At 45.1% G+C, this 285,652-nt stretch overlaps 7 protein-coding genes across 10 annotated transcripts; 3 read left to right on the plus strand and 4 right to left on the minus strand.

The window, feature by feature from the left end:
• Nucleotides 1-32,115: 32,115 nt before the first annotated feature.
• Nucleotides 32,116-157,240, plus strand: PHF21A (PHD finger protein 21A). 3 transcript variants are annotated; one of them, XM_058806625.1, is made up of 19 exons: nucleotides 32,116-32,544; nucleotides 63,006-63,046; nucleotides 65,659-65,754; nucleotides 66,751-66,886; nucleotides 71,092-71,124; nucleotides 73,242-73,307; nucleotides 130,904-131,104; nucleotides 134,836-135,090; nucleotides 136,865-136,951; nucleotides 139,645-139,941; nucleotides 141,665-141,763; nucleotides 142,802-142,853; nucleotides 143,657-143,736; nucleotides 144,178-144,238; nucleotides 146,683-146,846; nucleotides 151,413-151,568; nucleotides 153,205-153,280; nucleotides 153,613-153,716; nucleotides 155,598-157,240. In XM_058806625.1, exons 4-19 carry the CDS (start codon nucleotides 66,833-66,835, stop codon nucleotides 155,850-155,852), a joined length of 2,040 nt encoding a protein of 679 aa, XP_058662608.1. In that variant the 5' UTR covers nucleotides 32,116-32,544; nucleotides 63,006-63,046; nucleotides 65,659-65,754; nucleotides 66,751-66,832; the 3' UTR covers nucleotides 155,853-157,240. The 3 variants fall into 3 exon arrangements, with proteins under 3 accessions (XP_058662608.1, XP_058662609.1, XP_058662607.1); XM_058806626.1 differs by lacking the exons at nucleotides 65,659-65,754; nucleotides 146,683-146,846 and adding an exon at nucleotides 146,593-146,615; XM_058806624.1 differs by lacking the exon at nucleotides 65,659-65,754.
• Nucleotides 157,241-165,728: 8,488 nt separating this feature from the next.
• LARGE2 (LARGE xylosyl- and glucuronyltransferase 2) lies at nucleotides 165,729-189,626 on the minus strand. Its single transcript, XM_058806319.1, has 15 exons — nucleotides 189,438-189,626; nucleotides 172,233-172,406; nucleotides 171,684-171,940; nucleotides 171,211-171,293; nucleotides 170,817-170,944; nucleotides 170,235-170,402; nucleotides 169,973-170,077; nucleotides 169,608-169,720; nucleotides 169,375-169,500; nucleotides 169,071-169,226; nucleotides 168,799-168,962; nucleotides 168,243-168,521; nucleotides 167,755-167,901; nucleotides 167,414-167,609; nucleotides 165,729-167,305 (listed from the first exon to the last, which is right to left on the minus strand). The coding sequence occupies exons 2-15, from the start codon at nucleotides 172,330-172,332 to the stop codon at nucleotides 167,108-167,110; spliced, it is 2,220 nt and encodes a 739-aa protein (XP_058662302.1). The 5' UTR covers nucleotides 172,333-172,406; nucleotides 189,438-189,626; the 3' UTR covers nucleotides 165,729-167,107.
• PEX16 (peroxisomal biogenesis factor 16) lies at nucleotides 189,289-196,113 on the plus strand. The gene is made up of 11 exons (XM_058806320.1): nucleotides 189,289-189,447; nucleotides 189,587-189,622; nucleotides 189,847-189,923; nucleotides 191,200-191,333; nucleotides 191,639-191,745; nucleotides 192,225-192,305; nucleotides 193,227-193,379; nucleotides 193,727-193,799; nucleotides 194,072-194,191; nucleotides 194,401-194,465; nucleotides 195,599-196,113. Exons 1-11 carry the CDS (start codon nucleotides 189,291-189,293, stop codon nucleotides 195,655-195,657), a joined length of 1,062 nt encoding a protein of 353 aa, XP_058662303.1. The 5' UTR covers nucleotides 189,289-189,290; the 3' UTR covers nucleotides 195,658-196,113.
• Nucleotides 196,114-197,276: 1,163 nt separating this feature from the next.
• FREY1 (Frey regulator of sperm-oocyte fusion 1) lies at nucleotides 197,277-197,844 on the plus strand. Its single transcript, XM_058807856.1, has 3 exons — nucleotides 197,277-197,344; nucleotides 197,532-197,605; nucleotides 197,708-197,844. Exons 1-3 carry the CDS (start codon nucleotides 197,277-197,279, stop codon nucleotides 197,842-197,844), a joined length of 279 nt encoding a protein of 92 aa, XP_058663839.1.
• A 217-nt stretch (nucleotides 197,845-198,061) lies between these two features.
• Nucleotides 198,062-221,532, minus strand: MAPK8IP1 (mitogen-activated protein kinase 8 interacting protein 1). The gene is made up of 14 exons (XM_058807658.1): nucleotides 221,406-221,532; nucleotides 221,213-221,293; nucleotides 217,840-217,924; nucleotides 215,749-215,854; nucleotides 208,106-208,339; nucleotides 204,384-204,465; nucleotides 202,969-203,841; nucleotides 202,266-202,341; nucleotides 201,660-201,832; nucleotides 201,277-201,386; nucleotides 201,035-201,154; nucleotides 199,940-200,010; nucleotides 199,515-199,613; nucleotides 198,062-199,075 (listed from the first exon to the last, which is right to left on the minus strand). The coding sequence occupies exons 1-14, from the start codon at nucleotides 221,530-221,532 to the stop codon at nucleotides 199,003-199,005; spliced, it is 2,310 nt and encodes a 769-aa protein (XP_058663641.1). The 3' UTR covers nucleotides 198,062-199,002.
• A 5,050-nt stretch (nucleotides 221,533-226,582) lies between these two features.
• CRY2 (cryptochrome circadian regulator 2) lies at nucleotides 226,583-249,193 on the minus strand. Of its 2 annotated transcripts, none has more exons than XM_058806191.1 (12): nucleotides 248,984-249,193; nucleotides 246,101-246,209; nucleotides 242,429-242,571; nucleotides 235,407-235,591; nucleotides 234,011-234,099; nucleotides 232,887-233,027; nucleotides 232,078-232,389; nucleotides 230,912-231,063; nucleotides 230,582-230,784; nucleotides 230,020-230,109; nucleotides 229,380-229,521; nucleotides 226,583-228,895 (listed from the first exon to the last, which is right to left on the minus strand). In XM_058806191.1, the coding sequence occupies exons 1-11, from the start codon at nucleotides 249,175-249,177 to the stop codon at nucleotides 229,382-229,384; spliced, it is 1,758 nt and encodes a 585-aa protein (XP_058662174.1). In that variant the 5' UTR covers nucleotides 249,178-249,193; the 3' UTR covers nucleotides 226,583-228,895; nucleotides 229,380-229,381. The 2 variants fall into 2 exon arrangements, with proteins under 2 accessions (XP_058662174.1, XP_058662175.1); XM_058806192.1 differs by lacking the exon at nucleotides 248,984-249,193 and adding an exon at nucleotides 246,345-246,445.
• A 310-nt stretch (nucleotides 249,194-249,503) lies between these two features.
• Nucleotides 249,504-253,715, minus strand: SLC35C1 (solute carrier family 35 member C1). Its single transcript, XM_058807594.1, has 2 exons — nucleotides 253,169-253,715; nucleotides 249,504-251,458 (listed from the first exon to the last, which is right to left on the minus strand). The coding sequence occupies exons 1-2, from the start codon at nucleotides 253,713-253,715 to the stop codon at nucleotides 250,899-250,901; spliced, it is 1,107 nt and encodes a 368-aa protein (XP_058663577.1). The 3' UTR covers nucleotides 249,504-250,898.
• Between the last annotated feature and the right edge of the window lie 31,937 nt (nucleotides 253,716-285,652).

A 285,652-nucleotide genomic window follows, 5' to 3' on the forward strand; every position in this document is an offset into this window, starting at 1 on the left:
TGTCATTTCACTACAGACCGAGTTACAGTCCCTCTTCCTCATAGCTACAGCTAAAGATTTATTCTTGGGAACCACTACCTAAATCAGAGACCAAACAAACCAGGAAATTTCAAATATGGTGTTAAATTTGGAACTTTCCTTTAAGTGCTCACAGATGTTAAACATTTTACAAACAGAAGAGACACAAAAACACCTCAGAAGGGCTCTGAAGGGCCTAGAGGCAAACAAGCCTAGGACAGAGGTAGACAGTCTTAACTGTACAGATGTGCTCACAGTGAAACTCATGTAGGAAAGGTGTCATTTGTCCATGTTGCTATTCAGCTGACAGTTCCATCAAATTTTTGAAAATCTTCATAGAATGCATGAAATCTCTTCAGGAGAGATGAGCATCTTCTCTGAGGATGAGAAGCTGGAGGGAATAGGACAACAGTCTGTCCTTGCAAGGAAAAAAAAGGGAAGAAATTCACAGGCTGCCAGGGGAAACTTCAAATATGCCTCAACTTCTCACATCCAGGTTGTGCACACTACTTTTTGAGTTTGCTACACAACAGGACTTTCCCCTCCACACTATAGATAGCTTTAAAACCCATCTGAAATTGTTTTAAGGCTGATGGGAGCTGCAGTGAATTTGCTCCAAGTGATAAAAGGAATTTTTGCTGGGCTGGTTGTGAAAGTTGGCCTTCTAGTAGCCACCTGTCAGCTGGGCAGTGGCTGCTCTTCCATGGTGCTCATAATGGTCTCCTTCATCCTTCACATCTTCAGGTGTGCATATCTATTCCACACTATTCTGCACACCCTATTTTTTGTAGCCTTTTCTGCACACTGGCTATGTCTCAGTCTGACAGGATGAGCTCCTTTTGTGTCAAACCTCACCAACAAAAGGTCAGGACTGGTACCTGGAGAGGAGGCCTGCAAACGGTGTCCTGATGTATTTGAGAAGAAGGCAACTGTCACTCGGGTGACTCCTGCTCTGCATGGGAGTGTGATTGTGTAGGACAGATGTGAACCTCATCCAATTGGAAACAATCTTTGAACGTTCCAAATGGTCCATGTTCCAGCTGTTTGGGACAAGACAATCCTCCTCCCTTTGTTCATCCTGCAGCTCCCCTTGTACACAGCATCTTTTCCCCTTCTCCATTACTACAGCATTGCACTGGGGTGTTGCCCTGTGCTGTTGCACAGCTGGCTTCACCCACACCTGCAGTGACTGCATTTTATGGTGGGTGAAATAATCTTTGTTTGGGGAGGGTTTTTTGTTAATTTTGTGAAAAGGTTTTGAAGCCTGTGAAATTGAAATGTACTTGATACCTTGCTGGAAGAGACAACAAGCTGGTTAGCACGGCCTTGGCTGGAGCAGAAAGCAGTATTAGAGCTCCATTTAAATGATACCTATAAATGCTGGCAAGGGACATAGTGAGGATGAACAGGCATCTGTGTACTCACCACATCTCTCATTTGGGTTTAAAAAGCCAAATCCACCTACCAACATTTGCTGAACAGAGTTTGTTTCACAAACATCAGTCAGCAAGACATCAGTCAAAGGTATTCATCTATAAAATAAAAAATTTCAAATTCCAAACTTTGCTCTTTTAATGAGCTCTGGTAAATTTGCTCCCTTTTACAATCCTGGGGTCAATCAATTAGCAACTGCCTAGGGGTGAAACTTAATTAAGCTCAGATAACACAACAGAGGTTTCACCTCCTTGCCCTCCCTCTATACACATCCTCATTTACACATCTGGGTAAAAGCTTCACTGCAAAGCCTGGAGAGAGCAATTGCTTCAAGCAGAGTCTCTGAGAGCACATCTGAGCTCCCAAAAAGCATTGCAAACTCTTGCATCATGCAGAGGCAAAGCAGCAAGGAAACGAGAAGATTCACTCTGGCAAGCTGCTGCCACGGGGATAAGGTGTCACTGGGAACAACAAAAGGTGGTTTTACTGAGGAAATGTGGTGCCACGACTTATTAGTCTTTCAGCAGAAGCAGGAATCCTAGCGCTGCTCTGATGGTGCTGCTCCTGCAGCAGGAGTGAGCCAGCCATTCAGGACTAGTCTGACAAATCTGGCTCCAGCTGCTCGACTTTATTAACGACAGAAGCCCTGGAGGGGTGGGATCCAGAGGCATCACAGCGATTTTTTTCCCCTTTCCTAAGCACAAAAGACAGAAGTGGAATGTAGCTGAGGAATGCTTCGCCCTTGGAAGGGATGTAATAAATCTCCTTGGATGTGATATTTGGTTTATTTTGTGGGAGTCATTCAAAAGGAAAATGCAGATTGTGGGGCTTAGCGCTCAGCCTATGCTGGCAAAGGATCCCCGACAAAGAATGTCCATTGGCAGGGAATTTCCTGACTTTGCAAGTGAGCAAATGCCTCTTTCTCAGTTACTCTAAAAGCTGTTTTGTTATTATATAAAGGTTCTATAAAGCAGACAATGATCAGTTCTACTCCATATTCACCAGAAGAAGGACAAGTAACCATCAGCCTTATTTGCAGGAGGAAGGATTTGTGCTATGCTCAAGAAAGTGCTTTTTCTCCAGGACGGTCTCCTGGGCCGCAGGGGGCTGCTGGGGAGGCTGCGGCATCCCAATTGCTGGAAGCATTTAACGCCCACGTCATGCTCTGCTCCTGGGTGACTCCACCTTGGAGAGGGGTGACAGCATCAGAGATCTCCCAAAGTCCCTGCCAGCCCTCTGGTGATTATTACTGTATGATTATTATTTAATAGCAGGAATTGCCACCTTTGGGATAGGGACTTAAGGAGGATTCTTCCTGTACCTAAGGTCACTAGAACTAGGGATGTGTTAGCAGGCAGAGGTCAGGGAAGAAGAAAACAGAAGGGTACTGATGTGCAGATGGATCGGATTTACTGCAGCAGTACGGCAAAGAAAAAGCCCAAAGGTCACTATGGACCCACCACAGAGCAGAATGACAGCAGGCTCACTGACAGTGGTGGGCAGGCAGGAGGGAATGGATTTATCCTGGGTGCTCAGGTCTACAAGAGAAGTCCAAGGGGAAGTCATGACAGAGGCCAGATGAATGGCTGTAAGCCACCTGGGAACCCTAAACCATCTTTAAAGGGGACCGGGAAGGGAAGAGGAGCAGACCCCATGGAGCCAACCACAGCTGTCTGCAGCAGTTCTACCACTGAGAGAATCACCACAGTAGAAGGTAGAGGGCGTATACAAGCTGTTTTTCCGTGGTAAATATTTAATTATTACCCCTGGTGGTAAAGTTAAGTTCCAGCTGTGAAAAGCCCAAAGCCCTTCCACCTGCCTGTTTGGATGGAAGTGGAGTAGCCTGAGCAGGCAGAGCTACCATTAGAGCACCAGGACACGTGGGGAAAGGTGGGAGTGTGGTCCCTACACACACTCAGTGAACCCCAGAAACTGCCCAGGCTATGAGTGGTGGCATCACTGATGGAGACCACAGTTCAGAGGGGTCAGCCATACAAGCCTTCATCTTTGCTGCTCTGCTCATTCTCCAGAAATACAATCTTGCTCACTCCATCAGGTTACTGGAGACTCCCCTTTCTCATCTGCTTATAAGAGATTAAAAAGGATAGCAGATGTTGGCCAAGATTTTGATTTCCTAGAAGACAACGTGTTTGCAGTGCTCTGTGGAGGGATGAAGGCCTCTACAATAGATTGTAAGAGTCCTTCAGGTTGTTGCCCGCCATTGTCGCCTGCTGGAAATTACATGTTTTCAGTGCCTCCTGTCTTGCCAGGGAACACAAATATCTTCTGTGCTGCACCCTGTGTTTTCACATGGAGAGGAGGTGCCTGTGTGAAGCAAGTGACCTTATCAAGGAATTAGCACTCTTGGGTTATTACCAGGGCTGGACTGAGCACTTTGCTGCTGTTATCACTCCTATTGATTTTACATTTATAGAGAGCTGCAAATTTACACAGTGCTTAATAAACACAAAATTTCCTGGACTGCAACTAGTATAGGAGAACTGGGAGACATTAAAAAAAACCCAAACAAAACACAGCATGATTTAAAAAAAAAACAAACAATTACATGACATTTCTATGTTATTTTTTCCACTATAGTCACAGGCTGAAGATTAGGGGATGTGTTGCCACACTCCCATACAGTACATACACATCAAGACATTGCAAGAGCAAATGGATCCAACATCTTCCCAGACAAAACGGCAATTTTGTACCATTTGTCCCACTGACATCATCCAAAGTTTTGGACAGAGGGGTCTTAATTGTGTTGGGTAAGAGTAAACCAGCAGAAGACCTTGGGTTCTACTCCTGCTATGCCACTGAATATTTCACCCAAGTTTTCCAAAGATGCAAGTATTTTCCTCCTGCAGGAGTGGGGCCATGAGTCTCAGACTGGGATACAACATGGGACATCACTGGACTGAGGTATTTGTGAGCAGGAAAGTGATAGTTGAATTAATTCCCTCAAGGCACAGCACCATTATCATCACAAACATTTTGACTGTGGACAAATTATTTATTCATCAGCTTAAAAATTAAACCCTTTTTGCTTGTGGGTGTTTAAAAAATAGGTTTTTTCTAAAGGAACCTCTGAGAGCAGAATTAACATCCCCATCACCTCCACCATGTATCTGATTATATCACCTTGTGTGACACTTTGTGGCAGAGAGACTCAAAAGAAGGAAAAGGAATAGCAAACAACCATGGGGACAAAGAAACTGGAAGATGCAAGGGAAAAGTTGAAGTCATGCAGCTTTGACCAAAGGGAAAGGAGCACATGCTGAATCCAGATAATCTCTGAGGAATCCGACAGGTAGGTTGAACGATTTCTAAAAAGCAGTGGTTTAGGCTCCAGATCTGAGTCATCACATACAGGTGATCAAAGGGGACTAGACAACACTAAGTTTAAGCCCAGTGTTTGGGAAGCACTCAAGTAAGTGAAAACAAATGCCTGAAGGTGTTGTTTGAGGGAAAAAAACCCCAAACCCAACAAAAGACCTCCCAGAATAAAAAAGGCTTTAAGCGCAGAGGTGACATGTGGTACAGTAGAAACCTTGGCAGGAAACCCTGTGAGATACACGCTCCCGCCAAGAATTTGGGTCGTCTGCTGCGAGTTCTGCCTTCAGCCCCTCCCAAGGAGTTAAAGTTCTGCCACTCTTCCCTCACTGCTTTTGCTGCAGCCCTGGCTGTGAATCAGGCGCACCGCTCACACAGTTTACCTTGGCAGGATGTGAATGTCTACTGTGGGCTACAGGGTGTGGACAAGTGTGCCCAGGGCCTTTCTGCACAGCTTCTCCATATTCTCCAGAGGCTGGCATGGATGAATGGCCCAGCCTTGGAAAATATTATCATCTCCCAGAGAACGCTGGTTCTGAGCTGTATCCAAAGGAAGCCAGGCAGCACTCAGGGGAAAACTTAATAAGCAGCTGGGTGAAACTCCCCGGGTTCTACAGATGGAGGAATGCAGAAACCTCTGCTTTTGAGAAGTTCACCTGAGAAAAACATTCCCTTACATTTTAGCCTTGACACTGGGCTTTCAGCCTGGTGTGTGCCTATGTGCCATACACAGTGCCACCTAACAGATTTTTGGAGTGCTGGGCACGCCTGGATGCAACATATTTATTTCTCTGCCTCTTCCACACGCTATCCCAAATACATGACCAGGTGTTAACAGCTTGACACTCCAAGGTCCCACAGCAGAATTTCCCCAAGTACTGCTTCTAGTGAGAAGGACCCACACATCCAAACGAAGTTCTGCAACCACCTTTCCAGGTATCTTCTGAACCTCTCACACAAAGGCCAAAGGTAGTCTGTCCAGTTCTATGATCCCACAGGGAATTGCATATTGTTCTAAATATGAATTTTCCCTCTATATGTGACTGCCTATCTTAGCAAAGCAATCATGAGGGCTAAGCTCTGGTGGTTCTGCTGTGCACAATGTCACCCAGAGTCCTTGCCAGTGCTCTTCACTGAACCTTTCAACTTCACTTTAAGCCACCATTGCTCCATCAGTACATCTTAATGCATCTGCCAGGCAAGAGATCATGTGATTCAATTTGGAGTTTTTCTGCATGGGCCAATAGATATCAGAGTCTGTATATGAGCATATACAAGTTATTTTCAGCTCGTCTGTAACATGCAATTCCACCCACCAGGCTTGCAGAGATATATAAATCATGGAGGTGTCTAAAATAACAGGCCCTGAGGAAACATCTGTCACCTTTTCAAGCTTGGGAGGGAGGAGGATGAAACATTCAACTCCACAACTTACTGAATTTTCTTTCAGCTCTAAGAAAGCAGAGAGCAGCAAGTCTTTCTGACACAGCCCAGATGCCCTGGCAGTTGGGTATTCTCATTGACTTCACACTGCGTTTGACCTGTAAGCGTAACACAGGCAATACTACGCTCAGCAATTTGGATGACATTTGTGCGATCTCTCACCCTTATCATCAAAAGAAAATTATTGCTTCAATTGTCTCGTTTCTGTGGGCTTTATCCCCCCAAAGTGACTGGTGGTTGGCCCTTTGCACTCGATCTCTTAATCAAAGGAAAACAGAACTTGCTGTGTTGGAATCTACTGACAGCTGTTCTAGTCCTGAAACCCGCCACCGCCTGCGCTAGGGAAGCGTGTGGGCCAGAGCCTCGCCTATGCTACAGATACTCCCATTTTCACTGGAAAAATCAGGAAAAGCTGTGAAGTTGTTTATTTGCCCTCTCTCTCGCTCCTCCTTTCTTTTGAATTGGTCTGATCTTCTCTCTTGGACCTCAACCCCACTCACTTTTTGCTGCTCGTCCTAGTGGAGAAAACCGCAATGGAGCAGGGTAAGAAGACGGAAGCGATTTTCCCCCGGCCGCCGGGCGCCCCAGCCGCGGGGCCGCCATGAGCGCCGCCCGCCCCGCGCTCGCTGACGGGGCGCCGTGAGGGCAGCGCCCGGCCCGCCCGCGGCGGCGCCGCCCCCTGGCGGCGGGCGGGCGGCACTGCCGTGTGCTGCTGCGTCCGGGTCCGTGTCCTCATCCTCGTCCTCGTCCTCATCCTCATCCCCGTCCCAATCCTCATCCTCATCCTCATCCTCATCCTCATCCTCATCCTCATCCTCATCCTCATCCTCATCCTCATCCTCATCAAAATCCTTGACCATGCCGTGCCCCTGTCCATGCCCATGTCTGTGTTAGTGTCCGTGCTGTAGCTATGCTCTGGCCTGTGCCTGTGCCAGTGCTAGTGCCCGTGCCAGGGCCATGCCCTTATCCGTGTCTGCGCATGTGGCCTTGTTGGTGGCATAGCCCTGGCCATGCTGTGCCTGTGGCTGTGCCCATGGCATTTTGACTGTGGCCGTGGCCATGGCCATGTCCACCTGCCTGCGCTTGTGCTGTAGCCATATCCAAGGGCGTTTTTACCCATGGCCATGCTCATCGCTCTGGCATTTTAGTCTGTCATATGTACTTGTCCATGCTTATGCTGTGGCTGTGGGCATGACCATGGCCATGAAAAGTATCCTTGTCCATAGCCATGATGCAGTCATGACTATGCCGTGGTAGTGGCTGTGGCCATAGCTTTGTCTATGGCATGCCCATGTCCTTGTCTGTGCCTGTAATGTGGCTGTGGCCGTGGCCATGCTGTGTCCGTGCCCGTGCCTATGCCGTAGCCATGGCCCTGCCAGTGTCTGCACCGTCTGCTCCATGAGTGCTGAGCCAAGCCTCGAGACCGAGGTTGTTTTTGTAGACAAACCTACACGGCAGACTCACTGCCCAGGCCCTAAAAGGAGAGCTGAGTATTCCCTCCTCCGATGTATTTCACCCCCCCTCCCCGCAGTTACCGGCGATTTTCCGGAAAGTTTGCGCAATGTTTCCTGTAAAACCCGCTGGTCTTTAATGTCATTTTAGTCAGAAAAAAACCCCAAACAGCAAAGAACCCAAAGCGAAGCCCCGGGACGCCTGCGTGCCGCGGGTGCCCGGCCCCGGGCGCTGGTGCCGAGCCGGAGCAGGGGCGCCGGGCGGGCCCGGGCAGCCGCGGCAGGCGGAGCCGCGCGCACCCGGCACGGCCGCCAGAGGGCGCCGCCGCCGCGGCCACGGCGGGCCAGGGCGGGTCCACGTGCGCCGCCGTGCGCGCTCCCGCGGGCAGCCCCGGAACGCGCCGGGGAACGCGCCGGGAAAAGCGGCTCGGCCGGGTCGTACCTTGGGACGGGCTGCAGAGCCGGCCTGAGTCAGGCCTGCCCAGCCCTGATCTCGAGCTGTCCATCCCAGCAGAGAGGGGCTGCCTCCCCTCCATCCTTAAGCACGGCCACTGGAGAGAAGTCTTCGAATGGCTGCTCTGGCTAAGCGGCCACTTCTTCAGCTCCAGCCGAAAACGTACTGGTTTCACTAAGCCGTCCAAGAGGGAAGCTTTCCTTGGGGCATGCAGGCCAGAGATGACACTAAAGCTGCCTCTTATAGGAGAGGTCATTGTGTAGGGCTTCCTGTACATCTTTGGATCGTTGCACTGATAGACAAGCCCCAGCCTCGTCCAAATGCCAAAACAGGTCCAAGATGTAAACATGGAGGAAGATTGTCAAGGAGGAGATAACTGAGAATGTAATTACCTGTCCAAGCTGACTATTTCCCTACTGAATAAAGCTGGCTCTGTAACTTAGAAGAGCGGTTCAAATGGTAGAGCTGGTTTTCACTGGCAGCTTGGCCTCTAAGCGAAATGCTGTGAGCAGCATGACATTTCGTGCCAACTGCAAACTTACTGAGAGCCTGGGGAAGGACCCATCACTGAAGGCCCAGCAGCCGTGGCCATACTGTTGGGAGTTGCTAGCTGGCAGCTGGCTCCAGTCTGTCTCCACAGCCCTGGCAGCAAGGTGACCGTGCAGTGAGAAGTGCTACTGCTCACTGTGCATCAGTATGTTGATGGTGTCATGTCATCTGTTCCCTGCAGGAGCCTGGGTTTGCAGTGCAGACGGATAGGATAAGTAAGGAATTAATTCTTTCCACTTTTGCAGTCTTTTCACTTATGTTCTGAATTGCATCAAATATCTACCTTTTGCAAAATCACCCGGTATTTAAAACAGAATTTAAAAAAAACTAGGAAACTAAAGTTCAGAGTTAACCCAGGTTAGCTCCCCACCCTTGTAAAAACTAGGATTTATAAAGCATTCTTAGTGCTTGGCTACAGAGAAAACCCCATATTCAAGAAGTGATCAAAGTTGTATCAGGTAGAGGATAATTAGCAGAACATGGGAAGTTGCACAGACACAAATGTTCTTGGTGACAGCAGACTGCACTGACAAACATTCATTTGACAAAGTGATGTAAAATGGTAGCAGATCACCTTAATGAGAGGGATAGAAGAAGGAGCTATATAAGGGCATCCTTACAAATTCTTCACACGTGCAAGAGCTGATTGCTAGTGCCATTGCTGTGTCAGTATCTTTAATGTTTTATCTTTGATGTTGGCTCAGCACACTCTAGGACCTGCAGTTTCTGCATAGAAGTAGCTCTTTAGGCTGCCTTGGGTTGCCAAGCTGTCTCCAGGTCATGCAGAGGAAAGAACATCTATGGAAACAGAAGTGGAAATCAGTGGAAGATCTATAAAGTGATGCCAATTTATGAAAAATCTGCAAGAAACACGGTGAAATTGAACACACTGTGTAGTGCATTTGGTAAGAAACTACACAGAAGATTGTCTGTATATAAGCTGGGAAATATAGAGAATTATAAAATGCATATAAGGGCTGAGCTGTCTGCTCCAGAGACAGCATGGGCAGATCTTTTCCAGCCACAAAGCACTGCAGAGACTGCAGCGAAGTGCAGCAAGTGGAGCATCAGACATGGAAGACTTCAGTCTGAAGTCCAAATCGTGGGCACTGACAATGATAGAAACAGGAAGCTGCTCAGGAACAGCTTATCCTGGAACAGTTCACCAAACATCCTATTCCTTTTAACAGATACTCCATGGGCAGTTTCTCAGTTGTAGTGCATATTATTTAGAGGAGGAAATACCTGGATAATTGGTAAGTTCTTCAGAAGATGGCAACAAAGTTAAAAAAATTATATACTGAACAAATACATAGATTCCAGTGAGCTTCTAGTGACTGCAGATTTTTATTTGGTTAAAAAGTAGTCAGAACCAGAGTCCAGAGAAATTTATCCCTGGAAGGTTGGTTGAGTTGTTTTTGACCACAACAGTACTCAATTACTATTTCTGATACTGTAATCTACTTTAATAAGCAAATTCCCTCAAACAGTAGTTGGCCCTAATATATCCCTCTTCTTTTCCCATGTCCTTGGCCACATATTGCTTGCTGTGCTAAGTGCTAAATGGCTCTTGGAAAGTGCTAAGAGGGTGTTGTGAAAGGGCTAAGCCGAGTTTCACAAACAACTGCCTGTACAGAGAAATAGTCCTGTTGATAGGTGGTACCAGGAGTACCTGGTTGAAGACCCTTGTTTTGACAAGATTTGAGACCTGAACTTCACAGTTGCCGTGAGGTAATTTAAATGAGACTTTTTTATCATGTGGAAGTGAAGGTTTCTTTGACCCTGACTGAAATGAAACCACTGAATGCTTTGTCAGAAATATTTGACAAGATCAGTATGTTCTGGCTAACTAGGTCAAGTTCATCCTCTCTGCTTGCTCCACCAGCAACCACCTCAGCCATCAGTCTTGGCACCTGGTAATTCTCAGAAGTGAAAAGCGGTTCCTGGAAGATGATGGAAAGGAAGGCTCTCATGTGAACTTGTCTTCTGAAGCACCAGAATAAGCCAAGAAGAATCCCAAGCTATCCACACTGCAAAGAGGCACTGAATGCCAATGCTTGTTCAAACATTTCCCAGCTAATCACTATTGTCTGGCCATTGGCAAAAGTAAAAAAAAAAATGGAATGATGTGTTTTATTTTCTCCAACAAATGGCATCATGTTGGGGTCACCAATAAGCATTGCCCAGCATATAAACTGCTGTCTAAAAGTAGAGAAGGAGATCCACCATGCAAGAACCCCCTTAATGGCAAGAATGTTTCAAGAAAAGGGAGCAGATGGGGTCTTTCAAGTGAAGCAGTTTCCCTGGTGAACCATCTCAGTCTGAGGTTACAGCTTATCTTTGTAAGTGTTGGAAGATGTGGGTCTTGCCCTGTGTGCACAGGAATTGGGATCACAAGACGCCACTTTGCACTGTTAGTCACTGTCACTTGGGGCATCTCTGTGACACTGGGCTGTCACACATGGATTTACTCCAGGGAGTGCTGACATGGACTGGCTTCCAGCCCGAGTAAGCAAACACTCTGTGACTAATCGGTAAAGTTACTTATTTTAACTCTAACCCAAAAGATTTGCAAAAAACAACTCCTTCTTTAGTTAGCGATTATATTGTTTTTTTATGGGATGCTTCAGATACTATGAATTTCTGTATAAAATAGATGTAGTATCATGAACATTGAGGGGTGCCTTGATAATCGTTTTAATTTTGTAATTAGATTTTTGCAATTACTGCAGGTTAGCTGCTTGCTAATACATTTAAATCAGTCCAATGAATTAGGTTTTTATCCTAACAACACATTTTGAAAGCACATGCTTCCCTTAAGTAGCATAGCATCTGTAACTGTTTTACTGAGCTATTTGGGTTTAGAAATGTGTTTATTATGAAAAATGCCACAGAGCCCGTTATGTCCTATGTAGTGTTTGCCATGTAAGCTATTTATAAGGCAAGCTATTTATAAGGAAAGTCATTCATAAAGAGAGTTAGTTAGATTTATTTATAAGGAAAAGCTGGGCTCATCTCATTTTATAGTTGGAGACGTTGTGGTGCAGGGACAGGTGAAAAGTTTCCTCAGTGTCTTGCAGCAAGTCTGATTAGTCTCAACTCCCACTACCTGCCCACCCATCCCTCTACCTGCTCAGCCACAGGGCTCTTTGTTCCTCTCCACCCCACTCCACAGCAAACAGGATAGTTCAGTTTTCTCACATCTTTCCAGCTATGGTCTACTGCAGGGGACACAGCTTCCTCAGTAATGATGGATCTCCAAGGAGCCTCTCAACTTCCCAACTTTTATGAGAACCCTATGTCTCTTGATTGATTTTTAAGACCAATATATATCTGCTAATCCCATTTCATCCAAAAGAAAAGAGATATTAGTCACTAGATTTGGGCAGTAGGGTTTGGCAAACCCATATTTGTCACTTAGCATTTGCTAGGCTTTTCTTCTGGTTGAGAAACGGGGTGAAAAACTCAGTGGGTTTCAGAATTTTTCTGCATTTTTTGTTTTATTGTTTCCTCAATGAAATTCGAAGCTCTGGTATTTGAAGAAAGTGCAGCCAGCTCTAGAAAAAATGGAAAACATGGAGGAAAACATTGTCAATTTTTTTCCCATTTAAATGACAACAGAGACTAGTAGCTACTGAAACAAAAACTGTCCACATGGATACAGGCAGACAAGCAGGGACTGCTTGCACTGACAAGGACTTAGGCACTTTATATTGCCTCCTGGAAGCCTCCCAGGATCTCCTCACCAGGATGTTTAGAAATGGCTCAATGGGAAAGGCCATGGACATAATTCATGGCCTTTTACTGCCAGCTGCTACATGGTTTCTCCATCACTTGGTAGGTAGGAGGGATTTGCTCTGCTTCCACTGTCAAATTAAATGTTGGCATTTGAGGGGTTTACAGCAAAATAAGTAATTTTGTCTTCATTTCTGGGATGGCATGATTCAGCCGTGGCCACCCTGAGCAGGTGACTTGTGCTTGTTTCCATCTGCATCCTACATTTGCTGCCCACTGTCAGGCCTGATCTTACCTACAGCATCCCTGGATGAAGTTGGCCCCAGCATGGCAAAGGACACTATGCACAGCCACCTCTGTAGCTCTATGACTTCATGCCCTTATGCCTAAATGGCAGGGGTTTTCAGAACTTCCTAGGGTCTCTGTTTTGAAGCAGAAACCTCTATTTGTCACATTCCCAGCAGTCAGCCAGAAGCCAATGATTACTCTATCGTTCTCCAGGCCTGCCCATCTTAAACAAACCTCCTTAATCTTCCAAAGCCTCTTCTCAGGTTTGCTGCTGGGCTGTGAAACCCTCCATTTGTGTCTGTCATTCCCCAGGCCAGGATGAGCAAAATGGTCATCTGCTTCATTGTGCACCCAGCACCCTGCATTAGCTCAGCCTTTTTTTGGAGCAGCATCATACTGTTGACTTCAGTTCATGGCTGACACCCCCAGCTGCTTTTCTGCAGTACTGCTGCCTGGCCACTTAGTCCCCATTTTCTCTTTGTGCTTTTGATTTCTTCCTCTTAAGTGTAGCACTTTGCACTTTTCTTTACTGAGTCGTTGATTTTCTCCAATTTAGCAACATCATTTTGAATTCTCAGTCCATCCGCCAAACTGTTTGCATCCTTTCCCAGCTAGATGATGTCTGCAGATTTTATGAGTACTCTTTATTCCCTCGTCACAGGTTGTTAATGAAAATACTGCATAAAATGGATTCCACACAGATGTTGGAAGGATCCCATTTGAAAATTCCTCTAAGTCTGACAGAGAACAATAGGTAACTAGGTTTTAAATCTATTTTTTTAACCAGTCAGGCACCTGCTTTATGAAAATTGTGATCTAAACTGTATTTTCTTTGTTTTCTTAGGAGAATGTTGTGTGGAATGGTGTTCAAACTTTGTAAGAATCAAGATAAATGACAACTGCTACTTTCTCCTTACCTGCAAAGAAAGGTGTGTGGGGCCCATACTGACCTAAGCTGAGAAAGGTATTTTTCTACAGGCTTGAACTGCTTTATCAGTTTCCAATCTTCAGTTCAATTGCTGCAATTTTGTGTGTAGCCACAGCCTGAGTAATTGTCTCCAGTATCTCCGTGATTAAAGCTCATTCAAAATTCCAGCAAGCTTCAATAAAACATTTTCCTCCCTTGCTACAACAATATATAGTCAAAGATCAGGGTTTTTTTTAATAATTCCAAATTCAGCAAGGGAGAAGTTGGCACTAATACACATGTAGCAGCAAAAAACACCTTTGCAAAACCACAAAGAGGTAGGTAGATTCTTGAAGACATTTCCTACTTTGTAAAATCCACATTCAAGAAAGCTCGCTGATGTGTGCTAATAGCTGTGTATCCCCTCAGTCTAATGATTTTAATTTATGTACTGTTCTGTACTACTATGAAGTTCCTGATGTAATCAGTATCATTGCAAGAAAGTAAAGCTGTTCTTGCAGATGAGTTACAAATACTCATTAGCCATCAGATGTTACATGAGACAAGCATTTGCTATATCCTCATGATATTCTGCACTTTTTGTGCTGTTTTTTGGTCACCTCTGTGCTTTATAGCTTCCATCACTCCAGTATCTATGCAACTTGATCTCACATACATGTGGGTTAAATAGTGGCCTATCTCTTAGAGATCAGAGACCCTTTTTTTCAGTACTTTATCTGAAGGAATGAATGATTATGATTCTGTAATATTGGAAGTGACTAATCCAGTGTTGTAAATGGGATAAAGGGAAATGGCATGTATTTTGAGAACAAACAGTAATCATTGACACAGTAATTTGCATCCCTGGATGTTCTAATAATGACTAAGTATCACTTCCCCTTGTTTGCATAAGGAAGAGGAGGCAGAGGAATCCAGTGATTTGGCTAGTGCACCACCAGCAAGCCACTAGAAAAGAGAAGATCTGAATGCAGATCACTTTCTTGCACTTTGTTTTTCTGTTTTCTGCTACTTGTTTGAAATACAGCATTGCAACAGGTGTGATCCCTTCAAGTGTTAAAATCTATGTAAGGGCTTTCCTAGTTCATGCCAGAAATGGTCAACAAGAGTTGGTCAAGACTATGCTGGATTTGAGAGACATGGGACACAGTGCTTTGCCTTCAGAAGAGCTGGTGTAGATGGGTGGCTTAGAATTCCTGACAATTTACATACATTAAGTGCCAGCAGCCTCAATCTGTGCTGTCTTGCTGATGGAATTAACAGATTTGTGCTGCCTAAGGAAACTTTCTGCTCTTCAGAGACTTATTGCAAAGGACCAAAGTATATTCAGTGACCCTTGTGCTTCCCAACCAACTTACCTGGATTTAAAGGGAGAGTACTCACTACGAGTAGATCCTGAGGGTGTATTTGTACAGTGAGCAGCTGTGCACAAACATTTCTAGAAAGGCATCCCCCTGGAAGTCAGAACCACTGCATCTGAGGGATGGAGCACTGCCAGCTGAAAAGCAAATATGTTTAATTTCTTAATTTTAAGAAAAAAATTAAACACCCGAAGTACAATTTGCTTTGTACTAAATAAAGGGAGTGCAAAATACCATCAGTAGAACTGGTGACAGCATTCTAAATTGTCTTTGAATTTCACACTGGCTGCATACCACAGGACAAGGGTAAATAGCAGTTAATACAACCTTTACTTAACTTCTCTTGACAAATATAAAGGGTGAGGCAGTTTCACACTGACATATGGTCAGATATAGGCAAGATGTACCTAGCAAAGGTAATCCCTCTTTATCATAACTATTAATTTTCATGTGGTTTGGGTCCAAAGAGATGAGCAAAATCAGTAGAACTTCACAGTCCAAGAATCTTTAACAAGGGTCTGCCCATCACTTTTCTCCAGTTAACATAGCTAAATATGGCTTTACTAAATACACAAGGTAAGAGTTATTTGGAACTGTGTAGGATTCAGTTACAAGAAGCAAAGGGCAGAAGAGCAGAATATCTAGCTGCTTGATACATTTCAGGCCAAAGAGAAGGACCAGAACTGTTGAAGGCCAGGCTGTCCTGCCAGAGGGGCCATGCTGGCTCACCTGTGGGCAAGCATCTTCACAGGATCAGGAAGGTTGGAAGGAACCACTGGAGGTGATCTTGTCCCACCTCCCTGCTCAAGCAGGGTACCCAAGATTACTTTATTCAGAATGGTGTCCAGATGGCTTTTGAGTATCTCCAAGAAAGGAAACTCCATGACCTCTCTGGGGAACCTGTTACAATGCTTGGTCACCCACATGGTGAAGTGTTTCTCATGTTCATGGAACTTCTGTTTAAGTCTCTGCCCATTGCCTCTTGTTCTATTGCTCAGCAACACTGAGCAGAGCCTGGCTCCATCCTCTAACACCCTCCCTTCAGATACTGACAGGCATTGATGAGGTCCTTCTCTCAGTTGTCTCTCCTTGAAGCTGAACAGGCCCAACTCTCTCAGTCTTTCCTTAAGAGGCATGCTCCAGTACCTTAATCATCTTTGTTGCCCTCTGCTGGACCCGCTCTAGGAGTTCCATGCTTCACTTATACTGAGGAGCCCAGAACTGGACCCAGTGCTCCAGGTGAAGCCTCATCAGGGCTGGGTAGAGTAGGATCACCTCTTAACCTGCTGGCAGTGATCTTCCTGATGCGCCCCCAGATACCATTGGCCTTCTTGGTCACAAAGGCACTACTGGCTCATGGAAGATTGTTGTTCACTGGGACCCACAGTTCCTTCTCAACAGAGCAGTGTTCCCCCAGGTCAGACCATGCCATCTTTCCAGTAATCTTCATGTGTTTCAGGCTTGGTGGGAAAAAATCCTTGGAAAACCTCAACCAGTTATTAACCCCCAGCCTGATACTCACCTTACATCTTTGCAGGTATGCTGTACCCTCCTTCTTTTTGCCTTACAGCAGAAGTGCTGCTGGGGGTTGTGAGGTCTCTTGTGTGCAAATAAACCTTCTGTGCTGTGGGCACCACTGCAATAAAGATGAAGGAATATTTGTTTACATTTGAGTAGGAGATCAGAAACTCGCTGATTCTGACTCATTGCCACAGTGCTAGATAACTAGGAACAGCCTTATCTTTTCTGCTGCATTTTCCAGCTGTTTTATTTTGTTTTTTTCTCTCCCTCTACCATGTCTGGGAGATTTGTGACTCTTAGTTCTTCTTTCTGGTTTTGCCTCCCTGGTCTCATTTCCTTTCTTTTACTCTCTTCCTATACACTTCATTTCTTCAGCTTTCCCTGTGGCTCGTTCTTCTTGATTTCTCATTTTAAGTCCTTCTTTTCAGGCTTGTCACCCTCACAGGCTATCTCAAGCCCGTCTTCCCAGAAATAGAGTGAGAGTAGGAGACTTTTGGGCTGGAGAGGGGCAATAGCAGGAAGAGAAGTCTGGGAGCTAGGGAAGTTGCAAGAGAGCAAGGAAGAGGATGGAGGAAAAGGAAGACAGGAAGGGACACTCACTGGGATGGATACAGGCAGCAAAAAGGAGGGGAAAGAAAAATATCAAGAAAGGAGGGAGAGAGAGAGATGGGAAGCTAGGGAAGCGCGTACATGAGCAAGGGGAAACAGAAGCATGTGAGAGAGGATATGCATTAGAAGACAGGAGAGAAGGGAGATTTCATGGAAGAGAGTAATTAAAGGTAGAAGTATTCTTGCACTTAGATCTGAAGGGAGAGAGAGGGAGAAAAAAGGAATGAAAGACCTTTAATATTATGAAGTCCAACCATCAATGTAGAAGCACAACCATGTTCTCCATTAAACCATGTTCCCAAGTGTTAGATCCACATGTTTTTAGAACACTTCCAGAGATGGTGACTTCACCACTTTGCTGGGAAGTCTGTTCCAGTGTTTTGCAACTCTTTCTGTGAAAATTTTTTTGTCTCATATCCAATCTAAACCTTCCCTGGTGCAATTTGAGGCGGTTTTCTCTTGTCCTATCACTTGTTATCTCAGAGAAAAGGCTGACCCCCACCTCACTATAACCTCCTTTTGGGTAGAGAGCGATAAAGCTACTCCTGAGCCTTCTTTTCTCCAGACTAAAAACCCCCATCTCCCTCAGCTGTTCCTCATCAACTTGTACTCCTGACCCTTCACCAGCTCTGTTGCCCTTCTCTGGACTTGCTCCAGTGCCACAATGTCTTTCTTGTAGTGAGGGGCCCAGAGCTGAACACAGTATCAGACCTCTAAAGGAAGAAGCCTGCCAGGAATGACAGTGCCTCACCATGACCTCTTCTGAGCCTCACTGTAGCTTGCAAGCCCTCACCTCACTCTCTAGCACAGGAACTGATGCAACACCAACCACTCTCTAGGCTTTGACCACTGGCTTGCCATACCCAAGAATGCTGCTCAGGCCTGTTTACCACCCTTGGCCAAGCCCCACGAAGCCTGGGTGTAGACACAGAAAGCCAATACAAATTTGGACTTCAATGTTTTCCTATACTCCTCCCACCAACTGCATAGAGGTTGCCAGAAGTACTGTTTGGACCAGGGGTTTCACAGGGGATGAAGGCATGATGGATCTTCCCAAATTAAGAAGCCAGAGACACAGGGGAGAAGGTGCTCAGCACCATATGTGTCTTGCATCTAAGTTGCAAGGTACCCTCCCAGATCCAGATACCCAGAGACCTCCAAGCTCTGCCCTTCTGATACTCACTATACCCAAGTATCCTGTCAGTACCATGGAGGTGCCCTTGGGCAACTTCCCCTCTACAAACTGAAGTTCTCTGGTCCCTTCTGTATCGTACAATCATGCATTCCAAAAACCGATGTTCCTTAAGCTAGCTCCCCATTCAAATGGTTGGATCCTTAATATCAGTACTGGCATATTGAGGCCAATGGACTCAGATCTGAAGGTCCCTGAATGTTGAGTGCCCCCTATGTGCCTCTCACAGAATAAATGCTCTGCAGTGAATCTGAGGCATCCTCTCAATGAGCCAAACTGAGATGTCTCACATCATCTCAAATGGAGGCTTAAGGGATGCTTCTGAATTGTGGCAGCCTGAGATGTTTTTCTTGAAGCATCATCCATCTCCCTGGGACTGAGTAGCCTCAGCTGGTTTCAAAAGAAGCATCTCAGCCCCCTTTTAATTGAGATGACCTGTCCCTACCTTAACATGCAAAGGAATCTCAGCCTTCAAATTACTGTGGAGCATTCCAAAAGCAGGCCTGCCACCTAGGCATCACCCCGCTCCAGCCTACACACTGCTGAGTTGTCCTAGATCCTCATGAAGTACCACAGGACCTTTCTCACCCCACACCACTTGGGGTCTCCCTCTAAGCTATCTGACTGCTTGCACTAAACTGTGGCAATGCAGAAAGAAGCTTTGGCAATGTGGAAAGTTGGCATTGTGAAGGACTCCTTATTACTGTTCAGTTTTCTCTCCCAGGTGAAGATCTGAATGATCCTAATGCTGCACACTCTGTGCTGAGCACAGGCCTATTCCCCCTGCAGATGTTAATCCCAGGTTTGAGGGTGGCAGTAGCATAAAGACAGGTGCATGTTTTCTCTCTGCTCACAGATTCAGACTGAGCTAAGGGCGGGAGTTTGTTAATGCTGATGCCGAATATTAAGTTTCTAGAGTGGAAATAGTCAGTCTTTTACTTAACTGTGCCAAAAAATGTGTACAGTGCCAAATCATTCTCATCTGAATCAGGTGTCGATGCTGCTGTACTGTGGTCAACATTGTACATCTGGGACGATCCTACCTTGCAGTGGAAAATCCCCCCACTTCCCAGCATGAGGTGCCATGCCTGTATCATTTCAAAGCACTTCTATGGGGCAGATGTATCTTGAGCCAGAGGGTGTAAAATGATGTTATTGTTTATCTGATTATGCCATTTTAGTCTCACCATTGAAACAAAGAGGAAGCCTCTAAATTTTTCAGTTGCATAGCAGAGAAGCAGGATAGACTGGCCTCAGGGGCAGATTCCCCACCAAGCAGTTCGCTCCGTCAACCAAAAGTGAGAGACACAATTAACTAACAAGCTAAAAATCAGGGGGAAAAAAAATCTCTGCTGCTCCTGCAGCTGCCTAATGGTGAAAGGAAGCCATATCGATGACAGAAGGAGATAATCCACTGACAGCTGGTTATGCTAGTAAAGATAAATAAACACAAGCTATTTGATCCCCTCTAAGGACTCCATGGTAGAAGGGGACTAACTTCCTATCTCTTGGCACTTTACACGTAGCAGGAAAACATTTTTTTCTGGGAAATAATTAATTTCTTTCAGTTCTAGGTGAAAGTAGAATTGCTGAGGGGTGTGGTGGTTGGGAAATGGTTTTATGTATCTTGACATTTTCCTTGAATATTTCTCTAAATCTGTATTGGAGGCATTTCTTCTCCATGAGAGCACGTAGAGTTTGAGATCTCTCATTTTATCCATCAAGGTTAATATCTGGTCTTCTCATCTTTGCCAGGAGACATTCCTGAAAGGATTTTAAACTTTTGAGCAAATTCCCCAGAAATACCCATTGACATAATTACTCTCTGGCCCTCTAAGTTCAGTTTTACTCATACTGAAGCTCTAGAAAGCTGCAAGTATCCCATGCAAGCAAGGGAAGACATGGTTCATGTGAAACTAGGGAGTTAAAAATATATTTTGCCAAGTCTCAATATTATATTTAGTAATGCTGTCGTTGCCATGGTCTAAGGATAAAGAAGGGCAAGTTATGAAGGTAATATATATATTAGGAAATCAACCAGTATTGCTGAAAAACACCAACAAGCTTCTAGGTACACAAGCCTTTCCTTAGGCCCAAACTGGAAGCTTCAAATTTCAGACAGATACTTGTAAATAGAGCTTCATTGTTGTGTAACATGCATTGCTTTGTTTATGAAGTGCTGCGCATTTCACCTTCAGATGTTCCCTGAGGAATGAGGGATCTGCTGCTCTTCTAAGTTTGTGTGGCCCAGAGAGAAGGGTTTGGAAAGAGTGGTGACTTTTCAGCAAACCAGCCCCTGCAGCTCCCCATGGCCATCCTTTTTCTCTTGTGCACCTCAGCAGAACCAGTGGTACTTCATACACATTCACCAAGCTGTTTACAGACAGATGTGCCCATGCCTGGAAATAAACCCTCAAGACTCTGATGCTTTCTGCATTCTTCCCTCTTCTTTATCTTCCTCCTTCTCCTCTTCCTCCTCTATGTAGCAGTGGCCCCTAAGCAGAAGCTGCTGTGTGGGCTGCCCCTGATCTCCACCTCTGCAGGGAAGATGCTACCTGGGATGGAAGTGTGCTGGTGGATGGCTACAGACCCACCACAGAGGCCCAGCAGAGCCACACCAGGCACCAGCACCACTGGGCAGTCCCCAGGCTGGCTCCTGCCTAGTGCTGGCTGCCTGGAACAGTGGTGGAGATGAAGGATCAAACTGTTTTGGTTTAGTAGGGGCATGCAGTCCATTTCCTCCACAGCTTTTAAACAGCTCCCTTATGTGATTCCTCTCAGAACAGTGTTTTTATTGAAAGATAAACTGTGTCTCATTCAAAAAATGTGATATGAATGACAACGTAAGGCCTGTTTTCATTCTCAGAAGAAGAAAACCCGACCCACAGTACAAGTAGTTTCACTTTATTCAAGAGTAAAGCCTGTATACCATTGGCACTCATGAATACAGAAGCCTCTTGCACAGATTTTTTTCTCCTTCACTGCTCCCTTTATTCCTGAACTCATAAAAGTCTACTGAAGGAGACCAAAGGTGGGGCAGCTAAAGCAAGCTTTCTCTGAAAGTGTCCCAACAAAGATGTTTAAGGGGGGTTGTAAGAAATGGGATGTATCTAGAAGGATCTTCCCCCATGAGCCTCTGGCAATCATTGGTAAAACTGCTTGCTGAGTCAGATGTTGTATCCTTCAGTAGATTTGTTTCATGCCTTTCTGAACACGTTTATACTATCAGGATCCATGAAATCTTGCACCGATGAGTTCTAAATGTGATTATACATTAAGCACAAAAGTATTGCTTTTTGTTTGTTTCAAACATTGTCTAATCATTTCACTCAGTAGCACTTACTCTTGCAACTTGATGGTGAACAATCCTGATTTTCCTTCTCCATGCTGTTCTCCCTTTAGCAGGCCTCTTATGTTCCCTCTTCAGTTTCTGTTATTTCATCTGGAATGCCCTAGACCCCAGGTTGGCTTTTTTCCTCAAGGTGAAAGTTATTCCTTATCCCTTCCATTGCCTTTCTAATTCTAGTGTACCTTTTTTTAAAAAATATCCTTCAGCTTGCTTGGGGGGGTGGGTGCATAATGGCTTCATAAATAGAGAAAATACAAGCTCCTATTGAAATTCACACACTTCAGATAACTTTCAACTTCTTGTTTAACTACCTAACTTATGGCAAGCACTGAGTGAATGTTTTCAGGAGCCCCACTGATATTACCACTGACACTAAGGTGACCTGGAACTTTGCCATATTTTCAAACTATCATAGGCTTTTATTCAAATTCCATATGGTGTTTCCAAGACCATTGCAAGACAAACTAATTAAATTATGTCCTGTCATGATTGTCATGACCTGAAAGTGGCATAATCATATGAACAAGATTATTTGGAGACTTATTGAAAAACATCTGAAGGACAACATGATTATCAGCCACAGCCAGCATAGGTTCATAGGGTGAAAGTTCTGCTTGTCAAACTTGTTTTCCTTTTATAACAAGGAAACCCACCTGGTCGATCAAGGGATGTTCCAATAATGGGAAGCCAGTTGAAGTAATCTTTTTGGATTTCAGTAAAGTTTTTGATTCTGTGTTTCACAGCATCCTTCAAGTGTCCAGCCCACAGCTGGATAAACACATAATGTGATGGGTAAGCAACTGGCTTGCAGGTTGGGCATGAAGGGTTATGGTGAAAGGGGTGACATCAGACTGGTCACTAGTGGAGTTCTGCAGGGCTCCATCTTGGGGCCAGTACTCATCAATAAATTCATTAAAGAACTGGATGCAGGACTCAAAGGAATACTAAGTAAGTTTGCCAGTGACACTTAAAATTGGGAGGAGCTGCTGACTCCCTGAAAGGCAGGGGGGCACTGCAGAGAGACCTTGACAAACCAGAGGGCTGGGCATTCATCAACCATATGAAGTTTAATATGGGCAGGTGCCTGATTCTGCACCTGGGATGGGGTGGCCCTGGATGGACAGACTGGGGAACAAGAGGCTGGAGGGCAGTGCCACAGGAAAGGGACATAGGGGGCCTGGTTGACAGAAGGTGCCTTATGAGTCAGCAGTGCTCTGGCAGCCAGGAAGGCCAACCCTGTCCAGGGGAGCATCAGGCCCAGCAGCACCAGCCAGGCAAGGGAAGGGATTGTCCCACTTTGCTCTGCCCTGGGGCAGCCTCAGCTCGAGTGCTGGGGGCAGTTTTGGGTGGCATGATATAAGAAAGACATGAAGGAGGCCAATGACGATGGTGAAGGGCCTGGAGGAGAAGCTGCAAGAGCAGCAGCTTAGGTCAATTGGTCTGTTCAGACTGGAGAAGAGAAGAGAAGACTGAGGGGAGACCTTGTTGCAGTCTACAAATTCTTCATGAGGGGAAGAAGAGGGGCAGGCACTGATCTCTTCACTCTGGTGACCATTGACAGGACCCAAGGGAATGGCCTGAAGTTGTGTCAGGGGAGGTTTAATTGGATATTAGGAAAAGGTTTTTCACCCAGAGGGTGGCTGGGCACTGGAACAGGCTCCCCAGGGAAAAGGTCCCAGCACCAAGCCTGACAGAGTTCTAGAGGTGTTTGGACAATGTCCTCAGGCACATGGTGTGATTACAGGGGCTCTTCTGTGTAGGGCCGGAATTGGACTCATTGATCCTTGTGGGCCCCTTCTTGCCCAGGATATTCTGTGATTCTATGATTTCTACTTGATAGCCTAATGAGAGTTTTGAAATTAACAGATTTTCATTCTGTTCCTCCTAGTGAGAAAAAAAATACATTTATGCTTATGTGTGCTCTTCAAATACAGAACCAATGCCAATGAGATTTGTGAATTTATTGACGTTATCTAACTGGTTTTTAGCTGAAAAGCACAATGTTGGTGTATCTTACCGTTATTAATCAATTTTGAACACAAAGAACACACAAACATGTTTAATTGTCCAATTCCCTAAGTCTTGAGTGATATATTTTGCAACTTGCCTATCACTCAAACAACAGAAGACTTGAGTGGAAGATATTAAAATCAATTATAAATAAAATATCTGTGAGGAGCTCTTTCTACAAACATGTGTCTCTGAATTTATGATGTGGTAGCTGTATTGTAAGACATGACTAAATAAAAAGGGCATTGTCTCACTATGCAGGTGCCTCCCCTGTCCATCAGTTTTATTGACTTTTTTTGATCTTTACTTTGCCCCTTCTCACTGCGTTCAGAACCCAGCCACATTAAACTCTGGATTATCCCAGAAAGCAGCAAGACAAGACAACACAGTCGAAGCAGAAGCCCAGAAATAGCCAAGGAAGTTTGGAGAAGGAGGTGTCATGCCATCGGGAAGGACTGGTGACTCCAGAGGCTGTGGTGACAGGGGTGCCACAGCTCCTCAGAAGATGCAGTGCTGTGTGGCCCGGTGCTGTGTGAGCAAGACCATGCTAATTCAGCATCAGTCATCTCAGGGGTATCTTTATCCATGATACACTTAATCCCAGCTAATCTAGAGGTGACTAATGCTATTTATTGTTAGGCCATGAAAACTCACTCTGAATACCTGTACTAGCACTGACCTTTCTGTCCACTGAGTCACTGTAAACTCTTATTCTTGCATGCAAAGCCAGCCACAGCTCTACTCCTAGATCTCCCTTCCCCATCCCTTCATAACACTTGTTTCACAACTCATCTTCCCTCCCTTGTTCCTGTGCCTATGCTGGACTATTTCCAGCAGGGTAAAGTCAAGGCAACCTTGTAATAAATACACAAGATTCCAGTAGTTTAATACTTCTCAAAGCTTACTACTTTTTTGTTGCTTTCAAACACTGATGCTCTTGCCACATTACTCTATAGGACAAGATGCTACTCAGCTGGTAGTCCCAACCTGGTGGCTCAAATATAGGTTTAATTAAATACTTAAGATAACTGAATTGCTTTTCAGATGTTCCATCCACTCAAACTCCAGGCTATTTATGTATCTAGTGATATTGAAGGTTTTAGGGGACAAATTTACAGAAGTATTTTTGAAAACCACAATCAGTATTTATATTTTAAGTACTTAACACCCTGGAATTATCATTATCCTGTAGTTTTCCTTAGGTCCTCTGATTCCCTGTCTTTCATCTTAGTGACCTTTTACATTATATGTTCCTTGGACTTTGGAGCAGATTTTGCTTTATGATGTCTCTCCTCAAGGTGCCAAAATGAACATTGACACCTAAAAGGACTAAAATGACATTATGTCCCATCTACTGGTGTTTTATTGTTCACAGAAATTGACTTCTAATTTTTTTTTGTTGCTGTTTGTAACAATATCTGATTTCTGTGCATGTGGGAGGCTGTTAAGATGTCTATATGCCTGCAATACATCCTGGTAGCTGCTGTCTTGGTCTGTGGCTGATGCCCTTGGTTTACCACTCTGCATTTCTATTTGCTTATCAGGTTAGTGACACACTGAAAGGCTTCATTACAAAAGTTGTCATTTCCTTTCAGCAGTCCTTAAAAACATACTCAGTGGTTTCATTTCCATCCACAGTTTTCTAATTCTACATTTTTCCCCAAGTTCCTCAAAAATAGAAGTGGAAGAATTCTTGTGAAAGCATCTGGAAAAGAGTTTTTGATAGAGACTAGATATCTCTAATCACTAATGGTCCAACAATTGCCAGCTGAAAAATTTAGTAGGGTGACCAACATTAAAACTAATCAGCTTGAATTAGGGGGCATTATATTGTTTAACAAAAAGGACAACGAGTCAAAACCAGTTTCTTGTATCTGATAATGGAACTGCAATTGCTACTAGGATACTTCATACTGCTGCCTTAAAAATGAGGATCCTTTCCCTGGACCATTTGCATCTTGGCACACAATCTCTAGCTCATTGTGATTCTAAACAGTGTACAGGATCCGAAACCATGCTTAGTCAGCCTGGCCAGCCACCTGAGAGCCATGAGCAATGTCCCCTTTATGACTGCTCACTTCTACTTAAGGAGAAAGGAGAAAAAAAAAAAAGGCAAGGAAACCCATTCCTCTTGACTCCCAGAGAAAGTATCACTCCTCAGATCTTCCTTCAGTATGGAAGCAGCAGTCTCTCTGAAAGCAGATGCACATGCAGAAGAAAGCAAGCAGGGCTTGTGAAAGGTAAAATGCTCTCTGGTCTCCCCTAATTGCAGATCTGATACAGAAGTACTGTTTGAAGTAGCATTTGGCTGGAGGTCAGATTACATAAGGAGCTGACAACCTTCCTGACTTAACATATCGAAACCTTAACAAGACTGAAAGCCTAGAGGGAAGCCAAGGAAGAAGAGCTGTGGGAGCTGCTGGCAGGTAAGAGACAGTGGTGAGTCCTCACAGGCTCTCTGGTGCAACAGGCCAGGCTACCCCCTCTGAGCTATGGTCTTCTACCTTCTGTATGAAATAACCAATGCCTCTGGCAAGTAAAGCAGTAAGTGTTCAGGGGAAGAGACAGCAGGACACAGTCTCCTTTCAAGGCTACTCTCAGAAGAGCTTGCATCTCCAGTGAAATCCCACTGCAGACACAATACTGTGCTGTGCTGACAGGCCTTCCTTGGCTCAGCTGCTGAGGGCAGGCCGGAGAACATGAATTTTACAAAAGCAACAGGGCAGCCTGAATGTTGAATTACTTTTACCTGAATATAGATCCTAGACAATGCACTGCTATGACTGTTTTTAGCTCACCCTAGCTGCCTCCCAGGCAGAGCATTCAGGAGAGTGAGATTTGCAGCTGCACCACTTATGGCTGGACTAACTGACAGCTGACAAGTCAGAAAGTCACTTTGGGATGAGACACGGTAAGCAGGGGTCTGCTCCACTGGCTGCTGTAAGCAATAACTCTTTTGTAAGACAATAATCCACAGTCAAAGTCAGAGGCAGGTGTGTTAAGCCATGAAGTCTTCACTTAGGCTGATGTCCTTAATGGTGAGTGCCTCATGCTCATTATGTTTTCAGGCTCTGGTCCCAACTGGTGGTCTAAACAGTCTGGTTAATTTTCCTTATTGTCTGGAAGTGAGCAATGCCCTATCCTTCCCTGACCTGGGAAGGGGAAGATATTTGCTTGTAGAAGGCACTCTGCCTGGATCCTGCTGGTGAGATAACCCTGTGCTCAAACCCTGATGAGAAAGACAGATTCCCAACTGTCTTCTTAGGCTGGGCTATGTCTTGCCTGAAATGGTCTTATAGCTTTCATTTTTAAGCTGCACAGGCTATCTTCCCTTGTAGTTGCAGCCATCTAGCATTCCTGTCAAAAGCACAGTGAAAAACAGCAACAGGCAAGTAACTAACTCTCGGTTTAGTATTTAAAGTAGTTTGTTGCTGAAAATCAGGAAGTGCTATGTGACTGCTCCACCGTCAACCTAATCTGTGACCTGTCAGTGCACTTGCTGCTAATTCTTTTTAACACAAGTTGATAGAAGACTGTTTATGCATGTTAACTAATATCTTCTCAGATTCTGTTCTAAGTATTCTCAACAAACAGCACTGCAAGACGGGCTGGCTATAGCAAAGCTAGCATGTTATGATGTAACTTTTTATTTTGAACGCTTGGTACAATAACTGTTAGCAATGACTGTTATTCTTGAGATGCCCCTGCATTAATACTTTACATGGACTGTGCTTCTTTCTCTGAAATTCTCCCAAACTGGTGAAATAATATTCAATGAGAAATAAAATCTAGCAGCTGCTTACAAGGTCTCATCAAATCCTGAGTTTTGTGACTTTTCCACTAACTTTGATAAGGCTTTGTATTTGGCTTGTACTTCTAAGTGCTCTTAGGACAAAAACTAGGCAAAGGGGACCGGACGAGCATCCAGAGGGATGTGATCAAGCAGAAAGTGGAAAACCCAGACAAACTGAACTATGACTTTTGATAAGCAGCACAAACACCACATTCAGAGGCAGAGGTGTGGGGGTCAACTTTGTGCACAAAGACTCAACAAGCAAATGAGATTTTTTTCCCTAAGCTTCTAGCAAGATTTCCTTTCACTGAAAGGAAATCATGGTAGATATCTCTGTATAGACCCAACATACAAAACCAGTCTGTTTATTCAAACATTTAGCTGTGCAGCTGATGATACCGTTGCTTTCCATTTTGTACATGAAACCACTTCTCATGCTACTAGAAGGTGAATTCTTCATATCCACAAATGGGGGCCCTTTTTGCTGACATGGAAGTGAAGCTAAGTAGCACAGAGGCAGGAACCACTTCTCTTCAGCATTGCAGGTCTGAACAAAGTGTACATGTACAGTTTTTAAAGGAAAGACTTTTGGCATGTCTGTGATAATCAAGGTCTGTGGCTTAAACTGCTGAGTTTAGACTGGTTGATGTGAAGTCCAACAGGACCCAGCGACGTGTGCTTGCAGCCCAGAAAGCCAACAGCATCCTGGGCAGCACTGAAAGCAGCGTGGCAGCAAGGTAAGGGAGGGGATTCAGCTCCTCTGCTCTCATGGCACCCTATGAGAAACTGGAGTGATTTGTCCAGCTCTGTGGTCCCCAACATAAGAGTGATGTGGATGTGCTGGAAAGAGACTGGAGGAGTGCAATGAAGATGACCAGAAGGCAAGAGCATTTCTCATGTGAAGACAGGATGAAAGGGTTGGGGCTGTTCAGCCTGAAGGACATCTTACAGCAGCCCTCCAATACCTAAAGGAAGTGTACAAGAAAGCTGGAGAAGCACTTCTGATGAGGGCATGTAGTGATAGAACAAGGATTTATTCTGAAAGAGGGTAGATTTTGATTAGATGTTAGAAAGAGATTTTTCACTGTGAGGATGGTGACACACTGAAACAGGCTGCTCAGAGAGGCTTGTTGCCCAGAGAGGTGGATGTCCCATGCCTGGAAGTGTTCAAGGCCAGGCTGGAAGGGGCCCTGAGCAATCTGCTCTAGTGGAAGTGTCCCTTCCACGGCAGGCAGGGTGGAACTAGACAAGCTTTAAGATCCCTTTCAACCTGAATGATTCTATGGAAATGGTCTGAGCCACCTTGCCATGACCCAGAGATCACTGTGGGCAGTGTGTGAGATACTCATCATGGTCTGAGCTCTAAGACAAACCACAAAAAATTTCTGCATGCATCTACAGTAACAGCTGATGATTATTTTTCCTTTGAACTCTGTCTAAAGTTCATCTTTAAAAAACAAACTTTGGGCTGTGTGTATTGACTCCTCAGCAAAATAAACATGCCGAATCTCTAATAACACTTAAATCACTCATTCTAGATTCTTTCAACTTGCTTGTTAACTAGAAAGATAAAAACCACCAAAACAAACAGGCTTTACTTATTTATTTTTCTGGTGCCTCTATCAAAAAAATCTGAAGGACAAAAGCAGCTTTGGTCTGATTGTTTTCAGAGTAAGCTGACTCCTTGCTTCAAACTAACTGAAGGTAAACTCAAAATCCAGGCTGACTTGGCTGTAACACTTGGCCTCTACAGCTTAAAGTGCTGGTAGTAAATGTTTACATGGAGGAGGGAAAATCTGAGTATTGGAGTTGAGATTTTCAGCGGGGTTTAAAAATTGATTATAGATTTGAGATTGGAGGACTAAGGAGGGAGGGCTGGGTGGTGCCCCAGCCACAGGAGAAATCACAGCAAACTACAAGCTAATCTGACAGTAACAGAGCTTAGCCCAAGATCACTTGATCTATTCAAAGGCCATAGAAATAAAGTAGAAAGAATTATAAAAAGCAAATATATACTTATTAAATTAGTGCAATATCTAATATATCAGTTATGCTAACCATAACACTCCTTGTTACAGTTTACATGTTGAAAGTTCTACTGTGAAGGCTGCTAGATTTTTGGTGGTCTTGTGCATGTGATCTTACCTGATATCCCGTGAACTGTGCACCTATTAGTAACTATTTGATGAGCACCCAGATATAATTTTTGTGTTTTCTTAGTATTTTGTCAACCCTACTGTTTAGTATCATACCTGGCTTGCAAAAAAGAAAAAAAATAGAAAAAAAATAGAAAAGGAAAAAAAAAAAGGTAGGAGAGATTACCTCAAAAAGAAAAACCCAAACAATATGACATTAAAAAAATAAAGACATTTTTAGATTACTCTATTTGCTTCATATCTTGTCCTTTGTGTGCATTTAAGGTTTGCGTCTTTAAGGTCACATCCACAAATCCACAGGCTAGAAAATTCATTAAAAAAAATAAGCCTGAGTTTCTTGCATAATTGTATGAGTCCAGGAGCTACAGCTTTAAGAAGGGCACTAAATGTTGTAAAGTTCACAATTAAATCACACAGAACTTGGCAACCAATTGATGGAAAAGAAGTGGAAAATTAACAGTAATTAAATAAACAATGGCTTATAGATCTCTTTTTTTACAGTTGAGAGGAAACCTCGCTGCAAGTTCTCACTAACGCTGAGCCCTCTAGAATCCTCCAGATGATAAAACTGTGCGTTTCTGCCCAATTACGACTCGTCCCCGAGTTACTCATCATGACTGCTTTATGGATTTAGTTTCACAATATAATAAAGAGTTCATCGTGGCTTCCTGAAGCAGTTGCAGAGATAACGCAAACACTTACTTTTCTTCACAACTTGTGAGCATTTCAAATGAATAGAGCGATATAAGAGGCTATTAAAAAAAAATCAGTTTTGCATTGCATCAAATCCCGGCTTTTCGTGAGAACTCATGCAAATCCCGCGGCGTCCAGAACACGTCCCACTGCTTTTAGCAATGGTAGCTCCGACAGGAATGCGAGGCTTTAAGTATTTCTGAGACTCTGGAGACTTTGGGAAGCCGGAGACGCACAGGGGCATGCCTGTAACTTAAGCTAGTGTACTGCAGATAAGGACTGACCCTGCCTGGAGTGGCTGCTGGCGTTCGGCAGCCCCCAGCAGCTCATTGTGCGGCGGCAGGGACCGGGGGCTCCGCGATCCCCGAGCCGCCGGCACAAGCGGGCCCCGCAGGGCCCAGGGCACGAGGGAGGGACCGAGGAGCGCCCGAAGCCCAAGTCACGTATATTTGATTTCCACGCCAGCGAGTGCAGCAGAAACGTTCTAATGCATGGCGTGTTAACTTCCCTGCTTTGAACCTGCCCATGAAAGTTTCTCATTCGCCACGGTTGGTTTTTGTTGGTTTCTTCTTCCTTTTTAAAAAAATGTTTGTATTTTTATTTTCTTTCCCCCTTTTCTAGAGGGGAATTGGAAGAGGAATGGGGAGGGAAAAAGAAAAAAAAAAGCAGAGAAGGCTGATGCGCCGCCGCTCGCACGAAAGCAAATGGCAGCATCGCCCGGCACTGGAGTAGTAAGTTAATAAATAAATAAGCCAAGCCCGCTGCGTGAACGGCGAGGTGGAGGAGGGAACACCCTCCCTTCCTACCCGGCCGCGCGGAGAGCGTGTGCGCTATTCCTTCGAATAACATGGCAGGGCCGGCGATGCGGGGAGGGAGGGAGCGAGAGAGGGCGGCCCTTGGCCCGGGCGAACGGGCCGTGGCGCATCCGCGCCTCATGCACGGGGCTGAGGCCGCCGCGCTCCCGCGCTGCCTCCCGCCGCCGCCGCCGCTTCCTGCGCGCGCCCCCCGCCCCCCTCCCGCGGCCCTGTTGCATCAACTTCCTGTGCGGAGCCCCTCGCGGCAGGGCCCCGCGCGCCGGCTCCTCCCGCCCGCGCGCGCCCCCCCTCTCCGCTTCCTGCGCGCGGCCCTGCGCGCGCTCCCGTGCGCCGCCCCCGCCGAGCCCCGCGCAGCCGGGCCGGGCGGGCGGGCGCGGGGAGGGAGGGCTGTGTGTGAGTGTGTGTGTGTATGCGTGTGAGTGTGTATGTGTAGGGGGGGGCAAAGGGGGGGGTCTCGGCTGGCGCGCGGCCACCCCCCCACTGCTCTCCCCGGCCCCGGCGCCCTCACGGCCGCCCGGTACCGGCGGTGCGGGGTGGTGAGGCCGCCCAGTGCCCCCCGCGGCCGCGGCCGGCGGCGCCGCTGCTCCGGCAGAGTTTGGTGCCCTACTTCACTCTACTTTAGTTTCACTCACTTTACATCCGGGCTTTTTCCCTAGGCAATGGGGGCCGCAGCACAGCCCGTTCCTTAGGCAAAGGGAAATAAATTCGCCGCACCGACACGTCAAGTAGTCCCCCCCCCAGGAGAAGCCGCCGAGGCCGCCCTCCTGGCTGCCCCCCTTGCCCTGGCCCAGGCCCGGCCGGCGGCGTCTCGCCGTTGCAACGGGGAGAGGGGAGCGTGGCCGTGGGCCCGCCGGTCCCCGCTTCCCCGGCGGGTCTCCAGCGGCGGGCCGGGCCGGGCCGGGGCGGACGGGGGCGCGCGCGGCGGCGTGTCGGGAGCGCGCCGCAGGCAGGCAGGCAGGGAGGCCGGCGGCGGAGGGATCCCGGCGAGCGGTGTGCTGCGGCCGGGCCGGGTGAATGGGATTGAAGAAGAGTTCAGCTTCTCGGCTTGTTTTTGTGTTACAGTTTCTCTCCTCCTGCGCCTCTTCGGCTTCGTGCCGCCCTCCCCGCCCGCTCCCTCCTCCCCGCCGCAGGAGGAGCCCCCCGCGGAGAGGGGGAAGGAAAAGGACCCCACAGAGGCGAGAGCGAGCGAAGAGGAGGAGGAGAAGGGAGCAACCTACCATCTTCCACTCCCCGCTTAGCTTAAAGAAAGTGAGAGGAGAGAGAGAGAGGCGCTCAGAAGAGGGGGACAGGGAGGCCCAGAGGAGCGGCGGCGCCGGCACCCTCCCCCTATGAAGAAGAGTCCTCCCCCTCACAGAGAGGTCCTGCCAGGGGGACCCCGGCCGGCCCGCAGCAGCACCGCCGCCGCCAGCAGGGTGTAGTATCCCACCTTTCGGATTCGCCTCCTCCTCCTCTTCCTCCCTGCCCCCCCCGCCCCCCGGGCGCCGTCCCCCCCTCTCCCCCCCGCGCCCCCCGGGATGGCGCCGGCGCGCCCCGCACTCTCCGGCCAACTTGGCGATGAGGAGCAGCAACTTCGCCGCGGCCCCCGGCCCCTCCCTCGGGGGGGTGGCGGGGAATAGCGGAGCGTCCCGGGGCGGCCCCCCGGCCTCCCCGGCAGAAGTTTGCGAGCGGGAGCGGGAGAGGTGGAGGAGGGTGACACTTGGGGTAAAAGGAGGAGGTGACACATTGGGGTTGGGGGGAGGAGCAGGGGAAGGAGATGACACATTGCACTGGGGATGGGGTGGGGGAGGGAGGCTTATCCCCTCCCCTCCGGTTTCCTTCAGGATGATTATTTCCAGGCCCTTTTCTCTCGGTCGGGTCCTTCGCCGCGATGCTGTCGGGGAAGTTTTATTATTATCTGGGAAATGATGCCGCTCTCGGTGATGGATAATTCGTAGTAAATCCGCTGCTGCGGTTTTTCCTTTTTTTTTTTTTTTTTTTTTTTTTTTTTTTTTTTTTTTTTTTTCCGCTTCCCTCCTTCCTTTCATTCGTCTTTGTGGCCCGAGCAGCGCCGGGAAAATTCCGTTTCTTCAGCAACTTGTTATTCCGGAGCCTGGCCTGCTCCCCCCGCCCTGGGGCTGCCCTTCCCGCACAGGTACGGGGCCGGGGGTGCCCACGCCTGCCCCAGCACTGGGCACGGACACTTCTTTATTTTGGTTTGTTTCCCTCCCTCCTGCGCCCGTGTAGGTGGAGTGGGGCTCTATGTGGGACTCTGCCATTTGGTGTAGTCCTCTTATGCATGTTCCTTCCCTTTCTTCACTTGCCTTCCTGCAGGATTTTTTCTTTTTCTTTTTTTTTTCTTTTTCTGCCTTTTTTTTTTCTTTTTTCATTTTGTGGTGATGTGTGTTTTGTTTTTTCCTGTTCTTTATTATTCCGTGCTTCACTGTCGGTAGAGCTTTCTTCTCAAGCACCTCTGCAGTTTGGCGGGTGCTGATGGTTTAGTATGCTGAGGTTTTTTGGGTAAATTCGTATTTTATTAATGCATGGAGCTCTTCATTCAACTTCTTCTCAAGTGTCAAAAAATAAGGCTATGAACAGATGTGTTTCAATATGGAGAAATTTCTAAGTTCCTACTTCTTGGGGGTGGAGGAAAGAGTGCCATTGGAGAGTGGCTTTTGTTTTCGATTGGTGAACAAATGTCATCACATTTCAGTCACGTGCTGTAATATTCTTTGTTCAGCTATCAAACTGTGATATCTGCTACACCTGTTCCCACTTTTTAATTGTAAGTAACGGTGATTGCCTGCAAAATTGCAGATAGGAGCGCTTTCTCCCTTTCTCTCCCTCTTCCATCCTCTTGGATATTTGTTTGGGCCCAAGCACTGAGCTTGACAATGAACTTTTGTTCACTGTGGACCTGCGTGTAAAAAGGTCCCACTGGGGGTAATAACTGCGTGTCACGAGAAAGTTGTGTCCTGTGATGTACGGTGGGGCTGAGCATGGAGAAATCAGGTGGGAATGTGCGCTCCGTAATGGCAGGGCTTGAGGAGGAGGCAGGCTTCCTTGGGCCAGGCAAATTTTCTTGTGCTGTTGCTTGTTATCAGGCTAAAGGATAGATACTCCTATACACCCATATGTGTAGATAGAGGCATGTTTTTTTGAATAGCTGTAGGTTATCAGATATAAAATGGATTTTGGCTGTCTGTTTACTCTTTTTTTTTTCCTCTTCTTCCCTCCACCCCCCACCCCCCCCGCCCGTCCCTTTTTCTCATTGTGCTCACTTCTAACAATGAAGACACCTGCTTAGTTTCAGTTTTGTAACTTGGCTTCCTCTGGCTTTCCTGTGATTTCCCAGAGTTAGCTAGTGAGACTAGACCTGCTACATTAGCAGGAGAATTTCTAACTTTGATGAAGGGAGGCTTAATTTGAGGCTTTATTTGTGAAAAAAATGACATGTGTTTCAATGCCTTGTTTAAAAAAAGCACTTAAAATTCTAAAATTCATTACTTCTACCAGGTTAACAGTAACTGCAGAACTTTAATATTGAACTTGTTAGTGATTGTGTATAATACAACTTTATAGTTTTTATTAAATAGTAACATTAAATTACTACTGAGAACAGGATCTTTAATAAAAAAATAGCATAACTACCCATATTAGTTCAGGAAGTTAATTATCATATCTTAGGAGAAAGATCACAGTCTTTGGAAATTTTGTTTGTATCTGCGCATGCTTCATGATAGCTAAATGAAACTTTCTTTGGGAGCATTTTTAAATGTTGATTATTAGAAAGAAATTCTGTAGCTCAGTAAATGAAACTTTAAAACTGTATTTAAAAAAATAGATGATGAGGTTCTCAAATATTTTTAAAACTTTCAACTTCACTATGGTAGAGAGGTTATTTTATGATAATTATATCAGATAGGGGTTTGAGCTGATACAGAGGGACTATGGAGCAGCATCTCTATCCATTCATTTCATGTTGTATAGTGGTGTGTATAGAGTGTCTCTTCAAGGTCTTGAGACCCATTGTCTAGCAGAAGGTAGGTGCTTGCTCACTGGGAGTACTTGCCACCAGATGATGTCAGCTATGTCACATCCCAGCATTTCAGCCTTAGTGACCTGAGCAACAAGAAATTTGGAGTGGATCCCGTTATGGGTTTTGGTGATTTTTCATTTAACTAGCAAAGCTGATTAGCTATGTTTTGTGATTCAAAATGTTATGTGGAGGAGTCTTTGTTATTAATAATTTTTTTGCCATTAGTGTTTTTAAGATTTTGACCTGAAAGTTTTTAATCTTTGCTCTCCTCTGTGTACATCCTGAACTAGTTTTGTTGATGGAAGCAGGCATTTGAAAGGGATTTTCTTCCTTTAGGAAAAATAAAAAAAACTTTCCTTCAAAGAACTTAAAAAAAGCAAAAGTAGGAAATTAAAACTTAGGCTGCTTAGAAAAAAGTGCTGCTGTGTTTCCCAGGTTCAATAGTGACATCTCTGCTTTAAGTTTAGGTTTTGTAAAGCTATCTCCTCAGTGTAGGCTATTCAGCTTCAGCTGTGTTTCAGATATTGCTCCTAACTGTTTCTTATTCAAACTTTACTTTTTTTAAGAGATGAGGTTTTGTGTGTGCCTGTTAAACTTCACTGTAGAAATTATGATTTAAAAAAAATTAAAAATATCTTGGTGTGGATCCTTACAAAGGACACAATTTTCATGGACTTTTGGTTTGTTTTTTTTTTTAGAAAATAAGATGTGTTTTATTGACTCCTTAAAAAGTTGTATAATTCTGTGTGCAGTTGGAAAGCTTTGATAGTGAGCCTGGCTATCACTTGTGTTGTTTGTGCAGTTTGTTTATAATGAACACATTGTAGCTGTTCAGTTCCTTTATCCTTTTTCTCAGAACCATGAAGAATTTTATTTGGTCAAATGAATTGATACTACTGGAAATTGTTTGCAATGGAGATTTCTCTTTTGTTTTAGTCTACTTTGAAGGAACCTGGATGGACTATTATAAGACTATATAAGGCTATCTCATTTCATGTGTTACTGGCATTTTGCATGGGTACCAGAAACTCAAGGTGAATGTCACATGAGAAACATGTTGGTGACCCAACCTTTTCACTGCTGTTTCGGGTTTGATGGTTTTACTTGTTTCAGATATTAAACATAAGGAAGAACTTCATAGGGTGATAGAGCTTTGCTTTTTGGATGGCCATCTTCATGGGGATGTGAGCTGTGAAGCATCTCCTTCAGGAGAGGCTTCTTGTGTAGAAGGGGCAGTGCTAAAAACCTATTATTAAGCTTCTAATAATATTTCTTCCCTGTCCCCTTCACCCTTTATGCTCACAACTGTGCAGTCACATGTGTAGCTGTATACTAGAAGTGTAAGACTCTACAAAAGGCCTGGCTCCTGTACGTTCGTGAATTGCCCTTGTTCAATTACTCTGTGCCAGAAAGCAGCTCGCATCCTGTTTCTGATGTATTTTAACAGCACAAAGGTTTTTTAGGAACAAACTATAAAGTGGAAAGGTGGGGCAGAGCGCAGAAGGGTTTTGAGATGTCTGCTGAATGCAAAGGGCTGGTACCTACTTCTGTACCCTGTAATTAGAGGGTACAGAAGGATAGTTTTTATAGGTATCTTACAGTAATAGTCCCTGTTCAGTATAGCACAAAGCCAGTGTCTGGCTTGTGCTGGTGGTGGAGATATGCATTATGCAGGCAAAAAATAATTTTATTTACATTTGGTGTGGGGGGGTGGACAGCTTTGTATTTTCTCATTTTCTTTTCATTTTTTTTCCTTATGGCACATAGTCTCATTAAAAAAAAAATAAATGCAGCAGCTTTGTTTTTTTCATAAGTTTTTATTTATGGCTCCTGCACTTTACAAAGTTCCTCTCTGGACTGAAATTGTTAAAGTATGATTTAAAGTTTGATTCTGCTTTTGTTATGTAAAAACTTCACAGAAGTGAAGCATAGATCGTAGAAAGGCTGTAATATGTACAGAAATTTAAAGAGTTTTTAAAAAGTACTTACTGCTGAGGAAAGATGCATTTGCATCGTAATCACCCGTCCTGAAAATAATTTTTTTAGTGTAGAAAGTTCTAACAGGTCCCTTCCTTTGGTCTTCCCTGCCTACTGTCCTAACAAACCCCCAACTTTGCCAGAGAATCTTTTGTTTTAATGCTTTGATCATTCCAGGTTTTTGAGGAAAAAATGTGCTGCATGATACAGGCTTATCTGCAGCATTATTTTCTGGTATGCTGTTGACACCAGCTTAATATCTCTGGTGGAATAAGTTCCCCATGCCTTAAAAGCTCTTTGCCTAGATGGTTTGACCTATTATTTGTTCCCTCTTGCCCGAGATTTCTTGTTTGCTGTCATTACAAATGCTCGCTCTTTTGATTAGAGACTGTATGCTCAAAGCATGCTTTGAAAAACCGCACACCGCAGAGCAAACACGCTGCCTCCACCCCTCAGACCCCAGCCCAAGCCTAATGTTTGTTGTTACTGGTGGGAATGCATCCAGAAGTGGTACAGGAGTAGTGAGGCTCTGCTTCCTCTGAGCCCTGTTCTAGGCCACATTCATACAGCTTCTATGCATTTTTAATGTCCGATTTCTTACAATGTGAGTTTTCTGGTTCTGCCCTTCTACCTGACAAGTAGGACAAGAGAGAAAGTTCACTTGGTACAGAAGTTGTGTCACCTGCCTCTGAAGTGAGGGACTCTACCTTTGCACGTGTCATTAAAATTACACTTCGAAAATGTAGCCGGTGTGTTTCTTGAATTGCAGTATGGATGTGTGAATAGTTAAACCAAACGAGGGCAGGTTTGAGCCTGTGACTCTAAGATGGCCTGTGAGAGAACTCTGGCAGAGCAGCCAGACTTAGGGGTGGTTCAGCTTCCTTGTTTCTGTGTATGAAATACAGGCTGTCAGTATGAAAGGGAGAAGGAACATTGATTGCTTCCCCTCTTCCACTTCAACCCTGCAGATCCATGTTAACTGTATGGATCCCAAAGGCAGCATAGTTGCAAACAGTTAATTGAAGAGATCAAGTGGTATCCTATTGAAGCTTTAAATTGTTTTAACAAAACTTCTGAGTAATCGCAATAATTATTTTCTGATAAGCTGGATGATAGTAACTATGGCAACAGCTGTCTGGCCTACGGACAGCATTGCTGTATTGACAAAACCTTTAGATGCTCCTGAGGCCTCTTGCCTCTATAGGGAAGTGCATCAGGATGACTTTCAGGTGACTGAAGCATCATCATTTCTTTCTCTTGTAGTGGGATGCTGTCTTTCTCTTGGCCCAGCCTTTTCCTTTTGCATGTTTCTGCAGGAGCTGCCTGCTAGCCTGAAAATGCTGCAAAGACTGTCTTGTACTACAAGGACTAGGGAAGCATATAAGTTCTTAGATGGAATTTTATATGTGTATTATTGTTTTTTAATTGTTTTAATAATAATAATCCAGAGTTCAGGAAAGCGGGAGGGGGAAAAAAAGGAGGACTTTTTCATTTTGTTCCCTGGTTGTTTCCTTCCTCGATTAAAACCTTCTTAGAACAGACTGGTAGGGGGAGCTGCCATTCCCTTTACTGAAGTACAGCATATTCCTCTCTGAGGCCTACGCTGAGACACAGCTATTTCATTTTCAGCTGAGAGCCACTTCTTTTCAGAAGAGAGAGGCAAGCCCCTGCTTCAGCACATTGTAGAAATGGAGGAGGAGAGCAATTTGCTTCCAGATAACTGAATTCTGGACTGGGAGAATATGCCCCTCACCAAACGTACTTTTCCTATTGCTATTCAAAAGAGAACTCTTTAATGTTATTAAATGTAGCAGTCTTGGGAGGAAAGCCCCATGAATTCTTGTTGCACTTCAGTAAAAGATGCTAAAAAGCTACAGCAAACCGTGCATGTTTAAAAGTAGCCAAACTGCTATTCTGTGAGGACTCTTGGTTAGCTGATGTTTATTTCTGCAGAGATCTTTGGCCTCTTAACTTCAGCACGTGAGAACTGGCTATTGATCCCGCTTACCTGAGGTTACCAGCAGTGGTCTCCCCGTTGGGGGGTGTGTGTTGTTTGCAGGCCTGTGCAAGTGTGCAATATGGCCTACATCTGGTCTCATCTTGAGTAAGAATGTGCTCGTGGAAACTACAGGCCCCAGTATGCAGTGCTCTGTTTTTATTGCAATGGCCTGCCAGGATTGTGCTATCCTAAGGCATCCTGGGACCTGTAGTTTTCTTCAGCAGAAGTTGGGGATTTGGAATGAAGTATATAAGATGCTATCATATTCTAAAACACAGTTCTCAGTACCTTATCTAGTTCTTGTTGGTCAGATTAAGCCTGTGCAACAGTCAGGTATTTTTGTTTACAAGTCAAAAATGCTTTATAGTTGCATAATATGTTTAGAGAAAAGCAGTCTGTGAAGGAAGTCTTCCAACTGCTTATGTGTTTTTGTACAAAGAATACATTAATTGTACTAGCACCTTGCTTCATCTGTTATTGCAAGTGTCTTATTTGATATTCTGGGGATTTTTAATCTTTCAGAGCAATGTTATGGATGGAAACATTTGGCAGAAGGGGATTTCTGTTACTGGGAGTATGGCAGCCATGTTGTCCTTTCCAGTTGCTGGGAGGACAGTGGGTTACAGTGGATTTCTTTTCACAGTGAAAGAGAATTTTAACAGCATTTTTAACTGATGAGAACTCACTTCTCTGCTGTGTTTCTTGAGAGTGAGTGATGACATAGGTGCCTTATGCATCAGAGCAGGGGATCCAATTTATGTTCATGCTGTGGGGGCTGGTGACTCCATTGCTGGTTCCCAAGGGGACACAGAGTCACAAACACAGGTACTGGCAGGTGCCACCAGAAGCAGAACATAGCTGGCAGTTTTGGTCAGGTATGTTTAGTCCTGACTGCTGCGCTTGAACTCACGTCAGACTTGCATCAAAGAATGTGAGGTGTTTCTGAAGTAGGTATAGAGGAATAGTAACTTTTCAGAATATTTTATTTATATCTGTAGAAATTGTGTATTTTCACACAACACTCAGTCAGATTTGCCAAAGTTCAAATGGACATTAAGTTGATTTTGGTTGTTCATCCAGCAACAAGTTTAGTACTTACTGTAATCTCGTGTGCCATGATTTGGATAATGCAGTTCATTTTCAAGTGAGCAAACACTTAACTTTAACTGATCCCTATAAATTTTTTTGTTCTTTAGTTTGTGTGAGATAATAATATAAAAAGGCTTGTATTTAAGTGTCAGACAATATGAAATGCATTTTGTTTTTATGTTTTTGGAGAAATTAATTAGAGCACCAGTCTTGCAAGAAGTCATGTTATTTAACACTAAGTCCTGCAGAAATTAAAGAGAATAGCTGAATGCCTGAAATCAGAATCTATATAAGTAGCAACAGGATGAAGACCTCCAGGCTTCTAATATTGGAAAGTAGCTTCTTTGTAATCACCATAATTAGCTAATATCTAGGTCTGTGTGACAAAATTATTTTTCTTTTAGTAAGTGTCCAGAAATACTGCTCATTATAAGTTCAGAACTCACATGTGCTTCATAGGTTGTGCAAAAAAACACCCAAAGCGTAAAAAAAGTTTTCATTCCTTCACCTGTACAGATTATGTGTATGACAGATATTTAGGTGGTAATGACTTCCTTGAGTCAGGATTGTATTTTGTCAGCACTGATACATTGTACACACTATATGTTGCTGACAGTGTTTAAAACTGATACAAAAAGGTGAAGAGATTAGTCAAAAACCTTACAGATGCTGTAATTGTAAGGACTTGGTAAACAGTAATATAGTTTTCTTTAAGTGTTCCCAGCCCCCTGACAGCCCATGTGGAGCAAATTGCTGACAGGACACTTCAGCACTTAGCTGAAATAGTTACTATTAGTATCTTGGCGTGATTAGAAAGGCTGACATTGTTGCTATGCGAGGGTGAAATTCCCGTTTATTGGCTGCTTGGGCCTATATGACAGGCAAGAGAAGAAACCAAGAGAAATCTATATGTAGTGGAAGGATGGTGTATCTTGTCCTTCAAGGACATTTTACCTTCTGTAGAGAGCCTGCAACAGTGCCCTTTGTAACGCTGCTGGATCAGGGTATCCTAGATAAGGAAAGTGAGAAGTAGGGATGTACAAAAGGGTTTGATGCACAGTTGTAAAGAAAAACTTCTGTAAGTACTTCTTATCTCATAAGAGCAAATCTGTCCTCATCTGTGAAGAAATTGTGGCCCTGCTCAAGCCAATGGGAAACTTCACAGTTGAATTGAGAGTACCAGGATTTTTCCCCGCAAAATAGAGTTTTAGGTGGATTTTGCAGGCCTGAAGCTCTGGACAAAATTTGAAGAATCTGGCATCTGTTTAGGAGGCTGCTGGTGATCCCTCTGGGTACTTTGTCTCCTAGTGTTTTTGCTATGCCTTTAAAATGGGTTAATATTGAGCTTTTGTAATGCTTTGTAAGAACTTGGAATCTATTTATTCAGGACTTTTACTTAATTTGTTAGCACGACAAAATTTTGCATGAAAGCCAGAAATTAGTCTTTGATGTATCCAAGGAATACTTTCTGTCTCTATCCCTCTTGCTAGTGTGATGTTGAGATATTTGGTCTGAAATTTGAATAACCTGATTTGTGATGGACTTTAAAAAAATTAAGCCCAAACAATTAAAAGCACAATAAAAATCCAACCCCCCAACCTCACTAACAAGCCTTATTCATAACTTTGTAAGAGGACTACAGTGGCCTATATTACTAATAATGAAGTTTTTTGATAATTTGCATCTAAGCTGGAGCTCCAGATACCATTTCACTGCTGCTTAGCTTGCAGTAATAGTCTCTGATAAGCATCTTCATCATGTAAATCTATTGTGTGTAGCATGAATTTGCTGTATAAAGGATGCTTTTATCAGTGACCCCAAAAGGAAAGGATGTGGCTACCTGAGCTTCCCTTTTTTACCCTTTCAGAGAGTACGTTCTGGTGAGAAATAAATTGGGAAGCACTTGCCAGATTTGTGCTTTTTCTGAATGCCAGGTCCCTGCCCTTGAGTCTACTGCAGTTCTTCTCTCAAAGAGGAAACCCACCACACCATACTTCATATTTTGTGGTCTTAGAGAATTGTGCTGAAGTCAGTGGATTTGTCACTATGAAATTTGTTTCAGAATTGGCCTTAGTTAATGTCTTCTACCTGCAATTTGGTGTATTTCACCTACTCTACTTTCTTTTGAATGTCAGCCTCTAAAATAAACATGGAAATACCCTCCCTTCCCACAATTCTCATCCATGTGTAGCAATTTCTTCTTGCCATAAGACTTAGAATGTCTTTCTTCTTCCACCTTACTTCTTGCAGGAATTACATTTGGATGCCTCACTGTTGAGGAAGAACTTGTGTAGTGTTTAGTGTAAAGGAATGGGTTTAATCTGTGGTGATGAGCTGCTTTCTTTGCAGTTCAGTCAAAGCCTGGTGCTGTTGGCCTGGGAGATGCAGGTGCAGGATTAGTACCCTGCTGTGGTAACAGTATCTTCTCAGCTGCAGAGTCCACTAGTTGGGTGTAGGTCAGTGCACTGTGAATACCTGCCTCAGGTTGTATTGCACTGACATTGTCACTGCTGCAAAATTGCCTGAGCAAAAATCATTGCTCCTTCCTGAAGTATGATAAAATTGTATGATTCCTCACCATTTGGGACCTTCTTTCTGTCTTCCTTTTGCTAGCTTAATCTACACTTCTGTGCTCGTGGTTTTTTTTTGTTTAAAAATGCTGTTTCTTCCTTATATTTAATTCATTTTTAATATATTAGATGTTTTCATCATCATGTATATAGATAATCTCACTCTAACTCACTTGAAAGCTTAAACTAAGGAAGGGCAGAACTATCTGTTAAATCTCTGTTTGTGTGTAGAAAGTAGTATACATTAGAAATGCCAGTACTTCTCTCTCAGGTAAACCAGAAACTCCTGTCATTTTTTCAGAAACTCTTGCATAAATTGGGAAATGGAGTTAAATACTATCTGCGTATTTTGAAACATATCTTTTCGATAGCCCCACATATGCAGGATGCATTTTAACCCTTTACCTATGGCATCTCTTTGGTATTCCAGTTGGCAGTAAGACTCATATGGGTTTCTTGGGGATCAGAAATTACATTAGAACGGGACTTAAAATTATACAGTAAATGTTCTTGTATATTTCTAGTCCTCATGGCTTCCACCACCACCCGCTTCTCCTCCCCACAGGATAATAACCAGAGTTTAAATTGATAGGAACTGTGATTTTTCTCAAAGACATTATAAAAATAAAAAAAGCCAAAACCCCACAACAACCCTTTTCTTGAAATAGTAAGGAGTGGAATATGTAAGGACAAAGTAATGAGAGGAGTGCATGAGAATTTGTGTGCATGTGCCTGTGTGTGGAGAGATGTATTTAAACATCTTTTGTAGTACAACAATGGGATCATTAAAAATCTGGGCATTAATTTTTTAACAAAACAATTTGTTTAAAGAGTAACTTTGCAAAGCAGTCCCCATAATGATGGGCACTACACTGATATCACAGTAGTGTGAGTGTTGCTCTTGATACAACTGCATATTGGCACATACAAATGCATACTGGTGTACGCAGCACTAGTTCAGTACTCCTCACTGTTTTGTCTCATCTTAGTCTCTGCTGTTGTGGTAAATCTTCCTGCCATGGGGTGGTTTGCTCCATCTTCTAGGACAATGTTGGTGTAGGGCTGTTGTATACATGCAATCAGTGGATCCCAGGAGAGCAGGAGAAGATTGTGATGATGTTGGTGTGAGGGGATGTGAAGGAGTGACCCTCAGCAGAATGTCGCTGCCTTCTCCTCTGGGTGAAGCACCCTGACCCCTTGGGATAAAAATAATTGGCTGCCATAACAGCCTTCTTAAAACTGCCAATCCTTTTGTTCAGAAAGTGCAATCATACCATGTTCTGTAGTACCTTTCACTCTCTGTCAGCATTGTGAAGGTTGAAAATGATATGCCTCTCAATTGTTTATAGTAGCCACTAAGATAAGCCTACAATTTATTCTTCCAACTTTAAGTAAACAATCAGTTAAAAATCTGTGGCAATCAGTGTGAGTAAAACTGTTTTGGTCACTTAGTTTTCTTGTAGCTGAAGTCTACTTCCATTGTACAGCAGTCTTGCACTTTTCTGCCATTAAATGCTAATTGTATGCTTATGTGATTCCATGTTAAATTGGCCCAGTGATTCAGTGTTATGTTTGTATCCTAGTGTGTAAATCTTTTTACTTGTGTTGAATAATCATGGTTTTGTGAAGAAAGGAACTATATAGTGTATGGTTACTTGAATTCTTCCTTTCAGGTTAGTGACTAGCATCAGTACTCCCACATTGAGTGTGACTACCCCGGCTACAAATACCATTCTCCAGATGCTACAGTTCCCATTTGTGGATGTTTTGAGGAGGAGAAAGAAGAAGAAAAAAAAAAGTCTATTAGGGGGTGAGGAGGGAGAATATAAAGAAAGGGGAAGGAAAGACAGTATTTGAGGTTGATACCTGTGTACTGGGAGCAGTGAGAATGCCAGCTGACTGGTATGTAGGGGAAGGAAGATCAGAACACATCAGTGTAATAATTTTGGAGTGCTTCCTGTTGACTTGTTAATGCAACATGGAATTTGGCCCAGGCAATCTGCTGTTGTGAATCAGCATAGTTTATTCATTGGAGTATAGGTGTGCTTGTTATTATTCAAGAATCTGCTCTACTTAAAAGATAACAGGTCAGTCTGGTAAGTAGCATAATTCCCATGTTTGAATTAGAAACTGAGGTAGAGAGAGAAATTGGTTTATTCTGCATTACAGTAATTTTATTGAAGACCTTAAACTAGGAAGGGAGGCCTTCCCTTGTGTGTTTAATCCAGAAAACTGTCTGCTTCATTCATATCCTTAATGTTGCTCTATTGTAAACCAAAGTGAGCCTAGAATTGATACACTGATTAAGTATGGGTGGTGTACAAATAGAAATGGAAGTGAGATTCTTGTAAAACTGGTTATACAAAATAAATTGGGTACTTTTTTTTTTCTTTTTGAAATGTTGGATATATTTTTGTAAGTTATCTTGGGTTGAAGGAAAAGTAAAGGCTTGAATGGGAATGGGAGACCTTCTGATATGTAGGGAGATAGTGATAAATGTAAATTTGAAATCCAGTAAAATCTGAGTTGCATGGGTAAGCACTGATGCAAAGAAACAGTCCTAAGTTCTGCAGAACATGAAAAAAAGAGAAGAAAGGTGGTGGTGGTTGTTGCTGTTGATTTTTTTTCTACCTTTCTAGCTCTGTTGCAATGTATGAATACAAGAAATTGCATGTTATCATGTAGGTATGGTTGTTTCTAAAACATCTCCTGAATGTACTTTGTCTATGTCCTGCATATGAATGAGGTACCAGTGGCTTTACTGCATACCATCACTGTTTCTGTGCCATACTTTAAGTCTGGTACAAAGGATTTTACTGGCCTGGTTGGGTGGAATGGATCAGTGCACAGCAAAAGTAACACTGAGTAATGAGTGTCAGCAGTGCTGAAGTCTTAACTGCTTGTTAAAACTATTTTGTGTACAGCTTATGTGTGCAGAATTCTTCAATCCTCCCAAGTGAGTACTGTTCAGGGACAGATATCTTGTTCTGTTAATTTGTAAAAATGCCTTTTCCAAGTGAAAAATCAGCAGAGTTGGCAATACTCAAGTTTCTGCGTGTGTCACAGCTGGCTGGGTCCAGTGTTGCTTCCACTATCTCTTAGTGCTGCATAATAAGGGACCTATGTTCCAATGCAAACATGAAAAGTATGGCTCCTTTTTTGTTATACACCTCACTGTTTACTGTACATGGCTCACTTAAAACTGTGAGTCTCATGCTTAGAACCCCATGTCTGTCACTACTCATGCTGTTAAGCTCTTAGGCTCTGGTGGGATGTTGAATCATGATCTTTTAAATGTGTTTCTCTTGTTCTGGAGTATCTACAGTCATAGCCCTTAGTGTCACTGCTGGTGTCTTAAGAGTATTTGTGGAACACAAATTTTGGCATATGTCCCTCTCATGTTTCATTAGGAGCTGTTCATGTTTTGAGACTGCTTCTGCATAAGCCTGGAGTTGTCTTTCATCAGTAAGCTGGGCTAGTACAGTGTCTTTACTGAACTATTTGTGTGTTGTGACATCTCTACTCTGTAACTGTGGAGACAGATTCAAGGCCAAACACAAGGCAGCTTAGGTAACCAGTACGTCTCATACTCTGCAGTGTGACTTCTGTGAATTCTTGTTTTGGTTGTGTCTTGATTTATAGATGGGTTTAATGAAATTTCAGAGAGTATCTTGTGTTAACAATTCAGTGATTGGCGTGCTTCTGTTCATGTGCAATTAGTCCTGCATGCATCACCACTGCTTAATGAAATGTTTGTAAAATAAATCTCAGGGCAGGGTATATTGCCTTGGCATTAAAGAAACTGAGATCCAAAGAGACATTGTTCACTGGCACTGCATTCCTCTGAGAGAAGACTTTCAATTCTTGTTCTTTGTATTGCAAAAGAAAGCAGTTTTGCTTTGTGTGGAAGTGTCAGGGAAATGTGAAGTATGCAACTTCATGAGAACTGTATTGCACTGGGAATATCAGCCTTCATCATCACTAGGACCAATGGCTTGGAATTGCAGGCAAGTATGCATGAATCTGGACGTATCTGTATCTGTACAGTTTTCCAGTTCTTCCTCCATCTCTGTGCATCCTAGTGTGTGAGAAGGGAGTAAAAGGAATCAAAATGCCTATATTTTGGAATATATGGGAATCAACAGAGTTTTCCTGTGTAGTAGTTGAAGAAGTATCAGTAGATATGAGGGAAGAGTGGAAACTCACCTAGAACTTGGGAGGAGAGCAAAAGGATAAGCATTTGTTTTTTATTGGGAGCAAAAAATGTGAATAAGATTTGAGAGGAACTGTTGGGAGTACACTAGAAGTTACTCTTAATGAAACATGGATCACTTGAGAAGAAAACTTTCCAAGTTATGTATCAGGAAGACAAATTATGCATGTCTGATGGATTTGCTGGTGGGATGGAGAAGAGAGAAACGTTGCCCCATGGATGATTAACAGAAGTACTGAAGCATGAATAAACTCAGTACACACACATGATTATATCTTCCTGTGTTTCTCTCAGATACCAACAAATTCAACCTGAAACATTGAGCCTACGTCAGCATGGAGTGAGAAAACATATAGTAAATCCAAAGTTTCCAACTACAAACAAGAGTGCCAGTTTCTTTGAATTGTTAGTTTGTAGTGTTATTTGTTGCTGGTGCAGTTTGCACGAACATCTCTAGGATAAGGGCATTGTGTTGCTGTTTTCTTACAGCAAGACCAATTCCAATGCCATTACTGGTCTAGATAATACCTCCCCCTGCAAAACAAAATGAAAGAACCCTAAACCAATCTATATGATTCTGTAAGGAGAGGGTTATTTAAATAACAAAATTATAATAGCTCCTATGTGAAATGAAGGGGAAAAATAGCATTGCCTGAAATTCTTATTTTCTCTTCCTGTTATGTGACTTTAGGGATTTCTCACGTAAACTGGATCTTTCTCATATAAACTGGATTGTGGTCAGCTTTCTCAACAGTGTAGATGAGCAATAATCTCACTGAGGCAATATCTGTGAGTTCATGAGACTGCTCATAAAGCTGCTTCTGTTTTTTTGCATGTTTTTATCCTCGATAGTTGCTTGCTCCTGGTAAAGATAAGCTTGTTGGGTATGTTCATCTTCATCTTACTGCCTACAGCAATACTGGAAGGTTTTATATACTGGACACTTGCTTTGTTTTCCAGACCTGTTGTAATTTTGGGCTTTAGAAAATGAAACTTCTCTGTTTCCCACAGATTGAGACCTGCTTGTTTATCCTACATGGCTTTCAGTTTGGCTATCTTCAAAAGCTCATCTGTCAGAAGAGAAGGAAGCTGACAGTGATGAGAAGGCAGACAATCACCAAATTGTTTAGGCAGTGCTTTCTAGCAGGATTAGCAATACTTGTAACAGAATTCTGTTCAATGTTTGTCCTGGGCCTCAGCTTGAGCTTATGCATTTTCTGTGACAGGAGTACTTTTTCACCTAGACTTCCTTATTAAAGCAGAGAGCATCCTGCACTCTTCCAGGGTCATGCAGGACCTGAAACAAGTTCAGTTTTCTTGGAGAGAAGTCAGACATTCATCTACATGTTCCTTTTTAGTCCATTGGTTCGGGAGATCTTCCCTCTGGTCAGCTGGGATGATGCCAAATCATTGCCAGTCTTAAATGGGTCTTGGCAGTTTTTGCAGCAAACATCCATGGCTTATGTTTAGTGCTGCTTTCCAACTTTGAGTCTTTCTCAGTTAGGAGAGACTGCCTGAGTCTCCTTCCATTGACACCCTGATTGGTGAGGGGCTTGGAGGAGGATTTTTCAGCAGTCTGGTGGATTATATAAAAACAAAAAAAGCTCTATAGCCTTCAATACTTGCTTATGGCTTTATTTCAGTGTTGCATTATATGACACAAACCAGTTTGATGTCCACTTCAGAAGCTGTGATTTCTGCTTGTGATGTTATGTGCTTGAATTATAGCCTGGTTTATTTACTAGAAAACCAATCTCCAAAAGAAACCAAGACATATACCAGTATGACTGCTCAATGTGATTAAACATAGGAACTAGCATACTCTGCTGGACCAAATGTCCATCTAATCCAGCATCTTGCCTTTATCAGTGCCTAGCAGCAGCAGCTGACTGAACAGTGAAGGAAATGGGTGCATTCTGTCAGCCACTGAAATATTAACAGTAGGTTTCTGACAGTTGTTTAGCTGCTGTCTGAGATGGAAGCTACATTTGGGCTATTGCACTGTGAATAGCAACATCAAACTATTTATAGGTGAATTTTCTGCCTTTTTAAACTAATTTATAAATATCTGTGGCTTGCACAGTGTTTCACAGCACCAAGTTCTGTGCAGTTTACCTGCATTTTCTGTGAGATAGATTGGTGCAAGAAAAAAATAGTTTCATTTGTTTTAAACATACTGTCTTGTTGTCATTCCTCTCGGTACCATTTCTATTTCTTCCTTTTTTGAGGTGGAGTAGCCAGAATTATGTGCAGTGTGCATCACAGCAGAATGTTCCCTGGTTTTGCTCTGTTCTGTTTCTATTACCTTCTGAGACTTTTCTCGGACTTCTCGCTGCTGAGATTTGAACTGTTTGCTTGCAGCAGTCTTGAAATCTTTTTTGTAAGTAGTCATGCCTAGTTTCACTTCATCGTTGTGCTTTTATAGCTAGATTATTTTTTCCTCTGAGTGTATTATTTTGCACTTCTCGACCTGGGAGAACAAAATGATAAATGAAAGCCAGTCATTTGGTATTATCAGATCCCCTGTAACTCTCTGAAGTTTATTTTAATTACAACTATCTGAAATGATGGAAAGCATCACAATGTGTGCAACCTTCCTATTTGCCAGATAAGTTAAAAGAATGTTCACAGACTTAACCCTGATCCTTGTTGTGGTAACTTCCCTGCTCTTTGACTGTTCAGTGTTTTCTTTATTACTTTTGTGTAGGTCCTCTCATGACTTTTATTCTGTAAGGTGGTGTGAGGTATACAAATGGCTTTGCTTACTTTTGTTTTTGTTGCAATATGATGTATGAACATTTTGGTATTTGAGATGTAGGTCTTCCAGGATCTCTTTTCATTTGCTTTGAAGTTGGATGTCCAAAAGCTTCATTTCATTAAGATTGCAATCTTTTATATGAATGCTTGGCAGAGAGTGTTCCTTAGAAATGTGGGGTTTGTTGTTGTTTTTTTTTCCTTTGTGTGTGTGTGGTTTTGTTTTCTGTGTTTTGGGTTTTTGTTTAAATGGCCAGTGCTTTGTAATCTCACTATCATGAATTATATCGCCTTCAAAGGGTGATATAATTCATTCCTGCCTCTATAATTTGTTCCTACATCCTGCCTCATTCCAGCCTCTTTTCTTCAGTTCTTTTCTCTTCCAGTTTGTGAAAGTCCTTGTCTTCCCTTTTTAACCAAGTCTGTAATGTTTTTACTATCACCAGCTTATTTTTTATTATTTTTTAATAGATATCAAGAATCCCCTGCTCATCTCATTTTGTTATTGGGGTAGAATTTAATTTTTTTTTATTTGATACTCTGGTTTGAAACTTGAAACTTCTCACTCACCTAGCATTGATATCAATGAGTTTTAAGGCAGTTTGCCAAGCAAATGCAGGTGTTAACTTTCATAGGTTTACTCCTTGTCTAGCTAGAATATCTTAATTTGATTATGGGGGAAGTTTGTATTAACTAGTTGAACTGTTAGGACAGTTCAAGTATCTGTTAGAACAGATACTTTTCAGAGAATAAGTACTGCTTGAAAGTAATATTTCTTTTGATTATTATGCTTCTATATATATGAATTTACCTGCCTTTTGCTGCTCTAAATATTGATTGGGTGTTAAATAATTAAGCTCACACAGTAGTGAGTGTTCATTCCTGTATCTGGGGGGTAGAAAGAAGGGCTACAAGAAACACTTCTGTCCAGAAGACTCCTGGCCTAGAGGACAAGGAGACTAATGTGTCATGTAGGAACGTGCAGATCTGTCACCCAGACTGTAACCTGACAGAGGATATTGAAATGAACTAGTTCAGAACTTGGCAACACATGGCAGTGCTGATTTACCTGCTGTAGGAATTGCATTCTTTACTTCAGTTTTGCTCAGTGTGCGTAGATTATACAAATATTCAGATATCTTGGTGGTTTATGTTATTGTTGGGGGAATCAATCCTCCTTCAACTTCTTGCTATTTGTAATTGCCTTTAGTAATTTGAATTACAATTTTACATTATTGTATTCAGAAGCCCACAGCACTTTGTACTCTTGTGTGGGTGCAGGCTTGTGATGCTTTGCAAGTTGTGGAAAAAATATTTTTTTAGTAGGTTAGTATTAAGCTGTTGTAGAATTTGAACAGTCTCTAGTGTACTGTGTGACTGCAGCAGAAACTTAATAACCACAAAAAGTTTAATTCATAAAAATTGCTGTTACCTTGAATGCTTGAATAAGAACTTTGAAGATTTTTGAAAAGTAAGACTGACAGTTTTTGATCTTCATGAATGAGAAGACTGAATGTTGTGTTTTGGCTTTGTAGCTCATGAAGTTAAGCAGCTGAAACTTACTTTAGTGTCAGTCTCTAATTGGACTCAGCATGGTTTTGTGTGTTACTGAATAGACACTTCTAAAAACATACAAAGCCAAGAAATAAATACTTGCATTGTTATAAATCAGATATTGTTATTTTGTATTTGGAAGGTGACTTGACAGAGGCAAGTCACATGATCTTCAGAAATTAGCAACACATGTTACTGCTGATCCCAGGGTCCTTTGGTCTGTTTAGTAAACAGCCATTCCTGTCCTCTTCAGCAAAAATGTATTTCTTGCCTTTTTGCCCTCTTCCAGACTGGGGCCTGTAGAGTATATGAAAGGATGATGTACAAGCCTCTTCCCCCACAGAACTTGTGCCAGATGTTATGTGCTTGGTAATGCAACTTGAGAAAATAGGAAGGGTGGAAATAATTGAAATTCTTACTGTTTCTCCAGTAGATGATATGAAAATATGCCATTTAGCACAGGTTAAAATGACAAGAGGGACTATTATTCACTGGGAGTGACTTCTGAGACATTAAATACCTCTGAGTTTAGAATACTTTAAAATGCTCTTGTTTGGCTTTGGGAACCTAAATACCTTCTGTCTGGAACAAGCATGTATGTTTTTTTAAGCAGAGGGGACTGAAAAGAGTGTGGAGAATGGTACCATCCTTCTTTTCCTTCCTTCCAGGGCAGGTGTTTTTTGAACGACAAGGGACTGAAACAAAAGTTGTAATTTAGTTGAGGTATATTGTGCAGAATAGAGAGAAGGAAACAGCTGCTAAGATCAGAAAACAAGTCTGTAATGGAGGATAGAAAACAGGTATTTCCAAGGTGTGTATAAAAACTTGTTCTCACTTGTCCATCTTTTTTTGTGTAGGTTGTTGTCTAATAGTTCATTGGAACTCTATCATAAATGTTTTCTGAAGTGTTGTCAGGGTTTCCACTGCAATGAACTAGTTAAATCACTGTTTAAATTAATATATATATATTTTTTTTTTTTTTTTTTTTTTTTTAAAGTTGCATATACTCTGGAAACTCTACTTTTGCCTAGACAAATCTTTGAATTGAGTTTGAATTGATTCTTTCCCTGGAAGAAACAATCTGGTGGTATTTTAGGTTTCCTGTTGATATTTTTCTGTGTGTAGAATTACATTTTATAAAGAAAAAAATTGAGTCAATTTTTTGCCTCCAGTGTTCAGGTAAAGTTTGCATCTCTATACTTACCTTTAAGTCTTAATGATTTTTAAAGGTTTTTTTTTTGTGTGTATTTCCTTATTTAATGCAGTATTCTGATACATGTTTGACCTCCAGAAGGTTACTCCATTTTGCTTGGCTTGGTGAAGATGAATTTTGGGAATTCATCTATACTTTAGTTTATACTACTGTGTTTCTCCAGTAGTTTTGTGTCAGTCCCATGAAGCTGTGTTGCATTGAGTAGCTCACCTGAGTGTCATCCAGGGTAAAGCTATGAGAAAATATGGAGTTTATCTCACCATTATTCCATCTTGCCTGAATGAGAAAGCTCATGGCTTATAGAAACAAAATTCTTTGTCCTGAACATGAGTGTTGCAGAGTTATGGGATAGACTAGAAATCCTAAGAGCAGGAAAATGCTGCATTAAGTAAAGTAAATGGCTCAATGTAATTGTCAGAATGGGACTACCTTGGCAGAAGAATAAAGTTCTCTATAAAAACTTCTGAGGTACTTGGGCCACAGCTTAGTTAGACCTTCATTTAATGATTTTGTATGAAAATAAACAGGGAAAGAAGGAATTGGTGTTGAAAGAGAGGAATATGTGAATATTCAACAGTGTTGGACTTGTGTATCTGTTGGGAGAAAGGAAAAATCCAAATATTCACAGTGCTCAGCAGGAAGCAGGGAAGAGGAGATTTTCTTCCTCTTAGAGGTGTGCTGTGAAAACAGTGATGCAGCCTGGCAGGCCAAGTCCTGTTGCATTCAAGGAACAAAAAACAACAGCTGACAATGGCTCAGAAGCTACAGGGGAGCTGGTCTAGTTAAGGAGGAAAAAATTAGGGCCGAATCTTTCACCGTAAATTGTGATGCTGTTGTCTTTTTAAATACGGTCATTACAGCTGAAGGAAGCAGAGAGAAAAAGCTGATGCTGGAACAATGTGGTAGTTAAATCTAAGGGAAATGGGGAGAAGGGGTGGACTCCTGCTCATGTGCAGCAGCCCTGCACACAGAGCTACCTGATTTAGGCCCAGCGACAGCGCGTTGGAGGCCCTGGGAAGGCATCGCTCGGCAGCGTTTTGTCAGCGTGACGTACTTGGGAGTGTGCACAGCCTGCGTGCTGGGCGCCAGCGCTGCCTCTGACTTCGCTTCTCACTGCTCTAAGAATGTCATGAAATCCCTTCTCGCTCACGCTTTTATTTTGGGATGGAGGGGGAGAGAAATGAGCTTTTCATATTCTGGTGTATTCAGAGTTTGAAACAAGCATGTTTTACCTAATTCTGTTTACTGGATTTTAATTTAGACTGTGTGTGAAACACATTGATACCTTTACATACTCTATCATAATTTATCAGCACACAAAACTAGAAACTCATAGAAACCTTATTGATCCGTATCTAATTAATCTCTACTCAGGGAATACAGTACTTATTGTTGGAGTGTCTCAAGCTGGTTTTTTTTCCTTTTTTTTATCTTTCTTTGCTGGTCTCTGTGCTCAGGAGATCAGGAATGCTAAAAGGAAAACATGGTTTAAAGAAATGATAGCTGGTGAAATTGAAATAAGTTTGGCTAAAAAGCAAATCAAATGCAAATGTTAAAACCACTCTCATTTTATTAAATGCAATCAGGCTGTACTTAGATGTTGTAGCCAAAAGGAGAGGAAAATGTGATACCTGTCTGGCAGCAGCAGAGGGTCCCAGCCATCTTTTCAGAGTCCAGAGCACCCGACAGAATCAACAGAAGTCTGAGACTGTTTTACAAAGAACTTGGTCAAATTGAATTGTATACATTCTAGAAAAAAACCCCAATTTTAGCAGGTGAGCATTACATTTTTCGTCTTGTTTGTAAAATCTGAAGACCGATTAAGAAACAAATTATTGTTCTTTTGATACTTTTTTCATATGAACATCTGTTCACCAGCAAATCATTTTCATATTGTCTTTTGGCAATAATTTAGAAGCCTAGCATATTAGAGCAAGTGATCTGTAATGTTGTAAAGGCAAGAATTTATGTGAAGTTTCTCATTTTGAGCTATATTGCTTCCTGTTAGAATGGAAGATCCACATCACATGAAATGAACTCCTATATTCTTACAAATATTCTTTCAAGTATTTTTCAGTATCATAAAGTACAGAATACAAGAATGTGCATTATCAGCTAATTTTCAAGTTTATCTACTGTACCTTATATACATTAAATGTTTTTTTTTAATGCACATGTGATGAAATAATTAAATTGAGGAGTCCAGTTTATTACACGAACTTTGACAGACTAAGTGGGGACCAGTACCTGTTGCAGTATACTGACATGAAAGTTGACCACAGCAAAGTCAGCATAGGTGGGCTTAATCTTAGTATTTAAAGAATGCCTGTGCCATAATGAGGTTACACAGAAAATAATAGTGATTTCTATTCTGCCTGAGTAACAAGCAGAACAGAAAGAATTCGGGACTGCCAAACTCAGATTCATCTTTACCCCTAGTTATTCTGTGGGTCTTCCAGTTTCAAAATGAAAAGGATGTTCAAATGTGACTCTGTCACTGAAAATGTAGCTCACAAGCCAAATTTCTGACCATGTGGGGAAGGTGAAAGGTCACTTCTTGATGATTGTTTTATTTAAAAAGAATCAGCAAAGTGCACAGTCCTCTACCCAGTATAGCACAGTGGAACTTGATAACTGCTGAAAAAAGGAAGGAAAGTCTCCCTTGTGCTGCCAGCACAGTGCTTCTACTGCTGAAGCTTGTGCATGATATGATGTTCTCCACACCAATCTGTGAATCACTAACTTTTTGTGGAGTGTGGCACATCCCCTCGCCCACCACTCCCCCCAGAAAGTGAGGACTGCTGTAGGTAGGACCTCTCGGCTGCAAGAGGACATGAAGGAGGGTGCCTTGGCCAGCTAGATTAGCTGACTCTGGGAGTGTTATTTAGCCTGCAGGTTAAATAATAAGAAAGAAACTGAAGGTAGAACTATAAACTTTGAGCAGATCTAGGCTTCACTTAGGTCTGTTGATATACTAGTAATCTAAACTTTCCTTGTGCATGCTTGGCAAACTGCATTTAGCTTTCATGGACACATTGAGACAAGGGTTTTACTGAAGATACAGCATCTGATTTTGTAAGAACTTTACAGCATCTGATTTTGAAAGAACTTTATAAATACAGAACTATAAAAGATTACCTGTTGTTTTAAGGTACCCTGCCATACAATCACTAATCACAATACACCTGCATTTTTAAATGTTTGTATGTTATTACATGTGTACTTGCTTCTGTCAGATATTTGTGGAGCAGTAACATCAGTAGAAGTTTGTGTAGCTAATCTCTCTAAATCTGTCACTGAAAATCTCACTGCTGCTCCTTGTGATTCTCAGCCAGTGATATTTTAAACAGAAAGCCCTTGTGATTGCAGGGTATGTCTTTTTTCTTTCATTGCAAATGCCTGTTAAATTTTTGTTCAACAAATTATCGCATTTTGCTTTTTATTTCTTAATTTTAAAACACATTTTGGAATTGTGTCTGTTTCCTGTCTCTTACATGCAAGTTGCCCTTTATCAAAGTGCATTTAACACAGATTTATTCACTTAACCAACACTCGCTTTGTGTAGTTTTCACTATACTTCATAAGCATGGTAATACTGCATAGGTAATATTTATAAAGTAGAAGGAAATTCAGGGTCTCTAATTGGAGCCCTGCTGTTCTGAAATTTCTTTGGGAAAAAAAAGTCCAGACTCTTGCGATTCTGTATAAATGTAATATCAAGTCTTCTGTAATGCAGAATGATCTTCTAGGATATATGTGCTCACTTTAAATAAATTAGTTTATGCATTCATGTCAAATAATCCTTTAAAATATATAATCTGTCAGCTTAGTCCTCTCACTTGTTTAGTCACAATATTTTGCTTTTCATCAAAACGCTAGATGTAAGAAGACTTGAATTGATTTGCAGTCACTCTGTGCTAACACAAAACTGAAAGCTTGCCTTTACTTGCTTGTGTTTTGGACTTGCACTTTCACTGTTTCCTCTCTAAATTCTGAAAGAATGCTTCTTATATCCTATTTTCCTTCTCCGAGAGCGGAATCTCTTCTTTCCATCTCATTTGAGGAGATGTGTGTGGTTTGCCGAATTTTATTCCTCATGTTTAGTGTTTCCTCTTTTAACTTTTTTTTCCCTTCACTTATTTGGCGTTTCCCCCTGCTGGCCGACTGCGCTAACGGCACCTCTTTCCCCGTGGAAATGGAGGGCCAGGGCTGTCCTTGAGTGTCACGGCTGTGTCGTTGAGGCGTTGGGCTGCTCTTCTGACATTTTTTTGGTGTCCTCTGAATGTCTCTGGCAGACACATAAAATTCAAAGAATAGTCTGTACAAGCAGGACGTGCACATACCTGAGGTTCTCTCCATCACAAGTGCAGTTGCACTTCCAGTGATAGTCTGAGGTACCTCTAGTTTTGCATTTCATACAACACTGCCCAGATAATCTCCTTTTGTATCCTGGACCTCATCCTAAAATTCTTAAGGCACTTCTGCCTCACAAATGTATCATTCCCATAGGCCAGTTCTTTCCAAGATAAAGTGGGTTGCTAGGAGGGGGAAAAAGGGTTTGGCACTCAATAAGGAATTTCTCCTTATGTTTAAAAGGTTAAAACTAGAAATCAGAGATCCCTCCCTTCTTAATGAAATTTCAGGGGGAAAAATAGTTTAATAGGTACTGAGGTAGAGTTTTCTTAATTTTTTCTAGTTCCTTGCATCTGTGGTTGTTAAATCTCTTATTAGGATTTATCATGTGTATTCTTTCTAGAAAGAGTCTTCTCTCAACTGCCTCTCCTCCCCTTTTTCCCAAGTAGTCCCCTGTCTCTGAAGTATGGAAGGAGGGCAGGAACTTCTCAGGAACTGGAATAAGAAATTTGCAACACAGGTTAAAAACAATATAGGTTAATAAACTGATTTTACTAGACATACTATTAAAAAACAAAACTGTAAATCACAGACATTCAAATAACTTCCCTTTACATTTCTTGCAAGTTTTGAGACCCAAACATTGCACTATTACAACTAGGAGGGAGCAGCTCCTTCCATTTTCTGTTGACCTTCCATCTTATTTTCCTTCCCAGTGGTATATATACTTTGTAAATACTAGGAAATAATTATAAAAGAAAAATTACAGTTTTAAGACTTTACAGATTAACTGACATATTTTTGAAGTTAAATTGTTAAACAATGTTTAAAAAAATCCCAAATTACCCATGTTTCCAGCAACTTTATGGAATATCAAATAATGCAGCAAAACATTTTTAGAAACAAATGCCAAACTCTGCCTTCTGCTAATTTATACCTTTACATCATATAAATATTTTAATTTTGTGGAAGATTCCTCAGCTCCCCACTTCAAATATGAAACTTTGCTGTTACAGTGCTAGTAAAAGATAAACTTACAGACCTTATTAGTACTCTTGGTGTGTGCTTAGCTAAACAGTCCTTCTAAAAAATAATTCACTGAAATAAAAATCCGGGTCATACAACTTTCTTTTACACGAGCAAGAATTTAGCCACACTGCACATAGGATTATTTTGTGTGTATCTAGAACCTGGTGAAAAGTAACTCACTGAGCTAAGTGAGGCATAGTGATTCTGCAATACGAAACTTGGAATGCTAAAACGTCCCTGTACACTGGTGTCTGGGTACAAAAAAGGAGAATTTTACTGATGGTAATTTTGTGAATGTTAGGTTAAATGGGGAGTCCTTGATACCTAGTCAGAAAGAACGTCTGCCAGGCTCACTAATGGTTATAGGTTAGAGAGTCTTCTCTGATTCAAGAGATAGGCTCAGACTGTGCAAAGATGAGGGGTTTATGCACAGGTAAAAAGTGTAGAGCAATATCTCTTGAATCTGCTCAAGTGACAGAGATGATTCTGAGATTTTAAAACATGTTTGTACTAATTTTCTACTAGGCCAAATGTAGTTTATAATTTTGCCAGAGAGTGTGATTTCATGCTCCATCCCACCCCCAAGATGCCAGGAAAGTCTGCGTTCAGGAAGAATTACTAATGCCCAATGGAGCTGTAGTCACAGGACAAGAGCTAAGAGGGTAATTGTCAACTGTTTACATGTGTTTGGTGCCATGGCAAGTTTTGGTGAATATTTTAAGAATCAGCTTGTGAAGTGGTTTTATCTTTACGCTAGAGATGGCCTTTTAAACTGTATTGAGTCTTCTAGCTAATTTTCTATGTGTTAAATATAGTACTGCTTCTGCAAAGACAAATGATGGTGTCGCACACTTACATTTAAACTTAGCTTGATGGTTTTATAAAGAGTTTCAGGGAAGGTGAAGCAATCTATCCCCAAGTGAAGTCAGCTTCAGGTGTCTTAAACTCCAAACTGCATTTGCTTCATGGCATTTGCTTCATGGCAAATCATAGCAGCTGAAGAACTTTTAGGTAAAACTGAGTTTGTAGTTTGAATCCTTTAAGTTGTCTACATGCATAAGCAGAAAATCCAGGCTCCTTCACCAGTTTAGGTGGAGTTAATCTATCAGTATTGTGTGGGGATAAGGAAGGAGGAGGAGAGAGCTGTTGTACAGATGGACAAACTGGAAGGCATGACTTGCACACTTCAGTGCAGTCTCAGTTATCTTGAGCAATCCTATTGGTCCCTTTACACCTGCCTGGCATGTGTTACTGGGGCTGACTGGGAATTCTCCCAGCTGCAGCACAACAGGAAGATCAGATTCTGTGCACTGGCACAAAGGAGGCTTCTTTTTGTCATGGAAGCAACAGCTCCAGCACTGCTAATGATGGTCATTGAAACATGAACCTTATAATAATGTAATATGACATTGATTATATACCCTGTCTGGCCTGGGTTTGATCTTCTTATGACTGCAGATATCCTGTCCTGTGAAGGAATATGAGTTGCCAACTTGAAAATCACAGTAAAGTATCTGCCATGACTTGTTTTCTTAGAAGATAGTGATAGAGTGCTCTCTAGATACAGGCTGTCTTTCAAATATGGGAGGGAGAGCTAGTGCTTTGAGGAGTTCACATCTAAAAACAAAAGTCCAGAGAAAAAACCCTGAATCCCTCCTGTGTAGTGTGTGTTTCGTGCACACACACACAAAATTAATAATGCCTTACCCTCATATTGTAGAGCAATTCTTTGAAATGTGAAAAAATATCAGGTTCACAATTGCCTGTGCACAGCATTTAGTCCTGTTTTTTTTTTTCCTGTGTACTGAACAAGACCAAGATCCTTTTGGCAAAAAGTAAAAGATACATAATTAAATATTGTAACATGATATGGATGGATAGAGTTCCATGGTCTGACAGTAAACATTTGCTAGTTTCTAGAGTTAGAAAAAAAATATTAAGAAAAAATTGCTGAACATGACATGTAATTTTTTCCAGTTTTTCAAAGTGAGTCTCTGGTTACAGTAGCATAAACTTGATTGTTTAACTTGAAGGTAGCAATAAGTATATAATTGTTATAATCAGACATCTTAATATACAGATAATTAGCATTTAAACAGTCTTAAGCCTTCAGGTGCAGCATGCTTAAATGTTTTCACCACCATTTGTTTTTCTGATGTCCTCAGGTGCTACCAAGCCTTAAACATAGGAGTTTTGAGATCTTAGTTTTCATAACGGTCCCATGAAATAAGTAACTTTTCTAAACATAGATCATAGATATATTTTGGGAAGAAGGTAGTGTTCTTAATTTGACTCCCAGACCTGGGGTTTAAAAACCCCCAAAATAATACAGAATATACTGTAATAATTTGAAAATTAACCTTGCAGGCTCCTACCCTGGACAATTTACAGCATATTTCTAGAGCCTTCAAAAGGCTGCCGCAGTAAATTAGGCTGCTGAGATTTTGTGAAAAGTTTCTACTGAAGTTTTTGTTACAAATCCCTGTATAATGCTAAACTCTTCAGACTTCTCTATTGATAGGAGTGATTGTCAGCTGTCTAATCTTAACTTTCTAATGTGTTTTGTAGTGAGCATGAGAGAGGCAGTGTAACTTTCTAGATGTACTTTTGCTGTGAAGAAGAAATAATCTCATTTCATCTACAGAGCAGACTTTATCCCTTTTTCATTAATACTGTTCTGTGTTGGTTCCCAGTATCCGTAAGTACAGGGAGTTGTCAAGAACCAAATTTACAGATATTGTTGGTCATATGCTGTTCTCTACTATAAAAATGCTAAGAACAGTTGAAAACTTATATCTGTTTAAGATGCTTGCGATTACCAATCTTGGGTATTTGTTCTTAATTTTTCTTTCTCAATTCTCTATTTAAGAAAACTTGCCTGTATCAGGCACAAGTTTTTCTGTGGCTCTCAGTAGTGCACTGCTTATGAAGAAACCAATTTTTTATTTGTCTTAGGGCTTAGATGTTGAGTTTAAAAAGCCATGCAAATCAAAAGTTCAGAATTACAAGAAATTCAATTGATACTTCATTCTTTGTGCTTGTCCTCTCTACTAAATGAGGCAGGGATGTTAGTAAAAATAGTATACCTGCATGAGGGCAGAATTTTGTGTTGCCAGAGGTTTGACATTCAAAGGTTAGCTTGTTCTAAACACTAAAGAAAAAGCCTGCAGTAAATTATCTACAGAAGAGGATGCAAATGTATTTCCATTCCCTATATAGGTCCTCTCTAAGTGACTTCTCCAAGGCAACACAGTGGTTCACTTGGATAGTCACGATTAAACTCCTTGTGTTCTAAACTTTGTCCTTGGGAGCTCCTGACTTCTGAGTCTGGGGCTGTAGCAAGACTAAATGCAATCTGAAGGTTTGTAACTGTGTAGTTTTTTTTCTGCACAGTTCCATCTTGATGGAGCTAGGGTCCTGCTATGGAGGCGAGTCTCTACGTAGGGGGAAAATAGGAAGGAAGGAACAGTTGCTGTTATTTTTAAGTGACAGCTTTCTTGTCAGGTTGTGTGCACTTATGTTACAAGTAAATTGATATTTTTCTTTTTTAAAGTAAAAATCATGCTTATTTTTTGTAAGACTGCGTTTGCAGATGTGTAATACTGACTGTTTTGTTTACTTTTCCAAAAGCAGTAGTCTACAGCAGTGAGATTTTTTAAAATTATTATTTTTTATTAATAAGCATGGACAGATAGTTGTAGTTGCTTCGTGAAGAGGGCACTTAGTACTTGCATGATGAAAGGGCTTCCTCTGTAGGTCTCTGGACCAATTAAGTGACTGATTGATAGTGGGAGGTGAAGGTGACAAGTAGGATTTTAATACTGAAAAGAAACTACAGTTTGAGAATAACACCTGTCTCTTCAGCACCCTCAAAAATGACAGTGTTTAAAACTCTGTAACATCCAGAGCAAATGTACTTTGAATACAATCTCAAAACAGTCCATACTTCCCAGCTCATAACCTGTCATGGTAGCAGCTGGATGTTATGGAAACTTACCTGAAATTGCTCTAAAATTAAACATCACTTGTAGTATTCTGTGGTTCAAAATGCAGAATGAAATTTGAGAGTAGGAGACTGACAATACTGCCAGCAGTAGGCTTTCTGTTTTCTGTTCTCAGTGGTCATCAGCACCCAGTTCTGCTGGGTAGTAAATGGAAACCTTCCACTTGTGCTGGTCTTCAATGAGAGAGGGATGATCGTGACTTTCTACTGCTGTATCTTTTTATAAGGCTGGGGCTTAAACTTCAGCTCTGTGATGACTTATGTGTGGATAGAAACATCTGCAAAGATCTTGTTAGCTGTGAAGTTAAAGCTTCAAATATGCTAATATTATAGTATTTTACTAGAAAATTGGGAGTATTTTGGAGTCTTTTTTTAGCATCAGGCAAAGTTTTTTGCTCAAACTCATTGAGCAAATGAGTTATCATTTATATTGTAACTATCTTTTTAGAGCTCTGACTCATGAGTTTTTTGTGATTCATGTGGTGATTTCAGAGGTATTACCTTGCTGTGCTACAGAATGTTCTACCCATGACCCAGGCAGTGTAACAGTCCGTGCATCTTCTTGGCCTCCACCTTTTGTGTCCCACCATATTGGCTTACTCTGCTGTTTGTTTCAGTCCCTAGCACTACTCTGGGATTTGAGCTCTGGTGTCATGGGTGGGTAACCTCATTGTATTTAGCTGTGGCAACTGAGAAGGCTTATGATATAGGTCTTAATAAATGTAATGGAGAGCAGGTCTCTCCACCATGGGAGGGGGACAGTGACCTTGCACAGAGCTAGAAAAATTTGTACCTCTAGTTGCTTCTCCCCCTAGTAATAGTAATAGTTTGTATTTTAATCTAGATTGAAATTGTAGGTCTCCTTAGTTTTCCCTGCCACTTCGAACAGATTTTCTTTCAAAGTGGTGTTTTATAGTTAGCTTCAGCATTTAAAAAAAAATTAAACTCCCCTGAAGAAAAAACAACCAAAAACCCCTTTCTAAAGTCCCAACCCTTCCCTCTCCAACTTTTCAAATATTTGAATTTTTTTTTTGTTTGTTTCAAACTCTAGTTAAAAATATTTGTAATCATCTTTTTTTTTGTGTTGTTGTTTTTCTCTTGCAGGAGAGGGTAGAGAGCTGAAAGGGATAACTTACTCAAAACTGGTAAGTACTTCTTCCCAAGGCTAAAACGGCTTACCTAAGAATAGATGATATGAAGAGCTGACATCCATTCCTGGAAAAGTTTGATGGTTACTGAAACCGAAATTCTATCTATTCTTATATTCAGGAATTAAGTCTTAGAAAGTAAATGTTGCTGATGGAAGGCCCAGTCTTATAAATAAAATCTCTGTAAGGCTGAGATTTGGCCCCAAGGGTCTGTAAGTATAATGGATATTTAAATTCATCTACTCAAAAATAATTTTTTTTTCTGTGTAATGTGAAAACCAAATTTATTTGAAGGGATTTTTGGCCCAGAAAGACTTCTCTCTAAAATTCTGAGTTATTCAGAGTCCCTCCATACACACAGAAGGCATTCATGGCTTTGTGTCCTACCTTTGTTTATATAAATATATATGCCTTGTCAGCTGTGTTTCTAGTGTAGCTTCCAAAATAGTCATGGTTGAAATAGTATTGTGATATTTTAAAGGTTCCCATATAGATTGTATTTTATTGAGATAACAGAACTGTGAATCACTTATGTGATTATTGTAGAGTTTAAGGTGTCATCCAGTCTTTGAATATTTAAATAGTCTATATGCAGTGCATTGGGGCCCTTACCTGAGTATGAAATTATAAGTTTTGAAGCAACCACTTGAGAAATAAGCGATTATTGGTAATAAATGAATGCAAGCAAGAAATTGAATGGAGGATTTCTGCCTCCAATTGTTGAAATCCTTCCAAAAATGCCTTATTTACCTCTTGCTCAGTGTTCTTTCTGGTTGAGACTTGGAAAAGTATGTCTGGATGTACAGGAGATGCATGTACTCCTGAATCCTGTGCCTTCCTTTTGGAAATCACCAGTTCTGTTATTGAGCAAGATATTTGCTTGTTTTCCTTTAAAAATAATGAGATTAAGAATTTTTTCAGGCCAAGACATTAATGCAATTTCAGTCATCTACAAGCTTTTTATTTGAAATCCACTACCATAAGAGTAAATTGGAAAATGCATCATGTTCTATGATTATTTCAGAGATGGTTTTACACCTCTTTCAATGTGGTATTATAGATAGTTTATAATGCTACTGAACTTAAATTTTTCAATCTTCCCTTTAAGTTCAGTCTAAAAGAAGAAAAGTACAAAAATACTGAAAGTTTTTGCCTCCTCTCAGAGGAAGTATAGGCAATATTTAACCAGATGCCCTGATAGATATTTATAGACATTATTCTATGTAAATTGGAAAAAAGTAATTTAGGTTTTGTTGGATGTAAGGAATGCTTGGGGTTTTTTTTTGTTTTTATTTTTGGTTCTTTTTTGTTTTTTAAACTGTATTGGTTGTGTAAAAGGTACTTTGGGGGAATTCTAGACAGGGATGACAGAATGCTTATTCCTGCTTGGGAAGGGAAGCTACAAGTGTGTGTTCTAGAAAGAAACAATAGTATATATTTAATATTCAGAATTTGGCAACTTGACCAAACTTTTATATGAAATATATTTTTTCATGTTTATACCCCTATAGGCTGAGCAGCTACTTCTTTTTCTGCAAGGCAGTGTCACTTTTTCCTTGAACCTCTTAAAAATTAATTTTGAAAAATCTTGCTAACTGTTCAAGGCATAGATGCAATTAGCTTGGATTAGTTTTTATGAACCATCAATACTGCAATTTCTATCTGTCAAATTAAGTTGCACATTAATAGAAGTTGCTCAATCTTTATATGTTCTTTTACAGAAATACTGTGTCATGTTTGCCATGGACGTATTTTGGACCTTACAGTTACATATATTTAAGTGATGGATATTTTTTACATTCTTTTGAATCTCTTTTACATTCAGTTGAGATAACTGTTTTGCTGTTCTGCACTCAAGTTTGAAGTTAGCATGTAGCTACAGAGCAATACAAACTATTCATCATGTGTGCCTTCTGAATTTTTGAAGAGACACTGAGAAAGAAACTGGCCATATCTGCCTGTCTTTACCCTGAAACTGAATTTCCAAGGGTCAAAAAGACTTACCCTCTGCAGTGGGTTCCAGTTTTCATTAACCAGTCTCCCACGTGGTTTTCTGAAGCATGGATTCTTTTGAAACTGCAGTGGTGGGAACTGAAAGCATGCTATAATTGTTCTTGTCAGTGAGTGGAAGTAATAATCCGTGATTCTGTTTTCTCATTACTGTTTGTGGTAATAGGACAGGGAACTTTATGTAATTTCCATGTATCCCTTGATACAGATTACAATTTTATAGAGACTAGTGTTGCAAAGGCAGCTGTTTTCACTCATCTGTGTCACATGTGGGAGAGGCCCTTGCAGAAGGTCATTTCATGTGTTGGCTAGAAAGTTTGATCAGGCTTTTGTTATTTAAATAAGTAACTTTAGGCTAACAGCAGACAACTCTGACAAAGAGCTTAAATGTAATGCTTTTTAACTTCTCTTTATACACTACTGTTTTTGTAACATATTTTTGTTTGAAAAGATAAATGATAAATAAACAAAACACTCACCTTCAATCTTTATGTTTTTTTTTCCAGGAGTTCACAAATTTGTCCACTACTTCAGTTTACTGTAGTGAGACAGCATTAAAATAAAATTCTTTAACTTAGGGAATTGCTCTCTTTTTACAGCCTGCATATCTAATCAAAGCTGTCAGGATCCTTTTGAAAACATTGTAGTCCCATTAGGATGGCCTCTGAATTGGCAACAACACCTGTGCAATGAATGTGAGCAATTTTCAAATAATAAAAAATTAGGAACTATTTTAACACTGCAGCAATTCCTTAATTGTGGTGTCTGGATGGAAAAGTGATTGGTAAAAAATTGCTATATAATGTTTTCCAGTGACTTCCATGTGTTTGCATTTATAGATGTTTTTTTACAGGTTCCACTATTATTTGAGCATATGGGAATCTTAATACTGTTTCAGAAGCTGATTTTAACTTTTAACATATTTCTGAAAAAAAAATTCTCTTGTCCAGCATTCAGGGCTTTTAGAAGTATGTTTGATAATGCTTTTCTATGTCAGAGATTGGGGGGATTAATTTGTTTGTAGTACAAGTGAAGATGCTAAACTTTATACTTATGATCTACAAGTAGATTTCCAAGATTAAAAAGATTATAAAATTAATCTTTTTGAAATGTCTTGTGCTGCTTAATATCACTCTTCTGTTCCTTCAGAACATATTCCAATTGAAATTACTAACTTGGCACAAACTTTAGGCAGTGAGATATTAATATATTAATGTTGTTCTGTTAACATGCACACTGTCCCATCTAAAAACAGCTCTATAGTATCACAGAAGTGTGTTCATGCAGTACATTAGTGTTTAACTATTTATTGTGGTTGTAGAATTCTATTCTCCAGAATAAGTTTTCATCTACACAGATTTTTAAAACATTCGCAGTAGTTAGATTTGCTAATTTAATGTGCTACTGCAATAGGATAGGAAATTGGTAGGAAATAGCTGCCTTCAAACTAAGATAAGGGATAAGTATGTCAACTTTGGGATATGTGGGAAGTAACAAATTTGGCTAAATGACTCCAAGGCAGGCATTTTGTAGAGCCTGCAGATTCTTGTGTTCGAAATACTGACTGTATTTAGGCTAGAAAGCTGCATTTGAATAGAGTTCTCTATTGAATTCCTGTTGTGTTATTATCTTCTTTTTCAAATGGACTCTTCTCCTTCACTAACCAAAACAAAATCTTTATTTTTCTATAGGACTGCTGTTAAAGAGGGAACCAGAAACTAAAGGCACTGGAATCAGCAAAGACACTTCTAGAGAAAGTGGAGAAGGTAGAGAATGGAGCTGCAGACTCTACAGGAGGCTCTGAAAGTGGAAATTCAGGTTCACCAGGTAATTTATGTACTTTCTTGCTTTAAAGCAATAGCAGCATTAGTACTGCTGACAGTATTACTACTAATGGGAGCATTAAGCAATAGCACTACAACTATAGTAATAATTGTTTTATAAGCTTGAAACTGCTTCAGAATTTTATACCCTGCATTTTGACCTGACCACCTGTTGTTTTTTAGCAAATGTGAAAAATCTGCATATCAAACTGTGGGTGGTGATTTTTATTTTTTTTTAGTATTTTGTAGCAGTAATAAAAACATTCTTAAAACAGTGTTCAGCTGCCTCTGTCTGGAAGGTTTTTCTGATGTTCTGAATCAGCTTCAGTATTCAGTTGGGAATGGAGGAATATGGTGGAGGAACTTTGAAGTGAAAGGTATATAGTGCTGCATAGTCATTTAATCTGGTGCTTCTCTTCTGGAATGTCTTCTAGTTCAGTAGCTTCTAAACTATATTTTTGATAACCAAAATGTTGTAGTGCTTGGGCTTTGCAAATTTTTACATGTTGGGTCTTTTTACTTTAACCTGTTCAATACTATATGTCAGTAGGATTGCAGTTTGCCATTGTTTTACAATGCCAATGAGGAATTATTACAAGTAATGATACTAAACCTAATGTAGTAAATATAGGAGGACATATGCATATTAATTCTTGGAAGAAAATTGTTACAGCCATAGACACAGACTAGCTGCAAACTTGAAATGTTAAATTTAACAATGAGACCTTTTCTAAACATAGTTCTCCTAGTATTTCTGATGCTCTGCAGATAGCTGAAACTTACAACTGTTACACAGTGGATAAAATAAGTATATGATAAGCTGATCAGTATAGTCCATCATGTGAAATTTGGAAAATGTTTCAAAATTGCTTGGTGACTTGTCTAAAATGTGATCTGGATGTCTTGTCCAGTACTTGCAGCAATGCTGCACATATTGCAAGGACTTGAATGGATGAATTGGTAAAATCAAGCTATGTCTGTTTAACAAAATACAACTTACAGTCAGGGAGCAAAACCTGAGAAAGCTAAGGGTGGATTTCCAGAACTATGGATGAGTATTTTGCTCTCCTCGGTAACTCCAAGGCCTTTGTAGTTGAAACTTCAATGACATTTTGTTGTGGAGGTAAGGAAGTACAAAACTTATCCATGACATTTTGCTGCAGACATAGGAATGTTTAAGGCCAGTAAGTAATTTTTTTCAAGTAATAACTACTGTAAAGCAATCAAAATGTTAATTCTGCTCATGTTTGTATAATATTACTCCTTGTGTGCATCCTCATTCCCCTTTATGCCGAAGTAAACCAAAAATTTTAAGACTGTGAATTTTGAATAACCTTTAGTATCTGTTCATAGTGACACTGATGAACAGAGTTGAAGACTGAGAAATGTCCAAAGAGACTTTAATAAGCAGTTTAAAGTTGGTGGGGTTTTTTACTTTCTTTGCTTTAACTTTTCCCAATTCCCATTAAAAGTGAGATTTGCACAAAAATAAGCTTTAATTAGATTTGGTTTTAGTTTGTGAAACTAGAGAAGTCATGATATCAGAAGGTTGTCTTTTTTAATTCAAGATGCTGTATATTTCTATAATTAAGGCTAAGAAAAATCTGTATGTTTACAGTGAAAAACAACACTTGCAACAAAATGTTGGGTCCTTCAGTAAAGGTTTTGTGAACTATGCTTGCATGGTTATTGCTTGTCAGCATGCACACTGATAAACATTAAACTGGTTTTGTCACCAAAAAAATATCTTCAAGCAAAATGCTTGAACTTTCTCATATAGCTCTGAATTTTGTAACCTAAAGAGATATAATATGCTCCTACTTTTCACTCAGGATTTATGAAGAATTGTCTCTTGTCATCTTTTTCTTCTCTAGTATTTCTTTTTCTGAGGACTTTATGACAAAGCTTGCCAACATTTGCACAGTCATGGTTTGCTGTCCTGTTGTAAGTGGTGGACAGGTGTCTGTGATGAGCATAAGGAATTCAGCTCAGCTCTGTAGCCAAACTCTAACTTCTGATGTAGCATGTTGTCTGTGACTGCACACATGGCTGTACAAGTGATGCTCAGTGTGACGTGGTTTTGTTTGTAGAATAGCTCCTTGGGTTTTGCCTCTTTTGTTTCACTTGCAGAACTCTGTGTGAAGCTTTCATAATGCTGCTTTGGCAAAGTACATCTAAAACTACCAGTAAGAACCCCAAAAAGGTGTTTAATTGTTCAGAAAAAGCTACTTTTTTGTCTGCTTTCTATGATCAGAGAATCCACCATGAATGACACCTGACCAGATCATATCTATATCAGTGTACAACTTGAATATTCTAATGTCTTCCATGTCAAAGCTATATTGCTTGTCCTGAGAAGAGATGCATCTAAGTCTAAGTAATTAATTCTGCTGCTGTGTTGACTTAATTAAGATAAATTTGAAGCAGTCTACTCTTCCTAGTTTTGATCACAAGAGGTGTTAAAGGACTTATATTTAGGTATTCTTACAGAAAGTTTGAGTTTCATGGATGATTCCTCAAGCTGATGTGTAGAAGGAACCTTAAGCATCCTTGTCCTTTTCTTATTTCATGGCAGAAAGATTAGTAGCTTTTAAAATACCTTAAATTTAGCTTATGTTTAACAGAAATATTTTTTTCCTTAGGATTGCCTGACGTAGTACTGTGTGATCCAAAAATTTACCAATATTTTATGAAGAGTTTACAGTACTGACTATATTGTCTTATGACTGCATCGGCAGGAGCACTTTATATAAAAACTAACAGATTTGTTGCTTGTCAAGCTCCAATGTGGCAAGAAGCGCCGAGGAAAAATAAGCTAAGTCTGTTCCTGTGATGCTGATGGCAGTATGACGAAACAATAATATTCAGTGTAGATAAATGCCAAGTGATGCACTTTGGAAAAACAGGCCCAGTTTTACATCTGCAATAGCAGGCAGTGAACTGGCTGTTGGCACCATGGAAGGAGTTTTTGCAGTACAGAGTACCTGAGTGTTGCACGTAATTTTAACCTTTGTCTCCAGGTGATAGAGACAAACTAGAGAATTATGGAAGAGTGCCAACAGTGAACAAAGCAATGGAATGATTTGTGCATGAGGAGTTCTTCAATTTGAAGAGGTGAAGACTGATGGGGGAATATGTGGTGTGGAAAAAATGTAAGAAGGAGCTCCATAGAGAAGCAGCTATAGAATCATACAGTGTCTTAAGTTGGAAGGGATCTCTAAGGATCATCAAGTCCAGGTGCCAACTCCTCTTGACTCAAGTCAGCTCTGGTTTTCTGTAATCGTATTAGTCCTTCATGCTTGCATTGTAAGGAAACAGATTCAAAAGAAAAAGGAGGTCATGCTTTTACATAAGAGTCCTGTAATTTAACTTATGGTCACAGAATCTAGAATGGTTTCCTGGTTCAAAAAGTAATTAAAGCAGATCAGTGAAAGAAATGTGTGTTAGTAGCTGCTAAACCTAAGATATAGTCTTGGAAAACATTAGAGAAATAAATGTCTACAAAATTACTAAAAAAGATATTGGGAGTTTTTGGTTTACATTGTGTCTTCTTTCTGGGCTCTGGTTTTCTTTGGTAACTTTTTCCTTGCTTAGCAATCGGCAGCATTCTCCTGCAGCTGCCTGAAGGAAGAGAGAGAGGAAGAACAGTGAATGGTAACAATCTGTCTGTTTTCCTTTGGATGTGGAGAATATCTCTTCTACAATGATCTCAATCTCCTCTGAGGGAGAAAAATGGCAAAGATACTTCTGAACATGGGCCTTCCATCTGGTACCAGCCAAGTTAACACACAGGAAGAGCTTTAGTACTTGAAACATTCTGCCCTTGAATATACAAACAGCTTTTGTGCCTGCAGCAGTTATCTGTGGTTTGTGTTTCTTGTGACTGCAAGCAAAGAGGCCAGCAATTCTAGAGGAGACACAGCTATTAGATTATTTTACCCAGCTGGCTTAAATTGTCTTTAAAAAGCATCACTTGTTTAAGAGCTGTTTAGGAGGAGCAAAAGTGATGGCTTAATACAGTACTTTTACTGTATTAATAAGAATGGGTTTGGAAATGTTATAATACTGGACTCCAGGCTTTGCTATTGAAATGCTGTAAACAAAATATTTTGCTTTTACAAAGGTTCTTAAAAACTACTGAATTTTGAATTGTTCAAAGTATTCGTAATGAAAATCTTCATTGTATTGTCACTTTTTTTTTCTTTCTAGAAATTGGTTGCCCAAATGAAGCAAGATCCACAGGTAACTACTTATTTTTATATTGGATCATTTCCATTAAAATTCAGGAAATGACAGTGCATGAAACTTGATGATTTTAGATATTTCTAGATCACCTTCTTCCTTGCTAACACAGTGTTTAGAAGAAAATTTATTTATACGTTTTGAACAACAACCGTTGGATTGTTTAAAACAAAACCAAAATTCTTGCTATTATGGAGCTTTTTACCTTATACACATTCTTATTCTTAACAGTTTAAATCAAGTGACTTTTCTGGGCTATGGTGCAGTTCAGATGAGCAGTAAATTTCTGATTCTATTGGAAGCTGCTCTCTTATAAAAGCTACCATTATTTGCAATAACCTTTTTCATTTTTGAGTATCAGAAGGTTCACAGTACAAGAAGAGAGAGGATATTCTGTCCAAGAAATTTTGTCCAAACAATATAGCTTAAGGTTGTGTTCAGATTGCCTGTCTTGGGTGTCTTACCAGCCCTGTAGTGTCCATAGAACAGACACTTGGTCTTGGGAAGTTTCAGAGCTTCTGAAGTTGGATAACTGGACTCCCTGCATAGACAGCCAAAGTCATCCCTTTCTCAAAGACTGTGTAAGGTCCCTGGGTTTTCTTGTACAGCAGTTAAATACTCCTGGATGCTGGATGAGGAGTGCTCTGGAGCTCTCAAACCAGTCTGAAATATTGAGTAGAGGGATAAAGGCCGCTCACTTGAGGCTTGAGACCTCCCATCCCCATACAATAGTAAATTTTCTGTATGTACATTTTCTGTATGTCCTGTAATTTTCTGAATGTACATTTTTTTCCAAGCTCAGTGAAGTGAGAAGACAGCTTTTAATAGCACTCAGGTAGTTAAACTTCTGACAGGGAGGGTTAAGCAGGGTGTATTGGAAAATCTGGTTTTTTGAATGTTGTTATTCTGATGGGGTTTGGGTAAGATCTGCTCAAATTCACTGGTCCGGTCTTCTAACAATTTGTCTGCAGAGCTCAGTTCATACTTGCTTTCAGTTCATACTTGCTGAAAGTGAGGTCATGCTGCAAGAAGCCATGTAGAGTTCCTAGAGTCAGGAAAAGTAAATCTGGTCCCTGTTTCCAATGTTTTTAATGCATTTTTGTCCCAGATTATTAAGTAGAATCTAGAACTAGGGAGGATGACTGGTCAATATCTGGTTTTGCTGGAATCAGAGACTGTCTGCCAGCTAAGATCAAAATACATTTCAAAATTAGAGGAATATAAAAATAGGGGATATGCATGAAGTTCCTGTGATGATGTTAGTCTTGTGTTTTAATATTTCTGCTTAGCAGACTAAACCTGCATAATCTAGTATGAAAACTTTACAACGTAATTGAGAACAAAAAAAGTGAGAATGTACAAAAATTAAGGAAAACCTGATTCCCTGTCACATTTCTGCAGAGCTTCACAGGTTTTCAACCAAGGACAGACGTTTCTTAATTTTTTATTTCAGTAGAAAAGAAAAAGTCCTGGTAAAAATTGTTTTCTGTCTGCATCTTTCTAGTGCTGCTTATGGCTTTAAAATATGAAACTTTGAAAAGTGCTAGTGTAAGCAAAATGCTAATATGAGTAATGTGTTCAGACAAATGTAATTCTCTTTAGCACAGTCTAAGGCATAAGCATACATGGAAATAAGGACTTAAATATGTTTGCCTTCAATTAATATGTGTCAATTCAGATTTAGTACATATGTTTATATTCTACATAGTTGAGTGTAAATGTCTTTGCATAAGTCACATAGGTGAGAATGTTTTAGATAACTATCATAGCATACTGTTGTACACATATTAACAAACATTTATTGTTTAATTTGTAAACTTGATGAAATGTATAAATGTGCTTTATAATGTGATAAGCACTAATGGATGTTTTAATGCAATCTTCTCTCCAAACTGGTGAGTGAGTGCTAGAAAGGTCCTCTGATTATTGTTGCACTCAGCGATTTAAATAAGGCTTTGTTGAGCCGTTTGAATTTTATTGGCTGTACATCCAGAGGTGCTGTATTTGTAGTACACTATGCAAGAACAAAAACAAACAAAAAAAACCCACCTTCCTACTACTACTCTTTGTTAACAAACGGAATATCTTTCTCACAGATATTTTTTCTTTCTAATCAGAACGCTGATTTGAAGAAACAACTTCATGAACTTCAAGCCAAAATAACAGCTCTGAGTGAGAAACAGGTAGGGAAACAGAGATGTATTTTTAACACTGTGTTCTAAAGATGTCTCTTTTCCCAGATTCCAAGAGAGCTGCTAAATCTTAAAGTGCAAAAATAAGCGTGGGCAACCAGACATTTTAGATTTTTATTTGATTTCTCAACAAAGGATAGAATGAGTTATTGTGAGTCTGTCAAACAAGAAACTAGTTTAATCAGTGGAAGTTATAGCAATTTTTCTTGTGTTGAAACTAACATTTTATATTAAGGGAGATGGAAAAATGCATTAATTTTGTCACTTTCTTTATTGTTATCTTGAAACTTCTTCTAAACTCAACCATTCTGGTTTAGGCAAGTCTTTAGATTTTGACTTAGTAAGTCCGCTGTGTATATGGGTGAGTATGCTGGAATTTTTCTTAATGTCAAGACCAGCTAAATGTATGTCAGTTTTGGGTACTTAATAGACAATTTGAAAATTAGTTAGATGCTTTTACCATGATAAATTACACCACAATTGTCTTATGCTTGCCATTTGGTAGAATTCTGTTTGACAGCTCTAAACTATGAGTAATAATTACAACTGAATGCTTAATAGAAAGATTGTTGAACTTGAACGTGGGCCTTGTGAATGACAAGAAGAAAAAGACGTAATATTGAGATATCTACAGAATTTGTTCTCACTTTTTTTTAAAACATGAAAGAGCAACACATGCACAAACCCCTCATACATCACATCATCCCATTCCAAGTAAACTGACTTGAGCAGTCCCTTAATTATGTTGCTTAATATGTCAATAATGGAACCAAATTAGATAAATAGATTAGACCTTTGAAGAGGGAAAAATGTTAGAGCATTGGTAAAGTGCATGAGTGTCACAACTAGATACCTCCATTTGTCTGCTACTAGCTGCATGTGTTCTGTTTTGAGTATTACTATCCCTACAAAAATAGCCAGGCAGTGATTTACTTTTATCTAGAAATTTTGTTTACTGAAAAAATATAGTATGTTTTAATAGAGGAACAGTGAATCTGGGACGAAACATGTAAGGAATATAAGGACAATGATTTTTTAATGAGAATAGTAGTTCAACAAAAACTGAAGTTTTGCTGATGTGATAGCATGTCTCTCTTGAAGATGATTTATTCTCTAAAACCAGCATGAGAGCTCTGCATGTGGCTATGTCTCACAGCAAGCTGTTTCAGGATTCTCTGGTAAGCTCTGGATGCCCATGGTAATTTCAAAATGAGCTTGTCTTGATGCCATGAAGCAAACTGTATTGACTACCCGATCACGTGATGAGCACGGACAGGCAGTGAGACACTGAGTGGAATGTAAGAAAGCATCCTACCATAACTTTTAAACTTGTATTTATAACTCTGTCAAGTTAAGCTGCAGAATGGTCTATACTAACGTGTTTTAAATTACCCATCCGTAGAAATGGAGCTATATTTTTTATATTTAACTCAAAGTGCTAAAGTATACTTGTTCATGGGGTGAACATGGATTAAGTTTCCAAAAGACGTTGAAAAATAAGTTTTTCTTCTACCACACCGTGAATAGAGTCTGTATGAAGTCACAGTAGTTTCCTTCTTTGTATTTTTGTGGGTTTGATTATCAGACCAACAGTGAACTTCTCCATGATTGTTGAAATTTAAATATTTTGTTATTTCTACTACTGAACTGCAGAGCTGCCAGTGTTCCAGATGATAATGTTATTAAAGTAGTATGCCTGCTTAAATGCAATGGTCATGGTATATATAAATACTGGGAAAAGAATCACAACTTCCCTGTGCAGAGAAGTGCTCACTCCCTCTTTATTTGCAGGAATTTGTTGTATAGAAATCTGTGGCTTAGCAATGCAGCAACTTAGAGACTACAACAAAGCCCTTCTTCTGTTTTTAGTTTCACTTCTTTTAGGGAAAAATCATTATTATTAATTGCTTTATGGGTAGAATATTAATCAGCAATTTAATTTTCACACAGCATGGAGAAATATGCAGTTTTGCACAGTAAATATAATGGTTTCCATTGTGCAGTGCTTGTGTTAAGAAGGGGTGCAACATGTGTAATCTGTACTCTTGTTTAGAGCCAAGTAGTCAATGAGTAAACTCTGAGGGCCCAACTCCACTGTGGACAATTATAGGATGCATAATGGTCACTGTTCAATAAGCTTTTAATGAAGTTTGAGAAACTAAAGTTCCAGCCTGTGTGGTGTCCCTACCTGGAGACATGGAGCTGAGATGCTGGTGTTAGAGAGGCAGAATAATGAAATATTTTTGGCTTGTGGAATGTTATGCCGCCCTAATGCGTGCTTTTTCTTTGCTCTCTTATTTAATGAAGTTGGATGAAGACTTGTGCAAGAACCAAGTCAGCGGTAGGTTTAGCTAAAAGCTTTCAGTTGCTTTAGGACTTCCCTCTGTTTGTGAAGCATTGTGGGAATAGTGCCGACACTTGCTGCCAGTCGCTGCAGTGATTCACAGTGGCTTAGGTGTCTTGCTGAGAATTAATAATGACAGTTCTGTTCAGAAGTTTGTGAAATTGAGGAGATCCGGCAAATTACGAAAAGAAAGCAAGTAGGCTGTGCAGTGTGTAGGCTTAAAGCTGAAAAAAATTCCAAGCTGATGCAGGGTTGAACTGTTACAGCATAAGGTATGTCACATATTCATATGTTTTTTGAAAATGTCAGAGGTGAAAATAAAGGCTTTGTTTTGTTATACCTGAGAGACGATGGAGCAATGTATGCTGAGTGTGTTAACACCTGAAAGGAAAACTGCAAAAAGAGAAAAAACTTACTTGAAGATAGCTTGCATTTAAAGGGCTGTGAGCTTCAATCCTTCAGACTAGTAGATTTCCCTCTGCTAGTCTCTTTGTATTATTTTCACAGAGTTGTAAACTGTGCTTACTTTTCTAATCTGTGGGCAATAAGTGAAATTCAGTTTAATAGATTTGCTCCTCAGCTATATATGTGAGAGCTGCAGTCTGGAAACTCTGAGTACATTGGTTTTGTAAATGGTTTCCTCTTTCTTTCTCCGACCCCCCTCTTCAGTAAAAAGAAATCAAGAGTAAGTTTTTTCAGAGGAGTTGTAATTGCCAAATCTCAGGCTGGGTTGTAAATGTGAATTAATTCTGTTGTTTTGGAGCACCATTTTTTTCTATGTTTGCACATCTTTGGAAGAAATTCATAGTCAAAGTCAACCATTTTCCTTCACTTTTTATTCTACAATACTATGTTCTCTTGGCATTCTGATTTGTAGAATTTTACCCACAATTACTTCACACTACTCAGCTTTTGTCTGGGTTAAATACACTCTTTACAATACAAAAACTTAAAGAATGTATTTTTAAAAATTTTCTGTGAGGAAGTTTTTAGTGTATACTTTTTTTTTTTTTTTTTTGGGAAGATGGGGTGGAAATTGTTACCAGTGATGCTGGTGAAAGGCTGAGGTAGAGCAGGGCTAGCATAAAGGAGGAAGGGATGTAATCTTGAAGTAGTACCTTTTCTTCTGCCTCATTTCCTCCATAGTTAATTTAAAAATAAAGAATATGAACTTACAGATATATCATGATTGAGTATGTATCATAATAGTAGTACTTAATTTTGAAGACAAGGAAGAGGTCATGTGGGCAGTAAAAAGATGTAGGCTTTTTTAGCAATATTGTGTCAGATATAGAGGAATTTCTAAATGTGTCCTTATCATAATCTCCTGGAAAAGTTAGAGCAATATTCTGTCATAAATGTGAAACAAAGCTTACAAAAAGAGTCTTTTGACTCTATGATAAAAGGGTGATGGTGGTAAGCATGTACAAAAGAAATCATGTCTCTTTCGCTTATATTTGAAAATAAAATGCAAATGTCTCTTCCTGTAGTTGCAGTGAAATTCATTGACTCTCTAAGAAAAGTGTTGTGGAAACTAGACTTGTATTCCAATGTATTTCCTCTTGATGCTGAAATAATAAAGTGAATCCCTTTGTTATTTTGATTTCTGTATATATGCAAGAAAAAGTAATCAAAATAGTTATCAGCATATATATGGTGTATGGAGATACTTGTGGTTTTATTTTTTCACAGGGGAAAAACTTTTACATACTTTATTGTGAAGAGCAGTTGAAATTGTGGAATATAATTAGAAAAAATGCATACCATAAAAGCAAGTTTAATATTATGTATAGGCAAATCTAGGGAATTTTCCCTGTATTTAAAGCTTACAGCAAATGGAGATGGATGAGGTTATTTTAAGTCCTGTATGTTCAGGGTGAGACTCCTTTTAACCATGCCATGAAATAGCAAGTAATGAGAAAGAGTATTTGGGATAGATATAAAAAATGACAGAGTAATTTAACCATGGTTTTGTATAGTTGAATAAATGTAAACATGTGGTTTAGATTGACAAAGGAAGCTTGTTATTTAAGTTTCCAAAAACTGTCAGGAATAGCTTTTAAGCATTACTGTTGCTATATTTATTACAGGTACCATAACTTAGTAATGAAAAGATTGGTAGTGTGCATAAATTCATCCTATGAGACTGTTCTTCTTGAACAGTTGTCAATCATAGTAAAGGAGAATTTTTATGGAGGCTTTTTGAGTATATTATCAGAAAATTGTTCCCAAAACATGTTCCATCATGTTCTGTAAAGAGAAGCAGCAGTGTTTGGTGAGAGGAATGTAAGCTCAAGAAAGCTGGAGAGCAGGAGGGACACTGGGTACAGTTAACAGGTAGGAAAGAGCACTTCATGCTTGTGCATTAGAAGGTAGGCAAGGTATGCCTGTGCGTTGTAGATATAGCAGATGAACACCATCACAACTTAGGACTAAAAACCTGGAAATGAATTTAAGAAGTCACTACTTCTGCCAGTTTTTTCTGGAGTTTCTGATACTTCTTTTCTCCACGACTGAGCGAGGGCATATTTAAATGGCAGTCAGTAATGGATCAAGTCTGCAAATATGGCATATGAGCATTTAATTACTAATAGCTTGAGGCAGGTGATGCCTAATTTCAGTTCCAGTTGTTTATCTGGAACTGTACATATAACTGTACTAAACACTGATCTTTTTTAAGTAAATGGCATGAATGATAAAGATATGCTAATTTGCATGTAACTACAAGAATGCATTTATGCCAACTGTTTATAAAGCAGTTGTAGAATACATGAAAAAAAACCTGTTTGTATAATCCTTCTTAGACTGTTTGAAGGAGTCAGTCATTTTTTCCTGTCAGAAAAATACTGGTCTATCTGGACATAAGGAGAAGTAAGTTAACTGCCTCAGTGAATTGTCAGATCCTTTTGAACCCACTGATAGGTGTGAACAGCACCTGTTTAGAAGTGAATATTCAAAAAATCTGCATAAGCTTACTATTTCAATCTTTGATATTTATTTAATTTGCATCCAAATATTGTGTGAAAATGCGAATATAATGACTTCTCATTAAGTTATCATCTTCCATATTCTCAAGATATACTGGCTGAAGCAAATTTTGGCTGTTGCACAGATGATTGTAGATAGGCAGAGTGGATGCATCTCTCCCTGCTGCCTCTTTTGCCCCAAATTCTCTTGCAAAACTGATGTTATAATCATTTGTATTTGACTGAAATATTGCTAAGCTGTCTCAGACCTTTTATAAAGCTTAAATGATGATTAAACCCATACTGGCATGTAAACTTTGATTTCCCATTCTTCTCTTAATGTAACTCCACCTAGACTTCTCACCCTTGGTTTGTGAACTTAATGTTTGCATATCTAATATACAATTAACATTGGAATAACTCAATTTAGGAAATGTAAGTGGCCGTTTCGTGATTTCATTTAAAAAAAGAAAAACTCTCCACACATCCCCCCTGCTACTCTTCCTTCAGCACTGACTTTCTGGCTCAACTTTTAATTTTTGAGTTCATGCTGTATTTAAACCAGATTTAGAGGCAGCTGGAGAACTTTTTTAATTGAACCTAGTTGGATACATCTTTCATCTTCATATAAGCCAGGGCATAACTCCAAAATAGCCTGCTCTGCTTGAAAATCAACATTGTAGATAGAAAATGGGCAATTAAACTACAGTATTTCCTTGAAAATCCCCTACTAATGGAGAGAGTTGGTTATTAGATGTTCCTGCATGTTTCGACTTGCCGGATAACCTCACACATCAGTAGTTATTTCAAGGCCTACTATTCCCTTTTCCCTTTTATACTTGAAGGGAAGACAAGTGAAGCATTAGATGATGATGACTGGGATTTAGGCTGTTTTGTATAGCACCCTTAAATGCCTCTTAGTTGGATGCTGGGAAAAGGGATTAAATCTACTAATGAATTTTTATAAGTTAGAACAGATTAAAGTAGTTCATTCTGCTATGTTCTGCATGCCTCGGTGGAACAGCCTCACAGCCACAGAAACAATATTTTGATTTATTGCCAGTTAGAAAAGGAATCAAATCCAGAGATATGCTTTTCAGAGCCTTGTGTATGGATCTTTAGTTGCTATCGGAATTGTTTGGTCCCCAGCTTTTCTGATGTGTGTTGAATTATGGAAAGGAGAAGAAAGAAAGACAGTGTGTCCTATGTTTAGAATACAGGCAGAAGCTTGTCTCTGATGTTTGTTCTCTTCTGCCTGTACTGATTTGAAAAGAAGCTGCTTCCTGAAATGTGGGGTATTTTGTGCTATGAGTTACTGACTGTAGTATAGCCATGGCTAAAATACTTTTATTACCAAATATGATCTTATTGGTTGGTGCTACACCAAGAACCAGACTGACTCAGGTAAACAGTGTTAAGTGGTGTTTTCCCTCATATGGGTCATGTGTTACACCCTCATAAGGTATTGAGGAACCACTCAGTTCGACTCTTGCTGCGTAGGTTCAAAAAAGACTGAGATGGGTGTGATAATATTGCATTGCTTCTATAATGCTAGTTTTGAATTATTTTCTGTTAATTGTACTGGCTTTTACAGGTGGACTAAGGATCCTTTGTAGTGGACAAATAAAGAGGAAATGCACTTTTCTGTCAGTGATTTAGAGAGATGACATATTAGGGAAGCGCAAGTGGGCCAAATGAATGTACCCTTTATAAAAATTTTTTTTTGGATTTCACTTTTCTAACTAAATGTTGACTGTCTTTATTACTCTCACTATGGATTTTTTTTCCTCATTTTGTTGTGGAGACTGTGATAGTCTTGAAGGGCTTAAAAGGTGAACATCCCTAAAATATTGAAAGGTAAGAATGCTCTTCACAGAGTTTCATGAAGTCTCTGTGCTTTCTTTTCTATATTGACACTGTTGGAGGCAGAGAATGCAGTCTTCATCCTTAGAAAATCTTGATGTTCACTGAAGTGATAATCTGGTTCAGGTTTCATTTTCTGTTTGTGGAATTAAGAATGTTTTATTTTCTTCAAATATGGGCCAAGTCAATGTGAATTCACCTATTTCTAGTCATTATACAGAGTAACTTTCAGTATTCCATTCACTTCTGAGTTAACTTTTCAAATACCTGTTCTGACCTTCAGAAACTGCAGAAAGTGTATAGTTCCTTGGGAGCAACTTTCCCCCTGCTGTTAGATTGCAAGTTAGCAGAGACATCTGACATAGTGTCAGGGAAGATAAGTGGTGGCCAGAAGAAATGTAAGTTTTTGTGGTGTGGTTTTGTTTTAATTAGGTCCATTATTCCTTGAACTTCTTTTTAGCTCCTTCTTTGTCCTAAGTTTGTCAAAACTGGTAGTGAAGTGCAAGGGGTCTTCTTCGACTTTACTCACTAATAGTAATGTAACAGGTTAATTAGGCTATGGTGACTGCAGAATTCAATGGAAATTTTGAAGAAATGAAGTCCAAATGTCGGGATCACTAGAGTGGTGGAGACACCACCAGGAGGCAAATCGGACAAGGGAACTTAGTTTTTACTGTTCTGTGTTGGCTTTGTGAAGGCAACTCTCACTCTACTGACTATAAAAAACAACTGGGAAGATTAGGCTTCAGTTCATTACTTTTTTCCCCTACAGAGTTTATCTGATTTGTTCTATGGAAAAGAATTCTTGTTCTATTCTGTCTCTTTTTAATTTAAGTGACTTCTTACAGTAGACTTTTAAAAACTAGCAGGGAGAAAGCCCTCAAGTTCCAATGAGCATATCTTCTTTGTCCTGTGAACTTACTCCAAAGTTAGGTAAGTTAGGTGAGGAAAGTTAGAAACAGTTAAGAAGTTATAATTACTTCTTTTTTTTCCCCCTGCCTTTTCTTTCTCAAGGTTTCCTCAGTAAAATGTCGGCAATGTGTCAATAGTAAATGACCATTGGTGTGTTAAAGAGTTGAACCCAGACTGCCCTGCGTAGCAAGGAGAAATGAGCTGGTTTTTTCCTTACTCAATGAGAGAAACCTCAGTGACTGTTTGTAGAAGGCAGAACGTGTTTATCTTATTTTTCCTTTGAAAACAAAAAAAATTACATTGGAAGTATAATATGTGATGTGAATTTTTGAGATATATGCTTTAGAGCTGCCTGATGTTCTGCAGAACAGCGAGTGGCTACCCTTTTATTTTAGACTTCTGAAAATTTGAATACTTGGCAGTATTTAAGCCTGTGGAGTCTTGCTCCATATCCATTCACTCTCTTTATAAATTGCTTCATTTTCAGTCTAGTATGGCAGTTTTTCAGAGCAGCGGTTGGTTCTTTAGAGCTGTGGCCAGCCCAGAGTGCTGTGGAAGTGCACAATTGTCAGCAGCTTTCTAGCATCAAAAGCTCCACACACCCCTTTGGGCTAGTAATAAATGCTTCAGCAATCAACTTGGACAAAATTAGGTTCTTGGGTTCTCCAACTCATTCTAAATTTTGTCATATATCTCAAGAAACAGACGTATCCCATTCTCCAAGTAAATAATTTGGGGAAAGCAGCATCCCAGTACATTAAGCTCTTAACATTTGTCTGCTGGGCAATTTAAATTGTGTGGCCTAAAGGTACTGTTCTCTGTTTGAAACTTAGTTTATTAATAACTTTGTATATTAATGTCCTTTAAATATTCACTTAGACATGACTATCACAAAATAGATTTGGACTCAGAACTGACAAGAGACTTAGTAATTTCTCTCAAATTACTTTTAAATGCATTCAAGTAGTTGCATAGCTTTGTTTTTTCTGACAATTTCAAGAATCAAAAATTAAATTTCTGCAAAGGTCTTCCTTTTTGAGCAAAATGCAGTTTAGTTAAATGAGAAATGCAGATACTACAAACTCAGTTTTGATCTGTTAATGTAAAGATCTTTGGGAGAGGGCTTTTAGTTATGAAATCTGGGAGTTATGGATTAGCAGATCAATTTGCATTCTTGAATATTTTCTACAATATTTATTTAGAACTATGTACATCTGCTAACAGGAGCATTGGGTCAGGCCCTCAGTGAGTGTCAATTCAGATTTTAAAATCTAATGAATCCTATGGCTAGAGCTCAGTAAGCACTGATATAATACCATTCTTAATCTTCAGCTTTTCGTCTATTCTTCTTCTTAGACTAGCTATCTGAAGGTCTGAAGGCCTTTAAATCCCAATTACATGGAGAGCTATTGAGAGAAAACTTCAAGAACTGACACTAGAATGCAAATGTCTGTGAGTGCTGTAAGAAGTCAAGCAGTCTCACCAATAGCAGACAAAAAAAATGGTCTGTTGGGCAAACTAGCTTGCCAGCTGGATGGATCTACAAACACGATTTTTGGTGGTCCCCACAGTAGCTAGAAGTAATATTAGTCATAAAACCAGAGTACTCAGAAGAGAAGAAATAAATAGCCAAACATTTTTGGAAACAGCTCTACTACCTGGGTGTACCTTACTGATGCTCTACAATACATTTTCCTGCATAAACCAGGTAAAAACATAGCCGATGGTTTTGTTGTGTCTTTGTAGTAAATCCCAAATGCATTGCATTTATCATTCACTGTAGGAAGATGCATTATGGTAGTATAAACATGTGTCAGGTTCTGTATCCCTAAACCTTCCTTTTTCTTTTAAGATGGCAGGCAATAATCAAAGTATTACGTAGGATGGCCCTGCAACAGTGGTATGGCACTATACGGGACATTAATATAGTGTACCTGTTTAAAGGTAAAATCACCTTGGACTGCAGTGTGGCAGTGGTAAATTTAAGTCCATTTATGATATGCTGGCCTTAATATTTGAGTAGCAAGAGTTAGTTCTGGTCCTCATGCTCAAGAACAAAGTTTCTAATTTGAAATTCTGTGTTTCTTTTGTTCTGCTTTTTAGTTATGAATGAAAATGCCACTTTTTAACTAAATTCCTTTAGAACAAGAGTTATTATTTAATAAGCTTGTACATCCCCTACAATAGTCAGGTGTGCTTTCAAAACACTGACCCCACTGCACAGTGCATATGAAGCAATCTAGGTAGGACTTCTTAGAAAGTAAAGGGTAAATAAACAGGTTTTGCCCTTTCCTCTGTCTTTATCCTGCTTATCTCCTTTTACTGTATTAAGTGATGTAAACTTTTTATTCCATCATTTCATAATGGGTTTACATCATTTGGTTTTAGTTATGTGGAACTAAACTTGATCTACTTCTGAGAATAATCTTTGTTGGTTGCAAGTTATTCAAAACTTGCTTGAATGAAAATTGCTGATCATTTGAAGCTTTGCAGTGATAGAATCTCTGTCATCTTTATACTTCACTCAATTATCTTGAATGCCCGTTTTGCTAGCTTTTAAATTTCCCTATTCAGAAAAGTGTGTTTTAAACACCATGTGTATTATTGCATTTAGCAGATAGTTAGTTTCCCTGACCCACTTAACTTACACACATACAGTCATTTTGAGCCTTAGCTTTCAAAAATATTTTAGTGGGTCAGATGTTTCCAAAATTTCATTACACCCTTTATTTGCCTTTAAAATATTAATGATCAGCTCTTGCAAAATGCTGATTAGGACTAGAAAATGCTGAGACACAAAGTTCGTCTTGGCGCTTATGGTCCTAGAGGTTTTTCTGTGTTTAGTTACATGTATGAACCCATATTAAATAGTCTTAAGATCTTTTTATTTTAAGTTCCTTCCTTGAAAAGGCAAGGTTTGACTTATTGGTTACACAATGTCTCATACACTTCTGTATGAGAGGAGAAATTGGTTGTTGATTAAAAATCTACGCAACTTTGAGGCATGTGGCAGTAGTATTTTCTTGTTTGTTTGGGCATTTTCATTACAATTATACCCACAACCCATGGGATAGAGTCTCAGTGCTCTCTTGAACGGATTGAGATAGCCAGTAAATCTCAGAAAACAGATTCCTTGCCCCCTCCCTCCCCACCTAATATTTTGAAAATTAATTGTATAAATTTCTATGAAGTTACATTTTCTGCTAACAATGTCTAATACATTAGCCTCACATCCTAAGGCCATGCAGAAATGCTGGGTGCTGCAATAATCCTGGGCTCACTTGGTAAACTCTACACTAAGACTTAATAGCATTACTGCTATGTCAGGCTGAAAGATGAACCAATTACCTTGGACCAGAATAGGGGCAGGAGTGTCTGAACTGAAAGTGAGTAAGGCAGGACTGCAGAGGCCCTGTTAGCAGCCAGGTCTGAGGACAAAGGTTGCCCTAATCTTGGTGTCTACACTGGGCCTTTTTTTTATCAATGGGTTTGGGTATTGGGGTATATAGGAAGGGTTTGGAGGAGCTTGGCCTATTCTCCTCCTCTTTGTCTGCCTTACTGGTGTTTGGTGGGCAACGTTTGTGTCTCTGGCTGTAGCCTCCTCTCCATTATTGAAGAAGTTGTGACATAAAGTGCTGATTGATGCCAAAAGAGGAAGTTTTGCCTCTGGTGCTTGGGTTGGGATTGTAAGAGCAGTTACGCCCAAATGTACTCTCAGCTCTTCAGAACAGTTGCCATTCTGTTTGCCTGTCTAGTTTCTATTTGCTCTGTGTTTCCCAGTGTCCATGCCTGTTTCAGTTTTCATACCTGCTTTTAAGGGAAGCTGCCCAATGGAGCCACGTGTTTACCTCTTTCTGCTTGGACTATTCCTGTTCACTGGAGATGATGCCCTTTTTGCAGTCCACTTGCTATTTCTGGGAGTCAGCAAAGAGAAGAGACTTCAGAGAGAGGGAGGGATGCATCACCTGAAAGGATGATGCAGTTTGTGCATATCCAGCTTGCACCATGTATGCTGTGGTGGTTTTACAACTGGGAAAGGGCCCCAAAGGCCTCTGCTTTCAATGTGCTAAGAAAGATGTGAAGATGATGGGTAGCAAAGGTAGTATCATAAGAAATAAAAATCACTTACTATAAGGCTTCGGGTAATTTAATGTTTACATTTAAACTGCTCTGGTAAAAAGTCCAATTAAGTTCTATAGAAAACAAAGTAATAAGAAAGTATCCTTAAATGTATCTTTTTTCCCATTCTGTTACCTTGCCTGCCCTAAAAAATGCTGACTGTTTTGAAATGTTCTGTTTTGTAGAGCTGAGTGCATTTCCATAAATCATTTAATTGATATATGGCATATAAGGTGTAGAAAGAGTTATTCTCTGTCAGTTACCATTATGGAACATAAATGTATCTTTACAAAGCTTTTGCACTTTTTATTTTTGTAACAGGCCTTGGGTAACTCAGACTAGAGAAGTACCTGCTTTTTTAAATAAATACTTGACATACACAGAAAATACCCCCCAAGCCTGCTTTTTAAAAATTGCTATTGTCTTTGTTTTGCTAATGGCTCTTGAAAGACTGTAAGCAGGTTGCTGAGAAATATCTATTTAAGAACATCCTGTGGTTGGGCTGATGATAACACTTTGTCATTGTGTGGAATTACTGAAGCACTGTGCAGAAATTAGGGAAGTCAGATTGCACTTCTTTATGTTGTATTCCTCTGGAACCAGTGGTTCCAATGCTGTGCTTCCAAGGCATGAAATTCACTTTATTTCAGAGACAAAACTGGGTTAGTATCTCATACCTTATAATTTTGTAGGTTGTGATTATATGGCCACTTTGATTATGTTTCAAATTGGACAGCTCCATGAAAGCTGTGATCTGTCCTCCTGCCTGGTCTAGCTGATTTCTGCCCCTCTCTTGTGCAGGAACTAGTGCTCCTGTTGCTGTGCAGTGACTGAGTCAAAAAGCTGTCTGGCTGAAGATGATCTCTGAGATGTGCCATTTTTTGAGCATGATCCATTTTGCTCGCTTGGCTTGTGTGCAGCTGAATGAACACAGCTTTTGGCATAAGGGAAGTGGCAGAAAGGAAGGACTGAAACAAAGGGTGAAACAGTTTTCATTTGACACCTGTATTTATCTTGGACCAAACAGCTGTGTAACCACAGCTTTGAACCCAATCTGTAGCTTGGTAGTCTTACTTTTCCAGGGATGCAGATCCACTAGATGCACTCACAGCTCCTAAATGGCAGAAAGGAAGGTAGGCTGTGTCTCTCTTGCTTCTCCCACTGGTATAGCTGAGCCACGTAGTAGCCCTATGCATGAAGCAGGCACAACAATGGCAGTGCACTTAAATGACTGCAATTGAAGTATAGGGGATAAAGGTTGCTACAAATGCACATGGAAAATTTCTGTTGAAGCTTTGCATTTTGTTTGTCACAATTGATACTATTTTCAGCATTACGTAACACTGTAAGTATGAAGATGAAGCACAAAAAGAAATCTAAAGTAGTTCTTGAGTGTTCTTTGAAGAACTGAATTGCTTGAGTTGTATATATGAAGAAGAGCTGAGAAGACTTTTTGGAAGCTGACAGCAGAGAGCAACCTGATTTTTTACAGCATTATGATTTTTGTTAAGTAAATTTCAAACTGAATTATTTGGAGAAAGAACTTTTAAATTCTGCTTGAGAGCTTATGTTGCAAATCCTGAGGGTTTATATAGATCATGCGTAGTAGGTCCAAGCAGGAAGTAATGAGATATCTGAAACCTTACTCAGTCAAAGTCCTTGTTTATTGCTTAATCTCTGGCTTTGAATAAAACAATTTATGGGCAACCGGAAATCAGACCTAAATGGTGGTCCCCTGTGGCTATCCTCACTCCTGCTGCCTACTTATAGAAAAGGAGGAAGCTGGTAAATTCTGCCTAGAAGGATGTGAGCTTTCTTATTAGTTCTTTTGTTCTCAGTGGTCTTACACAGTCATAGCTATACTGAGAATTTGTCCTGTACTTGAAACTTGGTTAAAATTTGTTGGGTTGTTTTTTATGTGTGAATTGCAATAGAAACAAGGGTGTTTTTTTCCTTCTAAGTTCTTCAGCATTGATTCAGCTTAAATAACAGTAAAGCTATTTGTTTGGGACATCTGGGTTGTATTGGTTTTGCATGGCAAGGTTTTGGTAGCAGGGAAGGTACAGGGGTGGTTTCACTGAACATCTGCTGGAAGCTTCCCCTACGTCCAATGAAAGTATTCCAACCAGCTCCAAGATGAACCTGCCACTGGCTGAGGCTGAATCCATCAGTGATGGCACTAGTGCTTCTGGGTTAACACATTTAAGAAAGAAAAAAGTCATTGTGCAGAAGAGGATTGCAGTCAGAGCAAGGAGGAGTGAGAATGTGTGAGAGAAATAAACTGGGCAGGCACCAAAGTCAGTATGAAGGAGGAGCAGAAGATGCCCCAGGTGCAGGAGCAAGCATTCTCTTGAAGTACTTGGTGCAGAGCATGGTGAGTCAGGCTGTGCTTCTGCAGCCCATGGAAGTGTCCAGTGGAGCAGAGATCCACCTGTGGAGAAGCCCACATCAGAGCAAGTGGAGGCCTGAAAGAAGACTGTGACCTTGTGAGAAGCCCTTGCTGGAGCCTAGAGAAGCCCTGAAGACAGGCAGGGCCTGTGTACCTGAGGAGAAGGGATCCCATGCTGGAGTGGATTTGCTGTCGGGACTTGTGACCCCACAGGGAAGCTATGCTGGAGCAGTGCAGTCCTGAAGGATTGCACCCCAAGAAGGCGTCCTATTCTGAGCAGTTTGTGATGCACTGTAGCCCATGGGAAGGAGAAGTTTGTGAAACTGTCTCCTATGGAGGGGACCCCACACTGGAAGGAGTCTTCCTCCTGAGGAGGAAACAGCAGCAAAGACTACATTTGATAGACTAACCATAACCCCCCATTCCCATCTCCCTGCTCCTCAAGGCAGAAGGAGATAGAGAATAAGAAATAAAATTAAGTCCAGGAGGGGGTGGGGGGGAGGAGACAGTGTTTTTAAGTTTTGATTTTGCTTTTAATTATCTTTCTCTGATTTCATTGGTAGTAAATTAAATTTAATTTCTTTAAGTTGAGTCAATTTTACCCGTGACAGTAACTGGTGAGTGATCTCTCCCTGTTCTTTTCTTGACCCATGACACTATATTTTCTCTCTCCCCTGTCCAGTTGACAAGGGGGTTGACAGAGCAGCTTTGGTGGGCACCTGGTGTCCTGCCAAGGTCAAACCACCACAGGGGAGATGACTTTGGTGTTTTTTTAGACTTTAAATTTAAGTAGTGATCGAGCTACTGAAGAAGACAGCTTTTTTGCACTTATGTTTCAAAGTGCAGCGGAGTCTAAGAGAAAGTTAGAATTATGACTTACCAAAATCACATTCAGAATCAAGAATTCTAGATGGTAACTTCAGTCCAATGTTGTAGAGCATCATTTTAGGCTAATATGTTGCAGTTATTCTTAGGACATTTATCCCTTGATCATTAAAAAAAGTGCTCAAGAAACTCAAAGAATGCTAAAGCATGAGACTATGGGCATTTTGATTTAATTGAAATTTACCTTTTGGGGCAGGCACTTAGAAGAGGTCTTTCTGCTTTTTCCAACCAGGACAGCTTCTGAGTTTTCTGCTCCTCTGCACCCTGCAAATTCCACATCATAATTGCTTTAAATGGTAGTAGGATATGGGGTAAGAAGGAAAGACGTTGTGAAACATCTAACATACTATGTGCTGATGCAGTCAGGATGTTCCTGAGCAAACCAGCAGCTGGGTCCACAAGGAAAGAATTGTAAATGACAAAGACTAACATAACGGTGATTAAAACCAGTCCAAAAACTCCTTCCTACCCTACCAAGCTACCACAACAACTACAATGAAAAGAGAAACGTGAAGAAAATTCTCTTTCCATTGTCAAAAAGTCTAGATATCACAGATCATCTCAGAGATGCTCACTGTGTGGGGGTAGGCTTTGTTACATGCTTTGACTGGGGTTTATCTTTGTTCTATTTCACCCTCCTCAAAGTGCACTGTTAATAGAGCACATAGCTTGACTCTGGAGACACAAGCTCCTGTAGGATGCTTCTTGGAAGTGAGTTATGCCTCAGTGGTAAGAAATAAGATTATTATGAGACAGGAAAGTGAAAAAGATGGAGAAGTTCAGGCTTGGGCTATACTCAAGAGCATATAATGCAAGTTTTATTTTTCTAATGTTCATTCTGGGCTGATACCAAAATTGGTGTTTTGATGGGGTAAGTTGAAATCTGTAGGTACAAGGGGAGCTACAGAGGTCATCCAGTACAACCTCCTGCTCAGAGCACATATGTACTTCATGAATACAGAGTGATGCCACTCTCCCAAAAGGATTGATTGGCTGGGCTTGCATTATTTGAATGGAAGTATAAGTTGTTTTCCCATTTTTATTACTTAGTATCCCTGTCTGATCTCAGTGCATGTGCCATCAGTCTTAATATATTCACTTGTATATTTGACAATTTATTTTCCTGGGATGGAAAGCCCCCTCCATTGCAGTGTTTTAGGAACATGTTTTGAAAACGCTCATGTTTTTTTTTCTAAAACTTTTCCAGGGCATTAACACTGCTGCAGCTCTGCTGGCACTAATACCAAAAGGAGGGGTGCTGTATGCAAATGCTTTTTGTTACTGTATTGTCTGCTAACTTAATGTGAAAGTAATCAACCAATGCCTCTCTCCTGTGCATCCAACCTTTATTAAATGCAGTAGATCTGAACAGGCACTATGACAAAGAGATAAATGTTTTCATTTGTCCATCTGCAAGGTCTTATTCCAGCCTGAAAAGAGTCTCAAACTGAGTCTTCCTTTGTCAGTGTTTCAGATGAGATCTTTCTTACTCAAGTGTAATCTAGAGCTGCTGCTAAACTTGTATTCGTTTTTTAAAATTAGTGTAGTTTTATGAGAACGTGAGGAGTGCAAAGCTTACTGCATTTCCCCCTGAGTGTCAGCTCAGTTTATTCTCTGTATACATGTAAAAGATAACTCTAGAGGCAGCTCTGTCCCTTATACAGTTAATTAACCCCCCTGCTGTGGGCCTAGATATGTGCTCTTGCTGTTCAGTGAGGTGTGTGAATTGACTGCAGAACACAAAATCTTGTGCAGGCTATACAGAGGGAGAGAGCCTCCAAGAAACACAGTGAAAGATGATGGGGTAGCATGTGGCTTCATAATCTGTCATGCTGAATGCTAGTAAAGCTTGCAGAAATTGGGGATTTCTGGTAAGACAGGTAACTATAGAAAGGCACAGCTTACCATTGTATGTAGTAACTAGTCAGTTTTTAAGCTGTTACTTTAGGAACAAACAATAATAGATGAAAACTTAATAACCTAGAAATGTTCTTCAGGATTTCAAGCATTTGAAAACTCTCTAGTAACTAATAATCTTATACAAGTAACTATTAAAAAGACTGGCTTGTGCTCTTAAAATATAGATGCATGCCATCCCAGAAGACGACAAGGTGCAAACTCTGGGAAATCAGTAAAAACGGTAGCAATGCTGCTTGTGTTTAATGAAATTTAATGAAAGAAATAAAATAATTCTTTTGGTGTGTACTTTTATTGCAAAATTAACCCAGTTTTCAGAAGTTTTCAGAGTTCTATTTCTATACAAACTCCTATAAAAATCCACACACCAAACTTTCACTGAATTTGTCATGCTTTGAAACTCAGCTGCTGCAGCAGATTCTCCATTAAATATTGGTCAGTATTTTTTTTACTCATCTTTTTAATCGACCACTTTTGAATAACATTGTCATTGTATTGTGATACATTTTAATGGCTTTTTGTAGTTTCTTTCCATCGTGTATCTGGAAGGATAGGCAAGTTATAAACCTGGGAAGGACATACCACTTACTGTATAAAACACCAAAGAAAGCTGTGCCAGGGCCTGAAACCCAATCAGCAAATAGTAAGTACTTTGTTACCTGAAGAAGACAGTAACTGGGATATAGCAAGAGTATCCTGCTCACACCAGCTTGAATCTGCATGCCAGTCATACTAGCAAACTGCAGCATTGATATGCAAAGTGCTTAGCTCACCTTCAGGGATGTGGTGATGTGGAAATGAAAGCCCTTCTTCTGCCCAGCTTGAAGGGTGAGTTGTAGCCTTGTTTTAGATTTCTGCCAAAGCTTTCCTTTTGGTCTCTGCTGTGTTGATAGTGGCACTACCTGCACATTCATGCAGGGCCAGCTGTGACTGCTGGTTGTTTGGTTCCTGTGTGTGACATTGGCTATGGGGACTGTCTTGCTCTAACAGGGTTGGCCTTTGCATGTAAACATTTATTCTGAGTCCCATTACTTTCTATACATATACATGTTATGTGACATAATTTAATTCTTGACTAGGTTGCTCACTGGAAATGTGGATTCAAATGTGAGTTTTGCTTTACTGTGAGCTGGCAGATGTCAGTCTGTATTTAAGGATGCACAATAAATAACATAAGATCTGCAGTGTTTTCCTGTAACTTACATGCGTCTTCATCCCATCTGCGAATGCTTCCACATTTTGCACAGTTGACTGAGAAGGAGTCAAAAGAGTTTTACTAAAAAGAGGCAGGAGGTGCCTCCTCATTCTGTGAAAAAGGGCACATTGGCACACTGTGGCTGTGCAGAAAGGCACATGGATGCTCTGTAATGTGGAAAACCTTCACACCAGGGATAATCAGATTTGAAAGTTTGATTTCTAGTTCTGTAGGAGTGATAAAAATACAAAGGGCTTTCTGTTTAACTAGTGCTCCCTAAAAGGCTGGTTTAAAATTTAATTACACTTATGATATGCTGATCTGTGTTGTTCACTCTAAAGCATCCCAGCTGCTCAGAGGATGATTTTCAGTTGTTTGGAAGGAGGAAGGAACTGAGAGGGTACTCATGAAAGGACAGGGGGAATACAGTTTTGGTCATTCGTATTATGAAGTTTAAAACAAAAAAGAGGAGGAGAAAAAGCTGTATACCATCTGTATTTTCCTCTTACTATTTCACCATATTCTCTCTTCGCAGAACACATTTGCAGCACATTCTGTTCAGTGAGTAGGTAAAAAAAAATAAATCATAGTCTGGAAGTTAGGAACTGCTGTGAATTCTAATTCCTACTTTCCTGTCATTCACTGGATGTACTTACAAAAGCCTTTTGCTTCTGTGTGCCAGATCCCTGATCAATTAAACATGGCTCAGAGTATTTCATCAAATGACTAAGTAGCTGAAGATACATTAATTTCTGTTTACAAACTACCTAGTGTATGCGAAGAGGTACATTACTATTGAATATAAGTGATCTGATGCTACACACATGGGCATGGACATGGAAGCACATGGCTGTCGATATAGCTACACATATAGCTATGTATAAATGCTATGTCTTCTAATTTCTAAAATAATATCTTTTTAAAGATTGTATTTTTAAAAATTCCTTTGTATGTGGAAAATCATATGTGCAAAAACTTTCAGATGTATTCTGGTCTTTCAGGGGAAAATGGAAGGTGATAAGAGCTATTTCACTAGACAGTAATGTTTGTGCAAGTGCATTACTTAAATAGTGAATTTAAGGAAGGGAAGAAAGAGAGAGCTTCTGCAGGATCCCTGCTCGTCTCTCAACAAAAGCAGTTAAAAACAATTCTAGCTAATTGTAAATTTAAACATTATAAGACACAACATTTTAACAGCACATACGTAGCAAACAAATGTGCATTAGTATTAAACTGAGGGAACCGCAACTTTGCTAAAGCTTCTTGCGACAGGGTGATAGTTCAAAGAATGCTGATCAAAAACTAGCAAACTAGTTTTACTTTCTGCTGAATTTAAATAAGGTGTAATCTAGATAGAAAAAACATCTTGATGTAACTTTTTTGGGTGGAGATTTGGGTAGGATGTGATGTTTCTCAGCTTCTTGTCTTCAAGTATAATGTTTTTAAAGTTGTCAGAATCAATCTGTCCTTGAGCAGTTGATCTCAGGTTTGAAATGGGTTTCAGTCAGTGCCATAGTGGTAAGTTTATGCTGGCCAGAACCCCAGTGCCCAGAGAGAAAGGTTTGTTAATGTATGGCAAAGATGGAAACATGTTTAAAGCCTTTAGCAACAAACCCAAACTTGCCCAGTTCCCTTGATTTACTGCAAATTCAATTATTAAATGGCCTGATATAAATCATTAAATGCACATTTTACGGTTCTAAGAGAGATTAATTTTTCATTGTTTTCCTCACACGTAGCCACCTAATCTGCAATTTATAGTTCTGAGGGCTAGGAAAATTATTAGAGGAATGTCCTTCAGGATGCTGAAGTGGAATGCTCACATCAGTAATGCTGTTTATAATGCTTGCTTCTGGCATCATTGCTTTTAGATATAAATATTCATATTCGACCTGGAACAAAAAACTGCTGATTTTTGAAAGTTGGTCTTTTCTTTTGAAATTAATCTTTTGGCACTTTTTATTGTGTGTATTTAATACTATATCAAACCTGGGGAATTGTGTGGCAGTGTTTGTAGATGTATTCTCCTGAAACTTAGATGCCTTGACAGATCCACACATGGAGAGGAGAGAGCTCATTCACAGCCAAATGAAAAAGGCTGCAAATGGAGAGAAGCAATATATTATGGTATAGGCTTAGTTTGTCTTGTTCTGCTGTTTTCTTTCTCACTTTAACTAATTCATTTAGAAGTACTTATGCTGGAAGTCACATAAAATGAATATTTTATTGTCTAGTGCATGAAATGAAAGCACAAGAATTGTTCCACTTGTAGAGTTGTAGAATGTAAAATTTCTACTTTGTAGAATTTACTTCTGTAGACTAACTTAACAAAGACTTTCTAGATCAATTTGTTAATGTTTGTGTGGTCCTTTGAAGTATTAAATTGTCTCCTATGCAATAGGGACAAAATACTATTATAAGCTACTTTGGTTGGTCATACACAAGGAAGGGCAAATTCTGTTACAATCTCATTGGTTTGGTACAATGCCATAGTGTCTGGACACCATCTAGATGTGTGTAGGTGGAGAACCATCTGTGTAGACGAGCCTGCAAATATAAACACCTATTTAGGACAAGGTCTTAATGTTCAGTAGTTTCACATGTGAATCTGAAACATACTTTCAGGCTTCATTTTGCTATAAAATGAAGTGTGGAAGGGAAGAAAATATAGTTTCATCTACTGCTGGTGATCTTCACTCTGACATATTTACTTAATCTTAGAAAGTTTTGAGCTTCTTCAGGAAAAAAAGTGAAATTTTCATGTCCTCCCCTGGTTCTTTGGTTTTGGTTTGTCTATTTCTCTTTAATGATGGCTTTCCTTTGCTCTGAGAGAAGCTCTTAGAAGGCAATGGATTTTAGTTATTTGCTTTGTGTTGGAAGGACACAAAAAGAATGAGTGGGTGGCAGCTCTGCAGGTAGGGCTGTGCCTTAAAGTAGCCAAGGTATTTCTGTTGCTGGTTGTTGCCCTGTCAGTGGAGGGAAGGAACAGGTTGAATGTTGAGTGCCCGTTCAGTCCTGTCTCGTATCTCAAAATCAAAGTTGGTGTTTACAATGGCATCAGATTGTGAAGAGGTGTGGTTCTGGAACAGAATTATCCTCTGTTCTATTGACTGATTTTTTTTTTGTGTGTGTGAACTAAACGTAGAAAAGTAGTAGGTTAATAGGTGCAGTGCTTGGAATGGCTAACTTGCACATCAGTTTACACTGCTTGTTCAGGAAATGTTGGTGTACTTGAGACCACTCATGAACATCAGAATAAAAATGGCACAGAAAATGATATTCAATTTTTTTTAATTGAAAGCCTGACCTGTTTACCTGTTGATGCATATGATGGACTGCTAAATACACTATACATGTGTCACAAAATTCACAGGAGAGTTAGATGCCATAAGCACTGCTGTTTTATGCTCACTCTCTTGCCCTCGTGACATTGGTTACTATTGAATATTCACTTCTGATCAATTCTAAGGATACCTTTCTACACTACTTAGCTAATTTTACAGAAGGACAGGCTAGTTTGTTGTTTAAAATGGCAGTCTTAATTTCAATTTATGAGGAGAAGTTCTAGATCAAAAAATGGTCTCAACAAATATTTTCCTGCTTTTTAAAGCAGGTTGAGTAAAGTAAAAAGATTAAAAACATAAATCAAAGTTACCAAACAGTAACTTTAAAAGTTTGTTTGAATTTGTCTTGAAATGAAGCAGAAATTAACAAATTTTATTGAATAAATTCTATGTGGATGGATTCAGCAGTATTTAACAATAAAAGTTTGCAAAATTTTTATTTAGCTTTTATAACTTACAAAAAGTCTGCTCTGCCAAACGGACCAGAATATTTACATTATAAAATTAACGTATCAAAAAATTTATCTTTGTGTATTGCTAATTATTTAGTACAATGTGTAGCATATTCCAGCACCTCCCCAGATTTTATTCTCATCAGTAAATACATTTTCTGTTCACTTGAATTGGTACAGAATCAAGAATCCCAAGGAAAACTTGTATTTTCTGAATATCACTAAGAAATAAAATAATTCAACTCTAAGCTGCCTTTCATCTTTTAAATAAAAAAGTTACCCCTGTTGTCAGAGAAGATGAAACTATAGATCTTGAAATGGATGCAGTCCAGAGGAGAATCCAGAAACATGCTCCAACCATGGAGAAGCTGAGCAAAGCAGCATTTGGGGCAGAATTCCCTGCAGCCATTCTGAACAGTATTGATAATTAACTCTTAAAGAATAAAGGTGACAGTGTTCTACACCAATGACAGAACTTTGTGAGTATTTAAAAATTATTATTGTTAATGATCATGTAAGGCATAAATTGTCTTTCATTAATGTAAAAATGCAGGTCGGTAGTGGAAGTGGTTGTGTTCTTAAGCGTTTTTACTGGTCCTGTTGTCAATTTTCCTCTATCCAGAAATGAGACTCAGACACTTTTGGAAAGGTGCTAGCTAGAAAATAGAGCCAGTTCTTGAAGTTCTCTTTGGGGTGAATACTCACTGAATTGGTGAAAAATTGCCTTAGAATATTGGGAATGAAAAGCAAGTGTGTAGCTTAGGTATTTAGTCCATATGTAAAAGTGAAAGTAAAAGCAAAATCCTGGAAACACACCATTAGCAACATCTTTAAGAGTATTTAAACCAGGCAATTAATGTAATAACATTATTTGCTAAGTTTTTTGCCAACTTTTCTGTTGCATCCTATTATGTAAAAAAAAAATAATTTCTAATCTGCTTTATTGATTCTGATATGTGTGCTGCAAACACAGGAACTGTTGTCTAAACAAAATTGCTTTTAATAATGTTTTGGGGTTTTTTAAAATTCTGGAATAAATTGTTAGTTTTGATTTTTGTGGGGCTTAGTTCTTTCTCAAATATACTTTATTTGCAGACAGCCTGGCTTTGTCTATTTCATATTTAAGAGGAATAATGGAATAAATCTCCAAAGTTAGGACTTGCTTACCTCCATGAAGGTCCAGACTTTCAAGTATCTACTCTACTTGTGCAAATGAAAAATAGACTTTGTAGTCATTTGGACCATTGTGGAAAATTTGTCCTTATTTAACTTTGAAATTATTTTCTAAAGATTGCAGCAGGTGTAAAGAAGTATAAAACTATAGCCAGGCTCTACAGTTCTTTGGAAAAGAATGTGGAGCAAACATTTTGCAAAATTTTTCAGTGTTCAGTCTTTTATTGCAGTGGTACAAATACAGATCTGTTTGTTTTGAAACATTGGTAAAATTAGTTAATTAAACTGAGTAGTCCTTTTTAAAATTAGAATGTAAATAGTGAAAAATATCTGAGGTTTGATATTGAGATGATACAAGGCAAAAAAAAAATTAACTCCTTTTATAATCTCTTGACTCTTTCCCAGTTATTTAATGAGATCTTACTAATATAAATGTGCTAAGAAACTGTATTTTATTCTGTTTTTCCATGATATCTCCAGATCCATTTTCCAGTATTAGGCAGTTATTCACACAGTGTTTGTCAGATACCATGTCATCAGCTGAAAAATGGCCAGAAGTATCTCATTTTTTTAAAATCCAGATAGCAGTGAAGCTGATGTACATTTTCATATTTATTTCAGTGAGGCCAAAGTTTCATCTCTTGTCCTCTTTCTGTCTCTAATTCTTAGCTTTCATTTTCTGCTACAGACAATACAGTCTTCAGTTTCTATGTTATTCAGGTGTGCAATTTTTAGACTTTTTTTTTTAGCATGTTCATTCCATTGGTTGTAGTCATCTAGGTCAGGTATAAATCTGGTGCTTGCTTTCTTAACATCTTAAGACATGTTTTGTTTTTTTTTTTTAATCCCTATGAGCAAGCCTTATTTCATGCCTTGTCTTAACCAGAGCACTATCTTCAGCTCTGTTCTAGACATGTCTATTATGACAGAAGGAATAGAGACTTTTTTCACTTCCTAACATGTAGCTGTTAAAATAATGCTTCCTGCTTGCTGATTTAATTGTCACTCTTATTTTTGCATTCCCCCTACTGTTCACCACCCATATTTGCATCAGATTTGAGCTCTTTTCAGTACTTTCAAAGTTCTATATAATTCTGCCCTTCCTTACTTATGTTCCTCGATGAGTTTCCTGTCTCTCCCCCACTCGCTCCACTTCTTTAATGTTCCCACACACCCATCTGTCACTGCTTAGGCAGTTACTTCCATGTCATCTTCCATGTTACCATCTATACATCCTGTGACCTCCCAGGACTCACCTGCACAAGTGCTTAGATCGGCCACCTTCAAGTCCCTTTTAACAGCACACTCCTCAGCTGCTTTTATGGAGCTGAGCTGGGTTTTATTAAAAAAAAGTCTTTCCTGTTTATTATTCCTCTTTCTGTAACTTCTATTGCTGTATCTATAAACTGTATGCTCCTCATATTACCAGCTCCCTTTAAGTGCCTAGACAGATACTCTTCTGTAAAAAAGTCTAGAATCATATGAGGCATTACCAGCAGCAGTTACATCTTGCAGGATCTCAGCTAATCAAGTACTTCAAATGCCTTAGAAGCTGATAGTGACAAAACGTGGGACTAAGTGGCCTCAAGTTTTCTTTTCTAATCTGCAGAAGATTATAACATAGAGGTAGGAATGAGGATTATGAGATGGTTTCTGCTGGAGCTCAAGATGATGGAAAGTAACCAACCAGTGTGGTGTTTGTTTTCCAGTGCTGTACAATGGGTTTAGGCAGGTGTAACCACAGAATTTGTATTATGCTTGCAAAGATTAGTAATGAGTTTCTGTGTAGTATCAGTAAGAACCTGGGCAGGAATAGGAATCTATACTTTTTAATACTTGACAAAGCTTGAAGAACAAGTGAAAAGTTCTGCTCATTATTTCTTTACTTGTCTGTGTCACCTGTATTGGTACTGCAGTCATGGTAAAATTTTGGCAGCTACTGAAAATTTGAATTCAGCATGATCTTCTTGAGATTGATGTAAGAGTGCAGGTAGGTGGGTCTTGGGGTTTTATGTTTGGTTTTTTATTGGTACAACAGTAGGATCCTGTCTACAAAAGTCTGAAGCAAACAACTCTGTCCTGTGTTGCTCTAAAAGAAGGAAAATATAAGATTAACCCTGATCAATGTCTTTGTTCTGATGTTTTTTGCTAAGAGCATCTGCTTCCAGCTTTTTTGAACTTTAAACACCAGAAGTTGTATTGTACATGTTTATTTCAGTATTTTAGAGGAAATGTGCAGTAAGAAATACAATCTTTAAATTGATCACACTGAACTTTCTGAAATAAAGACTGTTCAATAACACATGTGTGTATTGAAATGAAATAATGTGCCTTTACTGAAATAGCCACTAAACCAACTGGACTTTGAACTTTTTGACCAAGGAATGCGTAGAAGAATTGTGACTGCATCCCCAATTACTTGCAGCATTATAATCATTAACAGCCCTTCAAGAAAGTTTTCACTTGTGTACTTTGTCTTAAAAATACAACTTATAAGAACATAGTCTGATATAGTGCTATCTGAACATACAATTTTGTCAACATGGTGAGATAAAATTAATACTTGTCTGACATAGTAATTTTTCTATGGTCAAGAGAAAATACTTCTAAGGACAGAAAGTAAGTGTTCAAGTGGAAACAGTGTAAAGACTTCATGCAAGAAAATGTAAAACCAGAGATCATGTCATATTTTTTTGTATTAAGAATTGTTCTCTGACAGCCACCATCTTGTGATTGTTGCTGGAGGCTTCAGTGTTCAGGCATGTGTATGTTATTTACCTGTGTCTTGTAGCACAGTCAGTTCAGTTGTTCCTTTAAAGACAGCTGAATTATAGCACTAAACATTTAATTTATAGCAAACAATGCAAATGTGCAGACCCAGTTAGTGTGTGCACATATACAAATCGGGTAAACAGTAACAGGTTAGCAGAGAATTGTATTCATTGTGAATAATCTTAAAAGCAAATGTATTTGTGCTTGTCACGCCTATTGCAAAATGTGGAGGAAATATGCAGAAATCACTACATTATGTTAGAAATCTAATAGAAATGGAGGGAGAAAGCAGAATGATGAGAGACAGCTGCTGCTGCTGCTGCCTGGATTGGCAGCCTATTTATAATCGGGCAGGCTGAGAGCTGGAGTGCTCTGCTGGGCTCTAACACATCACACACCAGTGGTGATTGGTGGTATATACATGTTCAGCAATTTGTTTTTAAAGCAATGCATATTCTTCACATTCTAAAGAAATTATATAATTGGACCAAACTAAATTTTCAGTGTTTTGAATAATTTTGGATGTAGTAGTACTTTCATATAAAGAAGCTCTCTTTAGCAGTTTGTTATTGAATTTTTGTATGAATCAAACCTGTTGGAGTAGTACGGCTTGTTTGCGTGTCCTGAATGCCATCTGAAATGACAATGTTAGGTAACACTGAACATCACACAAATCTTGGCTGCATATGAAAATGGGTCTGTAACAGTTTCATGTTTTCCTTTTTTCCTTATTTTTAATTGACATTTTAAACGCGTGCCGTGGTAATGCCTTAAAAGTACCTTTTTAAGCACTAGGGCAATTCCATTTATAAGTCACACGGGGGAACTATAATGGCAGGCATTCATTCCACTTGGAGGTGATTTCTGCATAGGTGTCTGCATAACACACAAAGGCACAGAGCCCAAGTGACTTGTTTCACCACTCATATGCAGAAGTTTCACCAACTGATTTGATTTCACTTAAAGGTGAAATCTCTCCAGCCTCCCACCCAGCCAGTAGGCTGAGCTCCTTTACTGTGAAACTCTGGCAAGCTTCAGAAATCTTTTAAAAAACTCCGTTTTTTACATTTGGGATTGTTTCACAATAAGATTATTCTAACCAGGCTGATATACACCTAAGCAGTTTGCAGTGTTGCATTTCATCTTGACCTGATCTGCTCTTTGGAGTACTCCTGACAAGGAGACAGGTAAAATATTTTTATATATTGAAATAATGTAATTAGCTTTCCTGCTTTCAAAATATGCTATGAAATCACAATTGATTTGGTATCTTAACCCTTGAGAAAAATTAGACTTTCTGTCTTTTGGGGACAAATGGGAAATAAAAGGGTAGAAAGAGTCTTTTCTTTACATAACAGTGCCCATACCTAGACAAATGAATGCAAGATCTTCACTACACTACCTTGTGCTATGAGTTCTAAAAGTTATTAAACCAAATTAGTTTATTTTCCTAAGCATTATTTATATAAATTTTTTTCAATGTTCCTTTGCTGTTCAGTTTTTAAAAGGGCTAAGAGGACTTAGATTTTCTGTAGCATTTATTCACTCAATTTTATCTGAATCAATTATGTAATCCTAATTCATATGAAAATCTCTCTAAATCTTATATATTTGTGTTGTCTGTTACTGAATTAATTACACTTTGGTTGTTTCTGAGATCAGAATCAGGAGAATATATGCTCTGGATCCTCGGCCTACTGCTAATTCATATAGTGCAATATCATTTCTGTATTGTATCTTTGCTTTTTTATGAAATATTTTTTCACATTGTGCAAAAACTGGGATTCCCAAAGAAACATTCCAGTTTTTCAATATCAGATATATTTGTTGATGGATTTTGCTATGTCATTGCTTATTGGCTTGTCTGAGCTAAGCAAAATTACTTACACTGAAGAAAAGATGGTTAAGCTGTAATTTCTAGGATTACTTTTTGCATCTGTTAGTGTAGTTATAGTATTGATGTTTTAGTCTAGTAGTGTATATAAAATGCCTGTTTCTGTCACTTTCTCAAGTCCTTCATATTAAATTCCTTCATACTTTTATGGTATTTTATATATATGTTCAGTGCCTGTTTCTCCTGTTATTTTATCATCTTGATTCCAACATCATCTCTTTGCCACCTCCCTTATCATATCAAGATATATGAAAAACAAAGTTATAGGCATATATTAATCCTCTGTGAAGAAGACCTGTCACAAAGCCATAGTTTTGATTTCTCTGCAAATTTTTGACATTAGCCATCCATTGATTCCTCAGCAGCCCATCAGGTTGGTGACTTCCTACTTTGATGTGTTTCAGGAATGCCTTGGTATTGCTGGTGTAGTTCTGCTCTTTCCGGTTCACATTTCCTCTTGTATGTTCTTATTTCCATCTTTCATTTCATCTGTCATAAATAATGCTTCCTCCTACAGTTTGTGAGGGGTGAGTTTTACCTTTCAAGGTTACATGTTTGCCTCTGGTAACCGCTTCAATCACACCAGAAGTGAAATGGATTGTTTTTTACATTTTCCCTTCTTTTTCTGTATGGTTTTTTGCTTATTTTCTGGTTTCTATAAACCTTTTTTGGTAAAAGGCTTTCTGGTAGATCTTGGTATTTCAGTTTCCCCACTTTTATTTTAAGGCATTTTGACCCAAATAATTTTTCTGGTGTTTTAAGCTGGCAGTTAGTGTTTGGAATTCCAGGTGTCCAACACATGCCCTTTTCCAAAGGCATACTCTCTAGGGAGTATTCCCACACATTTGTGTGTATGTGTCTGCTTGTGTGCTCGTAGGAGTTTCCAGGCACAACCAGAGAAAACTGGTGGAGCTTGTGAACTGAGCCAGGGGATAGTTCTGGATTTTTGTCCTCCCCTTTTGAAATCTAAAGTAACACAATGCAGGCAGCTGTGCTGATGCTTTTAAGTTTTTGGCTTAGATTCAAAGGAAGTGCTTTCCATTAGAGCATCCCCTGCCCGATAGACAGATATAACGGTTGGAGCCAACATCTCCATTTTATGGCGTTCCCCAGCCAGGCTTTCTGCTTCCTTTCCTCTCCTCCGTGCTTCAGTGATCACCACCTTGTGTCATCTTTCTGCTACTGCACCGTCTTTCCTTGTTGGATTTTAATGTCCCTGGCAGAAATCTGTTCCAGCCCAGAAAAAAAGACCAGACCAGCTCTGGGCAAGTACGTGTATTTTTCATTTCCGTGTGCTCACATAAGTCAGCTGCGCGTTGGAATATATTTCCTTTCACTGCTCCTCCCTCAGCACACACAAAGAAGTGTTCCTTCTGTAATTATTTTAACAAACTTTTTGTTTGTGGGGGATGGAATAAACCCAAGTCACAGTGGAAGTGCTGAGCCAAAGCAAGGTCAGGTTTTGTTCCAAAAATCAAAACAGATCTGTAAGATTGCAGCTGAGAAAAACTTTTTCACTGGTTGTTAGAAAAAAATGCTGTGCCCTAAAGGGAAATGAAGACAAATTAAGAGCACCTATGTCCTGCTAGGAAGTTATTTACCTTGAGCTAATATGGCATAACATACAGCATTTTCCTGTGGTGAATAATCAGGATAGCCAAAGGAGGCAATTGTAGTCCTCCTACTTCTGAACCATAGAAATCCATGCAGGAAGGTGTCCTCCTTGTGTAAGTCTGGAGCCAGCTTTGTCCTGCTTCATGTTAAAAGCAAAGCAAAAATGGTCCCAGGCTGGTGCTTTGGTTGCTGTAATTCTGACAAAGGTGACATTGGCACACTATACAATTCTATATTCTACACAGTATTAAATAAAGGCCTCTCTGTATTTCTATATGGGAAGAAATGACATACATTCCTAGTTGTAATTAATTATTAGAAAAATGTAGGTAAGATAACAGACTTGACACTGTAACAGGACCTGGCAACCATGCTACAGAACTGGACACCCATTTCATTAATTATAGAAAAGAATGTAATAAAATTCAAAAATATAATAGTAATAATAATACAATATTATAATGTAATAAAAATGTTAGCCCACAGTGCCAAATGTCTAAAGTCATACTCCTGGAGAAAACTTGTTTTCACTGGCTCAGAGCCCCATCTGCTTTTATTGATTTTAGCGCCTTTAAAATTAGTCTTTTTTTGTTTAGGCCTTGACACTGCATCTGGGGGACCTATACTTGATTTTTGTTTCTAAATTAATCTCTGTGTCTCAGTTTTCCCATATGTGAAGTTAAAGAATAATGAATACTTTACTCCCTACCAACATTACAAGGTTATTGTGAAGATTAACTATGCTTGTAAACATTATATAAAGGCCTGAATATTGCCAACAGTATTACTGTGCTTTATTAGGTATTTATCTGGTTCATCCTATAAATAAATGTGTACTGTTTGATGATGAGTAGTTAGCAGTTGATAATTAAAAGAAAAAAAAAGCCAAGAAAAAAGATTGTTCATTTAAATATCTCCTTTTATTTTAAAATGCACCTACTTAAAATTATTGCAAATCAATGTCATGCCCTGCTTCAATTTGAATAAATCTAATTTTAATAAAGATAATATTAAACACTACAAGGTTGTTTCTTACATCCTAAAGAACTCAAATGAACTGCCTCATGAAAATGTGTTGAATTATGACAGTAGTAGTCCCTTCTGCAGGTAAAGAGCATATTTCCTAATTTATGTGTATTCAGTTGATTTTGGTTTATAATTGCTTCATAAAGAGCTGAAAAACAATAATGCCTAAAATGTTTTCTATCCTACTCTAGAAGTAAAAAGCAGCTGAAGAAAATCTTGAAGGACATGTTTACTAAAAACAGTTCAGTTTTGTCTTATCAGATGATCCTTCTCTGTTTAATACATCTGTTTTAAATGCAAATCAATCCTTGATAAACTTCCATTCCCCTCAAATACACAATACATTCAGTATATTTGTACTGATCTTCTTTAAATGTGTAGTGTTCTGGTACAATATTAATATTCTCCTTTCCATAAAATATAGTCAGAGATTAAAACAATAATGTCTAGTAACATGAAATAAAAATTTTTGGACATAGTAGTCTATATGTGCATGATTTGAATAAATGTATGTTTAGTTTTGTTTTTGCTTTAAAATTATATTGATCTGAGTTAGAAAAAAAATAGGTAAACATTTTAGGGACTGTTTGTTGCATTTTCTTATAGATTCGGTGCTGGCAGTGCAAACCAGCTTTTATCCTACAAAGTTAAAAAGAATTACAAACTCAGAAAAGTTTAAAACTCAGCTGTTTAAATGAAGAACTTTATGTTCAAAGGAAAAAATGAAAATCAAATTTCACAAACTTTACTGTGCACCTTAATGAATAAAATGTACCCTTAGATTTTAATTTAATTCATCTGGTAGTGTATACCACATACAGATCTTTGTGCCTAGGAGTCACAGAGGGCAACTGCATTGCCCAAGTCTCTCTTTGTCCACATGATCTGTTTGGTTCATTATGTCACTACTTTATCCATCCAGTGTCACTGGATGTTCACCTCTTAATCTGCATGCCTGGAGAGAGGTATGTTAAAAGCAAAGGTCAACAGTGTTGTGCCTTTTCTGCAATATTGTAGGTTGCTGTAACTTGTTACTGTTCTGTTGGTTGGTAGATCACCTCCTTGCCTTCTCTGTGTCATGTGTGTGTTTTATTCCAGCCACAGCAGAAACAGCAGAGCTGAAGAAATGAGTAGCAACTAGGCTGAACTTTTCAGTGATGTAGCAGTGGATAATAGCAGCATGTAACCACAGCCTTGCCATCAGCACCCAGAAGTGAATGTGTAATTCTCCACGCTGGAATTATGCTAGCTTCATAGTTTACATTTTGCTGTTTGATTTTTCAAGAGGATGATTCTACAAGGCATGACTTTTTTACTGAAAACTTCTGTCATTTCAATATGTTCGATAGTCTCTTCTGTTTTTTTTATTGGATAGACTTAAATGGATAGTCTTTGGGGGAGCTGATATGAATTAGAATTTCACATTTTAGTCATAGCATGGTTTTGTCACACCTGTTTGTGCATCTACCCTGATTAATATTCAGCTGATGTCATTCTGATGTAACTTGATTTGAAGCCGAAGTCCTGAGCTCATCAGAAAGAGCTTCTAGTGGCAAATGAGAATGCTGACACTCCAGAAATGCTTTAGAAAGCTTTAAAAAACATGTGAAGTGGCTTTTCTCTGTATATTCAAGAAGTTAAAGCAAAAGCCAACTATTTAAAATGAAAAATTGGTAGCCCTCAGACAATACAATGTGTCTGTCATAATGTGCTCAGAAAGAAACCATATTAATTTTTAATCATCAAGGACATAGCTGATGCCATGTGGAGAACTTCAAAACTGGGCATTTAAAAAATAATATTTGGTTGATGTATCAACAACAATACTTCAAACTTCAGAAAATGTTGATATTCGCAGATAGCTTTCAATACATTATTCCCTCTAGGAGCTGACTTTCAAATAGATAATACTGGCCTCTGTGTATTTCTGGAAGTTTAATTTTGAATTATTGCTTACTCTCCCTGTTCTTTTGTAGCTCTAACTTGGAACCTGTTACAGTGGACATGTGCTTTTGATACAGATACATTGTTCTGATAAGTCTTGTAACTTTTGCCAGTGCCTTGCACTGAGCTATATTATTGTAATTTGTCATCTCCGTGAGAAGCAAACTGGACACCTGCAGGTTATTAGAGATGAAGAAAAGAAAGGTGTCCTGCTGTCATGCATTCAGTTGGTGCTCCTACTGCCTTCCCATTGTCTACCTGGAGTTACATAGAGCATTTGCATAAATACACACAAACATTCATTATCCTTGTTTGGGGAACTGCAGTCATTTCTGCTGCAACTGTGTCTTAGTACAGTGTGTTTCAGAATCCAAAACATGCAATAAATGTACTATAAATTATCAAAAGGCAACATTTTGATTTTTCCTAGTCCACATATGAGTTTAGGAATTCTGTAGCTGATTTAAGTGAATTCTGTTTATACTGTATGGAGTTCACTTCAATGTGAAAAAGAACTTGAAAAGGTACTTTTAGAAAAGGTTAAAAAATATTAATGGATATGATAGACATTTCAGAAGAAGTTTAATACAGATTGAGAAGGGACAGCAGCTGCTGCTGCTCAGCTTGAGTGGCAGAGAGAATTCTCATGCCCTACTGGTCAGCCATCCTGTACAGACAGGCCTCATAGTTTTCTAGTGGCTTCTTAAAGCTACTACTTCTACTTTGGCTTTCTGCTTTGGAAAAAAGGTTTTTGGAGGGGGAAAACAGCAGTTAGTGGTGTGTGTTATGTGAGAGCTGTCAGTAACTCTGTTACAGGCAAAATGCAAACGAGAAAACCCATTGGACTCATCTGACAGTGCTTATTTGCTGGAAGCTGTCATCTTTTGTAGCATTTTTTCCTCTCTGTAAGAAACAAAGAAAAATATTTGTAGTCTTAAGGTGTAGTTATCCACAAATAACAACCTAATTTTAATTTTTTTTCCTGAGGCAACTGAGGGTAGAAAATGGTTTTAAAGAAAAAGACTCTGAGACTTATTTGAACAGCTTTAAACAATTTACCGCTTTGTATGTTGCAACACAGTTGTTCTATGCTTATAGTTGGTGGAGTTTTGCAGACCAGAATTTGAGTTGTGATCTTAGAGAATTTCTAAGAGTTCCCTTCAGTACATTCTGTATCCAGTTTTTCATTGCTTTGTACACAGTGTTTCATGAAGAATGTAAAATAAAAATGCTAGAACTATTTGATACAGAAGTTAATAAATGAATCCAAGGAAGACTAAGGAATGATATTGACTTAATTGATTCATCAAGTGAAGCAGATGAAACCTGTAGGTAACACCTAGCTTTTTCAGGTAGAGCTTTAAGACAATCCTCCCACTAAATTGAAACCTGACAGAAGCCCTTGCATGTGATTCTTGATGGAGTCTGGGTAGGAATGTGCCTCCAGGATGTCTTGCAGAGCTTTATTCACTCCAAAGGAGGAGATGTGGCAGTGACTGAATGAAGGTAGAAGATGGATTTTTATAGTTCGTGTGCAGTGGAGTAGAGGGTGAGGGGGGAGTCCCAATAAGCCAGACTATATGGGAGTACTTCATATGTGTGGTATCTGGTGACATTAAACACAAAATTAAAGCAAACAGATGCTGATGCTTGTGCAGCATTCTCTCTCAGGAGAAATCCCTCTGCTTTATACTTCCCTTCTCATTCTATCCCTGTAAATTTTAGGTTCTTTTTCTACATTGAGGCAGAGAAGGGAAGATAAGAAGTGTCCTTGGCTTAGAAAGCTCTTGGGGAAAAGAGATGTATTTTTGTATTATCTTAAGCTGAAAGGGGAAATGAATGTCATCTGTCACTTTTTGGGCAAGTTCTCCAACCACAAGGACACGTGCAGCCAAGCATTGCCCGAGTAATGTGGGTAGATGCCTAAGTGTGCAGAAAAGATGTGATTTCAGGCATTCTTTCTTTTCAAGACTTCCTTCAGGCAGTTTTGGACTGATGGGACTCCAGGTATTGTAAATACTTCCTTTGTGTTAGCTCCCCTAAGTGTAGTGTGTGGAGCTTGCCCCAGCATGGTCACTGAGTCTGTGTGTATTAGCCAGGGTGATGCATTTGGTTCCACAGTGTGGAGCTCTGCTGCACTAGGCAATAGGAAAAAAGTTTAGAAAAGTAAGAATGGAGTAGCTCCAGAAGCTAGACTGACTTCTCTTGTACAATGCCTTTGGATTCAGTTCACTTATGGTTATTCCTCACATTTCACATGCAAGTGGTGACAAAGTACTTTGCTATCCTTTTAGGTTTGAGGCTTTTATACTGCAGTTTTTGCTTTCTTAATCTCTCTATTAGTCTAGAGGAAGCAAAAGTAGGGAAGGAGACTGGGTTGGTAAATTGCCATTGCTTTTCCATTTCTCTTAGGTGTAAAAAGTGAAGGCTAAAAACATCTTTTGTACAGCTTTATTGCTGTATAGCTGAGGATGAATTGTGGAAAGTGAATTTACAGGAAGTAGATTATTTCTCAAATTAAATGTATTCTTTTATTTAACTGTTGTGGTTAGTGTATTTTTACTGGTTCATTTTCCTTAAAAGTATTAGGTTCCAGGAAGACCTTAGACAAAGTTAATATTAATGAGTAATTTTAAAAGAAAAGTTTAATTATTAATAACACCTCAGAAAGTCAGTAATGTACTGGAACAAAAACAGTAGCTTCCTGAAACAAGATTGCTGGAGTAAGGCTCTTCAATCAGTGATTTCCAACAGTATCCCGGAAAACAATTTAGTAGAGTGCTCTGTTCAACATCTGGCTTTCTCATTTTTAAAACCTCTGTTCTTTCTGTTTCCACACTTTTTAAAAAAGGTGCTTCTGTTTTAAGTAGAGAAACGTTCTTGTCGAGATGAAACAGAAAAAATGGTTGCGTTTGTTGATTCTATGTGTTCTGATAAGTTTTCTTAATTACTACATTGGTATTTTTAGCTAAGTTCATCCTTGCACTTTCCTTATTTAAACTTCCTTTTCAGGATTCTAATTTTATCTTGAATTTTTTGTAGCATATTCCTCCTTACATGTTCAAACCTAAGTTGAAGGATAAAAAGGTTGATGTTTTCAATCTTTTTTGCATTCACCAATATCAGTTTAACTCAGCTCTTCCACCTTTTAAAGGCTTATTTTTCCTTAATAATGTAAACAGAAGACCTAGTCAAGATTAAAGTCTCTAGTACATGAAACAATTGTACTGACAGTTGTGGTTTTTTTCCCCTGCAAATAGTGCAAAAACATCAGGACGGAGGAAAGGAGAAGTTTTTCCTAAGTGCCTGGATACATTTAACTGTTTTATTTATAAAGTTTGGGAGCAGCAGATTAATCTCAGAACTGTGGAGTTGAGAAAATTCGATTCTTGTTCTTTGCAATGCTGGAGTTTCTGCTGACCTGTCAGCCCCTTGGGCTCCTGCTCCCACAGAGCGGCTGGGACAGAGGAGGGCGGTGCCTCAGCCTCCACACACAGCGACATATGGTGTGTGGGACATCATCAAAATACATGAGAAGCAAGTGAAATTTCCAGCACCTGTCTTCTGTTGTGTGTCCATGTAATTTCAGTTATGGTATTTTTGTCAATGGTGATTTTTTTTTAGAAAATATTCATGTGTATTTAATCTGACAGTTATTTATGAAAGAAAACCAAGAAAAAACCCACCAACCAACAACAGATTTTGCTACTGGCGATCATAATAAATACGATACTTTTCATCCTTGTGCTAGTGGATTACAGGAAGGTTTGAAACAAGGGCCTTTCATTAGCTCTCAGCATGGCTCTGTCTTGATGGAGTTAATGGAATAGTGGGAGAAGTAACAAAAGCAATTTGTTGGTGTGTTTGCCAAAAGTACAGCTATTTTTAAAGTAATGTTTGAATGTGCGTTGGATTTCCTAGAACCTCCTCCTATTTTGAGTAGAAGTAGCAGATTAGAGCTGTGGTTTTATGCAGGACAGTCAAATATATGGATTTGACCTGCCAACTTAAATGCTGACTGGGTGAGTCTTTTTTCTTTTGTACTGGGATTGTGTTTCATGTCTGATATTGAAGAAATACCCTTGTGCAATCTATGCTAATTCATTTATAAGGCAAAAAAACCAAAAGATTGTCACCTTGACAGATTGAATGGTTTGTGTCCGTGTTCAATAGTAAAATGTTAGAACTGAACAGAAACACAAACAGCAGTGAGTGAGCATTCCGTGCCTTAGAGTTCACCACATGTTCCCTAAGGCCATGTATTTTGTAGAACAACCTTTTTTTCAACTGCAGCTTTGCATATTGAAGGGACTTACGAACTCAAGATCTGAAACATTAAAATGTGTCATGCTGGAGAGGCCTGGAGTACCTGTTGGACAACGGGCACTTGCACACATCTCTGAGTTGTGCTTGTTAGAGTCCTGGCTGGCAGGCCAGCAGTAGAGGTTTCTGCTGCTTTTAGGTGTGAAACCTTTTGTGTTCATGGATATGGCTGGGCAGATTGCTGTTAGGAGCATGGGGAAATTAGTATTTGTTTTCAAGCATCTTGACATATCAGGCCTCTCTCCTCATATGTCATGCAGGTTAGAGCAGGGTGCCAATAAAGGGGGGGTTGCAGGGCTGATCCCTGTACGGGCCCTTCACTTAAGAGTAGGACTCAATGATCCCTTCCAACTCAGAATATCTAGTGATTTTGTAAATCATACTTTGGCATAACTCAGAGAAATGCAGAGCCAGATTTCTTGTAATATTAATTTATTCGCATTTCTTATATATATGTGTGTGTTTGTTTTGGTTACGTTCTTCTCGTTTGAAGGCAGATGAAACTGGACCAGCCTTTGCTCTAAGTTGGAGGAGCCTGAAAGCCTTTTGCCGAACACCTGCTTGGCTGTACCTCCATTGGCCATGAGGGTGGATAAGTCTGAGTGGATGTAAAGTTCAGCTTTGGTTGTGCCTGGCAGTGAGCAGTACCCAAGCTCATGTGCCAGCTGTGCCACGTCTAGAAGAAGGGGCCCCGGTCTTGGTGGGGTGCCTGGGCTGCTCCTCCCACTGGCTTTTTCCAGCTGCCATGAACCACTGGAGCAGTGTCCAGCAGCTGGAATGGGATTGGCAATGGAAGCCTCAAAAGTCTTGTTCGCTCTTCTGTTAGAGCCTGTGCAAACGCCATAACGTGCATTTAGAGTAAATAATGTCGCACAAGAGATGTTTAGAGCTGACTGTGGAGTTAGATCTAGAACAGTTTTGTTAGGAGATGGGCGTGAATGAAAACTTTACAGTGTAACGGAGGTACTTCACTTTCACTGCAGACAGCTTTAGGTGTGGTTTGAGATCGGAAAAAAACTCATGGAAATTTAAGTTCAACAGTGGCGGTGTGCCTTTTACATTGCTACAAATTTTCATCTCCGCCGGTGCCTGCTGAGTAGCCGAGGAAGGGAGGGAGGGAAGGCGGAGCGGCCGCCGTCCCCGCTAGATGGCGGCCGTGCCCTCCCGGCTCCGGCGGCCGCGGAGCCCCCGCCTGGGCCGGACGGAGCTTCGGCGTCCGCGGCGCTCAGGGACGTCCGGGCGGCTGCGTGTGAGCGCCTGCAGCCTGCGCCTTTTTAATGACGTGTGCCACTGGCTGTAAGCTGCTGGTTTCTCTGCTTTGTTAGCATTTTAGAAAGTGAAGGTCGAAACTCCGTTGCAACTGGAATTTTTTCAGTATCTTCCAAGAAGAAGAAAGTTTTATAAAACTGAATTAACAACTAGATGATTTATTAGCCATTGTGGTCGTTTGGCCACGAGAAAAAGTGCAGTAGAAGAGATGCCTCTTGTTTATTTTGGGTTGCTTTAGTATGGTTTGGTTTTTTGCAGTATGCATTATTTTAAATTCTCTCTAAGGTAAATTTGTGAGGTTTATGTGTTTTTTGTTCTGTAGCAGTTTCAGCTCATTTTTATAAAAATTCAAAAGTTAGTACTTTGTTGGTTTTGGGTTGTTTTGTTTTGTTTTGTTTTGAGGGAAGATTGGGGTTAATGTGAAGGACCTACTCGTGCATTAAATAGGTCATTTCTTTGAAGACCAGGTCTTGAGGATGTCAGAATTTCTGCTACTAACTTCCATGTTCTGTTACAGTAAATTTTTAGTCTTACAGTGCAAACATCCTGGAGTGCAAATTCTTCGAGTTGCATGGAGCAGCCACTAGTGTGAACAGCATGAGTTCATTTTCAGTGCTTGTTTTTTACTGCCAGAATTTCACTATTCAGATTTCTTACTCTGAATATCATTCTGACCCTATTTAATTAGAAATTAATACAGAAACATTTGTAGAGGAAAGTTTTGGAGAACATAATTATTTTAGTGTGCACATACGTTGTATAATTGAGTAGACTTGGGAAAAAGTACTAAAGCAGAAAAAAATAGGCAGAAATGTTTAGTACTCTAATTGATTTTTGAAGAAAATGCAGCAGCAAAAGTATTTAGGTATGTAAAGTGGTCTAAACTGTCTGGAATTTGTAAAGACAGGGCACATGCTGAGCATTAGTTACTCAGTATGTTTGTGTTGTTGATGGCACAAGAAATTATTTTTTAGTTACAGTATTAGAAGAGTTGATACCAGCCTAGGTACGAATTCCTTATAAGGGGTTATTAATCAGTTATGTTGTTGTGCTTGGCTGAAATTTATAGTTGAACAACCCAGTGCAATAGCAGATGCTGTGCAACTTGCAAACACAACTTTAATCTGTGCAGTATCTCTGCAGAGTAGAATGTCATGCTTTGAAATGTGTGCAGTATGTGATTGGCAGTAGACTTTGTGAGAGGAACCCACTTGCCTGGTTATTTGTCCCAGTCTGTTGATACTTACACTAAATTGTGATTAAAGTAACTTCAGCTGTATGACATCAAGCAGCTTCTTCACTGCAACACTACCATCCCTTACAACTTAAAGGTTGTAAGCTCCTTCCTACTTACTTCCAGTCTGTTTTGCTCTTCCTGTTGAACTGTTAAAATTTTAGTAAGCATTAGCACTTTGCAAATTCTCTTTTTCATTATGCTGTTTCTTGTCTTTCGCTTTCTAAGTGAAACACAGGTAGCAGTTATATATGATGTGGGAGCACAGCCCCAGCTGTGTATCTGAAGTTTAGGCAGTATAGTCTAAGGCTAACCAAGCCTCTCCATGCCCTTAGTCACATTTCTGCATCCTAGTATGTCATTTGCAGCTAATTCCTGCTAGCTGTGCAGAGTTGTCAAGTATTTTAATTTTTATAATAGATGTGTCATTTCAGGCCTCAGCTCTTCAGCCTGTAGTACTGAGGCACTCTGGTCATTCTGCAGGAGCTCCTTGCAAATGCCTGAATCATTCTTTCCTGAGATGCTGTTGGCATCACCGCGATGTGTCTCCCTGGCTCCGCTTGCCATTGCACGAGTCAGGGAACAGCAGAGCAGGCAGCTTTTCTTCAGTCTCATCCTGCCATGCCACGTGCCAGCCTGTCAGCAGCAGGGAGAGAGAGCCCTCAGGCTGTGGTGCTTTCGGGGAACACGGCTTTGAACAGGAAGGCTTGGGGTGGAAGAGGATTGCTGAGGAGCAGGTGATGGGCAGGTGCTAACCTGGGTGTCTCAGAGCCCACCTTGGGCACCCTCTCTGGCTCCATTAGCCCGGGGTCCCAGCTCCTTTCCGGGAGTTGAACAGGAGGTGAGGCTCAGGTACCAGCAGGCAGCTGCGAGCCCTGTGAGGGATGGTTGTTCTCAGCTGAGCTGGCAGTGCCAGGCGCTCCCGAGTGATGAGGTGGCACTTGCAAGCCAGACTGGAGTCCTTCTGTAAATAGTACTGGGTAGCAGTGCTGCAGAGGGGAACGATTTATGAAGACAGTGTCTGCAGTTTAAAATAAAGTGTTACAACAGCTGCACAGACCCAGATTTTAAGGTTCTATGTTCCAGTTTTAAATGTTACAGTCCCTCTAATTTTGGATTATTTTGACTAGGCACAGCTGTTAAGCCTTTCTCTCTTGCCTCTCCTCTCCCTGAAGAACATAAGCCTCTAAAAGTCTATGGTTGTCTGTTGTAATATGAGCCTTGCTGGCTATCACATATTGAATAAATGTTATTAACTACCTGGTGATTAATTTGGAAGAGAGAATGGAGAGTAACTTGGAATTGGACAGTGACTGAATAGAAAAACACTTTGACTTGTGGCAGAAGATTTTTCAAAATTATGTGCCTAAAAATACACATTTATTAAGAAATTCTTTAACTTGGTTTGTTTTGGGAATCATATCTATATATGTCAAATCTGAAAATCGTATAAAAAGGTTTTACAGGTGTTTCTTCAGAAGGCATTTTACTCTTCTTGCCTAAACTGGCTGGCCTATTATAGTTGCCTTCCCAGGATGTTGAGTGAATCAACGCCTTTGAGAAGTAAGATCACCTCACCTATGTAACAATAGGCCAGTTAAATTACAAAGAGCACATACTAAATGTTTTTGTAATTTTGTTAATGTTAAATAAATCTCTGTTACTAATTTAATTTCCTGAAGTAAAATACGGGGTATTTTATACATCTGAATGTCTTTTGCAAAATGTCACAAAAAACCACATCAGGTTAAACAACAAGAACTTGAACCATATCACAAAATGCAAGTTGCGGCATTAAACAAACCCTACAGAACATGGATTACAAATTTGCCAGTTCATAATGAATTAAGTAAATTGATAAAATCATGTTTTGGAGTCTGTTTTTTGCTTTTTATGTCTGATGGTAATTTTCCAGCAGTCTAGTTTTAATGAAAACATTTACTCATGTAAATGAGGGTTTCAATTTGCTTGTGTTGACAATATTATTTCTTTTCAAAGGGAAAAATCCTTTCTTTCTTTATCACCTACTTTCAGAAATCTTCTGGAATGTACCAAGGAAATGTCATCCTTCCTTTGACATTCGTGTTTTGTTTGGGTTTTTTCTTTTATTTTAGTTTCTATGAAGTAGTGTAAACTCTAGCTTAATTTGATCTGGCATCCCTGCAGTCGAACATTTGTAAGTATCTTGTATTGTGGCCCATCTGGGTTGTCATAGAAACTGGAGACCTCCATCCTCCTCATTGTTGTTGAAAATGGAATGCAAACAGGGCATCAAAATGACATTCTTTGTAGTACAAGTGAGAGCCCTGTGAAGATCCAAACAGAAAGGGTTCTTACTGGACCTGTGCTCCTGTGGCCTGTTGTAGCAGTTGTTACAGTACACCCTGTTTTCTCTGGAATATCTAGCAGCTAGGCAATAGAAAAAAATGTGAGGATCGTAAAAAAGCCAAGCTTGTGTGGTTAATCTTGTCCACAGCTTTTTCCTCTCTATCTGTTCTTGATGTATTTGTCTTGGACTGGACTGTTAACTAGTAAGGAGATCAGAGCATGTTACTGCAAATCATTTGCACTGCAAGGGGCTGAAAGAACCAATTATGTAGCATGTCCATGCGGTTTAATGTTTTTCTGCGCTGATCTTCTATCCTCTTACAAGAAAAAACAGGCAAATACTTCTGGCAAATGTGTTGAAAGTTTGCACTTGCAAAATAGTAGAAATGCCAAGTGATCATTCTTCAAATCTGCGTGCATTTAACAGATATAATTGCAGAATCACACACGGCTTCCCTTCCCCCACGTATACTCCAGCTGTGTACTCAGCAGTTCTGCTGGCTTGCTGCTGAATGGTCCTGTCTCCTCCCCAGGACAAAGAACCTTTGAAATCACTGCTGAATACTCGCCAGTGCTGCCAATGGTACATGATTGTGGATTTCCAAAATAGGTTGAGAAATAATTTTCTAAATAGTGACTTGCTCATCAACCGAGAGACAGGCTCCGTCAGCACAAAGGGGGCACAGGAACAGTTTGGTTTTGTGTGTGGGAGAAAAATCTTAGTACAGTCTGTTCATGCTGAGCATGCTGTTGCTGGCCTGAAAGCAGCTGGCTCTATAGCCTCTGCTGCTGGTGCAGTTTCTCGAGCAATGTGGGTCACTGGGCAGGCTTCTGATCTTCTCTAAATTGATTAAGGAAATGAGATTCTGCCCCTGTGCAAAAGATGAATGCTCTAGTTCAGAGCTACTCAGTATGAGAATCTGTGCTGCAAAGAGTTAAAGGCTTGGAGCACAACTCCCTGTTTCGTCATTGCTCTGGTAAATTGGAAGAGGAAGATGAGAAATGTGGAGGCAGAGTGCTACAATCCTGCATTATTTGTCTAGTTCATAATAAATACATTTGGAATGCTGAAAAGAGTAGGAAAAGGCCTCTAAATTATTATTACTGTTTACATAGTGCTAGTACATGTTAAATATTTCAAAAGATCTTTGCAGACTTGGTTTTCAGTCTACAGAGCATTGTGTGCTAATCATACAACCTAACAGCAAGGAAGCAAAATAGGAAAAACCATTAAGAATGTGGGTCTGTGGGGTTAAATCAAGCATGGTTTACTGCTCAGTTCTTGCTTATGTGTATATGAAATATACATTAAATAAGGACTTTTTTCGTCAATGAAAATACACTGAAAAAATCTCAACATATTCCCTGCACTACTACTTGTGTCACCTCAGACTTCCCTCTGGGCATAGGCCTGACATATCAGTGAGAAGGGACTTTAAAAGGGATTAGTATGACTGAAGTGTGCCCTTTTTTTCAAGTCATTCTGATAAAATGTAATGCTTTCTTCTATAAGCCCTCCATGGCAGTGAGAAAGGACTAATTTTTGCTTGTCTGACTTCATTACTTTTCAATTCAGCTTTACATTGTCTGTGAATGCTCTTTGCTTGTGTGAACCTGTTTTTTCTTACTCTTTTCTGTGTTTCCTGATTTTGTTTTTTGATATTGCTCTTTGTTGTCTTCTGAGCTTCCTCACAATCAGTGACAGCTTGACTGTCTTCCTGTGCAAACTGACAGACGTGTTTTGGATTTTACTGTGATTTTGATATAGTCACAGAATAGCCTGAGTTGTAAGGGACCCAGAATGATCATCAAGTCCAGCTCCTAAGTGAATGGTCCATACAGAGATTGTACCTATGAACTTGGCATTATTAGCACCATGCTCTAACCAACTCAGCACAAACATGTTTATATGATCCTCCACACAATTGCCATGAAAGTCGTACTGGGCTCATAATTATTAGTGGCTATACAGTGCACAGTCAAGTATTTTTGTTTGCATGTTAATGGGTTGGGGTTTTTTTGTTTGGTTGGTTTTTGTTGTTTTGATTTCTACAACACCTATTACACATTCTTGTTATAATTGGTTGATATTTTCTCAGATTTTGGTCATGGTGGTTTTTTTTTCAAAGTAAAGCTAGGTCACTATTTACTTACATGCACTTGCATGTATTTAGTGATATAAAAGTTTGCATGTGTAGGATAGATCTTTTAAAAGCCTCTTTCCTCCGCTTACGTCCTGTCTCAACTCCAGCTGAATTACAATAAAGGATAGTTTTACCAAAACAAACAAATAATTATGCTCTATTTTCTTGAATATGTGCTCTGTTGTATTTGTTAAGAAATAAACCCTGAAATTTTTTTCCCTAAAACAGCCCTGCATTTCAGCATCAAATTTTTGTTCAGAGGTAGTGTGAGGGAAAATGTTTTTTCAGTTGTCTCTTTCATCTAATAGCCCCTCAACCTCAGATTCCACAGAACCTGCTCCCTAATATTGAAGCTCCTTTCATCTTCTCACTTTTTGGAGGTTATCTGAGAAAGAGAATTAACGTGGGGGCTTATTTTTACGAATGGGAGTTTAAAAGGGTAAACATTACATGTATAAAATTTTAATTAAACTCTTGTTGCAAAGACAATGCAGCTTTAAGGTGATTTTCTGAGTTAATAATAAGAGGTTGAGATCCCAGTATGGGTAAAGCTACCAGACCTGAGGACACAAAGCAAGATGGCTTGCTGTAACAACCTGTGCTTCAGTTGCTAGGTTTCTGTAATCTTTCAGTCCTTCTCAAAAGTGCAACATGTGATTCCTTTAAAAAAAAATCCATCTGTGTGAAACCATGTGGAGGCAAACTTACTACTGTTTTGTGATTTACAGCTGTTAGAGACAGATGTGATAGGTGTTTTTAGAGAAACATTAGAGAGACCTAATGATACTGTTTCTTGGAGGTCTGTGGGTTTTGAGCTAACGCTTCCACATTCGCAGCTGAATTGTCATACAAGAAATGCTGAGTGAATGTCAATGAAATAATACTTCTGAGTTTCATTAAGACTGTCTGATACCTCCTAGTGCAGGTTTAGCTTGTCAGACCAGTTTGTAGAATGAAATGTGTTTATCCAGTTATACATTGCATGTTCTCTGCAGTAAGTAGCAAGTCAAACATATGGTGTGAAAAAGATCTTGCACTTCATTATGTGATGAAAATATGTTTAATGTTTTTGTTTAATCTTAAAAAAAAAAACACCAAACTAATTTGCCTTTTAAATCTAATATGGGCCTGAAGTGGCACAGAAGAAATCTTGGACTTCCCTAAAACCACGTATAATATAGTGTTGAGAATTGCATAAAGAGGTATTACAGGACAGCTTACTTTCTCTTTCTTACCTCTTTGTGCTGGGTTAAAAGATCTATTCAGCCACCTCATGGGCCCCCCAAATGCTCAGGAAATCTTCTCCACTGACATAACAAAAAAGAAATGTACTTGGATTATTTTTGAGAGGTCTTCTGTACACAGAGAATAATAAGACAGTGTAGAGCCAAAATAGTTCCTTTTGAAATATTTTCTAAGAGGTGTTGGGAAAATAACAAACATTACCAAAAAGTTCAAAAAAGGTGCATTTCTCAGGTGGTTAGTTAAAAATTCTTCATCAGCTGAAATTTTGCATTTTTCAGAGGTGAGCATAGCCCACTTGTCAGAAAACAGTATTCCAGATGGGGTTAGCAGTGATGGCTGACTGCTCCAGGAAGTGGAAGCACTTTCTGCAATACTCAGTTCTGAAAGCAGTTTCAACACTAGCTGCTTACAGCCAGGAATTTTGGAGCTTTAAGTCATGATTCTAGCACATACTTCAAAAAATATGAGAGCACAAGTTACAGAGGTATTGGGTACAATTCATGTGTAAAAATCTTTTTTACAGAAGTAGGAGCTACGTGTGGCACAGAAATGTTGTTCTGCTTTCCTTCAGTGCTATCCTAGTCTGACAAATTTTAATCCTGGCTCAAGCAAGATTTCATTGGATTATAGCATTGAAGCCCTGTGGATAGATTTTCACAGAACAGGAGATAGGGATGCTGTAGTTAAATTTCTTCAATGTCCTAATTGTGTTTGTTTCAAATTTATTAGGTGAGTGATAAGAGTGATATTTAATAGAGAAATTATATCCAAGAGAATTAGTCTTGCACTTTGTTGATATCAAATGTATCTCAACAAGATCATTCATTATTCTTCAAAAAAATTGTTGTTAAAAAGATACTTGTGTTCATACTTTGATCAAGTGTGTCTTAGAGGTAAGAACTGCCCTCTGTCTATTCAGCTTTCCTGAAGCAAACTCAGTAGCCTGACAGTTTTAGATTCTCTGTGGTTGATCACATCCACGAATTCTGAATTCCTATCATATATTACAGGCTTAGATGGCACAAGTTAAATTACACTAAAGACTGAATTGGCATCTTTAGAGTAAATTTAAGAAAATTGGAGAAAGGAAGCCCAAAATCTATTGTAGATGTAGAAGGTGAGTCTAATGGCCTTTAATGATCACCCTTGTAAACCAAGTCTCTTCAGGTTATTTTTAGGTGGGTTCCGTAGCAGTATTTACCTTCCTGCTATAAGAGAACTGCCTCTGTTCTCTTTGTACTGGAGAGGATCTTTGACAACAGGCACCAGAGCTCTGAAGTAAAATTCCTGAACTATTCTGAACAAGGACTGGAAGAGGCTGGATTCATTACTTGGCTTTTAGCACAAACAGATTTTGTTTCAGACTCTTCAAACTTACCAAGTCTTAGAAAACAGCAGTCATTTCAAAATTTTAGCTGAAGGTTGGGAAACCTACAGTAGAAGTAAGTTATATTTATTTATGGAGATACATGCATATGCAAGTATCAAAATATGTTAAAAAACGGGAGAGGCATGGGAGAGGATAATGGAGCTAATAGCAAAAGCAATATTGCCATCCCTCATTTATATGGACCAGTTCCATATACCACTTTATATTGTGAAGTAATTTAAAACAGTTTAAAAATTCAAGGGCTTGTGTAAAATGTCATTCAAAAATGCAGATTTTGTAATGTTTCATTTATTTTTAAAATAATTTGGGTTCTGTTCCAGATTGTTTACAATCCCTCCTTCCAAATTTGTTTCCCTTTTATCTGTGTAAGCATGTGCTGACACTGTTACCCAGTATACACAAATGCTAATCTACCTTCATGCACATGGAAAATAGCTTTCCTGGCACTGAGTTTAAAACTCTCATAGAATACATTATTAATTGAAGAAGTCTGTCTTTTTAGAAAAGCTTCATTTATGTGGTCACTGTTGTGAAAGGTTATAGAGAAATATAATGCTGTTTGTAAGCAGTGTGGTCCTCAGAACATACAACAAACAACCCCAGATACTGAAAGTGCATTTAAAAAAGATTTACATTTCAAAAGTAATTTTCCTTCTCTGTACTCTGGTTGCATACACTAACGTGATCTAATTATAATGTAACAACTTCTTTTCTATTGCCCTGCATGCCTTAGTGCTCTAAATACATTTCTCTTGGCAGATCTTTGCAGTGAGGTGAAAGTGTGGTAACTGTTGGGTTCCCCATTGTAAATAATTCCCTAGTTCTGCATTTGGCTTTCTAATAGATCATGTATCTCTGAAGTTCAAGGGGTAGAGTTGTGAGGGAAGTGGATAAGGTGAGGCTGGTGTCCATGTGTGTGTAATTCAGCTGAATGTGACTGCAGCTCAGTGACAGAGCGCCAGCGCAGCTCCTGTGAGCGCTGCCGAGCTGAGCTGTTCCTTCCGTGCCACGTGCTGGTCTTGCAAATGCTGCCGAGCCTTATCAAACACTGCCAGTTGGTGCTGCTGCTATGAAAGCACAGGGGAGCTCTCATGTGGAAGGTTAATGGAGTGTAATTAGAAAGAAGAATGAACTGCTCAACCACTCTATCTCACTCTACCTGCACTGAGAGTGACAAGTGCTCTGATCTTTTATAAACCCTAGAGCAGAGGTTTAACAGTCTAAAATTATGACAGTATAACTGTTGAACAAGCAGTCACACTGTGGAGAAGTAGCATGAACTTAAGGGTAGGAATGTTTATATTCCCTTATGTGGACTCTATTAGTACTTTTTGCATGCAGGATATTGTCCATAGTTATATAGCAAGTCTCAAATCCATTCTCCTGTGGAGTATCCATGGATGTCAGAAACATCTTTGTGTGCCGTGTGTGCCTTCTTCGTGTCTGCATATCATATAGCCATTACCTTGTAGATGAAGTGATGGCACCATCCTAGGTCTCTGATACCAAGGCATTAAGCTTTCATAGAGAAGAGTTCTGGTGGAAGCAAGAACAACTAATTTTTGATTCAGGGAGAATTGGGCAGTTTGCTTTGTATCAAGTGTATTAAATTTTTGTCCTCCACATCTTTGTTTTTCAGACAAAAGGTGCTGGATTATGCTGCCAGATATTCTGAAGGTGCTTGCAGTATCATCAGGTTGATAAGGGGAAATTTGCCCAGCTAGTCCAAACAGGCAATCCACATTCTGCATTGCAGTGGAAGGGAAAAAATCTCAGCAAATCTGACCTGGAGAATTTATTTTTCCCATTCCATGTCTAAAAACAATAAAAACCTAAGTATGTTAGGAAGGCATACAATAAAAGGCAATCAAAGGAAGAAGAAAACCTTGCTTTGCCTCTTTTTCTCTACCTATGGCCAGTATCTTCTGTTTCAGAAGAAGGTGAAAAAAGAACCTTGAGTATATCTGGTTGCTTGTGCCTCTGGACATGTTCATGTTCTAAACAGTAAGGCTGTCTTTATGTGGAGTTTCAGTGCTGGAGAAGCACGCTGGGAACAGTGATGGCACTTGCACTGTCCCTCATAAGAGAGGAGAATGAGCAGAGGCTTCCCAAGTCCCAGATCCCTCTCCCCTCAAATCTACTCTATAGTCTGCTCCAAAACTCAGATTAATGATTTCCTTTGGAAAGCTGTATACCCTTTTTCTAGAGACTTTAAACCATGGTAGGCCATTACCTCTCATGTTGGGCTGGTCCAGCATTTAACCATATCTGCATCTTATTTCCTGAATTTCCTTATTTCCTGATATTCCTAGAATTTGTCTACCTTCAAGTTGCAGATACAGAATCATCATTTAACACTTCTCAGAGAAAGTAAAAATTCTCCTGTCACTGGATTTCTTTTCTGTGTATAAATATCTGTACTCAGTGAGTAGTTGCCTCTCAATAAACTGGATATGCAGAGCCTCTGTAAGCTTCACATTATACAGCGTATTTTGTTGGATCCTTGATTATGGTTGTGGTCTTCATTGAACTGTCTCCAGTACCTCTGCATCCCTCAAAAAAAGGGGAGCTTTCTATTCTCTTGGGAAAATGCCTGTTCTTGGGTGTTTTAATTTAAGATGGTGGTAGTTCAGCAAATCTTCAGTTATTGAGTAGTTTTAGCCATACTTAGTGGCGATAAACACAGTTGCTTTCTCCATACCACTTAAATTGGGAAGGCAAGGAAGAACCATGGCTTTGTTTTTCAGAGAGTTTGCTTCAGAGAGTCCACAAACCTTGATGCAATTGAAGGTCAGCAGTTTGGAACTTCTGCAGTGATTTAATTTGATGTCTTCTCTGTGAAGCAGGCATTTTTCTTTGTTTTGATTGTCCTTGGTTAACTAAAGAGAATAGGACAGCAGGTATGTTTAGCTGAACAGAACTCCTATATTTGATATACTGTTCAAATTACTGGGAAGAAGAGAAAAATCTCTCATCTGAGTGAGGTGAAACTGTGACTTTTTGCTCTAATGACTCGTTCTGCTTATGAAGTAGAGATCACCAGTGAACTGTGATGTGATGTTATTAGTGATACATTTTAATTGAATTGGCACTAAACAGTATTTAATTGACAACAGGGAAAATGCTGGTGTTAGTTTGTGACATTGGTAAAGCAACTGTGGATAGGAAATATTAGATGCTGTTACCAAAATCAGAGTTGTCAATAGCGGGTTTTATGATAGAGTTTGATCATCCAGATCTTTCTATTCACAAAAGAATGCATTTCTATTCTGTAGTTTAGTAAAACTAGTCATCTTGCTTGATATTTCTGATCATGCATGAGGCACATGAGCATGAACTGTGTGTGTGTTTCCTTTCGTGAGGAAGAGAGGAGGTGTGATTCAGTCATGAGAATAGCTGTAGGATGCACAAGAACCCTACTGAAGCTGACTAAATTTTAGTCAAGGACTGTGATACTGTGCACATTAAAATGTCAGTAGTATGTTGTAAAATTACTTTATGACTATGCTTTCCCTTTGAGTTATTCAAAATATGAGGAGTTACCAGATTAAAAGTATACTTCTCTTTAGGTTGCTTGTTTCTAAAACATGAAATAAGTTTACTTATTTAAATTGCCCTACTTTTCTTGCTTAATGCAGACAAATTCGGTTTAAAGGATGTCATGTTATGAGGTAAATCACAGGTAGGAGAAGAGATGTAGTGAGACTGGCCTGGCAGAGGTGTTTGGCTTTAGTAAACAGCTACTGTGTATAGATGCAAATGGCTTTCCCATGGGGGTAGCTATTCCTGTGTATTCTCCTGCATAAGAATAAAAATCCACAGTATTTTTTTGTTCTGAGATTTTATATTGCAGGTGTCAGTCTATGACAGATTTTACAAGACCACATTACATGGTTCTAGTAAACTAGGTTCAGCTGGAAATCACACAGACTTTTTTTACATTGAAGTACAAGACTCTTGTTTCATTTCTGAAACTATGTCTAGATGACTTTTTTATTTTTTCCCTTAAGAAAGGCTTTTTTTTAACCTTGAAACAGACAAATGGGTGTAGAACAATAAGATGGACAAGATAAAAGTAGAATGAGCACCTTTTCCAGTGTAGTCAGCAGTTTAATTCTTTAATTTCTTCAGTGTTTTCATGTTGAGTTTATCCCCATATCCTTTTACCAGTTTGTATTTGTACTTGGAAGTAGTTTGTAAAGGAGAAAAACCTAAACCAAGACAAACTTTGTGAAACCTAGTCAAATTAAAAAAAAAAAAATTCCTTTAAATTATTCATTAATTACATTCAAAGTACTGCACTTTATTCCTGTTCCTGTTCTGTTTTGCCTGTTGTCACACAATTAATTCCCCATTCATTAATTCCTTCATTGTGTAATTATTGTTGCTGTTCTTGCAAATTTCTTTCGTTAACATATGTGCTGGGGTAAGAAGCTAGATATTACACTTAATATGTAAGCTGCAGGAAAACATTGTATGTATGCTGTCTCTACTGGTTCGTTCTCTGTGCTCTGCTTTGTGCAAGAGTAAATATTCTAAAACAGGAAGACAGTGATGCATAAGGTATCTCATGGTACAGCATTCCCTTCCAGAAATTAATTGGTCTTGTGGTGCTGCAAATGGTAAAAGACATGGTACTGAAAATAAAGAAATCAAGAAGTCACATAAAGCAGAATAGCACAACAGCTATTTTTTTACAATTTTAATTCATAATTCTAGCTATGTTTTTAAATTTAAAAAATATTAAACATTCTCCCCTGTTAAGAATTAAGGAATGAACATTATTTTCAGAACTGTCATAATCCACTTCTGAATGATTTCTAGCAGCTTTAAGTGGTGTTTCTCTATCATAAAGGAAATATTCAGTATGTCTTTCAAAGTATTTGTGTTCATGTCTGAACTCTGTGTTTGTTTCAGAATTACACCTATAGGAATTAATTTAAAATATAATTGTGATAAGTCTACCAGCATTTTTAATGATAAAAATGCTTTTCACATCATGCCAATGCTATCTAATAATATTTATCTGACATAACATTAAAGTAGATTTTTATGGAATTAAGTTTTATGTAAATTCCATTTTACACAAGGTACTAGATGCCATAGTCAGAAATTGTATTAAAGATGTTAAGACTGCAAAACAAACTCATTAATTTGGAGGGTTCCAAAACTAAGTGGTTCATCTCTAGTGCCCATCTGTATTCTAAGTGTATGTTCATCCCACAGGACCATCATGGCAGAGGCAGGAGAAGCATTCAGTTGCCCTCACATGCTCTGCAACCTCTTTTAGATGTGCAGAAGTCCTTGTGTCTTTGTGCTGCTTTTAGCTGTGTTTTCTGTGAGCTGAATGCAGCACATGCTCTTTGGGACACTTGCCGGAGTGTTGGCGATGCAGCCATTGACTTGGTGAGGTTAGATACCCATGTATTTTAACTAAGGCTTTTAAAAAAAATACAGGTTTTTCAGCTATAAAAAGAAATAGGGTGCGTTGCAGTAATGATGCCCAGTAAGGCACTTGAGTATAAGGTGAAAGTGGCCTCCCAGTCCAACTGCTACATTTCTGTTCAGTGTTCAAGCACCTCTGCCTCAGGGGGAGCCTTTTCTGACTGAAAGATATAGGGGCCATTTTGATCACCCTTAAGAAGAAGGAAATTATATCACTCTTTTTTCTGGAAATAAAATTCTTCCTAATTTAGTTGGTTTAGATTTAGTTGATAAAAAGATCTGGCCATAAGTGAAGCATAGCCACAAGTGCAGAATTCCATAAAAATAGAGTATAACCACAGAAATAGCTGTAAATATTTCTATAGTCCTTAGATCATTCTTTCAATGGAATTTAATTCAAGCTGGTTTGTACAAAAGGGTTTTTTTTCATTACTGGTGTAGATTCTGTGTCATCAATTTCTATAATTGGATTTCACTATTTTAAATTTTAGATACCATCTTAAAGCAGTAAATGAGTGTACAATTACTCTCCTTGCTTGTAATCTTTCCATTCTCAGATTCCATTCCCAGAATGCACCCTCTTTACAGGTTAAAGACTAATTGTAGCACATCTCTAAAATCTTGTAGCTTCTTTCTGCCATGGAAATTCTGGTATCTTTCTCTTTGGGTAGTGACTGGGAATAGGATTGATAAAGAGAGAGAAGGGAGGCTGGAAAGGAAGGTTGCAGAGTAGTGAAATTCCCTCTATCTTCCCCACTTCCAAGTTGGAGCATACTTGAAATTAGTACTTCCTCTTAACCATTTTGCTCACAGCAGTAGCCAGCTTTTCTATCCCAGAGAACATCTTGCTTGTTGGAGGGCACCGGTAACCGAGGATCCATAATAGCTGACTTCCTGAGATTGGGAGAGTGGGAAAGCATGTCACTGGCAGGCAGCTGAGCAGCTCAAACCACATCAGCTTTGGTTTTGTGAGATGAAATGGATGCATTGCAATGTTATTTAGTGTGCTAGTTTACTCTCTCATTTTAAAAATATCTTTATATTTTAATTTTTATTGATTTTTGAAGTTTAAAAGCAGACCTTTCTTTAGATATGGATGTTTTTCTGAACATGTTTCCTGAAAGAAGAGGAAAATGTGTCACAAAATACAATCAGGGATCTAGTATTTAAAAGCAAGATGTACTCAGAGAACTACTTTTTGCTTGATTGACCAATTAAAATGGAAATAATGCTTAGCTAATAAGGATAAAAACCTTAAACTGTATTTAAAGTTTGCTCCAAGTACTTTGCTTATCCTATAACAACATATTCATGGTACTTTTTATATGAGCTCAGAGATGTCTTTTGGCACAGATACGTGATCAAGATGATCTATTTTCCGCTTAATCAAACCAAAATAATCTTCCAATGCTGTGTTAGGATCTGGCCTGTGGCATGAATGAGAAAGTGGTATAGCAAAATGTCACAATATTGATTGCAATTATTAACTTTAAGGAAGGGTCATATAAGATGTCTCGAGCTCTGAACTCAGCGCTGTGAATGGTTCCTGATGAGATTAGCAATAAAGATGTCAAGGCAGCAAGAGCTCTGAGATGATGTAGTGTGCTTACAGGGCACTGTTCAACAAATGGGTTTGGAAGTGGTCTGGCAGTAACCATTGCATAGGGCTGGCAGTTCCTTTTTGGGTAGAATGCAGTTCAGAAGAATGGATGAGATTAATCAGTTCTTTCACATTGTGGATGTAAAGAGAGGATTGGCATTCAGTTTTGAGCAAGGTTCCATAAACCTGAAAGACAAATGCTTTTCATACACTCATATTATGGCAGGAAAAGAAACTATTCTAGGAATATGAGGAGAATTAGAGCTTGAAGACATGCAGAAAACTCATGTTGTGTGCATGATGATGTGTTTGTGATTGAGTTAATCTCAATTTAAAATGTTGAAGTAGTAAGAATTAAGTATTCTTAAATATGAATGGTAAGGGAAAATGGCAATTACTACATTTAAAGAATTAGGAATATTTCTTAAGAACCCTGTGGTACTTTTAGAACACCTGAATCTATCTGGTGTTAGAGTCTCTAAGACATGCAGCTAGGACTTGATATCAGCCTTGGCAAATCTCAGTCAAACAGACTGTACTTTCTGTAGCACAAACTGTCTTTAAAATTGATTAAGAACAGTCAAATAACTGAGGAACAATTTTAAAACACAGTGTTAATGAAGTTTGACAGTAAGCAAGAGTTTCTTTATGGCACCGTCCCGTTTAGTTCCGTACGGAAGGAGGCTCTGCTGAGGTCGCTGCAGACAGACGCGTGCCGGGCGCTGGCGCGCTGCCGGGCGACGCTTCCCGCAGGATGCCGAGGAGCCGGGAGCTGCGGGCGGAGTCCGGCAGCGTGGGCTGAGCCGTGAGAGGGGGCGCGGAGGGGGGCGCTGAAAACGGGAGATCTGCTCCGAGTTCCTGCGTACGTGCAGCCCTGAGAAAGTCGTCTGGTTTTGCTAATTCAGCTGTGGACTTTGAAATATGTTGTTCAGAGCGTGTCTCTTGATAATTTCGAACAAACAGATAATCCCAACAGTGTTGCAGAGAGTAAAATTATTTCAGTAGTTTCAATGTGGTATTTTTACTGACAGTTGGTAGAAGCAGCTTATTAAACTGCGTAAGCAATTGGCATGCAGTGCAAACTTCAGTTTTACTCTCTGAATCTTAAAAGCATTAGATGTTTCTTCCAATTTAATATCTGCATAATGGATATGGATGGCAGGATATGCTGCTGCCAGGCAGCTCTCAGCAGCCTCCAACAGGATAGCGTAGACTTCCAGAGCAACGGCGTTTTACCATTCACGTTATCCATCTTGTGCCAAATATGCAGAGCGTCAGTTTTTGCACAAGGCACTAATGCAAACTGTGCTTCGGTCCTGTTTTACCCATCTCTGCAGGCCGTGGCTCAGGCCCGGGGGTGGAACAGGCAGTGTGTGAATGCCATGTGACTCACCTCGCTCCTGCTCCCCTGCTCTCCGTGCTGCCTCTTGTCCTGCTGTAGCAGTATGGCAGAGGAGTCCTCGGCCTGCCTCCCCCTCTCTCTAATATTTTTTTTTTAATCTTTTTACTAATTTTCCTCCCATTGTAAAGAACAAGATGGAAATTCATTCTTGAGCCATTGCTGCTGATTTCCTCCAGTCAGGGAATCAGTAGAAGAGCATTATTATCCCTGAAATTCGTACATGCAGCTGTGGAAGACAAAAACTCCCTTCCTGTTCATGCTGGGTATGGTAATTCTTCAGCCTCCTGTGCAGGAGGAGTGTATGTTTAGTCCATTTTTTTGCAGGTATTCTCTAAGTATGTTGCATTATTTCCTCTCCTACTTTGCTGCCTTCTCCTCTCCTCCCCCTTGGCTGTGTTTTCAGCTCTTGTATCTGCTTGCTGACGCTGCACTTTGATTTGCATGTTAACATGGTTGATCTTTGCAGAAAGCAGTTTTAAATGATTGTTCAGTTATTATGTATATGAGCAAGCTGATGGACACAGGACATTTAAAACTATGTGAAATATCTGAATTAGGGAATTGCCTTCTACACTTCTATTATTTTACCCTTGTTTCAGAAGGGAGCAAACAGTTTACAGCTTTTAGGCTTTGACAGGTTTTAGCACTTCACTGGATACAGGGTAAAATAGTTCCTTCAGACTGCTGTCCTTTACTAACTCCCTGAATTTTCAGCAAGGTTGGGCCTGTGTTTCTCTTGTCAGAGCTGAGCAGGCATCCTCAGCCAGGGCTGTGGGTTTTGTAGAAGCCAGGCAGTCCTGTACCTTCAAGTCGCTGAATTCATTCTTGCTAAAAGGTCATCGTGTGAGCTCACACATTTCATCATTATGAAACAGGGATGTGGGGTTTGTTGCTTGTGGTTTTTATTTGGCTTTTTAATGTTCCAGTTTTCTCTCAATTTGGGAACTTGCCCTTTTTGTTATCTTCTTCTGGGCTAGAGGTACACACTCACTGTGTGAGGCATTGTGCTGTATTAGCTCATCATAGGCAAAATACTTAAAATCATAAGTATACTATATATCCACAAAATGAAGAAAACAGATATTTTGTTAGCTCAGAATTTCATAACCATGTGTGAATGAAATTTGAGGAAAAATATTCTTCCAGTTGTAGTAAATAGCTGGATTTTTTGGTTTGGTGGTTTTTTTCATCTCTATGTTTAGTACTGTGTCTGAATATTAGTGCTTCAAAACAAAGCAAAACAAAAATTCAAAGCATTTGGTATTGTCAAAATGGTTGTATTATTTTTAACTTTATTTCTCATGTAAGTGCAACTTCTTGGGGCAACCCCCTGTCATCGCCTGGTTCTGGCAGAGGTTTCCTGACCATTCCTGTTCCCACCAGAGCTTTCATGGTTCAGCCTGTCCCATGCCTGTTGACTTCATTGTCCTCTTCCAAAGAGTGCCTTGTTGGGTAATTTCTTGGAAGTGTGCATATGCTCTTGATCAAGGGGGCTTAGGTATACAGCTAAATCTTTTTAAAGCTGTCCACATTTGGGGGTGGTTAGAGTATAGGTAAAAATGTCCATTTCTGGTCATGCCTGCAGAAGGTAAAAAAAGTCTCACCGTGTTTTCATTGTTGTCTACACTAAAGTATAATATGAACATAAGTTGTGAATACAATTATTATCCATGCAGATAACATGTATCTTATGTTGCAAGTCACCTGATCTGCTCTTAAATCCTCTTACTGTCTAAAGGTGCACAATGGCTCCCAGGAGAAGAAACCTCTTTTAAAATAATTTCAAACTTTAATGGAAGCTAAAATGTGATATGAAGCCCCTAAGCTGGAAGAAATAGATCTAAATAGATCTGTGGCATTTTCTTCCCTCAGAGAGCACTCTGATTCTTTTTCAGGTGACAATAATATTGAACAGAAGGACCATGCATCCATGCCCTTCCTGATCCCCGCTTTGCACTGATGTCTCTCACTCAGTTTCAATGCCTTGTACAAAATGACATGCCTATTGCCTTGAAGTCAGCTGGGAAGCTTCAACCCAAAGTTCTTTTTTGTCACTGTTTAGGAGTGTGTGTGTTTGAAGGTGTCAAAGCATGTGGAATTGTATAAATACAGGTTTCTGAGATCTTGCAGTTGTTTTTGAATAGGCTGAATTTTGGTCAGTGGATTTCTACGAAAACAGTGAGGTCACCTTGCTGGGCTGTAATACTCCTCTGTGGCAAATTTTAGACTGTCTATTAGATAACACCAATACTTAAATTCCAAAAAGAGAAGTCCCACTAAGCTTCTGAGCAGTTTCTTATTTACTAAATAAATATATCTTTAGGGATTATTATTTTCTCTAGTACGTGCAGCTAAACAACTGTCATCATTTCTGTTTATGATTTTGTTTATCTGGTAGAAAAGAGTGGTGGAGCAGCTTCGGAAGAATTTGATAGTGAAGCAGGAACAGCCAGACAGTAAATTTCAAATACAGCCATTGGCACAGTCAGAAAACAAACTACAGACACCACAGCCACAACCACTACAACAGCTACAGCAACATCACCATCAACAGCAGCAACAGTCCACGGCACCCTCTCCAAACGTGATAGGATCACAGGTAAAAAGCTACAATTCTTTTTCTTACTAAAGGTGAAGCTCACTGAAAATTAAAAAAAGAGAAAATGCAGAGAGAAAACTGCAAACTTTCACTTATGCCTGCTAGTGTGCCAAATGAATTTCTTCTTCTGTGAATATGCTGATATGTGTATTTTGGGTTTTTTGGCAAAAATCTCCAATCTGAGTTTAAAAAACAATGTACTGTTTCAAAGTTGAATCATAACCCCACAGAAAACAAGGGTGGCAGTGTATCACCTTTCTTAAAAATAAGTGAAAGTTTAGCAAATGATCCTGTCTTTTCCCTAGCTGCATGAATGAGTCTGACCATACCTAGTAGGTCTCCAGAAAGAGTAAATACTTTACACACTCTGGATGAGGTATATGATTTTGTTAGTCATTTATTTTTAAATGACTAACAAAATGCCCTCTACAAATGAAAACAAAATGCAAGAAAACAGTTCCTTCTTCTTTTTGCTTGGTTAATTTTAAACAGATGTAGGTCATACCAAGTCTTACTTACCTGAATTTTCAAAGATTTGTCTAAAAGTATATAGTGTTAATTGCAGAGTTCAAGTTTTAGGAAATAGGGTCTTTATTGGGAAGGTGAACTGAATTTTAGTACAGTATAGAGATATAATCCCAGAACTCAACAGAGAAAGTGGTTTGCTTAAGAGGGGAATTTCAAGTTTCTCCTGTTCAGGTATTTGAATTCACAAAAGTGTGCTAATAAAACAGCTAGAAAATGCAGAGAGGTGTTCTGTAAGAAGTGTATATGAAGTCTTTTCTTCCTGTTGATGCAATCTTAGGAGCTCATGCCATCACCTGGATAGGCAGATGACAGAGTTCACCTATGAAGTTCATTTTATGCACATTGCCGTGAATCACACCCACAGCTTTGACCAGTTGTGATTCTCATCTTCCCTTTCTCTGAAAGTAGAGGCGAGAGAAATGGTTGGGCTGCTAGTTCTCTTGTTAACTCAGCAAGTTGGTTTGGGTGCACTCTAAAATGCATTTGTGAAGCTTAGCTAATTGTAGTTTTGAGAAAAGTACATTGAAGAAATGAAGCAAACCTAACTAAGGAAAACACATTTTGAGCAGCAACATCAATATCAAAGCTGAAATGGAATAAAGAAGCAAATATTACTATGTCCTAAAGTATTTATAGGCAAACAATGGATCATTGTTGTATCAGTGATCTCTGTTTCTCAGACAGGAAACATGAGAGCAGCAAGCACAATTTTGTGTGTTTCTCAGTATCCCACACTTTGAATTCACTCATTAACTTCCAGGTCATCTCCTGGGTTGTAAAAACTGAGGTTTTGTTCAAAGTTAAAGAGCCCTCTAGCGAAACAGACAAAAAACTGCTACACTCGTCTGACTTGGTACTGTATTACATGGTACAGCAGTACTTGGAAAGTAGTTACAAATTGGAAGGCAGTTTGTCCTGTCCCTTGGAAAAATAAGCCAGCTTTTATCCGTAACACTTTTCTGGTTTTATTTATGTTGTTAAAATAGTGAAGCATCCTCACTTGTTTCTGCATCTCAGGTTTTACCTCTGCCTTACTGTCTCTCAATCTCTTTCAGCAAAGAAAGGTCAAATACTTTGTCTCTTTATGAACAGTTTGTTCATGCCTGCTTTTGTAAATAACACCTTTTTCTAGGCTGTGTCACTGCAGAGAATGTTTTCAGAGATTGTTTTCAGAGCAATCAAATTTAGGAATCTAGGTTTATATGCCATAATTAACAGTGACATTTTAATATACATGTGTCCAGTGAGGTCTTTTAAAATTTTCATAAGCTAGAAGCCTGCTGAAAGGTCATATTATTGCAATATTATGTGCAATAATGCAGACTCACTATGAATGAGTTTTATTGAATATTAAGTTGAATATTAATTCAACTTCAGTATGGATTAATGCATTGACTACTTTTTAGAATAAGCAATCTAATTAATACTCAGCAAAGTAACAGGGATGTTCAAGCTCTGTGATCTCACTGAAGCTGTACTCTGAGTACTTGCAAAGTTAGTAGAACCCCTTGGAAAAGTCACAGTCTTGCATTACATGATTGATTACACCTTTCTTTAAAACATTTATGGTTGAATGTAATGCTTGTGAAAATGATACCACGTTACATCTCATTGGAAAAGCTTGACTAATGTTACTGCATTATGGGAATGGATCCTCTTACTTTGGAGAAGGTGCAGCAGAGGTTGATAAGCTTGTTAGATCTCAGATAAAAAGTTAAGAAAATTGTGTTGCAACAAGGACAATTTAATTATGTTTGGGTTTTTCATAAATGTATAAAACTGAAGCATAAATTATCCTTTGATTTGGCATTATACAGGGAATTTTTTCACACTTGTGCATAATTAACAGCTAGTGGACATAGTTTAATTATTATGAAATTAGAAGTGTGAAAGTAAACTCTTTGTTTAAGGGGACAGTATTGGTGAAAACACTGAAGCATTCAATGGGAAATATATTATTTTATTAGAAAAAAGATAAAGGTCTTGTATGATTAAAGTCAAGTAGTCTAAATCAGGCATGTTCAGAACACAAAGACTGCCTGATCCCTGGTTTTCCATTTTTTCCAATGTAGAACACAGAGCTGATATCAGGAGGGAATGGTGGCTATTTAGTACTAACAGCATTTCATCATGTGACTAAAGTTTTGAAGATGCAGTGCTGTTGGTGCAATGGATTATTTACACCAAAGTGAAAAGAAATAAGATCATTTGCCATTCTGTCAAGTGTCATGTGTCATGAGTTTTCTGTTTGCATTGTGTTCTGGTTTTATATGGAGACTCTCACCTTGTTGCTTTTTGAATGAGATTTGTAAAGTCCATTTGCCTCAGCATCTTGGAAGACAGTATATTTTAAAACAAAACTCTGAAATGATAGTTGCTTCAACTTTGGAATTTTGGGCATGATGTACTGAGGCATTTCAGATAAATGCTGGTGTTACATGATTCAAAACCATTCTTTTTAAAACAGCCCAAGAGTAATCATGGTGTCAAACACATATTCCAAAACTAGCCCATTCCACAGAAGTTAAATTTAATTGTCTGCATCTGGGCAGACTAACAGCCAGCTCTTACAACTTCAGGACAACCCTATTGATGCTCTTAGGAAACAAAGTTCAGTGCAAGGTAACTCTATGTATCACTAAAGCTGAGACTGGGATGCCCAAAATAAAAATTATATTTTTGTTTTTAAAAAAAACAACTTATGAATGTTTTCCCCTCTCTTCCTCTGATTGTGAGGATCACTGTAACTACAGTTTCCATTTGAAAATAGGAGTTTTATTCAGTGAGAAGCTGCATTGAGATGTTCAGTGAGAACATTGCATAGTTTGCTGCAATGTTTCATAAACCTCCACCTTAAATGTTTGACATTGACAGTGCATGTTTGGAAGTAATATGAAACTGAAAGATCCAAAATAGATATGCCAGTGCTAACACTTAATTGTAATTTTCTCAGGAATTTGTTTTGATTCAATCTGCAATGCTGCAGGTGATTAAAACAGACCAAACAGGTGCCTCAGATGAGAATGCTTCTAGCTATCCAGTTTTCAGAGGCATAAGATAATGTGCTTGTCTGAACAGCAGGTAGATAGGCTCAGAGTTGCCTTTTCTTTCTCCTGCTGTCTATTGTTTCTGACTAACCAACCCACGTCCTGTCTGATACAGAGTGTCTCTGTCTCTTACAGTGTATTTTCTGTTTCCCTTAGAAAACTGTAACTACAGCTTCTATGATCACCACTAAGACACTACCTCTCGTCTTGAAAGCAGCAACTGCGACCATGCCTGCCTCTGTTGTGGGTCAGAGACCTACCATTGCCATGGTTACTGCTATCAACAACAATCAGAAAGCAGTCCTCAGCACTGATGCGCAGAGTGCACCAGTCAACCTCCAGACAACAAATAAGGTCACTGGGCCAGGAGCTGAGGCAGTCCAAATAGTGACAAAAAACACAGTAACTTTGGTAAGCGTTTCATGTGTTTGCCCTGCAGATATGTGTGGGTTTGGTTAACAAGAAGGCTATTGGAAAAAAATAAACAGTCAGGGTTTCTCACAGAAAGGAGGATAGTAGGGACATGGTGTGAGTCTTCACTAGCTGACATTGCTAAAGTGATAGTCTATGAGAAAAACATATTCTCTCCATGTGGGTTGTTATTACTGTTTTGCTTTATAGAATTGAATCAGTGCTGTCATCACCTCTGTGTAAAGTTTCCCCTGTTAGTAACTGTAGTCATGGAGCAGTAGTGATTGCTTTGCCCTTACTGAATCTGTATGGCTATGCTCTGCAGAATTCTTACTCTTTTCTTAGGCAAAGGAGATGTCAGACTTTCTTCATTTGATCAGTTTGGGTCTTTGTCTTGGGGTTTTTTTGAATAATAAAGTCTCTGATGTTAGACACATCCCTTAAGTTTGCCCACTACCATGTCTTCATTCAGCACGTTTTCAAACACATAAACAGTTTCTGTCTCTTTAAAAACACGTATTTTGGAAATACAGATTTGTGCTTTAGCTACGTCACAGAGTCTTTTCCAGAATAGTTAGCCACCTAGAAGTAAAAGAACCAGTGTTTCAGAACTGGATTATATAGGCTTCTTGGTCTGGAAACCAGGCATTATGTAACAACATGACAGAGAAATTTTACTTCTGAAGTAAAGGCTATGGCTTTATTAAACAAAATCCAATTTATCTCTATTTATTAAAATACAGTTTAATGTAGATGGAAGTAATTTTGCTTCCTAATGAGGCATATACTTGTGATCACAATAGAGAAGACTATTTGAATGGAGTTTTTTCTACTGTTCTCTTTTCCTGTGTCATCCCTTGCACCACTTCATCTGTTCTTTGTGTCTGTACTTCATTTCTTTGGTGAATAACTTTGATTTGAGGAGGTAATTCTATTTTAATAGTAGTCTATGATTTATGTTTTTATAGCAAATTTCATCAAAAAATCAGAATATTTTCCCAAGTACTAATTAATCAGTACAAGACCTTTTTGAAGAAAATTGCAATCTTATGTGGGTGGACAGAAATACAGGAGGGTATAAAATAACATGGACATTAATTTCAGAGAATCTCCCCAGGTACTCATGGTAACTGATAGTGCTCTTCAGTGGTTAATCATGTGGCAGCTCCATGCAGCTGATTTCAGTTACCCTTTCAGGGTAATACTTGGGTTTCCTTAAAATCAGATCCTAATTGTTTCAAATGAATGGCCTACTTTTGAAAATTTCAAATTGTCTATTTAGAGCCCCTCACAGTGTCATTAATATTGCTGGGAGAGTTGTAACTTTCAAATCTTTGCTATTTGCATGAGATGTTCTCTCATTCTTCTGTGTGTCATTCACTATGAAAAGACCATAGCTCATATAACTGAACATCAAAATGTTACTATTTTCTGTCTGTTGTAATGCCACTTTTTAATGATTAAAACAAACATGAGTTTTTATTATCATCAAATGAAATTGATTTAGATTGCAGAGCACAATAGTTAGTACAGTTGAACTAAAAGGAAATATGTCTGCAATTTATGAAGCAAGGTGTGTAGGATCTAGAAAATAAGGTTTAGTTCTGTCTTTAATATATTTCTAATGAGGAACCTCTTGCTATGCAAAATCGTTTACAGAGTGAAAACTGAGGACATCAGGTCTGAAAGTACCTTCAGGATGTTAATTTTGGTGAAAAACTTCAAAGCTAAAGTTTCCTCTTACCTCTTACTGTGCTTTCTCATGTTCCTTTAGCAGGTTCAGGCTACGCCTCAGCCCATAAAAGTGCCGCAGTTCATCCCTCCTCCCAGACTTACTCCTCGTCCAAATTTTCTTCCACAGGTGCGTATACAGAGAACAAACAATAGAAGGAGGAACTTAATTATAGCATAGATAGAAGAGACTTTTGATGAACATTGAGTGGTGTTTACTGCTGATGTGCTAGAGAAAACTATTCATCCTCAACAGGTTTGCAGGTGATAACAAATTTGAGGGTGCAGTCAATATTTTTCAAGGCAGTGCTGACATGCAGACAGTCCTAGACAGGATAAAGGAAGAGGCCAGCAGGAATTTCTTGAGCCTCAGCATGAGAAAAGGCGGTCTTGTACCTGGAATGGACTAACTCTCTGCACAGGTACAGGCTGGGGACTGACTGGCTGAGGAGCTGCACAGATTAAAAGGTCTTGGTTGACAGCAGCTCAATGAGTGATGTGCCCCAACAACAAAGAAACCTACCAGCATATTGACCTGTACCAGCAGGATTACAGCCAGTAGATTCACGGAAGAGATTATCCACCTTTCCTCAGCAATCATGAAACTGAGTCCAATAAACACCCTGCAGTTTTGGAATCCCTGGTTAATAAATTTGAAGCATGGAGCATTGGAAGGAAGGCCACTAAGATAGCTTGGGGCAGCAGGAATATAAGCAGGAATATATAACCTGTAAGGAGAGGCAAAGGAATCTGGGCTTTTCAAATTTGGAGAAGAGGCTTTGGAGGCACCCTAACAGCAATGTTGCTTCCAGTATCAGCAAAGATATAAACAAGAAGCTGGGGGCATAGAGACATAGGTGCTTGGCAGGAAAATTAGAGGCAATGCTCATAAATGAGGACAGGGAAGTTTTAGACTGCATATAAGGAAACACTTCTCTCTTTGAGGACAGTTAGGAGTGGAAGAGGCTTGCCAGACATGTTGTGAAAGCTCCATCCTTGAAGTTTTACAAGACTTACCTGGACAAAGCCTTAAGCCAGCCAATATGCATTTAGTGATGGTCCTGCTCTGAGCAAGAGGTCAAATTAGAGACCTCCTCAGCCACCCTCCACCTGTATGAATTTGTAGTTATGAAATTTGCATATGATGATTATAAATGATCTTGTATGCCATAAGTGAAATGAACCCATGGAATAGGTGTCATCAAAATTAAAGCATCACCTAAGGCCTTAAATTGCTGTAATTGTTGCTTGATACTCATGAATGAAAAAAGAAAAAATTATATGTCTCTAGATTATTCCCAAGTATTTCTGTATTGCAAGGGAGAGTGGCTTCTGTTTTCAGCTGAGTAGTAAAACTTGTGGTTTGCTTGTTTTTCTTCATGGTTTCGGGAGGACACAGATTGTTTCTTTATGTAAAAAAAATGTCTTGGATGAACTGCTTCATTTGTCTGAAGTATGTGATGCTCTGAATAAAAGTAAATATTTTGCAAAGTGAGAAAGGAAAGCAAAGGCTGCTATCTGATTAATATTTGGGTATGGTGAGATCTGTTGAAATGTGACCTAGTTTTTCATGGTAAAATGCTTTATGGAGTATTGCAGGTGGATAGGAATCAAATGAGGAAAAAAAGAGCTTTATTTTTAAAGTAATGTACTATTACTGCGCCTGAGTGGGCGCAGCTGGTGAGAGAGAGATGGTGAATTTTGTTTTTTATATTAGAAGGTTGAATTTATTAATATATGATATAATATATTATAGTTATACTAATAGAATATAGAGAAGAGGTTTTGCAGAGTAGTTAGGTTAGTTAGGAAGAGATAGAAAAGAATTTATAATAAAGTTGTGGTTAAGGATTCAGTTTTTTGGTTTGTACTGGTGATTGGTTTTTAATTATAAATATAAAACATGAATTAATTACTAATTAAAATAGGTGTTTTTGTTGTATTTTTTAGCAGTTGATAATAATTGTTTATTTTGTCTTCGGAGGCTTTTGGCTTCTCGAAGACACAGAAATCTGAAAGAAAGGATTTCTGTGGAGAAATGTCTGCGACAATGTACTCTGCAATGATATTTTGTATATGTACTCTACTTCTGTACTCTGCAATGATATTTTAAGTCCATTGTTAAATTACAAACTTAACAGAGACAGGAAATAAGCAAGTATTGGTGATGAGTTTTGAAAGATTCTTGTGGCTCTTCTCATTCTTGTGAAAGAAAAGAAATAGTTGCATTTACCTGTGCATTCAGCACTTTCAGTAAGGGATTAATATATAATCTTGTCACTTTTTTTGCTTATCAAGATTGGTTGTGCAGGTATCTAAATAATATATAGAATTGACAGATAACAGGTATTTGCTGGAAAAAATAATTTTTTGTTTCAGGGCACAGTCAACTCTTCATAATTTCTTGGAGGTTCATTACAAAGCCCTGAAACACTTTTAATACGAGTGCCTCAGCTGTGCCTGTAAATATCACATGGATTTTTTTTGGCTTTAAAACCAAGATGTTAATTTAGATACAGATAAGGCATTTGGCGATAAACATTCTGTATAAGTATCTGTGCATCCAAATACCATTTCAGGGATGGTGACTATATATGCAAATGTTATGGATGGGTTTTATGTAAGTAGGCTTGAAAATGTGGTGCTTTTTTCTCTTAACATACTTAGGACAGTATGCTAAAAATGACGTTATCTAAAAAAATCAAGCAGCCTCCTGCAGATTATACAGGATGAATTGAAAGACTTAGTGAAAAGCTGATCTGAAATACTGATATACAAATCTCTGGGTTTTATTTTTTTCTTTTTCTCTTTTTGTTTCTGTAGGTTCGACCTAAACCAGTTGCCCAAAATAACATTCCTATTGCCCCTGCACCTCCCCCAATGCTTGCAGCTCCTCAGCTTATTCAGAGGCCTGTGATGTTGACAACAAAGTTCACACCCACCTCTTTACCCAACTCTCAGAACTCCATCCATCCAGTTCGTGTAGTTAATGGGCAGACAGCAACCATAGCCAAAACCTTCCCTATGGCACAGCTCACCAGCATCGTGATAGCAGCACCGGGGACCAGGCTCGCTGGGCCTCAGACTGTACAGATCAGCAAACCAAACATTGAAAAACAGGTACAGATAAAGTGCCTACTAATGCAATGTACTGGGTTTATTGCTTTACTGTGCAACTGTGGAGAGGACGACAGCCAGGGAGATGTTTTCAGTGGATACTGGAGATAGTCATGTTCCAATGGCAGTACAAATTATGGAATGACTTGCAGCTCTTGGGATAGATGTTACCATTTCCTTTAATATGGGCCATTGACAACTTTTTCTCCTGCTTCAGTGTTTTTATGCTCCCTCTACTGTTTAAACATCAGTAGTTCATAAGCAGGCTACATTGCAGGGTTTGACTAGAATCTTGAAGAACAATTACAAGCTGAAGTCCATCTTCATATCAAGCCCTTTTGTTTTTCAAAGGGTGGTTATGTGAAAGGCAAAAATTGCACAGAATTGTAGGGATATTTAATCAGATAATTGTAGCCATTTCTTCCATGATCCCTTGATCTTGCAATCTTGTGATTGGAGGCAAAATAGTCTCACTCAGCTTCTGAAGTCTGATGGTTCCCTGTGTCTAAATCAAACTGAATGAGTGGAAAGGAGACCTTCAGAAGCAGAGAATTCTGTATGTTTAAAGTCTCTCTCCAGAAAAGACTTCTGTAAAATAAAAATTACTTAAGTCAGTGTGGATTGCAACTGAGCGTCCTTGCCAGTCTGCTCAAGTAAAGCAATATTCTGATTCACTTTTAACTCTTTTGAGTATTGTATGTTAGTAATAGTGTAACATTTTATACTATATTGCATACTATAACATAATATTTATGTAATTTATATAGATAATAGTAGTATATATGTCACTTATAACTCTTTCCTAGACTAATGTGCCTTGAAATTACCTTCTTTCTGCTTTTGAAATACTTATGAGACTGGAAAATCATGTGCATGAAAGTTGTGCTCATGCTCAGCTCTGCTTGTGAAGTCTCAAGAGTAGGTTCTTGCATACCTCAGGGCTGTTGCACCGGTTACTCAGCAATGTGTGTGCTTTCCATGTGAAGTTGTACTTCTACAATATTTGACGTTTGATTACTGTTCCTTTTGATGTCAGCAATATTCATTTGCTCTTTGAATAATTACTGGCAACTACAGAAAAACATTGAAGAATGTGGTGGTTCAATCACACATGAAATTTTCTGCATAATTTAATATAATGTATCATAAAGCGAAAAGTTTGTCTGTCTGTAGCTCACCTTACTCAGTTTATAGCCTCAACATCCATGCTGTAGGCTGAGGGATGTCATGCAGAAGATTTATGACTTGAGAAAAGAAAAAGGCTTCAGAAACATCTGACATTGAGGAGTTCAGAGAGACAGTTTTTGAGCCATTCAAAATTCTATAAAATACAAAGACTGAGGAGTGAGAAGTACAAAATGTATGTGCCATGCCGAGGGGGTTTTTAAGTGGAAGTCTTGATGAGATGAATTTTCTTGAAGTGTCTGGTATTCCTATACATTACAGTGATTTCTGTAACAAAGTTAACGCTTAAAATCGCTATTTTATCTTGTGTGGCTCTGTGGGGTAATGGATTGGTGACAAGGCTGTTTCATTCTTTGTTAAATGAAAATACTTTACTTAACATTCCTCTTGCATTAGATTCCTCAATTAAGTCATTGTTAGCACACTGTCAGCTTTAAACACTTTCTCTCCTGTATTTGTGAAAGTATTTGTTTTGCTTTAATAGTCAAAGTAAAAAAAGTCATTGTTATCACTGAATGTGAGAAACACTGTTTTCTTGCAGACTATTAAACCACATGTGGAAACAGAAGAGAAGCAAACAGAAAGTCGTACAGTTACTCCACCTGCTGCACCGAAGCCAAAACGAGAAGAAAATCCACAGGTATCAGAACATACCCAGAGCTTTCTTTTAAGGAAAAAAAAGAACATTGTCCTTCAGAAAATATTTTTTCCCTCTGTTCCCTCAAGACTTCTTAACTTCAGCATTCCATATGTTCCTGTTGGACAGCAGTAGTTGATAAGGCTGCAGAATAAAAAAATCTAAATAGATGTAGTGCATTGCATTTCAATTCCGGAATGCATTTGGCTTCTAAGTCTTTTGTAAGTTAGAAGATCATCATTTCTCCATGATACTTACTTCAAACAGGGGTTTAGATTACAGAGTTGATTTCCACTCCTTTGAGGTTTTAGACTCTGGAGTTATTCTCAAAGCTGAAGAACTGTCTGTTTTCCTTTATAAAATATTTCTACTCTGGTGAGCAGGAAGGAAAGAGTCACATATATCCACATTCTGCTTGTGTTTTAGTCCAGTTTAGTCTGGGGTAAAAGAGCTTTTTAACTGATTACAACTAAATGCTCTGCTACATTTATTTCTATAGATGGATTCAAATTGACTGTTGTGTGAGCTCTAACTGTTGTCAGTTAGACAACAAAATTCTGATTTTTACATGTCTCTGCATTTCCTGCATTAAAATTAGAATCCTCTAAGAAACCCATAGCCTTTAGCAAATAGCAAATCTTAAGCTAGAGTTGGTTCCTTGTAGTTCACAATAGATGGAGAATTATCTTAAACTAGCAATATTTTTTTGGCAATTGAACTGTGTTGGTATCTTCTAATAGTCAGTTCAGTGCTGGAATGGGAGTAAAGAAACTGCTCTCTTGTTCCCAGCTCTGCCATCTCTGTGATCATGAGCAATGGGTATTTCCCAGTATCTCAGGCTAGGTTCCCATCTAGGAAACGGGACTCTTGTCTGTCCTTTTCCAAGAAGTTTGACATGCATGAATGAAAAGTGATTTATAGAAGCAAAGTATCACTAAAAATTATTTTGGTGCTTAGTTACTGGTCAGCTACCTTTAAAGGGCATAAATGACTCATCCTAACAGTTGCACTTTTCATTATGTTTTTTCTTCCCTCTCACAGAAACTTGCCTTCATGGTGTCTCTGGGACTAGTTACTCATGACCACCTGGAAGGTAGGAAAAATGTCTTAGGTTGGTTGTTCAGCTTCTGGTTTCATGTCATTCTAGATTGGAAGTAGGATTCCAAAATATTTCTTGTATTAAATGCAGTATTTTCTTGTACAATAGTACCGTTGGGATGTCTGTACTCTTCATCTAACTTAGTTTGTTGTGCATGTTTTTGCTCTTCTTATGACATTGAAACAAAGCATAAAGTTATTTATGCAGTGGAGCAGAGGTTGGGAAGAAAGTGTATGCTCTGATGGTAGAAATCTGTGGCAATACCAATGCTCTCTGGACGACCTCTATCTGCAAAGATACACCATGGATAATTTTACTGTAACCTATGCCTAAATTTTTCATTTATTATTTCATGGAACTGTAATTTTTAATGAATGAGTTAATGGATTATAATTTGATTTATAATTTAAACTTCTAATCCTATGCATTGAAAGACAGCCTATAATTTCAATCACCTGCATATTTCTCTACTGTATTTTCAAGTGTCAGCAAGGTTACCAGAGGCATTTTTTTAAGATCCCAGTTATAGTGACCATGAGTTTTAAGTGTCTTAGTCATGGCTTACATGGTCAGAAGAAGGATTTAATCAGTTACTTGAGCATTGTATTTGTATTCCTTGTCAGCTGTTAGTTTTCAAACCTTCAGAAGTTAAAAGTATAACACAGTTGCCTATACCGGGCATAACTGGTGTTCTGTAGAAATCTTTGTAGTTCTTCTCACATGCAAACTGAATTCTGTGGACTTTATGTAATTTCTGAGATCCATTGTTTTCTAATCTGAATGCTTTGTTTTACAAGAAATCCAAAGTAAGCGACAAGAGAGGAAAAGAAGAACAACAGCAAATCCAGTGTACAGTGGAGCCGTTTTTGAGCCTGAGGTATTAATCTTTTGCGGGGGGAAGCTGGTATTTTCATTCTGATCTTGAGTGTCTTTCTAACATCTTGCTACCTTGTAAGCTTTCTCAGTTCTAACTAGAAAGGCAAGTTATCATTTATATTTCAAAAGGCCATTGCAATGACACGATACTCAGATTTTTAAATAGTAAATACACTGGGGTGTTTCTAGTACTTGTATCTTCTGCCTTCTCCTATATAAACCTGGCATCAAATGGCAATGTGTGTTGGTCTGCTTGCATATCAGCCTGAAGCAGTTCAGATATCAGAAGCAGTGTAAAAAAGCTAACATTTCTGAAGGTGTGCTTCAGAAAACACAAAAGCCAGTAATCTCACTTAGTACTTACTGCGCTGTTCCTCAGCTACTGCATATAGTTATTGTCAGGAACGTTCCCCGACAGAAATTGTTCCCTTGTTCCCTGCAGCGCAAGAAGAGTACAGTGACGTACCTGAACAGCACAATGCATCCCGGGACACGTAAAAGAGGTGAGGTATACCCAGACCTGTCTCCCTGCCCAGTGCCTCTTCCTGCACACTGGTTTTGTAGTCCCCATGTCAATTTGAAGAGCAAAACAAGAAGGACTCTACAGTACTTCATTTGTCCAGTAAATTTCCATGGTAGGCAAAGACCATGACCTCTAGGGATTAGCATGGCAAGATCTATTAAGCAGCTCAGTGCTTCATTTCAGTTTCACTCTGAGAAAAACCCAGACAAAACCCACTCAATTCACTAGATATTCTCTAGAAATGTGAGATGTTTGAACATCATTTAGTTATGAAGTTGCTGTAAAGATCCCCTTGTTAATGACTAGATTGTATTGTTACTGTCAAGAAGAAAGTGGTTGTGGGAAAAGCGTCTATGCCCTGAATAGGAGGGGAAACTTAGTGTGACAAAAGTCTTGTTTCCTACTGGGAATAGGGATGAGTCCTTCAAAAGAACTTGCCCTGGGTGAGAAAAGCTATCGTGCTCACACTAGGTACTTTAACTGCAACCAGAGTGCCACTTGTCCTAAAATGAGAGATGATCTTTCATATAGGCATGCAGTACTATTCAGAAGAAATCCTTCTGTAGAACAGGTAAAATTTTAAGACTTAGTTTATGGTGAAACAGGCGAAGCAGAACAGTGTGGGAGAGAATATGATGCCATTATTTGTGCGTGGCATCAACCACACCTACCTGACAATGTTTACCTGATTTTTGATGATTTTCTACAGTCCTTAAAGACTCATAATACCTTCTCTATCCTAAGTTTTCTGTCTAAAAAAGTAATAAATCAAATTTTAAAAAAATTTAAAAAAAAACAGTCTCTCATCTAGCACTGACCAGTTCCATTATTTTTGGGGGGTTTTGTCTGCAAGATGAAATATTAATTTGACATATTCTGTTCTTGATCCATGTTTTCAGTCCAGCAGACAATGTGGCAAAGCTGACACTTCTGCAGCTATGCTGTTTTTAAATAAAAGATGCTGCTATCCCCTAAAAACATTAAATGTTTTTTTTAAATAATATGATGTAGATTTTTAAATAGAGGGGTTTTGCATTTACTCTGTGGATAAGTAAATGTTCCTTCTTCTAGTAATGATTTCTTAATTTTATTTTAGACCTTAATAGTGAACAATTACTGTATCAATGAAAATGATTGCATGCATTTGTACTTGATACTCTCTTACCCTGTTTTTGCAACTGACTATTATACTTTCTATTTTTTTCATCATACCCTATTGTGAGTGAGCCTTTATGTTGCATCAGTATCAAATTAGTAGCACGTGTTTTCAATTGACAAAAGATTTGGAAGTATACATTTGTTTTGTAATTTAATATAGCAATATATTGAGTGAAAAGCTTTTGTAAGCATTTGCCCTTGAGAGCTTTAGTTTAATTATAGATGGTGCTGAGCATGTCAGAAATTTCACCCGTGGACATCACTAGCAGAAATCCATTTCCAAGGACATACTTAGTGCTGGAACATATCCAGACCTTAAATGCAAGGTTTAGCATGTTAATAGGTATAGACTGACAGTCTGTAAACATAAGATCTGGGGAATTATTCCTAGATCCTAACTCCTTTATGTTTACATATCTATAAATTACCTGGGAGAAGGAAGGCAGAAATGATGGTTGCATACTAGGTTTTTTGCTGTCTTGCTTTGCATTTGTAATTTTATAAGAATTGTATGAAGACATTTTGCACATCTGCTCGTCTAAAGGAGTATCTAGGCATTGTGCATAATCAAACATACTTGGCTGATAAAGTCTAAGAAAGAACACAGAATTTGGAGTGGGTTACAGTAAAAGACCAGTGATAGGTTAAAACTGATATTATTTGTGGGTCAGAAAACAAGACCTGTTCTTAGGTAGCCTAATTTTAAAAATGTACCGGTAGGGTAGAAAGTGCTGATCTGAGAACTGAGAGGTTTAAAAAATGGGGAAGAAAAGTAGGGGGGTGGTGAGTGTTGGCCTCTGATAAAAGATTTAACCTCTGTGTAGATTTATGGCACTTAGAAAGATAGGGAGGTGTGGAATAACAGCAGAAAGGATTTAATAGTAGTTATTGTAGCTTCTGTGGAGCTTCGATGCCAACATTTTTCCCCTCAAAACTGAATAGCCTCATTTTTAGGAGTAGCAACTGTCTCCATGCTGCTTTTGTGGGAATAATTCTTTGACCCTCTACAGAGCTTATTTCTGTTTCCTTCTGAAATACATCTTTTAAATGTTCTTTCCTTGCAAAATTCTACTTAAAGATTTCTAAAAAATGTTTAAATCTTTGCTTCTGTCCTTCCACTTATGACTTTTATATTAACTTCCTCTCTGTGCTACATCATTTCCTTTTTCACGCTAGCCAATGAGGACCACTGGCCAAAGGTATGTAAGATCATTTTTCCTTTCTTTTTTTTTTGTTTCGTTTGTGTTCCCTGTTGTTAATATGTAGGTCGTCCACCTAAATACAACACGGTGTTGGGGTTCGGGGCTTTGACCCCCACGTCCCCTCTCTCCAGTTATCCCGACTCCCCTGAAAATGAAAAGACAGAGAGCACATTTACTTTTCCCGCAGCTGTTCAGCCTGTGTCCCTGCCTAGCCCCAGCTCCACAGACGTAAGTAACTCTTGGGGAGGGGTTACTGTTAGACAGTTACTCAAAACAGGCACAAGGAAAATCATTGCAGGTTTTGTTTCTTTAATCTCACTCATCATTTGTCCTGATTCGGTGCAGTGAAACAGTCCAGCATTTTTTAACACCCTTTTTTCCTCCTGCACCTGAGTTGTTATCCTGATGAGATTTTATAACTCCTTCAGTGGATTGAAACATTGGGAGGCACCAGGCATGCTAGATGAGCTCATTTCCTTTGTGTAGTTTCTGAGATCTTGTCTGACTGAATTGAATCTGTCATCCATGGAAAAGGGCCAGGGGGTGTGTGGGGTAGGTGGGGAAGAAGAGAATGAAAAGTATTAGTTACTGGCCATAATAACAAAAAGTTGTGTTTTTATAATGAGAGAAGGATGGAAACTGCTTCATCATGCAGAACAGCCAGGAGCAGCATTTGTGGCACTGATTTGGCAGAAAGTGTGTAGGACTTTTCAGTGGGGGTAAAACAGTCCTCAGGAGCTGGAATGTACTTTCATTTAAGAGCTTTTTTTTAGAAGACTGGTATTTACAGGCACAGCTTAAGAATCAAAAGGTGCTTGGTTATTTCTTCACACTGGTGCTACACTCTCCTTCTGAAGTTCTTCTTTTAGAAAAGACAGTCACATATACTTGAGGCCCAACCATCTGAAATGGCCTTTAAGGAAAAGCTGGGTTGTTCTATTTTCATCTGTCTAGTGGCACCACTGTAAGTACATGGACTGAGAGACCAGCTCTACTGACCATGTAGAACAGGGAATAGAGGCCAGTTCCTTGACTCTGAACTGTACTTGTTCTGCAGGATTTGGAGTAGTGCAAGTGTGTCTGAAGCACTGAAATAAATAGATGCAATTCAGATAGCCAGGGAATACACATGTGGAATTACAAGGTTCTCTTTTATATAGTCATTTTTTAGAGCAGGATAGCACATGACTGCAAAAACCCTTTCCTGACAGCCAAATAAATGGGACTGTGGAATAGCCCCTCATGGATGTGATGGGACAGCTCCATCTCTGGGGACTTTTAAAAATATGAAGTACAGATGACTTGTAAATGTGCTGAAGAGTTTACATAGTTTACACTGGCCCCAAGAGAAGGACTGGATAATGTGGTGGGGGTCTTTTCCATCTCTCATGTGTGTGTATACTGCTCAGTCTTTTCCTATTGTGTAAGAGCTCTCAAAAGAGTATGATGAGTTGTTGCCCTATTTCTGCAGTGCCTATGAAAATTGCAAATCAGGCCAAGCACTTGGCATGAGGCACAGTGGACAAGAACACTGAATTTTGAATTTTCCCTGAAATGTTATTCTCTGAATGACAGGGAGAAATTTTGAAGGGAGGATGAAGCAGAAACTTATGATAGGATTGGTGATAAGGATGAAGGGGTAGAAAGTAGGTCTAGAACCTGGGAAAAGGAAGGAAATAATGCACTAGGCAGGATTGAGCAAAACCTCTTTTTTTTTCCTCTCCCTTTTTTTTCCCTTTTCCAATTTGGCAATTGTCTTGCCAAATGGTTATGTGAGCCACTTATGAGGCACTTGATTATGTGTGGTTCTCCCTCATGCAATAGTGGCACATTCACCCCAAAAATAGCAATTGCCTTTGAAGGTCAATTACTCAGCAATAAGAATTGTGCAAAAAACTCTGTTTTAGTGATGATTCAAGTATTTGGTCACAAAATGCCTTCTTATTAGTGAACATTCATATCAAAACAGTGTTTCAATTGAGAGGAGCATTGTAGAACTTTCAGATTGCAAAGTCAAGCCCTTAAAAGTTAGAATATGCCAGAATTCTGATTATTTAATTCACTTACATCATACACTATGATCATCTTTATTTATGTGATCATGAACAAATGTTGCAGAATATTTAGTTTTCCCATTTTATTCCAGTTAAATGTACATATAAGTATAGATATTACAAACTCAAGCACACAATCTGCTTTTGTTACTGAATTATTTGGTTCAGTTGCCTAAAGCCAGGTCCCACTGCTCTAGACACTTTATCAAAATAAATGAAACTGTTAGCTGTCCAGAAAGCTTAAATTTATTTTCCCTTGTGAGACCCTTCCCTGGTCCCTTGTGAAGAGGAAGTAGAGCAGAAAGTGACGTTAAATCACCTTTTATGGTATCTGTTCTGAAATTATTCTTCGGTCACTCCAGGCTGTAGCATGTCTGAGCAGCCTCAGTGAGCTATGCCCTTGCCTACACAAAGCTGCTTCAGAAGCTGAGGTCAGTGGGTGCATGGCACAACACCAATACCAGCCCTCCCTTTATGCATATATTTATGAATGTCCATAAGACCTGGGGCAATTCTTTGGAATCAAACACTGACTGGGGTTTTGGTAAGGAGAGTTGCTAACTCTGAGGAATTGCCCTGAATTTTGCATTACCAAAAATAGGACTGTGGTTTCTGGGCATGTGTGTTGGCATCTCTGTGCATTCAGCTGCACTGTGCATTGGTCACCTGTATCACTACAGGTTTTTCAGCACTCAGTTGAATTTGGGACATTCTGGGTCTAAATTTCTAAATGTCTCCACTTAAGAAGAAACTGCATATGTGTCTCTTTTGTAGGGCTCTTTCTGCAGGATATGGGACATAACAGGTTTGGTTTTCAGCACACCAATATTTTGCACTTTGTTACCAAGAGCCATTGTGTAGTCTGTGGCAACTAATGCATCTTAAGATACGTAATTCTCTAGAAATTTTTTTCTAAAATGAGAGATTCCCCTCTTAAACTTCTCCTTATCTTGAAGAGGATTTTATTTTAGCTTATATGATATCTCTTGCCTGCTGCCTTTTCCTTGTTCTCAGAGAATGCAGGGATGGAGGGAAAGAAGTTCTTCCCAGCCTGGTTACAACACATCACTTCACAAGAAGCATGAAATGTCACTCATTTAGGTCTTCATTTAACACTGAGGAACTCTTTGGTTTTAAAGGTGTAGTAATACCCTAACTCAACTCTCAACTATCCCAGGGAGTTAGGGACCCAAAATATGGCGCTGAAAATTCACTGAAGATTGATCCTTTACAAGACATGAAATCAGTGTTAACTTTGGGAATTTAGAAGAGCTTTCCCTTTGAAGAAGGGCCACATCAGCAATAGAACTGGGAAGTAGAAACCTGAGCAGATTGCTCATGTGTCATTCTTACATGTGTATTATGTCATCCATAGTGGAGATTACTGTAGTTTTTCTTGTCTGGCACCTTAATATGTGAGTGCATGGCCAAATCTGCTATCCCTCCAAACTGATAGAAATTGTTTGCACGTGTGAAGAGACAATCTGTGCCAAAATGAAACCTTGCATAGGCTGGTATTTCATTCAGGAGAGTGTGTACCCACAGTTCTGCTCCACACACACATCTTATGATTGCAGTCTTGCAGATCTGGGTGTGTGTGAAACTGCTGTGAGTCAGTGACAGGATGCACTTCAGACACCAGATGGGGTCTTGGACATTACAGGGTGCACGTTGTTGTGACAGGGTGCACTTCAGACACCAGATGGGGCCTTGGACATGTGGAGTTGCCAGGAGAGCCCGGTGGTCGGAGGAGAGGGTGGCGTGCCCCTTGCTTCCTCTAGGATCGCTGAGCCACCTTTCTATCATGTCTCTTCATTCAAATATCTGAAAATCAAATCAAAACAGGAGGAGAGAGAAAGAGAGAGAAAGAGAGAAGAAGAAACAAAAATCAGACCTGCCTTTTTGAGATGTTAATGGCTGTAGAAAAGAACTCTCTCTGATGGAAATGCAATAGTAACTAAACCTAGTTGTTTTAAAAGACATGGCTAGTCATTTTTCCAATTTTTTCTTTTAAAAAATGTTAGAAAATCTCTCTTGGTACTCTTTCATCCTAGCTCTCAATCTATGTTAGTGATGAAACAATCCACTCTCTGTAGACAATGAGAAAGTTTTTTGAGTCACAGCTTTTTTGGTGCAACTTGAGGAAGCCTAAGTGAAGTAAAAAGAATTGTCTCAGAACATAATTCATTCTATTCTTTTTCATTTAGAAGCACAACACCTTTTCCTTACAGTTTCATTTTTAAAGATGACCTAAATATTTAACAGTGTTCTTTAAAGTCACTCAGTTGGGGTTTCTTACATACTATTACTGGCAAGAGACAGCCTAATCAGCATTCTGGGAGTGGAGTTGGGCTTACATCCAAAAATCAGGAGGGTTAAGAAAGTGGGTAGCTCATCACTTCAGGCAAATAAAAAGATCAGGGTAAAGAGGAAATCTTAAAGAAGAAAGGCTATGGGGTAGCAGTAGTTAAGAGAAGCTATAGTAATAAGTGTTTGCTGTACCATTTTGCCTTGGGAGGACAGAAGAATGTTTGGGAGGAGAGATGTCAGTGTTTCTGACATCTGGCATGGTTTTCCTGTTTCACAGTCTAAAAAGGGCTTGACCTTTTGGAATCACCTTAAAATAGTTGGTGCTGTAAACCTTGAATTCAACTAAGATGTAGATATCAAATGTCAAAGTTCACTTTTTGCCTTCTCTCTTGCATTCTCTCACCCAAACCCTTTCCCCTCAATTTTGTAGGGTGATATCCATGAGGACTTTTGCAGTGTTTGCAGAAAAAGCGGGCAGTTGCTGATGTGTGACACATGTTCACGTGTTTATCACCTGGATTGCCTGGACCCGCCTCTGAAAACCATTCCTAAGGGCATGTGGATCTGTCCCAAATGTCAAGACCAGGTATTGTTGACAGACAGGGAGTTATGTGCAATGCATGTGAAAATTTTTTGGTGTTGAAGAAAATAACCAGATTGTTTGGGTTACTTAGACCAAGACAGCCTGACACTGAACAAATCTATTTCATGTGCAATAAGGCTTGTGTGAATTTAATTGAATTATTACCTCTGTTGGAATGTGTGCTAATACAAAACTGTCAGGTCTTGCTTCTTAATTCATGGTCTTTATTTGTTACCCTTATCTTTTTACTCTTTTTCTGGATCAAAGTATGCAGACTTTTTTAAAGATTATCTACCACCCATAGAAATTCTGCTGTTCATTTTAAGCTCATTGTTTCTTCAAAAGTTATTAGCATATTCTTCTGGACAAATAAATAAAGCATTTGCACGAGCCCACCTCAATAGATAGAGCAAATATAAGCCCCTGCTTGCTTATATAAATCAAACATTAGAAGGTCTGATCGCTGTCTTCAGTGATCTCTTCAATAATATCATCCAGCATCAGTATAATGAGTATAGGTGAACAGTTTCTTTCTAGATCATTCTCTGAAAATGTACAGTTGAAGTGAGCAGGTTATATTTTAGTATTTTGTTTATAATTGCATTGAGATTGCATACAAGATGAAGAAGCAAACTGTTATATTCCTAACCCTTCCTTGGAGCTCTAGGAGTTGCAAAGGGTTGTTGATAATAGGCAGTCTGGAGCTGTGTCCTGTCTAACACAGCTCATTGCTTGGTCAGCCACATGGCCTTTGGTGCACCAGTGGTAGCATGAGAAAACAGCCTGACCTATGATGTGCTCCTCAAAACAATGAAAATGCAAAACTCAAGTGACTTGGTCAGTAGTTGCCAGAGAGGAGAGAGTATTTGTCTTGGGTACTCCTGCTCTTGCCTACTCCCACCTTATCCCTCCTCTTCATGTCTCTGTGATAGCTTCCAACAAAATTAAGGAGGAAGTCTGAGTAACTTCACTGTAAACTGACCAGGTCCTCTGTCTTCTGAGACACCACTCTGATCCTGTACTAAAAATATGTGTCTTTCCTCTTAAAGTTTGTAAGTTTGTTAGGAAGCAAAATGTAGGAAGGGTCTGAAAGACATAAATGGTGCTTGCACTTATAAAAAGAGTTTGACAAATCTATTAAGATGATTCTGATAAGAAGGAGTGATGGGACAATTTCATGTTTTATTAGCCAGAAGCGTGATGTTTAAATGTAGGGTGCGGAGACTCAGCTGCAGCATGAAAACTTCTTTCCCAGAACAACTAAGATCAGCAATTTGACTGAACCATGAAGTAATGTTTATGTCTCCTGGCAAGTTTTGAGTTCAGATATACTATCCTTTCATTCCTCTTTTAAGTTGTTCAGTATCATTAGCAGACTTTATTTGTGGCTATGGAGGGAATTTAGGAAAATGCTGACATTTGTAAGAAATAGGCTTGCTTTGTGGGAGCCACAATACAGTTGTGAATAATTCCCTCTGTTAAATCTCAGATCAGGTCTGTGAAGCTTCTTGTTACAGGGCTGAGGCTAATGATAGCCATGAAAGAAAATCCTCAATCTTTCCCTCTTTCCCTCTCTCCTTTTTGCTTTCTCTGAGGTAGGTTTTTTACCAGCTAAATCTCTATGAAAATTTTCTTTCAGATGCTAAAGAAGGAGGAAGCAATCCCATGGCCAGGAACTTTAGCAATTGTTCATTCATATATTGCATATAAAGCAGGTAAGAAAATGATGAAGACTTTTCTTTCACTTTTAATAATGGAAGATGTTATTTTTGGAGTGGGATAGAATGGTACTTCCTTTACAAAAGGAAATTTTGTCATAAAAAAGGAAATAATCTTAATCACTAGTGAAGTGAAAATAGCAGGCTAAATATTTCTTAAGCCTGTCATGCTCGTGTATGTAGGTAAAATTTTGGGAGTGATTCAGTGCACAAGTTGTTAAGCATCGGTTTAAACACAATTCCCCTCTTTACATGAAGCAGTTTAGACCCTCTATCCACTATTGTAAGAGAAATATTTAAAATATTCTGTTTAATATTCTGTTTTGCAGCAAAAGAAGAGGAAAAACAGAAACTACTTAAATGGAGTTCAGATTTAAAACAGGAAAGAGAACAACTAGAGCAGAAGGTCAAACAGCTCAGCAATTCTATAACAGTGAGTATTGTCCTCCTAAATAACCCATGACCTGTGTTCTGGTGCCACAATGCAGGGAGAAAACTATTATAGAGCAACTCCATCTACTAGACCTGTCATCCACTGGATTTATTTAGAATTGAGTGAGTACTTTCCTTTGCTTTTTAGGACTTTGGGGAGCAGGAATGAAATAAAGGCAAAATGTGCTTACATTGAGTCTCTCACACATGATCCTTGCTGAACATGTGGTAGATGTATGGTGACATATAACATCAGCAGGTGACAAAAATGACCCAGAGTGGTTTTGTCTGTGGGCAGTAGATGGAGTCCAGCTCTAGTGGCTCACTTTAACAAGAATGGTTTGGCCTCTGTGTATAGTGACAGTTTCAGCCTTGGTGCACTCTCCAGACCTTTCTGATGCAAAAGTGACCATTTCCTTGTGGCTGACTCTCAGGACCTTGCTGTGTTGCCTTGGCAGTCAGCAGCTGGACACTGCACATGCCCCTGCATGATATTAACTAGACAATGTCATACTTCAAACCAGAAATCTTGGCTTCCACCTTAGTTTATTGCAGTAATTGGAACATACATATTGAATTGGTCACTCTTCTCACCTTAATGTGCAGATTAGTCTCTTGAGATGCCAGTGTAAAGTTTGAGCCCTTTCTTGGTGCAGCCCTAGTCAGTATCACATAATGAAAATATAATCTCCTGTATGGCAACATCTGTAAGGTTGGATTCATAATTACAGACTTTTTAGATACAGATGCACTTTCCAGGCTGCACTTTTCCTGTCTTTGCCTATTAGAGCAAAAGTGTCCCATTTTTACAGACCCCTCAGTGCTGTCAATACAAGTAAAATGATTGTGAGGGGCTGGCTAACAGTGCTGGGGACTGTCACCTTCTGGTTAGCAGTAGCTGAGTGTAACCTGAGCAGTACTAGACAATTATCACCATTTCTCAGTGGTGTACCCAGGCAGATGCAAGGCCTTAACATGAGGGATTGGCAGTGGTCAAGGAGAATGTTCATATTGGACCTGTCCAAAACAGGCATATTAGGTCTAGATGCTTTAGGGTTATTATGATGCCATGAGCTACATGTGAAAACATTAAAGCTAAAATCAACAGTATCTGGAGATCAGTATGGAAAAAAGATTTGAAAAATCTAGGAAGCTTGCCATCTTCATCTAAAAACCTGAATGTAACAGACATAGCTACTGTTTCCTCATTTTTGTGAGTTTCAAATATACATATAAGCAGTTTTTCACTCTTGAAACATCATCTGTGGGCTTTTTTTAAAGTTACCTGTCCCTGGCACTTAGCTGATGAGCTGGCTATGTTACTAACACTTCTAAGAGAATGAAGTGGCCACAAAATAAGATTTTCAAGTGAAGAGGAGTTTGGTTTCCTTTTCAAGTGTCCTTTTACTTATTGAGAGAAGGAAGTGATGTTCCTGCTAAAATGTGAAAGCAAAGTCTGTATCCCATTAATGGTTTGCACGCACACTGTCAGCAGTCAGCTGCAGTGGGATGCCTGAGCTTGCAGATCTGAGTTAAAGAAATTTCAGTAATGCAATACTAATAGAAAAAATTGTAAGAACATACACTTGGAAGTTTTCCTTCAAAAGAAACACAAAAGGATGGAGCTGTCTGTCTTCATTTGCACACCTTGGAATGAAAGGGAGCCATACCAGGTGACAGCTATTTTATTTCCTCAGCCTGCAAATATGAATTCTCCTCTGAAGACAGCCTAGAGACCCTTTTCTTCTAGGCTGGAAAAGTGAAGTTGCAGCTGCAGTCTTTTCTGGGTACTTACATTTAGATCTGTGAACATCATATTCCTTTGCTTGCCTTCTTTGATTCATAAGCTCGAACTTATTACTGGTTTTCTGCTTTGCTGTAGAAATGCATGGAAATGAAGAATACCATCCTTGCAAAACAGAAGGAGATGCACAGCTCCTTGGAGAAGGTAAAACAGCTGATCCGCCTCATCCAAGGCATCGACCTTTCAAAACCCATAAACTCTGAGGTCAATTCAGTAGCCATCTCCAACGGCATGGACTCCACTAACAATACTAATGCTGCCACCTCCACCTTAGCCCCCTCCCCTTCCCAGAGCTGCATGGTGAACTGTAACAAGGGCGATGAGACTAAATAACACAGCCAAGTTAAGAAGGAGCCAAGGGAGGTGGCGGCGAGGAGAAAGAGCAAAATAAAGAAACTCTAGAAAAGCAAAACTGGATTTCTTCTGGAAAGTGCAGAATTCTTTAGTTCTTTGGTTCCAGAGAGAGCGTGAAGATGCTTGTGCCAGGCGGCACCGGAGTTTGCCAATCGATCCTTCTTATTCTGTGTGTACATGCGAAGTTTGGATCATGTTACATGAATAGTGCCAGCTGGGGGTTCTTTGCCAGCACCATGCCAAGTGAAATAATATATTTACTCTCTCTATATTTTACACCAGTGTGTGCCTGCAGCAGCCTCCACAGCCACTATAGGTTTGTTTTATTTTTGTTTGGGGTGAGGAGCAGGGATAAGGGAGGAGAGCAGGTTTCAAGTTCCTATTTGCAGAACAGTTTGTTTAGCTAGGGGAAAACAAAAACAAGTCCAAAGAGCCTATGGGCTTTTCCTGTTTCTAAACTCTCAGTACTATTAAACCAAAAAAACAGAAATATAAATTATCAAATCCCAGTGCCCAGAAGGGACAAGTCTATCAAATAAGCAGTATTTACTATTGTTTAGACAGGAGATGTACAAAAGGAAAGGAGATGGACTTTTCACTGAGTAACCAGCACATAGAGTCATAGGATATGCTGAGTCAGGATCACCGAGTCCAACTCCTGGCCCTACAGGACACCCCAAGAATCACACCATGTGCCTGAGAGTCTATGGGTCCTCACACTCATCCAGAAAGTCTGTTTTGGGAATGGGAAAAGAGAGGGCCAGGGTCAGCTTGGAGCATTGGATGGAGGTGTCCCAAGAGAAAATGTGCATCAATTACTTGAAAATGAGATTTCATCCCTTTTCTGTATTTATAAACGACACAGGTATCCTGAACAAAGTAGCACATAACCCAGATGTGTGAACTCAACAGAGAAATGTCCTTTTCTTTCACTTCCTTTCTCTTCTTTTGGTAACAAGAACTAAATAAGGAATAGAAAAGCTGTTTTTCAGGCTGACAGTCTAATTAAAGAGGTAGATGGGACCTTGCATGGTATAGATTAGAAGTAATAGTGTCAGTGAGATACAGTGAGTCTTTGTGAGTCCTTGTGTCATCGTTTTGGGCACTGTTTTTTTATGCAAGGGCAAAATCTTTGTATCTGGGGGAAAAAAAAACCAACTTTTTTAAATTAAAAAGGAAAATAAAAGATATTGAGGTCTTCCTAGTGTTACTTAAAATAAGATCAAGGTAAGAAACATTGTAAAAAAAATTACAAAAGTGCTATTTGTTTCCTAAACAAGTGATTTCTATTAAAAAGGTGTCAGAACTGGAGAAAATGCTGTGTACTTAGAATTTTTTAACACAGACTTTGCTTATTTATGATGATATTCTGCTGTATTTGTGTTCTAAAATCTAATGGGACAGTTTCCATAGGTTCTACCATACATCTACTGGCTAAAGTCTAAAGAGAAACAAATCCTACAGTGCTGGATCTCATCCCTCTGGAGGATCTCCCAGGCTTGTCTCTGCTGTTACCATCTCTCTCCCATTCTTCCATGTGTTTGTAACCCAGAGAAAAGCAATTGGCAGTGTGCTTGTGTAAGGCTTTCATAGTTCTGTGATACAGACTGACTGGAGCTTGAGAATGAGAGACAGTGAGTTGCACTGAAATCACCCTCTGTTATCTCCTCTTGTTCAAGAAGTTCATCTCTAATGTATAATCTTTTCACTCTGGACAGCAGAGCTTGCCTTGTGCTTCCTGATTGTGGGGTCTGGCTCAGTTTAGGGTGCTGATTCTGTGTCCCAGAGCTATCTGGTTTCACTGCTGCATTTACATGTTTGGGCAAAGGCCATTTCCACTGGAAGTACCAGGAAAACTCCCTTTACTTCCTTACTTCCCGTGGGAGCAGAGTGAGCCACTGCCAACACAACAAGGTGAGGCAGTGTCTCCAGTGTGGTGGCCTTGAGAGCATGTGTTGGGTGGTGAGGCAGACATGCTCAGCTGTTCATAGTGGAAGATAGAAAAGCTTTACATTTCAAGAATGCATTTCTGAGCAAGTGAATACTCCAGACACCACATAGCCTGAGAGAGTTTCTTTGCTGCCCCAGCCAAGTGGGCTTCTGTGGGGTTCTTGGAGCTGCTTTAGGTTGCCCTTCCGCCCTTTAAGGACTTCTATTCCTTCTGTAGGAGTGTGCACTATTTTCAGCTCTGGACTCAGAACTGATATCCTGAGTTCTTACATTTGTCTAAGTTGGGAAAGGACTCTTACACACACTTCTGAGCTGAACCAGTGATAACCCTGACTCTGTCTTTTGATGTGTGAGTTCTGTTCTGGAACTAGCAGAGCTGGGAGGATAAGTTAGCTGAAGTGACAGGGAGACAGCTGGGCAGACACTGTCAAAATGGATCATACTAAAAATGTCCTTCCATCAATCCAGTTACCAATGGGGTATTACCATTGGGCAGCACTAGGCCAGCAACCCACAGCACTTAGACAAAGGACTGTCTGTTTCGAGGGTTGAAGAGAAAAACAAACTGAACATGAGCCTTCTATAGAATATGAGCCATCAGCTAACAGCCAGAGATAATCAAGAGAAGCTGCCTTTTGGAACATGTTGGTCTTCAGCTGAACATTTGGGTGATTCTTAACAGCATCTTCTGAAGCATTGAGCATTCCTGCTAAGAGACCGTCTCCAGGGATAGGTGTGCTGAGTCTTTGTGCTTCTCATGCTCTTACTTCTGGGTTAACCTGAGCTCTCTTGGAAGCAGTGCACTATTTGGAGGTAGGAGGCTGTGCCTGGAGACTCAGTAGTCCTTCTGTTTTCTTTGCTGATTCAGGAGAGGATGGGAATGAAATTCACTAGTAGCCATATTTAAATTTGCACAAAGTTAATCAGCCAGGAGAAGTTAAAACAGCTATTACTGCTTTCCTGAGGCATCTGCTTGTCTCCAGAACCCAAGTAGATAGGTACAGATTTTATATCACTTTTGTTACAGTATTTGTGTTCCAGACTGTAAAAGGATGCCTTTAGTTAATCATTACTTGGCAGAAAAATTATCTTAGACTTTTTGATGCTGCTTAGGTAGTTTTCTTTCTCTCTCACTGATCCTGTTGGGATGCTTTTCTCCTGGCTCTGCAACAGTATTAGCCAATAGGCAAGGAGCATTTCTAAGGCTGCAGTGACATTGGCAATGATGCTGCTGTGTAGACACAGTGAATTTGGGTTATCTCTACCCAATCACCAACAAAAAGGTGGAAGGGCAATTGGTGTTTGCTAAATACAGAAGAAAATGGGTTTTTATCCTAGCTGCTGTAAGAGCTTCCAATCAAGGGAGAAATTTAAACTGTGACAGCTTAACGATCAAATTTTTCTTTTGGGTTCATATTGGTTTGGGGTTTTTTTCTCATGTAATATTTGAGATAGAATGAGTTTGTACTGAAACTTCTGCTCTTTGGGAAGCTGTCACACTGTCTGTGGTTTTGTTTTTCCAAACCACCATCAAGATATTAACTAATTCTTATGTCATTGCTTGTCATTGGTGGGAAACAAGTGGCTTTTAAATCTCTGTTATAAGGGAAGAAATGAGACCACGAAGGAATATCATGTCAAAGATGGTCCTGGCTCTCAGCCCAGTGCTAAGGGCTTTAAGAAGTCACCCTGCTCCTTTGCTCAGAAATAGAGCAAGTCTTGCAGAAGTTTCTTTTCCCCTTCTCCGGCTGTTCTTTAAACTGCAGGAAAGGTGTGTTGTGGTCAGAGTGGGAAAGTGAGCCTGTGACCTGGCTAGAAGAATTGGTATCATCAGTGGTGTTTTCATTGTCTTTGTTCAGAGCCAGCAGTGGGTTTGGTGCTGTGCAAAACATGGAGGAAGCAATACTTCTAGGGATGATTGGAAGGTAGGGTGAGTAGCATGGTTGATTCTTCCAAGACATCATTATCCAGGACTTACCATGTTGGTAGGATGAACTAATGTTTTGCATGAGCAAAACAGGGCTTTGTTCTATGTTGAAAGCAGGTTTCTATCAGTGGGGATATGAATTAAAAACCTGGACATTAAAGAGGTGATAATTTTACGGGTGGATCTATTGGTTTTATTGTTGGCAGAAAAAATAATATTGCATTTTATCTTTGCTAGACTTAAGAAAGCAAATCTGTATTCCAAATGTCTAGAAATGTGAAACCTAATTCTGACCTCCTTGGCTTCAAATCATCTTCCCTATACTATTGCAGAGACAGCCCTGAAAAGCAGCATGGTCAGCATTCAGGAGAACCTGGAGTGAAACCTCCCTCTTAGCCCCATCAAGCTGTGGCAGCCCACAGTACAGGAAATAAACTCTGACATTTCTTTCTCATGTGGATACAGCAGAAAACATTTGTGAATTTGCAGTGCACATGTTTCTCTCTTTTCTTTTCCTCAGCTGGGTTGCACCCCCACCTTCTTTGATTCTGAAGCACTAATGATGAATACATGCTTTTAATGAAATGGGGTTTTAAAATAGCATATTAAGATGTTAGACCAAAATTCACTCTTTTACTGAGGGCCTCTCTCAGTGAAGTGCTCAGACAACCACCAAAATTCCAGTATTGCACTTCCTTGTGGACACACCCCTTTGGGCAGGGCTCCTTGTGTCTTTTTAGAATCGTTTTGACCCTTCTTCACCTCCTGTTGTCCTCCCTTGGAATTCTGGAGATCCAAGGCAAGTTAAACTTTGCTGGATTACTGCTAAGAGTTTTCTGATGAGTATGTAGGAGTCAGGAACCTGGAGAAAGAGGAAAATGTTTTGTTGTGCAGCTCATTCATTTGGCGCTTAGGCTTGCCTGGCCAACAAACTACCTCAGCAAAGTCCATTCCCAAGCACTATGGATTCTGTAGTTTCTGGCATTCAGAAGGCAAAAGGTCCAAAGAACCCTCCAGCAGCCAGCTAGGTACTGGTCTCTGAGGACGTGTGAGCAAACCTTGCAGTGACATGCTGCTGGATCCTTGTTTTCAGTGGTCAGACGTGGACCAGAGAATGACCCAAAAATCAGATGGGATCAGGAAAAGGGACAGCTGCAGATGTCTTGTCTCCAGGTTATTGCTCTCTTGCTCAGAGAGCAAGTTATTGCTCTCTTCTTTAAGCCTCAGTCCTGTTTGTAACTCCTACAGAATGGAATGTAATGCTTGAAAAGTACTATGAGTCTCTCTATCCTTTACCCTTAGTTCCCATTCCCCTTCTGTTTCTCTTTTATCTGGGACAAGAACTTTCTGCATCACTGTGTCTTGTATAGGCTGAGCACATAGTTGATCAACTTGCCAATAAAGAAAATTATTTATACCATGCACTGGTAAGCTTGGTAATTAAAGACCCATGAAAAGATAAATGCCTCTCCCAGAGATTAATTTAATTGTGGACTTGTATCAGAAAACCAAGAGCTTACCTCTGTGAGAGTCTGTCTGTATCCTTGTCAGTATTACTGAAATACCTGAGTAAGAGGTTTGCCAAGAGCATGGCTGCTGTGGAAATCACTCTGCTGTGCAAGTCCTTGGAGTGTATCTCATGTGAACAGCCAGGCCAGGGCTTCCCATCTCCCTGGGGCCAGAGGTGGATGCTGCAAGGGACAGATTAAAGGACAGAAGCTTATTTTGAGAAGTGGTACAGGGCTGGAGATGGAAAGGAAGAGAGAAAAAGCAGGAGCAGCAAAGGAAACAAAGATTACTTGGAGTAAAGCAGAACAGAGATAAAAAATATGAAGGTCTCTCCATACTAGGTGAGAAAGTGAGGGTAGGAAAAATCCAGGAGTGAGACAGGTCTCCCTTCTGAGTAGATAGGTATTCCTGTAGTTACAGGGTTTGAAAGTTCAGTGGAAAGAGTAGAATAAAACTCGTACCTCAATTTCTGACATGGGATGGTCTTTATTCCAAAAGGAGCAGGTGTGGTGGGAGAAAAGAGCTGCTTAGGTGCAGATTGGAAAGGAAATAGGCACATCCCTAGCTCTGCTTCTGCTGCTGAGTGATCCCATCCTGATGAGAACCTTATTTGACTTCTAAGCTACAACATGGGGATAAAGCAGATCAAGCAGACCTTGAGGCAGCTAGAGCCTACTCTAATCTGGACTGTATTAATTAAACATTTTCTTGGCTATAAGCATTTCCAAGACTAGCTAAAGGTTCAGCTCTGCTGTTGTGGTTGCACCTTCCTAGTTCAAGTGTTACAATGAGCCTAGCTGAAACTAGAATCAGCTCCCAGAGGTCTTGGGTTCTGTGTGAATGAAGGAGATGATATGGAGTAGGATGTGTGATTCAGATACTTCTCAGCCACCTCCTGGAGTATCTGTGGAAGATCCCTGCTCTCTGGGCTGTCATATATGGCAGTTCTGTGCCAAAATCCCTCTGTGTGAGCAATGCCTCCCTGTTTTCTCAGGATCTGGTTTCTTTTGGGACACATGGAAAGGGACATTTCCCCAGTGCATCTAAACAAGGGACATGTGTTAAGTTCAATGTAACCTGTGAGGAGCTGAGGTCCTGCCCCTCAGTTACACTCAGCAGCCAGACCATGGGGCACCCTCCTGGGAAAGCAGCTGTCCCAGCTCTCCTGTGTACTCAGGGGCAAGCTCTGTGCCTGTTCTTCTCTTTCTAGTATCCTAGCAGGTGTGAAAGGCTTCAGATGGGGAAACTCAGCCCAGTCCTTAGTTCTAGAAAGGAAGAAGAACTCAAGGACTTGCTCCCTATCAGGAGTGCCTGGGGAACTCAAAAGCCTTGAGAGCGTGGCTCTGTCGCGGGTGGAGAGCTGGCACAGAAAGGCAGCAGCAGCAGTGAGCAGTATCAATCAGCTCAGCACTAGCTTTTGCATCTTTTTTCTTTTTCCTAAATTTACACTGGCAAAAATAAACCTCAACCAATCCCTGCCCTTTTGTCACCAGCCTTCTTACATCTGTTCTGTTGGAAAACAAATGAAGTATTGTTGCCTATGTAGCTTGAGAACACTTTTCTCAGTGAGCAATCAGAACTTAGTGAGCCTTGGGGCTATAGCTCAGGTGGGGAAGGGAGGCAGTGTCACAGGGCAGTTCCTGGGGCTGTGTTCTGTGACCACCCTTGATTTTGGATCCCCAGCACTGAGGTTTGATACTGCAGCAGCACTGGGTACATGCTGTGCACGTGTAAGGGCAGGGGTTCCCCTGGCTTGTTATCCAAGTTTGTTATTAGTGTCTCAGGTGGGGCCAGAATTGCTGGGTAGGAAAAGAGATTGCTTTGTGCCTCATGTTCCCCTCTGTAAGGCAGGTACTGGCAGTTCTGACTCTGGAAGAGCAGATTTCCATGGCTGCAGGCACTGGGTAGGCACTGTTGGAAGAAGCCCCGTGCTGGGTGTGGTGGGAGGCTGCACGTTTCTGCTTGTTCTGGGCTAATGTGTAATTTCTAATCATAGTCTCTTATGTTTCTTCACTTAAATTATCACTGACATCAAAACAGTGATTGACTCTAGAGCCAGGCAGTGTCTTACCTATCTGCTCTCCCTTCCAGAAGGTGTGTTGTCTCTGAGTTGCTCCTGATGTCTCATGTGACAGGCAGCCAAGACCCTCCTTAAGGAAGGTTTTTGCTTCTGCAAAAGCTTCCTGGCAGCCCCTGCAGAGCCAGCAGCAGTCATATCCCTCAAGCTGCTTCACTCCAGCTGCAGGGTCCCACCAGGTGCCATCTTACATGGTCAGAGATGTCTTGGCTTCCTCTCACAGCCCCACAGAAGCAAAGCATGTGTTCCAAACTCCATTGAGCAAAGATTAAACAAGATAACAGCACAAAGCAGGGGAGCCTGCTAGTGCTGATCTGTCCAGGCTCCTGTGGAGGAAGGAAACAACTTTGCTGTGTCAACAGCAGTGGACACAGGTGGTGGTGAGCTGCTGCCACCTGCAAGGTCTGGTGCAGCACTGGGGTGGCTGCCTATTCCCAGTTTTCTCTAGGGAGCTGACTGGCTCTACTCTGCAAACACCCTCCATGTCTGCAGCTGAGGGCAGGAGGGTTGTGAACAACCCTCTGCTTGTTCAGGAGAAAATACTCAGGCTTCAAGCATGGCTTCATGTTCCTGCAATCACAGCAGCACCATCTCTGTAGATTTATTGATGCCACCACCCCACCTGTGTGCCATGCTTCATCCCATTCCTCCGTGCCCACCTGGTGTTTCACCAAGACCGAGCTGTAAAGTGGGAGTCCTGGCATGGGCCTGGAGCAGGAGCTCCCCCTGAAGGGTTCTGTGTCTGAGCCTGCTCCTTCCCCCAGTTTGTCTGATTTCTCCAGGGGATTTTGGTGACCAGCCTCCAGTTCCGGCAGTGCTGTCCCTGTAGCCACGGGCCTGGTGCTGCATGGGATGACGGCAGCTTCTCTCCCAGCTGGGTTTCTAATGGCAAAACCACGGGCTCTGTCCTCCATGAGCCAGTGGCACCTGTGCTGTACCATTCTCCACCAATCTCCCTTCCTTGCAGGCCCGGGTGTAAAATGCCCTTTCTGACTGGTACTGCTCTGTTGTCACAGAATCACACCATGAGAACACCCACTTGTGAACTGGTTTGGGTTTTTTAAATATCTCTATTTTTTTTAGCCTGATGCTCATAGTGATCTGCAGTATCTGCTGCCTTCAAGTTCCTTGTGGTTTCAGTTTTGGTACAAATGTGTTTAGATTTTAGCAAATTAAAGTTGGGGGGAGGGGGTACAGAGCATCTGATCAATTTGTATTTATTTATTTTAACATTTTACTAAATAAAACACAGTAAAATATCTTGTCTCCTTAGCTGTATGTACCAGGAGGGGACAGTGGGTCCCACAGGCACAGGGGTTGTAGCAGTGCCCATAGCAAGGCCCCAGCCCCAGAAGGGGTGTCTGAGCATGGCTCTGTGCAAGGACTGTGTAACACCCTGGCTCAATTTCTTGGCAGGGAGAAGGGCACTACGTTAGGAGAAATGAATTCTAGCTCCAAAAGGGGCTGTGCTCAGTTCTGACAATCTCTCTGGCTCTGACTCTGTGGGTGCCTCCCAGCTGATGCTGCCCGGCAGAGGGCACATGGAGACAGCTCAAGCTGGGCTTACTTCCAAGTACCTCCACCCTTGCAGGAACATTTTGGGCTAGTGACCATCTAGGATTATCTGAAGGATTATCTGAAAATGATGGTGTACAGCCTTCCTCCTGCAGGCATGCCAGTGCACCTCCCAAACAAGCACAGAGCCAGCATTTCCACTGCCTCCTATCTACCGAGGAGTTGTCTGCAGGAGGCCTGCTCCAGCTCAGCCTGCTCTACCCAGCTCTAGCAGTGTCTACATCTGATCTAACCCTCTGATCTTGCTTAGTGCAGCAGCACAGTATCCGTGAGTTTGGGCTGTATTTAACAAAAGCTGCCTGCTGGGGACTGGTGAGATGGAGCTGTCTTGACTTTACAGTGATGAGCAATATCTTCACAGCCCTTTCCCAAATAAAGCCTCAGCACTTGCTCCTGGCAAACCATCCTCGTCCTCCTCCCTGCAGAAACAAGGCTGGTGTCCCGTGGGGCCTCAGAGCTGGCTTTTATTCCCAAGAGTCTTATAAAGTCAAGGCTTTCAAGGACAAGCTGCAGCACTGCCACATGAAACCACATCTTCTTCTACTTGGGTGTGATTAAACTGATTCTATGCTAAGCCAGAGGCTCCAGTTCAGGGGTGCTGGCCATGCAGGCAGGCTGCTGGGGTCCCATTGCAGCACAGGAACCATCAGCCTTAAGCCCACCTCAGTCAGCACCACCAGCCCTTTCAGAGCTGGCAGGGCACCTGCGTGCCTTGGGCTACTCCTCCATTGCTCTCCGCCTGCTGCCTTCCCTCCAGGGGACACGAGCAGGGTCACAGCAGAAAAAAGTTAATAACCAGGCAGTTATAACAAGAATGTGAAAAAGAATAAAAAAGCTTTAATTTAAAAATTAAATTAAAAAGAGAGAATAAGCAAGAGGCGTTTGTGCCCTTTCCATACCCCGCACTTTTTATGGTTCCTCTTAGCCGCTCCCACCATGGACGGAAATCCTCACCCTGTACAGAGCAGGCCCTTGCAGCCCAGAGCAAAGCTAAGAAGAGAACAGTGGAGACTGCAGCAGCAGCTGGCCTGGAGAGCCTCCAGGGCCACCAGCAAAATCATCTGGGAAGAAGAAAAGATTAAAAATAAAACCCAGAAACTCTAATTACTGAATTCTTATGAGAAAAGTATTAAATAATTTAAATAGTGTGAGGAATGCAATGCATCCTCTGTGCTCCAGTGTGTGATAGCGATAGAACAGTGTCCAGTCAAGCTGCTCCCAGCATGGGGTTCCTTCCCCCACAATGTTCAGCTATCCTCTTGTCCAGTGCCAGCCATGTCCCTGATTGTTGATGGCAACAACTGTGCTGCCGAGAACTGGGGAGGAGCAGGGTGGGCCTCACTGGGAACTTCTCCCAGCCTCTGCTGGCCCATGAAGCTGCTGTTTTGGGGATGGTTGGCAGCCCTGCCCTGTGGGGCAACAGCAGCACAGGAGAGGATCTGTCACCAGCATGCCTGCTCCCAGCTGGGAGGTCCATCCTGGGAGCTCACTGCTGGCAACAGCAGACAGCCCATTCTGGTCTGGGAGCTCATCCTGCTCTGGGTGACTCCCACACCACCTGTACGGAGCCAGTTCCACTGGAGACTGCATCCATACAGATGAGGAATAATAATATTTACCTCCATTAAACAGCCAGCCTTGATCTGGGTTTGAACCAAGGCTCCAACTACTTGCAGTACTCCCTGGCCACTCGTCTCAGGGGGCCGGGACTTCCTCTGAGCCTGCTCCACAAAGGATGTAAAGGGTTGCTGTACGACCTCATCTCCAACTCAACAAAGCCCCTGAGGGCCTTGCAGACTGAGACCTGGGGCCATTGAGCAGAGGCAGAACAGGGTAAGGTACAGCTCCCAGATCTCTGGAGGAGCCAGGCCTCAAGGTGAGGTGAACTAATGAAGACTGGGAATTCACATTGGCTAAAAGAAGGAAGAGAGGAGATCCCACCCCTGGCCCCTGGCATGGGGAGGTTCCCCTGTAACACAGGAAGGCTGGAGCAGCTTGACCTGCAGGCACTGCCTGTTCTTGCAGCTGTTGTCTTCCACCTTATCTACAGGCATCCCTTTGGTGGGCTGGAGAGGCTGTGCTGCCGACTCAGTTCCCTCGGGCTGGGCGGTGGTGGTGGGCAGAGGCAGGAGGGAGGCCATGCGCCATCCCTTCTCCAGTGTGCTGCTTGTACCCCGCACCCAGTGTCCCCAAGCATCACAGGCTTCTCTCGGCAGTGAGGTATTTGAGTGCAGCAGCCCCGTATCGCCGTGACAGGTCCTGGTGGAACTCCTCCCGCAGGGTCTGGAGGCAGCCCCGGTACCCTACGCTCAGGCGGAACTTGGAGATGTCGAAGCTGGGGGCATGGGGCATGTGGATCATGAAGGCATTGGGCAGGACCAGCAGCTCATACTCCTGGGGACAGAGCAGCAGCCCTTACCATCATCGGCTTGGTGGCACCCACATGTCACTGCCCAGCCACGGGCCCCCAACACCCGGCGGTGCCAGGAGCCCCACACCCACCTGTGCATCCAGCTCCATGATGTGGGACACTTTGTTCCAGCCGAAGCCGACGAACCTCTGGTCATACCTGGGGCAGTCTCGCCTCACTACAACGTAAGGCTCGAAGTCTGGCTGCCATGACACACGGTATGGCACGGTGGCCGTCCGCCATTTGGCGTAGTCTGTTGGGGCGTGGCCTTTTGGCCACACGTGGTACCTACAGGGAGATGGAAATGGAGACTGAGGCAGTAGAGGATGCAGGGGGTCTGCTACCCCACTCTGAGACAGGGGGTGCACAGCCTCAAGCCGCAAGGGTACAGAGCTGACTTCTGCTTGGATGGTGGCACAATGCTAGTCCCTACCTGAAGGTGTAGAGGGAGCCCATGTCCAGCATGGAGAGCAGCTCTGCTTTGGATTTGGGAAAGGTCAGACGGTAGTGCAGGGTCTCAAATGCTGGCACGATGAGAGCTGCCTTCCTCTGGGGCAGCTCCAGCTGTTGGATGGAGTTCCTGTAGTAGTAGGAAGGGTGTGAGGTCTCCCTGACTGTGAGACATAGCCACAGCCTCCTTCCTCAGCCCCTCCAGCCTGCCCACTACTCCACATGGGTATTAATGGGTTTTGAGAATTTGCAGTGGTACCATGCAGGGATAGAAGGAACAGGGGAACTCTCAAAGCCACAGCTCCTTCCTCATCTACTGGTGTCTGACAAAAATAAGGGCCGGACCCCAAGGTTGAACACAAAGGAAACAGCCTCTGCCTATTGAGAGTTGCTACCCAGAGCATTTCCTGAAAACTCTGGTGCTTGGGGAGCCCAGCAGGCTGAGCAAGAGCCAGCTGGAAAAGGCCTTACCTGAGGTAATCGTAGAGGCCATACATGGGCAGGAAGTCGATGTCCGTCAGGAAGACGTACGGGGTCTGCGTGTTGGCCAAGGCCACGTTGCGCAGGAGGTTGATGGGGTAGAACTGCCCCTCCTTGTAGACAATGTGGTAGGCCACGTTGCGGCGGGCGCTCAGCACCTCCGAGGCCTGGGCGTAGCGCAGGAACTGCTGCGCCTCGGCGTCCGACATGTACAGCGCCAGGCTGATGGGGCCTGCCCAGTGCTTGCAGATGGCCTCCAGCATCTGTAACCTGGAGCAGAGGGCACAGCCTGAGCACCAGACCTGCCCTGAGGCAGCTTCTGAACCAAACCTACAACTGGGTGCCTCCAGAGAGCCACATGCCAGTCATGCCCGGCTCAGGAAGGAGCAGGAAGAACTGATGTTCCCAGCTTGGGTTGTTGTTTCTCACTGCCAAATGCTGGCGTGAAAAGGATGAAATGAGATTCCCTGGTAGCTCCTAAGCTGTAGAGCCTATCCAGAGGCGTGGATGTGGGTTCCAACCTCCCACCAGTTCTACTGGCGAGTACCTGTCCATGGAGAGCTGGGCCACGAGGGTGACATCGGTGGGGTTGGGAAAGGCCAGGAACTCATACTGCAGGAAGAACAGGTGGATGCGGTGCTGCATGAGGTGCTGCTGGCGGAAGTCATAGCAGGGATCATCCTCATCCAACTCCTCCAGCGCCTGCTGCAACTGCAACACCATGAAGGTGAGGGAGAGTAGGAACCCCAGGGGCAGCTGCATGAGGTCTCTGCCCACCCAGAGCTCTGCAGCTGAGGGCAGAGTTGCAGTCAGCCTCACCTGGTCCCTGGGTGGGCTGGGAAGACTGGCACAGCCAAAAAGCTCTCTGCGCAGCAGGTTCCCATCGTACTCCAGGAAGGTTAGGTAGAGGTTACGGAAGAACTCCACGTGCTTGTTCTTCACCCGCAGCTTCTTGGGCGAGTTCCAGTGGATCACCTGAGCAGTAGTGTGTCACCCCATGTAAGGGAAGTCAGCAGCACCAGGCTCCCCAAACCCTCAGACCCCATGCTGACTCCCCTGGACTTCCAGTGCCTGCACTGTGCTTCAGGCCCTCCCCAGTCTCAAAAGCAACAACCCCACCCACCTTGAGATCTGAGAGCTCAGTGTAGCACTGCTCTGAGCGGGTGTGATCAGAGAGCTGCACATTCCAGAAGCAGGGAAGGCGGTACACCAAGGATGGGTCCTGCTTGATCACCGCATTGAAGATATCCTAGGAGAGAGAAAGGTGAGTGCACTGGTGGATGAGGAAGATCCCCTGTGCCTGCAGTGCTGTGGGAATGCAGAAGGACCAGCCTGTCCCAGAGGAGGGACAGTTACCTGATCAGCCAGCGAGGTGGAGAGCATGCTCATCAGCTCCCGCTCTGCTGTCAGCCGCCACATCTGCTCCCAGCCCAGGCGGCGCAGGCGGTCCAGCAGGAGCAGGATCACCCCTGAGGGCCAGGGGAGAGGGCACAGGGTCACTGAGAGAGCACTCAGCCACCAAAGAGCTGAGGCACAGCTGCCTGCATGCCTTCAGCCCCTGGGACATGCCACTTCTCTGTGCCCAGCCACAACCCTGGGATGCTGTAGCACTCCTCTTGTTCCCACCACCTTCCTACTTTACCCAGTCTCCCTGTGCCAAGTACCACCTCAGCTGCATGTGCCATGAGGCTGCACCTGCCACCCTGGCAGCCCACACTCACCTGTGTTGAAGCCACGTCCCAGGGCTGGCCATGGTTTGTGGTTTTTCCACAGGTTGCCTAAGTACCAGTCACTTTGGTTCTCCACCAGCCCAATCACCTGCTTTTCTGAGAAAACAGAGGGACGTGGATGCAGGTCATCTTGCTGTTGGTTCAGAGGGCCCAAGCAAACCCACTGTGTTGGTGCTGTGGCAGGCAGGCACTGCCACCCTGAGCCCAGCATCCAAGGCCCCCTGCCAGGGCCCCAGGAGCACCCTATCCTCACCAGAAAACTTTCCAAAGACAGCCCAGAGCTCAGCAATGTCGGTGGCAAAGGTGATGTCCGTGTCCAAGACAATGACTTTGGAGAGGTTGGAGGGTAGTGCCTTGGTAAGTGTCAGCTTCATCAGTCCGTAGATGCCAGAGTAGTGCTTGTTGGGGATCCATGACACCTCTGGCTGCAAGGCAACACACCTCAGGGCCAGGCATGGCCATGCCTTTCCCCTGCCTGGGCAGCTGTGTGTCCTGGAACCCCATGCAGAGGAGGCCAACAACAGAAGGGTCATGCAGAGCTGTGGAGCCAGCCAAGCCTAGAGCATTTCCTCCAGCCACCAGAATCCCCACCTGGACTCCAGTGTCTCACTCAGCTCTGCCACAGGCGCACTGCTACCACAAGGCACTTCCCCACTTTGCCAGTACCAGCCTTGGGCTCCCCTCTCAGCAGCACCAGCAACAAGCCCAGAAAGAGGAGGGGGTGAGAAGGATCAACAAGAAAAAGTTACTCATCCTCCATCCACTCATCCCTCTCTGCTGCTCCCCTTGACCCTCTAAGCATTGGCTTGGGACAGGGTAAAGGGAGGGCAAGCACCTGCCTTCAAGTCATCAGCATTGTAGAAGCTGACGTGGACGGAAGGCACCATCCAGGACTGGAAGAGTGTCTGAAGGATCTGATGGGCCACTGAATCCGTGATGAAGTGAAAGTGGAGGGGGTTTTTCCTGCCAAGGGCAAGCACAGCAACATTCAGCATCACAGCAGCATAAAGAGGACATAGTTCCCCATCCCACCCATGGACAGATATCAGCCGAGGGGGCAAATGGAAAAAAAACCCTCCAGGGGAAACAAATTCCACTGTGCCACTCTAAGCACAAAGGGTAGAGAGAGGTCCTAAAGCCCCTCTTCTGCAGCACTGCCTGCTGCAGCCTGCAGTAGCTCATCTGAGAACCCCAACCAGCAGGCTGCTGGCACAAGGTCTCCTCATTACCTGTGGAAGAGGATGGATTTCACCAGCGTGACCACGTCCCGGCTCGCGTTGTGCCCAGCACACACAATTGCAACATGAAGGAGCTGCCCAAAGACAAACGGTGCGTTTTTGAGACTGGACACCTCCTCCCTGCAGGGCTGTCACCTCCTGCCTGGGACCACACTACAGGGAGAGGCTTCAAAACCCAACCTTTCCCATGCAGAAGGAGCCACAAAGAGGGGTGGGAGTTCCCTAACTCAGAAGTGGGAATATGAGTCTTGCTGCCACTCCTCCTGTCTGGTCTCCTTCTCTGGAGAAGGAAAATACCCTCACCCACTGAGCACTGTGGAGAGCCAGGATGAGGCCCCAGCATGGCCAGAGCACAGGAAGAGCAGTGCCAGGTGAGGTGCTCATATATCCATGCTCCACAGGGTCCCAGCCTCCCACCCAACATTCCCTATCCACAATGCCACCATGCTGGTGCCATCACCCACCTCACACTTGTGCACTGTCCGCTGCTTGGCACAGGCTGTGTGGTTGCTCCTCTCGCCCCCAGGGGGGTCTCTGTCCTCGGCAGAAGCCCCCCACTGCGGGCTGCCATCGCTGCCCTCGGCCTGAGCCTGGCTGAGCTGCAGCCGGAGCTGCTGATTCTCCTCCTCCACCCTGCGCACACGTGAGGCCAGCGCCTCCCGCTCCACATCCCGGCTCGGCTGCTCGCCCAGACAGGGTGGCAGCAGGAGGAAGCGGCCATCTGTGGAACAGATATGGACATGCAAAGGGCATGGCAAGGCCAGGAGAGCCCACGTGTGAATGTTGGGGCAGAACCACAACTGAGAGGTCCAGGCATATCTCACAAATGCCCAGCCAACATCTCAGCTATGTTCCCCTGATCTTCAGAGATGTCCCTGGAGATGTCCTAAAGTCAAATTCACCTGCAGTAACTTGCATGGCCAGAGCAGCCATCCCAAGGCCTAATCCCCTGCTGCCCACCCTCTGTTGTGGACTGTCCCTTGATTTGAGGAGGACAAGAAGGACTCACTCACATTCGAGGCTTCCCACAAAGAGGTAGAGCCAGGAGAGGAGAATGGCCAGGGTCACTGTGGCGAGCAGCAACTTCAGCTTCGTGCGCCAGGAGCGCAACATGATGTGCTGGCAGGACACGGGCAACAAGGATCAGGTGGGCAACCCGAGTCCGGCTGGCCCTGGCATCCTAGAGCCTGTGAGGGACAGGGGAAAAGAGAGAGGCGTCACCAGTAGCCCCCACTCAGGTGTGCCAACATTTCCCCAGCAGGACATCCTCCATCACCTGCTCCTCCAGGACATAAATGGGCAACTCAAGGAGTGAAACGGATGCCCAGACAGCACACTCCTGCCCATGATGGAACTTTTACCCCCCCTCGACTTGTCCCGCCATCTGGACTGGACTGCAGAGCCTGTGGGGGGGACCTCAAATATGGAGGGGAATGGGGATAGGAAGGAGGTTTCTGAGAGATTTTACCCCAGTTTTGTGCCTTGCTCCCTTCCATCCCACAGGCCTAGGGCTCACAGAGGAGAGGAGGGATAATAATGCTAGGAGGTCCTCCCGAGCTGGGCGGCGGGTCGCGGAGCCTGCCCGTGGGAGGAGCGCGGTGCCTCCCCCGCCGCCTCGGCCGGAGCGCGGCCCACGCAGGGCCGGGGGGCTCGGGGAACTCCCGCACCCAAGCGCCGCCGCCCGCCCACTTCGGTGGGAAAACCCCAAACACTTGGGCGAAAGTCGCTCCCCGGCCACAATGGGGGATGGGGCGGCCGGGGCAGCCTCCCCACCCCGCCGCGCTCTGCCACGCGTGTTAGGCCGCTTTCACTGCTCCGCCGCCGGCAGGACGCTCTCAAGGCAGGCTCAGCCCTGCTCCCGCCGGGGCCCCGCGGAGCCAGGCGCCCGGGCAGGCAAAAACCCCACGGGGAAGGAGACGCCTGCCCCCCGCTGCAGCCTGCCCTCGCTCTGCACCCCTGCCCGCGGCTCCGCACCCTCGGCGCAGCAACATCTGGACAACAAAAGCTGCCGTCGGGCTGAATGGGCCGGATTAGGGTCTGCTCCCCCTGCACACGCCCCGCTGGAGCCCATTGATGTGCAGATGCCCATGGGGCCGCGGGGGCTGGAGCCTAGGAGAACACATACCGCGGCCCCCGACCCTCCCCGCGGCCCCTGGGGCCGGGTGCAAGCTCCAGCCCGCTGGAGCAATTGCAGACGAATGGCCCCATCCACCCTCGGTGAGGGATACCCCGGCTCTAAAAGGGCTGGGGCATGGCCAGCCCGCGGGAGCACGGCCACGCCAGCCCATTGGAGCTACAGCTGAGCTCCCGCGGCACGGCCCCTGAGAGCTGCACCTGGCAGAGAAGGTGCCTACTGGCATCACCACTCCCTGCAAGCCAGGCCCGTGCTTGACCTGCTTTTGTGCTCTACAGAGCAGGCCAAGCACAGGCATGGCAGGGAAAACGGGGAGCTGACGCATGGAGCACACCAGGCCCAGGCACCCCTTCTCCCTGCCACAGCCACGGGCCGTGCTGGACATGGCGAGATCTCCACACGCTGCTGCCAGCCTGTCTCCCATCTCACATGCTGAGGTGCACACAAAGTTGGAGGGCTGTTCAGGCCACGCTGGAGGGGCATGGTGAGAAAAGGCCGAGGAGGTCAGCCAGCACCCAGGGGAAGCAGAGGGGCAGGGAAACAACTTTAGCACAAACAAAGGAGAGAGAAGGTGATGGCACACAGCAGCATCCGTCCTGCTCCCACTTGCCCACATGGCCCCTCACTCCAGGAATGGTACTCTCTCCCCAGCCTGCATGTGAACACACTACTAGGATGGCAATTCTGCGGGACCAGATGGGACCAGCAGCAAGTCAGTTTTCACCTCTCCCAGAGGCACCCAAGGATCCATCTATCCCACACCTCATAAGACCCCCACCCTTCCTGCCACCCCTTGTGCTACTCCTCACCTGGCTGCTTGCCTTCCCCCAGGCGCTGGTTTCCTTACCTGCCTCTCCCCTCCGCCTCCTCCACCGCTTCCCCGGCGCCTCCCAAGCCGGCTGGCAGCCCACTGCTACTGCTCCCTCCCGGGGCTGCCGTTCCCTGTCCTCCCTTTACTCCTCCCTTCTAGATCTGACACTTTCCCCCTCCTCCCCGATCTCAAACCCATGCTCCCCCCGCACACCCCGCCGGCCCCCCTTTCAGAGGAAGAAAGAACAAACAAAACAAGAGATTAAATTCGCTTTCTACTCAAGAGCCCCCAGCGCCAGGGGCACAGAGTTGCCCAAAGTAAATTGGGAGGAATCCATCCTCCTTCCAACTCCCTTCCCACTCCCAGGCCTCAAAATCCCTCCTTCACACAGTGAAAAAAAGGAAGGATCAGGATTATCTACCCCCTTCCTAGCACCTGCCTCCTCCTTTACTGGGGCATGTGCAGAAGACTTTGTCCTCACAGAGAGATCTGTGGGGGCCTTGGGAAGGTGGCAGAGCCCACCTGTTCTCCCCATGACTGGGAAAGAATGGTTCCACAGCCTACCCGGGATGCAAATATGGTGAGGATGGGATGCAGACCTTGCTGCTACCCAGAGAGAAATGTACTGGCCACCATCAGAGCACTTGCCCATCAACTTAGCAAGAGTGCAAGCCTCACTGTGGATCTGAAAGGGAAAGAGCTGTTCCCCTACTGTCTCATCCTTGCTCTGGCCCAGAAGTGCAAGGCTCACTGAAAGGGTGCAGTGTTCAACCAGACCTGCCCAGCATACCAGGAGTGAGCAGGATGGTGGAAGGAGGGGCAGGAGGCCGGGGCTGGGAATGCTAACTATGCAGAGAGAGGCTCTACCTGCAGCTCCCCCCTCCCCACAGCGCAGGCCCCTTCCCCGCTGGGAAAGGCAGCGGCCCTGGCCCGGGGCTGCAGCAGGAGAAGCCCTTGCCGGGAATGCCCAGTACCGCGGGCGTCGGGAGGGGGCCGGGTGCGGTGGGAGAAGGCCAGGAGCGGCAGCAGGCAGAGGACTGGGATGCGGAGCCCCTGCACAGCCCTCCGATGCAACGTAAATGGCCCCCACCCCAGAGCCCCGGGTGAGGTGAGGCGGGTCCCGGCCTGCCCGCGCAGCCACAGCAGCGCCCAGATGGCTGCCCTGGGAGGCACGATTACCTCCCTCACGCTCGGGCAGCTCCTGCTTGCCCTTGCAGAGCCCCGGTACAACAGGCAGCAGCTCCTCAGCAGCGCCCTTCAGCCCAGCCCTGCCCCGGCAGGGAGAGGAGACGCCCGGGCTGCCCTGCTGCTCCGCTGAGCAGGCGGCTCCCCAGGGCAGGGCCCCTTCCCTTCGCTCCCCCAGCCGCCCCGGGGCACATGCTCAGCAGGAACCGTCCTGCCCCTGCTCCACGGTATCCAGCATGTGCTCCAGCTGAGGCAGTGCCACGCTGGACTTACCCATGCTTTGGGAGCAGTGCAGACCTGCAGCCCGCGGCCAACAGCACCGCTTCAGCAGAGGAACCCGCCTCGTGCTCCAGCTGACCTCTGCAGCTTCTGCACATGCTTGTCCTGGCCACCATACCGCGTCGGCTCCCAACACCGAGAGCGAGTGCTCTGGGACCCAGCCAGGCCCTCTCCAGCCAGGGCAGGAACAGGTAGGCTGCTGGGGAGCACAGGCACGGCAGGGGCCTTCACGGGGGTGAAGATGGCAAGCCAGAAACAGCCTCTCTGTGAAACATTAGAGGCGCAGCAAGCGGAGGGCAAGGCTGGAAGCGGCTCCTTGGCAAGGGGCACAGCGGGTACCAGCAGCCATGGCCCAGCACATAAAGCTCCTGGCTCCAGCGTCCCTGCAGTCACGGCCTGGGGCCTCTCCGCCCTCCCTCCTCAGTCTCCTTGCTCACCAGACAAGCGCAGCCAGCAGAAAGACGAGAGGTTTCCCAATACTGCCGTCTTCCAACCCCAGCGTGGGTGCGGGGCAGAAGTGCTGCTCACAGCAGGTTATCCTCCCTCCCCCACATTCTTCCCAGGAGCAAGCAGCTCCTGCTTCAGCAGGGATCAGAGGATACAGCCACTGGGACTGAAAAAGGCACCCCTGTCCCCTCTCTAGCTGGAAGAAGCTGACCAGGGTGGATACGAGGGAAGGGGCAGGCAGGACCCAGGCCTTATGCCTGGGGCACCCTGCCTCCAGTGACAACAGGGCAATGGCCAGGGGACAGAGAATGTCATGCCAGCAGAGCTGGGCAGCTGCACAAACACCAGTGCGTGCTCACACCAACCTCTGATGCGTGGGCAGGAGCCCAAAGCTGGCTGTATGCCGGCCACCCTTCCATGCACAAGCAGCCTTCATTCCTGGGAAAGTGCAGCCACTTTGCTTGCCCCAGGCTCCTCCTGAGAGCTGCCCATGTGCTGGCACTCCACTCCTCCACGATCCACTCTTTTGCAGGAAATCCCCTTTTCTTTGTAGGCCCCATTGCTCAGCCTGAATGGCCTTCGCTCTCTACGGCTCAGTAATAATCAGGTGAGCAGTTAATGTTTAGGGAGAGCTGGCAGCGGAAATTTTGCCATCACATTACCATGTTTCCTCCAGCCCTGCAAGCACAGAGGGGAGCAGCTCTGTTTTCCCACATCACAATTGGCAGCAAGGCCCATGGGAGGGTGGGTGTCTCAGCCTGTTGTCTCTTCTAGAGCTAATGTGTACCTGCAGAGGCATGCTGAGGCACAACTACACTGTCTGTGGGTACCAAGCCAGAGGCCTGAAGGGGCACAGGGACAGTCCCAAGCTTGCTGCCCCCTCTACTGCCTCCCTCCTAGGTATTACAAGGGAAGAGGTTGCCTGGCTGTTCCCAGTAAAGAGCTGCAGGGCAGTCAGGAGAGGAGTGATTTCATGGAGCTATGGTGTCTGTTGTCTTACCTAGGTGTAGGTGAAAGAAACTGCAAATTTTCCCAGGTCTCATTTTTGGAAGAGTGACAGTTTAGCTGACCTGCTTAGACTGCCTCAGTAGAAGCCCAACACAACAGCTTCCCAGGTTTGCAGAAGGTGAGAAGACGCCCAAAAGCTGCAACAAGAGCTGCACAGCCAGACTGGGAACTCAGAAAAGGCACCACAGTTTGAAGAGAAGCAACTGGGGACAATCACTTTTGCGCTTACAGATGGAGGGGACAGGCTGGTTCCTCATTCAGCAGATCACCTTTAAAGTGTACTGCAGCACCCATCTGACAAAGTACCTTATGATTCAGGGTCACCTCCCTGTCCTGCTCCCTATGCCTGAAATGTTGCTGCTTGAGGGGGGCTGTGCCAGCCAGCAGATACCACACAGGCAGTGCAGAGCAGGGTAGCTGCAGGAATTTACAGAGGCGGAATGGAATTTGGCCAGGGGAGCAGGATTAAAACCCCATGCTCCGGATTACCATGCCGTCCCTCCCTCCCCAGTCTTATGATAAGCAAACCCTAAGTGAGAGTTTCACCTTTGTATTTCCCTGGAAAGAGCAACCTCTGGCAAAAGAGCCACCAGAGTGTTCTAGAGGTGGGATCCAGTAGCACTCACAGTTGGATACCAACACATGCTGCAAAAGGAAGCATCCTCATCTCCCACTGCTTCCAGACACCACCAAGCTACTGAGAAAATCCCAGAAAGGACCCTCCTGGAACAACAGGCAGCTGTGCCTCAGTTACAGCTCATTCTCAAACATCAAGCTCTTCTCAGGCCTGTAAGATTACCACACACTCAATTCTGCTGCTCTGAGTTCAGTTTTTTATTCTCCAGAGGTCATTCTGAAAAGCCATCTTCTCCTTCTCTGGCAGAACCACAGCACTTGGGGAAGAGAAGCTAAAAGTCTCTGAAGGGTGTTGAAGCTCCAAGCTTGGCTGAAGCAGCGACTCTTGTCACCAGACTGTTTCCTTGTTTCCAGAGGAAACCAGCAAGCTCAGGCTGGGACTGACAGAAATGCCGTGCTGCTTACCTCTTCATGTCTGAAACCCAGGAATGTATCAGGGGAGCAGCTCCTCTTGGCAGGCACTCCGATCACAAGGCCCTGCTAGACACAGTCTGCCGTTGCAGAGTCAGTCTTCCTGCCTGCAACCAGGCACTGGGTCCAGCTGCCCAGCAGAGCGTCAGCCACAGGGGGCACGCAGGGCATGCATGGGGACAGCAGTGCCACAGCAGAATGTGCAAGCGTGTGGCGTGGGAGGCCTGAGCCTACCAGACACCCTGCAGTGCTCACAGGCTGGGCAGCTGCATTCTGCCACAACTCTCAGGCAAAGTAAAGGGGGCCCACCCAGACAGCAACACAGTCCCCAAGTGCTCTCATTCCTCTTAAGCCCAAGAAGAAGCTGGAAGGACCCCAAGAAACTCACAGGGAGGTGTTCAACACACTGATTCCAGCTTTACCTCCCTGGACTACAAGTCATTTGAGGATACTCAGCAGGTGAAGTATCAACACTGACTGGCCTTTCTCTGGGCCTGGTGAAGTTCAAGCCTAACTGAGGACAAACACAGAGGCCACAAACTGCTGAATCAAATCTCCTCCTCATGCCTCCCTGGCTAGCACAGCTTGGCACAGGAGGGACCAGCCCTGGGCACTGGGACCCCAACTGCCTCTTGAAACAGGAGCAGCAACAGGGGCTGATCTCTAGCTCCCTTCCTCTCTCATGGGATTAGGTTTCTACTATCTGCATTTTTGCTGATGTTTGTGCTGCAGCTAATGGCCAGCTCTGAATCTATTAAGTTCACCGTGTCCTGCTCTCCGGATGTGCTACGGGCATCAATACCTGTTTACCCTGCCATTTCCTGACACTTCACTACTGCGGGCTTGCAATGGTTCCTGGGGTTAGAGTGAGCAGGGCCAGCAGCCAGGAACTCCAGCTTTTCTCCAAGGCAGCCTGCAGCAAGCCCTCCACCAGTTCCAGCTCTGCCATCAGCACAGCTGGAACACCCAGCAAGCATCCTGCTAATACAGCAAGGGCTGGGAGTTTCATCCTGTGTGGTACTGACAGCCCAAGTTTCCAGCTGGCAGTGCCCATGGGTAGGGACTAACCCCACATCCCCCTGCTCCCTTGAAATGCTCTTGAACATCCTGCACCAGGTGGTGTTCCCTGGTGGGACAAGCGAGACTGGGATATGTTGTGCATATCCCAGCACAACAGGCCAGACTTAGCCCCTACACATGCTTGCAGTCTGCACCACCTCAGGCAAAATTAATTAGGTTAATTACAGCAAAAAAAGGAGACAAAGGGACTCCAACAACCCCATATTGGCACTCTACCTGGAAAAGCTCACAAGAGGTATGACACCATCCACCTCTGGGGAGGTGCCAGAGGCATGGCTGTGAGCCAGGTTGTCAGGTGCCTGCTGTGCATTGTTACCAGCAGAACTGGGTAAGTGTTTTTGGCTGAATAGTTATTGATTGAAAACTGCAGTTTCCAGACAGCTCAGAGCTATTTGCTCCTTCATTACAAGTTTTGGACAAGAACAAAAAGCGTTGTTTTCCAAGCAAAAAAGTCTCATTTTGCATTGTTTTGTTTGTAATTGAGCTGCATTGCATTCAAAATAAAAGATAAAGGGTCTCTCAAATTTGTCTGTGTTGAGTTTTTCTCCCTCCAGCTTTTCATTTTGGGCACTAAATCAAGCAATTAATTATTTGTCTAGCTCTGGTCTCCAGACAAGGTGAGAGCATCATGAGCCAAAAGGCTGGAACAGCTCTGCCCAAGCAGCAGTTCTGAGGAGGGTGTTGATTTGTTTTGTGCTGCAGGCTCCTTTCAGGCCTTAGCTTGAGTTCCCTCGGGGTTAGCAAACACTCCCTGGGGAGAAGAGAGCAGGGCCCTGTGCAAGGAATGGCAGATACCCCACCACAAGGGATCCACCTGCCCAGTGGGCAGCAGTTCAGGAGACACAAGGTCATACCAGGGCTTGGAGGACATGCTAGGAGCAGGGCTTCCCATGCCAACTGCCCTGCACAGAATCATAGGATATCCTGAGCTGGAAGGGACCCATAAGGATCATCAAGTCCAACTCCCAGCTCAGCACAGGACAACCTCAGAAATCACACCATGTGCCTGAGAGCATTGTCCATAAGCTTCTTGAACTCTGTCAGGCTTGGTGCTGTGACCACTTCCCTGGGAGCCTGTTCCAGTGCCCAAGCCACCCTCTGGGTTTTTCCTAATAACCAACCTAATCCTCTGCTGATACAGCTTCATGCCATCGGCTCGTGACACCCTGGTCCCTCACTAGTCCTGCTGGTATCAGTCACTGGAGCAACTCCTCCAAATTCCATCTCTCACAATGCCAGACAATTCCATCTCTCACAATGCCAAACTCTAGTCCAGCAGCCGGGCGCACACTGACCGACAGTGAAAGGCGATCCCTCTCCTCTGCATGAAAAGCAGCCGAGCTCATGGATGCAGCCCAGTACCTCTTCCACAAGGGACTAGCTCAAACTGGGAGCTGTGCTCAAGCAGCCACTCCTATATCTTCCCTGTCCAAAGCTATTCCTGGCACCAATGCCCTCAGTGCCCAAGTCAGGCTGAAAGCACAGCTCATCCACACAGGAATGGAACAACTGCACTATAAATAGCAAACCAGAATGGCTCAGGGCAGGCTCTAAAAAACCCAAGCAGCAATATGCCATCCACTCAGGATGCCCTGGGCATTTTGTATGACCAGAAGGGATTCTGAGCTACAGAGAAGCTTGCACGTTGCCAAGAGGCTCTGACAACACTGGAGGAAAAACTGTTGTCCAGGCTAAGACACAAAACTTACCTGCAAAAAAACCACATAGGGCATCTTGCAAACTGGAAATGAGGTAGTGACTAATGGGGGCAAAAAAGGAGGGGAAGTGGATCCCAGAGGGGAGGCAGTTCCCAAAGCCAGGCAGTGGAAAGGAGAATACTCTCAACATCCAAACTCATTACTAGCCCTCCTCCCTTCCTGCTGCTCCTTGTGTTCCTATCCCTGGGGCTTCTCACACTGCTGAGCTAAACCGTGAACTTGCACACTAAAGGACAAAGGCAGGGAAGAAACAGCATAGCTCAACTCAACCAAGCAGCAGGTGAGTGGCTGAGGACAAAAGCTCATGTCTTCTCCAATCCACAGCAACCTCTTTGCAGTGCCCAGCCTGCACCAGGACAGGCATAACATCTCAGGTCATCCTGCGATCAGGTCTTCCAGGATGCTTCTAGGAAGACCCTTCCCACCACACTCATCCTCACTACTCCTTCTTCCCTCCTAGTGCCTCCATGTGGATCCGCCTTCCTCTTCTCACGGACACCGTACGTCCCTATGAAGGGATCTCAGCCTCCCCAGATGAGGATGTGACCGGCCTCATGCAGCACTGCCAGGCACCAGCCTCCCACTGCTGCGAGGGATTCCTGCTCTGCAGCACCTGGGCATACACTGGGAATAAGAGCACAGAGGAGACTGCTGGGAAATCAAGAGAGGGGTGTATGCACAGCGAAGGCACACACCTGAACCAAATCACCCAGTAAATAAACACACAAGCACACACACAAAAGGAAGCAGTTGCTTCCTCTGACAGAAAGCTTATTTTGTCAGAATAGGAAGACAGCACTCAAGGAAAAACGCCAAACCCCTGCTTTATTGCACCTGGAGTACCAAAACGAGACAGGACACAAAAAGCAAAGATAGCCAGTGCTGACTATAATTCCACCTCGAGAATTCTGTAGGCCCACAACTCTCTTGGCTTCTCCCCCATGGCTCTCCTGTCACTCCTCACCCTTCCTCCTCAGCGCAGCAGGCAGGAAAAGAGGTAGAGGTCTCAAGTTTGGCCAAGTTTCCACTCAGGGAACAGAAGCTTGATAACAGGCTGGACAGGATGTGAGCACCCATTGAGGAAGAGGATTAGTAACCCCTTAATCTGCACATTTTGGAGTCTAAGCACTTTGCTCTGCTCTTTAATTAAACCATGGAGTGCAAAGATTGCCAGAAGGTAGAGAACAAGGAGGAAGAAGGAAAGGAAAGAAGAGACTGTGGCTTAAAGGCTGTTCCCTGCAGCTTAAATGCAAGGGGAGGGTGTTACTAGCAGGGATGTATTTCACCTCAAGTGCTTTATACTGGGGCTGTTGAGCATCCTATTGCCTTCCCTGATCCAATCTATGGGTGAGTCAGGAGCAGGATGAAGGGCAAACTGCCTGAGGGCCTGGGGATGACAAAGGAGGGAGCAAGGAGATCTATCAGACTGGACAAAGCTTTACCTGTGGCAGCTTTGTCTGGCTGGCCATGACTCCCCTCCCGAGTCTCCTGCCTCCTGGGAAGCAATATGAGTGCCAGAGCAATGTTTGTCTCCACTTCACACACCTGTCTGCACAAAAGGGCCTTGTTCCAGCACTTATCTGGCTCCAAGATGGGGAGGGGCCACTGCCTCACTGCCCTTCCACCCAGGCAGGACTTTCAGCTCCACGTCATGCTTCTTTGGATCTGCCTGGCAGAGGAAAATTTCCTGACACAGGTAAAGAGGGAAAACTTTTACCACAGCCCAAGACAAACAAAGCAGTTTCCCTCAAGCTGTGCTCAGGCACACGTGCCCCTGCAGAGTAGGCAGCGAGCCTGAGACTCCAGAAGCTACCTGAGCATGAGGATAGGAGCCCCACAGCACAGGGAGACAGACAGCTGCTGCCAGAGCTGGGAATAGAGCTGCCAAGGAATGGCCTCACCTCCCTAAATGCTCTGCCACCAGCTCTGCCCCACCAGACCAAGGCAGGGGGCTGCCTGTGTGCAGGGGCAGCCTGTCACTCCAGCGTTCCTCTCTTCCCTCACTCCTATTCTTTGGAATTCCTCTCCTCTGTTTGCTTTGTTTCAGACCTCAATGAACAGGAAGAAAAGGGAAGGAGCCTTGACAAATCCGATCAAGGCACAGACATTGCTGAGGCTCCCTCCTGCTGGCATGCCAAGCCCTACACTAATGAGGGGCAGGGAGAGAGAGGTAGCCACTGAGAACAGTGGCCCCAAAGAAACACTTGATGTAACAGACAGAGGGAAAAGAAGCTGCTAGGACAGAACAATGCCAGCACAAGCTCCCAGCCTTCAGAAGGGGGTCTTCCCATTTTCCCTGGCCCAGAGAGCTCCTCAGTCCAGGTGCCAGCGACTTACTGCCCACTACACAAGAAATAAGCAATAGACCATGGTATTGTCTGGGGAGAAGGATCCAGACATGCACACAGAAGAGCCACAGAGATCAGGTCACACTTTATTCAAAGGACTGCTGTGGAGAATCTAGTCCTTCCCTCCAGACAACTGGGCTATGGGGGCTTGCAAGTCCCAGTGTTGTCTCCAGAGCCTCCCACAGGTCCCAAATACTCAGAGAGCCAAGCCTTTCTGCTACGTGATTATCTCCTGTATACTGACTTAGAAGTACTAAAACAGCAAGGGAGCAACCACATGTAAACCATCTACTTATCATACATGATAACTAACCTTTGAAGGCTGCCAATGTTGCAGGAGTGGCTAGGAACAGCTGGAGAAGTTGGCACGGCCTGCTGGTGCCTGTGAGGACCCCCCTCTAACCAAAGATTCTCAGCTTGAAGGGCAGATAAGACATCTCAGCTGTACTTGAGAGTTTTGGAGCTTCCTGTCACCTGAAACCCAAAAGACAGTCACGTGAAGAGCTACTGCATAAGAGAGCTCTGAGGACAGGCCCCTGCACATCCAGAGTCACAGATAAGAGCACCCAACACCTTGGTCCTGCCCCTATCCTCCAGCCTGCCACAAAGCATGGCTCAGTGTCACCCAAGGCCACCCAGAGAGCCCAGGGGAGGATGACTACCTGCATGCTGCATATTCCCAGTCCCAGTTCACTGCACTGTCGTTTGCAAGTTCCCCACTCATGCAAGGAGGACTGTACACATGTGCCCAGAATTGCTGGCAAAGCCACAGCCACCATGTTCCATCATGTGAGTCCTCACACTTCAGCAGCCTCAGGAGCTGAGGGAGGGATGCAAGTTCTCTGGCCCCCTCCCAAACACAATAGCAGCAGCAAGTGTCCAACTTGTGAGGCAATAAAGGGATTAACTATCTTGTCCAGTAACTTGAGCCCCCTGACATGCTTTGGGCAGCCCCATAATGGCAGCTAAGAGAGCCTATCCAAATAGGTGCATACAGGGAGAGAGAAGGAGGAAGAGAGAGAAAGCAGGCAAAAAACATCACACATGCAACTTGTGCTGCAGAGAGCACAGCAGTCTGCACATGTTACTCCTCCTCAGAGGAAATCCTCTTCCTCTGCTGGGATCTTTCCAGTGCACCCCTTTCCTCCAACTCCCACAGAGTTGGGCACACACATCCACAACTGCAGGATGAAATGGATAAGCCCTTCTCCCAGGAGGCCAGAAGGATTCTTAGCTCATTATCAGGAAAAAGCCCAAAACAGAAGCACAGACATACTAATATGCTGGGGCAAAGGAATTGAAGAAGAATTGGGAATTTTGTTTTAAAGACCCTCTATCCACACATCATTGCTTTAAGATGCAGCAGGAGCAGGACCTTAAAAGCAGGTTAAAACCTAGTAAAAACATGGGTCTGATCTGTCCCACCTGTTTTAAAAGGCCAAACAGAGAAACAAGTGTGCAGTGTGCTGCATTCCTGCACCCCTCTAGCCACAGCAAACCCCAGACCAGCCTGGCACAGTACAGTATGACAGAAGGGAGGTGACATCAATCCCAACAAGGGCTGGAAATAAAAAATAGTAACAACAGCTGCTACCTGAACAGTGAAATCCAGCGATTCTAAGAGGGAAATACAGCACTGCAGTGCTCAGCAAAACCCTCTTCAGCAACAAGGCCCAACAAAACTTCTGCTTTTTGAGCCTTCCTCAGATTCTGGTTACAAGGTGGCAGCCAGTGAGAGAGGACATGTATGGACCCTACAGCACATGTCAGTAAACAGACATCTGTCTCCTCCATCATCCCCACTCTGCTTGTCCTGATCGGTCAGCTCCCACCTCAGACCAAAGGGGTCTAAGAGGGGAAACTCAGGAGATGGATATTCTGCAGCAGCAGGAACACAACCAGAGTGCCAAACCCTTCTGCCATACACCCACAACCCTCACCCAGGTGCTACCACAGCTTTATATTTCCAGGGAACAGTTCAGCAGGTAAGAGCCAAGTCCCTCCACCTGGGCTAGGAAACAGAAGCTGCTAACAGCAACACTGAGTGTTATCAACAGCAAAGAGTTTAAAAAGCAAAGGCCCCTTCAGCAGAGATAATACCGAGTGGGGAGACCCAGATATGTGCCTGTCACACAGCAGCACTGTCCCCTGGGATCCACCACAGCATCTCTGGGACAGCAGAGTTCCCATCTGCACATGGCAGGAGCCTCATCTCCAGGATGGAGCCCACATCACACAGTCATAACCCAGCCACCAGCAGTTATTACACAGCACCACACACAGGACCTGCAAGATATGCAGCATGCTGGGGCCGATCTCAAGGCCTGCTGCCTTCTCCAGGTGGGGTCAGGGGAGCTTAGGGTGATGCTGGGGGAAGGAAAGGTCAGAAATCACAAGCAGTTACCCATCACACACCCAAAGGGAGTTGCAGTGCCCTCTCCCTCAGGACCCAGCTGTGTCTCTCCCTTGGACTGTTCCCATCAGCTCAGGCCACCAGAGAACTATGTGTCCAAAAGTTTTTTCCAACTGCGTCACATGGTTATTAAAAGACATGGCCTCTCCCTTTCAGCCTTTGGCACAGGCAGATTTGAGTATTACAGGAGAGACTACACATTGCTAATGAATCAGGGAAAGGAGTTATCCAAGTAACAATCTGTGGCTCTAAATGGCTTTCTGGAAAAGGCATCTGGAGGCAGGAGGCAGTCAGGATCTCGCAGCAGGGCACTGCACACATTGCCAGACATGTTGTTCCTCCTGGGAAGCCAAAAAGAGTCTGTCTCCAGAGATGCCAAGTCTGAGCTAAGCTGGGAAGGGCAGGGGCACCCTGACAGAAAACAGCAACAAAATGCCTCCAAGTCAAAGCACACATTAAAAGGCCCCTTAAGCTTGTTTGACCTGTGTTTCCCTTCCCATCAGACTACTGCTTCAAGTAACAGACCTGTCAGCAACACTTCAGGAACTCAGGTACTACACCAGCAGCTTCCCCTGCCAGCTGTTGCCTTTCCAGACCCCAGGAGGGCTTTCCAATATCAGAAGTACAAGCCACCACCACCAGCATTGCTATGCTCAGAGCATATGTGCTTCATTGCCCTTGTCTCCTCATTTGGACAGAGATTTGGAGCTCTCTCAAAGGGTGTTGGCCTCCAGTGGGATATCATGAGTGAACAAGGCCTTCCATTCTAGGCAAGGTTCATGTAAAAGGGACTAAAATACTCCCTGGACATGCCTCCATCTACAGGTTATTTGGAGCAAGTAATAATTTATCCCTATCTATCCCAAAGTATTGGCTGAGCTCATCCAGAAGCAAAGAAAATACACAGCCAGAGCATGGTGTGAGAGCTGAGGAGGGCAGGAAGGCATGCCCTAAAGAGGCAGGGCCAGAAAGGCCATCTCATTCTTCATCACAACTGCTCGCTTTCAACCACAGCCAACAAGACCCACATCCCCAATCTCACACTGCTAGACCACTTCCCTTCTGGCAGGGGAGGGTCAGCAGGAAGACAAGGTTGGGGAGAATATCCACTTCCCACCCCAAATACCCATCTCCCAAGACACAGCCAAGCATCAGTATACTGAGTGTGTCCTCCCACATCCTGCTCCCCAGCTCCAACCCAGTACAAAAACATCCTCACCCCAGCACTCTGAGAGATGTGTTTGAGGCTTACTTAGGATGAGCTGCCTCATACCCGTGGCAGTGCTGTGCCTGGAGTCAGGTTTCCCAGAAATGGCATGGTCTCATGGATCTGAGCAAACAGCAAGACACTGGCAGCCAAGCAAGCTGGACTTCAGCACTGTACCCACAGATGGGCTGGCAGAACATTTGCTTTTTTTTTTTGGTTTGCTTCTTTTCTTACCGTTAGTGCTGAGCCTGCACCCCTCATCATCACAGCATTGGAACTATTTGGCCTCGTTTACAGCTGGTGGATTTCCAGTAAGCACAAGCCCTCAGCACCCAGACTGGCAGTGAGCAGTAAGGAGAGTTGCTCCCAGATCATACTGGGCACAGTCAAGAGAGAAATTTGTCCCTCAACCCAGCCTTTCACCTCCTGCTGCCACACACACCGTGGGCACCATAAGCCAAGGCAATTTAAGTCTTGCCCAGTCCATGGACTTGCTGCTGCTCTGAGAAGCTGCCCATCCTACAGTGCTCCCTTGCAACTTACCATAAAAAGGCAGCATGATGCTGTTCAAACTGTCCTCCAAACTCACTTGCTGCAAGCAGGAGATGAACAAAAGGGGACATGACAGTTGGTGGGACAGAGTCTGCGGGCAAGGGGTGAAGAGGAAGCATCTACCGAAATGCTCCTTACTCAGGGGCAGAATCTAGCTGTGCTGTTCAGAGTAGCCCAAGGACTTTGTGCATCAAGCTTCACCTCTGGCTGAAGACAAGGTGTCTTTGGCAGTCTCCTAGGCAGCCAGCTCTCAGATTGCTGTCTGGCAGAGCTAGAGCATCTTCTTGAAGGAGAGCAGCTCTGGCAGTCTGCACTGGATATGCCCCTAGAGTCACCAGCAGCACACACCTACCCCAGTAGGCTGTGCTGGAAACCTCTGTCACAGGCTTCAGGTGCTATCTCACCCGCCTTCGCACTTACAGTAGCAGCCCAGCCACCGTGAAATTCAGAGAAACTCGCAGGTAGCACTGCATGTGAAAGGAAAGTTGGGTCTAATCCATGTGATTCTGACTAAAAAGGTTTGTTTAGCGCCAGAATGCTTGCCAGCGGTATCTCGTGCCCTTTTTGAACTCAGCCTGCTGGAAAACAAACCCTCGGGGGAAGAGGAGCGATCAGGAAGGATAAAGTGCCTGCCCATGCAACTGTAATTCCCGCCGAGGAAGCCGCAGGCACACACTGTGCCCATTGTGCGGAGGTAACCGGACAGGAGGAAGGAGGGGCGGCTCGGCCCAGCTCTGTGCGCACCCGAGAGGCCACGATGCGCCTCCTCGCCCACGGGCACCGCCGATCTTTGCCCCGGGCAGCGTGCGGAGCCAGGCCCGGCTTCGGGCAGGGGCGCTGGCCGGCAGCCTGGGCTGAGCGGGGGGCAGAGCCGGGGCACGGCACGGCGGGAGGAAGGTCGCGGCACCGGGCACAGGCTGGAGCCACTTCTGCAACAGGCGGGAGGCAGGCGGGCCCCGCGGCTCCTGCCGCCTGCCACGGGGACACCCGTGCTAGTGCGGCAAACACTGAGCGCTGCGGGGCCGCCCGTGGGCTCCGGGAGAGCCCCCGCTGCACGGCCCGACCCGACCACCGCCCTTCTGCTCCCCGCTCCGGTGCCCCCGGCCCCGGGCGGGGACAGACACTGTCACGGACGGACACGAGGATGAAAGCCCTGTCCCCGAGGTCCCCCGACCTTTCCGTGTCTCCAGGGCAGCACCTCCCCTGCTCCGCAGGCAGCGAGTGGGCACGGGCCGTTCAGCCCCGAGCGGAGCGGGGCTGTCCCTGCCTCCTCGCTCACACCTCACCCTTCCCCACGCAGAGTCCTCGCCAGGTGCGGAGCGAGGCTCCCCACTGCCGGCCAAGCAGCGACCCGGGTGTCCATGGGAGCCCCCGGCTGGGACGGGGGTCGCCGCACGCCGCTCCCCGGCGGGTGACGAAGGGGCAAGCACCGCTCCCAGCGCCCGCTCTCATTCCCGGGCGCCACCGGGAACTTTTTACCGGTGCCGTAGCCAGCCCCGGCAGCTGCACCGAGCAGCCCCCGACGGGCGGCCGGTACCCCGCACACCGCCCCAGCCGTGCCGCGGAGAGCCAGACTCACGCATGGGCAGACCCCCGCCCGCCGCAAGGCTCCAGAAACGACTCCTTCCCGGGGCGCCCCAAAACTGAGCGCACCCCGGCTCCCCACCCGGCGGCAACTGCGTCCCCGCTCGGGACACCCCAGCCCGCCTTACCTGCCCGGCCGCCGCCGCTCCTTCAAACCCCCGCCCCGCCGCCCATCGCCCGCTCGGCGCTCGGCCCGGCTCGGCTGCTCGGGGCGGGGCGCGGCGGGGGCGGCCCCGGAAGCAGCGCGGCGGCGGCACCATGGCGGCGGCAGCGGCCTCGGCCCGTGCCCGCGGAGCCGGCCCGGTGTGGCGGCTGCGCCTGCTGTGCCAGCGCTACCAGGAGTACGTGAGGCGGCACCCGGCCGCCACGGCCCAGCTGGAGGGCACCGTGCGGGGGCTCTCCTACCTGCTGCCAGGTGCGGGAGCGGGGGGCGGGCGAGCCTTCGTCCCTCCGGCCGGGGTCTGGGCCGGGGGGCGCGGGCACCGGGACCCAGCGGGGAGCGGGAGCTCCCCCGGCCCCGGGCGCTCGCTGGAGCCGCTCTGTTCCCTTCGCAGGTCGCTTCTCGGACTCGCACGCGCTGTCGGAGCTGGGTAGGTGGGCAGCGGGTCGGGGCCGGTGCTGTGCCCTTGCCCGGGTGCGTGCGGGTCTTGCTCCCCGGCCCTGCTCTTGGCTGTGCATTCTCGGGGAGCTCCTGGGAGGAGTCTGCATATCCTGCTACCCTCCTTCCCTCATCCCCTGTCGGGGACAGACACAGCAGGGCCGGTTTGGCTTGCTTCCTGTGCATCCATTCTGCGTTGTTCTCTTCCTTTTCCAGTGTACTCTGCCTCCAACCTTCTAGTGCTGTTAAATGACTGGATTCTCCGAAAGGACCTGCAGGAAAGCCTGCCAGTGGTAAGGTTGTAGCGTGTGGGAGGAGGATTTGGGACATATGCTTTCTTCCTTGCAGGAGCTTTCAGGGAGTGTCTGTAGAAACTTAACAGGTCTTTGCTAAGGCCTCTCTTTGTGGTCAGGTATGGAGAAGCCAGAGGCAACCTCTGAATGCAACTAAAATAGCAGCCCTATCCCTTTGCTCCTGGCTTGGAGGCGTGGCCAGAGCACTCCCTGGACCACAGAAATCAGGCCCTGACTTGCGCCAGAAGCTCCACAGGCTTTTTTGAGAAGCTCAGAACTTGAACTAGGTAGAGGTGTTGATGAATAAACCGTTGCTGTTTACACAGCAGTGGCTCTGGAGCACAGAAGCTCTTGATTCCATCTGTGAGACTCTTCCTTTGCGTAGGGTACTGTATTGAGTAAAAAAAATGTAAGCGGCTTGCTGCTATGTCTATCTTGTATGAGCCCCAGGCTGGCTCCCAGCATTCCTAAACCCTATGGGGAATGGGGAAGAGGTTGTTTTTTTCCAGACAAGGTTCTTCTATTACAAACCTGTCCAGTGTGTGGCTTGGGTGTTGACAGCTCCCTGAATGGAGCATCAGGCGTGTAACAAACAGAAGTGTACAAGACTTGCGTCCCTGGTTAAAATTGAATAGAATTCCAGCTGTATTGTCTTAATTGATGCTTTTCAGTGAATCAAACCCTGTGGTTGACAGCAGTAGTAAGTTCCCACATGGATAGCAGAGACCTAGACTGGAAGAGAACCCCCTGTCCTGGGGTTCATGCCTGAAATCTAGTCTGATGCTGTGTTCAGCCAGCATTCACTCTGATGTGGCTGTGGACTCTGGGTTCCCTTCCCTCTGCTTCAAGTACACTCCCTCATCAGCTCTGTCCAGAGAGAAGGTTGTCTTGTGTCTCAGCTCTGGGATGAGGAGGAGGGGAGGGTTTTGCTGTGGAGCTCAGGCACAGTGCCACAACCCAGGAGGCTGTTCTGTTGTGTCAGTTGGGGTAGAGGCAATATAAAACACAGATGTGATGTTCTCCCTATTTTTGGAGTGGTAACTCCATGTGATACTGTGATGTTGCAGTCTGTCCCTGCTTGGACGTACATAAGTGGGCTTGTGTGTAGGCTCCAGCCACAGTGGAGACATTGCTGGTTTTTTTCTGGAGCTGTGACTTCCAAGGCCATCTGGTGCTTATTTCTGAGGGTCCCACCAGACTGGGCTGTGTTTCTGCCCTCTTTAACTCCCGAGCAGAACCTGCATCCTGTCCCCTTCCTCCCCTCTGTGTTTTGCAGTCGCTGCCCCAGCAGAAGCTGCTGACCTGGCTGAGTGTACTAGAATGCGTGGAGGTCTTTGCAGAGATGGGGACAGCCAGGGTGTGGGGGGAGATGGGCCGGTGGACCATCATTGTCCTCATCCAGCTGGCTAAGTAAGTGCTGTGGGCAGAGGGGAAGGGGCAGTGTGCGCTCGGAAAGGGGACCTGGAGGGCACTCCGTAGTACCCTGGAAAAAATCCCACACAGGACTGAGCTGCCAGTCCCTGAGGCTGGGGGAATTTGGAGCCCCACGGTGTACTGGACTCTGTGCCACAGAAGGGAGCACTTCCACCTCTCACCTTGCCATTTGCTCTGAGGAGACCCGAGTGTTTCCCTCTTCTGTGGAAGCCATCTCTCCAGTGTAACAGGAACCCAGCTCCATAGTCTGGTATTGAATACTTCCACATGTCTGTTCACAGAGCCATCCTTCGGCTCCTGCTCCTGCTGTGGTACAAAGCTGGCATCCAGATGTCTCCTCCCATTGTGCCACTGAACAGGGAGAAGCAACAGCCTCTCCACCCTCAAGGTGAGCCCATGGTGTTGTCATCATTGGCTTGGTGCCTTGCTGAGCCACATGTCTTGTCCTGCTAGAATTACTCATGAGAGCAGTGGCTTGTGCAGCACATGGAAACATAAGGTGTCTATATTCAAGGCTGAGCTGTGTTTCAACTTTCCACCCTTTGCAGAGGATGAGTTAGCTTAGTGGCAGGGTTGTCCAATATCTGGACCATCCTGGAAGGAGGGGATGGAGAAGTCCAAGCTGTGAATTGCTGGCTGAACCATGAGTCAGGCTGTATGTGCCCTGGTCTAGTGATGAGGAAAGAGGCCTGAGACCTGGGCAATGTCAGGCAGATTTACCTTTTCACCCTCTGCCTACTGTTAGCCCCTGCAGAATTGTCCAGTTTGCACTAAATCAGCCTTTCAATCTGCTCTTCTTGGTGGCAGCTCTGAGGTGTGCAGCGTATTGCTTTGAAGCCTGACCCCTGTGGCTGTTTTCTTCTGCAGGCATGGAAGACAACTCCTCAGGGAAGGATCAGACCTATGTTGGCAGGCGTTCCAGCCGTGTTGTGCGCTCTCTACAGAGCAGTAAGTGACTGAGCCTGTTTTTCAGCCTGAGCTGTTCCTGCTCTGTGCCTTCATGGATGGCATGGGTGTGAGCAGTAGAGGGTAGAACCTTGTATTGGGACATATAAATGCCACTCAAAGGACCTCGTATCTGGGCCCACTGTGGATAGGTGAGTGTATCAAAGCAACCAGAGACATGCTGCAAGGCTAGCACTAAATTATGTTTTCCCAAGTGAGGAGCACGGTTCTTACAGGTACCTCTTGAAGCTTTCCCCTTTCACGCCTTCACTGTGCAGAAAGCAAGGAAACATGATAGGAAGGTGTCCTAGTTTTGGCTGGGATAGAATTCGTTTTTTTCCTGCTAACTGGTATGATGCTGAGTTTTGGGTTTAGTTTGAGACTAATGTTGATAACATTGTTATAACTGATACGGTAGCTTGTTGAGAAGTAGCAGTTACTCTAAGTCAAGGACTTTTCAGCTTCCTGGGTTTTGCTAGTGAGGAGATGCGCAAAAAGCTGGGAGGGAGCATGGCCAGGATGGGTGACCTGAACTGGCCAAAGGGATCTTCCATGCCATAGAACCTCATGCCCACTGTATAAACTGGGGGCATTGGCTGGGAGGGGCCAATCACTGTTTGGGAATGGGATGGGCATCAGTCTGGGGATGGTGAGTGGTTGTACATCACTTGTGTTTCTTGGGTTTTGTTGTCTTCCTTTTTATTACTGTTAAAATTGTTATTATTTTTATTTCAATTATTAAACTGTTCTATGTCAATGCAGGAGTTTTACCTTTTTCTGATTCTTCTCCCCATCCAACCGGCGGGGGCGGCGGGGGTGAAGGGCTCCAGGGCCAGGTGGAGTGAGCTAGCAGTCATGTGATCTGTAGTTTCCAGCTGGGACAAAGCTTTTATTTGTGTCAGTAACCAGAGCTGCTTCTTTCAGCCCCCTCCCTGCAGTCCCGGCACTGGGGGTCCCCCCAGCAGAGGGAGGAGTCGCAGAGCCGAAGAACGGAGGAGATCAACCAGCCTCCCACTCCTCTGGGTCTCCAAGAAACCATCGCAGAATCCATCTACATTACCCGCCCCCTGCTCCACCGTATCCTGCCCTTCTCCGTGCGGGCTCCCGGCGCTGGCGGTGCCAGCAGAGGGTGCTGTGGGCTCGGCCCGGGTGCAGGGCAGTGCCCCGCCAGCTCCGCTCCCTGCGCGGCTCTGCTGGGGCGTGGGATTCGGCTCTCTTCCCGTTCTTAGGCTTTGGTGGCTGGCCTCAGCCACTGGAGCTGTGCGTGCAAGTCCTCCAGCCCTTTTCCCCGGGGCCCCCAGCCCTGCCTTAGGGTGTATTTGCCTGCACTTGGCAGAATTTTATGGGTATGTAAGGGATCACTTCTCTGTGTGCCTCTTGTTAGGAATCTCTCATCTTTTCATTCCTTGACTATGTATTCCTAGTACTGAGTCTAGGAGTATGGGGCCAGAGATCATGGAAGCCCTGGCTCCTCTCAGCAGTCCTGGACATCTCGAGGTCAGTCTGATGAAGAGTCTTTCTAGGTGCCTGCTTTGGTGGTGGCTGGGCATCACGCTTCCCTGTTCCCCAGTCCTGGGCAGAGAAATATGCACCTGGGATGGTCTTTAGCTTGGAGAGTGACACATCTTTTACAGCACTTACAGTGCTCTCTGTTCTGAGCTGGTGCAGGCTGCTCTGCGTGGAGCTGAGAGTGGAGGGCTTTAGAAGCCCCTTTGTTTTCCCTGCTGGCTGCTTTTGCTGTGACTTAGCTCTCTGCCCTCCTCTTCCAGTCTGAGTTTGCTGAGTGATCTGAAAGACCTGAACAGGCGAGAGCGGGCGGAGCTGAGGCGACGCACGATCCTCCTGCTGTACTACCTGCTGAGATCTCCTTTCTATGACCGATACTCAGAGTAAGGGGCCCTGGCTGGGCTTTTGCAGAACATTTCCCTTTTAACTGAAATAGCGTCAGGGGGCTGGGTGCGTAGATCTGAAGATGTGTGGGTGCCTATGACCAGGTTAATCTGAGCCCTTTTCTAACAGCTGCCATTGCTGTTTGTGTGCTCAACAGCTGGGGCAGGAGATGTCTGGCTGGACTTGTTCATATTCTCTCCCTTTCTAGGGGCAGGATCCTCCTCCTTCTGCGCTTGTTGGCTGATTATGTGCCTGGAGTTGGCTTCATCACACGTAAGTGGGTCCCACTTACATCCCCATTTATTTATTTATATCCCCATTTCTGCCTGGTGAAGAAAAATGAGGGCAGTTGGGAACATTTGTCAATTGGTTTCCAGTCTGGGGAAGGAATTGGGAAGTCCTTAGAGAGGTTAGCACTAGAGCAGTTGTTGATGCTTGAGTAATTTTTAAATGCTGAAGGAAAAAATTAATTGCTTCCTGGCTTGATGACAGTAGTAAACCTCTGTGTGCCCTGAGGCTGCAGAGCTCAGTGTCTGCCACCTAAGCCTGTTCTCCTGGGCATCCTTTCTGTACCTCAGCTGGTACACCAGAGCCCCAGCTTTGCAGCCCTGTTCTGAGGTCTTTTCCTTGATCCCTAGTCTACAGTGTGGACATGAGGGGTAAATGGGTGCCTGGAAGTATTGAACCAGGCAGAAACTGACTGTAAATCAAAGGGCCAAACCAGGTCTGTGTTCTAGTTCTTCACCAGAGAATCCCTTTATTATAGGCCAGCATTTCATTTCCCTCCACTCTTCCCCTGATGATGTTAATCCTTTTGTGGAGTGATTCATGGCAGTGATATGACATTACATCAGCCTGGCATCATGGGATTGCCCTTTCTTTGGGGAGGTCACAAAGCTGGCTAGCTCAGGAGCCACTTCCTCCAGTTAGTGATTTCAGAGAGGCTTTGGAACCTGCATTAAGCCCTGTGCAACGTAAGCATTTTCACTCTACAGCAGATGCTTCTGTGTTTGCACCTGCTCACCATCGCTGCGTTATCTTCCTTCTTCCCTGTCACAGCAGTGTTCTCCTGACTCTCTGCATGTGGGTTTTCCCCTTGCACATTGCAAACCCCCTTTCCTGCTGCAGTTTGAACATGTCAGCTCTGAGGGAATGGTTGTTGTCCCACACCATGGCTGTGCTGACCATGTTTCACACCCCTCTTGGTCCTGCTCTGATCTCGGGCACCACATTGCAGTGCTGCCTTACATCTTGGCAGAATAGAATTCTTGGGTTCATCTGAGTTGTGTAAGTGGAGATTTGGAGTTGTTTGGATTATAATGAGAAGTGGGGGATATACCCCATAGACACACCACTTTAAATTGTTGCCTTTCTACATGTATGATCCCTCTGTTCTCTTGTTTCAGGGCCGCTGATGGATTACTTGCCTGCTTGGCAGAAAATCTATTTCTATAACTGGGGCTGATAAGAAAAGAAGATGATTACTCTCTGCTAAAATCATGGCTGGACATTCCTAAGGAGGGCAAGCAGTTTGGGGGAGGGATGTTGATAATGTCTAATTTTCAGTTAAATCATAAATGAGAAGTTCCTGTTCTGCAGAGCAGGGAGGGGGTTGTATGCAATTTTTTAACAGATCAAGGAGTGAATGATGGACACTGAATGTGTGGGGAGACCCTGGCCACCTATTTCTCTGGACCATTCTGTGGCTGCAGTGATGGTGATGGGGAAACTTCTTTTTTGAAGCACTTGATTTTTCTTCTTTTGTATAGCTGCGCTATAACAAAGCCAGGCAGCGTAGTGGATTTTGGGAGAGCACTGTCTCACATGTCATGGCGCTGAGGTTGACCCACAACCTGCTTGTGTTGGCCATGCCTGGCCCATCTGCTTGGAGCAGACTTGTCTGTCAAATAAACTGACTGAATGGAGAGAACTGAGCTGAAGAGCCTCTGCCTCTTTGCATGGGATCCCTTGTCTCTGGGTGCCAGCAGGTCTGTCTGTCAGAAACAGCAGCTTTTGCAGTTGTCTACCCTGGGATACTCTGTCCCTTAGATGCTTTTGCTCTGGCCTGTGTCAGTCAGGGCCCACATGTTGCTCAGCTGATGACTACAGCCTCTCTAATTCCCAGTGCCTGCCTCAGTCCCCAGAGTCCTGGGGTTCCCCGGGGGTACACAGAGCTGCAGTGTGCAGGCTGCTTTCCTAGCACCTAATGTGTGTTAAAAGGGTTTGCAGAATGGCTGCCAGCCAGGGCTTGGGGGCTTGGCCAAGGGCAGACGAGAAGTGATTAATTCAGCACATCTGCTGTGTTGCATTTAAAGGGCCTAGGACAGGCCTGTGTCTCTTCTAATGGGGGGACAGTTGAGGCACTAGTCTGCACAGTGAGCTTCTGTGGAGGCTCCCTGGGCCAGGACAAAGGGTTAGTCAGCTGGTGGCACTGGACTGACCCACAGTCAGCTGTCTGGGTAGATAGTCTGTCCCAAGTGGGTATCAGGAGCATTTCTACCTGAACCATCCCTGAGGGATTCTCAGGCTGCAGAGGTCACAGCCTTCTTGCCTCAGCATCCAGCACTGGAAATGTAGTCCCACACACATCCCTCAGAGGTCACCACAGCTGGGGACAACAGGACTTTGCCAGTGTGAGGGGTGTGTTGCCACCTCAGCTGGCAAGGCCCTGCAACATGGTAACAGCACCACAGAAAAGCCATGACCAAGGAACTGTGCTCCCTTTGCTCAGTCTTATAGCAGAGGAAGATGTTGAAGTGTCTCCTGGGACAGAGTGGTACTGAGATGAGATGCAAGGGTCTGCTTTTGGAGGTTTTGAGAGGAAGGCACAAGCAGGTGCTGAGGGACAGAGACAGCCCTGGAGCTCTGACTATATGGAGGGACACACACCAGAACAATGAAGGCTCAGCAGCTGGCAGGGCCCAGGCAGAGGCAGCCCAGGACCTGAAGGGGAAGGTAGGAAGGGAGAGCAGCAGTAGCTGGGAGGGGCCAAGTCCCCTGCCCCACCTAGCAGGTGTCCTGGGCAACCACGGTGGCTCCTCTGTGACCTTGCTGTGGAACCAGTGGAACCGGTCAGTGTGCACCATGGTGTGCTGCCTGCTGCTCCTCGCTCTGCTGCTGGGGGCTGCCCTCCCACAGCCTATGCACCAGAGGTGATGGCACTTCCCTGCTCCCTGCCCCAGTACCTCCAGGGCCCCTGACGTGGGCTGGGACTTGTGGCACCAGGCCTCAAGAGCTGGCCAGACTGGTTGGAAGATGCAGCACGTGGGAGCTCTTGTGCCAGCCTGGCTAAGTGGTGTAGGACCTGGGCTCACTCCTGGCCCTTGTTTTCCTCTGTAGGAACAGCTACTCAGTTCCTGAGGATTTCTCTGCTCCCCTGGAGCTTCCACAGAAGCACTTCGGCCTGGTGGATGGTACAGTGCTCTCCTTGCCCCTCTGAAGCCCCTGTCCATGCACTCACCCCTCCAGGTGGGTGGGTGTCCCGGAGCTGAGCCCAGCCTCTCCTGCACCTGCAGATTACGGCATCAAGCCCAAGCAGCCTAGCTTCAGGACACGGGCGGCCCCGGTGCGGCCGGCGGAGCTGCGCAGAGCCCGCAAAAGCAAGCGCGATGGGCTGGACCTGCTGGAGTTCTACGAGGATGGGCGCCTGTGAGCCAGCGTGCCCCTGTGCCCACCACAGCCCCCCAGGTGAGGGCTGGAGCAACAGCTGCCAGAAGGCCCTTTGGGCCATCATATGCTCTCTGGCCTCTCAGGATTGCAGCCAGGGCTCTTGGACCAATAGCGAGAAGCTCCAATTCTTCTTGCGGTCCCAAGGGAAAGAAGAAGCCAGGGCCCAAACCCCTTGTAGCAGGAAACAAATGCCACAGTAGTTCTGCTCCAGGAACCATCATATTTAATAGTTGTTGCCATCACAGCAGATCCAGCTGAAGCACAGACATCACTAGCTGCAGGGACCGGGACCGGGAGAGCTCTTCTTCCTCCCTGGTGCTTCGCACGGCTCCCTGCAGCCTTTAGCCCTTCCCACTTCAGGCAGACACCCAGCTTTGTGCAGGGGCTGAGCCCCCCTGCCCTGCCTCTGCCACCTGCAGCTTAGGGGAGAGGGGAAAGGGGCAGAGAAAGGCTTCCCTCCCGAGGGTAGAGTTACTGCAGGGAGGTATGAGGGGAATTTTTCTCTCTCCCCAGGGCATGGATTCAAGATGGAAGGGGTGGGGATGGGGACAGAGGCAGGGGAAAGCTGTCTCATCTCATTCTGGATCTGGCAGAGGAGATACTGGGGCTTCCTCTGCCATCCCTGCCCAGCAGCCATCTCCCCAGGGCTTGGCAGGGAGGTGATCCCATCTACCAGGCAGGAGCCAGCATGTGGGTCTCATTTTCTTTAGCTGTTGTGTCATCATACTGCAAAAGACTGACTCTGCCACTGCAATTAAAAGTCACCCCAGATGGATGTGACAGGAAGCTGTGCCATGGTCACAAGGAGGAGATGCTGTCACCCCAGCCTGCAGCTGGAAAGGGCACGAGCACACTACTGCCCCGCACCAACTGCTCACAAGCAGGACACCCAGTGGGTGCTTCTCCCATAGAATAAACTAAGAGTATTTTGTACAATAAACACAATTTGTCCAGCCCTCCCCCCTCCCGTCCCCCCAGCCCAAGGAAGGGGAGTCACGAAAAGAGGCGGCGCTCCGTGCCCCGGGGAGCCCTGCCCCGGGCCCGCTCCTCCTCCAGGCTCAAAGCAGCTCTTGTCCATGCACGACACGGGGAAGGGGCGAGACTGCAGCCCTGGCTGAGCAGGAGGTGCCTGTGCCAGCCCCTACTCCAGGTAGATGTCCTCTGTGGGGCACGTGTACTCCACATACTCCTTGTAGAATTGCTGAAAAGCCCTCCTGCAACACAACACCAGGCAAAGCTTAGCTGCAGCCTCCCCACAAGGCAATTGCAGATCCTTGTTTCCATCCTGACCCTCACTCCTTACCCTGTGGCCTGTTTGACCCTCCCAGGCCCTGACCTCTTCTGCATTAGCCCCAGAGATGCCATCAGAGCAAGGATGGAGACCCTGTGGCTCTGATTCCCTGCACAGTGCATGACTTTCAGCCATCTGCCTGCAAAGCCTTGCACTGGGACTTGTTCCAGTACTGTCAGGAATATGATGCCCACAGCCCTGTCAGCCCTGACTCTCAAGCCAAGCATCTCAGAGGAGGAAGAGGTGCCAGCCTGGGGCCAGGTCCAAGCCCCACATGTAGGTGGGCAGGGCAGGATTCAGCCTAGCTGTCTTGTTCCTCCTGCCCTTTATGAGCCAGCCTTCTCTGCCCAGCCAGGACTCACCCTACAGACTCCGCCAGTGGCTTCGTGGACTCCTCCGAGACGAAGACATGACAGGCAAATCTGTGGTCAGCAGGGTGCTTGGTGATGAACCCAAAATATCTGAGGGCAAAGAAAGTGGATGTGACTGGACCAGCAGACCAGGAGGCATAGGTACCCCAGCATCTCTGAGGCATACCCTCCCTTAAGCATAGGGATTTGGGACCTGAAAGCCCCCCCATAAATCCTGGTGGCCAACCCAAGGTCATGCGACAGCCCATGTCCAGAGCTGCAGCACTGGGCTCACAGGGAGCCCTCCAAACCAGGGCTCTGGGAAACCTCTTCCCTTCCTAGCCCCAGTCGTGCTACCCCCAGAGAGCAGGAAGGCAGGAAAGCCTCGCTGCTGAGCTACTGGTGTTGAGAACTGCACTACACTTCTTGCTACTCACTTGTTGTTCTTTGGATGGTACCCACAGAAGGAAATGTTCTTCAGCTGGAAAAAATGGCTACACTTGTTTACCTGGGGGAGAGAGAGAGAGAGAGAGGGGAACTGTCAGAGCTTTTCTCCCTACACCCTACAGTGCAGCTGGTCTCTGGCCACTGGAAATATGCACTTGGAGACTGAGGAGTGAAATTAATTGGAGACTAATCCTGGGCTGCTATCAGCAGCAGTTTCAGGATTGTTCCAAGCACCTGAACAAAGGGAGCTTTTCCAGGCAGCCCTGCTGGCTCTCACCTCAGCTGCCTTTACTGCCAGTAGCTCCTGCAGGATTTCCCTTGAGGCCCTGAGTCAGACTGTACTCAGGCTAGAGTCAGTGCTGCTGTTCACTAGCACACACAGCCCTCCTTCTTCACTAAAAAGGCTCTCAGAAACACTAGTACATAGAAGATGAATGGATAACTTAGAACTAAACAAGTCAATTCAAGCCTGGGTGTCAAAGGGTCCCAGCCAGAAATGAAAACTTAACAAGTCTAAACTGCAGCTAAGTTGATGGCATCCTCTGAATTTAGGCAAGATTTGTAGAAACCTCACACAACCTCTATCACAGCACTTAGAGCCATGAGCTACTCCTATCCCTCAGCTGGAAGGGAGGTTTCCCAACAGCTTGCTGCAAAGCCCTCACTTTCCTCTACTCAGCATCCCAATGTGCTTTACTAGGCTACTTATGCAGAATGCTAATCAGCAGCCTGCCCTTACCAGATAAAGAGATTACAGGGCAGATCTGGAGGACACCACTCAAAATAGCAGCAGAAAGGTTTAGAAGCAGCTGACAGATTACTGGGAACGGCTCAGCTCGCAGCATCCCAGCGAGTGATGTGCCTGGCAGCTGTGAGAGCATCAGCTGGCAGTACTGCCCCGAGCTGGGGCCTTGCGAGGCATGGGGGATCTCGATGGTGGGCCTAAAATGCTGATGATGGTGTTTCTCACACTCTCAGACGTGGGGTGGAGACCCTTAATTTTCATATGTAATCATGGCCTGCAGCACAGAGGGCACGAGCAGCAATGAGGGAAAGGATGAGATGAGCAGGGAGGGGGGCACTACCTTGCTGTGCTCCTTGGAGTCGTCAGCTTTCACAGCAATCTTGACCCCGCGCACACTGATCTCCAGGACGCAGCTGGAGGGGGGGTTAAAGTGCACAGTGAGGCGGCGTGTGGTGGCAATCTGCAGAGAGACAGACAAAGCAGAGGGACACGTGAGCAGTGATGATGGTTCCCCACTGAGGCTCTGCCCTGCTGCCAGATGGAGCAGGCCCTCCTGCTCCCCGGGATGGAGTGGGACACTACCTTCTGCATGGCCGCACAGAGCACATCATTGCCCTTGTGGTAGGGAACCTGCACGGAGCCGAGGAACTTCACCCGAAACTGGTCCACCCAGTCACTGCTCTTGGCCAGAGCTGCAAGAGAGAGCACATGGCAGGGATCATCTTTGGTGACCAGCTATGTGGGCTGAGCTCCACCTCCCCTCTCCACCTTCCCACCCCTGTGCTTTTCCCTTCCCAGGAAAAGCTTCCCTCAACACCAGCTACCAACTCCCAGCATCACAGCAGAACCTGCTCATTGCTCCCTGCTGGATGCCCAGTTTGGTCCTCCCCCCTACCCCCTGCTCAGCAGGGAGGATGTGGTACAAGGATGTGGGGACATCAGCAGGCTGCACGGAGGCTTCATACCTGTTACATGGTCTGGGTCCTTGGTGACCTCAATAGCATAGTAGGCAGGGAAGATGCCCCGATCTCCTGTGCGCATGTTGTAGGCCTCATACCAATAATCTTCTGCCTGCACCTCCACCAGCAAAGGATCATCCACCTCCAGCTCCAGCTCGTCCGCGTGGCGAGGCACAAACCTGGGCAGAGAGGCACTAGAAGCAGGCCGGCTAGCAGTGCTGGTGCCCTTCTCACTGGCACACTGCTGGGACACCCCCCACAACCCTGGCAGTGCCCTGGTAGCCATGGGGACCTGACATGCTAAATAAAGCACTGGAGGAGGTTTGGGCTCAACAGGCAGCAGCATCCTCACACCTAATGCAAGGGTATCCCCTATTGCACCACTCCAGCTGCTCCTCAGAGGCCCTGACTGCCCTTGGAGGTCTTGCCCATGCAGCAGCTTGGGCAAATGTTGCTCCTGGGCAGGGCATGAGCTACAGGCTACAGGTTTGTTCCCCAGGGCTTCCCACACCAGAAACACTGGAGTTTGTGCTGGCCCCACCTTGGTGGGAGTGCAGAACCAGCTTTCCCCTGATAGAGGCTGGGGACACTGCCTGGTGCCTGCAAGCTCACCTAAAGACAGCACGGTGAGTCTGCTCCTGCTCCTCCCCGTTGATCATGCAGGAGAACAACCCAAAGGACTCAGCACCTGGGGACAAAAGCAGAGGAGAACATGTCAGCATTGAGGGATCAGCATCACAGCCAAGAGAAGGACATGAGCCAGGCTGTCTGCTGAAGCTCCTGCAAGATGGTTCATCCAAGAAAAACTCTCACAGGGGAAACTCCTGTGATGCCACAGGAGAGAGACACGGCTGGAGCTGCTGCGCTGGTGCCCATCAGTCCCTGCTGGGAACAAGGCCTCCCTGCACCAACACAAACAGCTGTGACACCGGCATGGGACCAGCCACACCATGGGAAACCCTGCCTGCTGGAGCATGCTGACAGTGCTCTTCTGGGCTTGGAGAGGAGTGTGGCATGCCAGGAATATGATGGCCCCCTGTGAACTCACTCAGTCTCCCCCTCAGCATGGCCATATCTGGGGCATGCCTCAATGCAGCCTCAAACACCTACTGCCAGCCACACCGGACAGTCACAACACTTTTCCAAGCCCCACCATGCCTCCTGGACCACCAGGAACAAAGCCACAGGCTGCAGCAAGCAGAACTGGGGCTGAGGTCTGCTGGTAGCTTCCTATCTCCTGAGCACGTACCAGAGACAGGCAGGGCTGCCAGGGCAGGCAGCCACCAGCCCACCTTCCCCTGTGCCCAGCACTCACTGGAGGAGCGTGCCCGACCACTCATGAAGACATTGAGGAACTTCTTGGAGAAGTGGATGTCTGCCTCGGGGGTGGAGTCCTCAGAGAGGCAGACTGAGTCACGCTTCAGCGCATCCTCCTCATACTCCTCGCCGATGGCCGACTCATAGGGTGACGAGATGCAATTGTCGTAGACCGTGGCTGAGTCGCTCTCATCGCTGTAGCCTGAGTAGCACTGCTTGAGGCTGACCAGCTCCAGCTGCACATTCTCATCCACCACCAGTGTGTATTTGACAGAGTCATAGGAGAGGGCACTGGTGTCCGAACTCACAGAGGCTCTCTGAAGGTTGTGCCCCGGCCGGGAGCCACCACTCCCGCCACCACAGGAGGCCCTGGGCAGGTTTGTCTTGTCAGGGGAGGACATGTAGTCCAGCACCTCATCCTCCTCGCTGATGGAGGGGTTGGTTTTCCCTGCCAGGGCTGAGTAGCCAGAGGTGTCGATGTCGGAGCTGATGGACATGCGGTTCTCACTGGACTGGGACAGGAACGGCTTGTCATTCTCCAGGGGGTCCGAGTTCTTCTGCACGGGTGTCAGGTAGATCTCCTCTGTGGCCTCCAGCCTCACATCCGTTTGGTAGCGGATGCGGTCCCGGTGGGCCTCGGGGCCCCTGGTCACCACCACGACGCTGGCACCGTGCGGTGGGGCCCGGCTGGGGGCCTGGTGCTTCTCGGGCGGCTGGGATGAGGCAACGCAGGCGGGGGCCATCTGCGTGGCTGCTGTGCGCCGGCATGGGCTCTCCGTGGATGTGCCCCGGTCTTTGGTGGAGGTTGTGCTGTTTTGGTGATTGACCTCATCACTCAGGCAAACGTGGTCATGGGGAGGGGTCTGCTCACCTGTGGGGACAGGAGAGCAGCGTAGACAGACACACAGAGGGAATGCTCCCTGATGGGGAAGGTGTCCAGGGACGCCACCCAAACTCACAGAATCACAGAATCATTTAAGTTGGAAAGGACCTGTAAGATTCTCGAGTCTAAGTATTAACACTGTCAAGCCCACCATTAAACCATGTGTCGAAGCACCACATCTACACAATTTTCCATATTTCTGGGGATGGTAATTCCAGCACTTCCATCTTCCAATGCTTGTTCAACATTTCAACAAAGAAATTTTTTCTAATGTCCAACCTAGACCTCCCCTGGTGCAACTTGAAGCTATTTTCCTCCTATCCTGCTCTGTGCTACTTGGGAGAAGAGAACAACTCCCAGCTCACTAACAATCTCCTTTCAGGTAATTGTAGAGAGCAAGACGGACATGCACCCTGCATCCACGTGGTACGTTTTCCCCAACCTCCTGCTCCAGCACCACTTGCCTCAGGCTCCTGAGCACCATGAAAGGGTGCAAGGAGCTGACCCTGGCCAAAACCCTAAGAACTCACCCGTTTTCAGAGGGGACGATGACCGGGACACCCGCTCCTGCCAACTGTGCTTTTTCCCCAGAGAGTTGTTATTCAGAGTGTCCTGAGGAGAAGAACAAAGCTGCCTTATAGCCTGAACAGTAAACAGCACGCGGCACAGCAGCACCCATTCCTCCCTGGGCCCACAGCACCCTGCTCTGCTGGGCTCAGGGAGACCACCAGCCCCACAGCTCACCATGCTGCTGCTGCAAGAGTGCCGTGATGGCTGAAGCAGGGTGGGCAAGGAGCCAGCTGGGCTGCATTCCTCCACCAGGGAAAACCTGGCTGCAGAAGCCCACAGCTGGACAGTCCCAAGACAAAAAATTCAAGACCTGAGCCTGCCTGCATGCTTTGCTCCCATCCTGCCAGCCCTGCCTACCTTCAAACCACCCAGCTTAATGAAACAGGGGAAATGCCAAGGACCAGGTGTTGTGCTGCTCCTCAGTTAGAAGCCAGCTACTGGATAGATTAATTCCTGCCTCTGGAGATACCCATATTGGATGTACACAGGAGCATACACAGATAGTGTGCATGCATGCAAATCTACACATACACAGTTCACTAGCAGATGTCAATTCTGAGCAGCATGAGAGGAGAGGCAGGATCAGACCATCCATGCTGCCCATGCCTGGGAGAGTTTCTGTGGGTGTTGTGCCCTGCCTGCCCAGCCCTGGGTGGCTGGCCATGCATAGGTGCAAGGGAACACATGCTCAGCCTTGCTGCAACACCCAGGGAGCAAAGGACACCAAGTCCCCTCTAATGAGGACCCTCCTGCAGATGGGGGACAAGTCCCCCCTGCCTGTCTCCACAGGGTGTGGCATCCTGCCTGGTGTAGTGCCAGCCCTCATCCATCCCCAGGGTGTCCCTGGCTCCACACTCTCAGCCTCCAATGGGGCACTGAATGTTTCTGCCCCAGCTGCAGCATTTTGCACTGTTGGGTTCTTGCTTAAAGTACCAGAGCCCTGCTGGGACTCCCTGGATTTTCTCACGGCCTTATCACCAACCCGCAGCTGTTCCCAGCAGCACAGGAGCTGCCCTGTCCTTACTTTACCTCCTCACTGACATGAAGGAAGCCTTTGCCCCAAAATTCCATCATGCCACACACGGCTGAACCATGCCTGCCAGATCCCTGCCTCCATGTGGGGAGGGAGAGACCCCCTTCACAGAGCTCTGGCAGCCTCCCACTGTGGCCTCCTTGAGTCCTGCCTGTGCCAAGGCAAATAACAGCACGTCCCTGCTAGCCTTTCCCAGGGACACACTGGGCTGGGATGTGGGCCAGGCAAGCTGTCACAACGATGGCCTCTGTGTGCAGAGTGCCACAGGCCAGCACACACAAGCCAGCCTGGCTGCCTGGACTGGGACAGGAGGCAGCAATGCAGCAGGCACAGCCCACTGAGCCCACCCATGCCCACAGGGCCAGAGCGCTCAGGTGTCTGTAATGCCCTGCCAGGGTGGAGAGGCATTCACAAAGTCTCAGAGGATGAACCTAGCCAGTCACAATAGCTGTTTCTTGCCCTCTGGGAAGCTGGAGATGTTCCTCTCACCATTTCCAGGCCACCTGCCTGGGATGATGATCACAGAGCACCCAGCAGCAACTGAGACATCACCAGACTGGATCCTGGCCCCATAGGATCAGAGCAGAGGGTGGGATGATGCTGTGCTTTGTGAACACCCTGTCTGGCAGAGTGCCTGGTGCCCCAAATGGGCATTCAAAAGAGGATGCATGGCCATGGTCCCTCTTCTGACTACTTGTAGGAGAAGGGAGCCAAGCAGGTCAAGGGGATGCAGCGCCTCACACAAGTGGAGACAGACTGGGGACAGGCTGCTCCCCAAGGGATGCCCTGCACCCTGTCCTCTACTCAGGGCACCTCATGTAGACAGGGAGAAAGTGCCTCTTGCTAGAGGTAGGCATTCAGAACGGGAACCCCAAGCACCTTACAGCCAGCCTCTCACTAGATCCTACCAACAACACTATCCTACCTGGCCAGCCATGCCGCAGTCCTGTGCCACCATCCCTACTGGCTCCAGGCTCCCATTGCCAGCTGTAGCAAAGTCCCCTCTCCCATTCCCCATGTCTTCAGCTCAGCTGTGCCCACACCTCACAGTGAGCTCCACAGCCTCCACCATCTCCTTGCAAGGGGACCATCAGCTTCCCCTCCCCAGCCTACCATCTCTGCAACTCCCCCCACCCCCATCCCTCTCCAGACACCTGCTCCCACCCCCGGACACCGGTTGGGACTGAGTGTCTGGGAGAAGGCCCTGCTCTTCCCCACCTCCCCCAGCTGGATGTGGCTGCCACACACCACTTGCTCCTGGGGGTCCCTGCACAGGGTGGGACAAGGCTGCTGCTGTCCCCTTGTCCATTATGCTCAGTGGAGCTCCCCCCGCCTCCCCAGCCCTGCTGCCTTTGTCCCCGGTGCCAGCTGCCTGCGGGCGCCTATCCTTGGCTCTGTGCCTTCCTCCTCCTCCTCCCACCCATGGCCTCAGGCAGAGAGCTGGCATCAGCTGCCGGTGCTGGGCTGGTGACACCCAGCTCTGACTACTCCCCATCTGTCACCCACGGGGACACCTGCCTCTCACTTCATGCTCCTCGGCTGAACGTCACCGCGACGAAAATCCTCCTACTTGGCAGAAGGCAGAGCTGAATGGAGGAGGGCGGCAAAAATAGCCCTGCACGTCGTGCACTTTGCGTGGGTTTGTGAAGTTTGCAGAAGCAGCAGAGCAAAGGGGCTCCAGCCGCTGCCTCGGGGGTCAGGATGCAGGGCACCAAGACATCATCCATTCCAGGGTTGACAGTACTGCTACGGCTGTGTGGGGCACGCAGTCTTGGCTAAAACCATCCAGAATCTTTACAAAATCTGAGCGTGAGCGAGACAACAGTACCCTCTTGTTCTCCTGACCACCATTTTGGGCGTTGCTTTTCTCAGATTTTGTACGGGGTTCTGACATTAATGCTTCTCTTGCCAGGCACCACCGCTCAGAAGCTGAGGCCACCAGGTCCCCACTGCCAGGCACGGGGCACCTGCTGTCACCAGCCTGCCCTAGAGCTGGTGCTGCCCCAACCCGGGACAGCTGGAGCCCAGCCAGCTTTTGGTGCCGGCCCCGGGCTCGCCAGTCCGTGCCGTGGTCCCCCGTCCCCCGATGGCTCATTCACGCGTTCGGTACCCGTGCCTCGTTTGCTCCCCATCCCACGGGAGCCCTTCGCAGCTCCCACCCTGCCAGGCCACCCGGACCCTGCTGGGGCACATCTCAGTCCCGGCACGATTCCTGGCGTTTTCTCTCCACCTCGGCACCAGAGATGAAAGAAGGACCCACCCGGCGCCTAAGCCCCCTCAAAGAACCCCCGCCGATCGCAGTGCTGGGATGCTCGGCGGTGCGCAGGGGCGGCCGGGCAGGGCGTGCTCAGGTCCCCGGCACCCGGGGAGCCTCGGGCCCGCAGAGCGCTCCCTCCGGCTCGGCCTGCGCTGCCCCCGGCCCGGGGTAACGCGAGCGGCCGTGGGAAGGGACCCCGATGGCGGGGGCGGCTGCCGCGCCGAGCACCGCGGGCAGCGCAGCCGAGCCCCACCACCCCCTTCCATTCCCTCCCCCTCCCTCCATCCGCCCGAGACAAAAGCCCCGGCAGACGGCGGGAGCATCCTTCCTCCACCTCCTCCTCCCCCTCCTCCGCACCACCCAATCGCCCCGAGCCCCCCATCCCGGCTCACCTGGCTGCGAGGCACCTGCGGGAAGAGGTTGAGGGTTGTGGGTCGCTTCGGCCTGTAGACTTCGGTGGTCCCGGCCGGGGGGTCTTTCTGCAGCGGCTCGGGCGCCGTCTGCTCCTCAGCCGGCGTGTCCCCCGCCGCGTCGATGAGGTCGAGCTGGAGCATCTCGGCCTGCAGCCGGCTGGCCTCGCCGCCGCCCGCCGCCCGGGCCGCGCCGCCCGCCCGGCTCACATGGCCCTGCCGGGATTAGTGCCCGCGATCAGGCCACCGGCAGGGCGGACGGGACGGGCCTCCCGCCGGGGCCGGGCAGGGGGGCCGGGGCCGCCGCACCCGCGGCCGCTGCCTTTTAAAGGGGCAGCGATGTTATTCGCGGAGCCGGGAGCTCCGCGCCCCCTCCCCGCCTCCCAGGCAGGTGTGGGCAGCATCCCTCCTCCCTTAGTGAGGGGGCTTACTCCCAGCAGGTGTCTGTCTGTAGGTACGTGCAGCCGTCACATTCACTATGCAGCACACAAACGTGCACACCCAGGTTTCATCTCGACATAACAAGGACATTTTTTACAGTGAGAACAACCATTCTGCAGAACAACCTCCCCAGGGAAATGGTAGAGTCCTCATCGCTGGAGATTTTCAAGACGCCACTAGAGAGTGTGCCAGATCGTCTCACCCAGACTCCCTTTCCCACACCGGGTCTGACCAGGTGATCCTTTGAGGTCCTTTCTAGCCTGGGCTGCCCTATGACTCTTCCTTCCAAGGCAGACTGTGCCCTTTCTTGGTTGCTGTCCTGGCAGGTGGGACTCATACAAGCATGTAATCAGTTTGATCAGACTTGGTCTATCCCCTGCCTGAAGCAGGTCACTCGAGGTCTTGTCCATCATCCCTGAACATCCTCCACAGGTGGAGAACCCACCACCATACTGGCACTGTGTACTGCATTACTACTACTAATTTTCTCTCTATGGGGTTGAAATTTTCACTGCACACCTCTGAAAGGAGTCAGGCTCCTCCTTCCCTGTAATGCCCACTTGGACCAGCAGCTCCCTCCCCCTTGTCTTACTCACTGAGGACAAGCTTTGTCTGCCCACTCCTTGCATGCATTTGCATATATCAGACCTGATATATGGGAGGGATGCCTGGCACTGGCTGTCCAGTCACCTGCTGGTGGTGGCTGTGCTCTGGCTGGAGGCAGTTCCACTCTTTCCCCTGCACCCTTTGGGAGCAGGGTGACCACTGTGGCCTGTGGGGAGCTGGTGTCCCATCCCACCCCCCTGGCTGGGCGCAAGTGCAGAGCCACCACACTCCTTGTGGCTGTGTGCTGGTGAAGAGGCACCAGCGTCACCTCTGTGTGTGTTTAAATGTCCGTGGGTGCCTTCCCAGGGCCCCCTCCTCGCATTAACTGGAGCTTGCACATGCACAAGTTGCTGCAGCCAGCAATAAAGGCAGCAGCTTGGCATTGTGGAGTTGAAATCGTGTGTTATCAGCTGTTTGTGGTGACTGCAAGCTCCCCAGCAGGCAGAGGTGGGGAAGGTGGGGTTTTTGCAGCTGAATACTATCCATGTCTGCAGCTGCATGGAGGATGCCCCCTGAGTCATGAGAGAAGAAACAGCCCCAGCAGCTCAGGCAGCCACTCCAAGAGCTCTTGGTGCTACCAGCTCCTGACCTGTCAGACAAAAGCCAGCACAAGCAGGGCTCTGCCTGCTGCAGGCACAGCACAAACCCTCTCATGGGAGTCACTTCCCCCCAGTGTCCTTGCTGAAGTCCTGCAGTGGGTGAGCAACTGGAGAAGCACTGCCACAGATACTTGTCCTCTTGAGGCTTTAAACATTTAAATCCCTTGTTTTGAGCATTAGCTTTCATGCTACAAGTTCTGTATTTCTGTCTGTGACAAATCACAGGATTTTACAAGGAAACCGAGGCACGGGAAAAGAACTGGAGGGAAATGCCAGCTGAATAGATTATACCTAGCCAAAGTGGGTGTATTGGAGTCAGCTGGTGACATTCAATCTAGACTACTAATAATGCTGCTTCCATAATCCTGTAGCTGTAACAATCACTTGGGAAACTCACAGAGGGAAAAGTCCGGGAAGGATGCAAAAAAGCAAATCGTTATCATTCTGAAGAAAAGGGCACCCTAGCAGGGGTGCAGCATTCCAGGTTCAAAAACTAGGAGGAAACTACAGCCACTGCAGGTATTATTTGTGGCCTGTAGCTCAACAAAGTGATTTTGAAACCATACAGAAATCAATCACCTTACCATGTGAGTGAGACCTGCAGTGATCCGTAAAGTAAGGGCAGGCACTAGACATTGGGAAGCCTTTCTAACTGCAAGGATACTGCCACACCAGAGCAGGCTGCCTTGGGAGCCCTCTAGGAACAAGTTAATGTCACCTAAGGCCAGCTTGAGCACGCTCATGTCTCAGCACAGATGCAATGGTGAGGTGACTTCTCAAAGTCCCTTCACCTCGTGGGAGAGATTAGGGTGTGTGGGAGAGCAGTACCAGTACCCAAAACTTGCAGCAGGATAAACACAAGATGCTGTTCCCCAGTGCAGTCACGGGGACACTCGTGCTTCCTTACAGACCTGTCCCTGGGACTGATGTGATGCTGCTGTGCCCTTGCTGATCCTACCTCCCACCTGCACCGTGCCGTTGCAATGGCAAAAAGTCCCAGTGTCCAGCACCTGGTCTGTCTCTGACAGTCCCAATGCTGCGATCCATGGTTCCAGGGGGCTGGAGCGGAAAGAACCCTGCTGCAATTGAGAGGTACTGGGATCACTCCTGGAGCACTGGTCTAAGATGGGGAATCCCCTGTGTGGGGAAGCTGCTTGCTTCCCTAGGAATGAAAGGCTCCTGCAAAAAGAGTGGGGAGATATACAAGATCTTGCTTGAGTGCTGTAAGTCTCTTCCCTGCTGCCCCACTGTCACAGCCTTCACTGTCAGAGGAGTGGCAAAACCCTCAGCTGGGAAAAGCATTTTGTGAGTGCAGGGAAGAGGGGGGGACTTACTGAGCAGAAGACACAACTGTGCCCCTTCTCCCCACCACCGGCTGGCTTCAGAGCGCCAGGAGAAAGAGAAGTCTCTCTGCCCCCAGCCTGGCACAGCCACAGCTGGCCATGGACCACAGAGGCAGCTTCATGGGACAGCCTATGAAAAGCTGCACGGAGTAAGCAGCCACCTCGCTGCCCTGTCCTTTGCTCCAGCCCTCACATCCAGTTCCCCACTAGTCCCCGGGCTGCAGGCTCATGGCAGCTGCTTCCCTCTTTGCAGCGGGTCCTGCTGCCCTTCTGGGAGCAGCAGCACACTTGGATCAGTGGCGCCGAACATCAAGAAAAAGCCCCTGGCATTTCCAGCAATATTATTATGCCAAAAAAAATGGTCTTTTCCCTCCACATTCCTGTGTCTTTGTGGCTGTTTCAGACCTTTTCAGGCAGACCCAGGAGGGCTCAGCACAGTCCTTCATCAGCTCTTTTCCCTTTGGGCACTTGTTCTCTAAGGTACTTCCAAGAGAGGTATTTCTTTTTAATTTTTATTATTTTGTTTTTTAATTCCTGCATTAACCATTTCCACAGTTCCTGGAAAATAGATGAGGCACTAAACTTGTATTAACCTCTGCCTGGCTGTTTGCTGGGATCCATCTTGCTGAAACCAGAGCTTGTCACCCTGGATTTCCAAGTCACTAAAACAAGGCCAAACCCCAAGTCTGGTGCTTTTGTTGCAAGTATCCCTCTCAACATACCTGCCCTGCTCCTTCCCAGCTGGCCTCCTGCCTTGCCATTCAACAGCCCCAGTGACACCTCTGCTTCCTCTACAAGCCCTCTGCTCCGCCTATCTCACTTCTCGTTTCATTCACTGGGGACTTCTTGTGGAAATTAAGGTTCTTTTCAGCCACACATGGTATTGTTCCTCACTCTTAGAGCATGGTCTCCCATCCACAGGTATGGTCCTTGTCAGTGGAGAGTGTCTCTTGCACAAACATCAGTCTACACCTCCTTGCAGTTCTGTGTGTCTGAGCCACTGTTTCTGAAGAGCTTCTAAAATAGCCCATAACGAGGTCACTGTTTTTCTGGGACCAAAAAAATCCCCAAAACCCATATCTGTTTGGGTGTTGACCTTCACACCAGTTGCCTGATACTGCCACAGGTTTTGTCATCAACCAGCTCTGTCCAGACCCCCTCACCTCATCAAGGTCACAAGTTGTCCCCATCTAGCTGTCACCTTTGCAGCCCTCAGGCAGGGTTTGTCCCCCTGGCTCCTGGTCAGTGCCTGCCCACCTCTGCAGAGACTCGCTGCTGGGCAGCTGGATAACTCCAGCCCCTTGGCCCACGGTGCTCCCCACATCCTTTCCCCCTTGCCCGTGGCTCTCTGCTCTGGTGTGACTCAGTGAGCCAGCAGCTTGCTTTCACCTCGCATTGCTCCACTGCCAGGCTTTCACCCGCTGCCTGGCCTGCAGGGGTGACCAGGGCCAACCCTTCCCCCTCCCTACCACAGCTGCTCTGGGGCACCGGGTGCTGCCACGGGCACGGCCCCCTCATGCCCTGGTCCCAGTGCCCCTGACTCGCCACCCCCAGCAGCCCCACACAATGCAATGAGCGGGCTGATGCTGACTGCTGGCCATTCCTGACGTGCTGGCCATTCCTGATCTGCCCGCCCCTGCTCGGCCATTCCTGCCCTGCCAGCTCCTGCTCCTCACACAGACCCGGCCATGCTGCTCCCTCTGGGCCTGACTGCTTCCATCAGGCAGATCCTGCAACCTTGTCGCCCCGAGCTCGCTCTGGATGGCAATCAGGTTGGAAAGCTCCCTGGCTCTCGCCTTCGACATTTGGGATTGAAAAGCCTCTCTCACAGCCATTGTTGTCACCACTTTCGGTTCTGCTCCTCGGGCAATCCTCCGCGTCCCATATAAACCATTTGGACATATTTTTAGCAGGCATTTTTTCTGAGCATGATAAGCTTCCTCCTTTGCTGTGTTTATGAATAACTCATTGCTTCCCCTACGGCAGCCTCACATCCCCCTCCCACTCCAGCAGACTCTCAGTGCACCAGGACATTTGTGTGAAGCAGCTCTGAGCTGTCCCCAGGGGCTCACTCTCAGAGCCTGAGCAAACCCTCTGATGAGGCTCGGATCTCAGTGTTGAAATGCAGGGAAACAGAAACCCCTCAGTAAACTGTTTCAAATGGGCAAAAAAGGCTGGTTTTCCTCTCCCTGAAGGAAGGGCTGCAGCACTTGAGATGCAAGTCCCCCCTGCCCCTTCCCCTCCCTGCCAAACTTCAGCCAGAGGCTGTCAATCTGTGGAGAAAAAAAATAAATCCTGCCCTGAGCCCAGTGGTGCTATCAGCAGTGGGGAACTGGGATGGTTAATGGGAAGAATCCAGCAACAAACCCCCAGTCTCTGTCTGCCTCACCTACTGCAGGCAGAAGATGTTCCCAATGCCAGGCCCTCACTGCGGCTGTGCCCTCACAGATGCCCAGCACTGGGCTCGCCCTTGGTTTTCCCTGCAGCATTATCCCTCCTCCCTTCAGCACACACAGCCCATGAGCCCAGACTGTCCCAGGGAAGTCTGGCCATAACACCCTACAGCAGGAGGAGTCTGCAGTTGGAGCAGAGGTACCGAGAAGCAGCCCCATAGCTGGGAACAGACAAATTTTTGCTGGGAAGGTCACGAATTTGACCAAGGAGCACAGCAAGACACCTGCACCTCCCAAGGATGAGGTCTGCCTGTACTGTCCTGCCTGCAGTGAGGAATTCCAAATGACACAAATTCACTTTCTAATTTTAAATCTGCGACAAATTCTTGTGCCTTTCCTGTCCTCACTGGGTCTTTAACAGTTTTGCAGAGGAAGTATTTCCTCTGGGGGACAGAATGATTCCCAAACCACTTGGCTGCTCCTCTAGCATTTGCATCCTTTAGCATGAAACACATTGACAAAATGCAGAAACTCTCTGTTGAGAGGTATTAGTTCTTAGCTTAAATAAGTAAGTTTTCAGTAGAATGAGTTAGAATGGGTTCATAGAGTTATAATACTGTGTGATCTAGTATGTTGATTGCTCAGCTTTACTTGCCTAGCACCAGTAGCTGGATCTGCTGAAGCCTTGACACAAGCCCTGAGTTTACACCTAGAGATGTTTTTGCCTGGAATTGAGTTAATTCTCCTAGTAATTTTCCTAGTATTTGGTGCAGTGCTGTGTTTTGTCTTTCTTATGAGAGGAGCACTGATAACACACTGCTGCTGCTGTGGTTGTTGCTGAATAGTGTTTATCCCAAGCCTAGGGCTTTTTTATTCCCCCATGCTCTGCCAGCGAGCAGGTGCACCAGAAGTACAAACCAGAAGACAAGGAGACTCCAGCTGTCAGCAGAAGCTGTAACTCCACAAGATAAGAACAGTGTATGGCCTGCCTGCACAGACACAGAGAAAGAACCCAGTAAGATGATGTTAGAAGAACCCAGACAAAAAACTGCCACTGGACCAAGAGGTGCAGGAGAGTGCCTGAGGGGTGGGTGCATGAGTTGTATGGCTATAATTACCCAGGGATTTCTTTGCTCAGGGTCCCTCTCCAAGGCACCCAGCTTGAGCTGACCTGGCGCTGTACCACTAAACTATTTTTATAAAATCTGAGCTGGGGGCTTTGCTACAGGAAACCTAGGGTTGAGCCTGAAGGAGGAGGAGTCAGCCTTGAGTGAGTGTATGTTCAAGTGAGGGGTCAAATGGGCACCTGTCAGCTTACTGGAGCTGCCTGCTACAAAGAGTCCCCTCCCAGCAGCTAAGGTCTCAGGTGGTGTGTATGTGATTCCTTGAGTGGTGTGAGAATGCTGAGGCCGCAGCTTTTCCTTTAACAACCTGCATATTTACAAATCCAATATAATTATCAATTTATCTCCACATTTCTGCCCCCATGGCCTTCTAGGGAAGTTCAAACAGTGGTGTGAACCCCATCAGGTTCTTGACAGCCTGCTCTAAGATGGATGGGACACCCAACTGAGGTACCTGCACAGGCTTCCCAGCTCCCATCTTTATTCCACCTGCTGCCTGCTGGTGTCAGAGCTACCTCCTTCCTTGTTTCAGGAGCCTCCAGGAATCCAGCCTCCTAAAGACCTGTGAACAGCTCTAGCTAAAGCTAGCTAGCAAGCCAGAGAGAACACCTCCTGTGAACAGAGGCAGGTCTCACCATGCCAGCCCAGCTGCATCCCCAGGTCCAGGGATGCATGTGGGGACAAGAGGCACAGCCCAGGTGGGACCTTGGTGCCACCTTGCACATGTCCTTGATTCCTGAGAATGCTTGCCAGGTGCCAGATGCTCGCTGGTCATCCTGCTCAAATGGGGGCATGCCCCCATTTGAACCCAAATGCTTGGGCTCATCCCTGAGGAACAAACTCCAAGCCCTACAGTACAGCGGAAACCAAAATGCACCAGCTTTGAAATGCTTTTTTTTTTGTCCCTTGAGTTTGGCTGGTTCAGAAAGGACCTGCACTGTGATGGAGTGAGGAGAGGGCACTGCCAAGCAGAGGGGATGGGACCATGGCAGTGGATTTCTTGAGAAAGCATCACTCATCTGGGGACCTGGTGGTCCTGCATGTGGGTTGATGGTCCTGCCAGCCCCACTGGCATGTTCTGCCCATCCCTTTCCTTCTCCCCACCCCCATCACACTTACCCTGCTGGCCAGGCTCTCCTTGCAGTGCAAGCTGATTCCACACTCATCAGTGATCTCAGAGAGGTCTTCATCCTCAAATTCCTCAAGGCTGATGTCATGGGTGAGCCTGGAGGGAGTGGAGATGGCCTGGTCACCCACTGCCCCAGTGGTGGACAGGAGGGTGCAGGGTGCTGTGGTGCCTGTGGGCTGGGAGCAGCACTGACACCCCAGGAGAGGCTCTCCCAGTCTTTACTAGGAAGAAAGACTGGGAAGGCAGCTTCTTCCCAGAGGGGACAGGTCTGTCCCCATGAATGGCTGGGCTTGGCACAGTCCATGGCTGTTGGGAGGCAGGAGGAGTGTGTCTCAAAGCAGTCCCTGCCTGACCAAAGACAGCAGGGACATGCAGGTTGAGAGTACATGGAACAGACAGAAGAGCCAGCCCCATCACAGGAGGCTTGTTCTGCTCACACCATCCCAGGGAGCCTCTGGGATTGTCCCAGCTGGGCACAGACACCCAACAGGGCAAGGGCCGGGGTTACAGCAATTGGAAAGGCTGGGTCCAGGGCACAGGAGGATGGACCTGCTGGGACAGGTACCACATCAAGACCCACAGAACTTGTAAGCACAGCAAACCTCTCAGCCATGGCACAACCAGCCCCTGAGCTGCAGCTGGCAGGGATGTGCCAGCCCAGCTACCTGCAGTAAGAGAGGGCAGCGATTTCCCTCTGCACCAAAATCACTCCCCGGGGTGACTATGGGCATCCCTGTGAACATCAGTGCTGCTGAGCTGGTCTGCATGGCCTCAGGGCCCCTTAGGGCTCTCAGCCCCAGCCATACAGTCTCCTTACAGCCCTTCAAAATAAGAGAGATCCTTTCAGCAGCTGAAAACATGCTGATGAGCCCCGGGGGAGTGATGAGGTGCTCCTGGCTTCTGAGCACTAAAACATTTCAACATAGTGGTACTTCAGTGCTCTTCTCACTTATTCATTACCACAGGGGTAAATAAAAGAACCCAACTCAAAAGTCCTTGGCCAACGTACTCAGACCCCTGAGTTTTGTCTGGAGTGGCCATGGACACTGCTTTGCTTGCTACCATTCCCCCTTGCTCCCAGCTCCACTGGCTGGGAGACACTTGGGTGAAAGGGCTGTGCCAAGTCCATCACCCCTCTCTGGATTGGTCCCCAGCAGTGCAGTGAGAAAGGAATGAGAATGGTGCTTTGTGACCTGCAGAGCTCCCACTCTCACTTTAAGCACTGCTTGCACATCTTGGGGCTCCCACATGCAGTGCCATTAACCCAGTGGCGTGGAGGGGTAACATCTCCCCTGCCCCAGCTCCTGGAGAGGGAAAAGAGTGGGAGAAGCCCATGGGAGAAGCAGCATCTTCCCTCTGTGTTTCTGAGGACCCCACTAGTAGTGGTCTCCTGGGGTGAAGACAACTGGGAACAACCACAGCCATGGAGGCAGCCCCTGGAACAGGAATGCAAGGACACAGCCTTCAGCCCAGGGTGGGATGGCTGGACCCCCCCTTTGCCTATCTCCTCCTCCTGCCCCTGGAAGGGAGGCAACGCGGAGCAGGAGGCTCATGATGAGCCTTCAAAGCACAAATCGATTTCTTCTCGGGTTACACGGTCGCCAGGGTGGGACATCATCCGTTGCTAATGCTCGGGGCCTCGCCCGCCATGCCGGGAGCGCAGCGAGCGCTGCGGGCCCGCTGAGGGCCACAACACTGCCGAGGGCTGCCAGGGCTCCCTGGCCCTGCAGGAGCAGCCTGACAGGGTGGCAGTGCCCCCACTCCGCATGGGAACAGGCAGCCCTGCCCATGCCCTCGGGATGGGGAGATGCTGAGCGGCTTCCCCAGCACCGGCCCTGCCTGCCGACGCTGGGGCGCAGCAGGAGGTGTCCAGACACCTTCTGCCACTCTGCTGCCTGGCTGTCACACAGCTCCTGCCCAGCCAGGAAAACTTTGGGCTCAGCTGCGTGCCAAGTTTGCTCCTGTCCTGTGGCCATCGCTGGCAGAGAAGGGTGATGTGCCCAGGACCGAGGGGCTGCCCCTCACCCCCCTGCATGCCCGCGGGACAGGCCCCCCTTCCCCAGGCCCAGCCGGTCCCCTACCATTTCTCCCACTGATCTTCCAGCCAGCTCTCCTCCTCGGTGCTCGACTCCATTTTCAAGGGCAGCTGCATTGAGGAGGACCCCCCTTCACCGGGGGACACACTCCCACACCAAAAAACACCCCCAGACCTGCTGTGGGGAGCCGTGAGGGAGATGGCAGCTGACCCGGGGTGCCCACTGCCTCTCCGCCTGCCCCGTCGCAGTCTGTGGCTGCCGGCGCTGCTCTCTATCCTCACTGCGCAACCTGGGCAAGCTCATTAAAAATAGATGGAATCAGCTGTCCTGGAGGGGAAAAAAATAAAAAAAAAAATAACCTCCCCAGCTGAGCCAGTGCCAAGTCCCTGCACTCTGCTGGGGATGCTGACTGCCTCTGCCTGCCAGCCAGCCAGCCTGGCTCCTGGTCTCGCTCCAGCACTCGGCTCCTCAGCACCCACGGTGGGCACAAGAGCACGCCATCATGGAAACCCTCAGCACACGGCCTCTCCTGCCCTTGCAGCATTGCTGTCCCCCACAGCAGGGGGACACAGACAGGAGCATCTGTCCAGCTTCTCTCTAGGTGGAGTGAGGTCCCTCTCTGATGCAAAGGCCAGAGTGTTTCCAGCACAGCGGGACCGGCGTCATGGCAGCTGCACTTCCAAGCTGAGGGGAGTGCCTTTGCCAAGGGACAAGCCCAGCCAGTGCAGAGCAGTGCTAGCAGCACCACCCCTTCCCTGTCTGCCCCCACCTAACCCCCAGACCCACTCCTGCCTCAGGCAGGATCATTCCTGGGCTTCCCCAACCTCTAACCCACGCTGAGGGCCAGGGAAATACCTGGTGAGCTGCTCTGCCAGCTCCCACCCCTCTTCTGCTGCTGAAGGAAATAAGGGTCTTTCCCAGGAGGGCCTATCAGGTGTTGCTGACAAACTTTTAGTACAGCAGCCTCAGATAATCCTAAACCACCCCCACACCTCTCAGACCCACTCACTCCTTGTCCCATCAAGATGAAGCCAAAGTAGCTCTAGAAGAGGCACCTACCATGACTCTGAGATGGGGACAGGGCATCCCCCTCCCCACTCTGATGCACAGTGGGGTGGCACCCCCACTGCCGCCCATCACAGCACTGCTCTCTTGCCCCTCACTGACACCCACTCCAGGAGCTTCAAGTAATGGGGGCATCTCCTACCACCTGCTTTGCTCCCGGGCAGATAAGGGTGGGTGATGTCACAGGAGCCCAGCTCAGGGCCTGGACTGCCCTGCTCAGCTAGCCTGTTGCAAGCTCTCTCCCTATCAGAGCCTCACCACTGGTGAATGTCACACGTGATACTGTGGTCATTTTCACTCAGCCCCACAAGAACAGCATGCAGGACTCCATCTTCCCTATCAGCTCTGCCTGGAGGCACCTCATCTGCTTGAAACCTCAATTAATGCAACAAATAAAGAAATCTCCATCTCCGTATTACTTGCGCCCTTTGCTCCTCTCACATGGATGCTCCAGGAAACACAAGGAAGGCTCTCCATTACCCACCTCTGCTCCCTGTGGTGGAAACACCCCTTCCTTTCTCTCTTCCTTCTCAAAGAGGCTAAAAATACCAGCAAAATGAAACAGCTCTGACTCCTCTCAGCTCCATCACTGGCAGTGAAAGTCTGAGCAGGACTTTCACTGTACAAAATCCACAATACACGTGTACTTTGGCCAATTTCCCTAGCCAATGGCCACGGCATCACAGGTATGTGGGAGTCTGTCTCCATTTGTGAGGGTGGGAGAACCCTGTGCTTGCAGGTTATTAGTGCTTTCCTGAAGGATGTGCCAAGAGGCACCTGAAGGTGGGCAGCCCTGCTGTATGCATGAGAAGTGATAAACTTGGGATTCCCAGGAACTGAGCAAGAGTACACACGTGGGTGCAAGAACAGAGGAAGATGTTACCTGCCCATGGCAGGAGCAGCTTGACCACAGTCCAAAGTACAGCCTTAAAATCAGTCCTGGCTGCTGTGCCATTCCCTGTCAGCCCACTGCCACTGCAAAGGATTTTCCATGCAGGGCAAAACCAGGGCAAAAAAAATGATGTGATGAAGCTGGGTGCTCCAACAGGCCCAGCTGCCCAAGCCATGCTCTGATAGTCTGCTATTAGGTGCTGTGAGCAAGTCCTGTAACCAGCACCGGTGGAAAAAATAACACTAACCTACATTTGGCTGGCCCTGTCTCTTTCTTCCATCTCAGTGGCCAGAGACTGCTTCATTCGAATGGATGGGAAGGCGCCTCTCCCCGCCCATCAGAGGAGGACAACCCTTTTGTCTCCCCTCACAAGAAGACAGGTAGCCCCATTCCAATGCCCAGCTCATTCATTGCCTCCAAACAGGCTTTGCTGACAGCTCCAGATGAGCACGACAGACACATAAAACAAACCACAGAGCTAAAATGATTTTTGCATCAGCCTGAGGTGCCTCTTTGAACTTCCTGACAAGACTGAGAGAACTTCTTCCCCCAGAGAGCCCCTCCCTTCCCAAAGGGCTGTGATTTCTGACAGGGCTCCCTGAGTAGAGGAGTAGTTCCCCTTCTCTCCTGACCTGTGGAAATAACTCCCTAAGGGTTTCTTTTCCTAGGTGCCTTCCTGCCCAGAAGCTGGGTGGATGCCCTTTGCCTTTATCAGGGAAAGCTGAAGGAGATAGAGGGGATCATTCAGTGACCCCTCCCAGGTTCCAGCTACATTAGAGCCACAGTCCTGGGGACAGCAGGGCAGGCAACACCGTGAGCTCTGCAGGGCCCTGCATCCAGCTGTGCCCCAGTTGTGCCAGTCCTCCCTGTCCCTCTCATGCTGGGTAGAGGGACCCCTAACCCAGAGAGGCCCCAGAGAGCCCCTCACAGGAAAGCCTACCACAAAGCACTGCCAAAGCTTCTTAGCAGGGCAAGGAGCTGCCACACAGCATCCCAGAGAAAGATGTTGAGGAGCTCCAGTGAACACAGACTGCACTGTAAGGCTTTTGAAAGCTTAAGGAAAACAGGGAGGATGGATGAGAATGACTTTTTCACTGCTGTCCCCTAAAATGTTGTTTTTCTTATTATGATGAACAGACACCTCTGGAGGACCTCCTGGCTAAAGGAGGGATCACCTCATCATCCTTTTCCTCCCACTTCTCAGACAACACCAAATCATCACGGGCAGGCCACTATGCCTGGTCTCTTCAGAGCTCAGTCTGTTTGCTGGCCAGGACCAAGCCCTCTCCCAGTCCAAGCCAACCGATCACCTAATGCTTGGGCTGGCGTGTCACCACTCGGAGCTGGGAGTGCAGGGGCATGTGCCAAAGGGCAGAAACCTGAAACACCTCATCCTGCAGGCAGCAAGCAGGGGCAGAGGGCAGGGCCCACCTCACTGCCAGCCATGGTCTGAGCCCTCACTCTGAACTGCGCTCATCGCTGCTGGGTCATCCACGGGGGACAGCCCCTCGCTGAGCCGTGCAGCAGGGATGCATGTAGGACCTGGGACATGGACCAGCCAAGCTGTGACACATAACCCAGCTTGTGTTTCACAAGCATGGCTCCCTTCTCCCACGACACTCCCCGCCACAACATCACCTCTGATCTGCCAGACCCTGCCCCAGGCTCAGACACATCACTGCATCTTCTTCCGCTTGCACCGTGAGCTTGGTGCCCGTGGAAGATTTTGCACTCCTGTCTTGATTCCCCAGTTTTCCACCCAGCTGCACAGCCTCCTTCATGAGGTCAGTTCTTCCCTGGAGCAGGCTGGCAGCACACAGGGCTCCTTTTGCAAAGATCTGAGGCACAGGCAGAAGCAGCAGCTCGTTCTCCCTCCCAGGGCACGGCTGTGTGCTGGGGAGCAGGAGGGTGCCCAGGGGACAGCCACACCTCCAGGACAGCAGGTGGTGGGCCCAGAGCCGCTCAGCAGCTCAGCCTGCGGCCCCTGGCCCGGTGGCCAAGCCCCTCTGCATGGTGGAGGATTCCAGAGGCAGCATTGAATCGCTGCCTTTGCAGGGCACACCAGCCATGTTGCAACAGCTCCCAGCAGCTCTCGCAGGCAGCTGCAATAGGAGGCAGTGCCAAAGAGCCGGAGCCACCAGCAACGGGGGGCCAGCAGCAGAGCCCTTCAAATATTCATTGCCTGAACACCACCTTTGCTCGACTGCACCCATCTGTTTCCCACAGGGACCTACGGGTTCCCCAACCTCAGGGGCTGGGCCTGACACAGGAGGGCATGAGCTTTGCTGTGGTCCCAAGTGGGGACCATCCCCTCCTTTCCACCCAAAATCTCAGCATGCAAGGCAGCTGGTACCATTCCCCTTTTCACAGGCAGCTCCCCCCAGCACCCTGGATGGCAGAGGCAAGCAGAGAGCAATGGCTGACGAGGGCACAGCTGCCAGGAGCAGCGAGCCACCCCTGATGGCAAGTGAACACCGCACCTGCAGGCAGAGGCAGGGCTCCTCCCTTACCCACCCAGCACATCCCTGTCCCAGAGCTACCCTTGGCAGGCACCAGGGGCTCCAAAGCCCACCGGCGTCCCTGGCCTGGCCCATGCCATCGGAAGTCCCTGTGACAAGCCTCATTGGGTTTCAGAGGAGACACAGCCCCCTGCATCCCAAATCGATGGGAGCACTTGGTATTGCTAAGAGGATCAATTCTGGCACTCTCCCACCGTCTCACTTGGGGTTCCTGTTTCACAGGGGCAGGAAGGAAGCAGAAGCAACTGGGATTTCTAGGAAAGGGCTGGAAAAAGGCTTTCCTTGGGGAGGGGAAAGAGATGAAGCTTTTTTCTTCCATGAGGAAGAGGAGGTAAGACAGGTAAGGGGGCGGGATGGGGTGCGAGGGGAGCATGAGGCCAAGCAGGGGGCTGGGAAGCTGCAGCGGTGTATGTGTGGGGCGAGGGCCAGCATGGCTTGGGTGGGCGGGCTAAGCAGCCATGGGGGGCTGGAGCGATGTCCGCGGAGGGGGCTCAGCGGGGCCTGGGGCTGGGGCTGCGCGCCGAGGGGCAGAAGCGCTGGAGGAGGCGGCGGCCGTGCGGGAGGGGCTGCAGCAGAGGGGGAGCACTGCCCCGGGCAGGGAGCAGGGGCTGCCCCGAGAGGGCTCCGCGGGGGGACGGCGGCCGGTACCTGAAATTGGGGGGGGAGGCGAGGTGCAGCCCCAGGAAGGGTGAGGAGGCGGGCGGGGATGCAGCTCCTTTCTCTCGCTCCGCCATTCTGTGGCTCTCTCCATGCAGGCGGAGGGCGGGCGGGAGGGAGGGAGGCAGGGAAGGAGGGATGAAGGGAGGGGGATGCTGGCGGTGCCGGCGGGGAGGGACATACCTGCCGCCGGGGCGGGGGGAGTGGGGGCGCGGCCCGGAGGCTCCATCCCGCGGCTCCGGCGGTAGCTGCAGGACAGGCACGGCACACATGGAGGCGTCACCTCGCACCCCGACCCCATCCGCTCCGCTCGGGGCTCGGGGAACGCCGGCCCCGGCGGGACAGATGTGCCCACAGCTGGAGGCTGCACCCTTAAGGGCAGGTGCGGGGGATGGCCGGGCTCTCCCAAGGCCGGGAGGAGCCACGCCAGGAGCGGGGCTGGCCGGCTGAGCGGGCAGGCAGGAGCCCAGGGCGAGGGGCTGCACACAGAGGGGCTTGCAGGGGTCTCTTTGGCAGCGAGGAGGGGCCTGGAGGCAGCAGGAGCAGCAGGAACAGCCAGGCTGTGCTTTGGCACCTATGGCATGGGTACCGCTCCTGGCAACAGGTCTGGCAGCCCCAGCACAGACCCTGTCCCTGTCGAAGTTCACCAGGGCTGCAAGTACTGCAAAGGGAATTTAAAAAGCAGCATACACACACCTTCCACAGGCACAAAGGAGGGAAAAAATGCATCTCAAGGTTTCCGGTCTCTCCCCAGAAAGGCTAGACCCATTTTTGTATCCAGCTATGTCTCAAGAACCATTTTGTCTTGGGTGGGTACTCATTGCTGCTACTCTTCCTTACCAGCCTGAGCAGGTTTCTCTTCCCTACCTCTCCTCCCCAAGCTTTGCAAGCTCAGAAAACTGTGCAGGTTTTGCTGTGGACAGAAGTGGACAGCATCAGTATTTTTAGATCTCAAGGCTACTTCTGTTCCTGAACAGGAGAACTTTCCTCATTCCCTGCATGCCCACTGTGCTCCCAGTCCCTGTCTGTGACAGTCCTGGATGGCATGAGTGGCACTTCTTTAGCAGTCCAAATATCCAGTGCCACCAGTGTTTCTTACACCACAGAGCTGACTGCCATTGAGGCCATGTATCAGCTGCTTCTCCAGAGAGAAGAGCAAGCAGAGCCCTCGAAGGCATACAGTCCTGCTCTCTCTCAGGAGTCTGTCTCCTGCCAGACAAACTGAAAAGATATGTTATTCCTGGACTAGCAAGGAGACAAGCACACACCCCCGGGATCACCATGTGCAGGTAACCCTGGGGCAGCCTCTTGAGGGTGATCTAAGTGTCCCCTTTGCTGTTTGGATGCACAGACTGAACTGTACTACATGCAGGACCCAAGAGACACAGCAGCATTCATTCAGGGAGCTTTGATGAAGCTCCATCTCAAAGCACAAACCCCGCTTACCAAAATGTGATTTCTCTGCAGCATGACTGTTATTTGGCCTCTGACCTGGGGCAGGAGGTAAGGGTGCTGCCTTGTCCCACAGCCAGATCACTGCCACTGCAGCTCACCTTGTGCTTGGATGCCAACCACCAAAAGCTCACCCCTTAGTGACCTGACCTTTAGTCAAGTCACCAGCCTTGGCTCAGGCTGGCCTGGCAGAAGATCCAATTTGACTTTCCTACCTGCACTGCTGTCAGTCAGGTCAACTCCTTAGATGCACAGCAGAGCACAGGGCCCCTGGGAGAGTGCACAGACATCTGCTGCAAATTAAGAGACAGCACTTCCATCCTAGCCAGCATCTCTGTTCACAAGGCATCAGCTGATTTTTCTCTTTCAAATTGTCCAACTGATCATCAGGTTCACTTCAGACCAACTCAGCCTTAAAGGAAACCGGAGGAGAGGTTATGTGCTCAGAGAAGTTTTGCTGTTCCTCTTCCCCAGCTGAACCACCTGGTCTCCACCCAGGTGCAGCTGTGATACCAGACTGCTCTCTTTCCATCAGTCATCCTTCTCTCTGCTCTTTCCCCCTCTGCCTGAAATGGCCACATTTCCCGCTCCATTTCTCATATCCAGGTGTGTTTTCTATTTTCAGACCTATCAGCCACCTTCTCTTGAAGCCACTCCAGCTCCTTCCTTCTCCAGACAGAAGAGACATGGAGGAAGGGAATTTTCTCAAGCACCAGCACATGGAGCAGGCAGTTCTGCTAAAAACTCAAGGTTAGCCATTTCCAATCCTGAGCCACATCACTATCATTCCTGTGACAGGTAAAACAGATATTCTGGCCAGCAAAGAGGAGGAGGCTCAAACCTAATCTCTCCAGCTTTGATTTACATTATTCCACTCAGGCTAGAAAAAGCTGGACTGAGTTTACTGTCATTCTGGCTTGTCATCTTCAAAGGCACAGGCTGCTGTTTTCAAAAGGTTTTAGCCATGTGTGAGCCACCCCAAGCACTGAAGTTTTATTTTTTCAAGACCAGAAAGTCCTTGCCAGTAACAAGAGAAAAATTCAGCAATACCATGAGCTGAGGCACTCCTGTCCCAGATCAGCCCCACTGCTGAACCTCGACAAGGAACTGCATGGCTTCGTGCACTTCCTAAATCCTGCTGGTTACTAAGAAAAGTACTGTACCTCATGGAACTCTGCTCAGTTAGAGGTTCCACTAAGTGGGTCTACACAGGAGCACCAAGGAGGAGGACTGGATGCACAAGAACTTGACTGTGTCCTTGCTAGTTATTTGATTGCTAAGTCTAGTGTATTTAATACAAGCTCATGACTTGGCTTGGAAGTCATTAGCCAAAGGTCCACCACTGACAGGGGACCCTAGTTGAACAGTTGTTCACAGCTCTGTAGGACTTTCTGCCCCAATATCTACCCTCAGTTGAAAGAAGCCTTCAGGCCATCCTGGTGAGCACCCCAAAGCCACTGCTCCCTCTGCCCAAGCCAAGAGCTCACACTGTGCCCATGTTGGGGGTGCTTGTGTCAGGTACTGTCAGCTTGCCCTGAGACACAGAACACAGGAAACAGGAACCCCCAAACTGGCATCCATTTCATGCTACTTTCTTCACAACGGCCTCCAGCAGTCCTCTGCTGCTTATGAAACAAAGATGGTATCTTTACTAATGGTTACTGATGGCTGCTTCTTTCCCCATAAACTGGCCAAATCTTTTTGAACTCAAACTGTTAGCACCCACAACTGAGGAAGAACTTGTCACAAAGCTAAGCAAGGCATAGATTTGTTCAACCTGCCATCTTGTACTTTAACCAAGCATGCCAAATTCTAAATATTAATGAAAACAATGAATAGTCATTCCCTACTTGTCACACAGTTTTACCCACCTTTATCATTTCCGTTGGGAAAAGATGCCAGTGGGTGAATCCCAGCCTACTTATGAGGTTTCTTGAAGGGAGCTTTTCCCTTATCTTTCTTTGGCTGGCCTGATGTATGTGTATCATTCCCAGTGCTACTACCTGAGCTGCAGCTCTTCCAAATACCACCATCCATATCCCAGGTACTGACAGAAACCTTGCAAATGTGATCTCCTGCACCTCCACAAAGCCTTCTAGATCACTTAGGAGATGTAGCCTCCCCTCCCTGTGACTCTTTACCCCCACAGATCCAGCCCCAAAAATTCCATTTACCAAGTGAAATAATTGGATGACATCAAAAAGAGGGTTAAAGACACTTATAAAAAGTTTTATTTACAGACCATTGCCTAAGCATGAAACTCTCCAAATGACAGAAGTCACAATTTCTGTAACCTATGTGTACAAAGTGCATGTCTTTCCCCTTTCTTCTCTCTGTAGCAGAAGATGGGGGGAGGGGAGTATATCTTTTTCTTTATACCTTTCTGCCCCCAAGACAATGGGAGTAACAGCTGGGTCAGACTGAAGGGGACAAGACCTGTTGATGACTGGGTTATCCACCAGGCAGACTATGAATAGTAGTTTAGAATAAAGTAAGGTTAGGAAAAGTGACTCTTTGTTTACTTGTTCAGTCTGCCGAGTGGATTCTCTGTGGAAAAAGAACACAAGATCAAAGCCCCAGGGAATGGGAAGGAGAGGTTATTCAGCTATTCATTAAATTTATTCACAGACTCAATTCAACCACTTCAGGTTTCTCAGGTACATTTGACTCAGTTTCTATTCACAGCCCTGTTGCTCTGGGTGCAAATGCAGGCTCCAAAACTGAATCTGATTATCCCAGTGGGAGAGAACTCCTGTACTCCCCAAGCAGTTAGTTCCATAAGCTCACATATAGCCCACACTATCTGTGTCAGGCATGGATGAAAGGTTTTGGACAGCAAATGAAAACAGTGCCAACAGCAGCCCATAGCACGGGACGAGCTACTGCATCTAATTCCTCTTGGAAACAACCTTGAGAGAGAAACAATTCTCGAGAGAGAATCTCCTGCAGTAGCACCCTCCCTTGCACTCTTTGGTGCAGGCAGAGGTGCTCTGCCAGCACTGTGCTGACCTGACAAGTAACAGGACCCCGCAAGGAGTGTATGGTTAAGAGCCAGGAGAGCTACACAATCACCTCGCTAGGCTACAAAGCACCAGCGCGAATGCAAATGGCAAGGAGGAGCACTGGGCAGGTACAGGAGTTCACTGTGTGGAAATTCAAAACACAGATGCCAATACAGAAAAGAGCAAACAGAATAGACACTGGACTCTGAACTTGAGGAAGACTCACTTCAAGGAGCTGATGTGCAATACATCCTCTGTCAGTATGAGGCACTGCTCAGGCTACACACCAGACACAGGCTCCATTTGAGAGCTCTCAATCAGGGAAGGATTGTAGGAATGCTGGGCCCAGGTGTAGCTTCCTTATTACTTGGATCAGATCTATTCTGAGATACTGCTTTGCTCATATCAAGGCATGATCTTATTCTCTGAAGAATTCCTTCTTCTCAGAGTCACAGAATCAACTAGGTTGGAAAAGACCATTGAGATCATTAGGACCAACCTATATGACCTAACATCAATATGTCAACTAGACCACGGCACTGAGTGCGACATCCAATCTTTTCTTAAACTCCTCTGGGATGGTGACTCCACCACCTCCCTGGGCAGCCCATTCCAATGCCCAATTATTCTTTCTGTGAAGAACTTTTTCTTCATGTTCAGCCTTAACTTCCCACAGTGCAGCTTAAAACTTTGTCTTCTTGTCCTGTCTCTAGTTGCCTGGGAGAAGAGACCAACCTCCACCTGGCTACAATCTCCTTCCAGGGAGTTGCAGAGAGTTCCTCTTCCCCAGATGTCAAACAGCTCTGAAGTGGCCCATTCCAGGCAATAGCACTATGACTCACCTTGCAGTGGCAATGTTCTTTTGCAAGGAAAGTTCTAAGTGCCTTTCAAGGGTATCTGTTCTTGTGCTACAGTTGACCTTCATTTTGTTTCCATCCCACATAGCATTACCTTGATTTACTCAGAAAGCATCTCCTTCCTCGTCAGCCTAATGAAAGAAATACTGAGTTTTCCCTGTTCTCTTGTAGGATGGGTACTCTATTTTTGACATTGTAGCAGCTTCCTTCTTAACTCCTACTATAATTTGAATTAATCAGCATACATCACTACCAAGTACTATTGCTGAGAAAGGATGCTCACTATTTCTGAGATATACAGATGCCGATTCCTGCATCAATGCATCAACTCATACACACTGAGCCATTGTCAGAAAAGAAAGATACACCTGGGAGTGAGCAAGTTGACAGAATGTTCTTGCCCTGTTTAATGTGGGCAGATTTGGGCATGGCTGAGAAGAGATGTATTTGGCTCCCTGGAGACCAGAAAGCCAAATATTCCCAAGCACAGGTAATGCAGCGCCCTTCTGTGGCAGCTATTGGAATTACACAGTTACACGAGACCCTGGATTTCCTGTTGCAGACGGCAAGTTCCAGTCCCTCTGTGACAGCAGCTCCTACTTTTCTGGTCACCTCTTCAGCGCTCTCTCTCTTCACTTGCAAGGTGCTTGTCGCTGGCTGTAGGAGACAGTAAAAGAGACAATTTGTCTTGACCTCCCTTGTCATACTGAAAAGCTGGCAGAACATGTGACCAGCTTCTTGCCTCCTGGGATCTGGAGCATTGCAGGCAGATGACTGGACCTGCTTGATCTCCTGCTCTAGCCCATCCCCTCACCAGACGGGAGAACGTGGCTGTGGCCCACGCTGTGGAAGGGGACGCAACCTCACAAGAGCAAATGCACCAACAAGTGTGCTTTGTGACAGCTCCAGCACAGGGCACCGCTCTCCACCGGCCAACGGAGCTAACAGTGTGTCACACAAAATCCAAATGACCTGCAGGCAGACCACTGCCATATTTCTGGACTGTGGATTACTTAGGAGCCTTACACATCCCTCTGCAAGGAAGTCCATTTTGTTCATTAAAATGGTGGGAGTAAAAATGGAGCCTTATTAGCTTCCAGAACCAGGTAGTTTAAGCCAGATCACACTAGGAAGTACTCACAATCACAAACTCTTTCCAGAGATCTCTGAAGCAGGGAGATCTGTCACTTTGGCTCGTTTGTACAGTTCTTCAGGGCATGGCTCTTCCGCTCCCTCGTGTTTGCGTTTTGGAGAAGCCTGGTCTGCTTGAGACAGCCTCACTGCTGTAGAAGGAAGAAGAGACATCACTGCAATGGTTTCCCTGTGTTTAGATGGTCTCACAAGTACACCCATGCCTAACCTGCCATAGAGCTGGGAGAAAGAAGACTGCACAAGCAGAGAGCCATTTGGTCACAGTTTCCCTGAAAACTTTTACCAAAAAATCTTTGTTAAAAGCAGAATTAAGTCACCCCAAACACAAAAGTATCCTCCTTTGACAGAGGACAGCTTAATTATACCTGATTAACCCTACAGCGATCTGCATTTCTCCTTTAAGTGGCTACATATGATCCCATACAGGCAATAAAAGACTCACATTAATAAACTCTTATTCTTCAGCCATTTTAGACATGAAGGCTCACTGGGGACTTTTGGAAAAAATGTAAAGGAATGTGAATGTTTTCCTAGCTGCGTAGCCTCTTCTTATTAGAAAAGGATTCTCTCCTGCCTGTAATCTTTAACATGACATGAAAATCAAAAGCACACAAATAGGTCCAACTCACCTGTACTGGTGCTGCAGCCCTGCCCTGAAGCAGAGTCTGTGACTGGGCCACTGAGATCTTCCACACAAGAAGGGACAGATGCCAGCAAACCTAGAGAACGGCAAGAGGATCTGAGTTAAGAAACAAAACACTCCTGGGCTGGGAGAAGCTTTTCACAGAAATACCTTAGTGATCACCAACCAGCACATCCATATCCCAAAGCAGGAGGAGTTCAGAGCTGCACTGACCCAGTGCTGACTATAGACACACACTGTGATCCAGCTGTGCATTTATTTAGAATATACTGCTTAAGTTTTCTTACAAAGTGGACAATGGACCACTAGTGGTAATATAGACTGTGCCATGCTATCAGCAGCTCTCAGACCTAAACACTCCACTCTTAGCTGTCTGAGAACATAATGGAGCTCTCCCTGGAAACCAATTGAGAAGATTTGGCAGGCACTGCTTCCTCTTGCAAGGACAGACCAGAGAGGCAAGTAACACCTATTTTAAATCATGACCTTTTCTCCCAGCATTTTATCTCCTATTAAAGACACAAATGTTTGCCATTGCTGGTACTTACAGAGGCCCCTATAGCGTGACAGCTGCTGGTAGATCTGCTTCATGCGCTCGATGTTCAGTCGGCTGGTCTCTGCGTGGTTCACCATGGGTTTGGGGTAGTCCACCCCAATGATGCACTTGGCTGCCTTCTGCACAGACTCTGGCGCATTCCATGGTTCGTAGATATATCGTGAAGGGAAACCCTTTAGTTTGGGCAGATACCTCCTGCAACACAAGTAGAAAGCAGTGCAGCACACACAACACACAGAAAGTGCCATGCACCTGTGAGCCCCTAATTGACTCCAGCTTAGAGATGCAGAAACAAAGATCAGCTCCAGTCAACATCACTTACTTCACATAGTCACCACTGGGGTCTGTGCGACGTCCGAAGCCCACAGGACAGTAACAGTGGAAGAACTGCTGGAAGAACGCGCTGCATGAGAGCCACATCCAGCTGCCCGCGTTCACGCTGAAATCTGCATCCAGCAACAGCTCATCAAACACCTGCAGCAATTGGAGGAAAAGGCACTGAGACCTTCCCTGGGGAGGACTTTGTGGCAGTAGGACCCAAGATGCTATTTCAAATGGCAGGCACTGAGCTATGAGAACAGAGCAGCAGCACAGAGGTGATCTGCTGGCTGAAGGCAGTTGGCTGGTCAATGCATCTCACTTCCTGACACTTTCACTTAGGGAGGCATGGTCTGCTCACACTGATAAAGTGCTGGCTTATCTCTCATGCAGCTACAGACTAAATCACTACCTAGTGTTGCAGCAAGCTTTGGGTATTGATCCTAGCCTGGCAGGCATAACTAATGTAAAGCATGAACCCTGGGAAGGAGAGGATGCTGCACAGAAGAATGTGTGCCAAAGCAAGAAGAAAGAACCCCTCTGAAGGTCCCAGACCACACTACCACTGAGAGGCAGAAAGGTTTCAGCAGTAACTCACTCACATCCATGCACTTCAGGCAGCACTTTCAATTATGCTCTTTGTCAGCTTTGTGACCAGAAGCCTCTGCCTCCACTTTTTGTGTAGGGCACTATGTACACTGGATAGATTCAAGCTGTGTGTCCTTTCAGATTGGCCCAAGAGGAGGGTCTTTTACCTCTTTCCTTGAGAGACTCTAGACTCAGATTTCACAGTCATGGAGCGCTCCCTGACCGGAACAGTGATGGATTTTATAATGAGGAAAAAGGTAAGGTTAAGAAGTGACATTAAAGTTGCAAAGAAAACAGATGGACTGAGAGAATTTTTACAAAAAAAACAACCCAAAACTAAAAGCACCCCCCCATTTAGTTATGGTTACTTGAGGCCTGTGACACAGTCAGAGCCTTGCAGTAGAAGGCAGAAAGAAGTCAGGCTGTTGGCTGGCCAAGAGCCTGCTAGCAAATCCTCTCTTCCATGCACCTATTACACGTGAAGCAAAAGCCATACCTGTGTGCCCATCCTTGCAGCAAGTGCCAGGGAGACTTTGTTTTCCTTATGGCCTCCTGCAAATATCTGAAAATGCCAGGACTCACCCTGACTCCTGACTCCCAGCTGATCCAGAGGTCACCCCTGGTCAGGAAGCAGGCCACTGCATGTCTGGCCAGATGGTGAATCCACCCTTCTTGTCTCAGCTGGGTCATGATTGCATCAATCCAAGGGAAGCCTGTCTTGCCCTCTGCCCACTTTGCCAAGGCTTCAGGGTTCCTGTCCCAGGGGATTTGTATGCAGATGGGATTCCCCTCCATGCGATCAAACTTTGGGTTGTTGGTGGCTGCTGTGTAGAAGAACTCCCGCCACAGCAGCTGTCCGTACAGAGAGAGGGGGGGTGTGCTGTTCCGCTTCACCTGTGGAGAGGGAACATGGCTGCTCACAAGCACTGAAGGACTGCCTTCATGAAGCTGAGCTGTGAGGCACCCATGCACTTGCACACATTTCTCAAGTCAGCTACTGACCACTGCCATAAAGGAGCTCATTGCTGGATCCCCCCTTATTAGAAAGCCCAGATGGTAAAGTCAGAGCACTGACAGGGATCCCTCAGTACAATGACAAGTGACTGGAACGATGTAAAACTAGCTGTAAATGGCTCTGCATGGCTCATAAAACAGAAGTCCAGACTGAAGAACAAGGTACCACCAGATTTAGGGCCTGTGTGAGTACATACAGGAAAATTACTTTCTTACCCAAAAGCCTCCTCTGGTAGTAGCAACAAGCTCAGCCCAACAATTAAATGCTAGGGAGGCAACTTATCTTTTGCACCAATTCTGGCACACTGTCTGGCAACCAGCATCATGCTATACATGCTCAAACCCCACCTGCCCTCCAGGTGAACCTTTTGTCTTACCTTCTTGTACAGCTCCCAGAGACGATAGTAAAACAAGCGGCAGGACAAGCAGCCAAAACGCAGGTAGGGACTGAGTCCTGTAGGGCTGGCCAGCAATGAATTGGCATTCATCCGTGGTCTTTCGTAATTTGCAACCCATGCCTAGACAGATTCAGGAGAAATGAGCCAAAGACCCCTTGTATTTGTGGGACACTGCTAAAGGCAAGCCCCTGTGCAGGTGGTGAGGACACTCACATCTGACAACACAGTCTCTTTTATTTACTTCCAACCACTGCTGGGAGAGGTCCCAACCCCATGCCCCATTCAAGAAATGCAAAACCTTTGCTCCAGGATTTACACTAAAGTTATTTTGCTCAAGAGGATTAATTTGCTTTGCATACAGGAGCTAACAACCTGGAGGGTTCCTAGAGATACCAGCTAACACAACTGTTTACGTCCAGGTATATCTATCTCATTTTACACACTAAACAAGTAAACTGGGGAAATTCAGACCCTTTGGTGGAGCATTATATTGATAATTTACTCCCTCTTCAGCACAAGTATTTATGCTTTGATTTCCACTACTGACATCAAGCCACCCAGCTGGATGGATTAAAGAAGTACAAAATGGTTAAAACTGAGCCATGCTTTGGCACCTGGGTCACCTTCCATTACTTTGAAATTGTTTACCTTGTGCATTATAATCAAGAACACTAGCCCCATTGAAAAAAATCTGATTATTTCAAGGGGCTCAAGGAATGCCAGCCAGTGAGACACTCTATCAAGATGCTGAGGGACAAGGGGACGGCATTCTTTTATAAGCATGTACTCACACTAATACCCAAGGTAAAGATAACAAGAGGTGGTGTGCAGTGTGCAGCAGGGACTGAACAACTTAACAGAAGAATTTCCAACTTTGCACTCCTCTAAAGGAAACTGAGAAGTAGACACAAAAAAAGAGTCCAATGTGCTTTAAACAGCAGCATAAAAAATATACTGCTCTAAATTTTTGAACCATACACTCCTTTCCACAGGTGAACATTATGACCACTGCTAGGAAGAGCAGGGAATGGGGTAATAGGCAACACTACATTTTTCATTTGGAGGCCCAGTCTGTAAGAAACACCACTTAAATAAGGGGTTACCTTTCTTTCCAAGTGTTTATCCAGCCGTGCCAGAGCTTCTGTCTCCCCTCCTTGCCAGACTGCAGGGGCAAGACCATCAGTAGGAAAGCCTGAGAGAAAGAACTTTGTAAGATTTGATGCTATGCCAGACAAAGGGCATAGATATGGGATAATGCACTAACAACAGCAAGACAGTACATACTACAGTTGCCTAATGTGGCTTACTTGCTGCTCTAATCCTTGTACAGAGGCAAATCATGTAGGATATAGGGAGAGCCTGCTCATGACACAGCACTTCAAGGGCCTCTCCCTGCAATGCTACAGGCAGCCTTACGGTGACTTTCCCCATTGCTCACAGCCAGCATTCTCTCTGGTGTGTCAGCACTACCCACAGGGCTCTGCTCCAAAGGCCAGAGCAGCTGGCAATGAAACATCTGCTTCACAGCTCTGCCTTACAAAACACCTTGCCATCGACATCAGCAGCTCACTAGGCAGCCCAGCTGCTCCTGGTAAGGCTCCTATTCTGCTGAGGCTGGTGCTAGGGAAGGCACTGGATTAGTGCAAAAGAACCACTGCAAAGGGGGAAGCAATAATGCAGTCCCCCTACAGTGCTCTGGGCACACAGAGGAGCCTCCCCTGGCAGTAAGCAGAGCAGTGTGAGGTTACAGGTAGTCTCACATTTGGCCAGACAATAAAGAAAGTAGATCCATGCAGGACTGCAGCCCTCAGGATACTCCTGTTGTGAAGCCCATGCTTTTACATGACTGTTGAAGCTGTGCCTTAGGGTGTCAGGATACTTCCTATAAAGCTGGTATGGAGTTTCCAGTCACAGACACTATTCTGCATTAGTCCTTTCTTCCCCTGCATTTAGATTCACTTCCCTGATGTAGGTCTTGCATTCCTCATGCCTCGGCTATTCATTCTCCTTCTTCAAGTCTTACAGGACTGTAAGCCACAGCAGGATGAGTGGAAGGAATTTTTGTAATATCTTTTGTCTTGCTAAGTTCCCAAATTGGTGCTGCTTGGCAACAACGGAATGAAATTATCTAAACCTGGTACACAGTTAGTTTACCTCTTCAGGTCTGTTACACAACATGCCTGAGACAGCAGCAGGAGGAAAGCAGCTGGTGAGGACATGAGATCCTAGTACAGTGGTTACACATGCTCAGTATAGCAGAGAGCACATTGACAGATGCAGAGCCCTTCAAAGCAGTGCTAAAGGGGATGCTGGGCATCAGCAGCAGTGCAAGAGATGCCAGTGTGTTATCACAAGGTCTGGCACTTGCTGAGAGAATTAGGCCATGCTATGGCTAGAGGCAGCCCATGTCAGGTGAGAATACGTGCCAGCCACTGAAAACAGTTCCACTAGATCCTGTTTCAGCTAGCAGTAGTCCTTGCCTTCACTCTTGACACATACCCAGCTCTTCCAGGGATGGGACCCCATAGACATCGTCATGGTTTTCCTGGATGTCCACTTTACATGTTTCCATCTGCTGACTTATTACAGTGCTCACTGGCTTCTTGGGGAGCTCCATACGGCTAATGATGGCCTGGAAGCGCTTGTAGGTGAGGGGTGGCTTGTGGCCATTGAGCTCAATTATTCTGGAGATAAAATAAACAAGGTGAAACAACACAGCCTCACTACCAGAGACAAGGAAATGACATCCAGACTGGACCCTGCTATCTCTGCTCAAGATAGCCCTTCACTCTGATTACTGAAATCCTTATAGACCTATGTTGCACTTGATGAATCCCTCAAAGGACATTACAATCAGCCAAACAAAATTCTAAAATACATTAGAAGACAAAATATCACATATTTCCATATCTCCACAAGGAAAAAAAAACCCTTCAAAACAGCTCCAGCTGAATCAAGCGGAGCATCATATCTCTCTCCTGGAGCTCATCAGACCCCTGTATGAAATCTCTATCTGATTACTGCCTCTCTCCTCAAGGTGGCAAATCCTAGACCTGCATCTGGGTCCCCTGACAACTTGCGATATCCTAATCTGATTGTGACCGTGCTTCCTTCTTTTCTGACACAGAACACAGAAGACTCAGCCTGTTAGTGACCCCTCCTCCATCTATCTTGGATGAGACAAATCCCAGTTTGCATCGCTCCTCTCCGCCTGTGATTAGAGAGATCACTATCCTCCCTCCGCGCCATAGATCACGAGCTGCCCTGTTTCATGGTATTGACCTGTGTCAGATCACACTATGGAAAAAGATAGTCAAGGTTCTCCATTCCTCTACTTCATCAAGCATCCACAGCCTGCTGGGGCCATGCAGTCTTATTTTTCCTGGGACAGAGAACTTTGAGAAGCCCCCTAGGCACGGTAAACTTCCCCAGGCTGAAAGACGCCATTTTTAACTCCTCTCCTGTAGGACTGGAAGGAGTTAACAGCAAAGCCGACAGCATAGGGATCGCCAGCATTACATAAAGCGGAGGCAGGCAACCCCACGGCTCACAGGAGCCGCAGCACAGCAGCCTTCCCCACCCATTACAATCAACAGCTTACGCAAGGGGCCGGGCTTAGGGCCGAGTGTTCCGGCGGCGCCATGTGCCGCCCGTTCCCGCGGGGCCGCACGTGTGGCGGGGCGGAGCGACACGCCGGGCCGGGGCTCCCGCACGTGTGCTCCGCGGTGACCCGGCTCCGCGGCCAGCCCGCCCGCACTGCCGGCCCAGGGAAGCGCAGCCTGCCCCACGGGCAGCACGGCAGAACAGATTAAAAATGGAGCCTCCTGCAGCTTCCTCCCTGTTTTTTCTGCTTTTAAGTTGTAAACACTGGGAGATAAAGACATTAACGAACAGGGCAAGGAGGGAGGGAAGGCTGCCATCGGGATGTGCACAGCACTCTGACATAGACATAGCCACAGAGACAGATATATTTGCATTTGCCTTACAGCCAACACGTTCTGTCCTGCATCACCACCAGAGTGCATCTCCTCTGCTTTCCTGCGTGCATTTTTTGGCTGTCTCCACGTCCCACCCCAGAGATGGCAAGAAATGACAGAACTCATCATCCACCACACTCTTCTCTGTGGCTGCTTTGTGAGTCCCCAAACAAGACCAGCCAAAGATCCACAGAAAAATCAGTGTTTCCACTGGATGCGAAGTGAGGCATTTCCAGTTACAGCACTCTAGAGAGGCTCACTTGTTTCCATAGGAATTCAGAGCTTGGAAGAGAAAATGTGACAAAGCTGCACCATGTTTGCCCTGAGGTGCTTGTGACAGGGGCAGGGAAGCTACTTCTTCCACACTGCCTCTTTTTTCAGTCCTGCTAAAGCTGCCGTTGAGTCAGAGATCCACATCATTGTACAAGATCCACAGCTAAAACTTCTGCGGACAGCTGGCTACTTGGAGCAAACCACTGTGACTAGCAGATGGATGCTAATGTCTGTGCTTCAAATCCTCAAGGATGTGAATATGAATGAAGTTACCTAGTACCACTCCTGAATTCCTAAAGACTTATTGCATAGGGGACACAAATATTATAAGAGAGGACTAGGACACGTTGCACATTTCACAGCACCTGACACTGGCATAATGCACTAAATCTGGACCTTTCACAGTATTGCCAGGAAAAGAAGTATTGAATACTGGATATTGCACAATATGGGATATTATACTACACTTACTGAGTATTGCAGTACTGTTCAGGCCTTCTGTACAAAAAATTGTACAGGAAGCTCCTCAAGCAGGGGTCCTTTCCTTCCTCATACTGACCTTCTAATCCAGGCCACACACTTTCACATGACTTTCAATGACAAATAATGGGAGGCCCCTCCCCAGGATTTAATACTCCCAATTCACCCATCTCCCCCAGCCCAATTTGCCACATGCAGCAGTTGTTCTAGCTTTCTTGAAGAGGAACAGAGAACCACTGTATTCATCACACAGAACCTTACCTTAGTTAGTGAGCACACCCAAAACTGGCTGTGCTACCAAACTAGCAATATGCTGCCCAGCACTATCTGACAGTAGTACCTTGATGCCAGAAGTTATGAAGGTCTGTTTGACCATCAGTCACACTTCACCTCAGGAAAGCAGGCAACCCAAACCTGACCAAACAATTCCAGCACTGCTATGATTATAAGGTATCCTATAGTCAGTCACCTGTGACAGCAGAGTGTCTGCAGACTCAAATTCACACCCTCACAGGTGTCAGCTTCTGAATCATCTCCACAGCAGTGCCCCTGCAGGATGGCTAATGGGCTCAGGAAAGCTGCTGGCCTCAAACACCTGACACCTCAGCTCGCTTGCAAATGACAAGGCTGGGTTCTGGCAAGGGACTGAATGTGCTCCCCCGCTTCCTTGCGGGAGGAAGAGCTGGCTGCCAGCGCTCGGCATGGAGGCTGCCCAAGGCAGCCCAGTACCAATTCACGCGGACTGTGTCGTTAGCCTTGCCAGCTTATGCAATTGCTCTGATCCAAATCCCCGCTGCAGAGAGCTCATGGAGGGCTCTGTCTAGTAGAACAAAGGGTATTTCTACGGATTCAGAGAGGAGATGGAGAACTAAACAACTGATCTGTCCATCCAACAGATGCTGAACAAAGAACAAGCGGTTCAACTTCCGCAGAAACACATACTGAGAAGATGAGAGATGAAGAAGTGACTTGATGACAGGCTGGGTATCAGCAGTGGGGGAAAACACCTGACACCAGAGCACCATGCAAGACAGGAGAGGATAACAAGATGTGGCAGGCAGAAGTTTGAGTAAACCTTCTTTGAAATAACCCACCTTTTTGGCACAGTGTACTGAACTGCAGAAGCACCAAGGCACGCACACCTCCCCACGCTCGGTTCATTTAAGTTAGCACGTGCTCCTATGAGAACTCATTCTACAGTCATTTCAGCCTTAGCCTCGGGCATTTGAGGAAAAGGTGATCCTGATGTATGCTACAAGCACACAAGATCACAGTGTTCTTTTCTGACCTAAACCACTCCTGCTGAACAACCCAGCCTGCCTGGAATTACAGAACCCACAGTGCTGACCATAAGTAAACACACTACAAAGGATTTAGATCCTAAGGAGGAGAAAATGGAGAAAATGGAAAAGAGACAAAACAACCTGTCACCTGGAAGTTGTCAGACAGAATAACTGTCAAGTAAAGGCTTATGAACAGGCTAAGATGATACCCAAGAACTTATCTTTTCTGTCTGACTTCTACAATCTGAACATTTCTCAGCTTGATTGGGATTTCCCAGATTTTCTCAGGAGTATTTACTAGCACGGATGTTAATTTTCTACACCCCTCTCCTTTTGGGGGTAGAGGAGGTAAAAGATTTTTGGGGAAGAGGAGGTAAAAGATGCTCTGATAATTACACAGGTATGCTGGCAGTGCCAACAAGAGGCAAACTGTAATCTTCCTACTGGGTAAAACTGGTCAAATTCACAAGTTAACTGAACAGGCTCTTGGCAAATGTTTAAAATAAGCTGGTGAAGGTGGTACCAGGAACACACTGCAGGGGATAAGACAAGTGCTGGATTCATTTATGTATGAGTGAAAGATTAGTCTAAATTGTTTGAAACTGGGCTGACAATCTTGTCAGAAACCTGATTAAAGAAAGAAGAGAAGTAGGATGCCACCACCAGGTATTATTACCACCTGCTAATTATGCAGGAAAAACATTAGGGTGAGCAGAGGGACAACACATACCAAGAGTTAGAAGCTGGAAGGAGACAGTCTGAGACTTCCAGGAGAAATACAGTATCAAAAACTGTATTACAACCTGCTGAGAAATCTCAGAGATGCCAAGAACCAAGAAATGTGAGAGTAACTGGACACCTCAAGTACATCCACACAGACTGGGCATCCATCACACCCCATCACCTTCCAAAACCCAGTTTTCAAGTTGCCATAAATGACTGCTTCATGAAACAAGAAATCAAGAACCCACAAGAAATGTTAATTCATTATTTAGTCTTAGACAGTGCTAAGGTATAGCTGAAAATGTTAGTTATCACTTGCCTGCTCTGTGACTTTAGCATGCATCAATTTAACTCCCTTCCAGGAGCAACAATATCATACAGATCTGAAAAGCTATTTCAGAAAGATCACAAGAGTCAAAACAATTAAAGAATAGCATCAGCTAAGACAACAGAGGCAGAATCTTTTGGAAAAATGAAGACAAAGACAGAAACCCACCAAACTTTGGTGAGTTAAATGAAAAACCACAGCATTCTTGCATCTCCTAATCAAAATCAAAGTTTGAGAAACTTTTTTTAAAAAGCATAAGTAGCAAAAAAAAAATCTAACCAAAACCATCCCATTTACAGATATTCCAAGATATTTACAGGCCCAAGAGGTGATAAACTCATTAAAGAGGGACTGTAAGAGCACAAGAAAACCCCTGCATATATTTCTGCAGGTGTATTCACTATGGAGGTATCTAGGGAGGTTATGACTCTTGGTTTTTTTAAAGAAAATGTTATCAGATGCTGTGACAGATTGGGAGAACAGGAAAAAGTGCCTGGTGGAAAAAAGTGCACAAAACAATGTGCTATGCTTGAAAAGCTTGCCAGGGCCACCAAATATTCACCCAGAAATTGTAACTGTCCAAATACTATAGGGGAAAAAAAAGAGTAAATACCACTCCTGATTTTAAAAGCATTTCAGGGGCATCAGAGGGACAAATGAATAGACTGATGTGAACATTAGGCAGATGGGTAGAAAACACTAATGGAAACAGTGAATGCATGGATATATGCAATATATTGGAGGGTTAATTTGGCCTTGGTAAAAGGGAAGTTGTGCCTGAAAATCTATTAGAGACATTTGAGCCTGGGGCAAAGGAGTCAATATATCCTCTGTGAATTTTGAGAAATTTCATTCAGATCCCTCAATAAAAAAATTCAAAGAAACCACAATAATTTGCAATAAAGAAAAAGGTCCATGCAGACAGAAAATTCTTTCATTTACAGAATTAGAGAAGGAATCTATTTTTCGAACAGGAAGAGAAATCCTACACATAGCTGAGCTAGGGCTTGTGCTGCTCAATATTTTTTACAAAATATCTGGAAAGGAACAAAAAAGAGCATGATGATAAAGATTACTGACGCAATAAGCATCTGGGATAGCTAAAGATAAAAGGCAACTTAACAATTTCCCTATATACCACATAACCAGCTGCCAAAAATATCAGATGAAATTGCAGTGTTGGTCATGTTGTTTCTCCATATGCAATCCTAAACTTATTTATACAGTAGCAGCCTCTCAAATAGCTACGACCATTCTGGAAGGAAGCCCTGAGACATCAGTTCAATGTTTAGCAGCACTCAGAAAAATCAGAAATAATGCTACTGTTAGGAAAAGACAGGACACATTATAGCACTCTAAAAATCTATGTTGCTTCTACATTTTGCGCACTTGTTGGCACTTTCACCACTGCTCTCCACCTCTAGAAATACCTGGAAGTATAAAGAAAGGTGATAAAATAAGAGATTTAGAACAGATTCCACATGAAACTCTCCACTTTGGAAAAGACATAGGTGACATGAAGAAGAATGTGATGGCCATTGACACTGGAGGGGTGAGGATGTAATAAACTTTGGTAATAAACATGGTATTCTAATGCAGAATTAGAAAACAGCACCTGCTCACATGACAGGTTCAAGAATCCTTCTCACTCCAGGGACAAATATTTCCACACAGCGTGTGCTAACTGCAAAGCTCCTTCCCATAGGAAATTATGGATGTTAAAGATTTATAGGAGAAAATCTACATTCAGCACTACTGGCAAAAGTCACATCAGAAAGAAAAGGGGAAAAAAAAGGGAGAAAGAAAAAAAAAAGGCAAGCAACCTGTAAGAATAGTTCTAAAACACAGTACTGACTTTGAAGTCAAGCATACCTTAGAGTCTTAGCTGAAAGACTGTCACCACCATTTAAAATCACATGTATATAGAGGGACTTTACATACAAGTAAATATATAAAAACTCAATATCAAAACAACAAACATAGCAAACACACAACAAAGACAAAGCATTCAGGTTTTAGAAAAAGGAAAGTTTGTTCCAATCTACCTTGTTTTACTTCTTCCAGCTGTCCTGATACATCCATCAGTTAAAAGCCCTGCTTTCATAACCTGTTTGAGACAACAGCTCAACTACCTTTATTACAATGAAGCAAAAAAAAAAAAAGACAATCCATACATTGAGGACATGCTCAAGGAGAGCAATCAATAGGACACAGCTGAGCAAATTAAATGCCACTCAAGTACAAAGTTTAATAAGGTTGAGGCAACACCCTTCTGTACATTCACGTCACTGTCAGCACTTTGACATGTTCTAATCAAAGCGGAGTGTGCCAAGTAATCCTTACGGGCTCACTCAGGATGACAGTATCAGTCAGTGTAATGCAACAGACTGAAGTCTTTGCAGACAGGACAATCCCAGCCTAGCCCTGACAGCACCTCTGCCCTTTCTGTGCCCATACCTGTCCAGGTCATAGAGGGTGTGGGAGTTCTCTATCACCACCTCAACACCAGCCTCCTTGGCCAGTTTGACGATAGCTGCATCCCTCTCCTTTCCAAACGGCTCCGAGTCATATTCAAAGGTGAGACGAGTGACTCCCCATTCCTGCAAGAAAAACAATACACCCAGCTGTCAAACAGAAGACTATTCCCAACCAACACAGTTACAAATGAAGATTTCAGAATTCCTGAGCAATTTAAAGTTCTGGAAGCTTTGAGAGTGTTGCTGTGAGGAACAGCAATCTGAATTTGACACGAGCAAAGAAGCAACAATTTTATCAGCTCTAGCAAACATCAGATCTGCTATGCAAATTTGTAATGTCAGGCTCAAAACACATCAGAGGAGGTTCAGTTCTTATCTATTACTGTTCTTAGATTTCAGCTCAGTTCCTGAGCCCCACCAATAACACGTTTTGCTGCACATGCTGTCCTGAAGTAACCTAACCATCCTCTTCCAGCATTTGCAGAAAAAGCATTTCAGAAAGCTCTTCCAACAGAAGTTCTGCTCAATCCCCCGTGTTTTTATGTGGCAACATTAAGTAAAATCAATACAGTCCAAATTTTTCCTGATATCTCTTTAAAGACATCACACAATAGGAAACCAATATCCATCCCAAACAGAAAGAAACAGGAAATTGCAGGACATAGGACAGCAACTGAGTGAACCTTTCTGGTGTGCACAGTAGGGTATGATACTGCAATTCAGATTTAAAGTCCTGTCTTTCTGGAGTTATTTTAGAACTCTAGAATTATAGAATGGTCGGAGCTGGGAGGAACCTTAAAGATCACTTAGTTCCAGCCCCCAGTCAAGCCATGCACTTATCTTCATAGCTTTAATAGATCCCTCACCAATTACATGGCATAGGCCTTATGAAAGAGCACTCAGACTTTTCTAGAGCACAGATTGTTCTCAAAGTCTATGGCCTAGTTTTCCTCAGAAAATGAATCCAATGAGAAGAGGTTTAATGGTTTCCACAGCGACCTTCCCAAGACATCCATCAAGCAGAGCAGCAGCCCACAGATTTGTTTAGCAAACACAACCAGAAATCTACAGACATTTAAAAAACACCTTGACACAACTAAGAACCACAATTCTCCAAGTGAGAGAGTCTAAATCACCCCTGTATATAGAGGAGACTTTTCTACCTGCCAAACAGAAGCAAAGCACAAAGAACAAATGTGGTAGTTCCCTGAAGACCATTAAAAATAATGCCAAATATGGGGAAGGGGATTTTGAAGCAGAAAACAACTGTACAAGCCACCTACATTTCTAAACATGCAGACTCAAGCCCAAAATTAATTTTAGGAAGGACAGAGAAATTAACAAGTTATATACCAATGAATGTACATCTTAAAGAGATCCTCCACCCATTTTTCAAAGTAAGAACATGACAGCATCCATAACTCAGAGCAGGGGTCAGACAGACATTCCAGGCCCTGCTTCTACATGATTTAACAGTTTAATTTTAAACTTTTCTTTCTTTTATAAGAAAGCCGGGAGCAACTGGAGGACTTGGAAAAGACGGTTTTGGTCTCAAAGAAATATACATTACTACCTTGAAAGAATGGAATAAAAAGCCATTAGGCTTACAGGTATTTTAGGTAAGCAGCCAACACTTTAAATTATTTAAATTTAATTAAATAATTAAATTTAAATAGGTATTTCCTACAGTTTTGAGAAGGCCACTGCTCTATGTGATACAGTAGTACACAGGAAACAGAGCACAACCAACCAGAAAATCTGTTACCTCTATGACAGTAAATTGCTGCAGATATACAAATGAAAAGTCATGACTGCTGATTTGCCTCTTAGTATCTAACCTAGAGCAAAGAAAAACTGTAGGGGAAAAAGCACCAAAGGAATTGTGAAAACACTTCAGTGAACAAACAGTGCACTTTTATAGAAGAGGTAAAACTACAGATGTTTATTCAGAAGAAGTGAGACAAAAACTTCTGCACAAGTTAACACACTGCTAACTAGTATACTTGTCATGGTATCCATACACAGCAGTGCCTTTGTGGTGACTGGTAATGACAACATAGCTCAGCTACTGGCAGAGAGAGCAGAAATTACATTAGGCCCAAATATTGCAGTAACAAATGTGACATAACTCTCCTCTTCACAAAAGCTGACAGCAAGGCACAAGCTGCTGCTAATTCTGTGTTCAGTGCAGCAGCTCTGGAGAGGCCTCAATCCCTACAAAAGCTACATACTTATCATGTAAGAGCATCAGCTTCCCTCTACACCTTTTTCAGGTCTGTTACAGTACTCCTGAGATACTCATCAGCTCACCTACCCAGACAAAACAGACTGCAGCAAAAAGCAGTTCTGTCTGATTACACAACCAATGTCTCCAAACTTCAGACTCTGCCAACTAGTTTTTGTTCTTTAACCAACTGAGCATTTTTCTCTGATAAAGTTTTAATTATTCTGTGGATACCCTGAACTAAAGAGGGCATGAACTACTGTTAGCTGGAACTTACTTACAGATCAAAAGATAAAAATCCAGACTCTGAAAAGGGTAAAAGCAGCACTTAGTTTGTGTCACGTGTTAAGATGCAGAAGCCAAAATAGGTATCAGTGCCCCTTCTCATCTGCAGAGTCCAGTTCCTCCCCGGTACTAACTGCCCTCCTCCAGAAAGTACACATCAGAACCATTTACACAAGGAGGGTACATATTCAAGTTCACCACTCCTCCTCTGGCAGCTGGTCTGCAGTAGCATCTGGGGGACTCTAGTTCTGTCAACCATACAAGGCACAGCCCACATGACACCCCCAACTCATACAACTATTAAGAGCCACTTTTTTTTTCATTTAGTTTTGTAACACTATCAAAGACATTATCAAAAAGCTTCAAGAACCTTGGGAAATACAATCTTAGAACAGGATGGAGAAGAATGACACTGTATGAGAAGCCCTGATATTCAAGGAGATGCTCTTGTTAGCCCTGACATCTGCAGCACTGACATTATGATATTAGAAATGTGCCCCAATGATCCATTATTGATCACCAAGGTAACTGCATATTCCTAAACAGTACATCAGCAGGAAGCTTGGACCCAAGCTATATCCTGCTGCTGAGATGACTAAACTGCAGTCTTGAACAGAAAAAGAAAAGGAAGGTCAGCTAACATAAAAGCTCCTGAATATGGAAATTTTAACACAAAATCCTACTTGCAATTCACATACAGATCAGTGAACTTTCTTTTGTTGTCTGTAAAGGTCTATGGACACAGCAGTCTTCCTAAGTAAAAAGTGCAATAAGCAAATTGCCACTAGGGAAGAAGCTCTCAACAAAGAAGGGTCACAGTGTGTCACAGTGCAGCTCTGTGAGAGGTGACTTAAACGAAGTTCAAGACCACCATCCAAAACCAGAAGCTTGGGCACCCTGATAGTAGGTTACACTCTATAACTATATTTCTTCGCAAGTCTGAGTTCAGGTGCAGATCTGGCTCCCAAGCTTTTCCTCATAGATAGTAGTTAGTTGTAGTTAAGGAGGAAAGTTTGTTATAGTGAAGAACTAGTTATCGTTAAAGAGATGCTGAGGGAATCACCAATCATTAGGGAGTGAAAGCAAGTTTAGCACCAGGTCACCAATTTTTCTTTGTTATGCTCCAAAAAATTACTCTCTTACTTTAAAGAGTCTTGGGAAGACATCTGTTGGCTGCCCTCGCACGACAAACAAGCGAGAGTTCAGTTTCCTTAAACTGTTATCCAGATCTTCCAGGGACTGGAGAAGAAATCTGCAGAGAAGAAACAACAGCAGTTAGTGTCAGCTAAAAGGCAAATGAGAATTTGCATGGAACTCCAGCAAACTTGCAGCACAAAATGAAGCTGTAAGTTTGGACAAGAACCAGAAAACAAGAATTTATATTTACCTCTGGTCTGTCTAACAACTTTTATGAGATTGCAGCACCAGCCAGCTCCCATTCACTCACATGCAATTCGTGCTTGTCCAGATCCACGAGGCTTCCAGGATGTTCTTCTTACTGCAACCCACTTCCCACATTCTCCCTCAGAGGTGGGAGAACACCCTTGTCAGTTCTTGTCTCCACATTACATGGAGAAAGCATAAACCATGTAATTCCCTACTGTATGTTTTTTCACAGTTTTTGGGGCAAAAAGGGATGTTGCATATGAAGAACAATTTTGATGCATTACTCCAAAGAAAGTAATGAAATACTGCAAGAACTGTGCAGGTTTTAGTTCTAGCTATAAATACACCATGTCACAGCAGAGAAATGTACTCTCCCAGCTCATCAGTAGCACAAGACTGAGCACCAAGATCTCCCGAGGCAAGAATCATCTGTATTTTGAATAATTGCAAAGAGAACTGCAATTCACCTTGCACCATGAAGGCACAGAGATGGGAGCATACCAAGACATTCTTCTATTCCCTCTCACCCCAAAACTCTAAAAAGCCATGTAAGTGCTTTCTGCATTTAATGGTGTGTCTTACTGACTCCCCACTATGCTATAAACCACCTAATGTATAACATTTGCTTTCCCAGTCACACATCACCCAATCTACAGAGTCACTTCACTTTGTTTTATTTAACTCTGCAAAAGACACCAGCTTTAAAACTTTAATGTCTCCTCAGCACCTGGCACTGCCGGCACACCCAGAACCCTCTGTAAGTGAGCCTGCCAACCCTTACCTTTCCCTCTGTCCTCCATGCCCACTGTGCCGTGTCTGCTCCCTAAAGACCCCCCCAACAGCCAGGGAAAGCCAAGCTACTACAACTGCACTGCAAAGAGGCACCTTCTCTCTCCTCAGCTGCACTGCCCACAATGTGAACTGTGAGCTTCCAGATAGAGCAAGTTAGCTCTGCACTTCTGCAGGGAGAAAAGCATGCAGGGTTCAAAAAGAAGGGCACTCTATGACAAAGGAGAACACCCAGAACCAGGTCCAGGTAACCTAAAAAAATCACTCCGTGAGCCCCAGCCCACTTTCCATTTATTACATACGAGCATCAACTGCCCAAGGTGTTCTAAAAACTTTAACAAGCATTAATTAGTACTATAATGGCTCACACATGCTGTGCAGTTAAATAACATAAGTTTTCCAACACGATACATTTGTGAGAACTAGGTAAAACATAAGCATTTGCCTTTGAAGAACAGAACTCTGAATACAAATATTTGGATTAAAAAAATTAGCAAAAACAAACCCAAGGCTCACAATGGGAATGAATGGGATTTTGGCCAATATAAGTAACTTGCTAGTACGTTTTTTGCCTAACAGCCAGGGGCAGTAATTTCTGACCTCTGCAGTAGCTCCACACCTCCAAGAGAACATTATTTTTAAAAACTTTGCTTGCTCATATATTCCATGATTACAACATAAAGAAGACTCCTAACTGTTTCCCTCCCTTCGCAATGTTGGTGGAAACAAAGAAGGATTAAACAGATCAGGAATTAATCTGTTGTGCCACCACCTCGGTTCTTCCAAATGAGGACAGTCAGTAACAACAGCAGCACGTGAAAGGCATTCCTGTCTGCTGCTGCCTGCAGAAAGTCTGGCCTATGGAAAGATCAATTCAGATTCCTATAACAGAATTCACAATTTTCTGCACTTTGAATGACTACACTCAAGTGACTTCTGCACATTTACAATTTTTATGCCATTGTCTGCTGTGGGATTCTAAAACATACAGATATGACCCATACAATCCCATGCCTTGAAATGAAGCTAAGGTGCACACTAGAAGCAATCAATTACAACTCCAGTTTCCCCAGTGCACAGCCACGTGACATTTCCAAGAGCTCTCAAAGCATCTTTAGCCGGGTGGTTGTCTGTCGACTTCCTCTGAGGGGGTAGTGGGAGATCTGCTTCACTTGTACGCAGGGGAGTCTTGCCCGGGAGAATCCCTATCTGGACTGGGGTTCCAAATATTTAGGCTGCTGAGACCTGCCACAACAGCATTATGTAATGTTACTGGCTACAGGTACGTGAGGTCTTGATCTTTGCACAGACGTGACTCATGCTATACATTTTTCCATTTGCAGAGACGAGGAAAAGCCCATTCAGCTTCATCTCTAGTTTCTCAGCAGCAGCCGATGTGCATTTCCCTAAAGCCGGAGCGAAGGAGGCCGGAGCTGCGTGCGCACATGCCTACGCGCGCCCGGCATCCCAAGGGCAGAGGGGAGGCGTGCCGCAGCCGCCAAGCTGAGCATTCTTCGCCCTCGTCTCTTCAGTCAGGCAAAAGGGTTTCCCAAAGCTAAGTGTCCATCTGTTGCTGCTCTCATGCACCCGCCCCGCTGATAAAGTCTAATGACATTATATAAAGTTGAAGGCATCCTCCCACACAGGCAGGCAGCATCGCTGAGAAAACCGCGGCGAGGCCAGCCGCTCTCCTGCAGGAGGGCCGGGGAAGCACTAAGTGGGCCCGACACGGAAGCGGGTGCTGCTGCGGCCCCACCGACACGGCCCACACCGCGCCCAGAGCGCTCCGGTGCCGCGGGAGCCTCGTCCCGCACGGTCCCACCCGCGGCCCGCAGGCCCGGTGCCACTCACCGCCAGCGGTTGATGCCCACGGCGGAGGAGGCGGCGAACCAGGGGTCCAGGATATAGATGCAGCGGAGGGACGTGGCGTCCCGCAGCGCTTCCTGCAGCGCCGGGTTGTCGTGGAGCCGCAGCCCGCGGCGGAACCAGTGCACGGAGCGGCACAAGGCCGGCGCCGGGCCCAGCGCGGCCGCCGCCGCCGCCATCGCCGCCGCCCGAGCCGCGGTGCCGCCCCGCCCCGCCCCGCCGCGTGACTGGCGCGCGCGGGGGCAGCCAATCCGCGCGGCGCGGCGGGGGCGCTGTGCTGCCCTCCAGCGGCCCAGGCCGCAGCTGCCGCCTGCGGGGCGGCGTCGCCCGAAACCGCCCCGGAAATGTCGCTGCCGCCCCCAGAGAGCGACCCCCCAATTTAGTCAGCAGGGTGGGTCAACACAGGTGAACGTTAAAAATCTCTATTCCAATAAAACAAGAAACAAACAAAAATATTTTAAAGACTCCCAAATGGCTGCCTGCATCGAAAAGGTACTTGCGGCCATGAACCCTAGAGCAGGAGCCCCTTCCAGCCCCCCAAATTCAAGAGGAACATATTTTGGGCAGAAATTGAGTGTTCTTCGGTAGGTGTGGTCAGACATCACTCACGGGACATGGTACATCATGTAGGATCCACGGAGCAGGGTATGAAGCACTGGCATGGACTGCCCAGGATCGCTATGGGAGTAACTTTACGTTTAAAAGGGCCAGGGATTTAGAAAGCTGGTGCATCACAGCTCACCACAGGATGTTTGTTGCTACTGACCCCAGGAATCAGAAATCACAGCACTGACATATTCTATTGCATAGAACCAGACTGGGGATGTGGGGTGGGGTGGGTTGGGCAGAGATTTCTGCAGACCTGTTCAGCAGCAAGTTCCAAGCAAAGGAATTGATACTGTTGAACGAAACTCATTGCATTGAAGGATTCACAGAGGAGCTACAAAGTAAACATGGAACAAGCCCCCTGAAACAAGGGAATGGATAACAACCCCATTTTCAATACACACCTACCCCCTACAAAGAGGGTAATGAGAAGTGTTGCAAACCCTCGGTGAACTGGGATCCCCACCCTAAAGCAACAAGTGTTTCAGAATGACTTTTCCACTGCTGCAAGTGACCCAGAGACACAGAGGCCAAGCTCACTCCCCTGTGGGAAAGGCCACTGGAGCGAGCATGCTCTCCCTCGCTGGATACAGCACAGAGAGAACGAGAAATTTAATTCCTGACTCTTACCATGCTTCCTCAAACTGAGAAACCAGGTGTAAAGCAACACAGGAAAAAAACTCAGAAGGATGTGATACTGACTTTTTGGAACGGCATTTTAGAGGTACTGCTGTTGCTTAGACTTGTACATAGCCAGAAGGGAGAGAATTTCCATCCTCTGCACTGAATGGGGCAACAGGAAGAACAGCTGTTGCAAAAACCTTATACAGCAAAACAGTTTACTGAAGTCTAACCCAAACAGTCTGGCTACTTGCCTCTTCCTTGCCTGCAGGTTCAGGATTTTATAACCCCAGATTGCATTCATTCAGGTAATTTTAGATCCCTAACCACACAAAGCTCCCATTCCAGTCTTTGTCTGATATGAACCCAATGTGGCCCCCCCTCCCACTCCCCAGATGCAAATTTCCCAGAATAGGTAAATAACAACATCCATTTTAAAAAACAATCACAAAAAACCCAACCCAGTTGATCTCCACAACACATGCTCTCCCCAACTCTGACACGGGGTGAGACAAAACATGATCCAGTCAGGTCTTTGGCTCTGGTTCCTGACACAGTTCCCCACGCACTTTGCAGGTCATTTTTTCCTGCTCCTTGTTCTTCTTCTCCCCAAGAGGAAAGGAGCACCAAAGGTTATCCCCTCCAGACCCAAAAATAGAGGTGCAAGAGCTGCCTACACACCAGTGTCATTTCTTTCACCACTTTTGACATTAGGATCCTCTTGCACCTTTCTCATTTCCAGTCCTTTCACCCACGTGTAGGCAAAGGAGCCCCCCAGAACCATCAAGTTACTCGTCCACCACAAGAAGCTCTTTGTCTCCTCAAAGTAGATAACAGCCAGCACTGTTTGTGCACAGGCCTTGGCTGTCCCAGACACGTTGTGGGTGAGTGGGCTAGTGAACTTAATCTGAAGTCCAGTCACATACCCAATGGCAAAGCCAAACACTCCCCCCAAGGTCATCATGCCCCAAAAACTGGGGCTCCCCAGCTTGTCAAAGTGGTAGAGGGTGCGGAACTCGCCCAGCAGCACCATCAGCGGGAAGAACAGGACACAAGCGTTGACGTTGTTGTAGAAGGTCAGATGCCAGATGCTACCATCCACCACAGGCAGCACTTTCTTGGTGTAGATGGCATTGAGAGAGACACAAAGGCTTGCCAAGATCCCAAAGAATATACCTGTCCATGACAGAGTACCCTCTGCTCCTTCCTGGTCAACACCCAGCCAGAAGCCACCTGCAACCAAACAAATCAGGCATCATCTGAACAGCTGCTGAAAGGCTCAAAACATTGACTCAAAAATTCATCATTTACTCGATAGTGAACAACAACAGCAAGAGACAGGCTTAAGGGCTTCCCCCTTCTTTTATGTGAACCCACAAAATGCCACGACTGGGAAGACTTATTTTGCGAGTGCAGGAAATTTACTGTGCGGGTAATGCAACCGCAGAGCACTAATTCCTACACTGAGCAGGCAGCAGTTCAGAAACAACTATTCCAGCTAGTCTTTGCATATAGGTAATTTTCAGGAGACCATTTTATTTTTAATTGAAAAGGCTGAAAATTGACACACGGGTAGAAAAAATATTCATCAAAGTTTGAGAAAACCTAACTTTATAGACTTTTCTCTGCCGTTAACAGGAAGGAAAATATAGGTCAGATAAGAAGATGGAAAGATAGTAAAAACATGGCTGTAATATTAAGCATGATAAAAAAATCAAAAGGCAGAAACTGTGTGCAGTATCTTCATGTTAAACTTTGATGGGCAAAGCACTGTCTAACTGCCTCCAAAACAGGAGCTACAGGCTTTGCATCTCCAGGGCAGAGAGGGAGACCTCTCCCCATCCAGCTCATAAGCAAAACATGAAAGGGAGATGAGCTACTGAAGGAGCACTGCGCCACATTTTCATTAGCTGTCTGGGAAGTTGCCTGCTTGAAACCAAGCCCAGATACAAATGGGTTCCATCCCCCGTCAGGAGGGGCTTTGTCTCAGGCCACAGAGGACGCTCAGCTATGCTGATATAGGCACACAGGCAATGCTCTCACAGAGAATGGAGATGGAGCCAGGAGGACAGAGTCTTAACCCCAGAGAAACCCTGTCAGGCTGACAGACACCACACTCCTGGGTAGTGCCTGAACAAAAGATTAGCTGAAGGCAACTGCTTTCCTCACTTGTAGAAAATACAGTAGCTCTGTTCCCATTCACTTCTTCCATGGAGATGAGATTCTCGTATTTTCATCTGATTCCATATGGCCATCTAACACTAAGTGAAGGCATGCACACCTGAAACCAGACTGAAATCAACAGTTCACCATTCCTGGCATCTAAATGGCCCTTCAGTGAAAGGTAGCTTTTGGGATTATTTTGCCTTTGGAATGGACGATTTATAAGCATTCCTGTTAAGCCACTCAATGCTTTGCCCTACATGCTAACCACACGTCCAGATTTTCTGGTGGTGTTTTACGCTTGGCTTGATCAGCTAACCCTTTATCACATGTATTCAGCCTACTGTCAAAACCAATTGGCTGACCCTATTGTATGGTCCCAGTGGTGCTGACATAAATGTTATTGTTACCAAAGTTAATAATCAACACGAACTTGGAAACACAGAGAAAGCCACCTGCTATTTTATGGCCTGTAAAGGGGGAAGAAAGAAAAAGGTAAGGCAAGTTAAACTTCATTAGAGGGTAGAGAAGTTTTAGTGCTCGAAGGAAAAAGGGAGCTGTGTCAAATGAGAGCAATTTCTTCTCATAGTGAGTCACCTACATCCTCCAGACATACAAATTTGGTTGCCACAGATAGAGCAAGGCATGAGCCCTGAGCTACCCCACCTCACCAGGGAGCTGCCATGCAGGTGAGGAAGACTTCCCAAGGGAAAGCCACCCCACCACCGTCTCTCCGGGGCTGGCTGTCGGGTGGGAGCAGCCCTTCCTGCTCCCCCTCACCTATGATGACTCCGCAGGCCAGAAGGGCATAGAGGGAGGTGGTCTGCTTGAGGAGGAGGTAGGAGAGCAGCACGTTGAACACGGTGGTTAGGGAGCGCCCCACGTTGTAGAAGGCCACGCCGACATGCTTGAGGCAGAGGTTGTTGGAGGTGACCATGCCGATGAAGACGGCGGAGAGGGGCAGGACGCTGCGGGACACCTTGGGGTCGAGGCGGAGGGCGGGCAGGCCGGCGCAGGGGGGCCCACAGGCCGCCCCCAGGCTGAGGCCCAGGCAGAGCGCGGCCGTGAGGGCGCACTGGAAGAAGGTAACGAAGAGGGGGGCGTCGAGGCGCAGCGAGGGGCTGTCCAGCAGGTACTTGTTGAGGAAGACCATGGCGATGGAGGTGAACCAGTAGAGGCAGACCACCACGGCGATGCGCAGCGCCCGCAGCAGGAAGGGCGCCCGCCGGTCCCCGCCGCCCTCCGCCGGCAGCAGCGGGTCAGCGCCGCCTCCGCCGCCCAGCGCCATCCGCAGGATCCCCGTCCGCGTCAGCTGCGCTCTGCTCATGGCGGGCCGGGCCGCCAGCGACGCCCACCGGCCCCCGCCTCTTTCCTCCCGCCGCCGCCTGCCCCGCTCACCGCCTGCGCCGCCGGCCCCGCGCGTCCCGGAGCGCCGCGGCTCCGCCCGCCGTCCTTTATTCACGCCCCGCGGGCGCCGCTCGGCACCGCCCCGGCCGCGGCGCCATGGCGGGGGAAGGCCCGGCCTGGCCCCGCCGCCCGCTCCGCCCCGGGGCTGCACCGGCCGCGAATATGAAATTTATTAAAAAATTCTTAAGAAAGGATGCTCTTTGATTTTGAACTTTGTGTACTTCCACGCCAAATCAACAAGATACGAGATTTGATCCGTGGAACAGAGAGCAGCGAACATGCAAGCTCTAAGTGATGCCCGGGTGTCAAAAAGAAGTTACTTGTCGGCAGAATAGCCTTGTTAAGGTTCAGGTCTCGACACATTTCAACGACCTCAGACCCAGGTGGAAGTTAGCAAAGCTTGGGGGCCAAGCTGACAGGGCACATAAAGAATGTAGAATTTACAGGTCCTAAGGACATTTGACAGGACCCCTAAGATAAGGAAAAAACTAATAAAGACAGCTCAGCAACTGTACTGAGATCAGCTCCAACTGGGTAAAAGGTAATTCCAGCCCGGGGAGATTATAACCACCAAGTCACTGACCAGCAGCTCAGGAAATCCACTGACCCAAAAGAAGAGAAAGACTGAGCATGCGGACTAATAACCACGAGAAGTGAGAAAATCATCTGTTGATGGAAGATAGAATATTAATCAACAAAAAATCTAGGTAACTTGTAGCCAACAAGAATTAGCTTTGTTCTATAGCAAACAATGTATTTGTTTGTGAAAGTGTGTGAATAGTGAAAAGTTTTGGTAGCTGTCACACTGGCCTAGTGGATTTGCCACCCAGCACCCCTTTCCTTGCAGAACTGTAAATAAATCAAATACATCAACTCTGTGTGTGGATTGGTGTCTTACACACTGCGTGAAAGAGCCTATTTTGGGACAACAGGGGCAGACAGCAACTGGGGCAGTTTAACGAGAACCTGAGGATGGTCCTTGGGCATCCACCACAGCCAGGAGGGAGGGCCTTGCTGTGGGACTGCTGGGGAGGGGCTGCCACGCTCATGGATATTGATTGTCACCAGCACTGTATCCACCTGGCATAGCTGGGCAGTGGTGGCAGGAGGGGACTAGTAGTGGTCCTTGTGTCAGGAACAAGACTGCTCTGCTGGTTCCTGTCAGCATCCTTCGTGTGCTGGTTGGAGCAAGTGAAATCTGGGTGTTGGACAGACACCCATGCCAGCATGGATTTTGCCCACATCCCATCAAAAGCACAGTGTGCTCTGCTGCCTAAACCTTCTGTACAGAAAACAGATTTTAGTTTTTGTAGTGGTAAATAAAACCTTCCCAATACAACCTTAATGAAGTAGGCATGATGATATGTACAAGCAAGGACAGCATAGGCAAGAGCTGGCTGCCTAGTTCCTATTCCTGCATCAATAATTTTATATCTAACCAGGAGAATGTCTCTGCCAATGCCATTTACCTCTCCAAACTGAGGTACAGCCTGTACTGACTTGTGCGCTACCCCACTGCATTGCCAGCAATACAGGGGCTAATGCTTTCAATGTAGCCTGGGTGTTAGGAGAGGCCACACTCATTCTCATGCTAACTCACTTATCCCATAGTTCCACATCATCATCCCAGGTATAAAACACCCATCTGCCCAAAATCACATGCCAAAACATCCCATGTTCTCTCAATGGTGCTTCATAACAAAGAAGCCTTTCAATAAGAAACTCTAGCATATTGTGAATTCAAACTGCTGGACAACATGAAATAAATTAGAATTAATGCCAGATTCCATGTGGTGGGGGAGGCAGCAGTGAGCTCTGTCAAACATTGGTCAGTGTGACCCTCGCTTATGTCAGCTGAGACTGCTGCAAAGTGTCTGGTTTGCAATGTCCTGGGGCCCAGCAATTTGCACAGGGCATAATTAAGAGGATTTTGGAAGCAAAGCCAGCAGCGTTAATTGGCCCCCATAGCAATCTTTGCTGCTCTTACAGTTGGGGAGGATGGGAGCATAGTAGGGGTTTTGGGGAGAAAAGTACTTAATTAGGCCAGTTGGTGCGGGTGGAAAATGTTTCAGGAATAACGTGCTTTTCTCAAATCTCTGAAGTCACTTGATTTTTTTTCTCCCAGGTGCATTAGTGGGTTTAGAAAATGATGCTGCCCTTCCTCACAACCCCCTCCTTCTAAGCAGCATCTGGGCTTCTGATGGGAATCATGTTTCCTCTGGACAAAGAAAGCTGGTGCTGGTGTGCTCACTTTGGACCACCCAACTGCCTGCAGGGTGAGGGAGTGTTCAGGGTTGTGTTCTGAGCAACATCTCAGCACTGCACCTTGTGATAGGCGCCCTGATAGAGCCCTGGTACAACCCCAAGTGAGTTTAGCCTGCTCACCTCACCCACCTCCCCACTCTGCCTGCACATCTGGGAGAGCCACCCCATGCATGGTGCTCGCCCAAGCTCACATGTGTGGGGTGTGACATCCCCTGGACGCAGGCCTGCAGCTCCTGCCATGGAAACAGCAGATTGTGACTGTGCAGAGGGGCTGGCATTAAGGCAGGGAAAGCTGCCTTTGATCCTGGTGCTAGATGTCAGCTAGCATTTACTCATTACTTCATATCCTGTGTCCTTTCCATCCACCTTCTTCCAGTGCCTGTCCCAGCACTCCTCTCATAAGTGGTGTCAGTCAAGAAAAAAAAGAAAGCAAACAGTGCAGGGCACTGTGTGGGGCACTCACTTGGTTCCATAGGTCCTTGTGGCCTGTTGTACACACCTGTGGTTTCAGCATCACATAATTCGGCTTGAATTTCAATGAATTTGACCTCTACTACCACTAATGTTGCAAGAATGACATGCCTCTGGCAGATTCAGAGTCAGATATAACTTTTTTCTTCTCTCTGCCACTTGCTAACATTGTTCAAAGTGCCTTCTCTAAAATAAACATGGGGGTTGGAGAAGCCAAAAGCCCCCTTCCACTGCATCGTGTTCACTCATTCCGTGCACAGTAGATTGCTTTGCCCTGCAGAAGTTTGAAATATCCCAATCAATAAAATCCTTGTTGCTTCTCCTGGGGGATTATCCTGCAGCCCTATCACACATGTATGGCACATCTGCATGGGAAAATCAACTAGAATAACTCTCTCATCTCTGCCAGTATAACTCCCTGGTGCTGACAGTGTATTCCAAAATAAAAGTGATTTGTTCTTGAATAATGAGGTAGTTCTGTGATAGTTGTGCTGGTCGGTCTCCCTAGGTAGAGCTGGTCTACAGCATGGCAATGGTTTGACAAGCGCTTTGAATAAAGGCTTCCCTGGGTGCAAAAACTGACCAGCAGAATTACTCTGCCATAGCCCTGCCTGCCTACCTGCCTCCCAAGGGTGCTTTGCTTTGGGACGAAGGTGGTTTAAAGTCATAGGTTTAGAAATTTCAGAGTAAAGGTAGGAATAAGTAGGTTTAGATAATGTAGCCTGGCCTCCTGCACAACATCAGTCTTAGGCTTCCCTGAATTAAATCTTACTTGAATTAAACCTGATTTTCTATGAGAAAAACAAAATCAATTTTGAATTAAAAAACTTCCGGAGAGTGAATTCAATAGGGCACTAGCAATGTTATTCTGATGGCTGGTTCTTTCCCACTAAATAATGCACACTCCTTTTCATGCTTGGCATTGCTGGGTTCAATGGATCTTGTTACAGCTTTGCTGACTCTTTTACAGGCAAGCAGTTATAGGCAGATGAAGCTACCTTTTAGCCTTGCTTTTGGAGAAGATAAATAATTTTAGCTTCATTACAGAGCATGTTTATTATGCTACAGCAGCAAAGATTGACTTCTGTATGCAGATGAGACCTCAGTATTTGCCTGCCCTGCTGCCTGGCCGTGTATTAACATGGCAGCACATATTGTGAGGAGCCAGCACAGGATTATTCCTGGCTCAGGGATGTGCTGCTCAATGTTGCCTGAGTGCTTACAAAATAAGCAGTTATCACTAGTAAAGGTCTGAGGCTGGAAAATAAGCAGCTTTGACAGGTTCTTCATGTGGGAAATCTGGCTCGGAGTGTCCTTGCTCCCATGTCTTGTGAGGTGCCTGCACTGCTGCTGGTGTCTGCCACACCTGATGCCCTGCCTGCTGCTGGTGTGCACACACATATACTTACACTCCTGCTTCTTATTTACTTCTTTCCCATGTGATCAGAAAACCTTTTTAACTATGAGAGGTGCTGCTCCTCTGAGGGGAGAGCTCTCCCCTTCCCACTAAAATTAGGTGACCTACCTGGAAGCATGCAAATCAGCTGATAGCCAGCAGCCTGGCTTATAAAACAGCAATGGGCTTTGGGGTGTACATCAAACTGGTGGTGAGACAGCACAGATTGCATTTCCTGGCCACACAAGAGACCTGGACATATCGACCAGTGTGTTATTGTAGGAATAGGCCCTCTGTAAGTCATGTAGAAGAGCAAACAATGCAGCAGAAAACATTGCCAGTTTTGTTTCTGGGTTTAGGGTTAGAAATAGGACTCATTCCACTACCTAGAATGGGACATGGGAAAAAAATCCACTCAGCAGAGAGGTCATTCCAGTGTATTTAAGAATGTATTGTTCCTTACAAGCATACGTGTCTGATTTCCAGTTAATACAAACATCCTTGATGCTGACATTTATGAAGTATGGAGCTTACAAGTTAAGATGTCAATCCAGATTCATACATGTATCAATGCACACATATATACAAGCATATTAGTATGTTTATCTCTGCACATATGCATATGTGTGTTAGTATGCTCAGAATATGTACAGGTGGTGTGGTGCCCCCATGGTGTCCAAACAGGGACCAACAACCCAGGAGGGTCATCTGTGACAAGAGCATTACTTTATTGTGACAGGGGTATTACTTTACTGGACCTACTGGTGATTCCTCTGGTTTGCTGTGTATCTAATTAAAATTAGCTTGAGCTTTTGAGGTTTCAAGTTTGAACTGCAGGTATTGCCTGGTAACGACAGGTCTCAGCTGTCATACTGTTATTTAGCATTTGCTGATAATCAATACAGGAGAAGAAGGCCAATGCAAAATCTAAGATTTATCAGATCAGATTAGCTGAATCAGAGCTCTCTCTGCTAGGGTAGCAAACACGAATCAGGGGAGCCAATTGAGTAATCTCTTGGTATTGCCCTCAAATGACACCTGTTTTTAGCACCGGTGTTTCCCATTGCAATGCAGCTTCTTTCCAGACTCCCCCCATCTGTAGGAGACATGGCCCTGGCAGAGTTTTACTGCTGTAGCCCTCCTGCTGCTGTAGCAGGATAATAGATCTTGCTGCAGTTTCATTGTGGAAAAACATGGAACCCAGGGGAGTCCAGTGCTGAGGAGGGTTGGTGCCACTGCAGAATTGGAATGGTTTTGGTCTAGGTGGGTTTTTAGCTGTGGTTCTGTGCCAGCTTTGTTGGCCCAGAGAGCTGCTCGGAAGATGCCTTGGTGCCTCCCCCACATGCTGTCGTCCAGCAGCCTGCTGACACTAGCTGGAAAGTGCTTGGATCAGCTGCACCCAGCTCAGACACCTTCCTGGACCCTGGAACATCACACAGAATCTGCTGGAGCTCAGCCCAGAAGGGGCTAACTGCAGCTGGATCCAAACTAGCTTTCAAGCTGGATCAAAACCAGCACTGCCTGGGCTCTTCCATCTCTGGATGTCTGGTGCCAGGTCCCTGGAGCAGTCATGCTGACTCAGCTCTGTAGAGAGGCAACAGAACATCTCCAAGGGCTCTACCACATCCAAGCAGCCCTGAGCTTTGCAAATCTGAGCTGTTTCTGGAAGCAGGGCAGGTGTCCCATCAGCCAATAAAATTGGCCACACCTCAGACTCTGCATCTGGGGCATGCTGTATCCCCAGCCCGGATGGTCTCACTGCACATAAGTGGAAGGGCATAAGAAAGAGTTAATGAAGGTTTCTCCTGGTTGTCTTGTCCCCTCCTGGCTTTCTCAGAATTTTGAAATGGTGAGTACCTGCTTTCACCATGGGCAGAGACTGGAGGTAAAGGTAGGAAGTTCCTTCCACCCCAAATTACATCATCATCTGCTGGCAAATATCTGAGCCTCGATGCTTCCCCTTTGCTGCTCCCCTGGTGTGAAAGCCAAGCTCTGTTTGGAACAGTCACACCGAAGTCCCCACTGCACATCTGTACCAGCGGTGCTGGGGGATGAGCCGGATCAAAAGGAGTGGCAGAAGTGACACTAGAGGGCAGGGCTGGCACACGGTTGGAGCCTGCCCAGCCTGAGGACTGGGGTGCAGGTGCAGACTGCTTTCTGGGGTGCATGGGGATGCTGCGGCATGGGGCACATCTCCAGCTGCCCATGCTGGCCTCTGTCACCCCCCAAGAACGGTATGGAATCGAGCCTCAGAGGCCCAGGTGACAACTTAGAAATCACAGCATGACACAAACCAGCACGGATTACATACATTGTCCAGTTCCAGAATGTTTCCCGGGCACCCCCCACTATGCACCTCATCCCCGTGGGCTGCGGCAGCCTCTGCTTTCCACTCATGCCAGGCAGGAGCTGGCTGGGACCCGACTGCCTGTGCAGCAGAAATGACTACAAGGCAGGGTGAAAACTGGCAGCCCACAGCAAAAAAAGCGTGAATAAGATGCTGCTTTGTCCCTCTGTCTCTAAAGAAGAGGGGATAGCCGTGAGGGAAGGTGATCAGCATCCCTGGTTTGAAAGGGTGGCTGGGGATGGCTCTGCTTGCCATGGCTCGGGAGCAGTCTGGCTGCAGTGATGCTGTGCTCTCTGCCTGGAGCTGGAAATGCCCCTGCTGGCAAGGCCAGGTCAGGTGATGGAGCAGTAGCCCAGCCCCTCAGGAGCAGGGCAGGCAGGTAGTGGGCTGTGATTTATGAGGCAAGCCCTTGGAAACTCTCCAAACCCAGTGCTTAAGTGCTTCTGAATGGCAGCATTAATTACTATTAAAAACATACATTTATATCTCTCTCACCTGCTTTAAATCCTGTGAAATTAGATTTCCTACCCAACCCTTTCAGCCTTGGTGGCAGCACAGGGTGTTTTATAGCCCTATAAAGCCCCACAGTACCTGCTGTCTACATGGGCTCTTATTTACGAGGCCTTTAAAATTCTTCCTGGCTGCACCATCTGAGCCCCCTAATCATTCCTTTCCATGTGCCTTGGGGGAGTGGTCCCTTCAGCCACCCCAGCAGCCATCCCTCCCCACAGGGACTGGCTGATTCACAGACCCAGCTCCTGGTGTGGGAGCGAGGCTGTGCTGGGGCATGCTGATGAACCCATTTCCAGCTTTTGGGCCAGTTTCCCTGGTTTTACATAAAAAGGGGATTCAGTGAGACAAGTGCCTCATGACAATGTTGTGAATGTCCTTGTTTGTGTGTCTTTTACAGCAAAGTCATGCCAGGTATCACCAAAAGCCACCCAGAACCTCCCAGGGTTAGGCTAACACCCCAGATTTACTCTGCACAGAGAAGTAGTTTATATAGATAAAAAGCAAATATAATTTACATGGATTATCCTTTCTTTTGGATGCAAGCTATGTAGAAGTATCTTAAAATAGCCAACTTTTCTCTAATGGACTGCAGCCATTTTGCAACTCATCCTATTTCAGATGCCTTGACACTGTGTTTAAAAATGTGGTGTGCCTTTGGACCGAGATGTGAACCCCATTTTCCTGGGGGTCCACTTGTCTCCAGGTCACAGAGGACAGGACGGGGTGGAGTCAGGATCTGCATTCTTCTCCAGGTCTCTCCTACATAACATCCATCCCCCACTTGCCTCCCCAGAACTTCTGGGCTGTCAGATCTGCTGGAGACCAGATGATGCTCTGGGGATCTGGGCAAATTGGTGTGCCTGTATCAGCCTGCTGGGGAGGAAGTGATAGATATCTCTGCCTCCTGACTCCCAGGCTGAGCATGCTAATTTATAGATTGTATCTGTCACTCCTGATAAACGATGTCTTACTTCCCTAATGCCACCTTCAAATTGAGTTTTTAAGGCTAGGTCGGGTGGAAAAACCAAAGGGTGACTCTGCTTTTGCTCTGCTCTTTGTTCTCTGCAGCTGGGCTGAAGTTGGCTTTTCAGGTAAGATGTGGATCTGTTGTGGCATCTCCTTTGCTGGCCAGTTGGGTCCAGTGCCTGCCCCTAACTGGCCTCTGAAAACTCCTGCCTGGCTCCCTCAGGTGTTTGGTGTGTTCTGATGTGTTTTTGGGGAGGCCCAGCCGAGGCATCTCCCTCCTCAGCCTACTCCATCCAGCTCTGTTCCCAGTCTCTTCCAGCACTGCTGAACTGGCTGAGGTGGTGGAGATGGACCCAAGGCTTTGCTAAAGAGGGTGTCAGAGCCCGAGCTTCTTCAGGAGCACAAGGCATTAACAAAAAGCTCCCAGCATTGGCTCCTGCCCACACTTGAAGCCAACAGTGTGCTTGTGCCGCTCTTCAGGGAAGAGTGGCATTTTCCTTTCTCTGCACATTTCAGGTGGGATCTGTTGAGCATTAATTTCTTAAGGGGTTGTGTTTGAATGAGCACAAGCAAAGCTTTGGTGAGCATCCTTCTCCAGCAGCAGAGAGGACGGTTTTCTGGAGCACAGCCAATAGCTTAGAGCTGTACATACATGAGCAGCTTTGCTCCTCCTCCAGGGAGCTGACTAACAAAGTTAAGAGGTGGCCAAGCAGGCCAGGATTAAGCATATCATTGCTCTAACCCTCCTGGGGTTACAGTGGTTAAAGGCACGTGAGTAAGACCTGTTTATCTCGTCATTATTAAGCCCTGAAAATTTTCTTTTTCCCCGAGAGCAGTTTTTTGAAGCTACCTCTTTATGCCCTTTATGCCTGAGTGTCACAGCAGTAACACAAAATAAATCAGCCCAGCGAATATCTTCTACCCCTTCTGCCCAGGGCTAGCTCTGAACCTGGTAAACCATCATCCAAACTACACCACAGCCCTTGCTCCATTTCTAGCAGCCACAGCAGTCAAAATTTCCCTGCATAACAATTACAGCCATTTGAGATCACAAATCCTGCAGCACATTGGAAACTAAAAATGGTGGAGCTGGGAACAATAAATGGAATTCGAACTTCCAATTAAAGAAATACAGAGGAGATGGCTGTGATTTGATTCAGATTTAATTAAATCCAAGTTTCTCCCTTTCAAGGTTTGTTTTTTTCCTCCAGCTGCTGCAATTGAAGCTGCAGAATAAACCTTGCTGTTGAATTTAGGTCAAGCTTGGCTGGGAATACCCTGGGCCTTGGCTATTATTAAATGAATATGTATAGCATGAAGATCACGCTGCAAATGCAGGAGTGGATGCTTTAAAGTCAGCACCCAGTTCTGTGCACCTGAAGGACCTGTGAGCAATTAGGGAGGACAGGAACTGGCATGGGGCACAGGAGATCAAACTGGAACTGTGTCTTCCAAAACTAATAAGCTGAAATCCTCAACCTCCCTGTAGCTTGGGATCTTGGTACTGAGGAGGCACTACTCCAAGTCAATAAAAAGTCCTGGTCAGAGGAACCCAGGGCAGAGGGGAGGCTGACAGCAAAGTTCTCTCCAGCTGCCTCCTCCCCTGCCATTCCATTTGGCTGCACAGGAGAATTTTCATGACATTACATTTGTGCTTTTTAACCTCTGGCTCCTGTTGACATGATGTTAACATTCTCTCATCCAGAATAGTAATAAGAAAATTGAAAGATGCACAGGAGTCCAGCACTCATGAATGAATGGGAGGAAATGGGGCAAGGAACCCTGACCTCCCAAATTTCTTGGAGTAGCAGGAAAGCAAGTGAGGGCTGCCCACAGGCAGGAGCTGTTTCTGGATGTCCAGCTGTGTTTAATGCGTTCTTTGCCTCCATCTTCCACACAGATGAGGGTCAAAGGGGGTCTCAGAGCCTTGCGCTTGGGGACCATGACTGTGGGAATGATCACCTCCTAGCTGATCCTGAAATTGTGCAGGATCTGCTGCTCCAGCTGCATCCCTACAAATCTGTGGGGCCTGATGGGATTCATCCAAGAAGCCTCAATGAGATGCTGATGTCATCACAAAACCTCTCTCAATGTTTTTTGAGTAGTCTTGGGAATCCAGAGAGGTCGGAGCTGACTGGGAGCTGGTGAATGTTATCCTGATTTTCAAGAAGGACAAGAAGAACTCCAGAAACTACAGGCCTGTCAATCTCATGTCAGGGCCTGGTAAAGCTATGGAGAAGATTATTCTGGGAGATATTGAAAGACAACTGAAAGACAAGGCAGTCACTGGCCACAGCCAGAGGACTTCATGAGAGGAAAGTCCTGCTTATCAAACCTGGTTTCCCTTAATGACAGGGGAACCCACCTGGTTGATCAAGAGAAGCCGGCTGATGTAATCTTTTTGGATTTCAGTAAAGCTGAGCCCTGTGTGCAGTTTTGGGTACCACAATATAAGAAAGACATGAAACTATTAGAGAGTGTCCAAGGAGGACCACAAGGATGTTGAAGAGCCTGGAGGGGAAGCTGCATGAGGAGTGGTTGAGGTCACTTGGTCTATTCAGCCTGGAGAAGAGGAGACTGAGGGGGGACCTCATTGCAGTCTGCAACTTCCCCATGAGGGGAAGAGGAGGGGCAGATGATGATCTTTTCTCTCTGGTGATCAGTGACTGGACCAAGGGAATGGCCTGAAGTTGTGTCAGTGGAGGTTGAGATTGGGTATTAGGAAAAGGTTTTTCACCCAGAGGGTGGCTGGCACTGGAACAGGCTCCCCAGGGAAAAGGTCCCAGCACCAAGCCTGACAGAGCTCAAGAGGTTTGGACAATACACTTGGACACAGGGTGTGACTTCTGGGGATGATCCTGTGCAGGGCCAGGAGCTGGACTTGATGATCCTCGTGGGTCCCTTCCAACTCAGCATCTTCTGTGGTTCTGTGTGAATAGAAAGGTAAATGCAATTGAGGAGAAGCCTGTGTGAGGCTGAGAAGCAGCTCAGGCTGGGCATGGGGCCAGGAAGGTGGCTCAGTGCTCCTGCTGAGGTGGAACCGAAACAATCCTTTTTATCTTTCTGTGTGGATCAAGAACGCAGGATATGAGCAGCAAGAGGGCTGCTGACAGTGCTCCAATGCACAGCAAGTTGCAGCCTGAAAATTATTCCATGGATGAAAGCATAGAAGGGCCAGTTTACACCTCACAGAGGAGCTGTTGGCTACTGTAACACAACGCAGGAGCTGCAGGGCTATTTGCAGCAGCTTGTATTCTGATAACAGAAGTGCATCTTGTGGCATGGCCTCCCTGCTGCCCTGTTCTGTGTGGGTCCATATAGTAAGAACCAAAAGGCAGGCACTCCTTCCTTGCTTCCACTTATTCATCAAAGGATATTAAAAGGGTATAAAGATAATGCCCAAGAGCTGACTGAACACTAGTTCATGTAACTGCTGCCCCACTCCAGCTCTGTCTGATCTCCAGGATCCCCTGCTGGACAGGCAGGCAGACTAGAGAAATACAGATACCAAAGGCTGGAGGGGAATCATCTCTCGGGCACAGCCAGTCCCCCAACATGTTCCTCATTAACTGGTTCTGATGCAGGTGCCTGGGAGCTGACAGGGAGAGGAGTGAGGTCTGTTGGTGTGCATCTTGTCCCCAGCTCATCCCTTGCTCACACTTCCTGGCACACTTGGAATGGCATCACCCTGATCCTCCCAGGATCACTAACCATGCTCTCTGTTACACACCCCGTGCTGAGCTCCACAGCACATGGGCTCTCATATCTCATTTTGTGCCAGTGGGGCTGCTGATGTGACTCTGATTACCTGATAAATGTCGCTGAAGTGAGTGCTTTACCCTGGTGCTATTACCTGGAGCTGCTGGTGGGAGTTAACAGTGGCTGGAGTGCAGCTGTGGTGCCTCTGCCTTTGCAGCAGCACAGGGGACTCCTGGGCAGTCAGTGTCCCGCTCTGGGTCGCTCCCCTCCTGCCTCCTCCAAGCTAGGAAAAGGTTTTGCCATGCAGCCCTGCTGTATCCAGCTAGCTCAGACAGTCCTTTAAGCTGCTCCTTTCTGGTTTGTAGAATCTCCCCCCTCACACACTTGAAGGAAGTGCCATGCCAGCCCATCCCCACACAGGGCAGGCTGTCATTGCTGCTCCCACAGGGACAGCTGGCCCTCTGCTGGCACATCAGCCATGGCCAGCATGGCAGCCACTCTGCATGTTCCCAGCTGCAGCACTGGCCCAGAGTTCACCATATACAGCCTTCCACCCCTGGCAGGCGCAGAGCTCACCAGCTCTTGCAGCAGGGAGATTGTGGGGTTGTCCTTCCCTGGGTAGGGAAAGCAAGGCTGGAAGAGCCAGAGCAAGAGCACAGGCATTTCTTGCCCCTCAGCTTCTTCCAGGCTATTTGTTTCCTGCCATCTTTGCCAGACTTGGCCACCTTATGGGGCAAAGGCCCATCTAGCAAAAAACCAGCAAACATGGGGTGGAGGAAGGGGGCATGACACAGCCCCCAGGCTGCAAAACTCTGCCCCTCACTCCTCCTTTGCCCCTCCCAGGAAGTCCCAGGCTCTTCACTTAGCTCTCAAAGCACCTGAGACAACTCAGCTCACAGAAATCCCACCTCTATGGAAACCTTTTTATTATTTTTTTTAAATTTCTGTTTTTATAGAGGCCTTTGAAGATGCTTGTTACCATGGAAACATGCTTTAAAGAGTGCCTTTTCCCTTCCCTGTCTTGAGAACTTCTGTTGCCATAACAGCTGCATCCAGCTCCTCCCTTCTCCCTGCCAGCTGCCCCACTATGGGATGCAGTGAGGTTCTGCCTTCGGGGTCCCTGGTGGTCAGGGCCAGAGGAGATGTAGGTGTATGGTGTTGCTCCTCATCCCTCTGTGTGCTGGGTGTGGAAGAGACAGCCTGCTGAAAGAGCATCTCTGGGCCATGCAGTGCCTGCAAGCCCCTCTCATACACTGGGGAGGGCTCTGCCCTCACCCTTGGCTCTCACATCCCACATCAGTGACACTGGCTGGTCTTTTGAACCATTTCTCCTAAAGCCCTTGACTGAACCATTCCCCTGCAGCTCAGTGGGCAGCATTGTGGCTGAGCTGAAAGGAACACCTGTGATGAAGGTGGCTCTGGTCTCTACAGCACACAGCATTGGGCAACTGTGTCTGTTTTCTGGCCCCACACAGAGCAGGGTCTCTCCTCTTGCTGGCAGCCTTCCCTGGGCAGTGGTGCATCCCTGCTGGATGGGACACACTTGCCTCAGGAGCACCCATCTCCAGAGCAGCCCAGCCCATGACACACAGCAGGGAGGATGGCACAGGTGGCCACTGGCTGCTGCCCATCTTCCGGGCATCCCATTCCAGCCCTGCTCATCTCACTGTCACTGCAGACAAACCACACCAACTAACCTGTTTCTTTCCAATTCACCTTGCAACCATTAGCTCCTGTGGCCACAGCTCCCAGTTGCTCCAGAGTGGCAGAGCAGCCTCGGACTGTGCTGTGAATCCTCTGGTCTGGCAGGTCCAGGCTAACCCACAGCATCCCTGCTCTTGGACAGCAGCTTGGCAGGGTGGCCCCAGGCAGGATCTGAGGCTGTAGGACCTGAACCACATCTGGCTGTGCTGTGCCCCTCTATCCTGCTGCACCTTCAGCCAGCCAGGTCTGCAGCCACTCCCCAGCTCAGGCCAAATTTCTGCCTTGGCAGCCCTGAGCTCCCTCCTCAGTTCAGTTTGCATCCCTTGCTCCCGGCCTGCATCGCCTCCCTCTTCTCCCACTCACGTGTTGCATGAGTAATATCTTCCCTTTTCATTAGCGAGTTCTTTGGGAAGAGGGTGCTGCAACACCCCCCGGGGCCTGCAGTGCCTCCAAGCACGATTCTGGAGCAGGCGGGAGGAGAGGGGGCGAAAAGGGGGCGCGGATCCCGCCCCTCCCTGCGGGGCACGCACATGCCTGTCACAGACGGCTGCTCGCCTCCCACCCTGCGGCTGCCTCAGCATCTCCTTGGCACGGCTGTCCCCGGGCAGGGATCCCCAGTGCACAGCAGCACAGCCAGTTCTGGTGCTGGGTAAGGCACAGTGCTGGAGGTGCAGCTAGCAATGCTCGGGGTACCAGAGGGAGGCAGGTTTCCCCTCTGCCCCCTGGCAGTGCCTGGCCTGAGGCACCACTGTAGCCAGCCAGACTCTGTCCCCTGCTCACCTTCTTTCCTGCCTCCCCACAGACTGCTGCAGAGCCAAGGCTAATGGAGAGCACATTGCTGGCTGCTGTCATCCCCATTAATGAAGCCCTGCTTGCTTTAGCAATTACCTGCCAGTGCCTCACAGCCTTCCAGCTCGAGATCTCCTGCCAGCAGCTGCAGCTGATGAGTAGAGCTGGGGGGCAGATATGGAGCACCTTCATCCATGGATGCCCTCTCTGCCAGAGATACCCGTGTGCCCAGGACATGGTTCTGGGACTGGGATGGGGACCAGAAGAGCCAGAAGAGCTCTGGCCACCAGAGAGCCCCAGGTGAGTGCATTTGCCCCTGGCCAGACTATGAATTAGACTTTGCAAAGTCCCTGTGGCCAGGGAAGGGTGGCAAGTCTCTCAGCACAAGTACAGCGTCTGTGGCTGCACCCATACTCGTGGTAAAGCTCTGCATCAGGAAAGGATGTCAGTGACAGCAGTGCTATGGTCCCCCACAGCCACTAAGTGCTGGCTGGCAGGTGACAGCATTCATCAGCTACTGGGACAACTGAATGTACTCAGGAAGGAGCACAGAGGCCACACTGGCTTCTTCTGCACTGGCACCCCAACTCCAAATCCCCCAGAGGCACTAGTCTTGAAAGGAAAGAGGAAAAAATTTCTCCTGAATCAGGGCAAGAAGGGTTAGGAGATTGCTGGGCTTTTTTCTTAAATGTGATTTTTTAAGTTAGAAGAGAAAATGCTCTTTTTATTTACTTCTTGCTTTCAGAGCTTTTAGGGTGCATCAGGGTCAGGTTTTCAAAGTGTTTCTCCAAGCAGTGAGGGATAGAAGCTTATTTAAAAGTGAAGTGAGGTGGGAGAAAGAGAAAAACATGCTGCTGCCATAGGGAACTGGGTTTGCAGAAGAAACAGCAAGTCCTGAGAAAAGCACAGCAATGGGGTCACCCTTTACAGCTCTCCAGCTTGCTGTGAGTCTCAAAACCTCATCCCCAAATCCTCATATTTTTCTAAATGTCTCCCAGTACCTTCCTTCACCACTGCAGCTTGCCCTGCCTGGCCCAGTGTGTGGGCTGCAGCACTTCAAACCCGTCCCAAACCCCTTCCTCCTCTGGAGCTCAGCTCTCCAGTAGCCCTGTATCAGCTGAAGTGCTCATGAAAAATTGAGTCACAGACCTTCCAGAAGAGGGAGAAGTATCTCCAGCCTTCCCCAGAGGGCAATAGCAGTGAACATTCAAATAGCCACAATGTAATTTCCCCATGATGTTGAAAACTCTCTCTGCCCAGCCTCAGCCCTTGCTCTGCAGCACACTTCACTCCATCAGCGCCGCCTGAGGGCCCTGTGTCTGTGTGCCAAACAAAATACCTCTCTGGCTAAAAAACGGTTTTGCCACCCTAATCTTTGCCACCCTGATCACCATGACCAGGAAAGCTTAAAGAGGTTTGTTCTACGTGCACATCCCAGAATACCTCAGTGCCATGACATTCCATGATCCCCGAGCCAGTCTGCAGGTGGGGAGCAGCTCAGAGCAGGCTGCTGATGTGCTGTCCTACTTCCCCTATCAGACATAGGAAATAGGAAATATATATATAGGAAATAGCTCTATAGGAAATAGCTCTGTTCTCACCAAAAGCTGTCACAAGTGCATTAGGCAGTAGCTCTTTGCACAGTGATGTCAATCAACTCTTCCTAGCTTCATGGGGATGGTGCTCCTAGTGCTATATGTCTGCTTTGGGGTGGAGGACAGTGGGTGATGGGCATGGGTGCAGTCCTGAAAGCAGCCTTGGTCCCCTCAGCCCTGTTGTGACACACCAGAGAGTAAAGAAGCTCCACACCTGGCTCTGGTGATGTAAGCCTTCAGCAGGAGGCATGGATGCTGCAGAAAGCAGCCTCAGAGTCAGTGCTGGCAGCTTCCATCCATCTGACCAGCTCCAGATTCACCAGCCCAGCTGCCCCGGCCACCCATGACAGAGGGACCTGTGCCAGCCCAGGACCTGGCTGTGCCCAGGTGACAGACTGTCCTGTGAAGCTGTCTTTAATCTTTTCATGTTTGAAAGGCATGGTTACCAAGCAGCTGGTTTGTCCAACCACAGAAGCAGCTGGAGGCACAGCAGCCAGGCTGCATCAGGAGAGGCAGCAGCAAGGTCCTTTGGGATCGCTGTGCCCCGAGCGGGGAGCTCCAGGCCACGAGTGCTGGCAGATAAAGGGATGCTGCTTGTGTTTGCCATGGCACATGAGTACAGGCCCCTCACACAGACCAGAGGAGGAGCAGCTGGGCTTCCCGCATCAGGGTTTGGCTGGAAGTCCCAGGAGCCCAATTTACACAAGCACCTGGTTTCTTTTCAGCCAACAGGCATGCACCTCTCAGCATAGCCAGAAACTAAACCTGCATGTAGACCTGAAAGAGAAATGCCAGCTTTGTGCATTGTGGAGGAGTTGATGCTTACCACTGGCAGTGCTGTGCAAAGCAGTCCCACGTGCTGAGGGCACAGGACTCCGAAGGGTTGGACAGCAGGGACCAGCTGGAGGCACCTCAGCTCTGGCTGGGGCTCACAGGGCAGCCAGCTGGTCTGTCAGGCTGCGTCAGGCCGGAGGGCCAGCCCTCCAGAGCCAGCTGGGACTCCGAAGAGCCTCATCTCCCTCTGTTTACCACATCCTTCCTGCCAAGGCTTTCCTTGGCCAAGCAGTGGCTGTGTCTCGGTGTTGCTGCCCAATGCTGCTTGGCTGGAACAGAGCTGCCCTGGGAGTGAGGGAGGGAGGGGGCCGGGCACGATGGATGTGCTCTGCCAGCCTTGCTGGGCTGGCTGCTGAGTGTGTGGCTGCATCTGACGGGCGTGTGCTGGCACCAGATTGATGTCCTTTTTGTTCCTGATAAGGATCCCAAGTCTCCTCTGGGTTCTAGCAGCAATTCTTTTATCCTTCCTGATTGTGGCATCCGCACTGCCGGCGTCCCCGGAGATGCATCAATCGTGGAGCTGCAGGCGCTGTGGCTGCTATCGGCAGAGATGATGGAAAAGCTACAGCAACAGCTGTCATTTCTCCCTGTTTGCGTTTTGTTCTCGACTATCAGTAGGATGTTTTCCAGCAGACACCTATCAATCTGCCGCAGCGGAGCCCAGCCTTGTCTGTGTGCCTGCCAGTGCCAGTGCCAGAGCCTGCCTGCAGCCTCCTGCCTGTGGCCAGCCCGCTGCCATGCCCTCTCTCCTGCCTGGGAGCTGCCCATCCTGCAGCACTGGAGGGCAGGGCTCCATCCCGGGGCCAGGGCAGCAGGTGGGGTGCAGCCAGGGACCCTGTGCCTGCTCTGGCCCTGGCCTGTCCCCACGTGGCACTTGCTGCTCCCTTCCTTAGCGCTTTGTTTCAGCAGCCCCCTGCTTTGGGCTGGCTGAGGTGTGCCCTGCAGGTTCCAGGAGATGAGGAAAAAAAGGAGCAGAGGGGCACTGTGGAAGTTGCATGGCAGCCCATGTGCCAAGTGGGATGGCAGCCCCTGAGACAAGCTCTGCAGAGCCCAGGATTAGGGCTGGGCATTCGGGGTTACACTGGGGTTGCCCATCCACCCTCTCCCACTCCAGACTCCCTTGGAAGTCCGGCCCTGGGAGGAGGAGCTGCAGCCCTGGACAGGGTGAGTCAAGCCCATCCCTGTGACATCAGGGCTGACAGCACCAAAGGAAGAGCTTCACAGGGACATAAGTGGCAGTGGGCACATCTTTTAGCTCCATGTGATGAGATAGAGTATCTCATATGGAGAAAAGCTTTGATTTGATTTGACTTGTTCTTCCTCAAATTCTTTTGAATTGAGGATGACCATGAGAAGAATTTCTAGTTAGCTAGGATTACAGGACCTCCAAACACATTTCCTTTCAGAAGGGATCTTCCAGAGCACCATGGAGCAAAGAGGGCTGTGGGGTCTGTGATGCCCCCAGCCCCTTCTGCACTCTGCTGCTGGCATTACCTGCCTCCAGGCCAGGAAAGGCAGCAGATCCCAGGCCTCAGTGCCCAACATTTATGTCACCCACTCTGGGATGGCTAAAGACAAGATAAAGACAGGCACCAAGTCCCATTTAATGCCACTCTAAATCCATCACTGAGCTCACAGGTGTATCGTTCCTCATTATTTAACATCCTCAGCCTGCTCCTGCCCTGCACAGGAATCAGCACCTAAAGTGACACCTGCAGTAATCAAAGTTTTCCCCTCCAGCTGGTCAGGGAAAGTCACTGTCCACTTGCTGCTCCCTGAAAATGACCAGAGGAGAACACAGTTCCTGTTCCACAGCCAGCAGGCACCTGCCAGCTGGGACTTCTGTCCCTTGCCATCTGCCCTGTCCCACCGGTGATTTCACATCCTTCTGTACTGGGCTTTCCCCTTCACATAGTTCTGTCTCTCTCTGTCCCCCCAGTCTTGGCTTTTCTTCTTGCCCCTCATCAGCTCCTTGCCATGGTGTCCCTCAGTAGCCCAAGCCCAGGGCCCAGAATACCACTGCTCTGCCTGCAGGTCTGAGCAGATGCCCAGTTTTTTTCTGTGAGGCTGGAAACACCCGATATGGCAAAAATTTACATGCAGACATCTGCAGTTTTTTTGTGGTATCTTCATGTCTCTTGGCTGTTGGTATGGCTGACGTGCAGCTGCATAGCTGGGCTGTCAGTGCCACCACAGAGCAGCTGGGAGCATGCTGCAACCCCAGCTGGATGACCCTGTCCCTTCAGATGCAGCTGAGGCAGCTCCTGGTTTTGCTCTAAGAGTGTCCTTGTGTTTGGGCTGGCAGGTGCCAGTTGGCACCACCCCTTCCCTCCTGCTCCAGGTTGGGTTGGAGTGTCTTCAGGCAGAGACTAAATGTTCCAGACACTGGCCGAGAAAGCAGACTGTCCTAAAGACATGTTTCTTTCTCTTTGGATTTATTTGGGTTTTGTTTTGTTTTGTTTTTAAGCCTCACTTAACTCAACTGAGTGACATATGCTGCTTTTGGTGAAAAACCACTGTTTCCTGCCACACTTGGGCTGGGATTGCAGATTGCTGTGATGACCCCTAGCTTTTCCTCCTCAGGCTAAAGCATCTTCTGTCAAAGCCAAGAGCTGATTTCCCTGCTAGTGCCACATTAGAAAGCCTCTTCTGGCTCCTCGTGCAGGAGTGGCTGAGCTGTCCCAATGTAGCAGTTCTTGGATGCAGCCTGTTCTCCTGGGGTGCCCAGTGTCCAGCTCTGCATTAACCTGACTCCCCAGTGAAGCTTTTCCATCCAAGCCTGTGGTGCTAATTAAACAAATACATCTCAATTCTGATTAAAATCTACATGTAAATCGTTGTGATGTTTCACAGCAGGCTGCATTTTAGCAGTTGGCTCTGCAATTTCTTATGCCTCCTCTGAGAGTGCATGGTCAATGAACCTTGGTGGGGGTTGAAACTTCCCAGGCCCTCCTGCCTGGGAGACAGGACTTGCTGTCTCCATACCCTGCCAAACCCAGCTCTTCGTCCTTGCCTCCCTGCACAGGACTGTGTGCCAGGGAAGGGACTGTTTTTTTCCTGGGCACCTCATTGATTAAGTCTTGTTTTCTTTTTGTGCAAGAGCAGCCTCTTCAGCTGGGATGAAAAGTTCAGGCATGAGGTAAAGGCTGAGCTGTGGCACTCAGGCTCCATCTGCAGTGCCCAGAACAGCATAGGATTTTTCCACTACACAGCCTGACTGAGCCACACAGTGCTGCATCTTGTATTATGCTTGTTTGCTTTCCTCTCTTCTCTGGCAAATGAACAGAAAGGAAAGAGAGAGAGTGAGAGAGAGAGAAGGCTTTTTAACCTGTTTATAGACTCAAAGTAATTATAAATAGAAAGGTTGCCTGCCTTTTTTGGTGAAGATAAACTTCTTGAGAGACAGCCTTTGTGCATATTGAGCACTGTTCCTGAAGCTCTCTCCCTCTGCATGGGAGGGAGAGAGGACGCACGCTGCACATATCAAAGGCACTAAATACGGCTGAGATGCTACAGGGGGTACTATGAACTATTCCAATGACATTTTCATCTTGGGGAAAAAAAAAGAAAGAGTGAAAAAATTCTGCCTTAAACTTCTGCCTAAGAAGATGAATTTGCAAATGGGTCTGATCATGAAAGGGAGCTTTTTGGGGCGCTGCCCCCTGAGGTTACCCCCTGCCTCTTCCCACCAGCACTCCAGCTGGGCACCAGCACTTCTGAGTCTGCTATTCCACCACCATCTCTGGTATCCTAGCATTTAAATTCTCTCTGCAAATGCAGAGCTTGGGTGATGAAAGGCTAGTGGGATGCTTCTGCTGCTGTTTGTCCCTGGTAAGCCACCCCAAGCATTCCTGCTCCTTTCACCAAGGTTGTAACGAGGTGGGGGTTGGTCTCTTCCTCCAAGTAACAAGTGATAGGACAAGAGACAACGGCCACAAGCTGTGCCAGGGGATGTTTAGGTTGGATATTAGGAAAAATTTCTTCACTGAAAGGGTTGTCAAGCATTGGAAAGGCTGCCCAAAGAAGTGTTGGAGTCATCATCCCTGGCAGTATTTAAAAGACATGTAGCTGTGGCACTTAGGAATATGGTTTAGTGGTGAACTTGGTGATGGTTAATGGTTGGACTTGGTGATCTTGAAGGTCTTTTCCAACCTTAGCAATTCTGTAAGTCTATGGTTTCCAGCCTGCCTTCACCCCGTGGTGGCTTGGGAAGCTGTCTGTTGCAAGCTGTTAGTCAGGCACACGTGCTGGCTTGCAACCACGTGCTGACTGACAGCGGCTTGGCAAGCATGTGCTGGCTCTGATGCGGCAGGGTGTTTGGGCAAAGGTTCTGCAGCCCAGTGGGGCTTGAAACCACTTGGCCACCACTGCTGTGCCACAGCAGGACCCCTCTGAGGACCAAGATCCCCAGCTTCAGCACCACTGAGGTTCTCCCCTGCTTTGCCATGCTGCCGTGTTGCCTGTTGTAGGGGCACGGATTCACCTCTGGCATGTTTGTCCTACCCACAGTCTGTACGAGCACAAGCAACCAGAGCAGGGAAGAGCCAGGGTTTGTGCCAGAATGGCATTTCCTTGCTCAAGGGGCTTCTGGGCCTTTGCCACATCTCCAGCTGTAGCCAGCTGGGACTCCAAGCAGTGGCAAGGGTCCCTCACTGCTGCCGTGCACCTTGCTCACAGCAGTCACAGGCAGTGATGAGACTCAGCTGTGATGAGATTAACTATGTAGGAGCTGTCTCTCCACTTTCTTTCTCCTCCTCCCATCACCACTTATTTCTCCATCCTTGTGCTCTAAGCAAGGAACTTCATTTCTTGCCAAATCCCCCGTCTGTGTTGGGGGATTGGGGTGAGCCAGGCGTAAAATGAAAATAAATCACTAATTCCTCCTAATAATGCCTGATTTCCTGATTTGATATCCCACATTAATTCTAATTACTCACCCAGAGTCAGGGCATTAATCAACACGTTAAAACTTCTCCTTGCTTAGCAACACTGACGTGCCAGGCATCTGGCAGGGCCGGGGCGCTGGGGATTTGTCTGTCACACCGGCCCCATCTGCAGCAGCTCTGTCAGGGGGTGGCGAGGAGGAGACCGTCTCCTGGCTGGGCACACGGGGACACGAGGGCACAGCCACAGCTTTGGGGTGCTTGGGGACCGTGGCCAGGAACCCAGCATCCTGCTTCCCTCCTTGCAAGGGTGAGGACCTCGCGAGGGTATCACCAACTGTGCAGCTCCATGGCATGATCCAGCAGCTGTGGCATCCTAGGTTAAATGGAAATGCCTTGCTCAATAATGTCTCTGCAGCAGAAGTACTGCTAGATGATCCACTTGTCCCATAGCCTTCTTTTGAAAAATGTAAACTAGGTACAGCACCTCTCTGTGGAGAGCGGTGAAAAGGTAGTGAGGGGGAATCACACCTGCCACAATCCCTGATCTGCCACCATCACAGTTTTCCTCACCAAATCGCTTCCAGGCAGGAAGGATAAATTGATTTCAATTCAAGTTGATCTAAATCTGTAAACAGGAAGCCTTTAAATAATCCACTCTAATCTTGTTCCACATTTGAGCTACTTCCCTGTTTTCCTGAAGCAAGCTGACTGGTGCTGGTCAGCAAAACCCAATCCTTGCTTTTTGCCAGCTTCCACTGTAGTTAAACCAGCTTATTAGAGCTATTATGTAATTAACATTTATTCGGAATTTTTTCACTTTGTGTTGAAAGGCTTAATATTGCATTTATTCACTAGATGATTTTTTTAAATTCATCAGTTGAATAAGCTTTAATTTGGATGTTAATTAACCGAAACATGTGCAAAGTCAGAATCTGTGCTTGGTTTTATGATCCTGCCTTACCTGTCCTAGATACAAGACAAAAGAGGTCTCTCAAAATATGTTTGCATTTAAAAGCCATACAATTTATTAAAGGCAGCATTAGAGGCAGTTAATGAACTCTGCTTGGTTTCTGGCTGTGGGGTCCTTGTGGATTTTCAGCAGTATAGATTTCAGCCTTGCAGATGTCACTGCTAGGACAAGGGTGGAAAATGAGCCTTTCTCCTTTTTGGTGTTTGCAGCAGACTCTCAAGTGTGACCAAGCTCATCCTTGAGCCAAGGACAGTGCTTTGCTGCACCTAGCCTATTGCTGCTGCCATGTTCTGGTGCCGTGCCTCATTCCAGGTTTTGGGCACCTCCTGAGTTCTTGGCTCAGCCTTAACTTTTGAGTAATAAACATGCATTTTGTGAGTACTTACATTTACATGAGGTTTATCAACCTACAGTTATTTTATGCCATGACTTAGAGTTTCCAATCAAGAGAACTAATTTCTAGGAGAAATACAGACCTAAAATACTCCCAATTAGCAGTAATATTTAAATACAGCCTGCTCTTAGGGTTCAGGCAATAGCAGCCATATGAGCTTGAGGAAGAAGCAGAGTCCTCCCACGCTCAAACCTAAAACTGGGTTGTTGCTTGATGGCATCAAACCACACTCGCTCTGTTTCCTGGCCAGGCTGAGACCCAGTGGTCGTCCTTCCACTGGGGGCAGCCACCAGACCTCTGAAATTTTCCTTTGAAGAGAAAGCATTTATGGTCAGAAGACAAACTGAAAACCATGCTGCAGACAATGTGCACTGGAGCCCAGCGTGTGCCGAGCCTCGTTGTGTGCCAGACCTGGCAGGGACTGGGCAGGTGCCTGTCCCAGCACCTCAGGGACCACGCAGCCCTTGCCTGATGGGGCCATGTGTATAATGGCAGGCAGGGGTTTTTAGCTGACAGCCTGCCCTGGTACCTTTGGAGTGCACAGCTTTATCTGAGTGGAAATCACAGTGCTGCCCTCCCATTTCCCTCCCCTACAAGCTGCAGGTCGGTGGTTTACAGCCAGGGGTCAATGGATCTCGGGAGTGCTGTGGGCTATTTCTAACAGGAAGAAAAGTGAGCCTCTTGTTGGCAGCCTTTCAGTTCCTCTACAGGAATTTGTGACTCTGTGGGAATATTTTTAGGAGATATACAACTGGGAAAGCTCACAAAGCTCAAATCAGGATGGATGCATTCACCCAGAAGAGTTTTACAGCCTTCATATTCAAACTCTCCACGGCCCCCTGGGTAGTGCACAGAATTAATTATACTTCAGCAATGCTAGGACTGCCCTATAGCAGCTGAAGTGCCGTGATCCAGCCCATCTGGACAAATCCATACCCCAGAGCCCCTCGCCACGTGCAGAAGGATGCACCATGCTCGGTCCCTCCAGGCAAAAGGGAATGGGGACCTTGGCTGGGGCCCCGCCCAGGTGGCAGCACATGAGCACTAGCAGGGGCTTCATTAATGTGCACAGCCTCTCCTCACTATCTCGAGGTCTCTGCTTGCCACTAAATCATCTGGTTTGGAACAAATTCACTGGGAAGAACTATAGCAAGTCAAGCAGAGGTCTTGGGCACGGGGAACAACGGCCCATAAAGCAAACATGCAGCAGTGTGTTTAGCTGCTGGGGATGCTGCTGGCACATGTGCTCAGGAAGATTAATATGCACTGAGCAACCAGGAGTGGGGAGGGAAGCTCGCAAGGTTCCTCTCATTAGCTCATCATTCCAGCTGAATTAATGACTCACAAGTTTTGCCCAGCCTTTGCTGGGTCTGTTATTAAATAGCACCACAGATTGGTGGAGAGTTAAGTGCATGCCTATGTGAGGGGGGCTTAAAAGCCTCTTAGACCCTCTGTGAGGAGAATGTGGGAGAGATGCACTCTCAAGATGCAGGGATCAAGTGCAGAGAGGTGGGGGAGGAGTGCCATAGTCTGCCAGCATCCTTCATTTCTCGCTTCCCTCTCATGCAGGGATGCAGCCGTAGAGTCTGTGTGCCCTGAGCAGCTAGAGGAAATCACAGATGAATTAAAAATGAACCTGCTTCAGGCAGAAGAAAGGAAGCTTGTCAGAGAATATGCATATGGAAGCAGGGAATAAGTATGGGCAGTATGGGAAATATGGGTATTAACAGCTGACGCATTCCCTGCATGTACAGAGAGACTTTTAAGGGCCTATTATCAGTGGCACCATACCTGCAGCCAGCTCCAAGGGAAAGCAAGGTCCCTGCTGAGATGACCCACCAAGACAGCAGAAGTTTGGCTGAAGATCCTGTGTCCTGCTGGCGCCAAGGGACATGAGAGGAAAGCGAACAGAGAGTACCTGCACGGACACAGCATGTGCCCAGAGGGCTCCAGCACGGCTCTGGTTTCAAGGTAGTTTTATTGAGGCAGAAATTACAGCACGGCAAAGCAGAACTGGGACAAAGCAGACTCCTGCAGAAGGCTCTGGGATGTCCAATGGGGCAGAAGTTTGGAGCGAAGCCAAGCAGGAGGGGTACTGTATGCCAAGGCTATTTTTTGTACTAATGGTTGTAAGCTAAACCCAAGGAAGGAGCTCAGTGGGGATTAGGAATAATACATTTGCCTTGCAGCTCAAGGCAGGATGCTGCCAGATCCTGCTCCAGGCCCAGCTGCTTGGCAGGTGCTGGCCAGGGGCAATGTGGGTGCTCATCCTGATAACCTGGAGCATGGCTGTCCCTGTGACACTCTCTGTGAGCAGCACTCCAGGGCAGGAGCAGGGACTGGGATCCAGGAAGCACTGCCAGAGGTGGCTCCCAGGACCAGGAGTCCTTGAAGGGTGGGCTGGGGCAGCAGGGCAGAGCACAGGACAGGTCAGGAAGCCCTGTGGGTGGCTTTGCATGGCACTAGAGGTACAACAAGGTGCCTCACAGAACTGGGAGGAGGCAAAACTAATGCTTCCCCTGCAAGGGTGAAAGGAGGAGGTCGGCTTGTGTCACAGCAACTTACTTGCCAAAGGGTCAAGGCATCTGGTTGGCAGCTCAGCAAAGCCAGTGGCTCCTTCAGTCCTGTCCTGCCACATGCTGCTGGGCTCCTGGTGTGTGCTAGCCCCCTGCAGCCCCCCAGCTGTCCACCTCCCATTCTGCTCGCCTCCAGCAACTAGGGCTTTGCTTTCCAGCACCAGGCAATGCCCTTTGCCTGCCTCCTCCTGTGGCTCAGAGAGGATCAGCCCCATAGAAAAGCCATGAGCAGGTGTTCTCCCTTGTCATCCTCTCAGATATTCCTTTCCTGCCTCCTCTCCCCCTTCTCCTCCTCCTTTATTCTCTGACTCAAGAGCTGAAAGGAAAACACCTCCTTCTCCAAGAGCCCCCAACAACAGCAGGAGAGAAACCAGCTCCATTCTCTTGATTTGAAAAAAAAAAAAAAAAAAGAAAAGAAAAAAGAAAAAAAAAAGAAATACAGAGAAACGTCTTGATAGCATTGTATCAAAAAGCGGATGCTGTGCTGTGCTCAGATGTCTCAGGAGACCGGATCTCAGCTCCTTTGACTGTTTGAAGACTTGCTGAGTCTCCAGGGATCTCAGCAGCTCCAAAGCTGCCACGGTGAAGTGAGAAAAATCAGACAGATCCACTGCTGGCAAAGGCTTCCTCTGCAGATATCAAAGGAGGCTGCACAGAACCAGCACATATTCAATATGGCCAAGGAGCAAGAGGACTGGGAGGGGAAGCTCTGGGAGTTAAACTTACACACTCAGTAACAGGGCTGGAGAAGTCATGACTTCTCTCTTCTTCCTGCAAGTATTATCCAAGGAATGGTCCAGAGAGAGGAGGGAGGGGTGAGGTCAGCCTCAGCTGATCACAGGACTTGGAAAACTGAGCTGGGAGCAAGAGGAAAAGCCAGGACGTAAGAAACCTTGACTGCTGGAGGAAGGAGAGTCCCTTGAGTTGCATGCCCCAGAAGCACAAAAGCTGGGATGCTGAAGTACATGGTGATGGGTAAGTCAGATTACTTTCTTGCTCATCTTTGCACCATTCATTAAGAGAAGTCCTACTGCGCGCACTATTTTCACCACATATTTTCACATTGTGCTTCCTGGCCCTTGAGAAGACAGAGATCCAGGGACATCATTCCTCTCATCTGCAGCCTCTGGAAAACTTTACACAAGAGTGCAAAAATCACCTGCAAAAAACTCCAGGGCAACAGGCCCTGTCCTATGTCCTATTTCTGGTGCTCTCTGCACATTCTTCCTCTGCCCAAACCATAACCATTCATATTCAAAATTCCTTGCTGAGATTTTCCTGCCGGAGAAGCAAGCCCTTTCCAATGTTTCAGGCTCCCTTTGCTTCTGACCTCTCCTGGGCTTAGACTGCAGCACAAAGGGGCACTGGGTGTTTGAGCAGAGCCTTTGCCACACTCGCCTTCAGCAGCCATGTGTCCTGGCAGCACACCAACCCTGCTGCCAGGTGCAAGGCTGTCTTTGAGAGAAGGAGCACAGGAAGAGGAGACAATTGACAATTGACTATCCTGACAAAGATTTTTCGTCTTTCCCTCCCTGCTGTGAGCCCAAGTGTGCCAAGGTGAGCTTGGGATTGCTGCTGGAGAACTCCTGCCTCCTGTGTTGCCAGTGTGCTGTCCTCCTGCCCACATTTCCTTCACAAATATTCTCTAGCCCACTCACTTTATTCCCTCCCAAAAGGATGAAGTCCCCCCAAGACAGACTTATCAGGAGCTCAAACAAGCTACACTCCAAAACTGCCAGTTCCTTTACTCTGTGTATTCAAGCAGAGTAGAGAGTTGGTACAGATGTAAGTGAACCTCCATCCATGGTGTCCTCAGGAGGAAGCTGATTTCCCACAGGTGTCCAGGGCTCCTTGTGGCATCAGAGACTTGCTCTCCTTGTGACATCACTTGGATTAAGGATGAAAGAAATATATTAACAGGCTGGAGCTGCTCTCCTGGAGTGGACAAAGTGTCTCCTGACCACTGATGCTCAGCATGGAGGGTGACCATGCTCACTGGGGTGGGGAGAAAGTCTCCCTCCCTCCGTTCTAAATAACACCAGCAGATAACTTGGGATCAGGGAACAAACAGATGAAGAGAAGGAATAAGACAAGGGTGAAATGGAGCTGAGGGTCAGTGTGAGACATAGGATCACTCCTGCCTTGCTTCTGATCCCAGGCAGAAAACCAGTGAGGGACCAAAACAGCCACAGGCAGTGTAGGATGCTCACTGTGATCCCCAACAAGGAGCCAACCAGTTGTGCTGGAGGGAATGTCATGCTGAAGCTCTCCAGATGTCTCCTAGCAGGTGGGCTAGGATGGGAAATAAGCTCATCAAAGCCCCCTGTTACCTCTCTGGAATAGTTTTCTCTTTCTGAAATTGATATAGCGGGTGCAGAGGGGTGCAGAGGCAGCACAAGTCCAAGCCCACCCTCTGCACTCTGTGTCATGCTCCTTCACCTGGACCAAACCTGCAGAGTGGACTGAGGCACCACACCACATCCCACCAGGCCCAGAAGTGCAGAGACCTGGTGGTTCTGTCATCTTTGGGAAGGATCAGTGCTGGAGGTTTTCCAAAGCTGCGCTATAGTGATCTACCATCGCACACATGCTGTTACTGCCTACACAGGCAAGAGCATCAGGAAATCAGCCATGTTCATTAGGGGCTCATTGGCCTTCTGGAAGCTTCCACCTCACTGAGGGCTCAGTTGTGCCTCCTTACAGACACACTACAGCGTTTGCTCTGCAAACAGCTCCAGCAAAATCGGTAAGAGCAGTCCCAAGGAAAGATGCTTTGTGCAATGAAGAAAGGTGTTCCTGTCTGGTCAGATGGAAGCACAACACACGGCTCTTTGCTGGTAGAAAAGCACGCCCTTGTACTCAAAACAACAGTCACCAACAAAAAAACTCAGTCACCAACATCTTAAATTACTTGAGTGACTAAGTCAGCTACTGTTGCAAGGGCAATAACATTTCACCAACAGCACATGGAATTTTTTGTCATCTTCATTGTACCAGCTGCAAGGCTTGCATTGCTGTTTTCTAAGAGATTGTATTACATTTTCTTAAGATTCCCTCAAAAGCCTGCTGTAAGACCACAGTTTTAAACAAAACATAATTCTCTCTAGTGCTTTGATCTTTCCATTGCTCAGCTTTCTCCATAGGGCTCAGAATGTTACTCCCTTTGAAGCCATATGCTTCTAACTTTCATGGGTGTGCATGTTGCAGCAGCTTCTCATGGACCAGCATCCTTCTGCTGTTGCCCCTGCAGATTCTCAAGCCTTAGAGGAGACCTCAACAACTGAGCTACAAAGGATGATGCTCTCTGTGACTCTGGGAGTCCTGGCTCTCTCTGAAAGCATCTTACAGTCTCTCCTGCTCCTCCTGCAAAGGCTTTTTTTGTCCAGAAAAGATCTAATGTTACACAGAAAGGGAGCAGGGAGTAACCCGAATCTTTTGCTTTGCTCTGTGGGCACCAAATTTTGTACCAGGAGAGCTCTATCAATGCAAAGAAAGGAGCATACATTGGCTCATGCTGGGGTAAACCACAGGGCACAACCAGAGAAGTCTGAATGACTCCTGGGGATCCCTGCTGTAGGGACTTGCCCTGCTGGCAGGAGCGCAGGGAGAGGGGGAGGGAGGGAGGGAGGGAGGGAGCTGCTGTACGCCCCAGTGAGCTGAAATCAAATCCTTTCCATTTTGACATTTTTGGGACAGGGTAAAAGAGGCACATTTAGTGCATGTTGAGAAATTCCCTGCCTTTCTACTGGTGAGTGTCACAGTTACTTGAGCTCCAGCATCAATGGCTCTCTCTCACATTACTGCAGACCCCTCCATCTGCACAAATGCCAGCCCCTCTGGGCAGCTGAACTTCCACCAGAGCTGAGCCAGGGCTGCAGAGCCGGGCTGGTGACACCCACTCAGGACAGCCTCAGCGCAGCCAGGCAAGTCCAGGCTCAGGCTGCACAGCCAAAGCAGTGCCTCAGGGTCTGTGTGGTGGTGCAGGGCACAGCTGTAGCAGGGCTCAGGCAGGAACGCAGGGCTGAGCTAATTCCAGGGCAGCTCTCTGCCTCCCACCAGTCCCCTGCACCAACCCCACTGTGGGCATGGAAGGTGAGGTGCTGGGTTAAAGTGGGGGCACACAGGGAGCTAGAAAGGCCTGGCTGTGCCTGGCATGGATGCAAAGGAGCCAGCTGCCCACAGAGCCTCATGAGACACACCTGGTTTGACCAGGGTTAGAGAATGTGCTGCCAGACCCAAGGCACCACAATTCTGCCAGCAGAAAAATGCTCAGTCTTCTCTCTCACCAGCTCACTCATTGCCACTTAACTGGCATGATGAGCCAAGCAGGGGATGCCAGCTCTCCACTGTTTGCTGCTCTGCTCCTGTGTCCAGGGATGATGGGGGCTGCTCCAGGCTGTCCCTCCTGCGGGGCAGTGCCACAGGGAAGAGCTTCATGGGGCTGCATGCAGGAAACTCTTCCCTGGTCCCCGTTGATGGCTCTGGCTTCCCGCACGCTGGATCAGGTGCTGAACCTCCGCCCATGTGCTCCCTGGCCTCGGGGCGGTGCTCACGGCCCGGGGCTGCCCTCGGGATGCTGCCGGCCCCGGGGGCCCGCGGGCACAGCCAGAGCCGTCCCGGCTGCTGCTGTGATTTCTCAGCCTCTGGATTTTTCCAGCACCGACATCGCTTTTCCTGGTGTTGCCATAACAACTGGCGTTAAGAGCTTGTTGACACTGCCCCGTTGTACTAATTGCACAATTTCCTGTCACTGTTACATGCCAGTTATTTCTTTAGAAGGGCTGAAATTGCTTTCGGCCACCTCGTCTGCTCCCTCGCTGCCTCCTTGGGCCTCGTTAGGAAGCTTGAGCGAGAGAGAAAATGTTCCTGAAATGCTCCAGGGAAGTGTCATTTAACCTGGTCCAGAGCAGACGGGATTCTGTGGCTGAAATGCAGGCAGTTTAGGATATTTTGGCTGCACTGATGCTTTCACTGTTTTGCTGGCTGCAGGCAGGACCTGCAGCAGCAGGAAAGCTCAGGGATGCGTGGCTGCTGCGTGGAAGATGTGGAACAGAGCCTGGGTAATGTGTGACAACCCTCCCTTTCTCCTGCCAGCACCAGTGCCCCATGCCCATCTCAGGGGTGGGGGGAGCAGTGTGCAAGGGATGTACTCTCCCCAGTGCCAGGCTCTGCCCCTCCTCACTGCCCTGTGTCCCTTCCCCTGGGACTGCACGCTCTGGCACATCATGAAGGAACTGGAGGTGTCACAGAGGTCCACATCCACAAGGATGGGAGTCCTTGGGCTCCTGGCTAGTCCCTGGAACACTGTGGCAGGAGGCTGACAGGGTGTCTGTGAACTCAGGAATTCTGCTCCAAGATTTGTGGGAGAGGAAACGATTAAGACTATCAATAGCATTGATCCAGCCCAGTTTCAAAGGATGCTCAGGTCACCTTGAAATGTTGTCCTAGTTCATGGAAACCCAGTCTTCCTCCAGGCAGAGCTCTTAGTGGCTGCTCTCTGGCCTCCCCTGAACCCCTATTTTTCCTTGTCCCCAGCACACACTGCAGGCTGCCTGGGAGCCCCTTCTGATCCCAGTCCAGGATCCCTCACAGCACTTCATGGCTCAAAGCAGTCTCACTCTTCCAACTGAGGGTGGGTGGGGGAAAGCAGCTCAGTCAGAGGCACCCTGAAGTTTGGCCAGGAAAAGTGAGGAGCCTCCTTCCCAGCCCAGTATCTCTATCAGTCCCACAAATCAAGTTATCACCTAGGGGTGCTGGAGGAAGGGTTTGGGCAGACTGGATGAAAGGGGAGCTCCCAGTCCCCATCCAGCACTCCAAGACAAGCAGTAAGGCTGCCCTGTTGTGTTCCTTAGTAATTTATCACCAAGACACTCACTTTATAAATATTAAATGAAGGGCTCAGTAAATTTTTAACATAGAAATAAAACTGCATTTGGTGGAGAAAAGAAACGCCCCACTCCTTGTCCCTTCCTGCTGTCTTTCTTCCCTGGCCTGGCCTTGCCACTGGTGGAGCACAGGAGCTGATATTTCTGCCGGGTGGCTTTATCTGCGCAAGAGCACAATGTTAGCACACCTGCCCGAGCTGCTGGGGGTCACACTGCAGAGAGTCACACTCTATTGTGTCATTAAATCTAGTCACAAAATGTTGTGCCCTGAAGTGTCACCCAAAGTGACCCAGGGTGGCCTCAGCTTGTACCGTGCTGTCCCCAATGCCCGTGTAGCACTCATGCTCGGCACCACCCTTCAGTGCTTGCATCAGCTCTGTCCCCAGCACTCACACCAGCCTGAGAGCAGTCTTTGCTTGTCCATTCAAGCTAGGGCTTGCTGCCCTTTCTGCTGGGCCTCCCCGTTCCTGGACCTCCAGACATGGGTGAGAAGAAGGTGGCCACCACTGACTATGGCTGTGGAGACCAGTTGGCATCTATTTCAAACTGGCCAGATAAGTGCTTTGA

The sequence above is a fragment of the Ammospiza caudacuta genome, chromosome 6, assembly GCF_027887145.1.
Source record: "Ammospiza caudacuta isolate bAmmCau1 chromosome 6, bAmmCau1.pri, whole genome shotgun sequence".
Taxonomy (NCBI): domain Eukaryota; kingdom Metazoa; phylum Chordata; class Aves; order Passeriformes; family Passerellidae; genus Ammospiza; species Ammospiza caudacuta.

Coding starts and splice junctions, on each gene's coding strand:
- PHF21A (XM_058806625.1), top strand. CDS start 66,833: ATGGAGCTGCAGACTCTACAGGAGGCTCTGAAAGTGGAAATTCAGGTT. Junction 71,125..73,241: donor AAATGAAGCAAGATCCACAG/GTAACTACTTAT, acceptor CTTTCTAATCAG/AACGCTGATTTGAAGAAACA. Junction 142,854..143,656: donor TACTCATGACCACCTGGAAG/GTAGGAAAAATG, acceptor TTGTTTTACAAG/AAATCCAAAGTAAGCGACAA.
- LARGE2 (XM_058806319.1), bottom strand. CDS start 172,332: ATGTTGCGCTCCTGGCGCACGAAGCTGAAGTTGCTGCTCGCCACAGTG. Junction 170,945..171,210: donor AAATCCATCCTCTTCCACAG/GTAATGAGGAGA, acceptor TGCCCTTGGCAG/GAAAAACCCCCTCCACTTTC. Junction 167,902..168,242: donor GGCCTCTACGATTACCTCAG/GTAAGGCCTTTT, acceptor CTACTACTACAG/GAACTCCATCCAACAGCTGG.
- PEX16 (XM_058806320.1), top strand. CDS start 189,291: ATGGCGGCGGCAGCGGCCTCGGCCCGTGCCCGCGGAGCCGGCCCGGTG. Junction 189,924..191,199: donor TGCAGGAAAGCCTGCCAGTG/GTAAGGTTGTAG, acceptor TGTGTTTTGCAG/TCGCTGCCCCAGCAGAAGCT. Junction 194,466..195,598: donor TGGAGTTGGCTTCATCACAC/GTAAGTGGGTCC, acceptor CTCTTGTTTCAG/GGCCGCTGATGGATTACTTG.
- FREY1 (XM_058807856.1), top strand. CDS start 197,277: ATGGTGTGCTGCCTGCTGCTCCTCGCTCTGCTGCTGGGGGCTGCCCTC. Junction 197,345..197,531: donor CCACAGCCTATGCACCAGAG/GTGATGGCACTT, acceptor TTTCCTCTGTAG/GAACAGCTACTCAGTTCCTG. Junction 197,606..197,707: donor GCACTTCGGCCTGGTGGATG/GTACAGTGCTCT, acceptor CTGCACCTGCAG/ATTACGGCATCAAGCCCAAG.
- MAPK8IP1 (XM_058807658.1), bottom strand. CDS start 221,532: ATGAAGGAGGCTGTGCAGCTGGGTGGAAAACTGGGGAATCAAGACAGG. Junction 215,855..217,839: donor GAAGATCAGTGGGAGAAATG/GTAGGGGACCGG, acceptor CACTCCCTCCAG/GCTCACCCATGACATCAGCC. Junction 201,833..202,265: donor ACTCACCGTGCTGTCTTTAG/GTGAGCTTGCAG, acceptor CTCTCTGCCCAG/GTTTGTGCCTCGCCACGCGG.
- CRY2 (XM_058806191.1), bottom strand. CDS start 249,177: ATGGCGGCGGCGGCGGCCGCGCTGGGCCCGGCGCCGGCCTTGTGCCGC. Junction 232,390..232,886: donor TCTGGGAGCTGTACAAGAAG/GTAAGACAAAAG, acceptor CCCTCTCCACAG/GTGAAGCGGAACAGCACACC. Junction 230,785..230,911: donor CCCAGTGGTGACTATGTGAA/GTAAGTGATGTT, acceptor CTTGTGTTGCAG/GAGGTATCTGCCCAAACTAA.
- SLC35C1 (XM_058807594.1), bottom strand. CDS start 253,715: ATGAGCAGAGCGCAGCTGACGCGGACGGGGATCCTGCGGATGGCGCTG. Junction 251,459..253,168: donor GGCCTGCGGAGTCATCATAG/GTGAGGGGGAGC, acceptor GTTTGGTTGCAG/GTGGCTTCTGGCTGGGTGTT.